The 288,358-nt window shown below is 43.0% G+C and overlaps 4 protein-coding genes and 1 pseudogene across 4 annotated transcripts; 1 reads left to right on the top strand and 4 right to left on the bottom strand.

Annotated features, from left to right (window-relative positions):
* Positions 1–30,759: 30,759 nt before the first annotated feature.
* LOC140349115 (lactose-binding lectin l-2-like) lies at positions 30,760–31,311 on the bottom strand. Its single transcript, XM_072435340.1, has one exon. It carries the CDS (start codon positions 31,307–31,309, stop codon positions 30,812–30,814), a length of 498 nt encoding a protein of 165 aa, XP_072291441.1. The 5' UTR covers positions 31,310–31,311; the 3' UTR covers positions 30,760–30,811.
* A 7,378-nt stretch (positions 31,312–38,689) lies between these two features.
* Positions 38,690–39,242, bottom strand: LOC140348952 (lactose-binding lectin l-2-like). The gene has a single exon (XM_072435126.1). It carries the CDS (start codon positions 39,237–39,239, stop codon positions 38,742–38,744), a length of 498 nt encoding a protein of 165 aa, XP_072291227.1. The 5' UTR covers positions 39,240–39,242; the 3' UTR covers positions 38,690–38,741.
* A 1,500-nt stretch (positions 39,243–40,742) lies between these two features.
* On the bottom strand, positions 40,743–50,673 carry LOC140349317 (uncharacterized; annotated as a pseudogene).
* A 71,655-nt stretch (positions 50,674–122,328) lies between these two features.
* On the top strand, positions 122,329–275,436 carry cspg4 (chondroitin sulfate proteoglycan 4). The gene is made up of 11 exons (XM_072434796.1): positions 122,329–122,461; positions 232,188–232,351; positions 234,294–237,851; positions 240,925–241,113; positions 242,188–242,463; positions 254,433–254,609; positions 263,191–263,389; positions 264,542–264,673; positions 266,267–266,427; positions 272,173–272,356; positions 273,499–275,436. Exons 1-11 carry the CDS (start codon positions 122,389–122,391, stop codon positions 275,301–275,303), a joined length of 6,918 nt encoding a protein of 2,305 aa, XP_072290897.1. The 5' UTR covers positions 122,329–122,388; the 3' UTR covers positions 275,304–275,436.
* Positions 275,437–279,858: 4,422 nt separating this feature from the next.
* On the bottom strand, positions 279,859–280,832 carry LOC140349219 (low choriolytic enzyme-like). Its single transcript, XM_072435489.1, has one exon. The coding sequence runs from the start codon at positions 280,803–280,805 to the stop codon at positions 279,933–279,935; it is 873 nt and encodes a 290-aa protein (XP_072291590.1). The 5' UTR covers positions 280,806–280,832; the 3' UTR covers positions 279,859–279,932.
* Positions 280,833–288,358: the final 7,526 nt, after the last annotated feature.

Here is a 288,358-nt window from a genome sequence, read left to right as displayed (position 1 = left end):
AGAGACAATGGACATTTCGGAACCTTTCAGGAGTTTTTTTCATCGAACCCTAAAAAATTCCAACAATTTGGGAGATTCTGTTTATTTTCCCCCAAATACTATCAAATGTATTAACTTTTTTGGGGGAGAATTCCGAGAAAGTCCGAATGTAATTTTTCTAAAATTTGTGAATGTCAATTGGTCCGGTCTTTGATTGTCGGTTCAGTTTGTGTCATCTGCGGCCTGGAGTATGTTTCAGAAGTATCCATTTGTTGTGTCCATGGCAGGGGTTTTGGGGCCCTAAATACACACTTCTCAAATTGAGGGGGATGTCAAAAAGTGACTGCAGTGCTTTGTTGAATTCAGTCCAATATTTCTGAGCCACAGGACAGTCCCAGAACACTTGATAATTGTGTTCTGGGACTCGACCACTGTGTCTCTAACAGTTGGCATGTGCTGAGAATACTTTGACATGGTGTTATGAAAAAAACATTTTTCCAACAGAATCTTCCCCAGAATGTGATTTTCTGGTCCTCCATAGCGATGTACTGCACATTTTTACATTTTTCGTCTGTCAAAACAAAATTACCCTCTCAATCTCATTTATTTTCAATGCATCTTTATAATGTAGATATTATTTTTATGCCTTAGTAAAAAAAAAATATAATGGTGATTGCTTTGTTTAATTATGATATTAAAGCTTTTTCTTTTCTTTTAGATACTTTATTCCTTTTGTCATCCAGACCTTCAATCTCAGGTCGGTGTTGCTTGACCTTTGACCTTTGACCTTGATCAAAAGACAACCAGTTTAAGCTTTTAACATCTTTGTGCTTTGATTAGCTTTGTCCTCGTCGTAACCCCAGATTTTATCCAAAGATTTTCAATTTCCTTCTTTTCAATCGTTTCAAGAACCTCCAGCGCCACATTTGTCCATCAAGCTTCATGTCGAGGTCACACCAGCACAGCAACGCTCTGATTTGAGCTGAAAGGTGGAAGTTTTTCAGACGAGGTAAACCCAAACCACCAGTATTAACATTATAAACTTGAAAAGGGGACATAGAGCGGCGCTTAGAAGATAAATTAGCTCAAAACCTCATTGAAAACCCTCTTGTGGCTCCATCACGAGAGCAGAAAACCAGATTTGTTACATTCAAAACTCCTTGAGACACCCTTCGGAAAGTTTTGCGCGGCGTGGCAGCGGCGGGCGCATTAGAGAGGCGGTGGCCGCGCCCGCTGGCAGACGGTCTCCCCGAGGTGCTGCTCCGGACAGGCGGGTCACGGCTCCGAGCGGGCCGCGATCATTATTATACAACCTGCACACACCTGGAAATGTACGGCAGTTATGGTCCTTGACTTGGGACTCGGCGCCGTTGAAATGGGAAGGTTAAAGGCGCGACACCTGATTTGAACTGTTTTGAAACGTGACAAACAGGAACTGGTTCGTTTTAAACTCTTCGCAGCTCCGTATCGTCCACTTACCTAATGGCTTCCCAAATATTCATGCTTTATTTAGATATTCATATTCGAATCATGTACCGTCCCGGGTAAAGCTAACAAACATTAGCATGCTAACGCCGCACTTCCTGCTTCTCGAAGAATACAACGCTTTATATTATAGATGTATGTATATTTAGATGCAGAGAAAGCGCTGTGGTCTCATTTTCACCTGAATAATAGATGCTTTAACAATATATCTGTGCTATATTACTATATTTAACATACTTGGAGACACTCTACAAACTTGAATATAAAGCATCTCCTTGTGGCGCCAACTTACGCCAAGGAATTAATCCTAATCGACTTGAAATTAGGGAATAAAACACAACGCCCCGTACAGGTGAGTCACCATGGTAACAGTTATTTTAACTACTCAAAAAATTCCTTTTAATAATAATAATAATAATAATAACTTTTATTTATATAGCGCTTTTCAGTGACCCAAAGACGCTGAACATAATAAAAAAGGGGGGGTATTTACAGACAGGGGGGACAACACGTACAATACACATTAATATACAGATAAAATGAACAAGACAGAAGAAGTAGAGAGAAAAAGATGGGGATGTAACAGGGGGTAGAAGTGTAGGCAATGGGGTAGAGGAGGCTAGGGGTAGGGGAGGTCATAGGCTTGGGTGAAGAGGTATGTTTTTAGGCGGGATTTGAATGTTGTGAGTGAGGGAGAGTGGCGGACAGGTTGGGGGAAGGAGTTCCAGAGTCGGGGTGCTGTTCGGGAGAATGCTCTGTCGCCAAAAGTTTTGAGTCGGGATGTTGGTGCAGCCAGGGTGAGAGAGGAGGAGGATCGGAGAGCTCGGGTGGGGCGGTGGGGGATGAGGAGGTCAGACAGGTGGGGGGGGGCAAGGTGGTGAAGAGCTTTGAAGGTGAGGAGGAGTATTTTAAAGTTTAAGCGCTGCTTGATGGGGAGCCAGTTTTCTAAAACTACTTTTTAGAAAAATCATGCTTATGTAATCTTTAAGATGCTCATAATGCAGACACATCAGTCGACACTTTTCAGTAAAGGGAAAAAGGAAATATTATTATGTTATTGATTTATCAAACATTTTGCCCGTTTTTCTCCAATTTGGCCATTTTTGGTCATGTTTATAATGTCACTTCCTGGTTTGACATGTCCAGCAAATATGACATAGGCAGAGGTAATTGCACAACTGTTACTTAGCAACCAGATTGTAAACAAGGGCCAAAATCAATAGTTAGGATTTGACAAATAATTACACTTGACAACTTTTAACATTTGTTAAACGACCCATAAAAAGGTACAAATTGCAAATTGTCTCTGCATTTCTAACAGAGTGGCACTTTTTGATGACATCACAGAGGGACTGTGATCTAATTTTTAGTTGTCCAGTTTTCTTCACAAGCTGCTACTTGACCGATGTAAAACTATGATAACTATTTAACACAGGGACTAAACCACCAAACAACGCGGTAATTGGAAAAACACAAGAACCTGTCACGGGCGCTTTAAGTCGGGCGCTGATTTTGACTTATTTCAAATATTTATACCTGTTGTACATACAAATTATAGTTTTACACCAATTAAGCAGGTGTTTGTGGAGAAAACGTTTAAAAATCTGAGAAAAAGACAGGAAGTGACATCACACCAGGGACACTCATTCCAGTCACAGTTTATGCAAAATTACCACAAAATAAACCTCTTTTTTGACTCTCTAAACATTAATTCAACAAAATGAAAAAATACTTTAAAAAAATGTGATATTAGTTTTGGCCCAGTGTATGCTGGGTCATTTCCTAGTGTGATGTCATCAATTACAAACAGGAAGTGAAATTATCAACCTGAAAAATTTGCTATTCTGTTATAACATTTTTCATAATTTTCAGCAAAATTCTAAATATATTTATATCAACTGCATTTTAGTTCAACGAGTCGCCCGACCTGTAGGTGGCGCTCTAAGTCAAACGTTTCTCCTCTTCTCTCTGTTCTCTCCATCCGCCTTCAGCTCGTCTCTAATTCTTTCACCCTTTTCTCTCTGCACTAATCTCACGTTGCCGAGGTGCCAGGCAGTTGTGATGCGGAACAGGCATTTGTCAATCTGCAAAAAAAACAAAAAAGAAACTAAAAGAAACGCCAACGGGATTTAGCTGTTGAAACCTCTCCAGATCGTTTCAGCTGCTGGATTCACACTCTCTCTATACATCACGACATATAGCTGTAGATTTACTCAGCAGTTGGCAGCGCTGTTGTTTTGTGTGTGTGTGTGTGTGTGTGTGTGTGTGTGTGTGCGTGTTCTTTATGGGGACAAACGGGAGCGTGCATGGCAGCTCTTCGAGGCCCCCTGGTGAGAGGCGGAGGTACTGCGCGCATATATGTGTTGTTTTTCTTCCCTCCTCTTCTCTTTCTCCCGCCGGTGTTGTGCAATCACTCAGTTCACACGGTCTGGATGCGCGCTCTTGTCGAGTGTGCGATGGATTTCAGACCGCTCCGCCTCCGTTAGGGAAAGTCACTCGCGTCGGCGTGGTAATGAAGCTGCGCACTTGGGGGGGCTCAAACGGGGCTCGAACAGGACTCGAACGGGACCAAAACGGAACTGAAACGGGGCTGAAACGAGATTCAAATGCGACCCAAACGGGACTGAAACGAGGCACAAATGGGACCCAAACGGGGCTCAAACGGGACTGAAACGGGACTGAAACGGGGGACAAACAGGACTCAAACGGGACTCAAACGCGTCCAAAGCTAAACGGGATTGAAAACGTAAAAGGTGGAGAGCGCGAGAAAATGTAGGACGAGGACGTTTAAATTAATGTAGTTTTAATTACGTCTGTCGGACGAGACCCGCGTTTGTTTTGTGGGTGTTCTCGGGCCTGATATAAGAGGAGGTTGGAGGTGCCGATATACATAGTAATGTCAAATAAATAGGTTATAGGCGGCTGATTATACCAACATGTTTAAATTGGGTTCATTAAGGCGACATTGACGGTTATTCTGCCTCTTAACAGTGAATTACTGAAAGTTTGTTTGCACGACATTCTTTTCAACGCACTTAAACTATTGAAGCGAGACGTTGGGCGGGGTCAGGTCGATTCGAGTGACCAGAAGCCGTAATAACGCGCAGAGATCAAGCGTTAAAGATTGAGGTGTTTGTCAAGAAGCAGAGGTGTAGTTAGCAACGTGGATGTTGGGAGGGACTTCCTGGATGTTCCCGGTGTCTGTGCGGCTCGGAGGATGTCTCGAGAGTCTGTAGAAAGTGCCTCAGTGTTTTTAATCTTTGGCGGGGGAAGTTACCAGAGAAAATATTAGCGGATTATTGGGTATAGTGCATTATTGCCTGGAGTACGGTCACGTGGCTCGCAGCGTGCAAGCGATCGCGTCCATGTGGAAGGTGTGGAGGACAGTGCGAGGAGCGTGTGAATGACCTAAAGCACCGTCCAGAGGCGCGTCGTACTGGAGCGCGTGAATGCCCGAGGCGGAAAATGGAAAGTGAGGTAAACAGAGTCGGGCTAGCGAAGCGGATGTCATATTCTGAAGCCGTTAAAGCCGTTGAAGGACAGGGGCAAGTGGAACCAAAGCAACCAGGAGCTGAGAATGCAGAATCTGATCCGAGGTTCACTGGCAAAGGACCGCATCTCCAGCTACGACGCAAAGTGTTTATTGACATACGAGAAACACAAATGTACAGAAATGGATGCGGTTTTGGGGCTTGCGGCGATGAGGGCTGTAGGTTCCTTGGCCTCGATACCCCCATCTAGGACAAAAATTTGAATAAGAATTAGAGGAGGGTCGGACACGAAGTCACGAACGCCGATGTGTGTGACCTGGATGCCTAAATAGTGTAGCAGCAGGAAGGGGCGAGAAAGGGGTGTGGTCCTGCTCCCGAACTTAAGATGACAAACTTATCTTCACGTCATGTTGGTGGAGAAGAAACGTTTCCTTTGCGTTCATAGCTGTGGTGATGAAGTGTTCTGTTGAAATGCAAGACAAGGCCGAGCGTGTTCATTTGACACTGGACGCTGCAAGAACGTTTGTTACTCATATGGATGATATTACTGGGGAGGATTTAGAGTCTACTGTAGAGGAGGGATCGGCTCAGGGACGTGGGTGAAGGGGAACGAGGGAATGGGAGCACTTTTTCACTTTAGATATCACTATAAATGAAGCACAGATGGTGGCGGTAATGCACATTTTTATGTTTGCCACCTGCAAAAAAAAACACAAGAAGAAGAAGAAGGAGGAAGACGTCTTGAATGGCGCACACCTCGGTCCTGCAGTCGTGCACCAGGAGCTGACGGAGACACTAAATCTCTAATTGACACAAGTAATCAAGACTCTAAACTTCATCGACCGGGTACTCGCAGTGCAGGACGGGGTACTCTCTCTACGGGGCCAGGTACTCGCTGTACAGGACCGGGTACTCGCTGTACGGGACCGGGTACTCGCTGTATATGACCGGGTACTCGCTGTACATGACCGGGTACTCGCTGTACGGGGCTGGGTAATCGCTGTACGGGACCGGGTACTCGCAGTGCAGGACTGGGTACTCGATCTACGGGGCCAGATACTCGCTGTACATGACCGGGTACTCGCTGTACGGGGCCGGGTAATCGCTGTACGGGACCAGGTACTCGCAGTGAAGGACTGGGTACTCGCTCTACGGGGCCAGGTACTCGCTGTACGGGACCGGGTACTCGTTGTACGGGACCGGGTACTCGCTGTACATGACCGGGTACTCGCTCTACGGGGCCGGGTACTCACTGTACAGTACCGGGTACTCGCTGTACGGGACCAGGTACTCGCTGTACGGGACCGGGTACTTGCAGTGCAGGACCGGGTACTCGCTGTACAGGACCAGGTACTCGTTCTACGGGACCAGGTAATCGCTGTACAGGACTGGGTACTCGCTGTACGGGACCAGGTACTGGTTCTACGGGACCAGGTAATCGCTGTACAGGACCGGGTACTCGCTGTTCGGGACCGGGTACTCACTTGGGAAATGTACTTATAATACAGACTTTATCCAATGCTAAGCCGCCTGTGTCGAGCTTCCGTGTTGCGTCGATGTGGAGTTCAAAGTCTGTCGGTAACTGCGGCGCTGCCTTATTGATTATATCAAGTTTTCAATTTGCAAAAATGTGTATTACTGACCTTTTGTTCAGTTTAGTTTTTTTTAAGATGTTTGTATGATTTGCAAACAGTCTTTAATTGGGGAATTGTAATCAAAGTACATGAAGCACTTTAATTAAATGTGTTACTATAAATACATGAAGCTAATATCCAGTGGGTAAAATCCATTATAAATTTGGTTGTTGATTAATGCAGTAATAGTTTTGCACGGAAATTCATGGTTAATTATCAACAGGTAAAATTGTTTTTTGATGTATTTAATTATGGGAGTGTCGACAGAGCCGCGGCGCGCGACCAAAACTGCCATGTTATTTTGTGCCGTGGCTCCTGAAACTGCTGCGCTATTTGACCGCACCATTTTAGACCGCGCCGGGTTAAGGTCAGAGTTAGGGTTAAGGTTAGGGTTAAGGTTAGGGTCAGGGTCAGGGTTAGGGTTAGGGTTAGGGTTAAGGTTGGGGTCAGGGTTATTGTTAAGGTTAGGTTAGGTTACTAAGTGCCGCGGTTCCTGAAACTGCTGGGCCATATGACCGCGCCGCGGCTCTGCAGCCACGGCCCTTAATTATTCAACAATGAATTATGTAAAAATAATAACACAAAGTTTCAAAATAAAATCCCTATTTAGACCAATGCCTGTGAAATTAGTACATTTTCAGGTTGAGTCCAAACCCGATTTTTATTTTTTTCTATCACAAAATAAATAAATAGTACCAAAAAGAACTGACCCGAGATAAAAGGTATGAAAGGTTTTTCAAAAGAGAATCACATGAAAAGCTCTGATATGAAAGAATCCTTTGACTTGGAGAAACACGACTAAGTGAGTAAGGACTAATTATAACCAAGAAATGAAACACGCTAATGACCGTTGTAGACCTGAGATGTATGTCAAGGCTTATCACTTCCAAGGGGAATTATATCTAAATTATATCAACACATTTCTATTCATTTCTAATAAGCTACACATGTTTTGAGAGTTTTGTTGGAAGAATAATGTCACGTTTCTTCATAACACCACATCAAAGTGTCCTTTTCTCACAGGGAAATACAGACCGTTGGAGAGATTCTGGCACCAGGAGGCAAACCAAAACGTATCATGTATTCTGGGACTGTCCTGTGGTACAAAGGTTTTGGACTGAAATCAAGGATGCAGGGGTGCGCAGTGGCAAAGGCGGTTAGCGCTCTTGCCTCCCAAGAAGGAGATCATAGGTCCGATTCCCGGACTAGACCAACATCACATGATCTCTCTGGGTGGAGTCTGCATGTTCTCCCCGTGTTACCGTGGGTTCTCTCCGGGTTCTCCGGCTCCTCCCACCGTCCAAAGACATGCATGTGTTAGGCAAAATTGGCAACTCTAAAATTTGTGAGAGTGAATGGTTGTCTGTCATGTCTATGTCTCTGTGTTGGCCCTGCGACAAGTTGACCACTGTCCAGGGTGTGCCCCGCCTAAGGCCCAAAGTCACTGGGATAGGCTCCAGTCACCCGCGACCCAGAAAGGGAACAATCAGTAGAAAATCAATGACTGAATTAAGGATGCTCTGCAGACAGTTTTTGACATTGCGATTCCACTCGATTTTGGACCTATGTACTTGGGCCTGAGAACTCCTGCCATGGACACAATAAACCTCTGGAACGTACATAGAACATTTGGCAGCGGCGAAAAAAAGGCCATCAAAAAAATATGGATGGCACTGACAATAAAGGACTGGACAGACATTACTTTGGACAGTCAAACACTGGGGAAAACTCACATTGAACTGAAAATGGACAGATTTGAAGGACTGTGGACCAAGTGGGACGTTTGGGCGGGTCTTTTCTTTTCTCACCTGTTTGATGTCTGCTTATTCAGATGTTTGTCTTCTGCTTTCTCTCTCTCTCTCTCTCTGGTCCTGTTCTTATTCTTGTCTTTTTTATTTGTATTCATTTTCGTAATCTGTATTTTGCATTTTTAGTCTCATGTGAAGCGTGTGTAGATATATGTTCTCATTCTTTGTCCGTCAAAACAAAATTAACCACTTTCTCAGTTAATTTTAATACAGTTAAAGCATTGGCTGTAAAATATGGTACTAAGATAAGATAAGATAAGATAATCCTTTAATATCCACACAAGGGGAAATTTCATTGTTACAACGCAGTAGAACAGGAGGAAAGGACAGATTATAGAACTCTTATGAACAAAACAAAACTCTTATTAACAAAAACTCCTCTCCTATCTTAATAGGGAATGGAGGGGGGGAAATAAAATAAAATAGATAAATAAAAAAATAAAAGATAAAAATAAGATAATAATAATAAAATAATGATAATAGAATAAAATAAAGTAAAAATAGCTAACACAAGACTAAGTAATACTATTAGCAGGTAAGTAAACCGAATAAAAACAAAATAGAACACTCTTATTTACAGACTATATAAGTCTCATTGTCATTATTTTTGTTTTAAATTGAGGGTCAAAAACAAGTGAAAGCAAATATCACATTAATTTATTATATGTACATCATGCAAAAAGCTTTGGTACTCTATTTGCATTCAAGCAATAGTTAGATAGTACTTACCTGAGTATTTGGTGAAACACTTTCAGAAATGTGTATTCACTTGTGTGGTTTTATACCGTACACATCTGTAAATGTCGTATGTTTTACGGCATGTTTGTACTCTAAGGTCTTTTGCCTGTTCCGCCTGACACAAATACAACATAAAGGAACTTCAAACAGACACATCATTCTGAGAGAAGTCGTTAACTTTCAGACTTACCAGATAAACAGCTGACAGCGACAGTTTTCAAGACATTTCGATCACGTGTCAACTCCAGAAATGAGATAATAATCATTTTATTGCTGTGCATGAACATGACAAAGGTTTAGCCTCTGGATCTGGTTCAAAAACACCACACACGGTCGTACATTTGGGTGTCTCGGCCGCCATTTCAAAGTCCCGGTCTCACATTGGCATCTCGCAAATGTGCCCCACGTGCTCCTGTCATGCGCTACAGGGAAACGCACGCCGTAACAAGTTGATTTAAACTGAAATAAATAATTCAAGTCGATTACGGTGAAACCCTTGCCAAATGAAGCGGCTCCGTGGCATTTACGAGGTGGCTAACGGCACGCTGACATTTTCCGCTGCGACGCCATTATGGTTTTAAATAACATCTCCCGTGCTTGTTATTCTGCTCTTTCCCATTTGAATACGACGGGACCTTCTGAGCGCCGGGTAAATTGCCGATCGCGTTCCGAGGCCGCGCCGACACGATGAAAACAATAACTCTGGAGGTGCCGCTCGGCGTGTTGGCGACGTCTGCCGTTTCCGGGCGATGCAGGAGCGGGAGTGAGCCGTCTGTTGACATGAGGAGATGCAATCGTTCAGTGCAGAGACGAGACGTCGCCACAAACGTCATTTTAGCATCGTAATCATCCAGTTCTCACGCAGGGGGTGAGGGAAGGAGAGAGGGAGGGGATGAGAGAGGGAGGGAATGAGAGAGGGGGGAGGAAATGAGAGAGGGAGGGACTGAGAGAGGGAGGGAATGAGAGAGGGAGGGAATGAGAGAGGGGGGAGGAAATGAGAGAGGGAGGGACTGAGAGAGGGAGGGACTGAGAGAGGGAGGGAATGAGAGAGGGGGGAGGAAATGAGAGAGGGAGGGACTGAGAGAGGGAGGGACTGAGAGAGGGAGGGAATGAGAGAGGGGGGAGGAAATGAGAGAGGGAGGGACTGAGAGAGGGAGGGACTGAGAGAGGGAGGGAATGAGAGAGGGGGGAGGAAATGAGAGAGGGAGGGACTGAGAGAGGGAGGGAATGAGAGAGGGGGGAGGAAATGAGAGAGGGAGGGACTGAGAGAGGGAGGGACTGAGAGAGGGAGGGAATGAGAGAGGGAGGAGGAAATGAGAGAGGGAGGGAGGGAATGAGAGAGGGAGGGAATGAGAGAGGGGGGAGATAATGAGAGAGGGAGGGAGGGAATGAGAGAGGGAGGGAATGAGAGAGGGGGGAGATAATGAGAGAGGGAGGGAGGGAATGAGAGAGGGAATGAGAGAGGGAATGAGAGAGGGAGGGAATGAGAGAGGGGGGAGATAATGAGAGAAGGAGGGAATGAGAGAGGGGGGAGGAAATGAGAGAGGGAGGGAGGGAGGGAATGAGAGAGGGAGGGAGGGAATGAGAGAGGGAGGGAATGAGAGAGGGGGGAGGGAATGAGAGAGGGGGGAGGGAATGAGAGAGGGGGGAGGGAATGAGAGAGGGAGGGAATGAGAGCGGGGGGAGGGAATGAGAGAGGGGGAGGGAATGAGAGCGGGGGAGGGAATGAGAGAAGGAGGCAGGGAATGAGAGAGGGAGGGAATGAGAGAGGGGGGGAGGGAATGAGAGAGGGAGGGAATGAGGGAAGGAATGAGTGAGGGCCATGACGCATGGTAAATGTAGAGCTATGGTCCAGGTTTAATCCAGGTTTAATCCAGGTTTAATCCAGGTTTAATCCAGGTTTAATCCAGGTTTAATCCAGGTTTAATCCAGGTTTAATCCAGGTTTAATCCAGGTTTATGCTGTGTTACTGGGAGATCGGTTATTTCCCACTTTGACATGAGTTTCGATCTCAGAGCAGAAGCTGAATTATGTATGTGAACAATATGGCTAATGCATAAGATAAAGAAATGTAAACCTTAAATAAATGTCTAACATGTGAAATAACAGAAAATGATCACCGGATACATAAGGCTGAGCAGAGCGTGTGTCTAACATATGTAACTAAAAATAGGTTTTCATAACACTCATTCTGAGTAACTGTTCTGGTAGTTCCGCTTTCATTGGTGGTTTTGTAATTGAAGTACTTCATCTTTCTATTGAACACGGCTCTTATGAGAGTGTGATCTTTTTTTCTCAGTGATAATTGGATGAGTAACAAACGGAGCAGAAAACAAAGCTGTTTAATTCCATGTAGTGTCACACTATAAAACAATGCTACTCGATGTGAAAGTATATGAAAGTATTCAGAATACATTACCCTGGTTTGACCATGTATCAGAATAAGTATTTTGTCTTGTTTTATTTCTGGCTATACTTGTTGAAATTAGAATCTTGTTTTAGAATTGATAAATATTTGATATATTCAATCACTTGTCATTGCAGGATGTGGTTGTGAGTGTTTCTGTACCGTTGTTTCAGTACAAAAAAGAATAATAATGAGGTTAAGATCGTAGAGCAAGCAGATAGTATATTCAAAAATATATATTTTATCTAATGTATAATATCATTATTTTTGTACTAATAAAATGCTAACCACAAAATCAAACTAAATATATCAAAGAAAAGCAATGGTGACCTGTTTAATGGATAAATATCATGTCATTAGGTTGATGCAATGCAAAGTAAATGTGTTCCATAAGATTATTTTGACACGGTCAGTCGAGTAACCTTTGTTCTCATTCTGTGCATATGCGGCACCAGTTGTGTCTTTATAAGGTGGACTCGCCTTTGTTCGAGAGTCTGACCAGGGAGTGAGAGACGACTCTGTCAGGGAAAGCATTTTGACTGTGCACGGCTAAAATGAAGATTCACCTGTGAACAAGACAACTTGGTTCTATTCTGCCTTATTTATTATTATGAGAACAGTGGTTATCTTTTCACACAAAGCACAATTTGACGTACTATATTGCTTTCCAAGTACCACCAGATCTAAACACGTACGAGATCAGATATAAATGTGAGCAAACCCTGGTCTAAAATTAGATTAACCATATGATGAAGGAAGGCCAACCCCCAAAGGAGGAACTCAAACCCAAAGGAATAAACCCAAAGGAATAAACCCAAAGGAAGGCCAACCCAAAGGAGGAACTCAAACCCAAAGGAAAAAACCCAAAGGAGGACAGCCAACCCAAAAGAGGACGGCCAACCCAAAGGAATAAACCAAAAAGAAGGCTGAGAAACACTGGCTCAGAATATTCCATGTGATTAAACTTATTTTCTTATTGCTCAAATACCATCTTAGTTACCATTCTTACTGTTAGCAGGCTCGTCTCTCCACGGATGTGACCGGCTTGTTTCCATAGTGACAGATATTTTCAATGCCATATGGTGGACATTTTGCCTTATCTTATCTTAACATCTACACGGAGAAGTTGCATAATGAACCTTTTAATATCGACTTATTTCAACATGTCCTTGTTCATTAAATCATACAATCTAACGACTAAACATGTATGTAAAAGACGAGCTTAATATCAGATGCCCTACCTCACAACTCTACTGTATGTATTCATATTTGAAGCTGGCAGCAACAAAGACTCGTGCTTTTTTAACTTCTCAACTGGTGAATACTATTTATGTGCATGTGAGTCGTTTGTTTAGTCTCTTAAGACGGTTTTGGGTTGAAAACAAACCTTTCAGCCCTTGAACATAAAGAAGAAACGTGTTAAATACAATCCTCACACAGTTGGATAACATCTGGCACCGAGAGCGTCACGGATGTACAACAGTGAATCATCTCTGAGGGAGCGAGCAGCAGCAACAAAAAGAAAAATACAGACCGTCTGGAGGAGGAATCAGATCGAATGTAGCCATGAGCGTAAAAAGACTTGGCTACAGGGTCATAATTAACACAGAGCATTGTTATTCTACTGTGTAACTCTGCAAACCATCAAATATCCTGTGTTATTCTGGCAAAAACCTGCTAATACTGTGATTTTTAGAGCTCTTCAAACATATCCTGAAATGCATAGGTTTCTTCTATTAGTTTAGCGGTTTATGTTTCAGTGTATATACTCGTTTGAACAAGGATTAATACTGAAAAACGATTGCAAACGGGACCAAATTTGACCTTTCGTGAATAGTGTTCGAATAGTCTCGATCCATATCAGAACTTGTATCAGACGACGTTGTAAAGAAAGCATTATTTTTTGTTGAAATATAGTCTAAATATAGTGTTTTATTGTCATTGTAGTTCGAGTATACTTCAAAATCAAGTTTTAATTATTTTAAAGAGATTAGAGAGGAGAGAGGAGACTGCCCAACACGGTTTAACTGACAAGAAATTGTGATTGATTTTTGCAGAATAGGTTCATACGGTTTCTGCATAAAACTGTCAAAAAACACAGTATATTTTCTTTTTTATTTAATTTAAATTTAAATATTTTTATTTTTTAAATTAATCAATACATTTGATATATTTTTTTAATTAATTAATTAATTAATTAATACATTTTATTTGACTTTTAAAAAAAAAAAAAATTAAGCTTTCCTTTACATTACATTACAATATCGCCCAGAAAGTAAATGTGTTGTATGTGTTGTACACATCTGAACTTGGTAAAGAGCCACGTTGTCGTTGCAGGTTCAGCCAATTCCTGGACATTTACTGCATAAATATGAAATACGGTGCAAAGTGTCATTCATTACAAAGTGTGAAGTGTGGCAGATGGTTTCAGTGCTGGGCGTACACATAAATGAGCCTTTTGCACTTTCGTTTAAAAGGTTTCGGTCGCCTCTTGATGCGGCCGCTCTTCCATCTGTGTCAGTGTTTTTCCTTTTGATCATGTTAAATACACATTAACAAGCGCTAGCCTTATGTCACAGACTTTCACCGACTTACGCTGTCTTCTTCACAAAATCATGCTCCATAAGCGCGTGGTTAAAACATAATAAATACAAACTGTCATGGTGGTGAACAGATGGGTCTAAGAAACATGCAATGGTCGCCTTTGGCCCGCAGTGGTCACTCACACTGTTACTGATCACGATTTTGGAAAACGGCATATGGTCATTTAGCATTTCACTTAAGCCTTTTTACAAACTTTTATTTTACCGTGCAAAACATTAAGATACAATTGGCAAAGTTAGTCCGTTTTAATGACATTTTCCTATTGCACGCCGTTTGCTTCTGTCCGAGTGCGTCGCCGTTTGACGTTAGATTAACCTGTTGTGCTTTTAGTTCATTGTGGGTATTTTAATGTTGCGTCACATAGTTGTCTCCATGGAGATGTATACATTAAATGCTTTTTGGTGGCACGTTCCAGGCAAAGGAGTGTTCCAAACTGTAGATTCCATATTATCTAGGCTTTTTGTGAATACTGTGTGTATTTTAAAATCAAACTGTTATAATTACGCCCAAAAAACGGCAATTTGAGCACAGTTTGTACCTCAAGAACTGTATTTATTCCCACAATGTGTCCTTGTATAAAATGGCAACTTTTATGTGATTTTTTTTTTTTCCTGATGTTTTGATTGACGCGTCAAACCTGCATCAACCAAAACGCTTAACTTCACAACCGAAATGGGAAAGAAACAAATGAAAGAAATGTTGCCTTCAAATGAATGTAGCCGCTTATGTTGCCAAGATATTTTATGTCAATTGTGTCGTAACATTTAAATCAATTCACTTAAAATCTACCAAAATATCAGAATTCTAGTTGGGGCAGATGTTTTTGCGTAAAGTGCCTATGACTTTAAGCATCACGACCTGGAGCCTCCGGTTTATCACGCGGCGATGTAGCATGTCATTCGCGCACACGTTGGGACCTTCAGTTTTGCCAATCGCTAATCCGCCGTCGGTTATTTTACCGTGAAAAGAATTGCGGAGTGAACAGTTTCCTCGTCAGACTTCCAAATCACTCTGTGGCATTCAAAAAATATAACCCAATATATGAACTGGCACGTGTTCCTATCTCGCCTTGTGTTTGAGCATCTGTGTTTGGTGTGTGTGTGTGTGTGGCTGTGTGGCTGTGTGTGTGTGGCTGTGTGTGTGTGTGTCTGTGGGTGTGTCTTTGTGTATGTGAGGCTGTGTGTGTGGCTGTGAGTGTGTGTGTGTGTGTGTGTGTCTGTGTGTGTGTGTGTCTGTGGGTGTGTCTTTGTGTATGTGAGGCTGTGTGTGTGGCTGTGAGTGTGTGTGTGTGTGTGTGTCTGTGTGTGTGTGTGTCTGTGGGTGTGTCTTTGTGTATGTGAGGCTGTGTGTGTGTGTGTGTGTGTGTGTGTGTGTGAGTGTGTGTGGCTGTGTGTGTGTGTGTGAGTGTGTGTGTGTGGCTGTGTGTGTGGCTGTATGTGTGTGTGTGTGTGTGTGTGAGAGGGTGTGTGTGTGTCTGTATGTGTGTGTGTGTGTGTGTGTGTGTGTGTGGCTGTGTGTGTGTCTTTGTGTATGTGAGGCTGTGTGTGTGTGTGTGTGTGAGTCTGTGCGTGTGTGTGTGTATGTGTGTGTATGTGCGTGTGTGTGTGTGTGTGTGTGAGTCTGTGCGTGTGTGTGTGTGTGTGCGTGTATGTGCGTGTATGTGCGTGTATGTGTGTGTGTGTGTGTGTGAGTCTGTGCGCGTGTGTGTGTATGTGCGTGTATGTGTGTGTATGTGCGTGTGTGTGTGTGTGTGTGAGTCTGTGCGTGTGTGTGTGTGGCTGTGTGTGTGCGTGTGTGTGTGTGTGTGGCTGTGTGTGTGTGTGTGTGTGTGCGTGTGGGGCCCGTCTCTGCTTCGCCTCTGCTATCAGCTCTGCTCGGTGACACTGATGCCGCTGTAAAGAGAAGGGGAATTTCATTACACGCCTGTCATACCTGCTGCCTCCTCAGCCCCGTCACACTCGCCCCGGCTTTCGGCGCCCTGTGGGGACGCAGTGTAGACGTGCGTTCGTTTCCCGCGGCCTGACCCGGCCCGACCGCTAAAACGGCATCGTCTCGCTCGGAGTGGCCCCCCCGACGTGGCAAATGAGGTTCAAGGTTCATTTGTTAGTCTTAGCCAAAAAACATGACAGAGACAGAACTGTGTTTTTCAAGGCCCAGTGATAGTTATTTGTTAATTGTCGATTATTGCTGTAATATCGAATTTTATAAGCCGCAACAGCCCAAAAAAAAGCATAATAGAGAAGAAAAAAACATATATAAGTCGCACTGGAGTATAAGTTGCATTTTTGGGGGTAAATATATTTGATAAAAGACCAAGAACAGACATTTCATCTTGAAATGCAATTTAAAATAATAACAGATGAGAGAACGTGGTGAATAGGTGTACGTATGCTAACGCTAACACCTTCAGCTACATGACGTATGCTAACGCTAACACCTTCAGCTACATGACGTATGCTAACGCTAACACCTTCAGCTACATGACGTATGCTAACGCTAACACCTTCAGCTACATGACGTATGCTAACGCTAACACCTTCAGCTACATGAGGCACAGACAGAACTGTGGTAAGTGTCTGGTATGTTAACGTAACATATGAACAGTTATTCAGATAACTATAGCATAAAGAACATGCTAACAAGTTTAGCAAAGCATCAGTTTTACCCCAAATCACTAAATCCACTGAATTCTTCTTCCTCTGTGTCACTTCTAAACAACTCCACAAACTCCAGAGGAAGAGGAAGTGCAGATTCTTCTTCTGCGTCGCTTAGAGCCTAGAGCGCCCTCTTGTGGTTGTCAACAGGTGAGATGTGGTTGCCAGTGTGACAATAACGAATAATATCACATCCCGGCCAAAACCATGAAAAACGTGTAGTCCGGAAAATACCGTATATTCTTTTTATGTATAGGGTATAAAATGTATTACATTTTTTATATTCAAATACAATTCAACTCCAGCTTTCTTTTAAATTTTAAACAATTTCCCTAAGCGCTACAGATATGTTCATCATGAACTTAAATTCATTAGAAAGTGTTATACACTTTTTAACGTGCCGACCCACTGAGCTGAAAAGGTGAATTATTCATTTGTATTCTGATTGTGCGGTAGTTGTAAACATGAAATTACCATGCATTTTCTTTTTCTACATCATTAAAATATATTTTTAGTAAACTTTTTAAAATTAGTTTAAAGGAGTATCTATAAATCAGGACGCATTGCAACAAACTTTGAGTATTGAGATATGCATCATTCAAAAATACTCATAACATAAATAAATAACAATAAAACATAAATAAAATAAATACAATAAATAAAATGAAATTACAATGAACTTCAACATTTTAATATTAATTTTGCTGGTAGACTATTTCTTTGTTTTGCGACTGTAAAAAGGTGAACAACCACAGCTCTAGAAGACGCGGTTCATGACCTGGACCTGCCTAATGCAAACACTGGTTCCTATAGTTGAGTGTGATCAGTTTTGAGTCCCCACATGGCATGGTAAACACGCACACACACACATACAGGGACAGAGGGGTTCAGAGTTCTCACTGTCGCTCGTCGATATCGCACCACACTGCTGCTGTAACACTGACCTCATTAAGCTGTATTTTCCACACACAAACTCCTGAAACTCTAATGGGCTCGACACGCGGGGAAAAACACCAGCGAAACTCAGGGCACCAGGTTTAAATCCAACGCACGGTGAGTTTTACTTTGCTCCATGTCGATCCGTTCTGTCAGCTCAATTCTGAAACTCCTGCTCATTGGCTGTATAGTGTAGGTTACGGCAACAAAAGAGCTACATTTTTCAGCTTTGGCATGTACAAATCTTTCACTTAATTTAGTCCTACATGAAGGTTTTTTTTGTAAATGTGACAGTAGTTGCACCTGTTGTCCGGCAGGTGCAATTGTAAACCTGTTACTAATGTGGATTTTTGCCATTTTCACTGGGTCAAACATGTAGAGTTCAAAAACATCACGTTTTACAGACGTTTGAATGCAAACCTGCTGTTTGCTGAAATGAAATGCCACTAGGAATGTTCAGTTCTTCACTTTTACACCGGGTAAGTCGAGTGGGTAGGGCAGCAGCACATATGCAGCATCCACGTGCACCGACTTGCCGAGCTGTCCTGTCTAATAAAGCCAAATACCAAATATATAATAAAAAATGGAAGAGCAATTACCGTATTTTCCAGAAAATAAGTTGCACCAAAGTATAAGTCGCACCAGCCAAAAAATGCACAATAGAGAAGAAAATAAACATATATAAGTTGCACTGGAGTATACAATGCGGTTGCAAGTGTGAAAATAACAAATAATATCACTTTTAAGTCGCTCCGGAGTATAAGTATAAATATAAGTATAAGTCGCACCCCGGCCAAAACTATGAAAAAAGGTGCGACTTATGGTCCGGAAAATACAGTACGCTAAAAATATGTATTTACACAATCATGAATTATTATTATAATTTAACAAATAATTGCATATACTAGATAAATACACTGCTATTTTGTATGTATTTATTTTTTTCAAATTTTAGAAAGGTAACAACATTGCATGGGCCTCGCTTAGAATTTCTCAGTATTTGTTGGTTATGGGCCCAAGACAAATATTGGATATCGATAGTAACTGAGAGTGTGCTACATCGTGTACCTTTTAAGAAAAACACGAACACTTCCAAATCACCATGTTTTAGAGAGTCTAACAAGCACGAATGTTCTTGTAGATAAAACTGAATGTATCTTTAATCCAAAGGTTATTTTCTCCTCTAACACTTTCCTCTTTTATACTCGTGAGACCTTCACAATGAACGGGGAACGGCACGCAATTAGTGAACAAGGATACGCTTTACATTTTAATAGAGAACGCCACTTAGGATGAGGATGTGTCTGTTTAATGTACCTGCTAGAACAAGAATAAGACCGACTCTAATGAAGGATGACAACAGTGAGTATCTTTCACCACGCGCTCTCCAGTCGGCATGAACGACGACCACGAGGTCAGCCCGGTTTACTCACCGGGACGTAAGGGATTTTTCTTTCTTGCCGTTTTGGTAGAGCCGGTGAGCAGTGAGCGCTACGAAACAAAAAGTAATATAATAGGGAGTGTTTGCAGTGCCGCGGCGCGCGGCCGAAAAAGCCATGTTATTTTTGTGCCTGAAACTGCGCCGCTATTTGACCGCGGTTTAGCGCCGTTTTAGACCGCGCCGGGTTAAGGTTAGGGTTAGGGTTAGGGTTAGCCATGAGGCTATAACGGGCTATAAGGGAAATGCCGCGGTCCCTGAAACTGCGCGGCAATTTGACCGCGCCGCGGCTCTCCAGCCACGGCCAATATAATAAGAGGATTACCGTATTTTCCGGACTATAAGTCGCACCTTTTTTCTTAGTTTCGGCCGGGGTGCGACTTATACTTATATTTATACTTATATACTTATACTCCAGAGCGACTTATATGTGATATTATTTGTTATTTTCACACTTGCAACTGCATTTTATACTCCAGTGCGACTTATATATGTCTTTTTTCTTCTCTATTATGCATTTTTTGGCTGGTGCGACTTATAGTCCAAAAAATATGGTACTACTCGTATCGTTTAAGAGTGCGTTCACATTTGCACAAACGCCACATTCAAACTGAGACTACCGTATTTTCCGCTCTATAAGGCGCACTTAAACGCCTTTCATTTTCTCCAAAAATGACAGCGCGCCTTATAATCCAGTGCGCCTTGTATATGGATTCATTCTGGTTGTGATTACTGAACTCGAAGCAATTTTGCGTGGTACATGTTTTGTTTCACTTAATGCGCCTTATAATCCAGTGCGCCTTATGAAAATGTATCGGAAATAGACCATTCATCGACAGTGCGCCTTATTGTGTGGAAAATACGATAAACTAGGACTGAACCTGGAACTGGACATGAACAGGACTCAAAGCCGGACCAAACAAGTCCAAGAGTGAACGAAGAGTGACCGAAGGGTGGACAAAGAGTGACTGAAGAGTGGACGAAGAGTGACCAAAGAGAGACCGAAGAGTGACCAAAGAGTGGATGAAGAGTGACCGAAGAGTGACCGAAGAGTGACCAAAGAGTGGATGAAGAGTGACCGAAGAGTGACCGAAGAGTGGACGGAGAGTGGACGGAGAGTGGACGAAGAGTGGACGGAGAGTGGACGAGGAGTGACCGAAGAGTGACCAAAGAGTGGATGAAGAGTGACCGAAGAGTGACCGAAGAGTGGACGGAGAGTGGACGAAGAGTGGACGGAGAGTGGACGAGGAGTGACCGAGGAGTGAACAAAGCACAAACGAAGAGTGACCGAAGTAAAATTTGGCGTGAGACTTTATGATTTGCTCGTTGCTGTTTCTCTGTCATTCTGTGAACCTGAACCGAGCCCGGGCTGATACGAAACTGTCCGAGATGAGTTCATTAAGCCTTTCATCATGTTCAGATCAGATGTTCTCCGTATTCACTCGGTTACGGAGGCCAAATTTCCCAGAATTCAATACAAGTCATTTGCAGTACTTTGGTCCTTCTCTCGCCTTCTCTTTATTCAAACTTTGCTTCAGTCGTCGAAAAAGCTGCAGAAGAGATGGATGTTTATTCACTTTGGTCGCCGCGGTGCGAAATGGGCTTTTTTGACCATTGTTCCCTCGTCAAAAAACATATCTGGAGTTGTATTTAGCGTCGTTCGTGCTCGTTATTCCTTTTCATGAGGTTCTCTTCTCACACAAACGCAAATGTCCCAGAATTATGTCGTGCGCTTGTTTTACGCCCATTGTCAGTGGCGAGCTAGCTTTTGTTTGTTGGTAAAAAAAAAAATGTTAAAAGGGGAACGCACGACTGACTGAAAGTAATGTGTGGTTTCAGAAGGATTAAGTTCTGCCAAAGGTCCTCAAAAGCATGTTTAAAGGCCAATAACAACACAAATAACGCCATAATACCGTATTTTCCAGACTATAAGTCGCACCTTTTTTCATAGTTTTGGCCGGGGTGCGACTTATACTTATATTTATACTTATATACTTATACTCCGGAGCATATTATTTATTATTTTCACACTTGCAACTGCATTTCATACTCCAGTGCAACTTATATATGTTTTTTTCTTCTCTATTATGCATTTTTTGGCTGGTGCGACTTATACTCCAGAAAAAACGGTAACTGAAAACTATATTAATGATTATGAATACAATGGGAAGCAGTGGAATTTGTGGAAACCCAAGTTCAAAAGAAAAGAGTTGGGAATGTGTAAAAAACAATGGGACTTTTGCCCTGCATTTTTGTTTTCCAATACCACATGTCACTCATGGTGTGAATAAAACTCAATTAGGCACTGCGGGCGCCAGAATTCACTCAGAGATTGGCGCACAATGCCATTTCCCCGCTTAGCTCCGAGTGAACCGTCATATAGGTCGGATTATTGAAAACAGCTTTCCATTTAGCCATTTTCCCCCCTATCTGTCTTTTCTTTAGGCCAGGGATAATGGAAAAATGCTCATGAAAGAGAAGAAAATGTCTCGAATAGAAAAGAGAGAATTCAGGGCTGAACTCGCGCCACAATGGAGCCGGAGAACGGGGGAGAAATGGATTGTAACGATCGTCGGGCGAACAGCGAAAGGTCCATATGTTGAGGACAGAACGGGACAAACCCACGAATTAGCATCGCGAGCTAACGATGTATACGTCAAGCGTTTATGTCAGCTTCATCCCAGGAAAACAAAACACTGAATTACCTTCTTCCGTTCATTTTTTCAGTCACATTTTCTACCCGCTTTGCCCGTTCGGGGTCGCGGGTGACGGGAGCTCATCCCAGTGACTTTGGGACTTAGGCGGGGAACACCCTGGACTTCTTATTTGCATATAATTTTGACACTTTTTTAATTCATTTGGACACCGCTAAAGTCAGTTGTTAGTATTTTGAAAAATATTTACCGTTGCACAGTTTTGCAGATTGACTAAACAATTGAAAATTATATACAACACTCTAAAACTATAAAACTGATTTTGTTTTATTGTTTTTCTGGATTCAGGTCACAACATAATCGTAAGAATCAAAAAGATAATAATCATAACAATTTTAGAAGCAAAATTAAATTGTTTTAGTTCAATTCCTCGTCAAAAAATGGACTTAAATGTAAATCACCCTTTTCATCTGGCTGTTTTTGTCACATTTAACTTTATTTTGTCTTTCAGAGAGTAAAATGTTGTAAAGTCGGTCACAAACTTGAGGAACAATCACATGTCAGAGCTCGAGAATGAAAGAAAATTAAAGTGTTCACCGTTGTTTAGTTGTTTTTCGGTGACATTCTTCTCGCTTCTTCTTTTTAATGAGGTATAATGGTTGTGCTTCTAGTCTTATTCACAACAACAACCCTTGATGCCATGACTGACTTCAAACCAAAGGGGCGTTCCAGAGTTTTTTGTTCAAGTTACTATCCAAAGTCAAAATATTGCCAGTACTACAGTGTTGTTCCCCCTTAAGTTGTTCTGTTCTGCCCACACACTTGTCCGTAAACCTGCGCAGAGCCTCTGTAGTTATAAATGCAGTTATGCTAATGTTGCTAATGTTGCTAATGTTGCTAATGTCTACGTACACGGAGCTAACGCCAACTAAAGCAAACAGTCGCTCTCCAACCTTGCTTTGTAAACATTTAATGTAATAACAATGTCGCGGGTTAATACAGTTACTTCATTGGATCCAGTAGCATTGGTACAGAGCAGTGGGCGGAGATGGGGGGCGGGTGGAAACAGAACTTTTCTAAGCACTCGAGCCTCAACTACAGGATTATTTGCACGCGCATGACTCAAACAAAACGCAACGCTGAGTAAGACGACGACGAGGAAACACTGTTGTGGCGCCATTAAAAGCCATTAAGTTTGCTTAATGTCCCTCCTTTAAGAGAGAAATATAAAAACTTGAAGTGCCCCCTACAGGTCGGACGACTCATTGAACTGAAATGCCATTAAGATAAATCTATTTTGAATTTTGCTAAAAATGATCACAGAATAGCACATTTTTTAGGTTTATAATTCCACTTCCTGTTTGCAGTTGATGACATCACACTAGGAAATTACCCAGCAAAAACTAATGTCACTTTTTAATTTGACAAATAAAAATATACGAGAGCGACTTTATTTTGTTGAATTCATGTTTAGAGAGTAAAAAAAAAGCTGTTTATTTGTGTAAATTCTCCATAAACTTAGTCTGAAATGAGTGTCCCTGCTGTGATGTCACTTCCTGTCATTTTCTAGTTTTTTCAACGTTTTCTCCACAAATACCTGCTCAATCGCTGTAAAAACATTAATATATATGTACGACAGGTATAAACACACCAAATAAAGCCAAAATGAGAAAATCGTACAACCCGCCGTACGTCCCTTTTAGAGTACTTCCGAGTCTCTGAAACAAGCACATTTTCCCGCTGAACCTCTTCCTCTGCCATGTTCCCGTGGTCTATATTTAGCCGGTCACGCTCCGTAGGTGAATCTCTCAGCTTCCTGCCTCCCTCTTCCGCTTCTGTGGCTTTACATCTCTTCTCTACCTTCCGCCGGTCCAAAAAAAAAAACGTCGTTCTGGCGCCGACGCCGCCAGGACGGCCGCGGGCGCCGCCGGCTTCACGCCTGGCCGACCCGCTCCGGCGCCGCCATTTTGCAATCTGATAAATAACAATGTTTTTTTTGGGGGGATTTCTCCGAAGGTCCCCCGCCGCCGCCGCCACGCTCCATGTGCTGGCGGCCGCTGCAAAAAAATGCCAAAACAGACAAACAAAACGAGAGCGAGCTTCTCCGGACGCCCGCACGAGACGCGAGCGGGGGATTTTGGACTGAACAAGCGTGCTTCTTTTTTTTTGTCTGTCTCTTTTTTTTTCTTTCTTTCTTTCCCATGGGGCTTTGCACATATTGATGCCATGTTGAAAAATCCTTCGCAGCTTGTGTCGACTGGCAAACAAAAACCCAGCAGCACTTTTCACAAACACCAAAACAGTTGGATAAACATGAAGGTCAAAAGCACCAGCGTGTTTACACCTGGAGACTGGCTTTTGGGCAAGAAAGAAGGCCTCGAAATGGAATTATGTTTTCATTCAGAGTGAAAAAAATGAAAATAATAATTATAATTTATGAAAATAAAGTATATGTTAAAATCTAAGTGTATATTTTTCAAAGGGGCTTTTTTCCCCTTGTTTCAGATAAAAGTACTCTTGAAACTATTCAGGTTTGTATGTTTTTTTTATTCATACATTTCTATTCATTTTGATGAACTAAAGAATTCAATTTTCACTTGCAATGGAACTGGGCGACTGAGGGATTAGAACATCTTTTATTCATTTGTAAACTCATAAATTACATTATTATTGAATAGCTTTTCATTTGCAGAGTTAGTTTACACGATGCCAATTCTATTCACTTTTCATTTTCATCAGTGTTAAAGTAAATTCATTATTACAACCAACATAAAAGTACATCAGGCGCGTGTGTGCAATCCTAGAATGCAAAAATGTACTGGGTTAAAAAATATCCTAATTTCAGAAGATTTGACCTGTTAAAACGTATTTACTTTAACATTTCATTAGTTTCCAAATGTTTTTGACTTATTTAAGTATATCACTTTTTGTTACAACACTAATTATTGATGTTGTACCTCATCGTTGTTTTAATGTACACTAAATACATATATTTGAATCGTAATGAACTCAAATACAGAAAATTACAGGGTTAAAAATGCTGCATTCACATCATTTTAACAGGAGTTGGTAGAAACAAAGGTTTCTTCTTCCCACTCCTGTTTTTGTGCTGTTCAGAATGTGAATATGCAAATGAGGCTGTAACCTTTTCCTTGGCACAAACTAGAAATAAACAAATCAATCAGGAAATGTTAGGCAAAGCTAGGTATTCAATATTTTACAGCATAATATATTTGTACTAAAAGTGGACGTATTATGCATTATTATGGCTTTAATTGTCTTTTAAACACACATTTAGTCAATTCGTTATCAGTATTTCATGTTTTCTAACTTCTTGGTAAACTACACCATCGTTTCCAGTGAGGCTGTCGGCACCTTTTGCTCTCCACAGTTAAAAAAAACAAACATATTAAGCCCTTAGGCAACGTGACCGCAATGCTAATAGAGCCGTGTGTTCGTTGAGAAAACAATTTGACGGTAGAACGAGTGCGGTGACGGGCTGTGGACTTGTAAAACTGTGCAAGGGAAGTTTACCCGTCATGCAGCAGTTCAAACGGAGTGGTTTGTTACGCCGCAGAGAAGATGAGCTCGTAAACACGGATGAAACGAGCGCCAATGAAGCGAAATACAACTCTTTTCGCTGTAACACTTGAATCGATGAGTCCTGTTCGTCCAATGTAATCGCTACGTCCCTATGAAGTAAATAGATCGATGCTCAAAGGGTTTTAATAGGTTATGTTTGCGTAGTATTTGTCCTTTAAGTGACTTCTTTCGCTGCTAAAGTGGAAAACGCGGGACATTCTCTTCTACACTCGCCCTCTTACACACTATTCATCTCATCTCAACGGAAATCTTGACGTTTTTTTCTCCCCCTTAACCTTCTGTATCCACTTCTCCTTCAGTAACCATTTTCCCACAATGCATTGAGAGGTCTCGCGGGACCGGTTCTCCTGTAGGTTATACATGTACCTCAGATGGAGCGACGGTAACCGCGGCAGAAAGGCCCGAGTGCTTCCGCGTGACTGCGGCGCTCGCGTCCTCGACCGGTGAGTCTAACGTGTCTGGAGGCAGCAGTGCATTGTGGTCTACTGAGGACAGGCGCGGGGGGCAGTCTGGGGTCTCAGAAGTGCCCACCATGACATCGATGACAAGTCAGAGGTTGGATCTTAAGTGGTGGAGTGCGCGGAGTGGTTAGCGCCTCACGAGCCGCTGGCATGTTCTTTTAGTGTTGAGACGATGCCAACATTTTGAATCGGGGATACCACAATTATGATTTTTTCATTTATTTATTTTTTCTAATTTTTTACTAATTCTAACTTTATCTTTTTCTTTATAGTAATTCAGATGTTTTTTGTTTTTTTACTGATTCAGATTTTAAAAATATTTTTTACTAATTCAGAATTTTTGTTTTTATAATTTGGATTTTTTTTTTCTTTATAATTCAGATTTTTTTTTCTATATTTTTATCATTCTGATATATATATATATATATATATTTTTTTTAACTAATTCTGTTTTTTCTAACCCTAACCCTATATATATATATATATATATATATATATATATATATATATATATATATATATATATATATATTATTTTTTATTTTTATTTTTTTTTTTTTTTGTTGTACTAATTCAGATTTTCAAATCATTCAGATTTTTTGTTTTTGTTGTTACTAATTCTGATTGTATTTGATTTGTCTTTTTTTTCTTTGTTTTTATAAAAAAAAAAAAAATTTTCTTTATAATTCAGATTTTTTTTTCTATATTTTTATTATTCTGATATATATATATATATATATATATATATTTTTACTAATTCTGTTCAGTTTTAGAATGTTTTTTTTTTTTTCTTAATCTTAATGGTTTATCAGTCGCAGCTCGTCTTTCATCACAGACGGACGAAATCGCATTGTGGACACCAGCTTTACAGGTCAGATCTGTGGAGAGACAAGCCCCGTAACAATGCATGCCCTTCTAACCAATTAAATTTAAGATGGACGCGTTTAATATCATACTGTAGAACATGATAGACCCAGAAAAAAACAGGTCAATAACGAGACAAACCGTGCAGCGTCTCGTTAAAACCGTTGCTGACCACTTTGCTGACCGGGCTCCAGTTCCGCCTTTAATAACGTTCATCCATTTTTGGCTTCACGCTCGCAACGCTTTACCGCTTTATCGAATCAGCGCCTGTGATTCTCTGTGGAATCTATTTGCTCCCCGTTTAGGCCACATTACGCTCCCCGTGTGTCGAGCCGAGCGCCGCGGTAACACGTGACGGGGCGAATGGCTGCAGAACAGATACGCATGTTATTAGATTGGATTGACCTCCTTGTGTGGCGCTAACCCGGCCCAGTGCGCAAGAACGTCTGTATTTGTGAAGCCGACAAAGCCCAATGTCGTCCGAGGTAAATGGAGCCCCAGAGGCAGCACATATGTGGGCCGGACCAAACTAACGATACGCTTTTTTATGTGATGGAGAAACTGTAATTTGCTCATGAAACATCCAGGTTCTTTGTGCATTTCAAGGCCTAAAAGAAAAGAAAAGAAAGATTGTTGTAAATGTTTTTCGAGAGTATAAGTCAGCCATAAAATGTATAATAGAAAGAAAAAAACATATATAAGTCGCACTGGAGTATAAGTCGCGTATAAGTTTAGGGGAAATTTATTTGCTAAAATCCAAGACCAAGAACAGACATTTCATCTTGAAATGCAGTTTAAAATAATAACAGATGAGAGAACATGGTGAATAGGTGTAAATATGCTAACGCTAACACCTTCAGCTACATGACGTATGCTAACGCTAACACCTTCAGCTACATGACGTATGCTAACGCTAACACCTTCAGCTACATGACGTATGCTAACGCTAACACCTTCAGCTACATGAGGCACAGACAGAACTGTGGTAAGTGTCTTCAAATAGTAGTTTGTCCTGACAAATTGCAAGATTGTGCTGAACGCAGACCTGAGCAGGGAGAAAGAGAGAGAGCCTCGGTGACCCATGACTTGTCATTGATGTTCAGGGGTCAAAAATACCCGAGGTGTGGCAGAAAGAATAAAGTCTAAAGAATAAAGCCTAAATAATAAAGTCTAAAGAATAAAGCCTAAATAAAGCCTAAAGAATAAAGTCTAAAGAATAAAGCCTAAATAATAAAGTCTAAATAATAAAGCCTAAATAATAAAGTCTAAAGAATAAAGCCTAAATAATAAAGTCTAAAGAATAAAGCCTAAAGAATAAAGTTTAAAGAATAAAGCCTAAAGAATAATAATTCTTACGCTAATGCTAATGCTAAGACTGCGGCACGAGAGGAAATGTGCCATCAAAATAAAAGAGGAAGAGAAAGTGAAGGCATTCATTGCGCCTTTGCTGGCCAATTGTGAAAATACACAATACAGTTTCTGCGATGCACTTTTTTCATGGCGTCTCGAGGAGAAACCATGAGTTTCAAACAAATCAGACAATGTTGAGTTTTTCACACAATGTGTAGGGGGCTCTATAGAGTAAATTTGTTACATGGGTATTTATTTCCACTGAGACCATAAAAACGCACTAGTGAGTGAAATATGAGCTCCGCAGATCAATTCCAATAGGCGTGACTTGTCCTTGAAAAAACAGGAAATTAAGCCTTTTTTGAGGGCGTGTTACGCGGAGACCATAAAGAATATCAACATTCTTTTGAGTATTTATTAAATTTCAATGGCTTTAGATGCAAAAGGTGTTGTTTTGAGCTCGATCGGACAAAAAACCTAGAACAAGTACGATTTTGAAAAAAAGAAAAGTCAAGCGTGGCGGTGCCACTTTGATTTGACATGGCTGACTTCCTGTTTATCATAGAGCGATGCTGCCAGGTGCGTTTTACTCCTCAAAGGTCAGAGGTCAAAGGTAGCTCTATCACTGTCCCAAGTCTCTTGTGCCTAGGCCAAAGATTAAGCGTTTCATGTTTTTTCTTTTTTGAACTGGTCGGCGCTGTTGCTACGGGCATCTCGCAACCTCCATTTGATTGAAGGAAAGGTTTCGTAGGTCTTTCCTTCCTGCTGCTGTCAGACTTTATAACAAACACTGTTAGTCCTGAACACTCGCAATACTGACCTAACCTAATACTGATGTGCAATTCTGTCGTATGTGCAATTACTGTCGTGATTCATGTGCAATTACTGTGAAATTCATGTGCAATCTATGTGCCGTCGTGACACATATTCATGTGCAATTACTGTCGTGATCACATGCAATGGTATTTATGTATTTATTTATTTGTCTATGGGAGTTTTGTTTATAGGAGATCTTCTACTGAAAGTGTTTTTCAGACTTCCTATAAGTGATCTGTTCTTTTCTTCTGTATCTACGTCGTACTTTTACGAACTCCTCCCAGGGCGTTGGCTCTAAAAAGCTGAAATTTGGTGAAAATGGTGAAAATGAGGAGTGGGACATCAATTTTTTTTTCAAATTACATTGATACCTGTCACGGTCTCTGAGCGGCGAAGCCGCAAACTTTAGCTAGAATTTCAGAAATCTCCCAAATTTAACATTTCTGCCGTTTGCACAGATAAAGTCCGAATTGTGTCAAATTAGAATCAGTTGTTAAACTCTTTGCCCTAAACCTACTTGAAGTGAAATAAATTAATTTGGCGCCACAGCGCCCCCTACAGATTTTATATGGAGGTTAAATGTTTAGTTTTGCGAAATTATATGAAATTTGACACACAACTCAGTTTTGGCATCCCCATCAAAAAAGTCAATGAGACCCATGTCATAATTGTTATGGCTTTGCCGTAGCAATGACCAAAACCTCCCACGTTATTCCAATGGGGAAATCGCCAGAACATGTTTACACTTTATACTTTCACAAACTCCTCCCAGGGCGTTAGCCCTATTAACCTGAAATTTGGTGAGACTCATCTTCAGGGGTGGACCATCAAAAGGTATCCACATTATTCAAAGAGTCACGGTGTCTGTGCGGCAAAGCCGCACATTTTGCCAAGAATTCAAGATAAAATTGCTTTTTGAATGGTAAAACAAAGGGGAGAAGATGTGACAGTGTCACAGATTCAGCAGTAGGCGTAATAAAAGGACCATTGGGGCGCGTTGGCGCCCCCTCCTCTTGCGGCGTAGCGGCGTGGCGAGGGCCGATCATTGACGCTTGCGGCTTTAATTTTGTCTTATTTTTGGCTAATCTGTGGCGGTGAAGAATCTTTTTTTGTAGACAATAACGCAGCGTGCTTATGTTTTTCAGTCCATGTTCTTCTCACTAGTGCCTTCAAACTAGATTCATTCAAATTAATCTATTTATATCTAAAACATGTATCTATTCCATTACATTTTTCCAAGCTGGTACATTTTGTATCACATTGTATGTTTGTATTTTGTGTTACATCATTTCCTAGAGGTTGTAACCTGGTTGTAACACGGGGTTTGTTATTGTAACAGCTCCAATTCTGTCAATCAGGGACCAAATAGGACAATCATATTCATATATCAGTGTTTAACTTGATACTCCCTGGTCCCACATGAGGATTTTCAGGGCTGTAGAATTTTATTTTCAACACATTTTATGTTATGTGATGGATATGTTAGGCAAAATGTAATGCCTTTTCAGCTTTCTATCTGTCAAACGATTTATTTAAAACGCTGAGCTAAACATCATCTGACCTGCGGGGATGGTTGTCACGACCCCCACGTTGGAACAATAGGAAATGAAGTCTGGGATTGTTGTGTCTGATCAATGCCAAAATGAATGAACAAAATGTCAAATTATGATCTATTTAAATATTTTCAAGTACCTGATGAAAGCATCATGTGTCTCCTTAAGCGTCTGTCTGGGAGTATTTACACAGAAAAGTATCAGCAGGTAAGTTCACAACAGCTTTATTAAGTATTGTATGATAAGGATAGAATGTAAAAACATTCAAACAGAACAATATGGTTTTGTTAAGTACAATGTTTTGCCTTGGAACAGACTTGAATCGCAGAACTGATGTTAACACACAGTTTTACGAGTTGCACAGACAGAGGGATAAGTTGATGAACAAGGGTGGTCATTCCAATTGTTTTGTACACCGTGGTTGATTTCCACACAGTATTCATTTCCCCTGTCGTTGTTAGGCTCGCCTTCACTCCATATTTTTAAATCCACTGGACAACCATCAGACCACATCCAACCTCTTTCCTTGTGGATGTCACTGAGTCCAATCCAAGTTGGTCCCTGGCTGAAATCAAAATTGCGGATCAAAGTCTTCACAAAGTCGTTTTCTTCAGGGCTGTGGATGGACACCAGGTTGGCTCCCTCGGACACACAGTACAGCTCTGCATCAGCCCAGGTCAGATGAGTGGACACGTACTTGTAACAGTGACCATTGAAGCTGTACCAGAACATGGGGCAGCCTCCACGCTTAAGCTTCACTTCACTGAGCCCAGAAGGAGAGGCCAAAGCCAGGGACACACCCAGGAGCACCAGGGAGACACGGGACAACTGCATGACGACCATGTTGACTTCAAGAGCAGACTGATAATCTGTCAAACTGTGGGAGGTGTTTTATAGGCCATGTATGCAGTAGACTTTGACCTAATTTGTGCCAACACTAAATGTCGGAGATTAAAAAAAGTCTTCATCGGCCCATTTATGAGTGACTTTGTATTATTATTGTATATTATAGTGTATTATTATTCCAATGAAAGATAAAGGAACCAAAAATAATGCTCTTGTCTAGTTTCACATTCCTAAATGTATTATAGTGCTTATCGTAAGGCATGTTTTATGATGTTGATATGGTGTATCGATGTATAAATAGCAGATTACAGAGCAAAAGCCAAAGAAGTATATAAACATAGAGACCAAACTCCAAAAAAGCATTGGAGTTTGGCAGCAACGTATTCAAATGTTTGAAAGTGGTCAGAGCATTCAGTGGGACAGCAGGAAGACAAGATGAGGCCTATTTTAACTGCAATGTCTGAAGTAAATGCCAGTTTTTTGTCAAATTGTCCAGTTACAGTTTTGTTTAACTATGGGACTAGTTGTAAGATGTAAAAAAGTGGCATCATCTGTTTGTCGCCTTTGAGATGAATAAGATGAATGATGTATTTTTGAACGTGATTATGTATTTTGGCAATGTAATATCGCGATGGAGACAAACAGATGGCAGACGCTCCACCAGAAAAGTTAGTGCACGAGTTTGAAGAAGAAAAGATAACATTTTCTGTTGAAGTGATATTTTATCATGAGTTACTAGTTGTAATGCACAAATTGATGGAAATGAGAGTTTTTTCTTCAATATCGTTCCATTCACTGTCAGATCCTTCTCTGTTGTCGGGCTGTCCTATGCTCCAGGTTAAAAACTTTATCAGTCATTTATGATTTACTTGAATTACAATGACTGTAAGAAAATAAGATTATGTTGCGACACAGAAGGAAGTTCACAACAAGTTTATTAAAGCTGAAGGGGTTTATCAGAAGGTTTTACAATGCTGATATAGCTTAATGATTACAGCCGCAGAGTCAAACCGCCAAAGTGAAAATAGTAGAAAAAGCTTCAGTTGTAGTCATCTGGACTCAGTTTGAAAAAATAGACGTTTCGACTCTCATCCAAGAGTCATTGTCAATAACAGAATTTAGGTCGAGAACTCCGATATTAATACTGTTCTGTGGTAAGACCCGCCCATTGGGAGGAGCCTTCCTGAAGTAGAAAGAGTTGTTTGTTTCAACAGAAACTCCCCTTTGTATCTACCGAGCTAGCCTATTCAGAATCTTAATGGGCTATTAGAATCCTCTTTGTCTTTGTGAGACCCTGGCTCGACCACCCTGAGTACCTGATTAGCATCTGAATGTCCTTTACCTTTCCAGGGGTTCAGAATCCCATTATAAATAACAGGAAGATGAAACCTAAGCCCTCCATTTCTGTTTAAAGAAGGTCTTTCTTTTTTAACAAAAATAGCTTCCTTGACTCCTCTTTCAAACCATCTTTTCTCCCTGCTTAAAACCTTCACCTCACCGTCTTCAAACGAGTGATTAGAGGCTTCAAGATGGAGATGCACGGCACTCTGAGGTCCTGAACTTGTGTTTCTTCTGTGCTGATAAAGCCTCTTGTGTAGAAGCTGTTTAGTCTTACCTATGTAACGTTCTTTACAACTTTCTTCACTGCATTGGATCGAATAAACTACATTGCTCTGTTTTTGAGTCGGCAACTTGTCCTTTGGGTGAACCAGTTTTTGTCTTAAAGTGTTTCCTGGTTTAAAATAAACAGGGACTTCGTGTTGTCTAAAAATTCTCTGCAATTTTTCCGACAGGCCAGACACATAAGGGATAGAGACACCCTTCCTTCTCTGTTCAGTTTCCCTTTTGTCCTGCTTCTTGGTTCTCTTCACTCTGTTGAGAGCCCAAGCGGGGTAACCACAGGCTGAGAGGGCATTTCGGACATGTTTTTCCTCTTTCTTCTTGCCCTCTGAGCTGGTGGGCACACCTTGAGCTCTGTGTTGTAAGGTTCTGATCACACCCAGCTTGTGCTGTAGTGGGTGGTTGGAGCCAAAGAGCAGATACTGGTCCGTGTGTGTAGGTTTCCTATATACTTCTATTTGGAGTTTCCCGTCCTCTCCTCTGATCGTGGAACAATCAAGAAAGGCCAAGCGATTCTCCTTAGCGTCTTCTCTTGTAAACCTAATATGTGGGTCCACAGCATTGATGTGATCAGAGAAGGTTTCCAGCTCTTGTTTCTTGATTGTTACAAAAGTATCATCGACATAGCGGAGCCACAGTTTTGGGGCTATGCCTGAGAATGAGGACAGTGCCTTCTTCTCAAAGTGCTCCATGTACAGGTTGGCCACTATGGGAGAGACGGGCGAGCCCATGGCACAGCCATGAATCTGTCTGTAAAATTGTCCCCGGAATTGAAAGTAAGTGGTGTTCAGACAGATGTCCAACAGTTTACATATGTGTTCAGGTGTCAGTTTGGTCCTTTCCTGTAGGGTGGTGTCTTCCTGCAGTCTGATCCTCACTGCTGCTACTGCATCAGAGGTCGGGATGCAGGTGACCAGGGACACAACATCATATGAAACCATGAGGTCATCTGGGTCCAGTTGGAGATGTTTCACTTTATCCACAAAGTTGTGCGTGTTTTCCACATGATGTTCCGAATTCCCCACAAGCGGAGCCAATATAGTTGTTAAATGCTTGGCCACATTGTAGGTGATGGAATCTGTGCTGCACACTATGGGTCTGAGTGGAACCTCCTTTTTGTGTATTTTTGGAAGGCCATAAATGCAAGGCATGGCTTCACCAGGATACAGTCTGTAATACAGAGGCCGGTCTATCACTTCCTCTTTTTCCAGCCTTTGTAAACAGTCTATCACTTTCTTCTTGTAGCCACTGGTCGGATCTCTTTTCAAGCGCTCGTATGTGGTCGTGTCCTCGAGGAGGGTGTGGACTTTGGCTTCGTAATCAGCTGCGTTGAGAATCACAGTGCAACGTCCCTTGTCTGCTGGGAGGATGTTGATGCTATGATCTTTTTCCAGTGCTGAAAGTGCTTTCCTCTCTTCAGCTGTGATATTTGAAGGCGGTGGTTTGGCACTCTTCAGGGTCGCTGTGACACGTAACCTCAGGTCTGTAGCCTCCGATTCAGTCATTTTGTTGTTCCTAATTGCCGTTTCAGTGGCTGTGATGTAGTCCTCTGTAGGGATGTGTTTAGAGGTGACAGAAAAGTTGAGCCCTTTAGAGAGCACCTCCTTTTCTGCCTGTGTCAGAACACGATCTGAAGGGCTCAACTTTTCTGTCACCTCTAAACACATCCCTACAGAGGACTACATCACAGCCACTGAAACGGCAATTAGGAACAACAAAATGACTGAATCGGAGGCTACAGACCTGAGGTTACGGGTCACAGCGACCCTGAAGAGTGCCAAACCACCGCCTTCAAATATCACAGCTGAAGAGAGGAAAGCACTTTCAGCACTGGAAAAAGATCATAGCATCAACATCCTCCCAGCAGACAAGGGACGTTGCACTGTGATTCTCAACGCAGCTGATTACGAAGCCAAAGTCCACACCCTCCTCGAGGACACGACCACATACGAGCGCTTGAAAAGAGATCCGACCAGTGGCTACAAGAAGAAAGTGATAGACTGTTTACAAAGGCTGGAAAAAGAGGAAGTGATAGACCGGCCTCTGTATTACAGACTGTATCCTGGTGAAGCCATGCCTTGCATTTATGGCCTTCCAAAAATACACAAAAAGGAGGTTCCACTCAGACCCATAGTGTGCAGCACAGATTCCATCACCTACAATGTGGCCAAGCATTTAACAACTATATTGGCTCCGCTTGTGGGGAATTCGGAACATCATGTGGAAAACACGCACAACTTTGTGGATAAAGTGAAACATCTCCAACTGGACCCAGATGACCTCATGGTTTCATATGATGTTGTGTCCCTGTTCACCTGCATCCCGACCTCTGATGCAGTAGCAGCAGTGAGGATCAGACTGCAGGAAGACACCACCCTACAGGAAAGGACCAAACTGACACCTGAACACATATGTAAACTGTTGGACATCTGTCTGAACACCACTTACTTTCAATTCCGGGGACAATTTTACAGACAGATTCATGGCTGTGCCATGGGCTCGCCCGTCTCTCCCATAGTGGCCAACCTGTACATGGAGCACTTTGAGAAGAAGGCACTGTCCTCATTCTCAGGCATAGCCCCAAAACTGTGGCTCCGCTATGTCGATGATACTTTTGTAACAATCAAGAAACAAGAGCTGGAAACCTTCTCTGATCACATCAATGCTGTGGACCCACATATCAGGTTTACAAGAGAAGACGCTAAGGAGAATCGCTTGGCCTTTCTTGATTGTTCCACGATCAGAGGAGAAGACGGGAAACTCCAAATAGAAGTATATAGGAAACCTACACACACGGACCAGTATTTGCTCTTTGGTTCCAACCACCCACTACAGCACAAGCTGGGTGTGATCAGAACCTTACAACACAGAGCTCAAGGTGTGCCCACCAGCTCAGAGGGCAAGAAGAAAGAGGAAAAACATGTCCGAAATGCCCTCTCAGCCTGTGGTTACCCCGCTTGGGCTCTCAACAGAGTGAAGAGAACCAAGAAGCAGGACAAAAGGGAAACTGAACAGAGAAGGAAGGGTGTCTCTATCCCTTATGTGTCTGGCCTGTCGGAAAAATTGCAGAGAATTTTTAGACAACACGAAGTCCCTGTTTATTTTAAACCAGGAAACACTTTAAGACAAAAACTGGTTCACCCAAAGGACAAGTTGCCGACTCAAAAACAGAGCAATGTAGTTTATTCGATCCAATGCAGTGAAGAAAGTTGTAAAGAACATTACATAGGTGAGACGAAACAGCCTCTACACAAGAGGCTTTATCAGCACAGAAGAAATACAAGTTCAGGACCTCAGAGTGCCGTGCATCTCCATCTTGAAGCCTCTAATCACTCGTTTGAAGACGGTGAGGTGAAGGTTTTAAGCAGGGAGAAAAGATGGTTTGAAAGAGGAGTCAAGGAAGCTATTTTTGTTAAAAAAGAAAGACCTTCTTTAAACAGAAATGGAGGGCTTAGGTTTCATCTTCCTGTTATTTATAATGGGATTCTGAACCCCTGGAAAGGTAAAGGACATTCAGATGCTAATCAGGTACTCAGGGTGGTCGAGCCAGGGTCTCACAAAGACAAAGAGGATTCTAATAGCCCATTAAGATTCTGAATAGGCTAGCTCGGTAGATACAAAGGGGAGTTTCTGTTGAAACAAACAACTCTTTCTACTTCAGGAAGGCTCCTCCCAATGGGCGGGTCTTACCACAGAACAGTATTAATATCGGAGTTCTCGACCTAAATCCTGTTATTGACAATGACTCTTGGATGAGAGTCGAAACGTCTATTTTTTCAAACTGAGTCCAGATGACTACAACTGAAGCTTTTTCTACTATGGAACACGCCTGGACGAATGAGGGATTACACCGACATAACGCCAAAGTGAAAGCATACACCAGGCCCAGAGATAAAACTCAAAGCAAAGGTATTCAAAGGTTTCAAAGAATCCACAGTAGAATCTGGTGTACTTGCTTTAGGACAGAAGAAATTAATTACCCGGCCTGCAATTATTGACTGTATAAATATTAGTTTAAAATTACATTATACAGTTTTGTCCAACATTGGACCCAATAAGGGGCAACACACAGTTCCATAATACTGAGGTGGGAAGAGTAGTTTCAGGTCCTGCAACAAAAAATAAACAAATACATCAATAAAAAGTCAAGAAACATTGAGAAACGGATTAACTAGAATGCATGGAATTCTGAAAATGAAAATCCCCACATTTCACGCATCAATACATTAGTTATGGTAGTAGATACTTTTTATACTGGACACCGGTGATGGTAATGTGTGTCAAGTATTATACTAAAAGGGAAAAGACAAACAGCATGAAAACAGAAGGCATTTGCATAGTTTTGTATTACTCAGCTTGTTGTTTGTCTGGGAACAAACTTGATCCACAGTGCTGAGTATCATGCTAACACACAGGTTTGCGTGTTGCACAAACAGAAGGAGCTGTATCTAAGCAATAACGATCATTCCATCGTTCGTGTCCATCCCAGTTGATCTCCGCACAGTTCTCCTGTCCTTGATAATCGTCAGGCTGCACATGGTGCCACATGGTAAAGACCACTGGACAACCATCAGACCACATCCATGACCTTTCCTTGTAAATGTAATGCCTTTTCAGCTTTCTATCTGTCAAACGATTTATTTAATACGCTGAGCTAAACATCATCTGACCTGCGGGGATGGTTGTCACGACCCCCACGTTGGAGCAATTGGAAATGAAGTCTGGGATTGTTGTGTCTGATCAATGCCAAAATAGCCAAATATCATCAATGTTTGAGAAGACAAGACTGTATACAAATGCCATTAATATAAGTTACACTGTGAGCGCTCGAAGCATTACAACCATCCCCAGTCTCCTCTACATATATATATATATATATATATATGTATATATATATATATATATATACACACACATTACAGGCGACAGTTGCATAATCAGCTTTAAAGAGCTTATTTTAACTATCCCTGTAGTTAGTTGGGAATATTACAAAAATAAGACTTTAAAGGTGGTATGGACGATTTTTTTCAGCAAATTTTTTATCATATTCCCTCGTGGCGTGGATAAATCATTTGTCCTGCCACGTATCAATCATAAAACGCACCTATCGCTCACCTGCAGCCGCGTCAGACTCGTCCCCACGTTTCCGCGTGCCTAAGCGCATGGATCTATCATAATATAGTTCCCTCAGTGTACGGGGCAAAATGAAGACGGAGAAAGACAGTTCGAGCTGACGCAGAAGTGGACAGAAATCTACGGGAGACGAGCGATGCGATTAGCTCCGTTGCGCTAATAAACAAACGCACGTGTGTGTTGTATCGGTCCGCACGGGGGAGTGCGCATGCGCACTTCCGCCTGCGTTCTCAAATCGCCGAAAAATCGTCCATACCGCCTTTAAGTGGTACATGTAGGACTCTAAAATGTCACATAGTCACTTTTCAAAAATAAAACATGGAAATGGCAATTGCTGCTTGTTACAGCGAAATTAACTATGAAGAGGCTCATCCGTTCTGCAGTTTTGAACATGAAGCCAATGGGCCTGTTTCTATTACTGTGAATGAACAAAATGTCAAATTATGATCTATTTAAATATTTTCAAGTACCTGATGAAAGCATCATGTGTCTCCTTAAGCGTCTGTCTGGGAGTGTTTACACAGAAAAGTATCAGCAGGTAAGTTCACAACAGCTTTATTAAGTATTGTATGATAAGGATAGAATGTAAAAACATTCAAACAGAACAATATGGTTTTGTTAAGTACAATGTTTTGCCTTGGAACAGACTTGAATCGCAGAACTGATGTTAACACACAGTTTTACGAGTTGCACAGACAGAGGGATAAGTTGATGAACAAGGGCGGTCATTCCAATTGTTTTGTACACCGTGGTTGATTTCCACACAGTCTTCATGTCCACTGTAGTTGTTAGGCTCGCCTTCACTCCATATTTGAAAATCCACTGGACAACCATCAGACCACATCCAACCTCTTTCCTTGTGCATGTCACTGAGTCCAATCCAAGTTGGTCCCTGGCTGAAATCAAAATTGCGGATCAAAGTCTTCACAAAGTCGTTTTCTTCAGGGCTGTGGATGGACACCAGGTTGGCTCCCTCGGACACACAGTACAGCTCTGCATCAGCCCAGGTCAGATGAGTGGACACGTACTTGTAACAGTGACCATTGAAGCTGTACCAGAACATGGGGCAGCCTCCACGCTTAAGCTTCACTTCACTGAGCCCAGAAGGAGAGGCCAAAGCCAGGGACACACCCAGGAGCACCAGGGAGACACGGGACAACTGCATGACGACCATGTTGACCTCAAGAGCAGACTGATAATCTGTCAAACTGTGGGAGGTGTTTTATAGGCCATGTATGCAGTAGACTTTGACCTAATTTGTGCCAACACTAAATGTCGGAGATTAAAAAAAGTCTTCATCGGACCATTTATGAGTGACTTTGTATTATTATTGTATATTATAGTGTATTATTATTCCAATGAAAGATAAAGGAACCAAAAATAATGCTCTTGTCTAGTTTCACATTCCTAAATGTATTATAGTGCTTATCGTAAGGCATGTTTTATGATGTTGATATGGTGTATCGATGTATAAATAGCAGATTACAGAGCAAAAGCCAAAGAAGTATATAAACATAGAGACCAAACTCCAAAAAAGCATTGGAGTTTGGCAGCAACGTATTCAAATGTTTGAAAGTGGTCAGAGCATTCAGTGGGACAGCAGGAAGACAAGATGAGGCCTATTTTAACTGCAATGTCTGAAGTAAATGCCAGTTTTTTGTCAAATTGTCCAGTTACAGTTTTGTTCAACTATGGGACTAGTTGTAAGATGTAAAAAAGTGGAATCATCTGTTTGTCGCCTTTGAGATGAATAAGATGAATGATGTATTTTTGAACGTGATTATGTATTTTGGCAATGTAATATCGCGATGGAGACAAACAGATGGCAGACGCTCCACCAGAAAAGTTAGTGCACGAGTTTGAAGAAGAAAAGATAACATTTTCTGTTGAAGTGATATTTTATCATGAGTTACTAGTTGTAATGCACAAATTGATGGAAATGAGAGTTTTTTCTTCAATATCGTTCCATTCACTGTCAGATCCTTCTCTGTTGTCGGGCTGTCCTATGCTCCAGGTTAAAAACTTTATCAGTCATTTATGATTTACTTGAATTACAATGACTGTAAGAAAATAAGATTATGTTGCGACACAGAAGGAAGTTCACAACAAGTTTATTAAAGCTGAAGGGGTTTATCAGAAGGTTTTACAATGCTGATATAGCTTAATGATTACAGCCGCAGAGTCAAACCGCCAAAGTGAAAGCATACACCAGGCCCAGAGATAAAACTCAAAGCAAAGGTATTCAAAGGTTTCAAAGAATCCACAGTAGAATCTGGTGTACTTGCTTTAGGACAGAAGAAATTAATTACCCGGCCTGCAATTATTGACTGTATAAATATTAGTTTAAAATTACATTATACAGTTTTGTCCAACATTGGACCCAATAAGGGGCAACACACAGTTCCATAATACTGAGGTGGGAAGAGTAGTTTCAGTTCCTGCAACAAAAAATAAACAAATACATCAATAAAAAGTCAAGAAACATTGAGAAACGGATTAACTAGAATGCATGAAATTCTGAAAATGAAAATCCCCACATTTCACGCATCAATACATTAGTTATGGTAGTAGATACTTTTTATACTGGACACCGGTGATGGTAATGTGTGTCAAGTATTATACTAAAAGGGAAAAGACAAACAGCATGAAAACAGAAGGCATTTGCATAGTTTTGTATTGCTCAGCTTGTTGTTTGTCTGGGAACAAACTTGATCCACAGTGCTGAGTATCATGCTAACACACAGGTTTGCGTGTTGCACAAACAGAAGGAGCTGTATCTAAGCAATAACGATCATTCCATCGTTCGTGTCCATCCCAGTTGATCTCCGCACAGTTCTCCTGTCCTTGATAATCGTCAGGCTGCACATGGTGCCACATGGTAAAGACCACTGGACAACCATCAGACCACATCCAACCTCTTTCCTTGTGGATGTCACGGAGTCCAATCCAAGTTGGTCCCTGGCTGATATCAAAATTGCTGATTCAAGTCTTCACAAAGTTGTTTTCTTCAGGGCTGTGGATGGACACCAGGTTGGCTCCCTGGGACACACAGTGCAGCTCTGCATCAGCCCAGGTCATATCAGTGGACACGTACTTGTAACAGCGATTATTGAAGCTGTACCAGAACATGGAGCAGGCTCCACGCTCAAGCTGCACTTCACTGAGCCCAGAAGGAGAGGCCACCCAGGAGCACCAGGGACACACCCAGGAGCACCAGGGACACACCCAGGAGCAGACACGGGACAACTGCATGATGAGCAGAAAACACAAGAGCTCAGTGAATGGCAGTTATCGTATGTTTTCTTTTATAGGGCAAAAAAAGGGCTGTGGAGATATTGTGCCTAAACAAATGCACTGCTGTGAGGATAGCACAACTGTTTGAACTCAGAACTTTCCCTGCAGGGATTTATTATGTTGAGATCTCAGAAATATCTTTCTTAAATGTCCGATTCATTGTAGTGTAATGTTCTCACTGTTGAGTTATAAAGAATAGTGAGGTATCATGGCAATTTATGACTCTAAGAAGTATATACAAGAATATATATATATATATATATATATATATATATATATATATATATATGTGTGTGTGTGTGTATATATATGTGACTGACCGTGGATAAACCAGTTACATGTCTACCCGGAGACATTTTGAGTTATTCACAGATTCTGAAAGTGTGAATTCAAAGCTTTCCAATGATGTCTCACTCATGTAGATCTGATAATATTTGAGTAAGTTGTGGTCATTTGAATGTAAACAACTCTCAAAACCTTTCACTGAGAAAACGGCCTCTAAAGATTCTCACCTGAGTGAGGCCAGAGTCACAGGGGGGCGGAGCTCATTTGCATCTCATTGAGATAAGCCCTCCCCCCTGTCACACTGACACCACCTCCCCCTACAGCTGTCACTCAAGACTCAAGAGGAGTGTTGTTGTTGTTGATTTGAACTGGACTTGAATCAGAATTAGAAGTTACTATATTGAAATGGAAATACTTTGATGCTATTCAGGGCCTTTTATAATCCAAGAATCAGAATCGGAATAGGGTTTATTGCCATTTGTCAATAAACAGAATTCACAGGTGATTCAGTGCAACACAAACAGCAAAACATTGAACACTGAGCACTAAACGGCATGATATGTACATAATGAAATATAAAGGTATAAAGTTATGTAGTGCAATAGGAAGTGGTGATATGTACATCATAAAAATGTATTAATTAATGAGATAATAGATATGATATGTACAATTACATCAGAGATCACAGCCACATCCTCTTCTGTGCTGTGACTCTCGGCGCTGGGCATGTGATGTCTTTTGCCTCGTCAGCACAGAAAGGTCTGATTTTTTCATGCAGGTAGGTCTGCCTGTCAATGTTCAGTCCAGGTGGGACCAGGACATGGAGATTGTCAACCGGAGGCAGAACAGCTGTAGTGCGTAGTAGCTGAAATTCCACAGGTTCTGACTTTTTGCAAGCTGGTCTCTTGGCATCAAAGCTGTAAACAAATAACAGGACATTTAAGAAATGGCAAACTATTTAACATAAAACACTCGTACATTTTTCTTTTTTTTAACACAATGTGAGAGTTACAATATAAATACCTGAAGTGCTGATAACTCTTGATCTTCGGAAGCTGCGCGCGCGCTGCTCTGTGCTGACCCCGTGCGCAAAGGCACGCTGACCCGGCGCGCGTCGCTCTGTGCTGACCCGGCGCGCGTCGCTCTGTGCTGACCCGGCGCGCGTCGCTCTGTGCTGAGCGCGCCTGGAGTCAGCGCGCCTCTGCGCGCGGAGTCAGCGCGCCTCTCCGTGCTGACCGGCTGCAGAGGGTTTGAGGGAAAGTATCTGTAGAAGACAGAGGGAGAGAGCGAAGGAATTAGACATGTGACATTTGATAAGATAAGATATTCCTTTATTGTCCACACATGGAGAAATTTCATTGTTGCAACGCAGGTTGATACAGAGGAAAAGGACAGATAACGTATAGGAAGTTTAAAAAAATACTCTTAATAGAGGAACTCTTATAAACAAAATCACCTATAGACAGAACCTCTCATTTCTCAATAAGGAATGGAGGGGGAAAATAAAGATAAAATGAAAACAGCTAGCGTAAGACAAAATAATACTAATATCTATAGCGATCTATAATTGCAATTCTGCATTTGTACTTTATTGTACATTTAATAAAGTGAAGTTAAGTAAATGATGTGTAATAAATAGTACCTGCTGTGCAAAGTCGAAGCTGTAATGCATTGGACTTCTGCATAGTTTTTGATCAAATCCAGCTGTGAGCGCCAATTCTGAAAAGGGAAACAAAACAGTAAAAAACACGAAGATACAGACATTATACCATCCCAAAACAGCTAGTTTCAAGAAACTACGTGATGTTAATTATTATTGTTAAAAAAACATTACATAAATACCTTTCGTTAAGATAAATAACCGGTTGGTATGGGTAATGAATATATATATAACTATATCAACAATCAATTTAGGTTTGGGCACTTTTCCTCCCTATTGGTGATAAAAATATTCTGTCTGTTCATTTTTTGTCTAATCTGTTTAGTTTTTTTTAGATTGGCTCCCGGTCGCGGGTGCGCGCCCGGCAGCCTTTAAATTGGAGACCGGATGGGCTCATCGCTCTCTCTCAGCTCGGCTCCGCCCATCCCGCTACGGTCCTGCTTCGCTGACACACTCGGCTCGCCTGCTCCCAGCTGGCTCTCACTAGCAGTAGCACTAGCCTGTTTTGTTTGGGGCTAGATAGGGGGTTTTGTGTGTCTTATTTTTGTGCTTTAGTTTGAGGTGTCGGCACCGGCTTCGACGGCCCTATACGGGGCTGGCCCGGTGTCGCTCCTATTTTATTTCTGTTTGGCTGGCCCACCAGGTCCACCTTTCTTTTTATAACTTTGGGGTGATTTTTAGGGCATGGGGGTTCGAAATTTGGCATTTAATTTGGTAAACCTAATAAACTTGTTTAAAATTGTCTTCGTCTCCGTGTCCGTTTTAAATATGTTTAAACCTCTCTTCGGGGTCATAACAATCAAATCAATATGTAGCACAACAACAAGAAACCACAGACAGACTTTCCTGCGCTCTAAAAATCCAGCATCGGCTGATAAGGCGTCTATGAACATACACTCGAGTTTAAAACCGGTGCACAATAAAGTGATTAAAAGCGTGTGTTTTACTCACAAAGCTTACCTGGTTCAGCCGTCCTGTTGTCTCTCCCAACACCGTGCACGGAGAAACACAGGAAGCTGATATCGGCCAGGCAAGCGCATGATTGGTTCGAGTGACGCAGTGCGTGCGTGACGTGCAACGTACGTAAGCCACGTGACCAGAAGTGGTATCGGGAGTTGTCGTTTTTTTTCTTTTCGGAGCTAACAGACAGTTTAGCCACGAAAACTAACGCAAAGCACCATAAAACACACATAAAGCACAACCCACACAACCTACGGGTCAAGAAATACTACATAAGTATATAATTTGTACAGACAAAATGCCAAAAAATAACCCGATAACAGGTTGATAGCAAAGTTTAGCTTCTGACCCAAGATGAGTGGACACGTACTTGTAACAGTGATTATTGAAGCTGTACCAGAACATGGGGCAGGCTCCACGCTCAAGCTGCACTTCACTGAGCCCAGAAGGAGAGGCCAAAGCCAGGGACACACAAACTCCAAAGAAGCATTGGAGTTTGGCAGCAACGTATTCAAATGTTTGAAAGTGGTCAGAGTATTCAGTGGGACAGCAGGAAGACAAGATGAGGCCTAAAATTTTTAACTGCAATGACTGAAGTAAATGCCAGTTTTTTGTCAAATTGTCCAGTTACAGTTTTGTTTAACTATGGGACTAGTTGTAAGATGTAAAAAAGTGGAATCATCTGTTTGTCGCCTTTGAGATGAATAAGATGAATGATGTATTTTTGAACGTGATTATGTATTTTGGCAATGTAATATCGCGATGGAGACAAACAGATGGCAGACGCTCCACCAGAAAAGTTAGTGCACGAGTTTGAAGAAGAAAAGATAACATTTTCTGTTGAAGTGATATTTTATCATGAGTTACTAGTTGTAATGCACAAATTGATGGAAATGAGAGTTTTTTCTTCAATATCGTTCCATTCACTGTCAGATCCTTCTCTGTTGTCGGGCTGTCCTATGCTCCAGGTTAAAAACTTTATCAGTCATTTATGATTTACTTGAATTACAATGACTGTAAGAAAATAAGATTATGTTGCGACACAGAAGGAAGTTCACAACAAGTTTATTAAAGCTGAAGGGGTTTATCAGAAGGTTTTACAATGCTGATATAGCTTAATGATTACAGCCGCAGAGTCAAACCGCCAAAGTGAAAGCATACACCAGGCCCAGAGATAAAACTCAAAGCAAAGGTATTCAAAGGTTTAAAAGTAGTGGAATAATCCACAGTAGAATCTGGTGTACTTGCTTTAGGACAGAAGAAATTAATTACTCGGCCTGCAATTATTACAAGAGAGCGATGAACAAGGGCGGTCAAGTTGACTTCCACACAGTCTTCATTTCCACAACATTTTCTGCACAAACACCAGCCTCTGCGTCGACATCAGCGCTTTGAGACCGACTCCACCTCGATTTCACACGGTAAACAAACCCTGCTGGCACAGAAAGCAATGACGATAATAACAATTCTACCCCAGAACATCCAAATAACTCACCAAAACCAGTCTGCGTACAACTACCGGCCCCTGCACCGGTTGTTCAGAACCCCTGGCCCGAGGCGTTCCCACACTCACCGCTCTTTTCTCTCGCGTTCAGGACCAGCCTTCTTACCCAGGTTTAAGTAGAATTTACATTTGATTGATCCGAACTCGCAGAAATGTCGGCATCCGCCCACTGAACCGCAGAGGGTTTGACTGGATCCACTGGTGTCAAAATGGCTGAAGGCAAAAGCGAAGCTGTGGGGCTCATTACAGACCCTCCAGGCCAGAGCGGGATGCAATATTATTTATAGGGCGGTGTGTGGACTTAAGTTCACTTCAATGGCTCTTGTCAATCTGAATGATACGCTGCCGTGCCAAAGCGCCTTTATTGGAAGGACTGTTGGGGAGTATAAATGCACAATTTAACCACGGGAAGTAGGCGCGATGAGCTGGAACTCAGATTCAAGGAAACTCAGCGCCAGGAATTGATATCGATGGACAAAGCACAGGCAGTTAGGATCCAATTATTGTGGTTTAAAACAAAAGACGGAACAAAAGTTTATAATGAAAGTGAAAAGAAATAAAGACTGGCCATTTCTTTAACATACAAAAAGTGTGGATGTGCGGAAATACTGACATATTCTCATCCTGATGCTGTGGTTTACCTGTGACTGTGCGACTTTTTTGATGAATGGGTGTATAATTAGGTTGCGGTGTAATACTGTTAAAATGAATGTGGTTCTTTAAAGATCGTGATATATTGCTGAATATATTGATTTTAGCCTGTGTAGCAAACTGGTGACATTTTTGTATGTTGAGCCGTGCGTCCTTGTATCACATCGTTAGGAACCATGTGAGTCCCAGCTCTTCAAAAACGTACAGCTGTAGTTTGTGCACATATTCAGAATGATCATTCTTGTAATTGTATTTTGGTTCCTCTTCCATTTGGCGTTATTCAGAATACAGTTACTTTAAGACGGTGTAATCCCTCAATCGTCCAGGAGTTTTCCATTGTAGAAAAAAGTTTCAGTTGTATTTTCGACATTTCGACTCTCATCCAAGAGTCGTTCTCAAGCTACAGATTTGGTCTCTGAACTCAAGTATTACTGAGTAAGCCCTGCCCATCGGGTGGAGCCTCATGCTAATAGCCTGTTCGGTTTACAGTTTCACTTGAAACTAATCCTCTTTGTTTACCCTAACAGTCCTGTAATGGCCATAGAAATCCTATTGTTAGCTGACTGTATTTCCCTCATCACTTAGCACCAGATTAGCGTCTGACTGGCCAAAGCTGATCCCGCCCCAAGGATTCAAAATACTGTTGTATATTACGGCTAAATTGAACCTTAAACCTGCATTTCTGTTTAAAGAGGGATTATTTTTTAACTCCATCTCTTGCCTGAATATGTTTCTACAGTGACTGCACTAAAATAAAAGGTTTGCATTGAGGTGTTTGGTCAGGCAGAATAGGATGTGATATATCAAAGTGAAAGTATTCAGAATGCAGTACTCTGATTGGACCATGTACCATTCAGACTCTGGAGCACTCGTAACAATCCACCCCCGACTGTCAACAATATAAAACAGTTCCATGTCCATGAACCGTGCAGATCTTTACAGTGGCACGGCCGTGAAAAGCCACTTTCCTTCTGCTTCCCTTTCCCCGCAGCGCCGTTCACCTTGGTCATTAGTCTGAGGTTACGGCTGCACTAAAACACAGTCGGCTGCACCGCGCTGACCCTGTCCGGCTCCATAGATCCACATTAGCCACTCCAGCTCCTGTGTCGGCCCGAGCGCCTCCCTCCGCCTGCCCCGCCCGCTCGTCACAAGGGCGGCGCTCCACTGTAAGGCTCTTAACTGCAGTCAAAGTCACATCTTTCAATTTGTTTGTCTTAAACTCATCAATTACCCGGGCGCGTTCTGAAGATGACATCTCCAACGGCTTTAATGAATCGCTTTGATACACGAGGCCACGAGACGGGGTTTTCATGTTGTCAAGATGTTGAATAGATAAAGTCATGCCCTTCAGAGTTTCCAAATATCGCTGGGCCAGAGATGCTGATTATCAGGCTATCATTTCGATCAAAGAGAGTCGTATTTTAAGCTCAAAAGCATTAGCGGTCTTTGATAAAACGGAAGAAAGAGTCGAGATTTGAGAGCGAAGTGAAGTGACCACTGAAAAACGCGATCGAAACTTTATAGATGGGAAGATTATTTGGGAGAGGAAATGAGAGCGAAGGATATCAGCGATTCATCTTGAAAGCGAGACACATAGCGAGAGGATAGTTGGACGGAGAAACAACTGCCAGAAAGTTGTTTGTTTGTCATGGTTCCGAGGTTTTCGGAAGTTTCTAAATAAATCAAAAATACATATTCAAAATGTTACAGTTGTGTGTTGGGATTCCAGTTACTCAAACACCAAACTTGATGTAATATAGGGCAAAAACTGCATGGCATTATTGTAGAATTAACCAACAAACAGTGGTAAAATACAGTACGTTGTGGTTTTTTCGCTATATTATAACGCAACTCGACGAGACAGTATTCCAAATATTCAGAATACAGTAGCGCTCCGATTGAACTGTGTCAAACTGAATACGTTATCAAATGTATTTTAGTGCTGATGCTTCTTCACAAACGATGAAACAACGATGGTCTTTTATACTTTCATGTCCCTGTAACAGACGTTGGAGCTCCACTTATCTTCCTCCTCATTGGCCCCACCTCCCGGGACGGCGTCTTCGTGAACGCGTCTCTAACGTCTCATTTTGGAACTGATTTAATAGCGTCGGGGGCGATATTGATGTGTTCGTTTCAGTCATGGGTCTTTGGATGTCTTCCGGTCTGGACTTATTACCCTTTCCTCCTCTTTCCGTCTCTTCGTACTTATCGCTCGTGTGTTTGCCGTCGGTCCGGTTCAGGGACGCGGAAATGTCTCAATACAAAGTGGTCCGACCCCCCCCGAAAGCGGTGAGCGGCGCGGCGTGTGGGCGAGGCTCGCCGTATCGGAGGTGTCGGCTGAGAGCTTGACACGAGCCGCTGCGTTTGTGGTGGTCAATTTTCCCCGGCGCCGACTCTGCTGCGCCTGCTTCGGGCTGTTGTAACTGGCCGTGCGGTGGAGGCGGATTTAACGGCACATTGTGGGAAAGCAAGATGGTCCCAGGTTCGACTCCGGGCCAGCTCGTCACCGCGCTCTTTATGATTTTGCTGCATCGATGGCGGTTTATAGAGAATGACGTTGGCGCATTTTCATTTACAAAGCAATTGTGAGGAAACTTGCCGATCTCCTGAAAGTCAGTTCAGTTACAAACTTTATTCCTCCTCCTAATTCCTTTTCGATGTGCCGGGTGCATACTTATATTCCCCGGTACCTCCTCAAATGATAGAATATGCTACTGGTTCAGATTCCACATCCCCAATAGTTGTGCATAAATGTGTGGTTTTACTGAATAATATATAGCAGCATATAACCCAACCAGGGTCTAGAGGAACATAGGGCGGACCATCTCTGGGCCTCACTGAGCTGTCAGCGCCTGCAATGATTTACAAAAGATATATTCAATTGGAATCTGTAGTGTCCAATGATAGGTTCAAGAACATTGTAAAACGTGTGGTTTATTTTTCCTGTGATATTTTGTGACTTTCTGTGCCGTGGCGATCATGTTTGATGCTGGGGTCAGACCTATGTTCCCTGGTACCTACTGTATGTTCCCCTAGATCTGGGTTAGGCGTATATGCTGCTATACATTATGCTGTAAAACCATACATTTATGCACAACTATGGGGATGTGGAACCAGAGGAGGTTCCTATGTTCCCCCGTTTATAGAAAAGGGGGAACAGGGAACGTAGGTACGAGGGAACATAGGTATGAGGGAACATAGGTAACGGGGAACATAGGTACGAGGGAACATAGGTAACGGGGAACATAGGTACAAGGGAACATAGGGACCAGGGAACATAGGGACCAGGGAACATATGTACGAGGGAACATAGGTAACGGGTAACATAGGTACGAGGGAACATAGGTACGAGGGAACATAGGTAACGGGGAACATAGGTACAAGGGAACATAGGTATGAGGGAACATAGGGACCAGGGAACATAGCTACGAGGGAACATAGGTAACGGGGAACATAGGTACAAGGGAACATAGGTAACGGGGAACATAGGTACATGGGAACATAGGTACGAGGGAACATAGGTACGAGGGAACATAGGGACCAGGGAACATATGTACGAGGGAACATAGGTAACGGGAAACATAGGTAACGGGGAACATAGGTACGAGGGAACATAGGTAACGGGGAACATAGGTACATGGGAACATAGGTACGAGGGAACATAGGTACGAGGGAACATAGGGACCAGGGAACATATGTACGAGGGAACATAGGTAACGGGAAACATAGGTAACGGGGAACATAGGTACGAGGGAACATAGGTAACGGGGAACATAGGTACAAGGGAACATAGGTAACGGGGAACATAGGTACATGGGAACATAGGTACATGGGAACATAGGGACCAGGGAACATATGTACGAGGGAACATAGGTAACGGGAAACATAGGTAACGGGGAACATAGGTACAAGGGAACATAGGTAACGGGGAACATAGGTAACGGGGAACATAGGTACGAGGGAACATAGGTAACGGGGAACATAGGTAATGGGGAACATAGGTACGCACCGATGCTACTCCTTGACTGTATTTCTTTTGTAAAATAGAGTCTGAATCGATGAGACTTTCTGGTCGAATAGAGATACAACTAAAATGAGACTTTCTCTAGTTTTCCACTAAAAATAGGACCCGTCGTGCAGCTCGATGGGTGAGTGGAAAGCACATGTGAGAAACCCGCCGCGTCGCTTTGAATCCAGCTTTCGACAGTTGGCCGCAATGTCCTTCCCCAGTCTCATTCCCATTTCACACCGTACTGCCAAACGGGCCAAAAAAAATCCTTTAAAAAAAGAAAGAAATAGAAGCAGTCAGGAGTGAAAATGAGAGTAATAAGGTGAATAACCACAGGTAAAGTTTAGTTGGTCAGTTTCATGTTCAGAGTCGCTGGGCAAAATGGAGTAAGGAGTTCAAAGTAGAGTCGAGAGGAGGTTGCTTGGGCGTCTGTAGGCGTGTTCCACCGGGACGAGACCCCAGAGACATTCAAGCTGACACTACCGCGCCAATAAGCTCTATCTGCTGCAGTTCTAACATTTTGCGGGAAACGAAAAAAAGAAAACAGTTGTCTAAAGCGTTTGAAACTCCAAAGTACATTTAGTGCTTCACAGTCTTCAATACGCCCGTACCAAAAGACACTAACAAGAAGTCTTTGTCTTTGGAAATAAAAACTCTGCGCAAAGTTACCTCCGTAAACTTTTTAAAATGCTCCCGTTTAGAATAATAGATGAGAGCGTATCCCCGCGTCGTCGAGTGCAAAAAAGTAAACGGGGGGAGATTGTCTTGAGTTTGTCACAACTGCTGCATTGTAAAGTCGTCAAGGAAAAAAGCTTGGACCGGAACAAAGGCTTTGTGCTCGATCGAAACAATTACAAGGGGATTCGGAGCTTCATTTGAGAACACATAAACAACAGCTGCAATTGGTATTTCCCAAAAAATAATACGAGTGAAAATTAACTTTCTTAAAATGTTCTTAAAAGTTTGTGCGATCACGCCTCAGCCATGAAGTCACACTGACAAAATGACACAAAGAGAGTGAGTGAGTTGTACAACGCAGCAGGGATCGCACTCAGTTTATAGTGTCTATAGTGTACGGAGCAAAATGGACATACCGTATTTTCTGGACTATAAGTCGCACTGAAGTATAAGTCGCACCAGCCACAAAATGCATAATAGAGAAGAAAAAAACATATATAAGTCGCACTGGAGTATGAAATGCAGTAATTTATGTTAGAGGTAGGATTGTTAAATTTTTCAAACTTTAAAACTGGGACGCACCTGAGTTTGAATCGGGGGTAATAATACAATTGTAAACGGTGTGTGTAATTTTTGTACATTTTTAGGCTCTCAGTTCATCCATGGCTCACTTGTGGGTCAGTATATAATCCAGGCATGTCCAAACTACGGCCCCGGGGCCAAATGCGGCCCTCAGACCAATTTTTGTTGGCCCTCCGGCTTCCTGCCAAGTCCAAACAAAAAGTAGTACTATTTACTGTAAAATTGGGGAAATTCAGGCGTTAAACAAGCCTGGTATTAATCTTCCAAGTCTTATTAAAGATGTGGAGGCATCAAAACTATGTCAATTGCAAAATTTTGAATGATTCACTTCAAAATGCGGCCCTTGGTGAACAAGGTTTGGACTCCCCTGATATAATCTGAGAGATTTTTATCAGAGGAAATTAGTGCATTTTGTGTGTTCTGGTTATTCCAAAGTCATATTTCGCTATTTTGGCTCAAGAAACGTTAATATAAACCCCTCTTTACTGTTGGCGTGTCTCAAAGTGGGCAAAAACCGGGACAACTGGGACATGTCCTGTGTTAAACTGGGACAAATCAATGGTTTTGGATTCATCTGCTGGGACATGGGACACATGGCTCAAAACTGGGACTGTCCCGGGTAAATGGGGACGCCTGGTCACCCTTGTTAAAGGTGCACTGCGGAATCTTTCAGGTGGAGGGTACGCTACCTGCTCTTCTCCATGGAGATGCTATTGCCTTGCCAAGAACGTTAATGACTTTTTGAGATTGAACCATGTTATAACTTTGTTCCCGCATCAAAAACGCTTTTATTTGTTCCTGTTTACGAGGTTGTCTTCTCTGCTCCTTCTCCGAGCCTCACAAAAACACTCGCATTCAAATTTCCCAGAGTTGCGCATTCAAAGCTAGAAATACGGAAGTTTCCTGCTGTTTTTAAATACAAACGTATGCTTATGATTTTAGGGGCAAGCTATATTTTATTATTTTTCCTACAGTGAAACACAACATCAATAAAACGCCTGCGGTTTTTATAAGACGCTGTAAAACTGTATCCATGTGATTGTTCCTTCTGTTTACTCGTGAACATATCTGCAAACGCCGGCGGCCCAGTTGCTCCTCCAGCGGGCCGCGGCGAGATCCAATAGTGATGACGGAGCATATAAAAGATAACACTTTCATTAAGCTTAAATAAATCAATTTAGTCAGGCGGAATGAAAATTACCCAGCTATGAACAATTTGAAGCCGCGCGCCGCGTATTAGCGATCCGTAATTAAACTGAAATGTAAAATCGGTTAGTCGCGCCTCATTAATAGCGCAAGAAACTTCAATTAGGGTTCGCGAGTTCACCGCAGCGGGAATCGTCTCGCTGCTAAATATAGGACTATAGCACAAGTGCGACGTGGCGGGGTTTTAAGAGCACTTTTTGGTTGTAAAGCGAGTCCGGACGTGCCGCCATCTCGCTCAAACTTTCACGTGTTATTCCAGAGGACACACTGGATGACTTTTGCACGGTTTGGTAATGAAATTGAAGCCGACGCAACCCATTTTTGACCAATATTCATGAAAAACCGAACTTAACTTCAGTTCACAATGTCGAGCTCGTTCTGCGACGTCTGGACTGTATTTATTTGTAATTATCGATTTCTCTTCAGTTGGTCAAAGGTGCTGTATCTGACTTTTACTGACTTAAAAATGTGAAATAATTAATGGTTTGAAACAGTTCCTAACCTTTTAAACCAAGCAAATCCCAAAGTTATCAAGTCATCCAAGCAGCCAAATTATTCACCATTTTCCACAGTTTTTGCACAACCTTTTAGCGACACACCGGCCTTACTTCCTTTTTCAAGCTGGAAAAAGCGCTTCACAATTAGCTTCAGGCCGCACACAACATTCGGGGTGTTATTTTTGATCACTGCTTTTATCGAGGAGGAAAACAATTACCTTTATCACATGGAACAACTCTGATGCAGTTCTTTTAATCCTTCAGCTCCAGCCGAGATCCTGGCTCGAGATTTGGTGATGGGTCGTCTCTGCACACGGATGGATCAAGTGCAATACAATAATCCAACCCCTGAAGAAACTGTATTTTTTTAAACAGGATTCTTGTTTGGAATAAGAGAGAACTATTAGTTAAAAGACGCAAATCACACCAAATGTTGTGTCGTCTTTAATCACGTTATATATCGCTGTGTCCTTATCGAAAACGTATCGTCTTGTGCTTCGTTCACGCTTGTCTCATCGGTCCTGACGTCTTCTCTTGGCGCTCACAAATTGCTCCGATTGAATTTTCCCTGGATCGTTGCGCCGTAGGTGAAGTACAGATTTCAATCCGTAAACAATGACCATATAAATCCCGTGGTCAAATTGTATCCACAACAAATGCGCGGCGTTAGTATCGTATCGGTCACGTTGCCTAATGTGTCTCCAAAGCCTTAGTACCCCCACTGGAATCCGAGGTGCAGTTTGTAAAATGTGTTTTAAAATGACAAACTGTGAAATGCTGAGGTGACCAAAAGCAATTTTAAACGCTAATTAAAGCAATATGCCCACTTTAAATCCACATTATTGTCCACCCACAGTAAGAATGCACATATTTCAATGTTTTTTTTTGTGTGTGCAGTAAAACACCAGATAGTAAAGTTTAATGTGAGGGAACAGTCCAGGCAGAGCTATAATATTTCCTCGGAGTAGGTGGATGCCCAGAAAAGTTAAACAGTGACCCTTTTTAACTAATGTACTATTCAATTTTTTTATTTTTTTTTTATGCCAGGCCGCTCATACTTCTTGATGAAATATTGAAAAAGCGGTTAACGAGCCGCAGCCCTCGCAACCTCATGGGGCGTGTAAAGATGATCGATCCGTCGCCGGTCGCAGTGAAAATAGGGGACGTCTGGTTATTTGGGCGCCGCGCCGCTCCGGTCAGCCATGCCGGAAGGACGACAGACTAGCAAACGCAATAAAAGCCCAAGGACATCGCCCACCCGCACCGCCCCGCCCGCCTCGCCAACAATGAAGAAGTAAATGATGCGTTAAACATGGTGGAGCCACTCAATCTGTGAAACAGCAGTGTGAAGGAGAGGAGATATGAAACAGCAAACCGAGGCTGGAGTGACAAGTCGTTACTCACAGCTCTCTCCGTACGCGGCGCTTTTACGACCGACTCCGGAGCTCTTGATATCTGTCGTTAGACCATTTCGGAGACGGGCCGACCGACGGTAATGTTTCAATTACCGGCGCGGGCGCCCCGTCGCGTCACGTGGCGCTGATGATGCGACGTTTATGGCGCGATCGTACGGTTTGGCCGCGAAGCAGTTTGCGTTGGTGCGTCATGATTCCATCGCCTGACATTTAAAACATGCGCTTGCCTTTTAGACGCGTTTTAGACAAAAGGTCGGGGATGGAAGCTGGAAAGCGAAACTATAGCACCAGTAGACGACACATGGACGGCAAAGAAAAAAATCCAGTTATGGTGATGGTTGCACGTTCCATTTGAATTACGGTATTTTTCGTCGCACCGGTCAAAAAATGCATAATAGAGAAGAAAAAACATATGTAGGGTCTCAAACTACATGTATTCAGTTTGTGATTAAGGGAGATTTCTTAGCAGAAACGAGACAAGACGGGGCACCAGGGTTAAACCCAAAGAGCTAAGATACGGTCCTTAATCGCGCTCGTTAAAAAGGTCTGAAGGGTGTTTCACGATTCAGGGACTTGTACATAGTCTATTCAAACAAACAATAGTCAATAACTCTTTCGTGTAGTTTATTTATCAAAAGGGTAATCAAAACACCGGAGCAGAAATGTGCACAGGTAAATCACAGGTGACGTTATATCAGATTTAACAGCAGATTTCATGCGGATAATGTTAAACCAGGGTTTTGCCTTTGATAACCAAACGTGTCTATGCTGATCTATATCAAAAAGAGGGAAAGTGAGAAGCTAAAGGGAGGAGGAACAGCTGAGCTCTACCCAAATCACGCCACAAAAGAACCGAACTCTGAACTCGGCTTACGGTTCTGTAGAGACTTGGTCCGACTGGTCCTTGTCCGCGGACGAGGTCCGTAGCGAGGCGTCGCGTGGAGCGGTGTGACGGCGAAGGTTCGTGAAGCGGGCGGCGGCCGTGGAGCTGTGTGCTGGCCTTGGAGCGGTGTGCTGCGCCGGGGAGCGGTGTGCTGCGCCGGGGAGCGGTGTGCTGCGCCGGGGAGCGAGGGGTCGCGTGGAGCGGTGTGCTGCGACCTCCTTGAAGCGGCGGCAGGAACTCCGGGAGTTCCTTGGCGGTAGAAAGCTTTAGCGGCGTGTTAGCTCCTCACGCGGCCTTTACTCAGATGAGGACGTAGCGCTGATCCACGTAAACGGCGTAGATTACTTCAAAAAGAAAAGAAACGAAGTAGCAAAGAAAGTCTCTGTCCGCTTTAGCGCTTAAACTTAGTTCCAGGTAGTTCCAGGTGGTTTCAGGTGGTTTCAGAGTCCAGGGCTGGCATGGCCTTGTCGACCACGTGACGGACGGATTTTGTTGAGACAAAGGAAAAGTGAAAGGCCCGTCCGTGGAGACGGCTTCCAAGAGAAAAAAGCAAGAAGAGAACAAGAGAACAAAAAAGCGTTTCTAGCTTGGAGCGTCCTTTTGATACCTGGCCCGCAGGGCATGCTGGGAGCGAAAGGAGCGGGCGCTACTGCGAAAACTTCCTGTTTAACATTTTCCTGACCGAGAAAATAAAACTGGAGTAACGTAAATAATAATGGCAAAAAACATTGAACCCTGTTTTAACATTTACACGTTAAACACTTTTGGCAGTTTGTGCACATTATTTCTTGAGGTAGACACATTTTACATCTTCTTTCACCTGTGATGGGCACTCGAGTTAAAGCATTGGGAATATAAAACCTTAAACAGTGGAAAAATACGTAACACAAGGTGAAACATGCGGTGTAGGGAGTTGATTCGGACAAACATTCATGGCATAATCACATAAAACAGTTTTCATCGGGGCGTCCTCCTGTAAGACTGTCCTCCTGTAAGACACACAAGTCACAGCGGCTCCCCTGCGGTGAGGGACAGAGGGAGATCGAAAAACCCCCAATGTTCAAAGAGAGATTTTCTGTTATCTGGCCGTGGAATGTCCATCTCCATTCCCCTACACATATATAAGTCGCACTGGAGTATAAGTCGCATTATTGGGGATCAACAGACATTTGATGTTGAAATACAGTTTAAAATAATGACAGATTAGAGAACATGGTGAATAGGTGTACGTATGCTAACGCTAACACCTTCAGCTACATGACGTATGCTAACGCTAACACCTTCAGCTACATGACGTATGCTAACGCTAACACCTTCAGCTACATGAGGCACAGACAGAACTGTGGTAAGTGTCTGGTATGTTAACGTAACATATGAACAGTTATTCAGATAACTATAGCATAAAGAACATGCTAACAAGTTTAGCAAAGCATCAGTTTTACCCCAAATCACTAAATCCACTGAATTCTTCTTCCTCTGTGTCACTTCTAAACAACTCCACAAACTCCAGAGGAAGAGGAAGTGCAGATTCTTCTTCTGCATCGCTTAGAGCCGAGAGCGCCCTCTTGTGGTTGTCAGTGTAAAAATAACAAATAATATCACATATAAGTCGCTCCGGAGTATAAGTCGCACCTCGGCTAAAACTATGAAAAAAGGTGTGACTTATAGTCCGGAAAATACGGTATCTCTGCTGTTGTTTTGGAAAGTTACATTGGAATAAAATGTAACTGGTACTAACAACAATTATGAAACATGTTTTTAGCTACATTCACACTTCTTTTTAATCCTGTTGTCTTCTCTGCTCCTTCTCTGATCCTCACAAAAACACTCACATTCAAATTTACCAGATGTGCGAATTCAAAAGGTAGAGATCCGAAAGTTTCCTGCTGTTTTTAAGTACAAATGCATTGTTTATTATTCATTTTCCGACGGTTACTCCCGCTGCTGCCAGTAGATGGAGTGCCAATACCATATCCTGATGAAGAAACGCTTGACTGACAGAAAGTATTAAAGTTCTAAAACATATGACACCTAAATAAATGTACTCAAGGGCATGTTTTCAGGCAAATAACAATAATTGCATATTCCTTTAAATGGATGTATGCGACAGAAATGGACTGAAAGACAACATCAATAAAACGCCTGTAGTTTTTATAAGACGCTGTAAAACTGTATCCATCTTATTGTTCACTCATGAAAACGGCTGAATATCGGTAAACGCCCCCGGCCCAGTCGCTCCTCCAGTGGGCCGTTCAAAGATCCCATAGTGATGATGGAGCATATAAAAGATAACGCTTTTCATTAACACACATCTCACAGTCACATAGACGGCAAAGAAACATAACAGTTCTGTGATGGCTGCGCGTCCTGTTTGAGTTATCTCTGCTGTTGTTTTGGAAAGTCACATTGGAATAAAATGTAACAGGTTCAGACACCAATTATGAACTCAAGACAAAGGATAAGGATGATGAACATGGCTTGGAATTTGGATAATTGGGACGGGTCGTGTTTGCGCGAGTGTTGCGGCGTCACCGGTTAGCCAGGAAGCTAACTATGCGCAACGGAAAAATGCCTCCAAAGGATTTGAAGATGACTCAATCAAAGGCTCATGCCAAGATTCTCTTTCTGGATTTCACATCAGCTTTTAATACCGTTCGGCCTGACAATTTGACAAACATTTTATTTGTCAAATTGTCAGATTTTGTAGTTTTTCCTGGCCGAGAAGGACATGGGACCCTTGGACATTGTTTAATTCGTTTTTCACTGTCGCCCGAGACAGACAACATGATGATTGTTAGTGTGAGAAACATTTTATTTTTATATTTTGTTTGTCCCTTTTACCCCAGAACTGAGGGTGAGGACGAATGTTGAGGTCAAAAGTGAAACTAAACGCCGTCAACGTACACTTTGACTGAATCTATACACACAATTTACAGGACCCTTAGCGAATGACTTGCGCCCGGTCTCACTCCCACAATGCCGAGCTGCTGTCGATCCACGCTTTAAAGAAACGGTCAAAGCTGTGTTCATGGAGCACTTAAACCCCCGACACACATGTTCAGCGACGTCTCAAAAAACACAATTATTTCTCCAGACACCGGGCAGTATTTTTCTTCTACAGTTTAAGCGTTTGCTCGTGCAGTTCATCTTGTTGCACTCTCGACTCTGTGACTATCTCAAAGAACAGTCTGAAAAGCACACATTTATATATATACACACACACCCTGCGCCCACAATATAGACAAGGCATAGTGGAAAGGGGCGAGATTGAAGTGAAAATTGAATTGCTAAAGCTCATTTGTCAGCACCGCTCCACAGAGAGGAGTCGACACTGCTAGAGATGCTCAAATTTCTCTTCCCCTTGTCTTGTTTTAATTGCTTTCTGCTCCCCTTTTATACCGGCGCCGGTAGATAACGCCGCCGCTACAATTCAGCGCTCCACCAATCTGTATCTGAGGTGAACGTTTGTGGCACCGCAGAACCAGCCCTGCGGAGATACGGCACGGCTGGTTTATTGTCGCACTTCGGGATTCATTTTAACGAAACGCCGACAGTATCGAGGGAGCCCGCGCCGCGTTTTTATTTGGGGAACGAAGGCGCGCGTTAAGTTGTCAGTGACGGATTATTTGAAACACTTCCAACACAAGAGTTCTCTGATGTTTGCGTTATAGTTTTTGGCTGTGATTTGAATTGTTAGCCTGGGCAAATAACAAAGAAAACGCAGAGAAAACTCAACATTAGTCTTGATTTCTTCCGTTTTGTCAACTTTCAAGCTCTCGGACTTGAAAGATAATTAGTCTAATCAACTTTCTCAGCACATAAATAAAATAGAAGACACCATTTGATCAGATTTGACGTGTGACAGGTTTTATGATGTTCTAATTTGGACTTTATTTGGTGTATTTATGCCTATTGTACATATAAATTATAGTTTTACACCAATCGAGCAGGAATTTGTGGAAGAATTTGTAGAAAAAGACAGGAAGTCAAAGTTTATGCAGAATTTACACAAAGAAAACAACTTTTTTGACTCTCTTGAGTCAATTGAACAGCTCTTGTGCAGTTTTAGTCAAATTACATACATATGCTAGTGTGATGTCATCAAACAGGAAGTGAGATTATAAACCTAAAAAATGTGCTATTCTGTCATTACAGTTTTATAATTTTTTTGCAAAATTGACTGAAATAGACAACAGTGCAACTGGACAATACTCATGTGTGTAACAACCTGTAATTACATGTAACCGGAATCCCTAAATCCATTCCTAATATAAATTTGTTCTGTCATGTCTTTGTGATTTTAATACATTTTTGCCTTGTGTTCTGTGAACTGTGCTCTACAAATAAACTTGCCTTAATTCATACAATTTTATATTCTGCTTTTCAAATTCAGCATAAAATAGAGTTGACCAATATCCTCAGTCTATATTCTGACAGATAGTGGTTCATGAAAAGAGATAAACGGCTGCCCGTCCTAGCGGCGAGGTGGTCCGGCCGTTCTTCGTGGTCCACAATCACGTCCATGAAGATTGTGGCTCTTCTAACGATCTCATCAGGCTCGATTGATTCAGCAGCAGCATGTGTCATAATCAGAGCTGTCCCAAAAGCTCCGCCCCCCTCTCCAGCTTCGATTCACATCCCAAAGAGCCTGTCACCTCAGCATTTTGTCACACTTACGCCTAATATACTGTACACCCGCCGCCGTCCTGTCGTCTGGGAGTTGACCTTTGTCTCCTCCTTCGGTAAACGCCAGGCTTCGGTGCGCTTTAAATGAGACGTTCCCCTCGCCGGCCTCGCACAGCACTTGTTATGTCAGCTGTCATGCTCTTAGACGGCTGACAGGTCCGCGGAAAAGACTTTTAGACAGAGACCGTCTTCCCGTATTTTGGACGGGGTATTTTAAAATGTGGACGGGCGTTTTCGAGTGCAGGGACGGGGTCATTTTATTAATACATCTTAGAAAAAAAGGGAATATTATCATTAAATCTGGCCGGGAAGCGTTTGACAATAGTCCACCATTACAATTGACTGTTTACACGTGAAAATGTGCATGCTGCGCGCTGATTGGTCGACGAAATTTGTGTGCTTGGCTCTGATTGGCTGCCAAAGCTACTAGTTTGATTTGGACGGGGTGTTTTTAAATCCTATCTAAACGCTTAAACGTATACGGCGACTCGTAGTAGAGGCGAAGACGCGGAAGATCAAGATTTCGAAACGCTTTGAATCACAAAATATTCCAAATCTGTGTGAAGTCAATTTTTCCCGACAAATTGAAACTATTCCCGCTGTAGGAATTAATACGAATTTAATATTGTAATGCAGTAATATACCTTTCATTGCTGGACACACACACACACACACACACACACACACACACACACTGCACATTCTTGCTCTGTCTGCTTGTGTCTGTTTCTCCCCCAACTTCTCTGTCTGGGTCAAGGGTCACATCTCACGACCATATTAGGATGTCCTGGAAGGTAGAGCCTAGTACCAAGAGGTGCCAGAAAAGATCTACCTTCTTATGAATATTCATATTCTTTGTCCTGTGTGTGAGAGGCCCCCAGATGAGGAGCACAGATGTCTGATGGGAACTTGAGGGACAGGACATGCATTTTTAATCTGTTAGTTTTGTAATCGTAGGGAATAAATACTTTTATTTTAATGACCAGAATCTTGTCTTGTTATTCTCAGTAATTAGAACCAACACTGCAAAATATATCAAATCAAATCATCATCAAATCAATTTATTTTTGTAAGGCCCAAAATCACAACAACAGTTGCCTCTGAGGGCCACAGGGAGAAATGAATCAACAATGTCTGTGGTGGCGATGGAGTCAGACAATGTCTGTGGTGGCGAGGGACGATGTCCCAGGGTCCTCTGTCCTTAGACTCTCCTTCTCGGCCAGGAAAAACTACAAAAAAAACCTCTTTGGGAAAAAAGCGTAGAAACCTGGAGGAGTTCCAGTGAAGGAGAGATCCGACTCTCACAGACGGACAGACGGACACGAGGAGACTGGAGCTGGACCCACTCTTCAGGCAGATGAGGGACCGACTGAGGCGAACTGGACCCACTCTTCAGGCAGAAGAGGGACCGTCGGAGTCGAGCTGGGCCCACTCTTCAAGCAGATGAGGGACCGTCGGAGTCGAGCTGGGCCCACTCTTCAGGCAGAAGAGGGACCGTCGGAGTCGAGCTGGACCCACTCTTCAAGCAGATGAGGGACCGTCTGAGTCGAGCTGGGCCCACTCTTCAGGCAGAAGAGGGACCGTCGGAGTCGAGCTGGACCCACTCTTCAAGCAGATGAGGGACCGTCTGAGTCGAGCTGGACCCACTCTTCAGGCAGAAGAGGGACCGTCGGAGTCGAGCTGGATCCACTCTTCAGTCAGATGAGGGACCGTCGGGGGCCTAGAAGGATGGAGAGTGAAATGTGTGCCCCTTAAACAACCGCCACCAATGCCCAGTACAGACGATAAGTATTTCGTTACTGCGATTGGTTTAAGTCACGTTTGGAGTTTTTTTTCTAGCTATCTTCATCACTTCTTCAAAGATTTGGGAGGTGAGGAGTGAGTGAACCCGATGCCTCCGAGTTACTCCCTGCACGGAGAGGCTTGAGCTGCAGAACTATGTGTGTGGGAGAAATATGGCACAGAGCATAAACATAAAATCATGCAAATGCCTCGTATTTTCCTCCGCGGAGTTCGTCTTGTGCGCCTTCACGACCTCCGTAAACATGTTGTCGGTCGTGTGGGTGAAAAACACAAACAGCCAATGAGGGTCTTTGATGTGCTATGCAGATCGCGCGCCTCTAAGTAGGTCTAAACTATAGGCTTCGTTACTAATGCATGGATATTCTATGGGATACTGCCACGATCAATTATGGATGTTAACGCAGCGCATGCAGGCAGCGGGGGGCCGCGCCTCTTCGGCCGCGATTAAGTGGGTGCTTTTGCTCAAGTCTGAACTAACCCTAAGCTAAAGGAGACATATAATTTTAAGTTGACTTTAGTTTAGTCTTTATTTGGAGGGATAAAGTACAGAGATATTGAGCTTGTAAAAAGCAAAGATGTTCTGCATAAGAAGCTCATTTCTTTCTGCAGTCCCTGATTTACAAGAGGAAATAATGCAAAACACATTAAACAATAAGAAAGTAAACTCCAGAATACACACAGCCACACTCACTCACACACACAGCCACACACTCACAGCCACACACACGCACACACACTCACACACTCACACACACAACCACACACACTCACACACACAGCCACACACACTCACACACACACAGCCACACACACGCACACACACACACAGCCACACACACTCACACACACAGCCACACACACTCACACACACAGCCACACACACACACACACTCACACACTCACTCACACACTCACTCACTCACACGCACAGTCACACACACTCACACACACAGCCACACACACACACACACACACACAGCCACACACAGCCACACACACTCACACACACAGCCACACACACTCACACACACAGCCACACACACACACACACAGCCACACACACTCACACGCACAGTCACACACACTCACACACACAGCCACACACTCACACACACAGCCACACACACTCACACACACACACACACACACACACAGCCAGACACACTCACACACACAGCCACACACACACACAGCCACACACACACAGCCACACACACACACACACACACAGCCAGACACACTCACACACACAGCCACACACACAGCCACACACACACACAGCCACACACACACAGCCACACACACACACACACACACAGCCACACACACTCACACACACAGCCAGACACACTCACACACACACACACACAGCCACACACACTCACACACACAGCCAGACACACTCACACAATCACACACACAGCCACACACACACACAGCCACACAAACACACACACACACACAGCCACACACACTTACACACACAGCCACACACACTCACACACACAGCCAGACACACTCACACATACAGCCACACACACACACAGCCACACACAATCACACATACAGCCACACACACACACAGCCACACACAATCACACATACACACAATCACACATCTCATTCCACAAGTATTTACATGAACATAAGGAGTATACATGACCTACAAGTTTAACTATTAAAAAAACAAATAAATATCACAATAATAACTCGGCTAGGTCAGACTTGGAGAGACTTATCCATGTGTTTGTCTCCAGTAGATTAGACGAGAAATAAACTTGCCTTGACTACTTCATGTAATGTTCAGCAATATCATTTCACAATCACATCTTAAACCTAAAAAATGTGCTATTCTAGGATCAAATGTTTATAATGTTTAGCAAAATTGAAAATATCTTTATTTTAACTGCATTGTAGTTCAATGAGTCGTCCGACCTGTAGGGGGCACTATATAGGGGGCACTATAAGGGGCACTTTAAGGCGGAAATGGCTGTTGAACTCCGTCGCCGTCGTTGTACTACAGGTGTTATCTGGGCACGTTGCGCTCGGTAAACCGTTGCCGCCGCTTTGACTTTCTCCGGCTCGCTTCCTGTCACACCTGCCGCCGCTCTCCAAACGGTGAAATGGAGCGTGCCGGGCCTGACCCTCCAAACGGCGGTGATTGATGGCCGATCGGACGGACGAACGACGGCGGCTGGCCCGGGGACGGCGCCGCTGAAGTGCGTGCGCGCCGCCCGCCCGCCTGCCTGCCCGCCATCTTGGATCGCCTTCTCCGTGTCAAGGCGGCATCTGGCTGCGGGCGCCGGTGATGGATGGCGCGTGTCACTCGGAGCCGCCGCGCCTCGTCACCTCCGCCGATGTGCCACTTCCAGGTTCTGACACGGGGGGAGATATTCTGGGAGAAAGAAGGCCTGATCTGACGCGCATCTGTAACTTACCAAGGTGCAGTTGAAGGTAGATGATTATATATATATTCTTTTGACAAGCACCGCATCCTAAATATCTCTAAATATTGTATTCGGTATTTTCTGGACTATAAGTCGCACCATCCAAAAAAGGAATAATGGAGAAGAAAAAAAACATAAATAAGTCGCACTGGAGTATGAAATGCGGTTGCAAGTGTGAAAATAACAAATAATATCACTTTTAAGTCGCTCCGGAGTATAAGTATATAAGTATAAATATAAGTATAAGTCGCACCCTGGCCAAAACTAAGAAAATAGATGCGTCTTATAGTCCGGAAAATACGGTAATTGTAATATAAACTTGCTTTTGGTCAGCTTGGGATAAGTATGTCACCTTTTCTTCTTAAAAACACAGCTCTGTTTCCAACATTTTCCAGTATTTGTTGGAGTGCCCTTTTCTGTCAGCAGGTGGAGCAATGAAAATATTAATTGCGTTATTAGGCGGTGTGGATGCTACGCTAATGGAGCGGCGTGTTTGCTGTGAACATGTTTGGACTGCACAATGAGTCTGCTGATGGTTTATGGGCATGAAAAGTGTGCAGGAGAAGTTGTTTTTTTTCCCCTGTGATGAAAGAATTCAGGGGAAATTAAAACCCAGAGCCGGATGACCTTGAAACACACGCGAATTGAGAAAGATACAACTCCAGGTATGTTTTGATGAGGTTAAATGTAAAGTACTTTTTGCATAATTTGCCCTGAAAAGCTTGAGATTCTGATTTTCCATTCGTAAAAAAGCTTAACCCAGGGGTGCGTACCTATGTTCCCCAGTAAATATGTTCCCCTGGTACCCATGTTCCCCAGGTACCTATGTTCCCCAGTAAATATGTTCCCCCAGTACCTATGTTCCCCAAGTACCTATGTTCTCTGGTATCTATGTTCCCCCTTTTCTATGAACGGGGGAACATAGGTACCTTCTCATATGATAGAATAGGCATAAATGTATGGTTTTACAGCATAAAATATAGCAGCATATAACCCTAACCCAGAACTAGGGGAACATAGGTACCGGGGAACATGGGTACCGGGGAACATAGGTACCCGGGAACATAGGTACCGGGGAACATAGGTACCGGGGAACATAGGTACCGGGGAACATAGGTACCGGGGAACATAGGTACCGGGGAACATAGGTACCGGGGAACATAGGTACCGGGGAACATGGGTACCGGGGAACATAGGTACCGGGGAACATAGGTACCGGGGAACATAGGTACCGGGGAACATAGGTACCGGGGAACATAGGTACCGGGGAACATAGGTACCGGGGAACATAGGTGCCGCGGGAACATAGGTACGAGGAAACATAGGGCTGACCCCGTTCCAAGCTCTGACAAACCCTTTTGCAGATTGCTTTAGAACATCTTCGGACGCGTGGCACAGCAAACCGCAGCAGCCCAGCCATATCGTCCCAATACACGCCGAAAAACTGAGCTTTTGGCATCTGTTTCCAGCGAAGCCTTCGGGCGCCTGTTGGTTTCCTGAACACAGGAGCAGCGTTTGCGTTGCCATAGAGCCCACTGTCTCTTTCCTTTCGCTGTCGGGCTGGCTGCATGCATTACCGCCGCGTCCAAACTATAGTAGGTTGTTTACGATGTGTTTAATCGTCAAGCAAAAGTTCTACACAAACGCTGAAGTCCTGCCGCCGGGAAAGCATGAACTTTTCTCCGCTAATTAAACACAACCTACACAGCAGATGTCTGGACGAGTTATTCCACAGGTTTTGTTTTTAGCCTGAACTTCGAGCAGTGCAACAATGTTCCTTTCCAGATCCGCGCCTGGGGATTTTTGGCCAAGGAAACCAGCACGAGGGGATTATACCGGCTTTGCCCACCACTGGTGTCCACTCAGGTTATATGTGGGTTTTAATATTCGCTTCATGAATTTCAAAAGAAGCTCTCGGCTGTTATGCACTTGAATAATAATAGTAATACCGTTTTGGAGTGCGCTAACTTCAGTGACCAATTAGCATAATCCTGTCATACTCCAGCAGAAATCGTCAAGTCAAATTCCTACAGGTCGGACGACTCAATGAACTAAAATACAGTTAAGATTAATATATTTTGAATTTAAAAACGTTATCACAGAATAGCAAATTTTTAAGGTTTATAATTCAACTTCCTGTTTGAAATTGATGACATCACACTCGGAAATTACCCAGCAAGCACGGGGCCAAAACTCATCTAATGTTACAATGTTTTTATTTGACGAATACAAATATGTAAGAGCGACTTTGTTTTGATGAATTAATGTTTAGAGCGTCAAAAAGTAGTTTGTTTGTGTAAATTCTGCATAAACTTTGACTGGAATGAGCGTCCCTGGTGTGATGTCACTTCCTGTCATTTTCTACAGAACAGTTTTCTCCACAAATACCTGCTTGTTCGGTGTAAAACTATCATTTCTATGTACAACAGGTATAAATAAAGGTATAAAAATAAAGTCAAAATTGTAAAAACCTGTCATAGGCACTTTAAATAAGTTTTTCGTAGAGATAGAGAACTGTTCTGGTTCTGAAGGTAGAAGAGAAACTATTTTAGTGCAGACTTAGATGTACTAATAGTGATAACAACAGTTCTAACTTGCTTTTCCATTAAAATGCAGTCATCTTTATGGATTAGGTCCACCACGACGGTCCAGGCTGGAGAGATGTTCTTTCGGTCGCTGGTTTTAGGGAGAACTTAACTGTAACTGACGATTCTCAGACACAACATTACACGACTTCTATACACCCAATCAACCTTCACTTTAAGGCCAAATCTATTTAAAAACGACGCACAGCTCCACTTGAAAAACCGCCGGAGAAACCCCTGAAAGCGATGTTGACAGGTAACGTCTAGACTGATCATTAAAGTTGTTTAGTTGCGAGCAAACCTGCCAAAAAAACGACAGCAAATCTCTGCTATTAATGAATTCATGCTAGCGCGATCGCAGCGTGGCGGATCGACATCAAAGGCTTTACTTTTATTCGGCGGATGAAGCTGAAGTTACAGGGCCCCGCTTTACTGCCGGGTGAACGGAGACGCTTCACCCGGGTCCACGGCAGACCGCCGCCGTACACGCACTTTGTAGGTCGGAGTTGATGGCGGCGTGTTCGCTGGAGCGAGCGCGCGGTAAGTGGTGTGGAGTCACTGTCGCACACGCTCAAACTGTGCACACAACACTGTTCGGAATCTGATGTGGTGGTTTGAATAATGGAGCGTTGGAGATCCCCGCAGACCTCGCCGGGACGGACGGGGTTTAGACAAGGCCGTCGTTCATCGTAACTGTTGGTTTCGTGGAGGCTGCGCGGACGAACGGTGCAGTTAGTGTGTTCAGGACATTTGCAGAGTAATAAGAGTCACAGTTTAACTTCCAGCTACAATGTTGTTTGTTTGTTTGTTTGTTTGTTTAGACTTTGATGGGCCGGTCACCGTAACGTGACATGAGAATGAACGAGGGAATGACCTTCGGCAAATTGTTGAAGCTAGAATCAAACTGCCCGACCATCCCTGGCGCTCCCCTGTCCCTCCCTGATGTCCCATATCCCTCCCCAACGTCCCCTGTCCCTACTGACGCTCCCTGTCCATCTCCACTGCTCCTTGTCCCTCACTGATGCTCCATGTCCTTCCCCGACACTCGTTGATGCTCCATGTCCCTCACTGACACTCCCCTGATGCTCCATGTCCCTCACTGACACTCCCCTGACGCTCCATGTCACTCCCCGATGCTCCCTTTCCCTCCAAGTCCCTCCCTGACGCTCCCCAACGCTCCTTGTTCTTCCTCGGTGCTCCCTGTCCCTCCTTTCCCCTCTCCGATACTCCCTGTCCCTCCCTGACACTCCTTGTCCCTCCCTGTTCCTCCCTGATGCTCCCTGTTCCTCCCTGATGCTTCCTGATGCTCCCTGTTCCTCCCTGATGCTCCCAGTCCCTCCCTGATGCTTCCGGATGCTCTATGTCCCTCCCTGATGCTCCCAGTCCCTCCCTGATGCTTCCTGATGCTCCATGTCCCTCCCTGATGCTCCCTGTCCCTCACTGATGCTTCCTGATGCTCCATGTCCCTCCCTGATGCTTCCTGATGCTCCATGTCCCTCCCTGTTGCTTCCTGATGATCCATGTCCCTCCCTGATGCTCCCTGTCCCTCACTGATGCTCCCTGCCCCTCCCTGTCCCTCCCTGTCCCCTGTGCAGAATGAACTCGCACTCATTGGTCGTCGCTCAGCTTTTGTTGCCGTGGTGAACCTCATCATTCATAAAAGTGGTGATTGATGCCGCTCTATAAATTGACTGCGCTCCGTCTGAACAGACTGTACAGGGTCAAACTGCATTAGGATGAATCCAGCGCCGTGTCAGATAACTCACTTCCATCTCACTCTCAAGCTCTTTATACAAGTCCAAGTGGCACAAAGCGCTTCACGATGAGTTTGGCCTGATAAGATAAGATAAGATAAGATAAGATATTCCTTTATTGTCCCACATGGGGAAATTTCATTGGTGCAACACAGGTAGATACAGAGGTAGATACAGAAGAACAGATCACTTATAGGAAGTCTGAAAAACACTTTCAGTAGAAGATCTCCTATAAATAAATAAAAACTCCCATAGACAAATAAATAAATAAATAAATACCATTGCATGTGATCCCGACAGTAATTGCACATGAATATGTGTCACGACAGCACATAGATTGCACATGAATTTCACAGTAATTGCACATGAATATGTGTCACGACAGCACATAGATTGCACATGAATTTCACAGTAATTGCACATATGACAGAATTGCACATCAGTATTAGGTTAGGTCAGTATTGCGCCGGGATAACGTGACGATCTCCGGGTAAGACGACTGTTCTCCGCAGTTGCATGAGTTCCTCCTTTGTGTAAACACGGTACGGCGCCGGCCGGGGGGCGGGGCCGGAGCCGGGGGGCGGGGCCGGAGCCGGGGGGCGGGGCCGGAGCCGGGGGACTCAGAGCCAAGACACATCGCAACGACACGACGAAAACACTCAATCCAGCCGAACAAAGTCAAAACAAGTTAATTTAAAGCGATTCCAGTGCGTGTCCCGATCGTTCGTGAAGTTCCTCTTTCATATAAACGTGTATATAAACGTGTATATAAACGTGTACCGACGACACGCCGTACTTTAGCGCGGCCGGAGGGCGCGGGGGGGGGGGGCTGGTGGGCTCGCTCGGAGCTAGCTCACGTCACAACAACACAACGAACGCAACGAAAAACGCTCAAATCCAGCCGAAAAAAGTCAAAAACAGTTGAATTAAAAAACTATTCCAGCGCGTGTCCCTATCGTACAGTAAAATAGAAAAAATATACTAACTATATTTACAAAATATAGGAGATAAAGCACAATAAGTGTGAGAAAGAAGAGAGAGCGTTTACACCGGGCTGCCAGCTGTACCAGCGCCTTATGACGATCCAGAACAAGAGCAGTTTCTTCTAGTGTTTCATTAGTCAAACGTGCTGTAAATAGGACGCGGTTGAGTCAAGTTTGTAAAATGTGTATTTGTTTGACTTAATCACATTTAAACTAGATCCCTAAATGTCCACAACATCCAAAAATAAATGTAAACTTGATCGTCCTTGAAGAGGGAAACCTGAGGAGCCAGAGCTGTCAAACTATTATAAATGAAACTAGTATTTATGGCTTTCAGCTTCTCGTAATATGCAACATTTTGAGCACTTTTTTCCATTCAAAACTTGTGTTGATTTGTCAGTTGCTCGCATCGGTGCTGGAATTGCATCACTCTGCAGCTCATGGGTGTGATAGGAACACGACTGACACTCGTTTGAGCAGGAATCTACTCAAAAAGTATTAATATGACAGAATTGAATCTTTGTTGAATAGTTTTAGAACAGTCTTATGAGTACGAGACCATTATTTAAGCCTTAAACATTTGTGGAGCCGTCGCGGAGTCGACCGGGTGTCCACGTCGTTACGGATCACGCGTGAATATCAGGCTCTAGGCTCCGAGTGGTAAAGTCACTTCAGTTTTACCTGTTAGCCGAGGCTAGCGCGACATGCTAGCGGTGTTTTTGCGTTGGTAAAGTTAGTAAATGAAAGAAATGATGTGACCGGGTCCCGCTCGTGGCTCTATCGCTGTTTGTTTATGTTTTTGACAAAGATTGATCGTGGACGCGGCGACAGGAAGTCTCACTCTGCCATCAAGAGTCCAAGATATCGCTCGTCTTTGGTCGTACGGCGGTTCTAAGTTTAGCTTTTGGCCCGGTCTCACTCTGAGACTTACAAAAATCCTACAGCTATAGTTATTTCTGTAATTTACATGAAACTAGTCCCTTCACTTCACATTTGTTTACCCGTTGCTATGTTGATTCAGTGGAGTCATATTTAACGTGATTTCACCGTCACTGGAACAACCTGTGCGTTAAACAAAATGAACTCACAGCAGTTGGCGTTGGAATAGGCTGCGTTCACGTTTTTTGACCATTTCTTAATCTCAAATGGAGGAAATGGGATCGACGTAACTGTTTTTGAAAGAAATATCCCAAATACTGGTTTCACAAAGCACGGCCTGAAGTCCTTTCAACTGACATCTACCAAGAGTATTGGCACCATGTTCTGAGGCTATTGTGAAAACGCCAGACAGTCGTTCACCTTTGTGCCAGCTTTTCTTTCACGTGGAAAGGCCCAGCATTTAGAGATACAAACCATAAACCGGGTCAACACATCTGCATCTGTCAGACAGTTCGAAAGCAGATTCCACCGATTCTCACCTGAACAACCGGAGCGATCGTGGAACATCGCGAGGTCAACTCCGCCATTCTCACTCTCCGCGGTATAAGACAATGCGGTTGACGAGGGAACAATGTTACGAAGCTAAAAAAAAAAGTCTATTTAGCGTAACACGTGTCATTCAAAGTGCTTTTCCTGCCACAGAAATGGTTTTCGACTCGATTAAACGGCTCCAAGTCGATCGCTGACAATTTGAAACTATCAGATCACGACGAGACGGTTTCATTCTATCATTTATTTAAAACGTCCCCTTCCCCCTCGTCGCTGTGGCTGGCAGACCTCCGCAGACATACCGCCGAAGCCTTCTCCTCCGGTGGCTGCGTTTCGCCGGGGATTAAAAACATAAATATGACAGCGGAATCCAATATCGCTGTGCAGTGGAGAGCGAACGTGCAGTGTAGAGCGAACGTGCATCACCTGCGCGAAACGTCGTCAAGCCGCCGCTGCAACCTTGACAATGACAATAATGCCCATCAACATGGAAATAAAGACGCTTTTTGCCCATAACGGGATTAGCGAGTGTGAGCTGTGCTGGAGCGCGATGGAGTTAACGTCATGACGACCGTAAAGCTCATCATGCGACATGTGCGAGGTGTCATGTGTCCTCAGACGAATTAGGCCCCGTGCGTGAGTTCAACCAGGCAACTGGGATGTTTATGGGTTTCAGGATTCTTTCCTGATTTGATTTGGCGCATTGGTTTTAATAACGTCTAGAGAGAGATGGCGAGTTCTGTTGCCGTGGCGGTTGTGACGGCCATTTTGTGGAGAAAGGGCAAAATTCGAATAACAAAATAATGCAAAAACAATGTGTTACGTTAAAGTGACGTGTGATTTTCAAATGTTGACTTTATTTGGTGTGTTTATACCTGTGTACGTATAAATGATAGTTTTACACCGATCGAGCAGGTGGAGAAAATGTTGAAAAATATCTGGAAAATGACAGGAAGTGATATCATTCCAGTCAAAGTTTAGGCCGAATTTACACAAAGAAACAACTTTTTTGTAAATAAAGTCGCTCTCATATATTTCAATTCGTCAAATTTGTTAAAATGTGAGTATTTGCCCAGTGTGGGTATTAGACAAGGCAAACCGTTTCACTGGGTCAAGCACGCCGGTGAATCTGTGATCCTGACTGCTCAGCACCGTTAAGAGCATCGATACTGCTGGAGCTGATCTAGTGGAGCGTCATGATACCGTCTGATCAGTTTACATCCTTCTCTCCAAAACTCAGTATTTGAGCCTTTACTCCAGTCATGTTTTCTTTTGAGCTGCTGCGAGGGCGTGTCAGACGTGTACTGAACCTGGATGAACGACCATGAGAATGACCGCTAAAACAACACAATAACTAGACCTTATCGGGTTAAATAGTCAATTGAGTTGAGGAGAACACGGGACTGTCAGAGGTAAAAAATTAAATAAATCCGGTTTATGAAGTGGTGGAAATGGGTTGTGGCCAAAGAAAAAAAAAACTTGTAAAAAGCTCTTGTAATACAACTGCGATGAGCGGTTGTGGTGCAACAATAAAACCCAAAACTGCATCATCTATTATGTCAAAACCACGGTCGAGATGATAAAATGCTAAAATCCTTCACCTGACTCCACCTGCTGGCGGTTGATCGCGGAGAATCTTTTGCGTGGCGCCGGGGTCTCGTGACTAGCACAAGCCGACCACAGACGCTAAAACGTGCACTAAACACAATCGTTTCAAAAATGCAACGCAAAACACAAATAAATCAGCTAAAACCAGCCCCAGTTGAAGCAGTAATAAATCACAAAAAGGATGAAACGCTGTACAGTCCGTTCGCCGCTGCGGTTTTATCCTTGGACAAGTTTGTTTGAGAAGTTATTTACCGGCCAAGGATGTATTACTGAACATGACGGCGAATTAGCAGGCTGGAGAGGCGAGCGGTTCCCTCCTCACCAATAATGCACGTTCTACCAATAACGCGGGCCCTTTACATTAACTAAAAGAGACAAGCAATTACGACGTCCTCCGTAAAAACTGATTCCTCGATATGACAACTCCCTTCAGCGTCCGCGAAAAGGCCGGGGCGGACGAACGAGTGGGGAGCGCGTTGGGGAGACGTGCTGACCGCTCCTCGCCCGCGGGCCCCGCTCGCCGCCCAATGATAATCTGCAGGTGTAATGAATTATACACGGCGGCCGGATGAATTAGTCATGCGCTCGGACTGAAAAAGCAGGCGGATGCGCGCGTGTGTTTGTGGAGCATCGGATCCGCGCCGAGATCCTGATGCCGAGCGCAACAGCGGACGCGCGATGAAGCGTTGTGGCGTCTGTCATAATAATAGCGATGGATGGGCATTATGACAAGGAAAATGGAATGAAATTGTGATTTGACTCAAGTAAATAAAGTAAATTTAGCCATAGCATGTTTATTGACTCATTTAACCCTGTGTAAACTGGACAGACACAATAATCGTGATCATTTTGTAAAAAACAAAGCCATTTCTAGTCAATCTATTCAAAAAAATCATAATACATTTATTTTTATCATTCAGAAAGTTTTATTTCATGAAGCTGCTACAAAGAAAAGGAATGGTGATCTATTTCTGTTAATTGCTGTTGTTTGGTTGCTGGTGTTGATCATTCAGAATTACTTATTATTTATTCATTGTTTTTTTATAGAGGGAAAACCCAAGTCTTTTTTTGTGAGCGCCCTCGTTAAAAACTAAATATGGATTAAACATACACAGGATATACAAGTAAAATGTCAATAAAACAAGCAGTACAATTAACAAATACATAAAAACACACTTGCGCGTACACTATGAGATCAAATCATGTCGAGCACGAACCCCGGCTCTGTGGGTCGTCCTTCAAATCATTAAAAGGCATGGAATCATTTAATTTAATTAGTCCTGACGTAGTATAAACTCTGCGTGACTGTAAAATAAAAATGTCCTGAGCTCTGGAGCGGTGAGTGGTTCATCTGAAGTTCAGCAAACGTGTTTGATGATCAGACAAAATGCCAACAAGAGCATTTTATTGTTAATAAATGAGAAAATAGTAAGTAAATATAGAACAAAAAACATAGCAGAACACAGTACGACATCAAACAAACTAACAAATCACTGCATTTTCAAAGTAAAATAAAAGTCAAATGAGTCCAGAGTCGGTCACATTTCTCTTCTTCCAAATTAAGTTTAAATCTTATCTTTTCCATTTGTCTAATTCCTGTCGTCATGTCAGTCCAGTGCTTGGTCGTCGGGGTTTTTTGCGTCATCCATTTCTTTATTATGGATTTTTTTCTCTGCCAAAAGCACGTTCCAAAGGTCTCACTGTGTCCACGGCAGGAGATCTTATGCCCAAGTACATATAGTTCCAAAATGTAATGGAAATTGTGAAAATGGAGAAAACAATGTAGACTGATGCACTCTTATGTTGGACGTTTTATAGTTTAGTCTTTAAGTTTTTGTTATTTAAGATGCTGGATATGTGGAAAGCATAAAAAACAGACTACATTTACCTCTTAATATATATTTTGAGACAGTGTTTAATGTGGAGATTGTAAAAGTAGTATTTTTTCTGTTATTAAAGCATCAAGACATTTTATTTTGTAATAACAACTTGACTGCTGGTTTGCGCTGTCCGTGGTGCTGAAACAGGACACTTTTTTTTCTCATCTTAAAGTAAGTAAGTAAAGAGTGTGGAAAATAAGCAGTGGGTCAGAGCGTCTTCAAAACCATCTGCAGAGCGTCCTTAACTTTCAGCCCAGAACTTCTGAACAACAGGACGTTCCCAGAAGACGTGATAGTCTTCTTGCTGCCACAGTTTCTCCAACAGTCTATATTTCCCTGTGAATAATGGACACTTTTACAATAAGAGCATTTCAAACAGACAAAAGCATCCAATGACTGCCGTCCTAATCCATCCACGAATACCGTATTTTCCGGACTATAAGTCGCACCTGACTATAAGTATAAGAAAAGTCGCACTGGAGTATGAAATGCGGTTGCAAGTGTGAAAATAACAAATAATATCACATATAAGTCGCTCCGGAGTATAAGTATATAAGTATAAATATGAATGTAAGTTGCACCTCGGCCAAAACTATGAAAAAAGGTGCGACTTATAGTCCGGAAAATACAGTAATCTCTTAGTTTCCCTTATCGTCGCCGATCTGAACTCCAAAGGAAACACGCATCAACCGCTCAAAACTCTCTACTTGTTCAGAACTGAAGAATCGACTTGAGACGCGTCCACTCTTAGTCCAGTCGACAACTGTCCCAATCCGTACTGTCGCCACGGTGATTTCTACAACGTATACACCGGAATCAATTAAAAGTGTCGCCATTTACTTGTTTTTTCGATGTTGTTTCGCCTCAAGTGTTTCGAGCTGATCCGTCTCTATTAAGAACCAATGTTGTTCCGATTGGCACGTACAAATGTAAGATAGACGAGCTTAAAGCGCCCCCTACAGGTCGGACGACTCATTGAACTAAAACGCAGTTCAGGTAAATATATTTAGAATTTTTGCGAAAAATGATAAAAACGTTATCACAGAATAGCAAATTTTTTTAGGTTTATAATTTCACTTCCTGTTTGTAATTGATGACATCACACAAGGAAATTACTGGGCCAAAACTCTGAAAACACTTTTAATTTGACAAATAAAAATATACAATAGCGACTTTATTTTGTAAACGTTAAATATTTAGAGAGTAAAAATTGTGTTTCTTTATGTAAATTATGCATAAACTTTCCCTAGTGATGTCACTTCCTGTCACTTTCTGCAGATTTTTTAACGTTTTCTCCACAAATACCTGGTCGATTGGTGTAAAACTATAATTTATGAGTACAACAGGTACAAATGCACCAAATAAAGTCAAAGTTTGAAAATCGTAAAAACCTGTCATATGTCACTTTTACACAGCCATGTTCACCAATAAACACCCACATGAATTATGGAATATGTGACTTAGGCTTGAGGAATTGTTAAAATTGTGCTTGAACCTCAAATGACTGTCGATCGCCCGCCTCGTGTCCCTGTCTTAACACCCTCCGCCCATCGGAACGTTACACTGGGCTTGTTTATCTCGGGCCCCGTGCTACAAACTGCTGATTAGTAAGAAACACACACTGGCCCCGCGATAAAGCTCCCGCGCAGGCTATATTTGGACGCCTCCGCCGCTGATGAGAATGCATGAGAGAGAAGGAACTGTCCGCGCTCCGATCGATACGAATAAAGATGTCTTTTTGAAATAGGGCATCGGGCTCGGCTCCTGCAGGAGGCACCGAAACGGATCAATGTGCAGAGGTCAGGAGCCAGGCAAGAAGATGCACACACGCAACACACAACACGCACACACACACAGCTTATGGACGTTACACACCGCAGCACTGGAGTCTACTGGAAGCATTTCATGTGATTTAATGAGTTCTCTAACTTGAAAAGAGTGCGCATGGATTGTAATGGTAAGAACAGACGTAAAGGAATCGCGTAATTAGGCGTTTTATGACTAATCGATGTGGTGTTGTGATAATCTACGAAGTTGGGATTAAAAGTGCACGATGTAACTTTCTTCCGGTGGGGTGTCGGCCGCTCGGAGACGTGATAGCCTGAAATGTTCCACAGCAGAGCATTAAATGTGTCTGTCGCGCGCTTATTCGATGACAGGTGTATTTATTAAGATGCAAAAATAAAATTTTACTGTGCTGTACTGTGTGGGATCGCCTCTCCGCAGATCTCACCTGTAAATTCGCCGGACTGATGGCGTCACCTCTGCGTGTTTCCGGGGAGGTGGAGTTTAATGCCGTAGTGTGGAATATTCCAATGCTATGTCAGCGGAGACGAGCGGAAACTGGATCCTCCGCGTGAAAAGTTATCAGGGTGATTTCAATGTGCATCCGGAAAACATTCACTTTTTCACATTTTGTTATGTTACAGCCTTATTCTAAAATGTATGAAATTCATTATTCATCTAAAAATTCTACAAAAAATACCTCATAATGACGATGTAAAAGAAGGGTTTTTTTTAGACTTCTTTGCAAATGTATTAAATATTTTCCGGATGCACCGTATGGTTGGATCACCACTAAAATGTATTTAACATGATTATAATATACACAGATTTTTTTTAATCAGTTTTTTTCCCATTTTGACAATTTAGTTGAAGTTTATCATGTTACTTCCTGCTTGGACCTGAGCAGCAGATGTGAGGCAGGTAAATCCACAACAGTTACCTAGCAACCATATTGTACAAGGGCAAAATCCACATACATTTTGAAATAGTTATGCCTTGACAATTAATAATACCTGATGACACCTCCTTTTCTATTTTGTTAAAGGGTTGTTTAAATTGTCAGAAAAATCATTCCAGTCAAAGTTTATGCATCATTTACAAAAATATATATATTGTTTTGACTCTCTAAACATTAAATAAAGTCACTCTCATATATTTTTTGATGAGACTTTTCCCAGTTCCCCCCCCCATTTTAGTTCATCGAGTCGTCCGACCTGTAGGGGGCACTTTACACAAGTCCTTTACAAATAACATTAACGTCACATTAGCATTAGCTTGGCATTGCACAAACACATAAATCCATTCCATTTTGCGTTGTCGAGTTTTCAGACCATCTAGTGCTGGTCCCTGACGTCTCTCCTCCGCCTTTCCCTTTTGTCCTCGCTGGTTTTATTCTACCGCTCATCAAACGTCGCTCCGAAACGTAACCTCGATCACTTCCTCTCCGCGGCGACGCGCCCAAACACCGCTGATTTACGGGCCGCGTTGACTTTTCGGAACAGTAAAAGGACCCGGCGAATCAGCCAACTTTTCAAATGAGGTTTCGCTGTCATCTTTTTAAACGACCGGGCGAGAAATATGACGTCTCTTTAAAGTAAGGAGTGCGATGTTCGGAGACGCAGCGGTACAAAAGAACCCGTTCAATTTGGGCCAAATGAGTAAGAAGTGAGTGGGCCGCTGTGCTCTGGGCCACGTTAAAAAATAACTGCTCTTGTACTTTTTTGGGGGTTTTAAAGTCGTCGTTGCAAACCTTCCGCACAAACTTTGAAACGTTTAACCCGAGGGAAGGATTTACAGAGCAAGAAAGACGTATTCAGTCCCACAAATAAAATCATAGATCATTGTGTTTTTAGGGATGTCACGATTTGTAATTTTAGTGTAAAGATTATTGTGAAAATTAACGTTGCGATTGTTCGTGATTATTGACGTCACCAAAACAACAATACAATCCTAACTTTCCTTCTCGTTTTCTTAACTTCCCGCGCCCCAATGCGTGACCTGCTTTATGAAATCAAACTTTCTGAATGAATAATTTTTCACAAACGGCAAGTTAAAAAAGCACTTTACATTTACTTTTTTGAGGAAAATCTGAGCAGAATGGACTTCATTTTGATTCTAAGTTTCTTTTAATCAAATCAAAAAAGGCTTAATTTAGTTCAAAATTGCTCACTTTTCTAGATTTTTTTTTCTTTTTTAACAGACTTTTTCTTCTAAAATTGTTCCGATTATAATTTTTTTGAATGTTTACAATTATATTGTGACTAAAATAATCCCTATTATTGATTAAACTTATAATGACATCCCTTATTATAATAGAGTTGTACATTTACCGTATTTTCCGGGATATAAGTCGCTCCAGCCAAAAAATGCTAAATAAAGAAGAAAATAACATATATAAGTCGCACTGGAGTATGAAATGCGGTTGCGTGTGAAATAACAAATAATATCACATATAAGTCACTCCGGAGTATAAGTATGAAGTATATAAGTATAAATATAAGTATAAGTTGCACCCCGGGCAAAACTATGAAAAAAGGTGCAACTTATATTTCGGAAAATACGGTAGGCACCCCAAAATGAACTTTTGCTGTGTCTTTTTCAGCATAACATAAAATCGATACGGGCTAGAGATCTGAAATATTAATATTAGCAGGGATAAGCCTTTATCCAGTGATCATATATTAGGTTTTCGGGTGAAATGGTGTTAAAAGAGAAGTCAGAAGTCAAAACAACATCATCCCAAATGGACATTCGACATTTCTTTTCCTCATAATTCACAGCTACTGTATTTTCTGGAGTATAAGTCACACCAGCTAAAAAATGCTAAATAGAGAAGAAAAAAACATATATAAGTTGCACTGGAGTGTGAAATGTAGTTGCAAGTGTGAAAATAACAAATAATATCACATAAGTCACTCCGGAGTAAAAGTATATAAGTATAAATATAAGTATAAGTCACACCCCGGCCAAAACTTTAAAAAAACGTAAATATTTAACTTATTATTATATTGCGACTTATAGTCCAGATACGGCAAATGCCTGAGATTTTAGTCGTGAAATCCGATAATATAATAGATCCATGGTGAAATCCCTCATTCGTCTGAGAGTGCTCCTTTATCCGACTGGCTAGCTTTAAAACTTGACTCCAGAGTGTTTTAAAGTACCACCAGGGGGCAGCGGTCCCTCTGACGGTGCTGCTTTATGGTTCACCGTCAGTCACTCTAGCGTGCCTATTCCTAACCTCCCCGTTACGACCCGGAGAAGACAAACTCCACTGCTGCTGTGGCGATGGAGTGGATTTGACTGGAAGATCAACTCCCCGGTTGGAGCGGTCCTCATTACTCTCCCGCTTAAGTGTTGTCGAGCCGGGACCGCCGCTCTCCATCAGGAGCCGTGCTCCTCCCACACGCAGCGGGCGGCGGCCTGATTTAAGTGCCCATCACTGTCCTAATTGGTTTCCTCTGGCTCGGCTTTCCTCCCTGAACCTCAGGCCATCTCCATCCCTCCCTCACTCCATCCCCCCATCTCTCCAGCCCTCCCTCCCTCACTCCATCCCCCCATCTCCCCCTTCTCCCCCTCCATCACTCCATCCCCCCATCTCCCCCATCTCCCCCTCCATCCCTCCCTCACTCCATCCCCCATCTCTCCATCCCTCCCTCACTCCATCCCCCCATCTCCCCCATCTCCCCCTCCATCCCTCCCTCACTCCATCCCCCATCTCTCCATCCCTCCCTCGCTCCATCCCCCCATCTCTCCATCCCTCCCTCACTCCATCCCCCATCTCTCCATCCCTCCCTCGCTCCATCCCCCCATCTCTCCATCCCTCCCTCACTCCATCCCCCATCTTTCCCTCCATCCCTCCCTTGCTCCATCCCCCATCTCTCCATCCTTCCCTCACTCCATCCCCCATCTCTCCATCCCTCCCTCACTCCATCCCCCATCTTTCCCTCCATCCCTCCCTCGCTCCATCCCCCATCTCTCCATCCCTCCCTCGCTCCATCCCCCCATCTCTCCATCCCCCATCTCTCCATCCCTCCCTCGCTCCATCCCCCCATCTCTCCATCCCCCATCTCTCCATCCCTCCCTCGCTCCATCCCCATCTCTCCATCCCTCCCTCGCTCCATCCCCCATCTCTCCATCCCTCTCTCCCCCCATCTCTCCCTCCATCCCTCCCTCACTTTATCCCCCATCTCTCCATCCCTCCATCCCCCCTCGTGTCACGTGTTGATCGAGCTGTTTAAAGGCGTGACGTGTTGATCGAGCTGTTTTAAGGCGTGTCACGTGTTGATCGAGCTGTTTTAAGGCGTGTCACGTGTTGATCGAGCTGTTTAAGGCGTGTCACGTGTCAATTGAGCTGTTTTAAGGCGTGTCACGTGTCAATTGATCTGTTTTAAGGTGTGTCACGGGTCGATTGAGCTGTTTTATGGCTTGTCACGTATGGATCGAGCTATTTTAAGGCGTGTCACGTGTTGATCGAGCTGTTTAAAGGCGTGTCACGTGTTGATCGAGCTGTTTTAAGGCGTGTCACGTGTTGATCGAGCTGTTTAAAGGCGTGTCACGTGTCGATCGAGCTGTTTTAAGGCGTGTCACGTGTTGATCGAGCTGTTTTAAGGCGTGTCACGTGTTGATCGAGCTGTTTTAAGGCGTGTCACGTGTTGATCGAGCTGTTTTAAGGCGTGTCACGTGTCGATCGAGCTGTTTTAAGGCGTGTCACTTGTTGATCGAGCTGTTTTAAGGCGTGTCACGTGTCGATCGAGCTGTTTTAAGGCGTGTCACGTGTTGATCGAGCTGTTTTAAGGCGTGTCACGTGTCGATCGAGCTGTTTTAAGGCGTGTCACGTGTCGATCGAGCTGTTTTAAGGCGTGTCACGTGTTGATCGAGCTGTTTTAAGGCGTGTCACGTGTCGATCGAGCTGTTTAAAGGCGTGTCACGTGTCGATCGAGCTGTTTTAAGGCGTGTCACGTGTCGATCGAGCTGTTTTAAGGCGTGTCACGTGTTGATCGAGCTGTTCTAAGGCGTGTCACGTGTTGATCGAGCTGTTTTAAGGTGTGTCACGTGTTGATCGAGCTGTTTAAGGCCTGTCACGTATCGATCGAGCTGTTTAAGGCGTGTCACTTGTTGATCGAGCTGATTAAGGTGTGTCACGTGTCGATCGAGCTGTTTTAAGGCGTGTCACGTGTCGATCGAGCTGTTTTAAGGCATGTCACTTGTTGATCGAGCTGATTAAGGTGTGTCACGTGTCGATCGAGCTATTTCAGGCGTGTCACGTGTTTGGGAGGATGCCTGTAGCAAGCGGCACCACGTCTGCCAAAGGAATAAACTAAATGTTCAAAAACAAAAAACAGGCAAAGCCAAAATTAGGAACAGCGCCACTCAAATTCACACAAATGATGTTGTTGTTATTTTCTACCTGAATAATATTAAATGGGTCAGCGCTGTTTTTCAAATCCTGGCATGTTTTTTTTGTTCGGAGCGTTCTGTTGGAAATATAGTTTTTTAATTTAAAAAAGGTTCACTGTAAAACTTTTCTATGTCTGTTTAATACTGTATGTTATTGCGTTGCCCGGAATGTTCCACTGTACAGCATTAAACTCATCAGACATCCATTCATTTCAAGGGCTTTATTTTTTTTTAAATGTTTTACTGCTAAACAAATGCCTCGGGGAAAAAAAAGTGCACTCTTACTGTGAGCGCCTTTTCATAGAGCTGACCTTCCACAGGTGGCGTCTCCGTGGCGATAGATGCGCGTATTGCAGACAATGAATCGACTAATTGTGGCTGGTTGACTTTAAAAAATAGTGATTTTAATCCCGAAAATTTCAGAGGGAGTTTAAAAAATAAATCAAAAATAAACGCAGAATAGCGATTAGTTGTGATCATTGTCTGATATTGCGGCGCTAAGAGCATTTTTTATTTGTACTTATTATTTTTATATATTTATTATTCCAAATATTGAAAATGCTAAATAGTCAGTTAGTTTTGTGAACAATATATTTCCTGAGTACTGTAAAAAATAGAGATACAACATATTCTCACGACAACAGAAGTTTCAGTTACTTTTGCACGACTGAAACCGCCAAATAATGTGCTAATTCACTCTCTCCTCGGCCTCGTTAATGCATTACTTTGTACGCGTTTTAACCGTGTAATAATTGACTATAGTTGCGTCGCTCGACTTGCATGGCGCCGTTTATCTCCCGGATTATCCCTCTCTCGTTGTTCGGGATAATTAGGTTATAAACAACGCGCTGGCTAATCCACGGACAGATCGCAGACTAATCTTTATCTCCGAGCTTTAACTTCAGAACACAGACTTATTAGGCCACGTTTGCGAAGAGTTGGCTAATGTTTACTTTGTTGATTAAGCGCCATTTTTAGTTTATTTTTCATTTAAGACCAATGGGAGATTTGAACGTTCACGTCAAATAAAGGCGTTCAAGATTTCGGTCGCAATATAATAAAACGAAAAAACTAAAAGAAATTATACCCAGACATTTTTTTAGAAGAACATTTCTGTTTTTTTTTAATTCAATTTATAGAAAAGTGATTTTTTTTACTTCTTTGTCTTTTTTTTTGTTCAATTAGAAGAATTATGACAATTTTTGAAGCAAAATCAAGTATTTTCTGGACATTTTTGTCAAATTCTGCCGTTTTTGTCAAATGAATCATTCATAAAGTTACATTTCAAAAAGCAGGTCACGTATTGAGCAGAGTAAATGTTTGAAGAAAACGAGGAAATAAAGAAAATGTTGGATTTTAACATCGTTTTGGTCGCGATGTCGATAACCGCGAACGATTCGACTTTTAAATCCCAACGTTTATTCTCGCACCAATCGTTAAAGCTAACATTTGACGTCGGCGTGACAACCCTAGACGGCAAAGATCCTCACAGAAAGAACCTGGAGATAATTTCCACAACTTACAATTTCCCGACTCGGAACAAAACGTGAAAATGCGCCTCGAGCCTTTTCCATTTTTCGTCCAAACTCTGCCATGAAACCCAACGTTGTTATTGTGCTCGGTTTTGTATTTTGACTCCATCGTGTTTTTAACTCTTTTGTCTGGTTTTCCCTTTCAGACATTGAACGAAAATATGATTTGTTTCCACTGACAATCTCTGACAAAGACCAAGACTTGAGCCAAACTCGGCAAAAAAAGCACTTTAAAAACACATTTAAAGGGGCACTACGTAACATTTCTGGTGAAGAGTATTTTAATTGTATTTGTATTGTATGTTGTATTTTTTGGGGTTATATATTGTTTGAAGTATTAGTGTATTTTCTTCAGTACTTCCTTTGAGCGATTTCACCGTCTTTACGTGGGAAGTTCTTCACCAAGAACATGTCCAGACCACTGTTTTTAAACCTTTTTTTTTTACTTGCATTACCATATCAGAATTATTATTATTATAGATTAGAGCGTAGGTTGTGATGGTTTTGTTTCTTTTTTTTGGTGTAGAAATATTTTCAGAACACTCCAACATCGTAAATTATTCAATTCACTCAAATTGTTTATCACATTTGAGTTTATTTGAATCTTGCCGTGTGAACACTAAGAACAGAAATGTCGTGCTGCAACTGTATTTGACTAATTTTACTGAAATAAATCATAAATACAGCATTAGCTTTTGATAGAACGTCAGCCTGAACCATTTCGGTCGAGCTTCTGGAGGCGTGGCTGTGAGGTAGAGGTCATTCCACAGCTGTTACCTAGCAACCAGACAGTAAACAAGAACCAAAATCCACATAAACGACATAATTGACACACAATAATACCATATAACACCTTTATTTTGACGTGTGATTGGTTAAATTGTCAGAAAAGGGTGTCAGCTGACTGTAAACTGTCTCTGTCTCGCACACTGATGACATCACAGAGGGATTCAGCTCTTCTTCCTGTCTTCCTGTCATTTTAAACTCTTATTTTTCAAAATGTCTTCACAAATCGCAACTTAACGGAAGTAACACTACGATAATAAATATTGACCGCGGGTTTTACGCCGCCAAAACTGAGTCATGAATAGGAAAACGGGAGAAACTTGATATGGAACTTTAAGGCGTCCAAAAGGTTTTTAAATGGACGGTTACAGTAGTTCAACGGTCGTAAAGGTTCTGTCGGGTTGAAAACGAACACATCCTCCTTGTACTTTTATTTCACTTACAGACTATCACCCGTAAGTGAATTAAAAGTTAAATTAAAGCATAGAAGATTTCCACAGCCTCGAGGTCCAGACTTCTGCGGCGCCGTCATTGACCTTTCAGAAAAATCCTTCACATTAACAGATTTATTGTCCCACTGTTTCCAGATGCATCTTTTTTTTTTTTTTTTCGGACAGTTTGAGAAATGTCATTGTCCGGAAACAACTGTGTCCAAAATTCTAAATGTCACTCGAGTCTTATTTTTGTATTTGCACCGATGATTAGAACTGACATACGGCAAAGGGAAAAAATGACACACAAACTCAACCTGGAAATTAACATGAAAATTGGACACTTATTTTGCCTTAAACTTTTCTTTTCTTTTTTTCTCTGAAATGTTATTTTTAAATTGACCTTGAAATGTGGCTTCTGCAGTTGGAACATTTGCACAGTGATTCATAAATATTGTTTTTAGTTGTTGGCCTTAATACTGGAATTGCTTTTGTAAAATAGACTCTTATTTTCTAACTAAAGAGAAAAGTTCCTCATTGTTATCGCATCTTTACAGTGTTTTAAAAAGTCAAACAGACATGAAAAGAACACTTTTTTTTACTATTTTATTTTTTATCAGAACATAAAACATACACAAACTCATCAACAATTATTACATCAGAAGAGGGGGTAAAGTAAGAACAAAAGCAAAACAAATGAAAAGGGAAAGAAAAAAAAAAAAATTAAAAAAATTAATAATAAAAAACTCAAGAGCGTGCTAGACTTGGTGAGGCTTATGTTTTAGGAGCAAAACAGTTGAGAATAAGGGAGTGGCATCAGAAAAAAGGGGGGAAAGAATAAATTAAAAAAAAAGACATTTCATTGGTATACGTATCCATACATAAACGCCCACATACATATACATTTACACATATGTGCACATAGTCGGCCATATATTCATATATATTCACACATACGTACCTCTCACCTACATATACATACACAAAGAGGAATTACTCAAGATAATTCAAGATAATTGTCCCATTTTGACCATTGTCTTTAAAATGTATCTATTTTTAACTTGAGTCCTGAGGTTATTTGTTCCATTTTGCGTATGTCTGTTCTGATATTTATCCAGTCCTGTGGCGCTGGAGCGGTTTTAGTCATCCATTTTTGTGTAAGCGAAACATTTCTAACATTCAAAGTATTTCCAATGCATAAAACCAAAAGTCACTTACAATTTCCCACAGGAATTTTAGAATCACAATCTACTGTAATTTCACACTAAAATCTTCTCACCTAAAGCGTGTTTTCTACGACGTCAAACCGCGCGAAGAGTCGACCATCGGCTCCTGAGCGGTATTGATGTGGCGAGGATGAAGTTCACAGCTTTAAGCGGCGGCGCCCCCTGTAGGTCACGCCCGTTCTTCAAAAGCGTTTGTAATAAAGCCGTGAACGAACGAGCTGCTCCGGTGCCACAGGGTTTTGAGACGGCGCGGTGTGAGAAAGAGGCGCTTTTCTGTGAGGTTTCCTGACACTTACTCCAGTGATATTCAGTTTAAAGTTAGGGTAATTCTAATTTAAGTGACTTGGCTCCTCTTCTCTCAAACGCTTCATGGTGACAACGTTAAATGACTGTGTTTGAACATTTGCTCCTCTCACACGTTTCCTTCAGACATTCTTATGTCTTGTTTCGTCTTATTGATTTAAAATTCCAGAATCTGTGCGTCATTTTATGTTTTGTCTGTCACAATAACTAATCTGACACTAAACAGCTTTACTTATTTACTAAACAGCTAGCTTTGATGTTCTTAAAGCTAGAGTAGAAGGTGTTGAGTTGCTCAGGCAGTTTCCGGTCATCTGCTGCATGGGGGGCTCTGGGCTTGTAGTTGGTGAGAAGCCGGAGCCCACTTTACTTAAACTGCTTTACTTAATTACTAAACAGCCTTACTTACTTACTAAACATCTTTACTTACTTACTAAGCAGCATTACTTACTTACTAAACAGCATTACTTACTTACTAAACATCTTTACTTACTTACTAAGCAGCATTACTTACTTACTAAACATCTTTACTTACTTACTAAGCAGCATTACTTACTTACTAAACAGCATTACTTACTTACTAAACATCTTTACTTACTTACTAAGCAGCATTACTTACTTACTAAACAGCATTACTTACTTACTAAACATCTTTACTTACTTACTAAGCAGCATTACTTACTTACTAAACAGCATTACTTACTTACTAAACATCTTTACTTACTTACTAAGCAGCATTACTTACTTACTAAACAGCATTACTTACTTACTAAACATCTTTACTTACTTACTAAGCAGCATTACTTACTTACTAAACATCTTTACTTACTTACTAAGCAGCATTACTTACTTACTAAACAGCATTACTTACTTACTAAACATCTTTACTTACTTACTAAACAGCCTTACTTACTTACTAAACTGCTTTACTTATTTACTAAACTGCTTTACTTACTTACTAAGCAGCCTTACTTACTAAACTGCTTTACTTATTTAATAAACTGCTTTACTTACTTACTAAATAGCTTTACTTACTTACTAAATAGCTTTACTTACTTACTAAACTGCTTTACTTACTTACTAAACTGCTTTACTTATTTACAAAACAGCTTTATTTACTTACTAAGCAGCCTTACTTACTTACTAAGCAGCCTTACTTACTTACTAAGCAGCCTTACTTACTTACTAAACAGCTTTACTTACTTACTAAACAGCTTTACTTACTTACTAAACAGCTTTTACTTACTTATTTAGCAGCTTTACTTACTCACTAAACAGCATTAACTATTTACTAAGCAGCTTTACTTACTTACGAAGCAGCCTTACTTACTAAACAGTTTTAGTTACTTGCTAAACAGCTTAGCTCACTTACTAAATTAACTCGTTACGTCATAAGGCGCTGGTACAGCTGGCAGCCCGGTGTAAACGCTCTCTCTTCTTTCTCACACTTATTGTGCTTTATCTCCTATATTTTGTAAATATAGTTAGTATATTTTTTCTATTTTACTGTACGATAGGGACACGCGCTGGAATAGTTTTTTAATTCAACTGTTTTTGACTTTTTTCGGCTGGATTTGAGCGTTTTTCGTTGCGTTCGTCGTGTTGTTGTGACGTGAGCTAGCTCCGAGCGAGCCCACCAGCCCCCCCCGCGCCCTCCGGCCGCGCTAAAGTACGGCGTGTCGTCGGTACACGTTTATATACACGTTTATATGAAAGAGGAACTTCACGAACGATCGGGACACGCACTGGAATCGCTTTAAATTAACTTGTTTTGACTTTATTCGGCTGGATTGAGTGTTTTCGTCGTGTCGTTGCGATGTGTCTTGGCTCTGGGTCCCCCGGCCCCGCCCCCCGGCTCCGGCCCCGCCCCCGGCTCCGGCCCCGCCCCCCGGCCGGCGCCGTACCGCGTTTCCACAAAGGAGGAACTCATGAAACTGCGGAGAACAGTCGTCTTACCCGGAGATCGTCACGTTATCCCGTCGCAATACTGACCTAACCTAATACTGATGTGCAATTCTGTCGTATGTGCAATTACTGTGAAATTCATGTGCAATCTATGTGCTGTCGTGACACATTCATGTGCAATTACTGTTGTGATCACATACAATGGTATTTATTTATTTATTTGTCTATGGGAGTTTTTATTTATTTATAGGAGATCTTCTACTGAAAGTGTTTTTCAGACTTCCTATAAGTGATCTGTTCTTCTGTATCTACCTGCGTTGCACCAATGAAATTTCCCCATGTGGGACAATAAAGGAATATCTTATCTTATCTTATCTTATCTTATCTTAAACAGCTTTACTTAGACAGGCAAGGCAAGTTAATTTGTTGAGCACAATTCGGCCACAAGGCAATTCAAAGTGCTTCACTCAACAGGGGGGAAAAAGCATTAAAATCGCAAATCACAGAACAGTTTAAGACACAAAAGAGATTATCTGCGTCCAACTTTCTTTGTAGATTCATGGGACGGACAAAGCGAGAGGGCGAGCGCTTCTGAGCGAATATGTCAAGGTCACTGGAGTCAGAAAGTGTTGGAGATTATCACATCCAAATCTTGAGGTTCTGAGATAAAAGCGCACAAACTCGTCTTCTCCTCCGTGGACCCCACAAGCACACGGGGACAACGTGAACGTAGCACCATCACCATGGAGACGAGCGGGCCAGAAGAGGGATCGGTCAGTAGTAGCTCGTACACGCACTCTCGGTCAGCCCGGAGTCGTCTTGTCCGTTCAAACTGTTCACTCTTCAAAACCAATTACAGTCGCCACGGCAACAACAAGATATGGAGTTCACTTACTTCCACCGATGTTCAGTCTGCATTTGCACTGAGAGAAGGACCACAAGGCAAAGAGATAATCACCGAAAACACCTGAACGACTTTAGAAATGCCGAGGACTTCACTATGTGTTTGTGTCACAGAGCTAATGCTAATAACAATCAATAACAAAATAAAATGTAAAGTAAACGATCCAATGTTATACACGACACGTGGCTCACAATACGACAACGTCACGATTTTGTGATACACGCTATAATCGATATATGATATGACATTTTGACATTTTTCTTTGTTAAACCACGACAAGCTCCAAAGGAAACGCGCCCGTTTTAATAATCAAAACGGTCAAAATGTGACACATTTCTGATGAAATGGTAGCGCGAGCACAAAATAGTTCGGGAAATTATACCAAAAATGGCGATATCGATACCTATGATGTGTGCCCACGATGCCTATGCTGTATTACCAAATTTAGTATCAAAGAGAACGAGCAGCGAGAGTTAAAAAGGTCCAAGGAACCACAAAGAGGAACCAGGAACTACTGTCACTTTTCTGTTGGAGGATCTGCCACACGTTTGTCTCTACGGAGAGCTCTGGATTTACCTGAAATGTTCCGCAGTATGGCATTTTGCTACAGTGCAGTTTTATTTTTCTTACTTTTTTTTTTTTTTTAAACAAATTTTACCCCATTTTTGAATTGGTTGAAGTTTAATAATTTGACTTCCTGATTATGACATCACACTATGAAATCCCACAGTTCCATAAGTAAACAAATTGTCTGGCTTTTAAAATGTATATTTTCTTTTCTTAAATATCTTTTTTTAAGTGTGCATTGTTTTAAAATGTGTGTTATTATGTCTTTCCTCTGCCCAAGGTCACCCTCGATCTCAATGGGTTATTACCTGATTAAATAAAGATGAATTAACAAAATATCCCACCAAATACAGTCTAAACTAGAAAATCCAAATTAATACATAAATAAAACAACTGCCACACACACACTTTAAACCTGCCTTGCATTTATTTAATTACTGCTGTTCTTAAAAAAAAATAATTAAAACTAAATGTCCTTTTTAAGATGTGAAGGTTCCAAACAAAGAGAGAACACGGCCACAGCTTTTAATCCCAAAGAAAGTCTGAAGCGACGTTCAAATCTTCTGAAAGATAAACGTTTCCTCAGCGAACCGGACGCATCAAAGGCAAGTCTGTTTCTTCTTCTTCTTCTTCTGCACCACATGTTTACTTGTGTTTGTTTACTTGTGAGTGTTTACTTGTGTTTGTTTACTTGTGTTTGTTTACTTGTGAGTGTTTACTTGTGTGTGTTTACTTGTGTGTGTTTACTTGTGAGTGTTTACTTGTGTGTGTTTACTCGTGTGTGTGTGTTTACTTGTGTGTGTTTACTTGTGAGTGTTTACTTGTGTTTGTTTACTTGTGTTTGTTTACTTGTGTTTGTTTACTTGTGTGTGTTTACTTGTGTGTGTTTACTTGTGTGTGTTTACTTGTGTGTGTTTACTTGTGAGTGTTTACTTGTGAGTGTTTACTTGTGTGTGTTTACTCGTGTGTGTGTGTGTGTGTGTTTACTTGTGTGTGTTTACTTGTGAGTGTTTACTTGTGTTTGTTTACTTGTGAGTGTTTACTTGTGAGTGTTTACTTGTGTGTGTTTACTCGTGTGTGTGTGTGTGTGTGTGTGTGTTTACTTGTGTGTGTTTACTTGTGAGTGTTTACTTGTGTTTGTTTACTTGTGAGTGTTTACTTGTGTGTGTTTACTTGTGAGTGTTTACTTGTGTGTGTTTACTTGTGTGTGTGTGTGTGTGTGTGTGTTTACTTGTGTGTGTGTGTTTACTTGTGTGTGTTAACTTGTGTTTGCGTTTACTTGTGTGTGTGTGTTTACTTGTGTGTGTTTACTTGTGTTTGTTTACGTGTGTGTGTTTACTTGTGTTTGTTTACTTGTGTGTGTTTACTTGTGTTTGTTTACTTGTGTGTGTTTACTTGTGTTTGTCTATTTGTGTTTGTTTACTTGTGTTTGTTTACTTGTGTGTGTTTACTTGTGTTTGTTTACTTGTGTGTGTTTACTTGTGTTTGTTTTCTTGTCTGTGTTTACTTGTGTGTGTTTACTTGTGTGTGTGTTTACTTGTGTGTGTTTACTTGTGTGTGTTTACTTGTGTGTGTTTACTTGTGTGTGTTTACTTGTGTGTGTGTGTGTGTGTGTGTGTTTACTTGTGTGTGTTTACTTGTGTGTGTGTTTACTTGTGTGTGTGTTTACTTGTGTGTGTGTGTGTGTTTACTTGTGTGTGTGTGTGTGTTTACTTGTGTGTGTTTACTTGTGTGTGTGTTTACTTGTGTGTGTGTTTACTTGTGTGTGTTTACTTGTGTGTGTTTACTTGTGTGTGTGTGTTTACTTGTGTGTGTGTGTGTGTGTTTACTTGTGTGTGTTTACTTGTGTGTGTTTACTTGTGTGTGTGTGTTTACTTGTGTGTGTTTACTTGTGTGTGTTTACTTGTGTTTGTTTACTTGTGTGTGTTTACTTGTTTGTTTACTTGTGTGTGTTTACTTGTGTGTGTTTACTTGTGTGTGTTTACTTGTGTTTGTTTACTTGTGTGTGTTTACTTGTTTGTTTACTTGTGTGTGTTTACTTGTGTTTGTTTACTTGTGTGTGTTTACTTGTTTGTTTACTTGTGTGTGTTTACTTGTGTGTGTTTACTTGTGTTTGTTTACTTGTTTGTTTACTTGTGTGTGTTTACTTGTGTTTGTTTACTTGTGTGTGTTTACTTGTTTGTTTACTTGTGTGTGTTTACTTGTGTTTGTTTACTTGTGTGTGTTTACTTGTTTGTTTACTTGTGTTTGTTTACTTGTGTGTGTTTACTTGTTTGTTTACTTGTTTGTTTACTTGTGTTTGTTTACTTGTGTGTGTTTACTTGTTTGTTTACTTGTGTGTGTTTACTTGTGTTTGTTTACTTGTGTGTGTTTACTTGTTTGTTTACTTGTGTGTGTTTACGTGTGTGATTCGTTGATGGGCTTCAGGACACATTCAAACGAACACTTATTAGCCATGTTCTTCTAGACTCCGGACACGATGACCTCCAGAAAACCTTCGTGCGCGGCTTTTACCTTGTCGAGTGAGCTCAGTGCGTAACCACGGTGACCACCGCAGTATCGCATTAACCCTATCCAGCCTTTATTTCAATGGGAGTGTGCGTTTTGATCGTTTAGAATTGCCTAAAAACATGAATTCTTTCTCATTGAGTGGCACTTTTGTCCGTTTACCTTCAAATATCACTGTTCTGTCTCATTTAGTGAATACATGTTGGTCATTTGCAGCAGAGGCGGTGTATATATTCAAAGTATTTAGTATACGTTTATTTTTTATCTTATTTAGTTTTAAAAAACAAGCCTTATTATCATTATTATTATATATTTTGCTATTATATTTGTTGTTTCACCTTATCACCGAAGGAAGTTCCTAGTTTGTGAATCTTGTTTTTATTCACTGACAATGGCAAAAACAACAAACATAATAAATAACACAAAAGCAATGTCCTTACTTAGGCCTAAAAATATTATTCAGACAACTGGATGTTTACTGTTTCTTATTTTCCAAATGAATCAATGCGATTTCACAAAAGAGGAAAAATAAATCAGTAAAAACAAGTTACAATTCTCTCTATTTTATGAGCTATTTATTTGATTGCCACATTCCTCACATGTATAAAATACTAAGGATTAGAGAAGCGTCCCGAGTGCTGCAGGGACAGGTCGCCCCAGGGACAGGTCGCCCCAGGGACAGGTCGCACCAGGGACAGGTCGCCCCAGGGACAGGTCGCACCAGGGACAGGTCGCCCCAGGGACAGGTCGCACCAGGGACAGGTCGCACCAGGGACAGGTCGCCCCAGGGACAGGTCGCCCCAGGGACAGGTCGCACCAGGGACAGGGCGCACCAGGGACAGGTCGCCCCAGGGACAGGTCGCCCCAGGGACAGGTCGCACCAGGGACAGGGCGCACCAGGGACAGGTCGCACCAGGGACAGGTCGCCCCAGGGACAGGTCGCCCCAGGGACAGGTAGCACCAGGGACAGGTCGCACCAGGGACAGGTCGCACCAGGGACAGGGCGCACCAGGGACAGGTAGCACCAGGGACAGGGCGCACCAGGGACAGGTAGCACCAGGGACAGGTCGCACCAGGGACAGGGCGCACCAGGGACAGGTAGCACCAGGAACAGGTCGCACCAGGGACAGGTCGCACCAGGGACAGGGCGCACCAGGGACAGGTCGCACCAGGGACAGGGCGCACCAGGGACAGGTCGCACCAGGGACAGGGCGCCCCAGGGACACGGGGTGAAGAATGAGTCAAATACATCCAGTAATCAAGTATCCCACAGCATCAAATCTAAGCATTGAACTGTATATTTGAACACGAGATAACATTTCAAACGTGCTCTCCGTGGTCCTGATTCAGCAGGACACACTCACTTTTACATTTACACTCCTGCATTAATAAATGACTGCAGGTCGACTCGGAGCTGTCAAAGTTTTCGAGCTGAACCAACACAGAAAAGGCCCGAGGCGCCAGAGCCGGGAGGTTTAAGGTGTATTTACATTATGTATTTATGGATGTCAGAAAATATGCCATGGCTCCAGACACGAGCACTGACACAAAAGGAAAAAGTACTGCGTTTTAAAAATATCCTGTAACTTAACATTCCTAGTGCAAACTCCAAAAAGCTAAAGTACTCCCCAATGTTTTCTTCTTTTGCATGTTTAGTGTCCCAAACGTCACTTTTGGACGGAAAAATGTAAGAAATGAGGCTCACTAGAATCATGCTAATGCTAGAATGCTAATGCGTTTTCCACAACCGCTCGACACCAAAACGTGCTTGTTGTTTAATGATGTGATACTTTTTACAAAACTATTATTAATAATTAGACATACTTAGTTTACTCTTCTGAAGAAACTAGGAAAGTCAATGTATCCGTTTTGAAGACGATCCGCAGCTCCTCATTTATCTACGTCAGTATTTTCCGGAGTATAAGTCACACCACCCAAAATATGCATAACAGAGAAAAAAAAAAACATAAATAAGTCACACTGGAGAATAAGTCGCATTTTTTATGGAAATTTTCGTAATAAAATCCAAGACCACGAACAGACATTTCATCTTGAAATGCAAATTAAAATAATAACAGATGAGAGAACATGGTGAATAGTGTGGATATTAATCAAATTGTTGTCATGCATTTATATTTACTATATATATACTTTCTGTGTACTTTCTGATTATCTGAGGACTGGGATAAACCATCTTAAAGCTGACGTCAAGCCATTTTATCAGACCCAAGCAACAGCGATATAAAACACAGTTAAATCTTGTGGAAAGTCGAATCTCAGCTGCAAGACGAACAACACGCTACTGTTTTTCCCTGTTTTCATCAAATAAAGACCTTGAGAACGATCCTCGCCTCTCGCAGTCTGTTATAGACTAAACTTCGACAATAGATGTACGTATGCTAACGCTAACACCTTCAGCTACATGACGTATGCTAACGCTAACACCTTCAGCTACATGACGTATGCTAACGCTAACACCTTCAGCTACATGAGGCACAGACAGAACTGTGGTAAGTGTCTGGTATGTTAACGTAACATATGAACAGTTATTCAGATAACTATAGCATAAAGAACATGCTAACAAGTTTACCAAAGCATCAGTTTTACCCCAAATCACTAAATCCATTGAATTCTTCTTCCTCTGTGTCACTTCTAAACAACTCCACAAACTCCAGAGGTAGTGGAAGTGCAGATTCTTCTTTTGCGTCGCTTAGAGCCTAGAGCGCCATCTTGTGGTGGTCAGTGCGAAAATAACAAATAATATCACATATAAGTCGCTCTGGAGTATAAGTCGCACCCCGGCCAAAACTATGAAAAAAGGTACGACTTATAGACCGGAAAATACGGTATTTATGAACAAAAGGACAGTCCCAAAACACGTGACAGTCATCGTTTCTCCAACAACTAGTGTTTCCCTGTGAACAATGACAGCTTTAGATTTCGAAAACCGTTTAGTTCAACACTTTGGAGCGGGTTAGAATCGCTAAAACGCCGTAGAACAGACTTCAATGACAAGTACGAGGAGCCAACATGGACTTAAGACAGACGTGAAAAATGTCAATGTAACATGACATCGAAATCAATACCACTTACAGCTATCGCAGAGAAACGCGCCGACTCGCCGATCGCTGGAGGTGAAGTATCGACACGGGGCGAACAACAGCGACCGAAGAACCAGCGCAAACGTAGAACCCGGGGCGTTTTCAGAGCCACGTCTCAACAGGAACATGACGAACCGCCTACTGCATTCCCGGCCTCGTCTTTAACCGCCTTTCGCGCCGGCCCCCGGAGCCACAACGCCCGGGATTAACCGAGGAGTTATCGACGTAGATTTGCTCCTCTGAGAATGTCCATCGGTTTTTAACAAGTGCAAAGGTCCGACAATTACCTCAAGCCCGGGCTTTATTGCGGGAGATGGAAACGGAGGCTTTTTGTAATTCTGGCTATTGTTTGCTGGCGGAGGTTGTCTCATTATATCCGAGCGGCTTACGTTTGAATTCCGAGAGGATCAATGCGCGGCGGCGGAGGACGTCGGATCGGTCGCTCGGTCACGCGGGCTCGGCGAGTGAAAAGTTTAATTAACTGGGAGCGGGGTTGATTTAAGAGAAGAAAAGATTACGCGTCCGGTTCTCGGGTGTTATTGAAAAGGGCGGCGACGGCGAGCGGGGGCTTTTAATGAAATAAACGGTGTCCAACCTTTTCTGTTCATTTAGCGCGTTTGAAGTTGGATTATGTCTCGGATGGAACGATCTCAGGAGCTAGGTTTCTACTGGTGAGAACGCCGCCGTCGATCGGTGTTGGGCTGAGGGGCGGTCGGCACTCGCTGTACGTGGGTCTGCCCCGGGACAACTGTGGCTGCGATGGGAGCTCGCCACCGTGAACAAAAATGGTAAAGCAACTTCGAAAAAACGAGACGCATCACGGAGCGACGTCGGTGGTTTCTCTTCAATCGTCGCCTCACGGACCAAATGTGCCTCGTTTGAAGTCTTCCAACTTTTGACTTGAAATTACTGTTCAGTCTCTTTTGCGTTTGGACTAATTATGGAATTAATTACAATACGTTTAACCACTGACTTCAATGCAAACGGCAGGACACGTTAATCTACAGTATATACACAGCCATAGACTATATATACTTTACCCCCACAATTTTTACTATTTACTCTTACTCTTTGCTACTTCCTCTTTACTTTATTTACCCCTTTTTGGGCAAATGCTGACAGTAAAAATGCACATAAATGGAGTGTTTTTTCGGCCTGTAGGGGGCCCACGTGCAGGATCTCGGTGTCTAAATGAAGACTTTGTGCTTCTGTCGTATGTTAAATAATGCCAATACATACCATTAAAAATAAGTGGCTGAAAACGATATCAGAGCATCTCAAAATGTTGTAATTCTTATTTATATTACCGGGTTAGTCAAAACATGTGGAAGGAATGGAAAAACAGCAATGTGTATTTTTTTGTATACATCATTATTTTTCTGCACCTTTTGAATTCTAAATAGGTGATTTTCTGCTTTCCACTGATATACAGCGTCGGTAACTACAGATGTAATAATGTTTGATTTTTTACATACTTTGATAGAAAAGTGAGAATTTGACAGTGCGGATTAATTTTGACATCCGGGCACATATTTGTTATTTGATTGAGCTGTGTTTATTTACTCTGAAAATGGATTCACTGGCTGTTTTGACGAGTTCAGTCCGATTCCAGAGATATGTGGCATGTTGGGGTTGATATTATTCCATCTTTTAGGGGCGTGGCAGTAGGCGGAGCTGCAGGGCTTACGGCTTTTAACGTTTAACTGCTATTAAAACTTTGTAAACCCTTTTGAGCTGAGTTCTTTACAGCTTTCACAATTTAAACTGTTTGTCTGAGGTTCCATGACGACGTTCACTGCAACCATTTTCAAAACCATCAAACTTAAAAACCCAGAAACGTAAAAACCATTTCCACCGACCGACTCGCGCCTCTTCAGTCCGTTCATCCCACGCTCCGAGACTCCAGAGATCTTCATCTTCAACGTCACGAAAATGTATCTACATTTTGGATTTGTTTTATTCCCCCGCACTGAATGAAACTCAATCAGGCAAAACTTCGCAAACTTAAATCCTTCAGTGTCAGAGCCAGATTTTGCCACTCTCAAACCCGTGTCATCTGCCCAAACCCGCGGAACGCCAACTGCAACGTCGCCCCCCTGTGGCCGACACTTTGTTTCACCGTCGAACACAAGGACCTCCTCCACTCAATTTTCGCTAATCACCGTCCCAAAACAATCAGGGCGAGCGGAAGCATCTGGCCGGGGCCGTAGCCAATCTTTGCTCCGCTCGCGTCCGTCGCTGTTCGCCGGAGAGACACATGGATTATAGCGGGAATGATTGGAACGAAATTGGGTTTTGGAGTCGCATGCCCAGACTGTGTGTCGAGCGATCCGCAAAAAACAGGAAAGTAATCAAATCGAACTGTTTGCGATGACGGACGAAACTTCCAGCGACTTTGAATGAGTGCAATTACGGGGGATAATGTTGCCATCAATTTGGATTTACGATGTTTGTTCGCTCGTGTCGTTAATCCCGTTTACGAGCTCGTCTTCTCCGCTCCTCCTTTGAGCCTCGCGAGAACACTCAACATGTCCCAGATTTGTTACATCAAAGGTAGAAATACAGAAGTTTCCTGTGGTGTTGTTTTTAAATGCATTAAACATCACCAGACTCGTGTCAAGCATTTCTGTTAGCGTGTCCGGGCAAGCTTGCTTTTTCCCCCATGGTAATTCCCTCTGGTACCAGTTGATGGAGCGCTAACACTAAATCCTGACTGACAGAATGTATTTGCAATGTTAAAGGCGTTCAAACGTGCTCTTGAATACCTTTACTTACGCATGTTTTCTAGCGTTAATCAGAATGTGGTGTTAGCGTGCCCTCTACAGGCAGCAGAGGGAATTACCGTGGGGAAAACGCACTTTGACAGCAGAAATACGTGTTTGGCGATGATTCGTGGACTTAAAAACGGCACCGGCGACCTCCAGATCAATACCTATGTCGTAAACAAATGTAAGAAACTTTGAACTGAGTGTTTTGTGAGGCGACCTACAAAACACGAATCGTCACGCGTGAACCAAGCAAAGTAAAATGTGTAAAATGCGCTTTTGACGAGGGAACAACGTCATGACACGGTTCAAATAAAAAATAAAAAAGCCAAAATGTGCGTAATATGTGATAGAATTTGGTGTGTGGGGTGAAAAGAGCCTCTCGACACCAAAGATGTGTCTCGACGCTGCGATCTGTAAACTTGGCTACACTTTGGACGAGCAGTTTCAAACTTTACAGTGCATTTCCTTAACTTGCAGACTCCAATGACACTTAACCCAAAAAACGGCCCCCGGAACTGGCTCTCGCTCGATATTCAAGAGCTTTTAAAACCACCACAAACGGGGGATATTCTTCCGACGGCGGACTATTACGAGACGAGGGTTATTTTTCCAATTATTTCAGGAACTTGGCAATAAAACCGCAATGGGACACGCGGGACACGTGGAGCGTTTGTGACCAAATTCTTAATGAGTAATAAACGCTGGCGTAACATAAGCATCTTTTTCGAGAACTGCTGATAACGCGTCTTTTCCTTTATTTTTTTCTATAATTTTTGTCTTCCGTCGGCGAAATTGATATCCATTTCACGTGACGAGCCGCGTAAATTATTCAGAGGCAAAACCGAGCGCGAGAGGGACCAGAAATGCCATGTGACACACTCCCACTGGCCAGATGATCAATCCTTCCCTTCTGGACCTGTAGTTGAGGGACCGTAGAGTGTCTGATTTTATATATACATCATAACTATACATCTATATCTAAAGTCACGTTGGTGTTTGACCTGAACTGCTTCAGGGACGCTGCGCGTTTTTTACAGAGAATTTCAGAATTGGTAAGAAATGTGTTTGTTTCTTGGTGGTTTAGTTCCATGTTTATCGTATTTTCCGGAGTATAAGTTGCACCAGCCAAAAAATGCATAATAGAGAAGAAAAAAACATATATAAGTCGCACTGGAGTATAAGTCGCATTTTTGGGGGAAATGTATTTGATAAAAGACCAAGAACAGACATTTCCTCTTGAAATGCAGTTTAAAATAATAACAGATGAGAGAACATGGTGAATAGGTGTATGTATGCTAACGCTAACACCTTCAGCTACATGACGTAGGCTAACGCTAACACCTTCAGCTACATGACGTATGCTAACGCTAACACCTTCAGCTACATGACGTAGGCTAACGCTAACACCTTCAGCTACATGAGGCACAGACAGAACTGTGGTAAGTGTCTGGTATGTTAACGTAACATATGAACAGTTATTCAGATAACTATAGCATAAAGAACATGCTAACAAGTTTACCAAAGCATCAGTTTTACCCCAAATCACTAAATCCATTGAATTCTTCTTCCTCTGTGTCACTTCTAAACAACTCCACAAACTCCAGAGGAAGAGGAAGTGCAGATTCTTCTTCTGCGTCGCTTAGAGCCTAGAGCGCCCTCTTGTGGTTGTCAGTGTGAAAATAACAGATAATATCACATATAAGTCGCACCTCGGGCAAAACTATGAAAACGGTGCGCGTTTTTTAAAGAATGTGCGTATTTTTTCAGAGAATGTCAGAATTGGTAAGAAATGTGTTTGTTTCTTGGGGGTTTAGTTCCATGTTCTATCACTTTAAATCCATTTTGATTGGACTTCCTAATAGTTCATTCCTGTTTTTCGACCGTGACCTTGACCCCCAACCTTTTTAAATCTCTCCGTACTCCCACTCATCCACACAGAGATTACGATTCTACGACCGAACCGTGAAGCGCCATTGACTCCGGTCGGCGGGCTCCTTTCGTTTGCCGCCGAGGCCCGTGAGCCGCCGTGTTGTGCTCGGTGTGAGGTCTTATTACGGCGGCAGAAGGCGGGACGCCCTAATCCGCCGCCTCTCGCCGGGGACGACGAGATGCCGGAACAATCCCCCGTGTTAGACCCCCGAGGCCAGGTCCTGAGCCGGCCCTGAGCCCTCGGCCTGGCGGGGCCCGCACACTGCCTTACACGGGCTTTACGGGCAGATGAAGTCGTGGGGGAAAAGGGTCACGCACTTAACTTTTGCCTTTTCGCTTCGGGGGAGGTGCGAGTCGTCCACTGTACTATGTCGGATGCCCTTCCATTCAAGCCTGGAAGTGAGGCCGTAGCAAAGCGAGTGTATTTGTGTAGCACAGTGTACACAAAGTAAGTTAAACAGGAAAATATACAGTAAAATCACAATACAAACAGATAAAAACATAAACAAACCTGTGTAAAATGTACTTTAAAAGAGAAGATTGCTGATAAAATGTGTGTTTTTTTATATTTGTATAAAAATTATCATTCGTGGACACATTGCTGCATTACTTTTACTAATTAAACTACATAAGATACGATACTTTTCTTATCTTACTTATGTACAACAAATACCTATATCAATTATCTTGCTAAAAATATTAATAGTTAAGCTGAAAATTCAAGAAAAAATTGCTGTCATTTTTAAAATACATTGTTTATATTTTCTATCCTGGTTAAATAAAGGTCGAATAAAAAATAAGTTTATTTAAAAAAGTAGTCTACATAGTTTATCTGCACATATATTTAATTATTGGAGCTGAAACGGAGCAAAAATAATGACGGCCGCTGGTGAAATCTTTTATAGAAGTTTCAGCATTTTAACTGGAGCATTGGTATTGGATGGTGCAATCGTTGCCATGGTATTTCTGGGTGAAACAGAAATCCCTGGCATCTCCAATCACTCACCAGCAGTTAGTGATTGGAGATGCCAGGGATTTCTTTTGTTTTTCAAAATCTACAGGGTAATTATACAAATCTGAGCATAATTTATGTAAACACAAGCCTCAGTCGCAGGACAAAACCTGTATACTCCCTTTGGCACCAGCCAAAAAATGAATAATAGAGAAGAAAAAACATATATAAGTTGCACTGGAGTATGAAAGGTGGTTGCGAGTGTGAAAACAACAAATAATATCACTTATAAGTCGCTCCGGATATAAGTAAGTATATAAGTATAAATATAAGTATAAGTCGCACCCCGGCCAAAACAATGGAAAAAGGTGCGACTTATAGTCCAGAAAATACGGTACTCAAAACGTGCACGAATCAATCCAAACACAACTCTGAGTGAAAGAAGGTCATTCTGGTTTGGTTTTACTTTCACTCACACAATGTTCAGGCTGGTTCTCGCCGCTGGTTAGTGTCCACCAGAGGGCAGTGTGAGCGCTCTAACCGCTGAGGGGGCAGCGTGAGCTCCAGGTTTGAACCCAGAGCTCCAGACTGACCTGTCCAGCAGCGTGAGTCCTCCTCGTGTTTGTCCAGACTGACCTGTCCAGCAGCGTGAGTCCTCCTCGTGTTTGTCCAGACTGACCTGTCCAGCAGCGTGAGTCCTCTTCGTGTTTGTCCAGACTGACCTGTCCAGCAGCGTGAGTCCTCCTCGTGTTTGTCCAGACTGACCTGTCCAGCAGCGTGACTCCTCTTCGTGTTTGTCCAGACTGACCTGTCCAGCAGCGTGAGTCCTCCTCGTGTTTGTCCAGACTGACCTTTCCAGCAGCGTGAGTCCTCCTCGTGTTTGTCCAGACTGACCTGTCCAGCAGCGTGAGTCCTCCTCGTGTTTGTCCAGACTGACCTTTCCAGCAGCGTGAGTCCTCCTCGTGTTTGTCCAGACTGACCTGTCCAGCAGCGTGACTCCTCTTCGTGTTTGTCCAGACTGACCTGTCCAGCAGCGTGACTCCTCTTCGTGTTTGTCCAGACTGACCTGTCCAGCAGCGTGAGACCTCCTCGTGTTTGTCCAGACTGACCTGTCCAGCAGTGTGAGTCCTCCTCGTGTTTGTCCAGACTGACCTGTCCAGCAGCGTGAGTCCTCCTCGTGTTTGTCCAGACTGACCTGTCCAGCAGCGTGAGTCCTCCTCGTGTTTGTCCAGACTGACCTGTCCAGCAGCGTGAGTCCTCCTCGTGTTTGTCCAGACTGACCTGTCCAGCAGCGTGAGTCCTCTTCGTGTTTGTCCAGACTGACCTGTCCAGCAGCGTGAGTCCTCCTCGTGTTTGTCCAGACTGACCTGTCCAGCAGCGTGACTCCTCTTCGTGTTTGTCCAGACTGACCTGTCCAGCAGCGTGAGTCCTCCTCGTGTTTGTCCAGACTGACCTTTCCAGCAGCGTGAGTCCTCCTCGTGTTTGTCCAGACTGACCTGTCCAGCAGCGTGAGTCCTCCTCGTGTTTGTCCAGACTGACCTGTCCAGCAGCGTGAGTCCTCCTCATTTTCGTCCAGACTGACCTGTCCAGCAGCGTGAGTCCTCTTCGTGTTTGTCCAGACTGACCTGTCCAGCAGCGTGAGTCCTCCTCGTGTTTGTCCAGACTGACCTTTCCAGCAGCGTGAGTCCTCCTCGTGTTTGTCCAGACTGACCTGTCCAGCAGCGTGACTCCTCTTCGTGTTTGTCCAGACTGACCTGTCCAGCAGCGTGACTCCTCTTCGTGTTTGTCCAGACTGACCTGTCCAGCAGCGTGAGACCTCCTCGTGTTTGTCCAGACTGACCTGTCCAGCAGTGTGAGTCCTCCTCGTGTTTGTCCAGACTGACCTGTCCAGCAGCGTGAGTCCTCCTCGTGTTTGTCCAGACTGACCTGTCCAGCAGCGTGAGTCCTCTTCGTGTTTGTCCAGACTGACCTGTCCAGCAGTGTGAGTCCTCCTCGTGTTTGTCCAGACTGACCTGTCCAGCAGCGTGAGTCCTCTTCGTGTTTGTCCAGACTGACCTGTCCAGCAGCGTGAGTCCTCCTCGTGTTTGTCCAGACTGACCTGTCCAGCAGTGTGAGTCCTCCTCGTGTTTGTCCAGACTGACCTGTCCAGCAGCGTGAGTCCTCTTCGTGTTTGTCCAGACTGACCTGTCCAGCAGCGTGAGTCCTCCTCGTGTTTGTCCAGACTGACCTGTCCAGCAGCGTGACTCCTCTTCGTGTTTGTCCAGACTGACCTGTCCAGCAGCGTGAGTCCTCCTCGTGTTTGTCCAGACTGACCTGTCCAGCAGTGTGAGTCCTCTTCGTGTTTGTCCAGACTGACCTGTCCAGCAGCGTGAGTCCTCCTCATTTTCGTCCAGACTGACCTGTCCAGCAGCGTGAGTCCTCTTCGTGTTTGTCCAGACTGACCTGTCCAGCAGCGTGAGTCCTCCTCGTGTTTGTCCAGACTGACCTGTCCAGCAGCGTGACTCCTCTTCGTGTTTGTCCAGACTGACCTGTCCAGCAGCGTGACTCCTCTTCGTGTTTGTCCAGACTGACCTGTCCAGCAGCGTGAGTCCTCCTCGTGTTTGTCCAGACTGACCTGTCCAGCAGTGTGAGTCCTCCTCGTGTTTGTCCAGACTGACCTGTCCAGCAGCGTGAGTCCTCCTCGTGTTTGTCCAGACTGACCTGTCCAGCATTGTGAGTCCTCCTCGTGTTTGTCCAGACTGACCTGTCCAGCAGCGTGAGTCCTCCTCGTGTTTGTCCAGACTGACCTGTCCAGCAGCGTGAGTCCTCCTCATTTTCGTCCAGACTGACCTGTCCAGCAGCGTGAGTCACATACTCTTAACTCCATCTTGTCCTGTTGTGTTGGATTGTGATTGGCTCTGAAGTGCTGCAGGACTGGACCAATCACAGAGCAGAATTAAGTCAAAGATTAAATAAACAAACCAAACTAAACATGATGACCTGGACTTTGGTCTATTTTAGTATTTTATTTTTCTAAAACGGCACAAACAGGTTGAATGTCACATATTGATTTTTCTGCATCTTCTGCTGTTGCAACACTTCAACCAATCAGAGTGAAGCATATTTCAGAACGTCCCGGTCACATTCAGATCCAGCATTTCCAGATTGATTATTGTGTATCAATAATCTGTGGAGTCAGTTCATCTGCCGCCTGTAGAGGGCGTGGCTCAGCTCAGCGTTCACTCATCTTTCATATTCTTCAACATAAATCCATAAACACAAACAACAACAACAACAACAACAACAACAACAACACTTAAAAACTATTTCACACGACACTTTTCCACTTTGTATCTGTAAAACAGAACTTTAACCACAGTCTTTTCATAATCTCTCATCTCTAGTCTCTACTTTATACACTTTGTGTACTTTATATACTTTGTGTACTTTATATACTTTATTTACTTTCTGTACTTTATATACTTTATGTATTTTATTTACTTTATGTACTTTATATACTTTATATACTTGATGTACTTTATATACTTTGTGTACTTTATATACTTTATGTACTTTATTTACTTTCTGTACTTTATATACTTTATGTACTTTATATACTTTCTGTACTTTATATACTTTCTGTACGTATTACTTTCTGTACTTTGTGTACTTTCTGCACCAATCTCCTGACAGTTATTCTTGTTTGCTCTTCTAGTTTAATGTGTTCAAACGAATATTTAAAAATCACGTGTTTAGTAAATATTATATACATTGATCCCTGGAGTCGACATGAATGGATTTTATGCCATTGATAAAAAAATGTACTTAAATAAACTGCACTAAAGTCTTGTTTCATGTCCTTTGAGTAAACAAAACGCTCCAACTCAGAGAAACTGTCAAATATTTGAAGGAACCAGATTTTGTTCATGAAAAGTACTGTAAAAACATGATCGTTCACACACAACATACCGTTCTAAACTAAACTTAATCATTCATAATTTAATCTTTCAGTGACATTGATTACGGAGAATCAACTTCACCACAATCTACAACTGTTTACTTTACTTTATTTTCTTCTTTTAAACGTCCGGCACAGACTGAATATTGAGCAGACTTTTATATTTCAAATGCTACGCTATGCTAGGCCACGGTAGCTTTTTTAGGTTCAGTTATTAGAAAGAGAAACGTTTCTTATTGGTGTTTTGAGCGCTCGTGCCAATGACTTCCTGCTGTTTCCTTGAATAAACTAAACTCCAGCGTAAACAGCAGGAATAAACACTGGAGAACGGAGCTGTCAAAACAGAGAAAACACAGGAGTCGCGGGTCACGTTCTGTCAAGTCTGCGGATGATCAAATATCTGCAGTTTAATCCTGTTTAAAGATATGCAAAGTGTGAACAGTCAGTTTATTTAGTTTATAATAAAAATGCCGGGTTTTCTGTGTGAACTGGCACAATGCCATTTTGTGTCGTTTAGTAAAAGGATGTGTGCATGCGAGATAATCAGAAATATACTGTATAATTATTATTGTTCAGTGGTCTTGTAGTATATATTATATTATATTATATTATATTATATTATATTATAGTAAAGCTCTGGGACAGTGTAAATACAGCTTGTAAACGTCATATTCATTGAGAAACAACAGTATTTTCAGGTGCGAGATGTAACTTTTCTGGGGCTATTGTTTTATATTTGGACGATGGGTCGTGGGCCGGATTAAATCCCTTGGAGGGCTTGATTTGGCCCCTGGGCCTTATGTTGAAAAGCCCTAAATTACAAACATACTGTAAATACATCATTTTACATTTTGTACATTGTAAACAGCAATATTGAGCCAAAAGGTCCATTGACTGCAGAAGTGATAAGCTCCGCCTCTTCACACTGATAACTCACGCCTCTTCAGTTATAAGCTCCGCCTCTTCACACTGATAACCGTCTTTTCTTCTTTTTTCTTTCAAATAATCGCAACTAGCTACAGGGATTTGGGCGGAGATAGGGGGTAGGTGAAAACGGCGCTTTTCATCCAGGAATCGATCAAAACACAACTTTGAGTAAAAACAATGAGGAGGAAACGCCGTTGTGAGGAGGTTAAAAGCTCAGGACAGTGGATGTAGCCTCATACGTCCCCTTTAATACCGCCGCGGGTCGAGTTGAAACCCCTTATACAAACGTAGACAAATCTAACAGACTTTCCAATGGAAGAAAATAACTCCAGCGTCTTCTGAGACTGCACCAGAAAATAGAATGGGAGTCCGAAAATTGAATTAAGTTTTTTGGTGCTGGTTCTTTTACAATACCAGACAATGGTGCGAAGACAATTTGGGCCCCGTATTTCTTGGCGATGTCGGCGTCTTTCTTTGTAACACGGCAGACGGACGACGTGGGTGCCGTCTCGTCCGAACGGAGGTCAATCAACACCTCCGTGACGCGGCGGCGTGTTGTAATCACGCGGTAACACTCCTGAAAATCCGGGGTTCGGGAGGCTTTATGTGGAGTCATTATTTGGAAATGATCAGCCGCCGCCGCCGAGTCACAGCTGATGTATTTACCTCACGCTGTTAAACATCTGCCGCCGACACACACCGGGACACGCACACCGACCAATAACACCAGGAATAATGAGATTCTGTCCAATTTTTCAAGATTTATTTTCAGAATAAAGCGGCGCGCACGTTTAACTCTAACTATAACTCGAGCGGCTCCCGCGAGAAGCAGCGATCGGGCTCTTGGGTCTTTTTTTGAGTCGATCGTTTCAACGAGACTGGCTCTTTTTACGTTTATTTTAATGACGGAAGCCAACGTGACGTCTCGTTTCATCCAGGAATTAATCACGGAGACAAATGACCGAGGCCAAGATTGTATTAAAATTGTTTAAAAAAAACTGAGAGCGGGAATGTGTTCGTCCTCAGAAATGCTAAGTAAATAGAAAGACGTTGCGATCATAGTGCTTCTCGTGTTGCTTCTTCTGAGCCATTTCTTGAGTTGTATTACCGTAAATCAAATCATAAAACTGCACGAGAGAAAACTAAAAACCTTCTATCATGAAATGATGGTGCATTCCAGGCGTCCAACTCATAATACTTGTGTTATTTTTACCTTTATTTGCTCTCTCTTTATTCTCTTTACTTCTGCACGTTCAAACGCACGGTCGTTGCTAATGTTGCTAACGCTTACACAGAGCTAACGTAAACCAAAGTTATGTTTGTCCGGGTCAATAAATGAACTGAAATGGGCCTGAATGTTGGCTGTTTTGAGCACTTTGCTAGTTTTTATTACTTGATTGAGCCGTTACTGTGATAAACGTTCAAACTGTTCAAATTCCGACTCGTCCCTTCAGACTTAACGTTCACTTCATAGACAAAACACAAATGGCTTTCAAACGAACCCTTGAAGTGTCTTTCCACTGACGCAGAGCAGGTTAATCACCTTTTCATGCGGTTTTGTCAGCGTCTTTTTGTCCTGTTTCTCGTCTCGGCTTCAAAGTTTGACCCGGGCCCAGGTTTTTAACGTTTGCCGCTTTGAACTCTTTCCACTCACAAAAGGTGAAGGAGTCGCACTGTGGACGGGTGACGCCATCCAGGTGCTTTACAGTCCAGACAAACGTGTGGCGGCGCGAGCTAATGGCAACGAGAGCTAATGGCAACGCGAGCAAATGGCGGCGCAAGCTAATGGTGGAGCAAGCTAATGGCGGCCGCAAGCTAATGGCAAATGGCGGCACAAGCGAAAGGGTATGCAAGCTATTGGCAACGCAAGCTAATGGCAACGCAAGCTAATGGCAACGCAAGCTAAACGCAAGCAAGTGGCAGCACAAGCTAATGGCGATGCAAGCTAGTGGCGGCGCAAGCTAGTGGCTGCGCAAGCTAATGGCGATGCAAGCTAGTGGCGGCGCAAGCTAACGGGGCACAAGCGAAGGGCGGCGCAAGCTAGTGGCGGCATTTTCATAGAGCGCGAAGGGCCGACAATGTCAACAACACACGCAAAAGTAGTGATAATGGATCATATCTGAGTGTCTAAAAGTCTTTACTCAAGAACTCTAGTCTGTAATTATTATAATCTGTGATGTGCTTCTCAACACAAGTAAGTTATTTTTATTTTTTATTTTAACTAAAACAAATGGACCTATGCAATATATATGTATATATATATATATATATATATATATATATATATATATATATATATATATATATATATGTATATTTTAAAAAACAGCAGTTTAAATTCAATAAAGTTCCAATACGACGATTCTTTTCGGCGCAGGTAGAAGTGTGCATGCCACTCCCCCGTGCACATGCCACTCCCCCGTGCACATGCCACTCCCTCGTGCACATGCCACTCCCCCGTGCACATGCCACTCCCCCGTGCACATGCCACTCCCCCGTGCACATGCCACTCCCCCGTGCACATGCCACTCCCTCGTGCACATGCCACTCCCCCGTGCACATGCCACTCCCCCGTGCACATGCCACTCCCCCGTGCACATGCCACTCCCCCGTGCACATGCCACTCCCCCGTGCGGACTGATACAACACACACTTGCGTTTGTTTATTAGCGCAACGGATCGCATCGCATCTTCATTTTGCCCGGTACACTGAGGGAACTATATTATGATAGATCAATGCGCTTATACACGCGGAAACGTGGGGACGAACCGCACGCGGCTGCAGGTGAGCGATAGGTGCGTTTTATGATTGACACGTGGCAGGACTAATTGGCCGTCCACGCCACGAGGAAATAAGACTCAGATTTGGGCCAAAAAAATCGTCCATTCAACCTTTAAGTAAGTTCAAATCCTGACAATTTACTGCATGTCCTCCCTTCTCTCTCACCCCACATTTCACTCTGTACTTTCCTGTCTGATAAAGCCTATGGGCCAAAGATCTAAAACAACAACAACAACATCATCTTATAATGTTTAGTCTATTGAAATGTATTTTATGACATTTACATTCACATATCATATCAGGGAGCTGGGTCAGGAAGAGCATCCGGGTTAAATGCAGTCAATCAACTAACGTACACACAAAGCCAAACATTTTCCTGAAGCAAGCGCTGACAAAATAGTTTTTTTTTATTTCTATTTAAATCATGCTGCGTTCACAAACCCAGAACGTGAGGTCACTGCCAATTCAGGGACGAGAGGAGAAAAGGCAAAGGCTCAAGAAAGAAATACTCAAGGTCCTTTTGACGCAAACGTTTCAATGAGTTTGTTCTTAAAGTGGCTGTAGCAGATCTGTGTCCATGTCGTCCAGCACAGATTTATCAAAATGAGACCACTGTGTGCTGCCTGCAACCAATCATAAAGATGTGTTGTCGTCCGAGAACCAGGAAACGTGCTGTTAGCGTTCCTAAACTTGTTAGCGTTCTGGTATGTGGTTTCTTGCGGTGGTCAACTGGTCAACGGTTCCTTTGTCCCGTGAGCCTTTAGCCGTGCCAGTCAGTAGCGGCCAGTAGCGGTCAGTAGCGGTCAGTAGCGGCCAGTAGCGGTCAGTAGCAGTCAGTACTGGTCAGTAGCAGTCAGTAGTGGTCAGTAGCAGTCAGTAGCAGTCAGTAGTGGTCAGTAGCAGTCAGTAGTGGTCAGTAGTGGTCAGTAGCAGTCAGTAGTGGTCAGTAGCAGTCAGTAGCAGTCAGTAGTGGTCAGTAGCGTTCAGTAGCGGTCAGTAGCGGCCAGTAGCGGTCAGTAGCAGTCAGTAGTGGTCAGTAGCAGTCAGTAGTGGTCAGTAGCAGTCAGTAGTGGTCAGTAGCAGTCAGTGGCGGTCAGTAGCGGTCAGTAGCGGTCAGTAGCAGTCAGTAGTGGTCAGTAGCAGTCAGTAGCAGTCAGTAGTGGTCAGTAGCAGTCAGTAGCGGTCAGTAGCGGCCAGTAGCAGTCAGTAGCAGTCAGTAGCGGTCAGTAGCGGTCAGTAGCAGTCAGTAGCAGTCAGTAGCAGTCAGTAGTGGTCAGTAGCAGTCAGTAGCGGTCAGTAGCGGCCAGTAGCGGTCAGTAGCAGTCAGTAGTGGTCAGTAGCAGTCAGTAGTGGTCAGTAGCAGTCAGTAGCAGTCAGTAGTGGTCAGTAGCAGTCAGTAGCGGTCAGTAGCGGCCAGTAGCAGTCAGTAGTGGTCAGTAGCGGTCAGTAGCGGTCAGTAGCGGCCAGTAGCGGTCAGTAGCAGTCAGTAGTGGTCAGTAGCAGTCAGTAGTGGTCAGTAGCAGTCAGTAGCAGTCAGTAGTGGTCAGTAGCAGTCAGTAGCAGTCAGTAGTGGTCAGTAGCGGTCAGTAGCGGTCAGTAGCGGCCAGTAGCGGTCAGTAGCAGTCAGTAGTGGTCAGTAGCAGTCAGTAGTGGTCAGTAGCAGTCAGTAGCAGTCAGTAGTGGTCAGTAGCAGTCAGTAGTGGTCAGTAGCAGTCAGTAGCGGTCAGTAGCGGCCAGTAGCGGTCAGTAGCAGTCAGTAGTGGTCAGTAGCAGTCAGTAGTGGTCAGTAGCAGTCAGTAGTGGTCAGTAGCAGTCAGTAGCGGTCAGTAGCGGTCAGTAGCAGTCAGTAGTGGTCAGTAGCAGTCAGTAGCGGTCAGTAGCGGCCAGTAGCGGTCAGTAGCAGTCAGTAGTGGTCAGTAGCAGTCAGTAGTGGTCAGTAGCAGTCAGTAGCGGTCAGTAGCGGCCAGTAGCAGTCAGTAGTGGTCAGTAGCAGTCAGTAGTGGTCAGTAGCAGTCAGTAGCAGTCAGTAGTGGTCAGTAGCAGTCAGTAGCGGTCAGTAGCGGCAAGTAGCGGTCAGTAGCAGTCAGTAGTGGTCAGTAGCGGTCAGTAGCGGCCAGTAGCGGTCAGTAGCAGTCAGTAGTGGTCAGTAGCGGTCAGTAGCGGCCAGTAGCGGTCAGTAGCAGTCAGTAGTGGTCAGTAGCGGTCAGTAGCAGTCAGTAGTGGTCAGTAGCGGTCAGTAGCGGCCAGTAGCGGTCAGTAGCAGTCAGTAGTGGTCAGTAGCGGTCAGTAGCGGCCAGTAGCGGTCAGTAGCAGTCAGTAGCAGTCAGTAGTGGTCAGTAGCGGTCAGTAGCAGTCAGTAGCGGTCAGTAGCGGCCAGTAGCGGTCAGTAGCAGTCAGTAGCGGTCAGTAGCAGTCAGTAGCGGCCAGTAGCGGTCAGTAGCGGCCAGTAGCGGTCAGTAGCAGTCAGTAGCGGTCAGTAGCGGTCAGTAGCAGTCAGTAGTGGTCAGTAGCGGCCAGTAGCGGTCAGTAGCAGTCAGTAGCGGTCAGTAGCGGTCAGTAGCAGTCAGTAGTGGTCAGTAGCGGTCAGTAGCGGCCAGTAGCGGTCAGTAGCGGTCAGTAGCGGCCAGTAGCGGTCAGTAGCGGTCACTTCTGTTGGTTGCACTCCAGACGGTTCATTATCGTAATTGTTCTGCAACATTTTTCTGAAGCACTTGGGACGGACCTGTGATTCCTGCCATGATCCAGCTCTGGGGGAATCACATACTAACTTTACATGAATGAAATACTATATTATAGAACAATAAATGAATTAATGTAGTAAAAAGGTGCAGTGACAACATGATAATAATAATTCTAGTTCATATTGAGATGGGAAAAAGATCAAGAACAACTAGAGATAATCGTATTTTAATAATTATTATACATGATTTGTTTGGACAGACAACGAGACATGAAGAAGGGCACAGAAGAGAGAAAATGGGAGGAGAGAAGATGATGATGATGATGATGATGATGATGATGGGAAAAGAAGAGGGAGAGAAGAGAGAGGACAAGGCATGAGAGGAGGGGGGGAGAGAGGAGTGTGAAGAGGGGAATGTAAGAGGAAGAGAGAGAAAGGTGAGGAAAACTAGAGGAGGAAAAGAGACAGAGAGAGAGAGAGAGGGGATAAAGAAGAGGCAGCGAAGAAGAGAGGTGTGGAGGGTGGAAAGAGAGGAACGGGAAAAAGAAAGACGAGAGGGAGAGAGAGGGGGAGATTAAAGAATGGAAATTGGAAGGAGGAAGGAGACGAGGGATGAGAGCGAGAGCAAAGAAAAGAAGGAAGATCGAGAAGAGTTGAGATGAGAGAGAGAGAAGAGGAAGAGGATTAGCGGAAGAACGAGGATGGGAGAGAGAGAGTAGAAGAGAGTGAGTGAGAGAGAGAGTGGAAAGAAGAAGAGAACGAGGGGAAAGGTGGACCTATTGAACTCTATGAGAGATTTGCTGTTTTTAAAAGAAATGTTCAAAATAGAAATCCACAAATGTTTCTCCTCGTCTTCAGATCGTGTCACATTCATCTTGTGTCTTAACTTTAGCCCTTTAACTGAAAACATTTAACATTTAAACAATGACACCACTTCCTGATGCTGTTGTGAAACGTGGACTGTCCCAGTAATGACAGAAACATGAGCCATAAACCAGGTAAACAATCTGAGAATTCTAGAGAGTCCTGACCTCTTCTAAACTGTGGCCTGGGGGCCAAATGTGGGCCTCAGACCAGTTTTTGTTGGCGCTCAGGCCTCCTGCTGAGGTGTCTGTCGGCTCCCAAACAATAATAAAGTAGTGATTTTTACTGTAAAATTGGAGGGGAAATTTAAACATGTTTGTGTTAAACCAACATAATATTAATGTCCCAAGTCTTATTAAAGGTGGAGGCGTCAAAACTATGTCAAATGCAACATTTCGTATGCTTCACTTCATGCTCCGTTTGAGTTTCTAAATGCGGCCCTCAGAGAAAAGAGTTTGGACGCCCCTGGATTAAGCTATAGCAGCTCTGGAAAGTTGTGATGTCACATGAACACAGCCTGTTTTTAATGTATAGACTTTATTTTAAAGGTCAGGTTTGTCATGTCTTTGTGGTTTTCTGTTGTGGGAAGCACTTTGGATTGCCTTGTGCTCTACAAAGAACCTACAGGGGCCTGGGCTCCTGGGCTCCTGGGCTCCTGGGCTCCTGGGCTCCTGGGCTCCTGGGCTCCTGGGCTCCTGGGCTCCTGGGCTCCTGGGCTCCTGGGCTCCTGGGCTCCTGGGCTCCTGGGCTCCTGGGCTCCTGGGCTCCCACCCCCTGGACGAGCCGAGTTGCTAAGCGATCAATGGCATTAGCACTGAACGCTGCGAGTGCTAATCACCGTCTACTACGTCCAACCAGGAAGTTATCAACACTTATCACAACAGTTATCAACTAGGGAAAACTGAGATTTATTTTGACTTTTTTCACAATTTAGTTAAAGTTGTTGGACTTCTCATTTCCATAAAACATTACGACTCGTGCCAAAAGTGCAGAGAAGTGATTAGAATACAGTGCAGACTCACACATTTGTCTCATTTATTTAACCGTCCTCCTCTTGGCAAACATCGACACCGTGTTCCTCTCCAGCAACGAAATGTGTTTGTTCATTTATGGAGCAACTTCCATTTCACACCAAATGCTGTTTTGGCAAAAAAAAAATCCTTCAATCTTTTCAACTCTATCATTTCTAAGTTATTCTTTCAGTATTTGTTGTGAAATGGAAGTACTTTCCTTTGAAAAAGTGGGACCAGTGGACTTACAGAGGTCACTCCAGACTGAGCTGTTTGTTTCAGGCCGTTAGCTGCTAATGCTAATGCTAGTTTACGTATTATTGCGCGGCTATGCTAATAAACGTTAGCCTACTTTCAGACAGTTTTAATGAGCCTTGTGTCCAACTCTTCGGGACCCTCTTGAAGTAGTAGTAGTAGTTTATTGTAGTTGTTGAAGTAGTAGTAGTAGTTTTTTGTCGTTGTTGAAGTAGTAGCAGTAGTTTATTGTAGTTGTTGAAGTAGTAGCAGTAGTTTATTGTAGTTGTTGAAGTAGTAGTAGTAGTGTATTGTACTTTCAACTCTATAATTTAAGTTATTCTTTCAGTATTTGTTGTGAAATGGAAGTACTTTCCTTTGAAAATGAGGTCATTGTTCTGTTACCATTAGCTAAGTGGTTAGCATGTTTCTCTTCTGCCACGCCCCCAAAGGTCCCGTGTGTCCAGAAGTGTGTGTCTGTGGTCAGGAGGGACAGTGGAAACGTCAGACAGTTTTAATGAGCTTTCTGAGCTTTCTTTCTTTTACTTTCTGTGCTATTATAAATACATGTGTGTGTGTGTGTGCGTGCGTGCGTGTGTGTGTGCGTGCGTGTGTGTGTGTGTGTGCGTGTGTGTGCGTGCGTGTGTGTGTGCGCGTGCGGTAACCACTCAAACTGTGGCACTCATACCACAGTTTGAGAAACACTGAGCATGAAAACATGAGCATATTGTTTGAGTTTATATTTGAACTTAAATCACTGTTTCAAAAGTGTATTAAATATATTGTAAAATATCCCGATAATATTGATTTTGCAGTGCATCGCTATCATTTCCTCCAACGTTCAGCCCTAATTATAAGGGAAATGGCTCTGTTTGTTGTAAATAAATGAGTGTATTTATGTTGAATCACAGATACATTCTGTGTTCAAATACCGAGAGCTAAAGAAGCCCACAAAGACCTCATGTTCTTGAAGTACATACAGTCTATGCTAAAGGCAGCATTAGCATTACATAAAGCTGCCCACACTGAGCCGGGCCCACTCACTGGTGTGGGTGTCTTACCACCAGGGGGCCCCGCTGAGCTCGGGGTGTGAGAGGGCGGCTGTGCAGCTCCTGTCACGCTCAAACGTTACAAACGCTGCTCAGTGTGGCACAAGGGGCTGCTCAGTGGCACAAGGGGCTGCTCAGTGTGGCACAAGGGGCTGCTCAGTGTGGCACAAGGGGGTGCTCAGTGTGGCACAAGAGGCTGCTCAGTGTGGCACAAGAGGCTGCTCAGTGTGGCACAAGGGGCTGCTCAGTGTGGCACAAGAGGCTGCTCAGTGTGGCACAAGAGGCTGCTCAGTGTGGCACAAGGGGCTGCTCAGTGTGGCACAAGAGGCTGCTCAGTGTGGCACAAGGGGCTGCTCAGTGTGGCACAAGAGGCTGCTCAGTGTGGCACAAGGGGCTGCTCAGTGTGGCACAAGAGGCTGCTCAGTGTGGCACAAGAGGCTGCTCAGTGTGGCACAAGGGGCTGCTCAGTGTGGCACAAGAGGCTGCTCAGTGTGGCACAAGGGGCTGCTCAGTGTGGCACAAGAGTTTGCTCAGTGTGGCACAAGAGGCTGCTCAGTGTGGCACAAGGGGCTGCTCAGTGTGGCACAAGGGGCTGCTCAGTGGCACAAGGGTCTGCTCAGTGTGGCACAAGAGGCTGCTCAGTGTGGCACAAGAGGCTGCTCAGTGTGGCACAAGGGGCTGCTCAGTGGCACAAGGGTCTGCTCAGTGTGGCACAAGGGGCTGCTCAGTGGCACAAGGGTCTGCTCAGTGTGGCACAAGAGGCTGCTCAGTGTGGCACAAGGGGCTGCTCAGTGGCACAAGGGTCTGCTCAGTGTGGCACAAGAGGCTGCTCAGTGTGGCACAAGGGGCTGCTCAGTGGCACAAGGGGCTGCTCAGTGTGGCACAAGGTTGTCTGCAGTCAACATACACCACATGTTCATTTACCTCACATCACAGCCACTCCATACCTGACCTGTGAGGGGCGCTGTTGTTGCTGCCAGAGGAGTCTGCTCTATACTGCCCCCGGCTGCAGTTACTGTCATGTTTTGTCCATCCGTTATTCAGATGTAAAAATCTTATTTACATAAAACGTGACTTTCATCGAGTCTTTTTCGACAGGTTTGAAGCGTCCTGAAAACACGTCTCTGGAGTCTTTAAGGGGATTAGCTTTGCTTCAGTGCACTGGGCCTTAAAAGACACAATTCAATGGTTTATTTGTGTAAAAGTGCTCCATGTGCAGTAGAAAGTGAGTGTAGGAGTGTAAATAGTCTATTTGATCTTTGTCTTTTTGTCTATCCTGGATTACTACTTCAAAGGGTGAAACACAACAAGCTGAATCTTGGCTAAACTTGCATATTTCCCATCAAAAATGAAAAAGATACAATACAAATGTGATATAATTGTATGTAAAAGTGAAATAAGTATTCACAAACGTTAAACATGCATTTCCCTCTGATCATTGTGACACATACAGTGGCTGTTCAGACCAGAGAAGAGCAGATGCCACAATCACTTCTCCTTTAACCACACATTCGAACATTTCCCTCTGTTTTGTGAGTTGATGGTTCAACCTCTGACGTTGTTTTAAAACTGAAGCTTAATGACGTGTGAACGATCCCTGCATCCAAACACCGGCTCTCGAGGCCGTTGCGGGTGACGTCCTTCGCGTTGTTTGTTGTTCAGATCCAGTTGCGTGTCAGAGGACGACATCTGGAGCTTTTCAGGACTTTACCCTCAAGACACAATAATATTAATAATATATTGGAAAAGATGGTCCGGCCCTCTGGCTTCCTCTGACCCCGATGCTCTGAATCATTTTCTCTCCACGCATCGAACTTCATGTCCTACATTCATAAGTTGGACTTCCTCTGGGCTTGTGATGGAACAATATTTGTTCTAGAGAATTGTATTTATCAGCGCCTCAATGACACTTTACAACAGATTAAAAGACACACATTCATATCACCTTCTCTTTAGTCCCTTTGCTTTGACATTTAATGTTTTAGAACTTAAAAATAATAATATATGTACAGAAAACACACGTGATGCTGGTGTTAGCGCGCCATCTACTGGCCGCAGAGGGAATTACTATTGAAAAGACACAAAAAGAGCCAGGATTAGCAACCTTTTCCGACATGCTAGCACAAGCGCGTAGTTGTAATTAATGCGATTTGACGACAGAAATGCTCAGAACGAGTCTGTCGATGGTTTATTGACTTAAAAACAGCACAAGAGACCTCTGGATTTCTACTTTTGGCAACACAAATCTGGGAAATTTGAAACCAAGTGTTTTTGTGAGGCTCTGACGGTCACAGCCTCATAAACAAAATCAATTAGAAAATAAAAAATAAAGTGTGAATGAACCTAAATACAACCCCAGGTATGTTTATGATGAGGGAGCAATGTTATAACGCGGCAAAAAGGGTCGAAAAGTAAGATTTGCCTCACATTTGTCCATAAAAACACATTCAAATTGGAATCAGAGCGGGAGAAAACACATTTAACTCCGCTCTGATTCTATATATTAAAACAACTTTGATTCTCCCTCTGATTAACACCTTCCAGACCTAACATCCTCATCACTCGTCCAGACCCCCCACAGAGGAGAGTTTTCATAGGATGTGTTCACACTCGTACATCACACGACACCTCTAAAGTGGGAATAAACTGGGTACAAACCAAGAATAGACCGGGACTAAACGAAGGCTGCATCACGAATAAACTGGGCTCGAACCAGGACCATCAGGATCAACGTGTTTTCCTCTCATCTAGATCGTGTTAATTATGGATTTATAATAGTTAGTCATTCAATCAGACGGCTTTTTCCATTTCTATCCATTCTTTTTACCTGAGAGAAACTCGACGGTGTCCCGCGACCTGAAGGAATCCAAACCTGAGCAGAAACGTCGCCAAAGCTCTAATTGTTTTGCCGTTTCGACGTCGATAAGAACGGGTAATAATTTGCCGAGCGACTGCGTACGAGACGGATGAAACTGAACATTAAGGCTTTTGAGAGAGCTCTAAATATAATCTGGGCATCCGAGCAGCAAATACTAATCCTCTTGAAGTGTGTCAGTCTGTTCGTTAGGAGCAAAAGAGGCGAACGTCAAGTCGCTCGACGCCATTAAGACTTCTTCAGAGTGGAACTTTTGCGATTGTCGCCTTCGGGAGCGGGGAAAAGGCCGCGCATCCACGACCACAACAGTTAAATAATACAAAATATATATAGGCAAGGTAAGGCAAGTTTATTTGTAGAGCACATTTCATACACAAGGCAATTCAAAGTGCTTCACACAGCAGGAAAAATGCATTAAATGACAGAAATATAATAAAATTAACTAAATAAAATAAAAAACACCTAGCCAAATCCAAATTTATCGGACCACATTGGCAGGCATTCCAGACACTTTTTCCCATATTTATTTGACATTACAGCATGACAGGTGTCTCCGGGATAGACACTTTTAGATTGATTTGTTCCCATATGTGCGCGCTTTCTGCTTTCTTGCACTGTACGTCTGTTAGATCAGCTCTGTTTGCTTTGATCGTGTCTGTTGTACTTTAATCCCAGTACCGTTTGCAACTAAATCCACGTTGCTCTGTCAATGCTAAGCTTGTGTTTTCGTAATAATGGTTGAAAATCTTGCCCATGGTAGTAGTTGGCGTCCGACTGATTGTGGTGATCTTTATGCAGCTAACGAGATCAAACCGGTTGTACTCATTTAGGTTAATATGTGGCGCAGAGGTGGACTTTTTAAAGGCAGACTATCAGGTCTTTGAGAGACAGAATTCTTACTGATTGACAGGTGTTAAAATACTTATTTGCAGCTATAACATACAAATAAATTATTCAAAAATCATACAATGTAGTTTGCGGATTATTTTTTTTTTAAATGTCTCTCTCTCACAGTAGAAACGCACCGACAATGAAAATCTCATTTGACATTTTCATTCAAATTTGGGATTTTGCTTAGAATTCACGATGACCACACCCAAAAGCTTCAAATTGATAATACTTCATTGCTCATGGGTTTTGGGTCTTGTGGCCAAATCTGAAGTGTTTTCGATGAAATCTATAGTAGAAAACGCTTCAGTTGTAGTCATCTGGACTCAGTTTGAAAAAATAGACGTTTCGACTCTCATCCAAGTCATTGTCAATAAAAGAATTTAGATCGAGAACTCCGATATTAATACTGTTCTGTGGTAAGAACCTAGCCTATTCAGAATCTTAATGGTCTATTAGAATCCTCTTTGTCTTTGTGAGACCCTGGCTCAACCACCCTGAGTACCTGATTAGCATCTAAATGTCCTGGTCCTGGTCCTCTACCTTTCCAGGGGTTCAGTATTCCATTATAGATACCAGGAAGATTGAATCTTAGCCCTCCATTTCTGTTTAAAGAAGGTCTTTCTTTTTTAACAAAAATAGCTTCCTTGACTCCTCTTTCAAACCATCTTTTCTCCTGCTTAAAACCTTCAACTCTTTCTACTTCAGGAAGGCTCCTCCCAATGGGCGGGTCTTACCACAGAACAGCATTAATATCGGAGTTCTCGATCTAAATTCTTTTATTTACAATGACTCTTGGATGAGAGTCGAAACGTCTATTTTTTCAAACTGAGTCCAGATGACTACAACTGAAGCTTTTTCTATTATGGAACACGCCTGGACGAATGAGGGATTACATCGACATACTTCGATGAAAACTGTTGGAGAAAATGCCAAAAGTACACTTTAGTCAGCGCCATGTTTGATCCAATATGGCCGACTTCCTGTTTGACTTAGGGCGGGGTCATAATGTTTTTTACATGTCCTCACATGAACTATTTTTTGTAGTGAGCGTCATATTTTTACTGCGACTTTTTTTAGCGTCGTGCTCTCATTGGCCCCATCTTAATACATTTTTGAGGTGGGGTTACTGAGCCGTCTTTCAATATTTTTTCACGAAACCTTCACTCAGAATTAGAACTCACATAATTCTAATTTTCGATACCACTCACGAGCATATCCATCCTTGTTTACTACTCGATTTCTGCGTTTTTCCAGCCCCCGGATACAATTTTAATAAGTCCGTCGCGCCGTCCTTCGGCTCGGGCCTGATAATAATACAACAACCATAAAAAACAGAATCACTCAGAACATTGATAGTTGAAAATGTTCTACTCAATTACACTTTGTTGTTCATGCCACCGAGTATAACCACTTTTTCTGTCTTTCTCCAATGAATCCAGACAGATAAAAAGGCCACTCTCTTGCATCTCATTTTAATTAGGTCCAAGTGCAGATCGGTTGAATAAAAAAAACACCAAATGAGACAGCGATCAAGGGGAAGGCTGCGAGATAAAGTCACCTTGAAGCACGGCCAGCACCATTTGTCGTTAATTAAAAGTAAAAGGGGGTTTATTCTTGCGCGAGGCGACGGCAGATCCACTCGAAAGGCCATTCGCGTCACTGAAAGAGACAAAAGACGAGCGCCCGTCTTCTGAGTCGACCCGGCAGCAAAATACACTTTTAAAAGGGCAAATGTGCAAATGGGAAAGCCTTTTGTACAAGGCACTTTGTATTAAGAGACACATAATATTCAATTATCACCTGTTGTTTACTGGAGCGGCTCATTTTCTACTGTTCATTTAAAGATACAGCTCCAGACAATGAAAGTGCCGCGTCGGATGAATTCATAGTATAATTATTATAATTATGTAACGGTTCTGTCAATATTTAATTCAATAATACTTCATTCAGGTGTGGCTGGGCTGAAATAAATATCGTTTATGTTTTTCGTTGTATTACAGCGTTTCCTTGGGTTGAATGGATGTTTTGTTGTATTTTGGTATATTTTGGTTGTATTTTGGTATATTTTGGTTGTATTTTGGTATCCCGGGTTCTGGGACTGTCCTGTTGCACATAAATATTGGCTGTAAATGAATAATGCACTGCAGACACCATCCAACTCAATGTCAGAGCTTTGTATTTGGGCCTCAAAAACTCCATGGACAGTATAAATATATGGATATCTCTGGAACATACTTCTGGAAAAATGGAACCAGGAAATGGACTAAATGTGACTCTTATTTAGAATCTTATGCATCTCGATCTCTCTTTCCTTTCTTGTTTTTTATTTCTAAATTTACCAAATGTGTTTTTCTCTGGCCCCGCAGCTGTTTCTGTTTGTTTGTTTTGTCTTTACATTTAAATGGATGGATGATACATTAATCCAGTATCTGTCGGGCATTTTTTTAATTGAAAGGTGTTTTTATTTATCATTGCTCGAATACCTTAAAATGTGTATCATAAATCTTGACCTGTAACTTTATTATAATTTTCATGATTTTTTTTCAAAATTAATTAAATTTAAAATGTACCGGTACATTTAATTTTTCAACTATTAAAAATGCCCGATAGATACACTAATGTATTATTAATGTATCTTTAATGTATGGATGTAATCTGCTGTTGCCTTAATTATGTGTGTACAAGTTTGTAATGGGGGGAAATGCATATAGAGATTTTTTGGATATTTACATATTTATATTCCTTGTAATCGAATCAAAAGCGAGTTTGTGAAGCACAATTTTTGGGGTAATTGTACTTTTTTTGATTGTATTTTCAAATGTACTTGTAATTGAGTCAAAATCTCGCCACGTTATTGTCATTATCAGTTGCATTTCTAATCACTTTGTGTCGAGCAAGTCCCACCTCTGTCTCCGCCCCTTTCTTCATCACACATCACAGCGCTGCATCGCCTGCTCTGATTGGCCACAGCTCAAAGAACATTGCCATTCAAAACAACTTAATTCAGCTTCAAACTGTTTTAATTAATCAAGTTCTGTAAAAAGTTTGATCTAAAATGAAGCAATGGAGTAGATTATTAGTCATGTAGCTGTACTTTTACTATAGCATTAACTACAACATAAATCAGTTAAAGCGCCCCCTACAGGGCGGACGACTCATTGAACTAAAATGCAGTCAAGTTTTATTTATTTCAAATTTTGATTAAAAAAAATATTAAAATGTTGTCCCAGAATAGCTCATTTTTCAGGTTTATAATTTCACTTCCTGTTTGTAATTGATGACATCACACGAGGAAATTACCCAGCAAACACTGGGCCAAAACACATGTAATGTCACTTTTTTAATTTATTTAACCAATTAAAATATATAAGAGCAACTTTATTTTGTTTAATTAATGTTTAGAGAGTCAAAAAAGTAGTTTATTTTGTGTAAATTCTGCATAAATTTTGACTGGAATGAGTGTCCCTGGTGTGATGTCACTTCCTGTCATTTTCTTCAGATTTTTCAACATTTTTCTCCACAAATACCTGCTCGATTGCTGTAAAACTATATTTTTTATGCACAACAGGTACAGATACACCAAATAAAGTCAAAACCGTAAGAAAACTGTCATAGGCCCTTTAAATACAGGGAAGTCCACACGTTGAGCGACACAAATATAACCAATGACAGTAATTAAGTTGCTGCTTAAGTCGAACGTTCACCGTTGTATACTATGTGTGGACACAAAGCCCACATTATCTCGCCGTATCTTATCCCGTGGACATTTCCAACAAACTCCATTGTAATTATCCAGTTTGTGGCTGGACAGACGCACACAATGGAGGTATTTTCCTTTTCTTTCCCGTTCCTGTGCGCGACACAGAGCAGACGCTGTGGATGTTTTACTTTAACGTCCAGCTCCAGCGCCGGAGCGAAGACAGGCATGACATTTTCTGCTTCCCCCCCGAGACGTCTGGCCCACGTGAAGAGCGGCGAGAGGAGAAGGCAGCTTTATGGAGGAGGGAGCGCCTCTCTCCCGTGGCCCCTCCCCGACCCTGCCCCCGCCCCCCTCCGCAAAAGTATCCCGCTGAAGGTTCCCAAAACTGGAAAGTCATTCAGTCTTCTGTGAATGGGGAGTCTTTAACGCAGGAGAGTGGAGAGGACTTAAGAACTTTTAGCGTGAGAAAGATGAGAGCCTTGTCTTTGGTGGCGGCCGGCGCTTTGCTGACTTTGCTGTTCTTCTCCAGTCCTGGCCATGGAGGTAAGTCACATCGCACGCTCTGCTGGGGAATATTTCACTTCCATTGAATCAAATACATGGCCACATTTTGGTGAACAGTCTCGCAAACTTTATATCTTCCCCCAAACTTTGTGCAAACTTTCCTCGAGCAGCTACTGTATGTGCAACTTTTTTTCAGAGCGTATTTCTTTGTCACATTTCGGTTGAACAATGTTGCTTCCATCTCTCTTGCTTTTCCAAAACTTTGTGCAAACGTTTCAAAGAGCCGTATGGTACTTTTTTTTTCCAAAACTCATTTCTAGTTTATATATTCATGCTTTGCTGAGGAATATGTTTGAATTCCGCTTAATTGTCAATCAAATCCTCGGTTACATTTTGATGTCATTTATCTTGCCCAATCTTTCCCAAAACTTTGTGCAAACTTTTCTTTGAACAGTTAAAATTCCAGTTTACCCAGCTCTACATTCTTCATACATTTCCCCTTTTATCGCTTATATTCATTGGCATGATTGAAACCCGAAACACCACGGAAACCATGTGCCAAAGGCGTTTGACCCTGATCCAAGGACTGCTAGCCTAAGCCAGCACATCTGCCCGTCTCCCATCCATCACTGAGGCTTTCTCTGTGTGAATATGTGAGTGGATTTACCTTGAGAATCTCAGCATTGATAGCTTCCAACAGGAGGCAGTCAAGTGTCGGGGAGGTGCTGGGTCCCTCTGCCGGTGGCGATGAATGGGCCTTTTAGAGAAGGCGAGCGCACAGTGAAGGGCAGGGCTGGGCCACATGAAAGCGCCGGGCGAAAGGCAAAGGCCGTGTGTGTGTGTGTGCGAGGAGGAGGCGGCGGCGTGTGCGAGGGGAGGGGTCAGTGCTGCTGGATGCTGTTAGGGGGGGGGGGGGGGGGGACTGTACAATGGAGCCTCAGTGCAGGGGATTCTCAAAGTTTTCACACTTTAGAAAATATTTGGGTTAACAACAAGTAACATTTCAACTTGAGCTTGAACTGATCCCGAAGCAGCTCTGAGCCTGGAAGGTTTAGAATTAAAAGTTAAAAGTAGACTTAGGTTTTAAAACAGGATAGAACCAGTGTCTGTCACAAGATGAACTAACAAAACAGTAAGGTTGAGGTTAAGAGGCACTTTAAAAATCTTTCCTCCGCATTTGACACATCCTTCAATGCCGCCCGCACCAACGCAGCTACCGGCACCCGCCTCCACCAACGCAGCTACCGGGCACCCGCCTCCACCAACGCAGCTACCGGGCACCCGCCTCCAGATCTTGAGCGTGGCTTGTCCAGGGCCGGAGCTGGAGGATATTGGCTGTTGTGCGTGTTTTGGGTCGACACAGGAAGAAACAGTAAACCTACAAATCAACCAGGGCAAAACTTGGCATTTACTATGAACACACTATTTTAAATTGAATCAATAAGCATGTGTAAGACAGTGCTACAGTGGGACAGAACCTGGGTGGCATAGTGGCTCAGTCTCTGGCACCTTCTTGCTTGGGTTCGATTCCCAGGCCACCTGAGCCTTTCTGTGCGGAATGTAAATGTTTCCTAGGGCGCTTTGGTTTCCACCACCAACCCAACAGAATCATAATAGGTAAAATCATCCAACTAAAGTCATTACCAATCCTATCTCAAGATGGGGATGGGCCCTTTACTGTGCTGCTCGCTGTCTGAAGCGGCACTGAAGGATGGCTCCAATGTAGTGGAATTTTTAAAAGTAAACTTTACTGTTACCCATTAGACAAGGCCACTTCATTGGTGGATCCCATTCATTATCCACAATATTCTTTACTTTGACAAAGTAAGTAGATAAGTGCGCACTGATTTTTGTGAACATTACTTGCTCAATTTGATTCTCAAAGATCAGAACAGTTGCAAATGACTAGCTGCACCCGCCTGACTCCTCCCACAGTTTAGTAACCTCTCTCATTCTGATATGTGGCAGCGGTTTACATGTTGCCCGGGCAGTCCAGTGTTTTGGGTGCAGAGAATCAGGAATGAGAAGGAAACTGTGTCTTCTGAACAGCGTAACAAACTCACTGTAAATCCTGCATATGGCGTTGCTGGCAGGATTTCCGCGCCTCGACTTGCGGCAGCTGTTGAGCCCATTGTCTTTCCGCGGCAGTCAAATCTTCAAAACTCTCGCTGCAAAATCCACTCCAATTAACTCGGGGCAAACCACGACGTGAGTGGCTTGTTGGCAGAAAGCGCCGTTCTTGATCTAAACGAGGGGAGCGCAGCTTTGTCTCGCGCATGGCACACAATCAAAAGTCGCCAGAGGAGTTGATGCAGTGCCGGGCTGTAATCTGTGCTACACCAACTAGAAAGGAGACATCTGCCCTCCCGCCTGCCGCTCTGCAGATAAACGGCAAATGAATAGGACCGCGCACGCCACCTCCACTGATGAATCAACTGTTTATCCGGCGGAGAGTGTGGCGGTAGGTTGAGCTTTAACGACGTGCCCGGGAACAACCTCCGTGCCAAACTTACATATGTACATTTAGTCCGCAAGTGCCATATGGAGCAGGGACCCAATTTACGATGAAAGCTAGAGTGAGTAGACAGGATTTGGGTGCACTTAAGTTGATTCAGTGTTTGTGCATTTTCGGAGGCATCTGGTCTGGGCCATATTTGTCATTCAAGGTGTAACTTTTCTTGCACTGGCTTGACTTTGCTGAGCTTTTTTTTTGTGTGCTTTGGATTGTTCCGCAGTATGGCGTTAAACTTATCTATGTTGTATTTATTCAGTTGCAGGTGTGTTTGTTGCTATAAAATATCTTGAAAAAAACATGCCTGGTGCTGTCATCTGCTTGTCTCCATGGAGATAAATAAGTTTAATGGAAAATTGTGGAATCTTCCAGGCACCCTTCATCAGATAACCTACATTGTGCCTTTTTAATTAAAATAACAACATTTTCTAGCATAGTTGAGCATGCTTAGGTGGCTTGGTGCTGTCGCTTAATGATTAAAATAAACTTTAAAGAATTATGTCATCTTTTGAGAAGTTTTCTTTGTGTATTTTGATACCAACTTCACATTCTGGCATGTAGTGAACATAAGCTTGTCTCTAAATTCTTACATTTGTAGATTCAAGCCCTAATCTTACTGATAACTGCAGTGGTGTTGAAATGCCTCCCATGTGAATTCAGGCAGAAAAGGCATGAGATATTTTGACCATTTTAGCTGAGAAACTATGACGTGGGCAGCTGTATAATGAACATTTATAACTTTGGTTCTAGCATGCTGTATGACTGAGAAATAGTGTGTAAATTTGTACTGATTTAAATGTGGTTTCAGCCTTGAAAAATCTGTCAAATGAAACAAACCCAACTCAAATTCAAAAATATAAACAGTCTGCATACTCACTATTGACTGTAGAGTTCATAAATCCAATCAACCTTCGACATTCGAAACGCCAACGTTACTGATGCAGATGAATAAAGTCACAATATGCAGTGAACCCTTATAAATAATGCATTGGAGCTACATGTGAATCTGTGAATGTATTAAAAATAGCCCTACTGTTGCGCGCAGAGTGCACTTACTCATCAATTAAGTTCGGGGCATTGCTTCCATCCACATGACGTATATAATAAGGACATTTCTATGGAGGGGACAGTGTCGCCTTGTCTAATTATCAGAACTGGCGGCCTGTGTGTGTGAACAGCTCTCACCCACTGACCCTTGAGAACAAAATGCTAATGCTGACCAGATGTACGTCGTCGCTGATTCAATTTGAGTTTGTCCGCCACAAGCTGCTGGCCCAATGTGCCACCCGCTGCAGCGAAGATATCACAGCGGCGAAAACAAACCCCTATGAGAACCAGATGTCCACGAAATGATGAAGTTACGTTACCTGCATAACTCAGTGGAAAAGTGTCAAACAGATACCGGGGGTGTTGTAGACAGTGACCAAGAAAAAGGCAGACGGATGAGGTGGACGTGGCAGTGCTGAAGATCTTAAAAGGCCCATGATTTATTGACTTTTGAGCTTTTAACCGTGTTACATTGTCGTATCATCATCAAAAACATACCTTTGTGTTGCGCTCTTCGTGAAAGTTCTCTGTTCACTGCTGTGTAATCCAAGCCTGTGAGCCAGACTCGTTCTCTCTCTGATTTGCTGATCTGTCCACCAATCGAGCCCATCTGGACCCAGAGCACTCAAGACTACATACTTGTGTAAAATGGACGAAAAGTCTTAAGTCTTGGCTGGTCAGATTACAATAAGCCATGAAGCACCTTTCTGTTTTCATAGTACGTGTCTTCATTTAACTATTTCTGATCATGTCACTTTTAAATGGTCAAAATGCAGTCTGTGCACTCCCAGATGCTTCTGCTCAATGGCATAAACGTTTTACCATTTACAGTGGAAATACAAACGAACACTAACATCTAATATGATATTCATTTTTGTGTCTCTGTTGATATGTATATAAGTTCAGCGTTTGTGAAAACGCAGCATTTAGTTGCTAATAAACATGGGAAAACAGATCAGTTTAAGCGTTATATTTAATGTGTTTGGCGCGTCTTGTGTCTCGTAACTTTCTTTGCTGATTATTTTTAAATGAATCGAACAGGCATGATTTTTAAGCATTTCTGTTGGGTAAAATAATAAAAAATATAGCCAAAACAGACTAGCAAAATGTACATTGAGACAAATGTGCTAAATATCTAAATGTGTTATTCATTTTATAACAATTGCATGTAATTCATAGTCTATCTTAGAAAAAAAATCCAACTTCTTGTTCAATTCAGTTTATAAAGCTCCAAATACAGCCTGTGATGTTCTCTGTGGCAAAGGAAGGGAAAGCGAGTGTGTAGAAGTGTGTAGACCACCTCTGCCCCTACTTTATTAGCTCTTAACAAGGATCTAAGAACACTTCATGCTGAACTGAAGATAAAGTGAGTCCAGACAAATGGAGATGTCCAATAGCAAGAGGACTAGACCGGAGAACTATCGAGAGGACACTTAAGGAAGTAGAGAGGACGAGGCAGAGCATGCAGCAAAGCAGACGATTCTGAAATGCATTGCGTTCCATCCCTTAGAAAACCACTAAGCGTTCCCATGGCCGCAGTATTCGCCCGCCCACGTTGAATGCAAAGGAAGTCGCTCGCTCTATCGGTCACTTAATCATTTCGGCATTTCCTAAGAACGCGATCTATCTGAGGTTAAAAAAGCAGGAAAACAGACAGCGAGTCGATACGTTAAGCCTCAAAATCTTACTTTTGGGGGATGTCCTTGTAAAACCGACACCCGGCCTTATCGTCTGTAAACTTTACGAGTGAAGACGAAAAACACCGGCGACTTCAGAGCCTCTGCAACGGCGGCTGACGTGTCGTTTGTGGAAGTCGTATTTCTGAACGTTAAAAGCGGACATGACGAGCAGAGTTTTCGTTTGGAGTCCGCGCGACGGGCAAATTGCAGATCTCGTCCACGTCGGCGACAAAGACGAGACGAGTTCCTGTTTTTCGCTCTTCGGAAACACGCAGTGCGCTTCCTGATGCTAGTACGACGTCCAGGAAATACTGAGTTGCTTTCTAGTACCTTTATTTTAATGTGTATTTTGAATTTTTGAATTAGAACGAGCAAATGATAAGTTGTCTTAAAAGATGTATTGTCCCGTTCTTCTTGTTCTTTGACGAAGAAACGATCATTTCAATACTCGATTAGTCACGATTATTCCAATTAGCCCTAGAGGGAAAACTGTCATCGGAATAGAAGCTCAAATAAGTTGATTAGACATGACATTTCTCTTTTTGAAAATATGAACTTCTTCTTAATTCGTAAAATATGGAATATGGAAGACATTTTGGATTGTTTCAGCGTCGTCAAACGAGCTTGTGTGAAGTTTTTCTTGGTGATAGAGAGATGTTTTGAACGTCTTCAAATGTCAATTGAAAACGTCACGCCGGGAACCACAAGCCTGTCACACTTGGGCTGCGGGTGACCCATCAGTCGCTCCAATTAGCACTTTACTTGGAACCGAAGAAAAACTATTTACGAAATCTTGTTTTCATCAAATCTAGATGGTCATGTTTGCAGATAGACGGGCAAAGTGATGACAATTAAAAGTGAATGGAATTGGCAGAACTAAGAAGAATTTGTGCTTGTGTGTTTTTAAAATGCTTAATCAGTAAATTGTATTATCTCTATTAAATTGTTTCGTTTTTACCAGTAGTATAAGTTAATTATTATCAGTTCATCATTAGTTCATTAGTTCATTGTTGAATCATCTTGGATTCAAGGCTTGAGTGCTCAGAAAAGTCCTGTTTTCACCTACCCCCTATCCCCGCCCACATCTCAGTACCTACTTGTGATAATTTGAAAAATGTAGGGTTAGAAAAACGTAATGTTTTTTTTTCAACAATAAGAACACGTAAATTCCATGTCAGAAAATAAAGTCTGTGCAGATATATTATAAAAGCAGTTCTTAGGGTCTGTGCTACTGCCTGTGTTCTTATTGTCCGCAAACCAGGAAGTAACACGCTAGCACTTTTAGCATGCTAGTCGTTGTTAGCGGTACCATGACGGCAAAACCGAAAGACGTGAAACATGCTTTTAAGAATGTGTTGGGAACGTGAGGAACAATTGTGCCCGGTTTAAAATGAACTATAACTGTGCGCAAGATGGTAAAAATAAGCTACAGTGCATTTAACAAACCGATTTGCATCCAAAGACAGACAATAAATCTAGATTTTCTTGTGTTTTCGTGAAGAGTCCGTACGCTCGGCCTGTTGGCAGCGTGAACACTCTACAAAGATTAATAACCTCAACATTTGCATTGAGGCTTTGATTGCATTAGCGGCTGTTCCCGTCTCCCGCACACAAACAAACGCATCCTCTCTGACCCTCTTTTCACCCGGTAGTTTAAACAGAGAAAGCATCGTGCGGACGGAATAAAGATGTGGCGTTTGGAGCCGGTTTGGGAGATGCACGGAAGGAACGCAAGTGTGAAATCCCTCCTCAGAGAAAGAGACATGGCAGTCACTTATGAGCTCGATATTAAGGCGTGATTATGGCGCAAACAAAAAACAGGACTAGACTAAACCTGTGGGACAAAACCAGGTCTAAGTGTTCAGTAGACCTTTAAAGACCTTTAAGCTATAGCACTTAAACTTGCGAGGTCAGGTTGGACGTCGCAGTCGAAGCACTGAGACATCGTCGAAGAGCGGTGGATCTATTTCTACATTAGTGTAATCCCTAAGTTGTCCAGGCGGGGTCATCCGGACAAAGTTCTTTTCAATTGAGTGCCGTCGAAAACTTTTCTTCAAGCTGAACTGGTCTGAGAAGCTAGAGATTAGAACTGCAGTTTTAGACGAAAAGGCCTCCCTTAGGGCCTTTATTGACCAATGATTGCATCACTTTGTGTCGGTTGAATCTATAACTTCGTGAAGCGACTGCGAGGCGACAGCTTCCGTGATTTTGCTCCAGCTTCTCAGATCAGAAAATGACTTCCGTGCGGCAGTCGAAAGGTCTCAATTTCCAAACAACCTTCCAGGCGTCAACCGTTGAACAATTTTGACCGTTACGACTTACATTCACCTAACAATCACATAAACAAGCCTCCAAACTGAATATGTCACGGCGCTAGCTACGAACCGTGCGTATGTTAGAGCCCTAAGGTGCAGTAGACGGCGAGGAAACGTCATAAAACATTTGCGAGTCAAAGAATAAAACCGGCCTCAGACGTTTGCGGCGTCCACGTTAGCTTTAGCCACCCGACTGTCGATAATGTGTCCGAATAAACTCACAGACAACAGTGTTTAAACTTGAGCTGGAGACCTTTATGAGTCTCTCTGATGGAATTTGCTGTTAAATTGCCTGTGGATTCGTTTTTTCTCTCGGTTTACGCTTCGTATCTCCGTAATTATCGGGCCTATCCACATGAAGCAAAGTCTTCTCCGTCAGAATAAATTAACAGAAATTGGTGCCATTATTGAGCCGCAAAGCTTTTAACCACGAAATAACACTATTCCTTCAGCAAAAACAAACCTGGAGTTGTTATAGCTTCATCCCTTCAATCCCGTTTATGAGATCATCTTCTCTGAGCCTCACAACAACAAAAACACAGAAGCAGAGATCCAGAGCCGTGCTGTTTTTTAATTTCATGAATCATCTCCAGGCTCGTTCTGATCCTTTCTGCATCAAATCGTCACAACTGGGCGCTTACATTGTCGGGGGGGAAGCTTGCTTTTGTTTATTCTCCCCTTTGTAACGCCTTCCGCTGCCCATAGATGGCGTCTTAACACAAACTCCCGATCAGCGAACGCCGTGTGTGCTTTTCAATACGAACTTTAAGCTCTAAAATATGAACATTTCAAAGTAAAAGGGTGCATGTATTAACCATACAAATGCATAATATGTGTCCGTTAAGCCGTAAGAATAATATGACCAGTGACCATGAGCACACTACGAACAAATGATGATAAGAACCAACATTTGTTGATCGTTTGATTGTATATTTCTTTAAAAATATTAAAAATAAGCAGCATAATTTGATTGTAGAATATGAATCGAATCTTGATGTGTGTTTTACCAACTGTTTGAAATGACAAATAAATTGAACTGAACTTATAACTTTATCTACTGTATTTTCTGGACTATAAGTTGCACTTTTTTTCATAGTTTTGGCCGGGGTGCGACTTATACTCCAGAGCGACTTATATGTGATATTATTTATTATTTTCACACTGACAACCACAAGAGGGCGCTCTAGGCTCTAAGCGACGCAGAAAAAGAATCTGCACTTCCTCTACCTCTGGAGTTTGTAGAGTTGTTTAGAAGTGACACAGAGGAAGAAGAATTCAATGGATTTAGTGATTTGGGGTAAAAGTGATGCTTTGGTAAACTTGTTAGCATGTTCTTTATGCTATAGTTATCTGAATAACTGTTCATGTGTTACGTTAACATACCAGACACTTACCACAGTTCTGTCTGTGCCTCATGTAGCTGAAGGTGTTAGCGTTAGCATACGTACACCTATTCACCATGTTCTCTCATCTGTTATTATTTTAAACTGCATTTCACGATGAAATGTCTGTTCTTGGTCTTGGATTTTATCAAATGCATTTCCCCAAAAAAGTGCGACTTATACTCCAGTCCGACTTATAGTCCAGAAAATATAGTTTGACATTACCATAAAGTCTCAAAAATCCAATTACCGGCCTGTTCCTCAAACATTAGCGCTCGACGTGGATCCTGGGCTCATCTCCCATCACAGCGGGGAGACCATCAATATTGATAATGTCTGTGATGTGATCGTGTGTGTGTCCGGTGTGTGTGTGTACGGTGTGTGTGTCCGGTGTGTGCCTGGTGTGTGTGTCCGGTGTGTGTGTCCGGTGTGTGTGCCCGGTGTGTGTCCGGTGTGTGTGTCCGGTGTGTGTGCCCGGTGTGTGCCCGGTGTGTGTGTCCGGTGTGTGCCCGGTGTGTGCCCGGTGTGTGTGTCCGGTGTGTGCCCGGTGTGTGCCCGGTGTGTGTGCGTACGGGGAGAAATTGGTACGAGTTCCACATCTGAATGAGACTCCAGTTCCTTGACCGAGCAGCAGATTTCTCACCATCGATTCTAACTCTGACATGAACATAATTTGCTGTTTTGAGTTGAAAATATTGCGTGTGGGTGATTGTGTCCTAATGAAAGTGCTCGAGATGTTGTTAATCATAATTTTTGACATTTTTCTTTTGGTGAAACGTGTTAATTCTTAAAAGTGTTTCCAGTTTTTCCACAATTCCATTTTCTTTTACATTTGAAGCATGTGTTTTTCATTTATTTTTATATTTCAATGCATTTATCGCGCTGAAAAATGAAGAAAAACTCCATCTTTTACTGCGAGTGGGCTGCATTTCCACAGACCTGACTCGTACTTCCTCCTTCTGATCGTTTCCGTACATTTTTTTTCTTCCATTTTTAGCTATAATCCAACTACACGGAGAATGTCCAGAAATATGGTTTGCATGAAATCAAAAGCTGCACTACGTAAATTTTTAGACTCACAGCAGGACATTGAACTGAACACAAGGCCAAGTTACCGGTCAGATCTGTGGAGAATCGCCCCTGCTCACACTAAGAATGCACTTTGAAGCAGAAAAAACACCTTTAATTTGATAAACACACTATTGTTTAATGCTATACTAAGGAACATTCTGAGCAATTACATCGTCGTCGAGACAAGCAGGTGGCACCATTTTAAAATGACATACCGTATTTTCTGGAATATAAGTCGCACTGGAGTATAAGTCGCACCAACCAAAGAAAAAAACATATAAGTCGCACTGGAGTATGAAATGCAGTTGCAAGTGTGAAAATAACAAATAATATCACATATAAGTTGCTCCGGAGTATAAGTATATAAGTATAAATATAAGTATAAGTCGCACCCCGTCCAAAACTATGAAAAAGGGTGCGACTTATAGTCCGGAAAATACGGTATTTCTTTTTCGTCATCACCAAACGATCGGCCGACCCTCGTCAGAAACGCACCGCAGGAATAATGGTCAAAAATGGCAAATCATCTCCAATTTGTTATGTAAACGAGCGCGTCATAAAACGAGCCGTGTGGAATACTAATGCGAGCGCGCCGACGCCGTAAACTATGCAGATACCACGCTCCGAGCGGCGACTCATCCACTTCAAACGGGCGCTCTTCGGCTCCGCTTTGTTGTTATTGTGCGCCGGGGAAACGCTCGGAATCCACCGCGTCGCTCGCCTTCGAGACGGGGGATGATCTTTGAGGTGACGGGATTATACTCCGCCCGTGATCTGCTTAAACAGGCCCCCCACGCTCACAGACCTGGCTCGGCCCCCGGGTGTGCGCAGCCAGGGTTCATGTGATGTCACGGCGGCGCCAAGAGAAAGGCCATGAGAGGATCGGAGGTTTATTCTTGTTTTCTAAAGTTAAATACATGTATTTTACGGCCTCTTGATGAAATAAAAATATACACAATTTTCATCATTAGTATTAGTAATAAGCCAGAATTTGCAGGTCAAAAAGACTTTAAAGTGCCCCCTACAGGTCGGACAACTCATTGAACTAAATTGCAGTTAAGATAAGTCTATTTTGAATTTTGCTAAATAAAATATATAAACACATTATCCCAGAATAGCACATTTTTTAGGTTTATAATTTCACTTCCTGTTTGTATTTGACATCACAGTTTGAAATTACCAAACAAACACTGGGCCAAAACTCATCTAATGTCACAATTATTTAATTTGACAAATAAAAATATATAAGAGTGACTTTATTTTGTTGAATTAATGTTTAGAGAGTCAAAAAAGTTGTTTCTTTTGTGTAATTTACGCATAAACTTTGTTGGCTTTCCTGGTGTGATGTCACTTCCAGTCATTTTCTACATATTTTTCAAAATTTTCTCCACAAATACCTGCTCGATTGGTGTTAATCCATAATATATATGTACAATATATGTACAACAGGTACAAATACACCAAATAAAGTCAAAATTAGAAAGTCGTAAAATCCTGTCATACGTCACTTTAAAGGTGAGAGACTTTATGTTTCACAGTATCAAACTTAAATATCATGTGTTTATTCAATTACAAGTTCAGCGATACATATTAAAGAGCCTGTGTGTATTAAGAGTAATAATCAGAAATACTTAACTCCTGGTCTTCACGGAACTCAGGTCACGCTGTGGAACATTTCAGGCGCAACAAGTCATCGGAATAAACGTTTATAACTTTATTCATGATCATAATCATGAACTGGACTCTAAAACACAAGCTAAAAGACGTTTGATCACAAAGATACTGACGTTATTTATTTCTTTTTTAAACATATTCTCCATTTAGAAGCTTTCACTCTGCATATTTCAACCTCAAATTGGTTTAAAAATCTCAATGCACAATAAATATAGTTGCCTTAATCATCGACTACTAAAACAATGGTCCGTTGCATCTCCATGGAGACGAGCGTGCGTTCAAAACCGCCGCTGGGAAGGACTTTTATAATGAAACTGGCTCGAGGCGCGGCAGAAATAATTGCTGAATTTGTCGGAATTTGAACTTGTTTTGTGCGACAATTGAAAAATCTGATGAATAATATGTCGACGTGTTGATTTTCAATGATTATGACTCTCAAAATGTGACTGTGATTAATATTTAACGTTGACAAGTCACGATTCGTCGATAAATTGCTGTTAACTCGAACTCCTAAATTAAGAATGAGCTCGTAGACACATTTTACGTCCAAAACATTCCCCAAGAAGAATTTTGCGCGACTACTTTTTACTTCTTCTTGAGTTAATAACATGTTAAAGTAACGTTACCCTCTCCTGTACTTCTACTTCTACAACTACAAACAAGCACAAGTAAAACCACCATTACTTTCCTGTCTCTGTCCTTCTAAACTCGCATAAACGCGGCGTAAATGGCATGTTTGTAGTAAAAGTATCTCGAGTAAAGACAGGATTGAATTGAAATTGAAAAATCCAAACAGTGGATTAACGCAATTTATAGATTCCTCTGCACCCAAATCTTTGCCCCTTCCCCTTTCTCCCACCAATCCCCAAAAGTCAAAGTTGGGGGGTTACTGCGTGGCGCGCCGTGGCTCTAACCCGGCTCGTGTCAATCGGTCACGCCGGCGGTGGCGCGTAATGACACGCGGAGCCACAGCCAGATTGCTAAAGTGGCTATTTGACACGGTAAATTGCGGCTAAACTGTGATTACCTTGTCAGGGACTGCAGGCGGTACTTAGAGCGCCCCGGATCTTTACCTACATCAGCGACAGGCGGGGGAGGAGAGCTACTCAACGTGGGGAAGAGAAACTCCAGACGGCCACGCGCTCGAGAGGAAGTCGAGCGCGCGGTCGAGCGATAAGCGTGCGAGGAGAACAATGAAACGCATACGTAATACACAGTACGGACGGAGAGACGAGTATATCTGCAGAACTGTGGACAAATACATGTTATACTTCAGAGTAGTGGAGGCTGGAGGCAAAAGCCAAGTGGAATACCGTATTTTCCGGACTATAAGTCTATAAGTTTTTTCATAGTTTTGGCCAGGGTGCGACTTATACTTATATTTATACTTATGTACTTATACTCCAGAGCGACTTATATGTGATATTATTTGTTATTTTCACACTTGCAACTGCATTTCATACTCCAGTGCAAAAAATTATCAATCAGTGACTCAGATACGTGTTAGTGATGTCAGAGTTTGGTTTAAGCACATTTACAATCGTACTTTACACGATTTAAGAGATTATGGCGGACAATGTTGACGCCGCAATACTTTTTTCACCTTTTCTACGGATATGTTACACATTTTACCGTGAAAAAAGTACTTTAATGTGAGGCTCAAATACAGTTTTGTGGCTAGAAAATGGTAGTTCTTCCATGTTTTTCCAGTTTTTTTTCGACAGTGGTGCCAAATTCAACCCTTAAAAAGAGACTGAGACCAGAGAAACCGATTTGTCGGGCCAATTTGGATTATTTCCCCCAAATTCTGTCATTTTGATTTACTACAAACTCAGCCGTGGCCCTGTTTTACCTCATATCCACAAAGTTTTGCCCCGTCTTCTGCAGTTCCTGCTTTGCACTTGTTGGCATTACAAATAAAGCTTTACACAACAATCATTCAACAGCAGGTCATCCAAAACTAAACGTTCTCTTCTGCCGCTAGCTTATACGCTAAAAAGTACAAAAATCTGCCCGATTTATATGTCTATCTCTAACCGCACGATTAAAATAGCAAGTTTGTGTAGCCAAAATCTTAAGGATTAAGTTGAACATTTGTGGAAAACAAGTTTCTTTCGTAACACCAAGAAGTGCGCTGTTAGCATGCTAGTTGTTTTTAGCGTTAGCGTGACAGCTGTGGCCTCTGAAAATGATAAAAAAGCACTTGTAAACTCATCGCGGTGAATGATTTGGACGCTCGTAAACTGTTTGACATGAACTACTTCCGCTTTTCTGGTTGTGTACGTCAGTAAAAATCAGGTGCAGCGCCTTTATTCTCGAGCGCTCTGGATGCTAACTCTCTGGATGCTAACTCTCTGGATGCTAACGCTCTGGATGCTAACGCTCTGGATGCTAACTCTGAACCAGGACTAAAGCTGATGGACGCAGACCGGGAAAAACCCCACGCGCTCCATAGTTAAACCACTAAAACCTTTTCCTACGTGAAAATGATTACGACGGAGGATAAAAATTGGCATTCGACGCCAAATAAACCCACTTAATGAAGAGATAATCCGTGTACGTGGCCTGTATATAAAGTTATACAGAAAAGTCACGTTTTTCCACTTGGAGAAAGCACAAGTTCAACATCAGGAAACAGCGTTATAGATTTATGATGTCGGCTTAAGATACATTCACTTCGACGAGTGCGGAAACTTGTCGTAATATGATTTAGCTCAGAGTTTTATGATGTTTTATGTTGAAAGACTTACAAGCGAGTACAATCCAGTCTTACAATACTTCAATAACAGCGAAACGTTTTACTCTCACATCTAAAAGTATATTTCTTTACAAAGATGATCAAAAACTGGTGCTGAATTGGAGAATTTGTGTATTTTTTTTGTTTTTTTTGAAGAGAAACAGCTCTGGTAAAAATGAGAAACTAAATATATGTTAAATATTCCCAAAGACGGCACTTTTCAGAGTCGTTTTCCGACATTATACCTTTACTTTTACTTGAATAATACTTGAAATACTTTGAAGTAACGGTACTCTGACTTGGTTCCTCTTCCCACAAGTGACAAGCGCTTTTGTCTTCAGATATTATTTGTAATATTTTTTGTCAATTCATCAAAAATTCCAGAGTCTGCGCGTAGTGTTTTGTCTTTCCCATGACGAGAGCCGCAACTAACACTTATGTTTGCAGTTCTTTTGCACGTAAAGACTTTGTTCCACACATTATCAACCAAAAAAAAGCTGAAATACGACGACTGAAGAGTTCGAGATCGAGAACGTTGACAGATAAAGTGTATTATTGATTAAAAATGTGTCGACGTGTTGATTTCAATGATTATGACTCTCAAAATATGATTCGTTTTTAATGTTGACAAGTCACGATCCGTCAATTAATTGCTGATAACTTTAACTCCTAAATCAAGAATGAGATCGTAGACACATTTTACGTCCAAATATGACTACCGTATTTTCTGGAGTATAAGTCGCACCAGCCCAAAAATGCATAATAGAGAAGAAAAAACATATATAAGTCGCACTGGAGAATGAAATGCGGTTGCAAGTGTGAAAATAACAAATAATATCACATATAAGTCTCTCCAGAGTATAAGTATATAAGTATAAATATAAATATAAGTATAATATATAGGTATAAATATAACAAAACCATGAAAAAAGGTACAACTTATAGTCTGGAAAATACGGTACTTTTGACTTCTACTTGAGTTAATAACATGTTAAAGTAACGTTACCCACTCCTCTACTACTACTTCTATTTCTACTACTTCTACTACAAACAAGCGCGAGTAACACCACCATTACTTTCCCGTCTCTGTCCTCCGTCTAAACTCACATAAACGCGGCGTAAACGGCGTGTTTGTAGTAGAAGTACCTCGAGTAAAGACAGGACTGGTGGATTGCGGCGCTCGTGACAGCTGGACAATGCTAACGTTTAATTTAGCGCGACGCGGGGCTATATTTTTACGTTTATTGGGGGTTTGTCGACACAGACGGGACACCCACCACGACGAGGCGATGTTCACTCCGGGCTGAGCATTTCCGGCGGCGGAGCTAAATATTTACGGCGGCGTGTGTATATTTAGGAATTTGAAATATGGTTCACAGTTTGGTTCAAGTGTCAGGTGACGGTCTGAGCTGTTTTCAATGACTCACTTTATGATTGTCATGAGGGCTCGTCGCGGGTTTCGGAGCGATGCGGGCTGTAGAAATGTACAAAATGAATTATTATACGTTTGTGAGCGAGTAAAACGTTCTCAGTATTGCGCTTAAACACAGGAAACTGAGATCGCTTGTTTTGGGTAAGTCGCTGTTTAGATATCTGGAGGTGGAAGTCTGATCTGTGTTTGTGTCTTTGAGCGAGGGAGGAGAGAGAGGGAGAGAGAAGAGAGGGGGGGAAGAGAGGGGGGAAGAGAGGGAGAGAGAAGAGAGGGGGGGAAGAGAGGGGGGAAGAGAGGGAGAGAGAAGAGAGGGGGGAAGAGAGGGAGAGAGAAGAGAGAGAGAGAGAATAGAGAGGGGGGGAAGAGAGGGGGGAAGAGAGGGAGAGAGAAGAGAGGGGGGGAAGAGAGGGGGGAAGAGAGGGAGAGAGAATAGAGAGGGGAGAGAGAAGAGAGGGGGGGAGGAGAGAGAGCGAGAGAGAGAGAAGAGAGGGGGGGAGGAGAGAGAGAGAAGAGAGGGGGGAGGAGAGAGAGAGAGAGAAGAGAGGGGGGAAGAGAGGGGGGGAGGAGAGAGAGAGGGAGAGAGAAGAGAGGGGGGAAGAGAGGGGGGGAGGAGAGAGAGAGAGAGAAGAGAGGGGGGAGGAGAGAGAGCGAGAGAGAGAAGAGAGGGGGGAAGAGAGGGGGGGAGGAGAGAGAGAGGGAGAGAGAAGAGAGGGGGGAAGAGAGGGGGGGAGGAGAGAGAGAGAGAGAAGAGAGGGGGGGAGGAGAGAGAGAGAGAAGAGAGGGGGGGAGAGAAGATAGAAGAGAGAGGGAGAGAGAAGAGAGGGGGGAGGAGAGAGAGAGAGAAGAGAGGGGGGAAGAGAGGGGGGGAGAGGAGAGAGGGAGAGAGAATAGAGGGGGAGGGAGAGATAGAGAGAAGAGAAGGGGGAGAGAGAGAGACAGGAGGAGAGAGATAGAAAGGGGGGAGAGAAAAGAGAGTGGGAAAGAGACATGGGAGGAGGGACTGAAGAGAGAGAAAGAGAGGAAAGAAGAGAAGAATAGAGAGACAGAGGGCGGGAAGAAGAGACTCCTCTCTTCTTCCCGCCCTCTGTCTCTCTATTAAGTGGGGAGAGAGGAAGGAAAGAAGAGAGAGCAGAGAAAAGAGGGGGGAGAGAAAGAGAGGGGGAGAGAGAGACGAGAGGAGAGAAAGAAGAGGGGAAGTGAGAGAGAAAGAGAGAGGAAATTAGAGAAGAATAGAGAGTCAGAGGGTGGGCAGAAGAGAGGAGAGGTGAAAATGAAGTGGGGAGAGGGGAAGGAAAGAAGAGAGAGAAGAAGAAGAGAAAAGGAGACGGAGAGAAAGGTATGAGGTGAGAAAGATCTTGTGTATGTTGTAACGGTGAAAGAGCTAGGGTGACCAGACGCCCCCTTTTACCAACACGTGTCCAAAACCATTGATTTGTCCCAGTTTTATACGAGACATGTCCCAGTCGTCTCTGTTTTTGAGACAGATATAGTGTTGTTTCTTCAGCCAAAGAAAGAAACGATAGAAGTCTCGCCATCGAGCCGCGAAAGAGGTGCAAATGAGCCATGAATAGACCGAGCGCCTAAACATTTATATAATTACTCGCACTTTTAACAGTTTTATTATCAACCCTCATCCCAAGAACTACAAGAACAGCAGTCTGGTCCAGTCTGGTCCAGTCTGGTCCAGTCTGGTCCAGTGTCTGGTCCAGTGTCTGGTCCAGTCTGGTCCAGTCTGGTCCAGTCTGGTCCAGTCTGGTCCAGTGTCTGGTCCAGTGTCTGGTCCAGTCTGGTCCAGTCTGGTCCAGTGTCTGGTCCAGTGTCTGGTCCAGTCTGGTCCAGTCTGGTCCAGTCTGGTCCAGTGTCTGGTCCAGTGTCTGGTCCAGTCTGGTCCAGTCTGGTCCAGTGTCTGGTCCAGTGTCTGGTCCAGTCTGATCCAGTCTGGTCCAGTCTGGTCCATGGTCCAGTGTCTGGTCCAGTCTGGTCCAGTGTCTGGTCCAGTCTTGTCCAGTCTGGTCCAGTGTCTGGTCCAGTGTCTGGTCCAGTCTGATCCAGTCTGGTCCAGTCTGGTCCAGTGTCTGGTCCAGTGTCTGGTCCAGTCTGATCCAGTCTGGTCCAGTCTGGTCCATGGTCCAGTGTCTGGTCCAGTCTGGTCCAGTGTCTGGTCCAGTGTCTGGTCCAGTCTGATCCAGTCTGGTCCAGTCTGGTCCATGGTCCAGTGTCTGGTCCAGTGTCTGGTCCAGTGTCTGGTCAATATGTGTTAATAAACTTTTAAACTTACTGTATAAAATGTAAAGACCATTTCCAAATGAAGTCACATTAATGTCATTTTTCCCCCTCGTTTGTCCCATAATCGAACCATCCTCCATGACCTTGGTAAATGAGGCGTTTGACCTTGTGAACACGAGCCCCGATAGCGCCCCCTGCACTCTGCCGCTCTGTTTACGTGCGATAAGAGAGCGTTTAAAGCCCAAAATGAAACGTTCCCATCGTGGTGGAGCCGCTGCTTCTCAATCAGCAGAATTATGCATGAGCAGATGTCTCGATAAAAGAGCGCTCCACGGGCTTTTTCGCTCTTCGCTCGCCGCTCGCTCCACTTGTGTCGCTCTTTTCCCATGAATGAAGCTTGAACTGGTGTGTTTTCGTTCACAGACACACGAAAAAGCAAGAAAACAAACACAACAGACTTAATAATGTGACTGAGGATTATGTTTTTATTTCTTATTTGCTTTGGCAACAGTTTTTGTGAGAAGATTTATTTCAGTTTGTATGGGAATATATATATAAGAATAAGATGAAGTTTACCCCAAAGTTTCTGCTGGTTACGTTGAATTTTAGACCTTCTTCATCTACATCTTGTTGGGTCTGGATTTACCGTATTTTCCGGACTATAAGCACCAGCCAAAAAATGCATAATAGAGAAGAAAAAAACGTATATAAGTCGCACTGGAGTATGAAATGTGGTTGCAAGTGTGAAAATAACAAATCATATCACATATAAGTCGCTCTGGAGTATAATATAAATATAAATATAAGTATAAGTCGCACCCCGGCCAAAACTGTGAAAAAAGGTGCAACGTATAGTACGGAAAATACGGTAGTCTTGGTTTAGTCCTGACTTGTGCCCATTTGGGACATTTTCTTCATTGAAACGTTAGTAATTTTTCCTCATTTGAAACCCATGCATGGATTTCACAGTAATGAGTCTTTAGGCCTGGTTTTGGTCCCGGTTTGGGATTGCGCACTGACGTTTATGAGGAAATTATAGGCTTTTTAGTGCGCCTTATAGTGCGTAAAATACGGTAGTCCTGGTTTAGTTCGGATTTGCTGTTAAGAATGTCAGAAATTACTCCAAAAAACAAACCCCTGTTTTTTAACTCTAGCTGTTTCTTGTTGCTTTTAAGACCGACTTGTATCTTATCGTTTCATATATGTTTTAATATTTGCTTTGTGATCTATTCTATGTTTCGTGTAGTGCACTTTGATCAGCTGTAAAGTCGGTATTGCCCAGTTACAGATCAAAGACATTATCCACGATCTAAATATCAATTCGAGTGTTCTTTTAAAAACAATCTGGATATGCATTTTATTCCACTCGCACGAGACAAATAAATCCTCCAATTAAACCCCCTAACAATGTACTCATTGTGTTGCGCCCGGCATCGCGTGTAAATCATATGTTAAGAGCCCGCGCGGAGCTGCCCTGATGTGGGAAACTCTTAACTCGCTACTGGAAAAATCAGAGTGAATCATGGGAGACGGTTCCAAGCATCTGGAGCCGGCAGCGTGACCGGCGGCCGTGCGCGAGTCAGATCTAGTCCTAATATAGAGCGAGCGGCTGCAGCCAGAGGACGGTGTAATTAGCTGAGTAACGAAGAACGTCGGCCGAGATCTAAACAACCGACAGGAAGTAGCGTCGAGGTTTGGTTCATGTGGCCGTGTTCGTCCCGCACTTTCACTCGCACACGCGCGTCTCGGTTTAACAAGGAAAAAAGGTTTAACTCTGCAAGGAAATGTAGGATTTACTTGAGTCACTTTTATTTGAAGTAAAAGTGTTCCTCTTTTCACTGAGTACATTCTGTGTTCACGTTTAAAAATAGTAGAAGCTTTTGGTCAGTATAGTTACTCTTACTTGAGGAATTTCTTGGACTAATTTGTACTTCTACTTGATGAATATAACATTTTGTGACACCCAAAATCAACAGCAGAAGCTTCCAAGTGCGACAGTGAAAAACAGATTACCGTATTTTCCGGTATTTTTTTTTTTCATAGTTTTGGCCGGGGTGCGACTTATACTTATATCTATACTTATATACTTATACTCCGGAGTGACTTAAATGTGATATTATTTGTTATTTTCATTTCATACTCCAGTGAAACCTATCCATGTTTTTTTCCTCTCTATCATGCCTTTTTTGGCTGGTGCGACTTACACTGTAGTTCATATTTCTGTTCTTAACTGGCCTGACCATGAGCTGTTTCAAAGAGGAACGTTTTAAGCCTGGACTTAAATGAAGAGACTGTGTCGGCCTCTTTAACATGGACAGGAGCTGATTCCATAACACAGGAGCTTGGTAGTTAAACGCTCCACCTCCTACTGTGCTTTTAGAGACCCCTGGGACCACCAGAGTCCAGCAAAAACAGTGTGTGGCTTGATACGGCGCTGAACCATTTAAAAACCAAGCTTATTTAGACCTATCCCATTACACAGCACTCATTATTCCCACATTGTCTGAATGTCTGCAGTGTGCATTATGTGGAGATAATGGCTCTCGTTTATAATAATCTAAAGTGCTGGGCGTGTCTAATCGTGTGCACTGTAAAACACAGTCTGTAAAACACAAGTACAGTCCAGTGTTTGGACTCGCTCTAAACAGAGAAGTATCATGTGTTTGTAGAAGCTCCGGCGGGACGCTCCCGACACATGGACATGAGTCACTTTCCCAAAATATACACTGGTCCTGTGAGAAGGAGAGAAGAAGAGAGAACAAGAGAGAGGAGAGAGGGGGCAGAGAGAGGGGGAAGAGAGGGAGGGAGGGCAAATATACTCTGGTCCTGTGAGAGGGAGAGAAGAAGAGAGAGAAGAGAGAGGAGAGAGGGGGCAGAGAGAGGGGGAAGAGAGGGAGGGGAGAGGGAGACAGAGAGATGAGAGAGTAAACGTGGGGAGAGGGAAGAGAGAGGGAGCAGAGCAGGAGAGAGGGAGAGACGGGAGGAGAGAGAGAAGATAGAGGGGAGAGAGAAGAGAGAGGAAGAGAGGGCAGAGAGGGAGAGACGGGAGGAGAGAGACGAGAGAGAAAGAGAGGGGGAGAGAGAGGGGGCAGATAGATGAGAGAGAAGAGAGAGGGAGCAGAGCAGGAGAGAGGGAGAGACGGGAGGAGAGACGGAAGAGAGAGAAAGAGATAGACGGCAGGAGAGAAAGAAGAGAGGGAGAGAGATGGGTGGAAAGAAAGGGAGGGGAGAGAGAGACGAGAGAGAGAAAGAGAGGGGGGCGAAGGGTAGACGGAAGGAGAAAAAGAGGAGAGAGGAAGAAAGAGAGGGGGAGAGAGGAGAGAAAGAGACAGGAGAGAGGTGAGAAAGAAGAGGGGGAGCGAGAGAGGAAAGAAGAATAGAGACAGGGTGGGAAGAGGAGAGGAGAGGTGAGAAGGGAATGGTGAGAGGGGAAGGAAAGAAGAGAGCAGAGAAAAGAGACGAGATAGGGAGGAGGAAAGAAAACGGGTAGAGAGAAGAGAAAGAGTAGAAGAGGAGACAGCGAGAGAGGAATAGAGAGAAAGAGAGATGAGGTGATGAGAGAAGAAGAGAGCTGGGAGAGAGAGGAGGACAGAGAAGACAGAGGAGGGGGTGAGAAGAGAGATGGAGAGAAAAGAAGGTAAAGAGAGAGAGAGAAGACAAATAGAAAATAAAGAGAAGAGAGAGAAGGAGGAAAGAGATGATAGAGGAGCAGAAGAGGGTAAAGAGAAAGAGGAGAGAGTGACGCAGAGGGGAGGTGCGGGGTTGTCCCTGCGTCCCGGGGCGGGTGAGTCAGAATCACCAGGTCACAGCTGCTCAATCATGAGACCAACGTTTGATTGGAGCTGCCGCCGTGAGCCGTTTGTTCCACGCCGTGACATCGAGGAGGGAAACCGCCGCTCGCCCGCTGCTCCCGACAGTTTCACAACGAGCTCGTCACATTCTCTTTACGGGGACGTCCGGAGAAGCCCCCTGACCGCACGCTATTTCTGGGGGGAATCCGGAGTTCAGAAGAGGCACCGCGATACGTACGCTTCGATGTGCGATGCAGCGCCGAGGACCCCACGTCAGCAAGAATGGACGTCCAACAAACGATCCCAACAAACGATCCCAACAAACGATCCCAACAAACGATCCCAACAAACGATCCAAACAAACGATCCAAACACATAATGCTCAATGATTGTCAACAGGTCAAAACATATTAAACAAATGTTAAAGACAAACCAGGTTGATCCTCCTACCAACCATTTTTTTACTATTACTATTTATTTATTATTTTATTTTTATTTTATTTTTTAAAATGATCATTTATTTTATTTATTTTATTTATTTTATTTATTTTATTTATTTTATTTATTTTATTTATTTTATTTATTTTATTTCACATTTCACTATTATCACGTTTTTTATTATTACTATTTATTTATTTGTATTTTAGTTATTCATTTATTTATGTATTTATTTTTAATTATTATTGTTTTTTTTATTCATTTTCACATTTCATGTTGTTTTATTATTCCTGTAATAAACACATGTTGAACGCTACTGTCGAATGACAAGAACATCTTTAATCTTAAACCGCCATTTTATTAAAACAACCTCTTCATATGGTTCAAAAGGGCGATCGTCATAGGGTCGACGCCTCAAATGTAAAGATCAAAGACCCTTAAACACGCTCAAAAGCTCTTGAAAGTCGATAATGCGTCGCCTTTCATCGATCACACACACAAATCCCCCTCGTCCCACTTCAGACTCGTCTCGCTTCAGACTCGTCCCGCTTCAGACTCGTCCCGCTTCAGACTCCGACACCAGACGGACTCATTACAGACTCGCCCCAGACGGAATCGGGGGAACACTTTGTTGCGAGGGGGATAAATATAGATCCCACCGACTGAGGAGCGCGTTGACAGGATGACGGGGCCCGGGCGTGGCAGCATAAAGCCGGGCAGTGTCGCAGCGTTCACACAGACCCCACAGTGTCGCGCGGGCCCCGGAGCTCGTTGTCGTCACCGCCGGTCGCTGAAAAGACCCTCAAATAGCCACAGGAAACGATGTGTTGCAGAGAGAGTTGGCGGGCGGGACCACCACTCCGGGGCGGTGGGGAACAGCTGAAGGGGGACACAAACGCTCATTGTGCGATGGCGGGATTTCACACGGTTCTGAGAGGACGAGCGGCGCTGAGGTTGCGTGAGGTCGCGGCGGGGGCCCCGTGGGTCGGAGGAATAGTCGAGTTCATGTCAATATTTGGATATTACGTCGCGGTCGAAGCTGTGACAGAAGGACCCCAAAATGGACCCCCTTTTCCTCGTTATGACGTTGTTTATTCTGGTGTTCATCATGCGAGAGAGATAGCGACATTAGTCCGTGCAAGTATTATAAGTCTCTCCAAATGTCCTACGCAGCGTCGTACCGCTCACAACGCACTTATCTTACCTTTGTTAAATACCAGATTAACTTCCAGAGCTAACTCACTAGCTTTTATCCGAGCACGAACTTTAAAAAAAAGCACACGAGACTTTCTATCCATTGGGCGTTCCCTCGTCAGGATTTGGTGTTAGCGCGCAGAAGGCATTATCGTAAGGGGATAAGGACACAAGCTAGCTTGCCCACTGACATGTCAAAGTCAGCGACGTTATTCTCGTTTCTTTTCGTTTATCGTTTTATTATTATTGAGTGATTGATTGATTGATTGGTTGGTTGGTTGGTTGATTGATTGGTTGATTGGTTAGTTGGTTGGTTGATTGGTTAGTTGGTTGGTTGGTTGGTTAGTTGGTTGGTTGATTGGTTAGTTGGTTGGTTGGTTGGTTGGTTGATTGGTTAGTTGGTTGGTTGGTTGGTGGTGGTTATTCAGCCCCAGGGCAGCTGCGTCACTACCGACCATCATAAGTCAAATTAAAAACATAAAGCCCATTTGATAACTGTATTGCACTAAGATAATCATCCAATTCTGCCCATCTAAAAATAATCACACATTTTGTCCCGTTTACTCGCTGCACTTCCATTTTCATTTGCAGTTATTAATCGGACGGCGTGGACTTAACGGAAAGCTGATGATCTGCTCAGTTAAAAGAATGGACGGAGTGAACATAATACAGATAGAAATAATCTAGACAATAACTAAATCAAATCAACATTCATTTCATCATCAACTCAAAATAAAAAGTCCACTTGGTCCAAACTTGGTCCAATCATATCGCCAAAAGCACAGTTCTTTATGGAGGACCAAGTCTAAATATTTGAGGGATTCCGTTTGCAATTTAAATGGTTAAATCTTTCACATTGAGTAAGGACATTTCTGGTTTGGTCAAATATAGTAAGACATTATCTGCATTTTTCTGCTCCGTCCCATCGACTCCGACATCATAGACTGTTTTTGATTGTCTAATATATTGGGCCGATGGTTCCAAATACAAAGCGAACAAAAGGAGGGACCAAGCACAACCCTGCCGTACCCCTCTCTCCAAAGTCAGGGCGTCTGTCAAGTGACCGTTCATTTTAATTCTTGATTTTGGGCCATTATAAACAGCCTCAATAAGTTTTTTAAATGTGGTTAGCACTTTGATTTTTTTTTTTTTTTTAATTATCATCATTAAAGATCAGGCAAAATCCTGATCTTTAAGTTTTACTGGACAAATTCTTACAGATTTCTTGTTTTAATGTTACTCTCACTATATTATTAAATTTGACGATAAATTATACTTATCGTCAAAAATAAATGTAAAATTGAGGTTTGAAAATATTTATATTCATATTTTGTTATAATTTATTTACCTTCCTTTGAAATAGAAAAGCCTAAAACCATTTGCATTTAGAGCTGACGTCAGGTAAAGATTGAAAACACTGTACCGTATTTTCCGGACTATAAGTCGCACCAGCCAAAAAATGCATAATAGAGAAGAAAAAAGCATATATAAGTTGCACTGGAGTATAAGTATATAAGTATAACTATAAGTATAAGTAGCACCCCGGCCAAAACTCTGAAAAAAGGTGCGCTTATAGTCCAGAAAATACGGTATATTTAGTCTATAGTCTATATAGTCTACTTCATTTTACTTCTTTTCAAGAACAAATGTGGAGGGAAAGAAACGACGTGGGCGCAGAAGTCAAACGAAAGGCTAAACGCGGACAGCGCCGGAGATCAAGATGACAACCCGTACTTTCGTGGCCCATAATGCAATCTGATGCGCCGCGCCGTGTCAGATGGGGTCATGGGAACGCGACGGGCCGAGGGGCGGGAGAGATACGAGCTCGCCGGACGACCGCTCGTGACCCGGAGCATCCTGCCGCGGCGCTGCCAAGAGCGCGCTCCCAAACGTCCAATCGCGTCGCGTCTTTATTGTTCTGCGGCGGCGGCGGAGTCGGGCAGCGCCGCGCTTTGTTTTGTTGTGCCTTATTCGGTCGGAAAGCTTACGCCGAGAAAATGTTTATGTGCTAAACAGAAGCAGATGCGCTCCGGGCCTCTTATGACTGCGGATTTGAATTGGATAAATTGGATAAATAAGCGACAAAGTTGCTGAGGCATCGGAGTTCAAAAGTGTGTTCAGATGAAAGCGGGACATTATGGAGGGCTAGATATTCTTTAAACGCAGATTAAAGCACCTGAATACACAGCACGTCCACTTTAAACTGGGTTAAATTAGTATTTCACATTTTTTAACTTCCAATGAGGCATTTAAGTATCGTGCGCTCTCTGCATGAACATGTAATGAGATTAAGCCCTTAGGCAACGTGACTGCTCTGCAAATAGTAGATAATAGTAGTTGCAGTAGTAGTAGTAGTAGTAGTAGTAGTAGTAGTAGTAGTAGTAGTAGATAGTAGGTTCTCTGGCTTTGAGCCCCATAAAAAGTCAGTTTCAAAATTTCCCAGATTTGTGACGTGAAAGGCAGAGATTCGGATGTTTAAGTCCATTTAAGTCATCACCAGACTCGTTCTGTTGTGTTTCTGCTGCATGCTTACATTAAATTTGTTTTATTTCCACACGGTAGTTCTCTCCACTGCCAGTAGATGGAGGGCCAACGCCAAATCACCACCTGACCGATGCTGCAGAACATGTTTAGGCCAAAAACAATAGAACAAATGCGTAATATGTGGCTTTCCCTTTTCCTTTGTCTTCTGCTCATTCGTTCCATTTTAGATTCACTAATTCGCTCATAAGCTCCGACAAACAAACGCTTGCTGTTCTGCCAAACCGCTCGCTCACCATTCATTCCGTTCATTTGCTTTTTGTGTTGTTCGTCCGGGAACCAATTACACGACGTAAAAATGGCAATTTGTACCATTTATTCGAACCCGACGCCAATTATAACATGTGTCACGGTGCATTTTACGTGTTGCCATTGAGTTTGTTGCGGATTCAGCTTGAGTTCAGCTCGAGTTCAGCTCGAGTTCAGCTTTAGTTCAATCCCGTTGGGGAAAAACATCTCAATCTGATCTCCTCTGTCAATCATCCTGCTGGCGTTGGGTAGATTTTCCCCTACAAAGCTCCGAAGACGTTTCACAGCTTCAGTAAATAGTATTTGTAGGCAAAATACAGGCTTTTAACCAACCTGTCTACGGGGAATCGACGGGCTTGCTCTGGAAAAACCCGAGCTCGCGGAGGAGGGGCTCTGCGTTCAGGAGGCCGGACACAAACAGGCTCTGATAGAATCGATAAAGTGAGTGAAAATCAACATAAAAGCTGGTTCTCTTTCGCTTTCGGAGGTAAAAGATTCAAACTCTGTGCCAGTTCGTGCGGTATGTGACGCCTCGACCCCGGCACGGTCGCTGTTTGCAGGTTAAAAGGGCAACTTCTCCGGTAAAAGAACAGAGTATGGCATTAACGGACAAACATCGTCGACATCGTCAGCTTTGAACTATGTCATTAGTTTCCTCATTTAAAAAAATTCAAACACACCCGGAGTTGTATCTTTCCTTCAGTCACGTTTCTTGCATTAACCCTGTTTACGAGGTCCTCTCACTCACAAAAACACTCGGTTTCAAGTTTCCCAGATTTGTGACGTCCGTAATAACGTTTTATCTCCATAAATTGTCACCAGATTCGTTCTGAGCATTTCTGCCGTCAAACAACGTTCCTTACAACTGCAAATAGCTCACATTAGCACGCCGGGCAAGCTAGCTTTTGTTCATTTTCCCATGGTTATTCCTTCTGCTGCAAGTTCGGATACGGATGCTAGAAAGTCATGTGTGGTTTTGACCGTAGTCATTAGTTTATACGTTCTAAAACACGAAATGCTAAAGTAAAGGTACAAGAGTATGTTTAATGGTCAATAGCTAAACAAATAAAGTACAATGTGTCTTTTAAGGTAATAGCGTACTTAAAAAAAATAATTGTAGCAGTACAGTTTACATGTAGTTGATATTGTTGTTATTGTAATTATTCTACTAACTACTTATCCTTTTATAGTTATTTTTAAGCCTAAAGTTTAGATTTTGTGACCGTTTCTCCATGCGCTTGATTGGGAAAAAGAGCTGTTACATCTCAGCTGAGCTTTCCAGGTTGAATAAATAAATAAATAGATAAATAAAATGATTTAACAGTTATCAGCCGAGGCAACACAAGTGTTTTTTTTAATCACTTACCGTGTTTTTACAGAAGCCTTTAAAACCTCGAACATAAACAAAATTGATTGTAATCGACGTGAGCAGCTCTTCTTGCCGCGGAAATGAATCTTTCGATAACAATGGCTATGTCGGTACAATCAAGCGGGGCCTGAAGAATGGAGCTGTGATTGGCGCTAATCAAGCGAGCGTCGTTAGTGTCTCTGCAGACGAAAGAGAGACTCTCCAGGCCACGGCGCTGAACCATTAGTGCGCTCGACGTCTCTGCAAACTGCGATCGTAGACTGACGTCATAATGAGCAGGGTCCGGTAGCTAACGCACGCTAACGCACACAGTTGTCATGTTTAGCCATAATCGTTCCAGATGTTCACGTTTAGAGCTTGACTCGGAAAAGCCAGATATTATCTTTGGTTCTTGGCGTGAAAAGCTTGAGAAACCAGATCTAATGCAGTGGTTCTTGAATAATGGCACACGTACTGATGGCATTTTATTAGTTAGTGCTTATTTATTTTAGATTTTTTAATTTCTTAGTTTAGGAAAACGCCTTTGCTCCAAACAGTAGCCAATGCTGTGTTGTTATTTGTGGGAAACCAAAAAATACTATTGAAATCACAGTTTGAATTGAGTCTGTAAATCAATTAAAAAACATTTCAAAAGAGACCGAAATGTCTAGTGTCATCTCCAAAACCATAATATATATGATATAAAGGGATAATTCTGCACTTCTGTGAATAAAGGACAAATATTATGCATTCTTTGTATTGTTATTGGCCTTTAAATGTGCTCGAGTACCTTTAGTTACATGTTTAACAAAAAAACAAAACGCAATATACATTTGTCACAGCCTTTGGAGATGTCAGAGGGAGTTACACAAGTTAAAAATAAACACGCTTGCTAATGTAGCCGTCTTCCGCCTCGCTGATGCAGTCACGCAGTTGTAATGATCTTAATGTGACGGGCGAAATGCTCAGAACGAGTAAGCGGTGTTTGATGGACTTAAAAACAGAGCAAGCGATTCACAGAGCCACGCCACACATCGAGAAAACGGCACGAAACGAGAAAACGCCGCACATCAAGAACACGCTGCACATCCAGAAAACGCTGCACATCCAGAAAACGCTGCACATCCAGAAAACGCTGCACATCGAGAAAACGCCGCACATCGAGAAAACGTCACACGAGAAAACGCCACGAATCGAGAAAACGTCACAAATCGAGAAAACGCCACAGATCGAGAAAACGCCGCACATCCAGAAAACGCCACGAATGGAGAAAACGTCACAGATCCAGAAAACGCCACACATAAAGAAAACGCCACACATTGACAAAACGCCACACATTGAGAAAACGCCACACATAAAGAAAACGCCGCAAATCCAGAAAACACTGCACATCGAGAAAACGCCACACATCAGAGGAATTCAGAATGGAGTGTTCTTGATGCTCGGAGGGGAGAGGATTTTCAAACGAGCGTGAATGCAGATTCGCATGATACATGTATGAGTCCTCACATTTATGTACACTTTTTAATGTATTTACCGTATGAACGAGCTACATGGACACCTGGATTTCCCATTAATAAAGTGTTTATTATCTACTGTATCTATATTTTGCGATTCGCTTGTTTCTCTGTCACGGTTCAACATCGGAGTGAGAGAAGTGTGCAGTTCGTTCTAACCCTTCGGAATCGGGGACAGATCGCTCGCCGGTGGGTCTCACATTGTAAACTCGAGCTAGAACTTCTTTCGACGTCCATTTCCTAAACAACACTCATCTCGTCAACCCGCGAGGAAGAGATCGGTCGTAAAAAAAAAACCTCCGGGAAAATGTGAATACAGCCATCTCGTGTCGTCTGTCGTTATGCGCGTTAACGCTTTGGGGCTCGAGAGCGAACCCCGTGGAGGAGCTGGATGTTACCTCGCGGGGAAATAAAATGCAAAACAGCTGCGCAGCGGTGACAGAGAGCGGGGGATCCTGTCCTGACTGCAGTACAAGTACAAGCTTTTTGGCTGCAAACTTTTACTTCTCCTCCAAAGAAACCTCTGAATATTTATGAATCCCACTTCTGCGCACACATAACTAGCGTAGCGGGATAAAATATAACCTAATGGGGACTTTAGCCAGTCAAGTGGAGCCAGGAGGAATCAAACTGAGAAGAGACAGGCCTGGGATCTGATTTAGGACGACCTGGATGTAACATGTGGGACTTTCTGAATCCTGACGCTGTTTATTTTTGGAATTCTTCAATTCTTCTTTATAATTCGTTTGCTTAAAGGTGCACAATGTAACTGTTCTGGTTGTTCATGGAAATGTTATTGTTGTAACCACATCTATCCATCTATACATCCATCTATGCATTTTTCATCTATCCATCCTTATATCCATCCATCAATCTATCCACCTATCTATCGTCCATCCACCTATACAGCCATCTATATATTTGTCATCTACCCATCCATCCATCCATCCATCCATCTTCCCATCTATCCATCCATCTATCCATCCATCCATCCATCTATCTATCTATCCATCCACCTATCTGTCCATCCATCCACCCATCCATCTATCCATCATCCATCTACCCATCCACCTATATGTCCATCCATCCACCCATCTATCTATCCATCCACCTATCTGTCCATCCATCCATCTATCCATCCATCTATCCATCCATCCACCTATCTATCCATCCATCCATCCATCTTCCCATCCATCCATCTATCTGTCCATCCATCCATCCATCCACCTATCCATCCATCCATCTATCCATCTATCCATCCACCTATCTATCCATCCATCCATCCACCTATCTATCCATCCATCCATCCATCTTCCCATCCATCCATCCACCTATCCATCCATCCATCCATCCATCCATCTATCCATCTATCCATCCATCTATCTGTCCATCCATCCATCCATCCACCTATCCATCCATCCATCTACCCATCTATCTATCCATCCATCTATCTGTCCATCCAACATCCACCCATCTATCCATCTATCTTTTATTCAATTACAGATGGTTTGATTGCCAAAAATTACCCTGAGAAACGTGCATTCTTAGAGCAGGCTCACCTTTCCAGGGATCTGACCTGTAACTCACCTTAACCCACCATTCCTGAACATTAAAATATTCTGTAACATAGTGATGTAGTACATATTTGACACTCTCATACACTTAATGTGACGAGTGTTGTCAAAGTACAGCATACAGTTTTACCCGTGTTAGTTAGAAGTAGGCAATTTTTTCAAATATTTTTTCATACATAATTTCTTTTTTTTTTATTATTATTATTATTCTCTTTTTTTCAACATTGCAAAACACATCACACACAAAAATAACAAAAAACAACAAGAGCACATGACACAAAACAGTACCAGAGAACAAATCAAGAAAAAGAAAACAAGAAAAACATAACATAATTGAATACTTGTTTTGTATTTAATCCACAAGCTATGAAGCACAAACACAAATATTTACAACACTGAAATAAGCAACACAAACTTAAACTTTCGCTTTGCATGATTAATATGAACTTGTTTCCCTCCATTAAACAACTTCACAAACACAGTTACAAGTATGAAAGCTACAAACACGTACATGTCTGTCTGCCTTTGTAACCACTCACTATAGTCCGTTTTTTACAGCTCTTAAATCACGGATTGATTGTCTAAACGTTTGGTTTTGTGCCACGACGATTCAAAAACGGTTTTCCTCTTTGTGCCAGTCTCGAGCGTTTTCAAAGTCAATTTTGCTTCGTTTGGAACACGTTTATAATGACTATATGTGTAGAAAGTACATTTCTTCCGCATGGTAAGTTTCATGAGACTGTAGCGTGTGGGAGGGCATCTGGAGTACAACAAAGCAGTATAAAACATTAGACAAACCTGGAAGATCACAGCTGAAAGAACATTTTACATCTTACAACAATTTGTAAGATAATAGCTGCCAAAAGATGTCCATTTAGAGCAGATTCTGTAAATATTTGGACATTTGTATAAAGTATGCAACCTCAACATAGCAATTTAATCCGACACGAAAATGTTCGGTCCGACGTTCACCCCGATCCTCTTTAACCTTGACCGCACCGAGAACAGTTTGTCCCCAACCGCGTTATCATTATCCCTCCATAAACACCGTCAATGACTGTTTATACCGATCGTCCGAACGCTCGCCATCCGGACGCTCGCCATCCGGACGCTCGCCATCCGAACGCTCGCCATCCCGCCATCCAAACGCTCGCATCCCGCCATCCAAACGCTCACCATCCGCCATCCAAACGCTCGCCATCCCGCCATCCAAACGCTCGCATCCCACCATTCAAACGCTCGCATTCCGCCATCCAAACGCTTGCGATCCCGCCATTCAAACGCTCGCGATCCCGCCATCCAAACGCTCGCATCCCACCATTCAAACGCTCGCATTCCGCCATCCAAACGCTCGCGATCCCGCCATTCAAACGCTCGCATTCCGCCATCCAAATGCTCGCGATCCCGCCATTCAAACGCTCGCATTCCGCCATCCAAACGCGTCCGCCATCCAAACGCTCGCATTCCGCCATCCAAACGCGTCCGCCATCCAAACGCTCGCATCCCGCCATCCAAACGCTCACCATCCGCCATCCAAACACTCGCCATCCCGCCATCCAAACGCTCGCATCCCGCCATCCAAACGCTCACCATCTGCCATCCAAACGCTCGCCATCCCGCCATCCAAACGCTCGCATCCCACCATTCAAACGCTCGCATTCCGCCATCCAAACGCTCACCATCTGCCATCCAAACGCTCGCCATCCCGCCATCCAAACGCTCGCATCCCACCATTCAAACGCTCGCATTCCGCCATCCAAACGCTCGCGATCCCGCCATTCAAACGCTCGCATTCCGCCATCCAAACGCTCGCGATCCCACCATTCAAACGCTCGCATTCCGCCATCCAAACGCTCACGATCCCGCCATTCAAACGCTCGCATTCCGCCATCCAAATGCTCGCGATCCCGCCATTCAAACGCTCGCATCCCGCCATCCAAACGCGTCCGCCATCCAAACGCTCGCATCCCGCCATCCAAACGCTCACCATCCGCCATCCAAACGCTCGCCATCCCGCCATCCCGCTCGCCATCCCGCCATCCAAACGCTCGCATCCCACCATCCAAACGCTCGCATCCCGCCATCCAAACGCTCACCATCCGCCATCCAAACTTTCGCCATCCCGCCATACAAACGCTCGCCATCCCGCCATCCAAACGCTTGCATCCCACCATCCAAACGCTCGCATTCCGCCATCCAAACGCTCGCCATCCCGCCATACAAACGCTCGCCATCCCGCCATCCAAACGCTTGCATCCCACCATTCAAACGCTCGCATTCCGCCATCCAAACGCTCGCGATCCCGCCATACAAACGCTCGCATCCCGCCATCCAAACGCTCGCATCCCGCCATCCAAACGCTCACCATCCGCCATCCAAACGCTCACCATCCGCCATCCAAACGCTCGCATCCCGCCATCCAAACGCTTGCATCCCACCATCCAAACGCTCGCATCCCGCCATCCAAACGCTCGCATCCCGCCATTCAAACACTCGCATCCCGCCATCCAAATGCTCGCCACCCGAACGCTCGCCGTCCCGCCACCCGAACGCTTGCCATTCGAACGCTCGTCATCCGAACGCTCGCCATCCGAATGCTCGCCGTCCGAACGCTCGTCATCCGAACGCTCGCCGTCCGAACGCTCTCCGTCCGAACGCTTGCCACCTGAAATCTCGCTGTCCCGCCACCCGAACGCTTGCCATTCGAACGCTTGCCATCCGAAAGCTTGCCATCCCAACGCTCGCCGTCCGAACGCTTGCCGTCCCCCCGTCTGGTTTCAGAGTTCAGTGGTCGCCGCGGCAGACCTGTGATTCGCACCGAGTATCGCAGCAGACACCCTTTTTTTTTTTTTAAACGCTCCCGCATGCAGTAAGGACGCGGGGACTCCGGGTGAACTTTGCCGAGTCGCATCGCTAAAGGGTGAAGTCATTTGGAAAGTTTGTGTTCGCGTCTGTGTCCCGGAGCGAGGTAGTAACTGCAGTAGTATGTAGTACAAGTGGGATCTATCAATGGGCCGCTTAACTGTGAGCAGCTGCCCTCCGTTGTATGAGCAATAAATTTTGATCCTTTCATGACTAAAATATTGTGTTTGTGAAGAAAGCGGCACGCGGCTTTGAACATGACGGGGGAAGGTTTATGTTGGCGCGCGTGCTTTCTCTAAACTTTGTATGAAATTGATGTGAAGTTGGCTTTTGGTCAAGTTCAGATTAGTATTTCACATTTCCCAACTTAAAATATTGTCTAACACACAACTTTACAAACTACACTTGAGTATTTAAGAGTTGGCGATGAAGAAATACATAAACGAAGCCCTTAGGCAACGTGACTGCTATGCTAACAGAGCGATGCGTTTGTTGTGAACACATTTTGACCACAGAAAGAGTCAAAAACGGCACAGGAGATGCTCGGATTTTTACCTGTTTACGCAATAATCTGGGGGAAATTAAAACGGAGTGATTTGTGAGGCTCAGAGTAAACAAAATACAACTGTGTTTTTGATAAGGGGACAACAATATAACACGTTTAAAGTATCAATAAATTCATATTTACGTGTTTCCTGGTGTTTGTTTCATCACTATTGTTTCTATTGCTCAAAAATATCTTCAGAAATGTTCGGGCTGTGAGTGGGGTCGCCTCTCCACGGATAAGAAGTCTCATTTATAAAGCATGCGAACGTACAAAAATTAAGTTTCCACATTAAGCTTGTGATCTATAAAATGAAAACTTGGCATGGAAATGAGCCAGAAATTGTCCAAAAACTCTGATTTGTGCTAAAACGAGGCAGAAGGAAGTTTGTGTCTCATCTATTCGTACATTTTTAGAATCCCACGTAATGTTTTATAAATGCGACCCCTGACCTGTAGCTTGACCTGATTGTGTCAGCGGCTTACTGTTTCTACTGCGGAACATTCTAGGCCCAAGTTAGAAGGGCACCATTTAGTAATCCTGGGAATGATATTGTGTAAATTGAAATGACACAGGATGACTGGTGAATATAGTCAAACCAAATAAACAATGTAGGAATATAAAAAGTAGCCTATATTACCGTATTTTCCGTACATATGTTACCGTATTTTCCAGACTTTTTTCATAGATTTGCCGGGGTGCGACTTATACTCCGGAGCGACTTATATGTGATATATGAGTTTGTGGAGTTGTTTAGAAGTGACACAGAGGAAGAGAATTCAATGGATTTAGTGATTTGGGGTAAAACTGATGCTTTGGTAAACTTGTTAGCATGTTCTTTATGCTATAGTTATCTGAATAACTGTTCATATGTTACGTTAACATACCAGACACTTACCACAGTTCTGTCTGTGCCTCATGTAGCTGAAGGTGTTAGCGTTAGCATACGTCATGTACCTGAAGGTGTTAGCGTTAGCATACGTCATGTAGCTGAAGGTGTTAGCGTTAGCATACGTCATGTAGCTGAAGGTGTTAACGTTAGCATACGTCATGTAGCTGAAGGTGTTAGCGTTAGCATACGTCATGTAGCTGAAGGTGTTAGCGTTAGCATACGTCATGTAGCTGAAGGTGTTAGCGTTAGCATACGTCATGTAGCTGAAGGTGTTAGCGTTAGCATACGTACACCTATTCACCATGTTCTCTCATCTGTTATTATTTTAAACTGCATTTTAAGATGAAATGTCTTGGGTTGTATCAATTAAATTTCCCCAAAACTTATACTCCAGTGCGACTTATATATGTATTTCTCTTCTCTATTATGCATTTTTTGGCTGATGTATCTTATACTAAGAAGCTTTAACCTCGTTCTCTCAAGTTTTCTCACTGAGCAAAGTGAAGCTAATTAACAAGGCAAAAGGCAAACACAAAATGTTTACCTCACATGACATCATTTGTACTGTTTTAAGAGTAGGATTATGTACACAATTAGGTGCTTAACTGTCGCTTAAGCTTCACAAATAATAAAGCGGTTAGCATTTAGCCCACCTACTTTATGTGGAGTAAGCCCCTATTATTCTTTGTCTGATGAGAGTCGACTTCTCTGTGTAAAGGAAACGGGAACAAACATTGCACAAGTATCACAAGTTAAAATGACTGTAAACCAACATATCAGCCTGGATTATAGTTGTTTTTCATTCTAATTTCTTGGTCTAAAGTGTAGCAAGGGACTCGACAAATTAATTATCTCACAATTGTTCTGTAAAACTATGAAAAATGGCCTCAAAATGAAACAAAAGCGTCTAGTGTTATCTACTAAACAAGGGTATGAAGTGATATTTCTGGCCTTTTTGTGGTCAATTTTATGCTTGAACCTTAAACGTTTACAGGCAAATCTTCGCACATTCCTGATGCTTTGTCGAATCTGAATATCGTTATCAAGATAGAGATAGTTCAGACTGGAACAAGAAAACAAATCCGACATCGTTGTAAGCGCCATTTTCTCCGTAAACAACCGTAAGAACCGCGTGAAATATCTTAAGTTCAGTGAGTCCCGGACAGTCAGTAGGAATGAGATTGTGATTTCCAGTAAAACGTAGACGTTGAGTTTACAGCGTCAGGCGAGATCCAAAGTCTCCCTCCTCCGAAAAACACGTGTGCCGAGAACAAGAAGCAGCTTTTGGCCTGAAACGAGGCCAAGGATCCGCCAGACGGTAACATACGCACCGGGAAGAGTTCAAGCCGGCGCTGTCTGTACAGATTAAAGCTGGACGCGGACAAGACGGACTGATAAAGTTGGACGCGGACGAGACGGACCGAACGATCAGAGGAAGAAGCATCCGCGGCACGTAAAGAATTCGTGTTTGGTTTGATTGGGAACAGATTGGCTAGTTTTATATAAAGGTGAATTACCATGAGTATTCAGTGACTAACCCTTTTGGAGAGGCTTTCCGACGCCGTACTTTACTTCTGCGTGAGTAATACTTCATTCCATTTAGTCGGAGGAATGTGTCTGGGGTGAGGGAAGTCTGGGAGTCCCTGCTTAGACTGCTGGACCCGGCCCTGGACAAGCAAAAGAAGAAGATGGATGGATGGATGGAATAATACTTCATGTTGGCAATCTTAAATGATTCGAGCACTTACACTTCATACACCTTCAGATATGTTTTAGTTTTGTCTTGTTTTATATGATTTAGATGTTTAAATACGTTTTACATCCAACCTGCTTTCTTCAAATACTTTAACTTTTGCTAGAGAGATCATTTGGGTCACTCGTTTTTGAGCGATAAAGGACCTTCGTGGACCTCAGCGACATGGTTGTCTTTGTCGATACCCTTGGGTAAATTCGGTTTGCCGTGGTTACGAGGCGTCAAACACACACCAGAACGCGCACACGACAAATAAAAACGAGATATCGGGTCAATTGCGCCAAGGGACCATATTAAAACGGTTTATGGCTGCTGGGACGAGCCTGTTCACGGGGTGGCGCCGGTGCTGCGTATGACTGGAGGTCATCTCTGCGGCTTCTGGTGAACGTACCGTAGACTCTGCGCTTCGTGGTGGCCGTCCGATACGCTCGCCGGCCCATTTGACAATCTGTAAAAGCGCTTTTCTGTTCTTCGAAGCGAGACGACACATAGAAGGCAAAGACGGACTCAGTAAAAGCAGAATGAAACATAGACGTGAGAGTCTTCGTCCGTTCTCGCGCAGTTGGCATCACAGTTGGCGTCGCGGTTAAGACCAGGGTCAACGATCGTGGCCCAGGTTCTTGAACTAGGTCACCTGCTGCACAGTCTGACCGTGGACTGTGACCGCACCACCACCAAAAAGCAATCGCCACTTTCAACGATGGAAAATAGTGAAAAATCGTTGGTTCTCTTTGGCGACGGGACCAATCGCTCTCCTACGATTGCCAAATGCCTTTATTTGTTGTTCTTTTGTTTGTCTATAGTAAAAGCAGCTCTGTGATTGATTGAACTGAACTTATGTGAATATTAATGATGTTCTGACAGGTTTGTGAGAGAAAGGAACAAATTAGACGGATTTAGATATTTAGAAAACTCAGGTACTTGAAGATCTCGAACCAGAAGTCAGTTCTTTTGACGAAACCCTTCACTTTTTACCATCAAATCTTAACCATTCAGAGGCAATTGTTAGACATTTTAAGGTGTAACTATTTCTAAAGCTCAACAAAATGTACATAGCTAGTCATATCTCTGTGTCGGCTCCTTTCCACGATATCGCACATGTTTCCAAAACTCGAAATAGCAGCACTTGACCTGACTTTGCAGTTTTCCTTCACATGGGATCGGAATCTGGCTTTTGTAACTCTTTCCTATCCCACAAACTTTACACGTTTTACACGCCTGAACTTTGTCTAACTCGTCACACACAGTGAAACCTGGCATTTTACGACCACATTGTCCTTACTACACGAGCCCTGGCCTCGGAGTCGGGCCCATATGCTTTCGCTTATCGCTGCTAATACGACTCTCGTGTTGGAACGCCGTATTCCAGCTACAAACGGCCAATTGTTTCCTGACCCCGGTCCAAACAGTTGCCGTGAAAGCCTCAACGTCAAGTGTGTTTATGAAAATGGCATTCTCCGCCGTACGACGTTAACCGATACAGTTATTCCTAAAGGCTTCGTCTTACATCTGCGCAGCATCTGAGCGCCGGACGGACGGCGAAAACTGCGGGGCGGAAAGACATCTACAGTGAGGAGTAAAAAGGCCGCCGCCGCCGCGCTCCACTTTTCATTCAAATTCTGATAAACAGTGTAAATATTATTCATAGCCAAAGAACGTGGAGTTTCCCGCGGTGTGAAGTCGGAAGCGGTGCTGCGTCGCGGTGCAGTTCGTGCTCACGCGCATTATACGCCATGATATCTGGGATGGTGTAATAATAGACTATGTAGGTCGACGTGATGCTGTTCTCTGTCAACAAGTCTGAATCCAGTGTTTTTAAAGCAAGAAAAGAAAAGTTCGTTATTTTTACCCTTTATGGCTGTGGAGTAATGTAAGAAGTAAGAAGAAGGTTAAAAAAGAAGAGGAAAGTGTGTTTTCTCCCAGCAAACAGACTTAACTGGGACTAAACTCTGGACTAAACCCTGGACTAAACCCTGGACTAAACCCTGATCCAAACCCTGGACTAAACCCTGGACTAAACCCTGGACTAAACCCTGGACTAAACCCTGATCCAAACCCTGGACTAAACCCTGGACTAAACCCTGGACTAAACCCTGGACTAAACCCTGATCCAAACCCTGGACTAAACCCTGGACTAAACCCTGGACTAAACCCTGAACTAAACCCTGATCTAAAACCTGGACTAAACCCTGAACTAAACCCTGATCTAAAACCTGGACTAAACCCTGAACTAAACCCTGATCTAAACCCTGGACTAAACCCTGAACTAAACCCTTATCCAAACCCTGATCTAAACCCTGGACTAAACCCTGATCTAAACCCTGAACTAAACCCTGATCCAAACCCTGGACTAAACCCTGATCTAAACCCTGGACTAAACCCTGGCCTAAACCAGGACTAAACCCTGATCTAAACCCTGATCTAAACCCTGGACTAAACCCTGATCTAAACCCTGGAGTAAACCCTGGACTAAACCCTGAACTAAACCCTGATCTAAACCCTGGAGTAAACCCTGGACTAAACCATGGACTAAACCCTGAACTAATCCCCTGGACTAAACCCTGGACTAAACCCTGGACTAAACCCTGAACTAAACCCTGGACTAAACCCTGATCTAAACCCTGGACTAAACCCTGGACTAAACCCTGATCTAAACCCTGGACTAAACCCTGAACTAAACCCTGGACTAAACCCTGATCTAAACCCTGGACTAAACCCTGAACTAAACCCTGGACTAAACCCTGATCTAAACCCTGGACTAAACCCTGGACTAAACCCTGATCTAAACCCAGGACTAAACTCTGGACTAAACCCTGAACTAAACCCTGGACTAAACCCTGATCTAAACCCTGGACTAAACCCTGGACTAAACCCTGAACTAAACCCTGGACTAAACCCTGGACTAAACCCTGAACTAAACCCTGGACTAAACCCTGGACTAAACCCTGATCTAAACCCAGGACTAAACCCTGAACTAAACCCTGAACTAAACCTTAACCAGGACTGGACCAGGACTAGACCAGGACTAAACCAGGACTAAACCAGGACTAGACCAGGACTAAACCAGGACTAGACCAGGACTAAACCAGGACTAGACCAGGACTAAACCAGGACTAGACCAGGACTAAACCAGGACTAAACCCTGGACTAAACCCTGGACTAAACCCTGATCCAAACCCTGGACTAAACCCTGGACTAAACCCTGGACTAAACCCTGATCCAAACCCTGGACTAAACCCTGGACTAAACCCTGGACTAAACCCTGGACTAAACCCTGGACTAAACCCTGATCCAAACCCTGGACTAAACCCTGGACTAAACCCTGGACTAAACCCTGAACTAAACCCTGATCTAAAACCTGGACTAAATCCTGGACTAAACCCTGAACTAAACCCTGATATAAAACCTGGACTAAACCCTGAACTAAACCCTGATCTAAACCCTGGACTAAACCCTGAATTAAACCCTGATCCAAACCCTGATCTAAACCCTGGACTAAACCCTGGACTAAACCCTGAACTAAACCCTGGACTAAACCATGGACTAAACCCTGAACTAAACCCTGGACTAAACCCTGGACTAAACCCTGAACTAAACCCTGGACTAAACCCTGATCTAAACCCTGGACTAAACCCTGGACTAAACCCTGATCTAAACCCTGGACTAAACCCTGAACTAAACCCTGGACTAAACCCTGATCTAAACCCTGGACTAAACCCTGAACTAAACCCTGGACTAAACCCTGATCTAAACCCTGGACTAAACCCTGGACTAAACCCTGATCTAAACCCAGGACTAAACCCTGGACTAAACCCTGAACTAAACCCTGGACTAAACCCTGATCTAAACCCTGGACTAAACCCTGGACTAAACCCTGAACTAAACCCTGGACTAAACCCTGATCTAAACCCTGGACTAAACCCTGGACTAAACCCTGATCTAAACCCAGGACTAAACCCTGGACTAAACCCTGGACTAAACCCAGGACTAAACCCTGAACTAAACCCTGAACTAAACCTTAACCAGGACTGGACCAGGACTAGACCAGGACTAAACCAGGACTAAACCAGGACTAGACCAGGACTAAACCAGGACTAGATCAGGACTAAACCAGGACTAGACCAGGACTAAACCAGGACTAAACCCTGGACTAAACCCTGGACTAAACCCTGATCCAAACCCTGGACTAAACCCTGGACTAAACCCTGATCCAAACCCTGGACTAAACCCTGGACTAAACCCTGGACTAAACCCTGGACTAAACCCTGATCCAAACCCTGGACTAAACCCTGGACTAAACCCTGGACTAAACCCTGAACTAAACCCTGATCTAAAACCTGGACTAAATCCTGGACTAAACCCTGAACTAAACCCTGATCTAAAACCTGGACTAAACCCTGGACTAAACCCTGAACTAAACCCTGATCCAAACCCTGATCTAAACCCTGGACAAAACCCTGATCTAAACCCTGAACTAAACCCTGATCCAAACCCTGGACTAAACCCTGATCTAAACCCTGGACTAAACCCTGGACTAAACCCTGGACTAAACCCTGATCTAAACCCTGATCTAAACCCTGGAGTAAACCCTGGACTAAACCATGGACTAAACCCTGAACTAAACCCTGGACTAAACCCTGAACTAAACCCTGGACTAAACCCTGATCTAAACCCTGGACTAAACCCTGGACTAAACCCTGAACTAAACCCTGGACTAAACCCTGATCTAAACCCTGAACTAAACCCTGATCCAAACCCTGGACTAAACCCTGAACTAAACCCTGGACTAAACCCTGATCTAAACCCTGGACTAAACCCTGGACTAAACCCTGATCTAAACCCAGGACTAAACCCTGGACTAAACCCTGAACTAAACCCTGGACTAAACCCTGATCTAAACCCTGGACTAAACCCTGGACTAAACCCTGAACTAAACCCTGGACTAAACCCTGATCTAAACCCTGGACTAAACCCTGATCTAAACCCAGGACTAAACCCTGGACTAAACCCTGGACTAAACCCAGGACTAAACCCTGAACTAAACCCTGAACTAAACATTAACCAGGACTGGACCAGGACTAGACCAGAACTAAACCAGGACTAAACCAGGACTAAACCAGGACTAGACCAGGACTAAACCAGGACTAGACCAGGACTAAACCAGGACTAGACAAGGACTAAACCAGGACTAAACCAGGACTAAACCAGGACAAAACCAGGACTAGACCAGGACTAAACCAGGACTAGACCAGGACTAAACCAGGACTAGACAAGGACTAAACCAGGACTAGACCAGGACTAAACCAGGACTAGACAAGGACTAAACCAGGACTAGACAAGGATTAAACCAGGACTAAACCAGGACTAAACCAGGACAAAACCAGGACTAGACCAGGACTAAACCAGGACTAGACCAGGACTAAACCAGGACAAAACCATCTGTGAGTGGGCTCGCCTCTCCACAGATGTGACCTGGACGGTAGAACATCAGTATCGAGTTTTTCAGACGACCAACAGTGAAACTTTCTTTGCACATTAAAGGAAAATCGTCCGGGTAACGCGTTTGTAAAGGTGTTGTCTGTTTGGAGACTTTGGCGGGACGAGTTCGTATCCGTGGAAACACTTCTCTTGCGGTGGCGGTGGTTGGTCGGTACCTGCGCTAGAATGTGGCTTCTCATTGGACGAGGCGGCCACATCACTTCAGTCCAAAATAAAACACATTATTAAGAGAAAGTGACGCTGCTGGAAAGTGGAGCGACGCCCTCACACCAAACCGAGCGGCGTTCTGGACAGGCACGGAAAAAGAGCCTCAGAGAAGAATAACACCATTCAAACAGAGTTAAAATTAAACTAAAGGACAGGAAGGGCCAAAGTATAAGTGTGTTTTAACACTGGTCCTAAGTTTTACCTTTATTTAAAAAAAAACATAAAATAATAAACAAAATAATAATAATGAGAAGAATTATAAATATATTGTGCCAAAAAAAAGATAATAATAATAATAAATATGTTGAACCACTTAAAGAAAAAAAAATATATAAATAAATATATTGTACCACTTAAAAAAGGAAATATATATATATATATAATACCACTTAAGAAAAAAAAAATAACACATTAAAATACAGTGCAAAATTAACAAAGTGTAAAATAATAATCTATACATGTTTATTACTGAGTATCAGAGAAGTATCACACTGTCTTCTATGAGGTATAATTGACTTATAAAGTATTTTTTATACTGCAGAGTTATTGTCATTCTTTTATATTCCACAAAGACATCTGAAGTGCTTCTTAGAATCAAACTTGCAATACAGCTCGACAACTGGTACTTTTACTGCAAGATTCCACACAGTATCTGCAATATTCCACACAGTATCTGCAGTATTCCACACAGTATCTGCAATGTTCCACACAATATCTGCAATATTCCACACAGTATCTGCAATATTCCACACAGTATCTGCAGTATTCCACACAGTATCTGCAATATTCCACACAGTATCTGCAGTATTCCACACAGTATCTGCAATATTCCACACAGTATCTGCAATATTCCACACAGTATCTGCAGTATTCCACACAGTATCTGCAATATTCCACACAGTATCTGCAATATTCCACACAGTATCTGCAGTATTCCACACAGTATCTGCAATATTCCACACAGTATCTGCAATATTCCACACAGTATCTGCAATATTCCATACAGTATCTGCAATATTCCACACAGTAACTGCAGTATTCCACACAGTATCTGCAATATTCCACACAGTATCTGCAGTATTCCACACAGTATCTGCAATATTCCACACAGTATCTGCAATATTCCACACAGTATCTGCAATATTCCACACAGTATCTGCAGTATTCCACACAGTATCTGCAGTATTCCACACAGTATCTGCAATATTCCACACAGTATCTGCAGTATTCCACACAGTATCTGCAGTATTCCACACAGTATCTGCAATATTCCACACAGTATCTGCAATATTCCACACAGTATCTGCAGTATTCCACACAGTATCTGCAGTATTCCACACAGTATCTGCAATATTCCACACAGTATCTGCAATATTCCACACAGTATCTGCAGTATTCCACACAGTATCTGCAATATTCCACACAGTATCTGCAATATTCCACACAGTATCTGCAGTATTCCACACAGTATCTGCAGTATTCCACACAGTATCTGCAGTATTCCACACAGTATCTGCAGTATTCCACACAGTATCTGCAATATTCCACACAGTATCTGCAATATTCCACACAGTATCTGCAGTATTCCACACAGTATCTGCAATATTCCACACAGTATCTGCAGTATTCCACACAGTATCTGCAATATTCCACACAGTATCTGCAGTATTCCACACAGTATCTGCAATATTCCACACAGTATCTGCAGTATTCCACACAGTATCTGCAATATTCCACACAGTATCTGCATGTGTCAGATTAAACTGAACTCTTACATCGTGTCCAAGAAAAACCCAATCGCACACGTGGAAGTCAAACACTGAGCCAATGCTGAAAGTACTTCAAGCCAATGCTGAAAGTACTTCAAGCCTAATGCTGAAAGTACTTCAAGCCTAATGCTGAAAGTACTTCAAGCCTAATGCTGAAAGTACTTCAAGCCTAATGCTGAAAGTACTTCAAGCCTAATGCTGAAAGTACTTCAAGCCAATGCTGAAAGTACTTCAAGCCAATGCTGAAAGTACTTCAAGCCTAATGCTGAAAGTACTTCAAGCCTAATGCTGAAAGTACTTCAAGCCTAATGCTGAAAGTACTTCAAGCCTAATGCTGAAAGTACTTCAAGCCTAATGCTGAAAGTACTTCAAGTCTAATGCTGAAAGTACTTCAAGCCTAATGCTGAAAGTACTTCAAGCCTACTAATGCTGAAAGTACTTCAAGCCTAATGCTGAAAGTACTTCAAGCCTAATGCCGAAAGTACTTCAAGCCTAATGCTGAAAGTACTTCAAGCCTAATGCCGAAAGTACTTCAAGCCTAATGCCGAAAGTACTTCAAGCCTAATGCTGAAAGTACTTTAAGCCTAATGCTGAAAGTACTTTAAGCCTAATGCTGAAAGTACTTTAAGCCTAATGCTGAAAGTACTTTAAGACAATGCTGAAAGTACTTTAAGCCTAATGCTGAAAGTACTTTAAGCCTAATGCTGAAAGTACTTTAAGCCTAATGCTGAAAGTACTTTAAGACAATGCTGAAAGTACTTTAAGCCTAATGCTGAAAGTACTTCAAGCCTAATGCTGAAAGTACTTTAAGCCTAATGCTGAAAGTACTTTAAGCCTAATGCTGAAAGTACTTTAAGACAATGCTGAAAGTACTTTAAGCCTAATGCTGAAAGTACTTTAAGCCTAATGCTGAAAGTACTTTAAGACAATGCTGAAAGTACTTTAAGCCTAATGCTGAAAGTACTTCAAGCCTAATGCTGAAAGTACTTCAAGCCTAATGCTGAAAGTACTTCAAGCCTAATGCTGAAAGTACTTCAAGCCTAATGCTGAAAGTACTTCAAGCCTAATGCTGAAAGTACTTCAAGCCAATGCTGAAAGTACTTCAAGCCAATGCTGAAAGTACTTCAAGCCTAATGCTGAAAGTACTTCAAGCCTAATGCTGAAAGTACTTCAAGCCTAATGCTGAAAGTACTTCAAGCCTAATGCTGAAAGTACTTCAAGCCTAATGCTGAAAGTACTTCAAGTCTAATGCTGAAAGTACTTCAAGCCTAATGCTGAAAGTACTTCAAGCCTACTAATGCTGAAAGTACTTCAAGCCTAATGCTGAAAGTACTTCAAGCCTAATGCCGAAAGTACTTCAAGCCTAATGCTGAAAGTACTTCAAGCCTAATGCCGAAAGTACTTCAAGCCTAATGCCGAAAGTACTTCAAGCCTAATGCTGAAAGTACTTTAAGCCTAATGCTGAAAGTACTTTAAGCCTAATGCTGAAAGTACTTTAAGCCTAATGCTGAAAGTACTTTAAGACAATGCTGAAAGTACTTTAAGCCTAATGCTGAAAGTACTTTAAGCCTAATGCTGAAAGTACTTTAAGCCTAATGCTGAAAGTACTTTAAGACAATGCTGAAAGTACTTTAAGCCTAATGCTGAAAGTACTTCAAGCCTAATGCTGAAAGTACTTTAAGCCTAATGCTGAAAGTACTTTAAGCCTAATGCTGAAAGTACTTTAAGCCTAATGCTGAAAGTACTTTAAGACAATGCTGAAAGTACTTTAAGCCTAATGCTGAAAGTACTTTAAGCCTAATGCTGAAAGTACTTTAAGACAATGCTGAAAGTACTTTAAGCCTAATGCTGAAAGTACTTTAAGCCTAATGCTGAAAGTACTTTAAGACAATGCTGAAAGTACTTTAAGCCTAATGATGAAAGTACTTTAAGCCTAATGCTGAAAGTACTCAACTCCACTATCCACACACAGTTCTGTAATCAGGGTTCTGCTTCTGTGCAGCAGTAAACTCCTCCTCCTCCTGCTCCTCCTCCTGCTCCTCCTGCTCCTTTTCCTCCTCCTGCTCCTCCTCCTGCTCCTCCTCCTCCTTCTCCTCCTGCTCCTCCTCCTGCTCCTCCTCCTCCTTCTCCTCCTGCTCCTCCTCCTCCTTCTCCTCCTGCTCCTCCTCCTCCTTCTCCTCCTCCTCCTCGCTGCAGTAAACTCGGGGACATGGTGTGCTGTTTGACTGGATCTTTCCGTTGGTGGTTTTTCCTCTTCTTGTGCTGGAGAGTGTGGGTCTGAGCAGAGTTCTGAGGACACAAAGAGCCTTTTACATGTGAACAGAAGCATTGAGCAGAAAGTACTTACTGCCACTGCCACACCCAGAACTACACCACTGTTAGCGCCAACACCGATATAATGGAAGTACTGCTCTGTGACTCAAATGAAACATGACTCAGAGCTTTGTTTGGACACAATCGAACCAGAAAAACTGACATAATAACTTAAAAAAGGATGCGTGTGTGACCTTAAACACCATTATTGATTGACCAAATAAACTTTACACCCATAGTTTACAGAAGTTTACATTCTGAACACAGCTACAGCTTTAGGCGTCTAATAATTCCAATAATTGAACCACGTTTTAACCATTTGTTGTTTTACGAGCTCGTCTTCTTTGAGTTCTCACAAATCGCTCTTTTTGAATTTCCCTGCATTTTTTGTGTCACATGTTAAAACATCTGGACTTCTTCTGCACAGTTTTTACGTCCATAAAATAAACCATCATGTGACGCGTTCTGTCGTCAAATTGCGTTCACGGCAAACACACGGCTCTATTAGCGTAGCATCACGTTGCCTAAGAGCTTCATTTATAATAGTTTTTTCCGGGTGCTCCAAAGCCCAAAAACCTCAAAGGAAACAGAGAGAGTCATTTGTAAAGTGTGTTTTCCAAATGAAGGTTATTCCACATGTTATAAAGTGAAAGACTGACCAAAAGCGTGTTTAAAAGCCAATTAAAGCCACAAAAATGCACAACACGTCCCTTTTAAGACAGTGCTATCATCGCCCTTGAACGCAGCTCCGCATGTCCCGAGTCTGCGGACGATCTCTGAGTCCGATCCAAGTTCCCGTCAGCTCAGTGCCACCGTCGCACTCCGTCACACGCCCGCCGCGCTCCGATGAAGCCGCGGCGGTCGACACGGCGACAGTTTAAGAGCCTCGTTCAACCGCCGCCGTGATTTAGGCCTTTAACGTTGATTTACGAGCGCCGAGGTCTGTTTGTCCCACACGCGGCGGGTTTTGTGCGTCGACATGGCAACATGGTCGATAAACAATCACTTGACAGAAGATGGTAGAATAGTTTAGAGGGATAATCATTTTAGCGTCAGGGCGGCTGAAATCACTCTGTTTTCCAGCTCATTAATAGCTTTTTTGTGATTTTACTAGTTGATGCACTCACTTAACTCGTACGCAAGTAAACTGGATATCTTTGTGTTAAAATTGTACTTTACAGAGTAGTTTTCCGACACCCGCTCCAGTCATTTATTTCAAAGAAGCGTTTTTGAAACTGGATCTGTTTCTTCACGAGTAGCGCTTCTCGTCAGTGGGATTGTGTTTCCGTTATTTGTCGCAGCAGGTCCAAAACCTCAAATCTTAAAGACACCGACGATTGTGGCTTTTCGATCGACTGAACCTCAGCCGATCAGAGCAGCCAAACAGCGCCAGGCACTTAAAAATGCAGAAATAGCACACAGGACACACAGAACGCGCCGCTACATTGAGCGTATCGGACTTCTTTACCTCCACGTCGCCCGGCGCGGGTTTCGTCTCTTGGTTTCATTCGTAAATAAGAGGAAAAGCAGCTAACGCCGCCTTGTACCCCTCGGGCCTTTGTTTTCATCCTGGCACCGCGTTCAGACACTTTCATAGTCTTCAAAATGCCAAATGTGTGACGTCAATGTCCTTCGTGTGAGTGTGTGACTATCCACGGTTGCAATGTCCGTGGAAGGTCTTAAAATGGCGGACGTGAACTGGTGTTGGAGGCTGGAGTGCCCATCTGACCTTTAAGTCCTTTGGTCCTTCTTTGCCACGTCCAAGTTCAGTTTGGATGAATCGTTTTGGACGTGTCCTGAAAGGATAGTGTGTGCAGTTTGCAGATAGCGTGCTGATATGGGAAAGAATCAATCTAAAGGTAAATAAATATGGGAAAGAGTGTCTGGAATGCTATGTATGTCTGTTATTTCTTTGTGATTTTAAAGCATTTTTTCCTGTTGTGTGAAGCACTTTGAATTGCCTTGTGTATGAAACGTGCTCTACAAATAAACTTGCCTTGCCATAGTTTGTCTGAATACAAGCTCGCAGACGTCTAAGTGGTCGTGATCGTGTTAAAGTGGACGCAGAGGAGTCGCTGTGGTTTCAAACTCAAACGGTAGACCAGAGTTTGGAATGACGTGCACTGCCTCGACTGTACAAACTCTGCTAAACATATCGATAAGATGGCAAAATTAGCCAAGTATTTACGAAGATGAAGTGTCTGGGGAGAGAAAGGTCTTTTGTTATTTACGCGATCATCGTATCTGTTTTGTGTCAAGTCGACAGAGTGGCTGCGTTATGCAAGCTAATGGCTAACGCTAAGTAATAGCTTAAGTGGAGGGACGTTTCCTTTTTTCGAACCGATTTCTGTCTTAGTCTTTAGTCTTGTTGCTATGGACGATGATTGATATTTGCCGATATTAACCGTTTAAAATCCATCGCAAGGACCACAAATGTAGGCTCAGCTAAAGTTCACACATAGACTTTGATAATAACAATAACAACATTGGTTTATCTTCTATTTCCACTTCTACATGTTCAATATTTTACACCGATGCCAGTGTTGGAACCGATCAATCGCCCAACGTTGGCCCTCAAAAATCAAGCGTACGAAAGGTTTTGCCACGTTCATTCTCCTTTATCTTCACAGTTTCACTCAGTCATTTATGCAACTTAATTTACGTTCTTCCAACCGTTCTGCACACTTTTCAGCATCAAACCCTTCATTTTACGCACGTCAATCGGAAACCCAGAGGTCACACGCTGAGGTCACCAATCATAATTTCATACTTAGACTAAACTTTCTGCAGTTGTCATGGTAAAAAAGCGAACTGCGCAGGAAACGACAAGTCAGACGAGCCGTGTTAGCCGTGGTATTAGCTGCGGTATTCTTACTTCACGACTTAATAGATTGTGTAACAATCACTTGCACCGCGGCCGTATCGCAATTATCCGGAGCAATAACTAATTAGCATTATTACGCTTCCTTCACTGAGCTCTTATTCCGCATTATTCTCTTAGTTTAAATGGGAAAACAGCAGGTGGGCACCAATTGCACGCGCTTTATTTTTATTTTTTTACAGGAAAGCGCTGTAATAATGAACGGGCGGTAATGACTCGTCTGGAGATAAAACTTATTGGAATTCAACCGTTAAGTCCTTTTCAGACGCTTTGAGACTGAAAAAACGTTTTAATTTTCAATGGCACAAACTAAGAAGTATTAATTCCAAGTAACATTTTCCATAAAGAGATATTAGAGATATATATATATATATATATATTTAAAAAAACACTTCTGCTGATGTAAGTTTTCCATAGACCTCTTAATGGCCTGAACTGCATTAAACCCATGCTACATCTCGGCTGGTTGATGGTTAAAGCAGTACATTAGGAGGAAATGGTGGTTTACGGGCAGACTTTATTGGGTGTGAGGCTTTGTTTAGCGCTTTACAGAGTCGCCTTCCAAATATGGGCAGAGAGCGCGAGACATCTTTGTGTTTGGCTAAATTAAACGCGCATTCTTCAAGTCAAATAATTCACACAGAATATACATTTGTTTTTCTACAATGTGTGTTGTACAGGCTTAAAAGACAGCGAAAGACACCAAAAAGCAGGTTGAAAGGAAGTTTATTGGTGAGAAAGTGCTTTACAGAACAGGAAAATGTGCATTAAAATCACGATACAAACAAATAAAACATGTATAATCAACAAAACTCTCAAAAAAAAGCTTATCATTGACTCACCATTTGAGGATTGGATCTTGGTGTCAATTCAAATTGGATTAATTGCGCAGTCCTAACCCTAAAATACAATTGTCATGTTTTATTTTGAAAACACAGAGGATGTGTAGCATAAAATCATCACTTTGTGCCGACCAGAACGAAGGCCGTGGGTTTGATTTGACACTTAATTTGGTTCAAATAAATCGACGTGTAAAGAAAACGTATCACTCTAAACCAGTCCGTTTCAACTTAAGGCCTGCGGGCCAAACTCGGCCCACCGAATTATCTGCTCCGGTCCAAATATTTTAAAATATATTCTCATGTTTACAGGTTTGTTCCTTGTTTGGACTTGGTTTAGTTCTTGATCAGTACTAGTTAATTTCTAGTCCTGATTCAGTAATGGTTTTGGTTTCATCCTTGTTTAATTCCGCGTTAGTCTTGTTTTAGTCCTGTTTTAGTCCTGGTTTAGTCCTGTTTCAGTCCTGGTTTAGTCCTGGTTTAGTCCTGTTTTAGTCCTATTTTAGTCCTGGTTTAGTCCTGTTTCAGTCCTGTTTCAGTCCTGGTTTAGTCCTGTTTCAGTCCTGTTTTTGTCCTGTTTTAATACAAAAGTATCCACCTAGTTTAGGCTGCACTCACTTTCACATCAAGCACATCAAAATTGGGACTAAACCCTAAACAAAACCTGGATTAAAACAGGACTAATCAAGGAATCACACCATCACTTTTGGCTTTAGTCCTGGTGGTTGAACCCTACTTTAGTCCTGATTTGGACCTCCTGGTTTAACCCTTGTTTAATTCTGCTTCAGACCTGGTTTGGTCCTGGTTTAGCTCTGGGCTAGTCCTGGTTCAGACCTGGTTGGTACTAGTCTAGTCTTAGTTTTATTCCGTTCGGTACTGGATCGGTAATTTGGCAGTACAATGTCGATAAAGCCTTTTGTATTTAACTTTTCACAAACAGTTACTTCAGCCGTTATATCATATGTCATATTATCATGAAACAGATGTAGCGTTGGGTATCTTTCGTACAACCCCAAATTGTGTTAAAAGTAGTGAATTAATTTAACACGTTTTGCCATTTTGCGCACGGCTAGTAAGACTACCGTTGAGCCATCAAAAAACCCTGCGCAGGATTCAAAGAACGAGCTGAATAAATCAACCCGCTTGTTATTCAACGTGGGTTAAGTTTGACTGCTAGCATGTGCGTAGCGTACAAATCGCTCCAGAAAGGTTCGGCCGTCACCTTCAAAGCGAGCGAGACGAGAACGATCCGCCCGACACGTGATCGCGAAGCGGCTAATGAGCCTTTATGAATGCCTGACCCTAATAACGGTATCATCGCGTTGGGAACGATGAGTCTCTGTGATTACTCGCGAGACGCTCCCGAAGGAACCCGCTAACGTCCCGGCTCTGAAGCAGTTTAAATCTAAAGGAATTTTAATTACTCGCAGATAGCAGTGAAGCTTTCGCTCGCGTTTGAGGTTTGAATCTGTTTCTGTTCGGAGACGCAAGAGAAAACATATGCCACGGATTGTTGACACGTCGTTATTGGCAGGTTGCGGTTATTTATTTGTTTGTTTGTTTGGTCGGTCGATCCACGTTTCTGTCTCTTTAAGATGCTTTTGTAATAAAACATCACGTCCCAATTGTTAAAGGAGCTTGTACCTGACTTTCATGTCTAACTTTAAGGAAAATGTCTTGGAATCTTTATCGTTTATTGTAAAAATTGCTATTTGTGGGGGAGAAAAAGACTAAATTAGATTGATTTACATTTTTAAAAGGGATTTTGTTGAATGAGAACCATAAGAAGGTCACTTTTTATTGTTTTTCTGACACGGTTCAACTTCAGTATGAATGGGCGTGGCTCAAATGTAACGAAATGCTACACAAATATGTCCAAACTAGAAAATAAAATATGTTTTGCAGCAAAAATATCACGGGATTTTTCAAATATTGCTACAGAAAGACATTTAGACTATTACAGTTTTATGAAGGATTATTCCATTTTTTTGTGTGTCTTTTTGACAATCACGAAACAAAATCGTGAATATACCAATAGTAAGCACAGTTTTCACTCACATTTAGGTTGTTTCATATGCCATTTTATCAGTAAACATAGAAATCAATCAATCAATGACACCATCAGGTCACATTTTGTCCAGAAAAAATGTACAATTACTTTCTTGTGACGTTTTTACAATGATTAATACAGTGAAATACACCGTTTGCTGAAACAAGCATATTTAATAACATTTTACGGTCATTATTGATTTAACTACGCTTCTAAATTGACCAAATCCTCCTCATGTGATCCTCTCGTTCAAACTAATTAGTCTTGATGATCCCGTCTTCTCCCGTAGACTTTATAGGCGTTGTAACATGTGCCTGCAGTGCGTTTTCCCCGCTCGTCTCACATTCGTCCTGCAGGTTTTGCTTACTCCAAAGGAAAGGCGCCAGTAAACACATCTGCTGGCAGTTTAGGTCGGGTTTGTGGTGTGGGAGGCGCCCTGTCCCGCCCGAACCAGGTGAAAGTAGCGTTTGGAGCTGCAGTCGGCCAAACGGAATGGAAATAGTCCCGAAACAGTGAATCATCTTGATGTATTTTCTTCTTTCATGGCCCGGGTTGCATGGCGGTGTTGCAGAAAAGTGGAACTTGCGTGTTCTCCTCGTGCTTGGACACAAAACACCAGATCAGGATGTTCTTCAGCTACTTCTAACCAAACAAACCTAGTTCAAGATCTGGTTTGTGGCTACAGGACACAGCAAAGTCTTAAAGTAAATTATACGGCTCCTTTTTTATCCTCTTTTACCATAACGTCATCATATTTCCATATATTTAAGACATTTCTCTTCAAAGTCCCTCGTGTCAAAGGTGCTTTACCGTGTTTTTACAGTTATGAAACATTAAAAATACAGAACTAGCTCATGTTAAACTCTTCACAGCTCCACACGTGTCGCTCACTTACATCATACATTCTGAACATCCTAAATATTCACCACAACGAGTTTATGAGCTCTTTTCACGAGTCTTTGAGTGAGTTTTGTCGTCCCGGGTAAAGCTAACCAACATTAGCATGCTGACGGCGCACTTCCTGCTTCCCGGTGATTAAAACGCTTTATATTGAGACGCAGAGAAAGTGTCTGTGGTTTCATTTTCAGACGAACAGATGCTTTTACATTATGTCTGTGCTGGGACAGGACAGATTTGACTTTATTACATGCAAAAATCAGGTACTGCGCCTTTAACAGAGCTCGGGATTGTGTCGTCAAGATGATTTCATTAGCGAGAGCGCAGACTCACATCAAAAAGCAGATCTAAACGTAACAAAAAGTCATTTGTTGCCAAACCTTGACTTGATCTTGTGATAAACCAACGTATTTCCACTGACGGTCACTTATACGTTGAGTCGATGAGCGGACAACCAGCGATCGATGTCAACGTCAAAGCTAGTCAGCGCTAATCGAGCTAGTCGAAGCTAGTGCACGTTAGCGACAACCGTTTATCGACGCACGGCACTCGCGTCAAAGCTGAAGAGATCGGCCACTTGATTGTATTTATCAAGAAAACCTTTGTTGTATTTGGGTGACATCAGTTGTCGCAGATCTTTGCAATGGTCCTGTAAAATAGACAGTTTGCTGCATGTCATTCCCCAGTCTCATCCCCATTTCACGTTGCTCTGTCCAGTCGAATGAAGCCTAAATGAACCCAACCGAGCCGGAGAGATCCAAGACAATCCAATTTAGTAGACCAGAACCAGCAATCATGAAAAGACCGGACCTTCAAGTGACTAAATGAAAGAGAGATGAGACTAATGCCATAAGGTGGAACATTCCAGTCCAAATGCCAACTCTCTGGACACGAGAAGGTGGCAGACTCTCCACCAGAAAAGGAAAAAAGCGCTCTTTCTCCCTCGGCGTTTTTAATAAAGCCGCCGTATAAGGATTACAGATTTTCCTCAAGTTTTCCTTTGCCGAGATGAGGCCTGACCTGTGATTGGAAAATCTATTTAAGAGTTCTCCAGTTATTTTCAGCAATCATCTCCTCCGTTGTGCTGCTTAATACGGCCATTGTGGAGTGCGAACGAGGCGAGGGAGGAAAGGAGGGCTGGAACGACTCCATTAAAGCCGTTCACTGTGAAGTCTTTGTGTTGTTCGACTCGGAGAATGACACTATTAAAATACTCTCTGCTTTTAGGGGCCGTACGCATGTCAAATTAGCCTGGGATTTGCAAAATACAGTTACTGCAATACAACTTAGCACGAGCAAGTTATGATTTTTGTTCTCATTGTATGTAATATTTAGGAATAATACTTCTACTTGAATGGCTGAATGGGAGCGTCAGATCATGTACACTGCCTTGTTGGACAGGACTCATAATGTGGCCCTGTAACTGCAGTATTCATGAGTGTACTTTCTAATGTTTGTAGTGAGTTTAGTCAGGCTACTGGGAAAGTTATTATTTACTTAACTGAGGACTTAAAGGACACTTAAAGGACACAAATACGACTGATTTGAGCTTTTGACCATGTTATAACAAACTCTTGACACATCCATGCTTGTGTCATTGATCCAATTTACAAGGTTGTCATCTCTGAGCCTAATTAACTCCCTCAGTTTCAAATTTCCCCTTTCTGTGACGTCAAAAAGTCGAGATCCAGAGACGTGTGCTGGATTTAAGTCGCAAATCGTCGTCTGACTGGTTCTGAGCTTTTCTCAAATCCTCAAATCACATCCATTAGCTTAAGTTAGCATGTCGGGGAAATCTAGCTAGCAAATCATGACGAGCAAACGCCTTATCGATGTAAAGTATTGTACGCTCTCAGAAGAAACATTATTTCAAGTTCTAAAAACAAAGGTACAAGAGCACGCTTAAAGGACAATAACAAATTATGCATAACATGTGTCCTTTAAGTTGTGTTTTTATTGCTGAGGAACAACTTTCATACTATCTAATCAACTGATGACTTGTAGCTCTAATTATAAGGTACATATGCATCATTAGTATGTTCACAAAGACTATGCTACGATTTGAAGCTTGACCTGAAGATAAGGTAAAAGACTGGCACAATTTAATGTCAAAATACTACAGAAGATGGCATTCTTCCTCCAAAGTCTAGACCTTTCCCGAATCTCACTGGCACGTGCTATGTTCCCGCCCGTAGCGTGGCAGGTACATGAAGCGAGCGGCGCTATGTGGCAGCTCAATGACAAAGTTCCAACTGTTTACACGCGGGAGCACTTTTCCCCAGTGAACGTTGACCCAATTTTCCTCAATAACGCGTCTGACCTGTAAAAGTGCTGAGGCGGGCGGGCGGGGGGGCGTTTGCTGAGGCGGGTGCGGAGGCGGGCGGTGAGGCGGGCGGGAAGGCGGGTGCTGAGGCGGGCGGTGAGGCAGGTGCTGAGGTGGGACACATTACAGTATGTCAAGCTCATGTTCACGATGCGTTCAGGAGCAGATGGAAGAGAGGAAGAAGTGGGTGAAGGACGGAGAGTTCTCGGTAATGGCGGGCCGGCGCTTGCGAGGCGGGCGGGACAGGAGGCGGGCGGGGCAATACATACAGGAGACGAACTTGGTAGGACGTACAGTATTACGGCACTGTGCGGCCGGAGGTGGGTGTTGTATCGAAAAATAATATAATACATAAGTAATGTATTGACGTTTTGGAGATTAGGAAGAAAACTGATTACCGTATTTTCCGGATTATAACTTGCACCTTTTTTCATAGTGTTGGCCGGGGTGCGACTTATACTTATATTTATACTTATATACTTATACTCCGGAGCGACTTATGTGATATTATTTGTTATTTTCACACTTTTTTCACACCGCATTTCATACTCCAGTGCGACTTATATATGTTTTTTTTCTTCTCTATTTAGCATTTTTTTGGCATGTGCGACTTATAGTCCGGAAAATACGGTAAATTAAATAAAAAATGATTAAAGCTCACATAACAGGTTCTCTTAATTTTCTAATTATGACGCTGTTTGGTGGGAAAGTCCATGTGGTAAATAATTATCATAGTTTTTCTTCAGTCAAGTTGCATTTTGTGTAGAAAATGTGAGTTTAAAATGACAGGAACAACAGAATCCCTCTGTGATGTCATCAAAAAGCGCCATTTCATTCAAAATTGCGGATGTAATTTGCACGCAATTCAATCATTTAACAAAATAAACATGTTGTGTAGGTGTAATTATTTGTCAAATCATAACTATTGAATGATTTAAATGGTTTTCGGCCCTTGTTTACGATACGGTTGCTAGGTAACAGTTGCCTGGCCATGTCAAACCAGAAAGTCACTTCATAAGCATCACCAAAATGGTCCAATCGGAGTAAAACAGGCAAAATGTTTGGTAAAATCTTAAATGTAATCATATTCCCTTTGTTTTACTGAAAAGTGTCATCTAAGAATTACCTCAAAAAGAGACGTCAAGTGCAAAAGGGATATCGCCGCGGTACTTTTGTGGTATATATTTTGGGTTCTGTCACGTTTTAGATGCACCACATAAAACAATAAAGTAACATTTAAACTAATGTAAAAATCAATAAAAAAGACAGACACAAAAAAAGACACACAACTCTCGCGGTGTTAAAAGACAGAGAATAAAAGTAGGTCTTAGGACAAGATTTAAAACACTAATAACTGATGTGTTAGAAGTGTTAAAGTCACACTATGTAACCTTTCTAGTGCGATGCATGCCACCCGCTTCACTCTATGGTTATCGCTTTGAATAAAAGTATTTTCTCAGCAATAAAAACAGTTTAAATTACGTTATAAGCTGAATGTCGTGCTGTGGATCATTCCAGGCAAAGCAGTATCATCTCCATGGAGACAACCGGGTGCAGCCTCTACCTTTAAAAGTCACATAATTCCCCTTTAAGTCCCCAAAGAGCTCTGAGTTCCCCGCTCGTCTCACATCGCCAACACCGAGTCCTCTCCTTTGTCACACGTTGCACTTTCAGATGGAATTTATTTTTTGTAACTTTACGGCATCTGCCCACTTCCTGTTTATTTCCCTTTCAGCCGCGTCCCTTTTTTGAAGACAGATATCGATTTCGGCGGTGGGCTCTGTTCCTACGTCTCAATGGGCGCCCCTCGCCTCCAGCGGTGAATAAAAACAGCAGAGACTTTCCCTCAGTAAATCATTGTCGGTAATCTTTCTCCGACGCCGCTCCTCGTCGGGGCCCCTAGCTCGCTCCCGACGCCGGATCCATCACGCTTCGCCGGCCTTGTCAATACCTGCCTCCCCAAGTGGGCGCCGGGACATCCAGAGCCGCGATATAATGAACAAACGTGCTCGTAAATCTAAGGGAAGAGCCGCGGTTGTCACTGTCGTATGTAGAAGCGCCGTGTTAGTGTAGCGCCCTGGGTATTGGCGCGCCGGATTTGTGATGGGCCATCTGTGCGGGGGGGCGTGTCATTGGCCCGCACGTGGCACCTACATGAGTGAAACCTAATTGTGCACAGATTGAGGTGCGTGTGATGGATGTGAGGGTCCCAGGGGCGGGATTGGAGGTGGGTTTTGTCGGGGAGGGGGAGGGAAATGGCTGCGTATCAAAAGGTTTTACTCGATATTACGCATCAGATCTTTGTTCAGACTGAAGTTGCACTTAGTCCCTGGTCTTTGAGACTTGCAGCTTGACTCGGACTCATGCCCTTAAGACTCCAGACTCGACTTGAACAGTGGAAGAATCTACACTTCCTCTTTTGTTGTTTAGAAGTGACACAGAGGAAGAAGAATTCAGTGGATTTAGTGATTTGGGGTCAAACTGATGCTTTGGTAAACTTGTTAGCATGTTCTTAATGCTATAGTTATCTGAATAACTGTTCATATGTTACATTAACATACCAGACACTTACCACAGTTCTGTCTGTGCCTCATGTAGCTGAAGGTGTTAGCGTTAGCATACGTCATGTAGCTGAAGGTGTTAGCGTTAGCATACGTACACCTATTCACCATGTTCTCTCATCTGTTATTATTTTAAACTGCATTTCAAGATGAAATGTCTGTTCTTGGTCTTGGATTGTATCAAATAAATTGCACTTATGCTCCAGTGCGACTTATATGTTTTTTTCTTCTCTATTATATATTTTTGGCTGATGCGACTTATACTCCGTTGTAACTTATAGTCTGGAAAATATGGTAACTTTGACGATAGAGCTCCCTCTGAAGTTTCGTTCTTTATCAACAGCATTAACATTGCCAAATATAAAAAAAAGAGTGAGGGTTTCTCAGGAGAGTTGTCTTCTGGTCGATGTCGGCAGATGTCACAAGGCTGGTTTTCCGCCCGGAGACAGCAGAGGGCGACAACGGGCCCTTCAAATGTCCCGAAAATACATAATTAACCATCACAGGGACTTATAAAGACGTTTAATAAGATGAAAACACATAGTTATCCTTCAAGTCATTTTAACTTCTGTAAAGATCCCTCTGTTTGGATCTTATGCATATGACTGTGTGTGAGATTGATTCATTCCTAATGATCAAGGAGCAATTCTCTGTCAGTAAAAGCGTGTGTTTTGGAGAATAGCTCAGACTTTGGAGGGAGAAATTAGACTATTTTTGCGTCTACATTTTTCTGCTTCTAATTAGACAAAATCAAATCAAAGGGAAGCTGCGATCAATCAGTACGAGGGGAGGGAAAAACATGACTCATCCTTGGATCATAAGGCCCACTCCTATGTCAGATGATGTTACCGTGTTCTTGTCATGTCAAAAAAGTAGCTTTTTAATTTTCTTACATTTGTCATCAATTATTGGGACTTGAATTTTCATCTTTCACATACATTTCTATTCATTTGTGTGAGATGTTGGAACATTTCAATTTCATTTCCCGTAGCACTTGAGGATCCTCTACTCGACATGTTTAGCTTTAGTTTGTTCTGTAAATCGTTTCATTTTTCCTGCCATTGGCTCTTTTTGGCCGACAGCAATAACCCTGCCCCTCAAAACTGCCTTAGCTGCATCCCAGTGAACGGGTGGAACATTTCCTTGATCAAACGTCTCCGATGCCTTTAATCGGACCGTAACTTGCTGATAGCTTTTCTAATTATAATACTTTGCCAGTTTTTGATTACGTTCTAGACTGTTTATTCTTCATCATGCTTTATCCGGGGCCGGGTCGCGGGGGCAGCAGTCTGAGCAGGGACTCCCAGACTTCCTTCTCCCCAGACACTTCCTCTAACTCCTCCGGGGGGATCCCGAGGCGTTCCCAGGCCAGCCGAGAGACATAGTCTCTCCAGCGAGTCCTGGGTCTTCCCCGGGGCTTCTTCCCGGTGGGACATGCCTGAAACACCTCCCGAGGGAGGCGCCCAGGAGGCATCCGGAGCAGATGCCCGAGCCACCTCAGCTGGCTCCTCTCGACGTGGAGGAGCAGCGGCTCTACTCCGAGCTCCCCCGTGTAGCCGAGCTCCTCACCTTATCTCTAAGGGAGCGCCCAGCCACACGGCGGAGGAAACTCATTTCGACCGCTTGTATCCGCGATCTTGTCCTTTCGGTCACTACCCAAAGCTCATGACCATAGGTGAGGGTAGGAACGTAGACCGACCGGTAAATAGAGAGCTTTGCCTTTCGGCTCAGCTCCCTCTTCACCACAACAGTCCGATGCAGCGACTGCATCACTGCAGCCGCTGCACCGATCCGCCTGTCGATCTCACGCTCCATCCTTCCCTCACTCGTGAACAAGACCCCGAGATACTTGAACTCCTCCACTTGGGGCAAGGACACCCCACCCACCTGGAGAGGGCAAGCCACCTTTTTCCGGTCGAGAACCATGGCCTCGGATTTGGAGGTGCTGATTCTCATCCCAGCCGCTTCACACTCACCTGCAAACCGTCCCAGTGCATGTTGCAGGTCCGGGTTTGATGGAGCCATCAGGACAACATCGTCTGCAAACAGCAGAGATGAGATCCTGTGGTCCCCAAACCGGACACCCTCCGACCCCTGACTGCGCCTAGAAATTCTGTCCATAAAAATTATGAACAGAACCGGTGACAAAGGGCAGCCCTGGCGGAGCCCAACATGCACTGGGAACAGGTCTGACTTACTGCCGGCAATGAACACAGCCCCTGCTCCGGTCATACAGGGACCGGACAGCCCTGAGCAAAGGGCCCCGGACCCCGTACTCCCGGAGCACCCCCCAAAGGACACCCCGAGGGACACGGTCGAAAGCCTTCTCCAGATCCTCAAAGCACATGTGGACTGGTTGGGCAAACTCCCATGAACCCTCGAGCACCCGATGGAGAGTATAGAGCTGGTCCAGTGTTCCACAACCGGGACAAAAACCAGGAGGAGCAGAGTGGTTTTCGTCCCGGCATTAACGTTGACACATAAAAACTTTCAGGCGCGAGGACCACGTTAACAATTTCCACATTTTACATTTTGTTACATTTTTCCATGTTTCTAAGGGACTCTACCGTCTGTTATGTTGACTTTCTGAAGTCTACAGACCGTGTAAAATCTCCATTGGCGTCGCGATATATCGAGGAGGAATACTTTAAGTTCCTCAGAAAAACATGTGGTTTGGACGCGAGTCGTTCACTGTCATTTCAAAATAAAAGTCAATATTGTGTCCGGAGCCGGTCACGGTTATTCTTCTTCCACCACAATGTTTTCTCAAGCTATAAAAGTTATTTCGACCTAACAATATGTACAAGTGACAGGCATGTCTGTTTGGTTGTCGTATTATGATTCATATTTTAGTTTTTCTTGCGTGTTTTGGTCAAATAGACAATGTTTATCCTTTTTGTACGACTGGTTTTAGTTGCAGAAAATGGCAATCCAAATGTGAGACTCGTTCTTTTTTCTGATTGGATAATTATCTTGAGAACCTAAACAACAAATGACAACATGCACAACTTGACTATCATATATATATTCTGTATTTAAGAAGTTTATACCTTTGAGTGAAAACGTTTTGAGGGGAAATGTGTGCTTAAAATTGTGCCAAAATTGTCTAAATCAAAAATAAAAGTATTGTTTTTGTACTTGTGTTTATAAAAATGGTCATTGAGTGCATAAAATTTGAATGAATGAAAGCAAAAACAACAAAAAATTAAAGCCGCAAGCGGCATCCAACGGCCCTCGCGGGCCGCCGGCCTTCCGACTCTGCGCTTTCGACTTGATAAAGATGGCGCCCTTATTGTGTTGAATTAAAAAAGAACTTGACAGACGGCGACACAATTGACATGGCCAATCCAGTGCAAATGAACACAAATGTCGGTCAAATGTGCGGGTCCGCCACACAGAGACCGTGACACTTGGAATAAAAATATGGATAACTTTTGATGCCGCGCTTGTGTAGATAATTTTCCCCAAATATGAGCTTGATCGGGCTATTGCCCTTAGAGGAGTTTGTTAAAGTGTGAAGCGTAAATGTGAACATTTCAGAGATTTCGCTGTTTTCCCATTTCTGACATATATTTGCGGGTCCGCCACACAGAGACCGTAGCACCTAGAATCAAAATATGGATAAGTTTTGATGCCCCGCTTGTGTAGATGATATTCCCCAAATATGAACTTGATCGGACAATCGCCCTAGGAGGAGTTTGTTAAAGTGTGAAGCGTAAAAATGTGGTGATTTGAGCGATTTTGCGATTTTCCCATAAGGATAACATGGGATGTTTCTGTCATCGCTACGGTTACGCCGTACAAAATATGACTTTGGCTCTCATACTTGTATGATCAGGATGGCAAATTAGAATTTAGTGCAAAATGTCATGTCATTTGGAAAAACTCTATTGTTTATAGGCCACTCTGAAGGCCAAATAGTCAGAATTCTGGGAAACGTTTGCGGCTCCGTCGCACAGAGACCGTAAAAGTTATCCTTAAAATTTGGATAACTTTAGATGCACCACTTGTCTAGAGGACGTACACCGATTTTGAGGTTGGTGGGCAAAACGCACTAGGAGGACTTCGTTAAAGTGTAAAACTTAAAAATGTGGTAATTTGAGAGATTTTGTGGTTTTCCCATAGGGATAACATGGGAGGTTTCTGTCATCGCTACGACTACGCCGTAAAAATTTAGGCATTTTTGTGATTGGCTTTTGTGATCGGGATGGCAAAATAGAATTTTGGGTAAAGTTTAGAACATTTTGGTAAAACTAATTTTTGACCTTCAATGTTAATTTAAAGGTCACTCTGTAGGGGGCGCTATAGCGCCCATTTCAATTTTGTCATCATAAACTGGTCCAAACTAGAAAGTTGAACAACTGATTCAAATTTGGTCCTAATCGGACTCGTTTTGATCAAATGGGAGAAATTTTTAGATCTGCAATATTCCAAAATAAGTTGTCCAACTTTGCGGCTGCGCCGCACACAGACCGTAAAAGGTATCTCAAAAAATTGGATAACTTTAGATGCCCCACTTGTCCAGAGGACGTCCGCCGATTTTGAAGTCGGTGGGCAAAACGCCCTAGGAGGAGTTCGTCAAAGTTTGACGTGAACAAAATGGCTAACACAGCGTGTTTTCATTTTCAAAGGAAGATGGCGGCCATAGGGTAAGTCTGGGGGCGTGGCCACAATGATTTTTTTTTTTGTCCTCACGAGAGGAATGCGTGTCCCGAATTTCGTAGCTTTACGACAAAGTTGACCTCGGGGCGTCTTCCATAGGCGCAATGTATTTTGACTTTTGTCGGTGGCGCTGTCGCGCCATTTTTTACCGAAAAAAAAAATGGCCCAGAAAAAACAAAATTTTTCGCCGATTCTGAATTTTGGGCAAAGTTTGGTGAGTTTTTGAGCATGTTCAGGGGGTCAAATTAGAGTTCAAAGCGCTGAAGAAGAACAATAAAAAAAAATATAGCCGCAAGCGGCAATGATCGGCCCTCGCCACGCCGCCGCCACACCGCCGCCACGCCGCAAGAGGAGGGGGCGCTAACGCGCCCCAATTGTCCTTTTATTACGCCTACTGCTGAATCTGTGACGCTGTCACATCTTCTCCCCTTTGTTTTACCATCAAAAAGCTATTTTATTTTGAATTCTTGGCAAAATGTGCGGCTTTGCCGCACAGACACCGTGACTCTTTGAATGAAAATGTGGATAACTTTTGATGGTCCACCCCTGAAGATGAGTCCCACCAAATTTCAGGTTAATAGGGCTGACGCCCTGGGAGGAGTTTGTGAAAGTCTAAAGTGTAAACATGTTCTGGCGATTTCCCCATTGGAATAACATGAAAGGTTTCGGTCATCGTTGGGCAACGCCATAACAATTATGACATGGGTCTCATTGACTTTTTTGATGGGGATGCTAAAATTGAGTTGTGTGTCAAATTTCATATAATTTCGCAAAACTAAACATTTAACCTCCATATAAAATCTGTAGGGGGCGCTGTGGCGCCAAATGAATTTATTTCACTTCAAGTAGGTTTAGGGCAAAGAGTTTAACAACTGATTCTAATTTGATGCAATTCGGACTTTATCTGCGCAAACGGCAGAAATTTTAAATATGGGAGATTTCTGAAATTTTAGTTACAGTTTGCGGCTTCGCCGCACAGAGACCGTGAGAGGTATCAATGTAATTTGGATAACTTTTGATGTCCCACTCCTCAGTAGCATTTTCACCAAATTTCAGCTTTTTAGGGCCAACGCCCTGGGAGGAGTTCGTAAAAGTACGACGTTTGGAAAAACTCCGAAGTCATGTTTAGCCATTTTTGAAGCAATATGGCCGACATTTGGTTCGGGGGACGGCGTTGCCGTAATAATATTTTTTACTTCTCTTGTCACCATCTACCTCTGCGCCAAATTTCATGATTCTACGATCAGATTTTTTTTGGGTCATTTCCCATCTCTCAATGCATTTTTGGTACATTTGGTGGCGCTGACGCGCCAATTTTTTTTATTTTAGAAAAGGGAAATAGCCAGAATGTAGAGAGGCACGATTTTTAGAGGTGTGCAAATTTTTGTGACTTTTCGTCAATGTTCACTGGGTGAAAAATAGGGGGGTTGGTCCCGAGAAGAAGAAGAAGAAGAAAGAAAGAAAGAAAGAATAATATTCCGATGCGAAAACAATGTTTCCCATTTTTCAAATATCATAAACTATACATTTTCGGAAAGCGCTCGCGCTTTCCTACCTCATGGTGTGGGTCCCTGGTCACTGACGGGTACTTTCGATAATTTTGAGTAGGCTCCGCCCACTTTGTGTTTTTGGCCCTCTATACAGTAATAATGTTCAATTTTTGCATTACATGCTTATATGCACGGAACATGCAAGAGATGGGGAACGTATTCGTGAGCTACTTAGCGCAAATGAGTGCTTTATATGGGGATGACGACCGCTTCGCGGTCGTCATCCCAATGTAAAGTGCTCGTTTAGTGCGAACTTTTGCACGGGCTTCGCCCGTTTACAACGGTAATGTTCCATTTTCCTACAACTAATTAGTATGCACGGGGCGTGCATGAGTGGAGGAGTGCGTTAGTGAGTGTTTGGAAGTGGGCGAGCGCTTCGCGCTCGATTTCGTGCGCACTACGTGCGCACTTTCGCAGCCGTGCTTCGCACAGCCTTACGAGATTAATAGGCCTCTCGCCAGCTTGTGGCGCTCGGGCCTAATAATAATATTTTTAGCAAAAACAATATAGCCGTTTCCACTATAACAACAAATGATACATCGTTTGAAAGCTCTAAGCCTTCCCGATGCCGTCATGGGGTGGAATCATCATTACGAGCGCTTACGCGCTCGTCACTCCCTATTCCGTCGGGATGCCCCGCCCACTCCCCATAGACTTCCATTGATTTGAGCAGATACAAGCATGACCCATGCCTGCGGCATGGATTTTCGCGTACGGGACGATGCCAGGAGGGTTTTTGGAGGAATGCAGCGCTTCGCGCTGCTGTTGTCAACAATGAGTGAATGGGCTACGCCCATTCACTCATTGTTGACTATTTCTGTCATAGCAGGAGTAAGTATGCATGATCCATGCCTTCGGCATGGGCTAGTTCACTGTACTTGCCAGGGGCGACGGGGTACCAAACATGCGGGCTGCGCCCACATGTTTGGTCAGACAGTTGCAACGCTGTGGGAGCAATAGGCCCTCCGCCCTGCTGGGGCTCGGGCCTAATAACTCAAACTGCTGTTGCTATGGTGTTGCTATGGAGATTATCAACACAGCACAGTGGTAACAGTTTTGTTAACTGTTATACATAATAAAAATGGCTAAACAGTTGTTGTTTTTTCTTAACTTCACAAAAAATAAATATATTTACAATCAGCCACACCCACTTTGAAAATCCAACCAATCACAGTGCGACGTTCCGCTCAGCTAAGAATAACAAGGTGCAAGAACAGCAGAACAGTAAGAACAAACTGACCGCTCTAGTGTGGACTGGCCTTCAGCCGGCAGATGCGCTCTAGACTATTTTTCACAATTTATATAAAGGTCACCAACATAAAACCACTTACGTTATTGTTAGTTAAGGTTCTGTACTCGTCCCGATAATCCGTCACAGGCTTTGATCCGTGAATAACCTCTACACTGGACACACATGAGTTCATTTGGAGCGGTCAGTGTCACACAATGGCCCCGGTGACGGTTCTTCAGCCTCGACAGTGAGCGTTTCGATGTCTTCGGAAAAGACTTTGGCATTCTGAGCGCTGTTCGAGCATTTTTACACGTTGCACTTTGGCTCTTTGCTCGTTTGTTCGGAGCCTATTTGTGTTGGAGCCTCGTGCATGACCTTCTGGCTGTGTTCTTGGGTTCGTAAAAGTTACTAGATGAAAGAGAAATGGAGATTTTTGTACACAGTAGTTTTGGAGCTTTATATCTTTGCCCTGCCTGCATTAAAAAACGATGAGGGTACTAATAAAATTGTAATAAGCGCAGGTGATTATGTAAATCTTTATGCCCTGGGTCCATTCGTGGCTCATTCACACATGCATTTTGTGTGTTCTAATTATTCCAAAGCCAGATTTTTTCTATTTTTGCTAAAGAAACAACAGATACACTTTCCCTCAAACCCTCTGCAGCCGGGGCCAATGTATTTCCTGACTCCACGAAAATGTGGCCTTTTTGGTGTCTCCTGTGAAGGGATGCAGAAGCAGGTCAATTTCCTGATTGACAAAGGCATGTCGTCAAGTAAGGGAAGCAATGAAGTCATAAGCTACATGCATCATTTCTTCAACAACTTCGGGGTTGGAGAAAAATACGTGGATCTTCATTGTGACAACTGCAGTGGCCAAAACAAAAACAATTTCATGTTGTGGTATGCTGCCTGGCGTGTTGGACACAAGCTTCACCACACAATGGACATCCACTTCCTCATTGCTGGCCACACGAAATTCTCCCCTGATTGTGGCTTTGGACTTATCAAGCAAGCATACATGAAGACCAGGGTTGACACTTTGGAAGACATCGCTGAGGTTAGTTTATATTATTTGACTACTGTAATGTGTAAACATTAGCCTGGCAAAACTTCAGTGCAGATATTTTTCATCTGTTCTAATTTTTTTTTACATTGTCGCCCTTGTCATCAGGTAGTGGAAAACAGCTCTCCTGAGAGTCACCTCAATATCCCACAGCTTGTTGGAACGGCGGATGGCAAAGTGTTCGTCAAGAACTTCGACTGGCAGAAGCATCTGAGTCCCTTCTTCAGACGGCTTCCAAAGATCAAGAGCTATCAGCACTTCAGGTATTTATATTCAAACAAAAACAATTAGTTAATGAGTGTTTCATGTGAAATAGTTAGCCATTTCTTAAATGTCCTGTTATTTGCTTACAGCTTTGATGCCAAGAGACCAGGTGTGGTGCTTGCGAAAAGTCACTGTGCAGCAGAACCAGTGGAATTTCAGCTACTACGCACTACAGCTGTTCTGCCTCCGGTTGACAATCTCCATGTCCTGGTCCCACCTGGACTGAACATTGACAGGCAGACCTACCTGCATGAAAAAATCAGGCCTTTCTGTGCTGACGAGGCAAAAGACATCACATGCCCAGCGCCGAGAGTCACAGCACAGAAGACGAATGTGCAAAAGAGGCTGCGGACGTAATTGGACTCTGATGGTGTACCTATGATGTCTATTATCTCATATGTTGCAGTTCGTATACCTGGCCCTGGCATCTGTTTATAAGAGTTCTTCTATTGAGGGTGTTTTTTAAACTTCCTATAAATTATCTGTCCTTTCCCCCTGTATCTACTGCGTTGTAACATTAAAGGCTATCTTATCTTATCTTTTGTTGTTTGTGTTGAATCATTCAGTGCACCATTGTTGGTGAATCACCTGTGAATTATGTTTACAGACAAATGCAATGAACCCTATTCTCATTCTGATTCTTTGATTCTATTCAGGGCCTTTTGTAATCCAAGTATTTCCATTTGAATATAGTAACTTCTAATTGTGATTCAAGTCCAGTTACCATCAATAACACTCCTCTTGAGTCTTCAGTGACAGCTGTAGGGGGAGGTGGTGTCAGTGTGACAGGGGGGAGGGCTTATCTCAATGAGATGCAAATGAGCCCCCCTGTGACTCTGGGCTCACTCCGGTGAGAAACTTTGGAAGCCGTTTTCTCAGTGAATGGTTTTGAGAGTTGTTTACATTCAAATTACCACAACTTACTCAAATATTATCAGATCTACATGAGTGAGACATCATTGGAAAGCTTTGAATTCACACTTTCAGAATCTGTGAATAACTCAAAATGTCTCCGGGTAGACATGTAACTGGATTGGCCACGTTCAGTCACATATATCCCCCTCTTTACTGTTGGCTGGTCTAAAAGTCGTCAAAAAACGTGAAAACTGGGACAAATCAACGGTTTTGGACACATCTGCCTGGACATGAGACACAGGGCCCAAAACTGAGACCGTCCTGGATAAAAGAGGACGTCTGGTCACCCTAGATTTTTGACTATTTTTATTTATCTCACCCTTTCTTTAATTTCTTTTCACCTGCTGTTCTTGAACATTTTCGCGTTGAAACACCCACATTTAAAGACAAAGACTGATTGGACAGGCAGCGAGAGGGAGGGCTCAACTCTACGGCCAAGACTCTAAAATATCAGTCACTATTTGATGCGTTTCTAAGTTTAACCTCCATCTCTAAGTCACTGTGAGACCTCCGACCCACGTTTTTGACTCCACAGAAATCCATCTTCCGTTTTTAGCCCACTGAGAAGCGGAGACGCTGTTATTTTAGCCCCGCAGTGGTCAAGGACAATTACGTGAAGTCGCCGAAGAGGACGTTGACAAAGTGCTTCCAGGTGAGGCGCCGCAGACTCATAATGGCGGCTCTTTGCCGCGGGGGCACAACGACTCCTGTTTTTTTGTGCGTGCGAGTGGAACAAACGCCGGATTATATTGGAAACACCTGGAAAACGTGACAGAGCGGTGCAGGAGGTGAGCGCGCTTTTCCACCGAAGCTCGAGTTTGGGGCTCGTACGTCACGCGCTGTCATTGATGCTACAAAGGCAGAAGGTTTCAGTCAATGCACTAAATATTCACTAAACCCAGTGATTTAAAATTTATCAAGGATTAGAATTTTTTTTTTTCAGCATAAACTCGCATTACAAGTAAAAATAGGGTTAAACGTTACTTTTAGCTGTGAGAAAATTGCACTTTGTTTACAACAAGAACAGACAGAACTGCTTTTAAATATATTTTTCTGAGATAGAAAACATGTGCTGAACCTTACAATAAAACAACGTCAAAAGCATTTTTATACATTAACACAAACGCACAATATCATAGAAGCAATTTAGTTTGTTTAGCTAAGGAAAGATTAAAGAGAAACGTAATCAAAAAGAAGCAAAGAATCTGACTGTTGAACCAAAAACCAGGATTTTTTACGTACTTCAGGATGTACGATAAGCCTAGCCGTGTATCTGAAGTAGATTTATTGTAAAACAGCTCTTAAGATCAAAATGAGATTGCTGTGTGCTGTCTGCGTGACATTGCAAAGCATTTTTATCGACTGCAACCGCGGACATAGCACCGGTGAACTGTTGGCGCGCTGATTTGTTCGATCTCGACTCTGACCAACTGAAGCGACGCAGAAGAAGAATCTGCACTTTCTCTGGAGTTTGTGGAGTTGTTTAGAAGTGACACAGAGGAAGAAGAATTCAGTGGATTTAGTGATTTGGGGTAAAACTGATGCTTTGGTAAACTTGTTAGCATGTTCTTTATGCTATAGTTATCTGAATAACTGTTCATATGTTACGTTAACATACCAGACACTTACCACAGTTCTGTCTGTGCCTCATGTAGCTGAAGGTGTTAGCGTTAGCATATGTACACCTATTCACCATGTTCTCTCATCTGTTATTATTTTAAATTGCTGTCTGGTCTTGGATTTTATCAAATACGTTTCCCCCAAAAATGCGACTTATACTCCAGTGCGACTTATATATGTTTTTATCTTCTCTATTCTGCATTTTTTTGGCTGGTGCGACTTATACTCCGGAGCGACCTATAGTCCGGAAGACACGGGTAGTTCTGCTTTTCACATTTTCAAGACGGTAGAAATCGGGCACGGCCTGTTTTTTTAAGTAAATTGGCACGTTCCTCCGCACATGTGTTGCCGTGACGTCGCCGAGGCCGGTCGCGGCGGTTTCTCGTCTTGGCAAGAGTTTCCCCTCGCCACATGTTTAGAGCGTTACTACAGATGTGGACACAACAAAACCAGTGTTCGGCCTAAATGTATGTTCACTTTGGACCGTGACGGCAGCTCGGGACAGATGTGTTTACGGGGAGCGCAGGGGTTTGGACCACTTTACAAAGCCGGCAATCGTGGATATTTAGGTTCAAACGTAAAGGAGACAAGTTCAGTTTGTTGGAGAGTTGCCACGATACAAACATTTCGATTAGATGTTGGTAATGAGTAAAATGCTTGATACACAATACTGATTTCGATACCACAATGACACAAAACACCATATTTAGACAATAAAGTCACATGTTTCAGCTTCCCGTTTGTATTTTGAGGACTTTTCCCATCCAAAAGGGATAATATTACGTTCATTTGCAAAAATGGATGAGCACCATTTAATACCCACATCTAGGAGATAAATCAGAATAAATAGAACAATTAAAAGAGGGTGGGAGGGGCACGAAGTCACGAATGCTTACGTGTGTGACCTGGATGCTTACATGGTGTAGCCGCTGGAAGGGACGTGAAAGGGGTGTGGTCCTGCTCCCGAACTTAAGATAACAAACTTATCTTCATTAAGAATAAGTGCTATATGTTTCTGTATTAAACCAAACTAGACAAATGGATAAAAAATGTAACAAAGTGCACCTTCACGTAAAACTATCTTGCATCTTCCCAACACTTTCTTCCTCCCGTAGCTCGATAGCGTTTTACTTCTGCGAAAACGATCTCTGTTTCTAATGGAAAACCATGTATTTGAAAGGAATGTCCGTTGGCGTCTGAAACCTAATCTGACATGTTTCCATACGTCGGTTTCGCACACAGCTGCTCCGTACGGTTCTGTTTCGAGTAATAATCCGTTCACGAGTGTGTCATTTGAGTGTCCACAGGTGTCCAAGCAACGAGATTTCCCACAACGTTCCCATAATCCTGGATCCTTTCTGTTTTTATCCTTTCGCTTTCTGTCGAGTCATTCTTTTTTTTTTTGCCTATTTTTATTTTATTGTGTATTTGTTTATTGATTCAAGCATTTATTCTATTGAAAATGTTACTCTAATCCGAGAATAATAGGTCAATTTTTTAATGATCACAACAAAAAACGAAAAAAGATCAATCCTACACATTAAAGGTGCACAACATGTGATTTTTCTGGCGGATTTGTTACTGCTTAGCCTGGTACAGCATTACACTTATCTCCATGAAATTACAGGTCAAATCACAGTAAGAATGCGTCATTTCTATGTATTTTTTTGCAATGAAAACACCTGTCATCAAATAATTGCAATATAAATGAGTAAAATTGTCACACTGCGGAATATTCCAGGCAGAGCAGTAACATATTCACCATTAAAGTAACTCACGCGCCATTAGAAAGTCAGAAACTTTCTTTGTTTATTTAACTGAGCGAAAGAGGAACGTGTGAAATGAGCCAAAGCGTCTCACGAAGCGTCCCAAAGAACACGGGAATCTGTTTGAGAATCTCTGCGTTAATTGTGGGGGAATATTGGAGCGGCAACATAAGGACTTCTGTTTCAGGGTTTTCCCTCCTTAGATTCTGCTTCTTTTGGTTCCCGGGCTTTTTGGAGATGTTTGTTTTGGGCGATGGAGAGAGAGAGAAAGAGAGAGAAAGAGAGAGGGAGAAAGAGAGAGAGAGAAAGAAAGAGAAAGTGAGAGGGAGAAAGAGAGAGAGAGAAAGAAAGAGAAAGTGAGAGGGAGAAAGAGAGAGAGAAAGAAAGAGAAAGTGAGAGGGAGAAAGAGAGAGAAAGAGAGAGAAGGAGAGAGAGAGAAAGAAAGAGAAAGTGAGAGGGAGAAAGAGAGAGAAAGAGAAGGAGAGGGAGAAAGAGAGAGAAAGAGAAGGAGAGGGAGAAAGAGAGAGAAAGAGGAGAGGGAGAAAGAGGGAGAAAGAGAGAGAAGGAGAGAGAGAGAGAAAGAAAGAGAAAGTGAGAGGGAGAAAGAGAGAGAAAGAGAAGGAGAGGGAGAAAGAGAGAGAAAGAGAAGGAGAGGGAGAAAGAGAGAGAAAGAGAGAGAAAGAGAAGGAGAAAGAGAAGGAGAGGGAGAAAGAGAGAGAAAGAGAGAGAAGGAGAGAGAGAGAAAGAAAGAGAAAGTGAGAGGGAGAAAGAGAGAGAAAGAGAGAGAAGGAGAGAGAGAAAGAAAGAGAAAGTGAGAGGGAGAAAGAGAGAGAAAGAGAAGGAGAGGGAGAAAGAGAGAGAAAGTGAGAGGGAGAAAGAGAGAGAAAGAGAGAGAAAGAGAAGGAGAGGGAGAAAGAGGGAGAAAGAGAGAGAAAGAGAGAGGGAGAAAGAGAGAGAAAGAAAGAGAGAGGGAGAAAGAGAGAGAAAGAGAGAGAAGGAGAGAGAGAGAGAGAAAGAAAGAGAAAGTGAGAGGGAGAAAGAGAGAGAAAGAGAAGGAGAGGGAGAAAGAGAGAGAAAGAGAAGGAGAGGGAGAAAGAGAGAGAAAGAGGAGAGGGAGAAAGAGAGAGAAAGAGAAGGAGAGGGAGAAAGAGAGAGAGAGAAAGAAAGAGAAAGTGAGAGGGAGAAAGAGAGAGAAAGAGAAGGAGAGGGAGAAAGAGGGAGAAAGAGAAGGAGAGGGAGAAAGAGAGAGAAAGAGAGGGAGAGGGAGAAAGAGAGAAAGAGAAAGAAAGAGAAAGTGAGAGGGAGAAAGAGAGAGAAAGAGAAGGAGAGGGAGAAAGAGGGAGAAAGAGAAGGAGAGGGAGAAAGAGAGAGAAAGAGAAGGAGAAAGAGGGAGAAAGTGAGAGGGAGAAAGAGAGAGAAAGAGAAGGAGAGGGAGAAAGAGAGAGAAAGAGAAGGAGAAAGAGGGAGAAAGTGAGAGGGAGAAAGAGAGAGAAAGAGAGAGAAAGAGAAGGAGAGGGAGAAAGAGAGAGAAAGAGAGAGGGAGAAAGAGAGAGAAAGAAAGAGAGAGGGAGAGAGAGGGAGAAAGAGAGAGAAAGAGAGAGAGAGAGAAAGAAAGTGAGAGGGAGAAAGAGAGAGAAAGAGAAGGAGAGGGAGAAAGAGGGAGAAAGAGAAGGAGAGGGAGAAAGAGAGAGAAAGAGAGAGAAAGAAAGTGAGAGGGAGAAAGAGAGAGGGAGAGAGAGGGAGAAAGAGAGAGAAAGAGAGAGAGAGAAAGAAAGAGAAAGTGAGAGGGAGAAAGAGAGAAAGAGAAGGAGAGGGAGAAAGAGAAGGAGAAAGAGAGAGAAAGAGAAGGAGAGGGAGAAAGAGAGAGAAAGAGAGAGAAGGAGAGAGAGAGAGAAAGAGAAAGTGAGAGGGAGAAAGAGAGAGAAAGAGAAGGAGAGGGAGAAAGAGAGAGAAAGTGAGAGGGAGAAAGAGAGAGAAAGAGGAGAGGGAGAAAGAGGGAGAAAGAGAGAGAAAGAGAAGGAGAGGGAGAAAGAGGGAGAAAGAGAGAGAGAGAGAAAGAAAGAGAAAGTGAGAGGGAGAAAGAGAGAGAAAGAGAAGGAGAGGGAGAAAGAGGGAGAAAGAGAAGGATAGGGAGAAAGAGAGAGAAAGAGAAGGAGAGGGGGAAAGAGGGAGAAAGAGAGAGAAAGAAAGTGAGAGGGAGAAAGAGAGAGGGAGAGAGAGGGAGAAAGAGAGAGAAAGAGAGAGAGAGAAAGAAAGAGAAAGTGAGAAGGAGAAAGAGAAAGAGAAGGAGAGAGAGAAAGAGGGAGAGAGAAAGAGAAGGAGAGAGAGAAAGAGGGAGAAAGAGAGAGAAAGAGAAGGAGAGAGAGAAAGAGAGAGAAAGCGAGAGAAAGAGGAGGTGCAATTGAGAGAAACAGTTCTTCAAAGTTAGACACGATTAGAAGTTTAAAAAGTAACTCAAATAATGACACAAGGAAAGGTCAAAACAATGCTCAAAAAGCATGGACTCAATGACATATTTAGAGAGTCAAATGTAACAAAGAACATGTTAATCAATACAAAGACACTAATCAATAACTGGTTTAGGAACGACATACGTGAATAAAATCTAAGACTAATGAGATCACTAAAGATGCAGCGTGTAACTTTATTCATTCTATAAACTTTCCTTTTCTTTCTTCAAATATTTCAGGATTTAATGGCTTAAAAATGCCTGGAAATGTGCTGCAGGAGCAGGAGGGTGGAGGAGGGTGGAGGAGCAGGAGGGAGCAGGAGGGTGGAGGAGCAGGAGGGAGCAGGAGGGTGCAGGAGCAGGAGGGAGCAGGAGGGTGGAGGAGCAGGAGGGAGCAGGAGGGAGCAGGAGGGTGCAGGAGGGTGGAGGAGCAGGAGGGAGCAGGAGGAGCAGGAGGGAGCAGGAGGGTGCAGGAGCAGGAGGGAGCAGGAGGGTGGAGGAGCAGGAGGGAGCAGGAGGAGCAGGAGGGAGCAGGAGGGTGGAGGAGCAGGAGGGAGCAGGAGGGTGCAGGAGCAGGAGGGAGCAGGAGGGTGGAGGAGCAGGAGGGAGCAGGAGGGTGCAGGAGGGTGGAGGAGCAGGAGGGAGCAGGAGGGAGCAGGAGGGTGCAGGAGGGTGCAGGAGCAGGAGGGAGCAGGAGGGTGGAGGAGCAGGAGGGAGCAGGAGGGTGCAGGAGGGTGGAGGAGCAGGAGGGAGCAGGAGGAGCAGGAGGGAGCAGGAGGGTGGAGGAGCAGGAGGGTGCAGGAGGGTGGAGGAGCAGGAGGGAGCAGGAGGGTGCAGGAGGGAGCAGGAGGGTGGAGGAGCAGGAGGGAGCAGGAGGGAGCAGGAGGGTGCAGGAGGGAGCAGGAGGGTGGAGGAGCAGGAGGGAGCAGGAGGGTGCAGGAGGGAGCAGGAGGGAGCAGGAGGGTGCAGGAGGGAGCAGGAGGGTGCAGGAGCAGGAGGGAGCAGGAGGAGCAGGAGGGAGCAGGAGGGTGGAGGAGCAGGAGGGTGCAGGAGCAGGAGGGTGGAGGAGCAGGAGGGAGCAGGAGGGAGCAGGAGGGTGCAGGAGGGTGGAGGAGCAGGAGGGAGCAGGAGGAGCAGGAGGGAGCAGGAGGGTGCAGGAGCAGGAGGGAGCAGGAGGGTGGAGGAGCAGGAGGGAGCAGGAGGAGCAGGAGGGTGCAGGAGGGTGGAGGAGCAGGAGGGAGCAGGAGGAGCAGGAGGGAGCAGGAGGGTGGAGGAGCAGGAGGGAGCAGGAGGGAGCAGGAGGGAGCAGGAGGGTGGAGGAGCAGGAGGGAGCAGGAGGGAGCAGGAGGGTGCAGGAGGGAGCAGGAGGGTGGAGGAGCAGGAGGGAGCAGGAGGGTGCAGGAGGGAGCAGGAGGGAGCAGGAGGGTGGAGGAGCAGGAGGGAGCAGGAGGGTGGAGGAGCAGGAGGGAGCAGGAGGAGCAGGAGGGAGCAGGAGGGTGGAGGAGCAGGAGGGAGCAGGAGGGTGCAGGAGCAGGAGGGAGCAGGAGGGTGGAGGAGCAGGAGGGAGCAGGAGGGTGCAGGAGGGTGGAGGAGCAGGAGGGAGCAGGAGGAGCAGGAGGGAGCAGGAGGGTGCAGGAGCAGGAGGGAGCAGGAGGGTGGAGGAGCAGGAGGGAGCAGGAGGAGCAGGAGGGTGCAGGAGGGTGGAGGAGCAGGAGGGAGCAGGAGGAGCAGGAGGGAGCAGGAGGGTGGAGGAGCAGGAGGGAGCAGGAGGGAGCAGGAGGGTGCAGGAGGGAGCAGGAGGGTGGAGGAGCAGGAGGGAGCAGGAGGGTGCAGGAGGGAGCAGGAGCAGGAGGGAGCAGGAGGGTGCAGGAGGGAGCAGGAGGGAGCAGGAGGGTGCAGGAGGGAGCAGGAGGGTGCAGGAGCAGGAGGGAGCAGGAGGAGCAGGAGGGAGCAGGAGGGTGGAGGAGCAGGAGGGAGCAGGAGGGTGCAGGAGCAGGAGGGAGCAGGAGGGTGGAGGAGCAGGAGGGAGCAGGAGGGAGCAGGAGGGTGCAGGAGGGTGGAGGAGCAGGAGGGAGCAGGAGGAGCAGGAGGGTGCAGGAGCAGGAGGGAGCAGGAGGGTGGAGGAGCAGGAGGAGCAGGAGGGTGCAGGAGGGTGGAGGAGCAGGAGGGAGCAGGGGGAGCAGGAGGGTGGAGGAGCAGGAGGGAGCAGGAGGGAGCAGGAGGGTGCAGGAGGGAGCAGGAGGGTGGAGGAGCAGGAGGGAGCAGGAGGGTGCAGGAGGGAGCAGGAGGGTGGAGGAGCAGGAGGGAGCAGGAGGGAGCAGGAGGGTGCAGGAGGGAGCAGGAGGGTGGAGGAGCAGGAGGGAGCAGGAGGGTGCAGGAGGGAGCAGGAGGGAGCAGGAGGGTGCAGGAGGGAGCAGGAGGGTGCAGGAGCAGGAGGGAGCAGGAGGAGCAGGAGGGAGCAGGAGGGTGGAGGAGCAGGAGGGAGCAGGAGGGTGCAGGAGCAGGAGGGAGCAGGAGGGTGGAGGAGCAGGAGGGAGCAGGAGGGAGCAGGAGGGTGCAGGAGGGTGGAGGAGCAGGAGGGAGCAGGAGGAGCAGGAGGGAGCAGGAGGGTGCAGGAGCAGGAGGGAGCAGGAGGGTGGAGGAGCAGGAGGGAGCAGGAGGAGCAGGAGGGTGCAGGAGGGTGGAGGAGCAGGAGGGAGCAGGAGGAGCAGGAGGGAGCAGGAGGGTGGAGGAGCAGGAGGGAGCAGGAGGGTGGAGGAGCAGGAGGGAGCAGGAGGAGCAGGAGGGTGCAGGAGGGTGGAGGAGCAGGAGGGAGCAGGAGGAGCAGGAGGGAGCAGGAGGGTGCAGGAGCAGGAGGGAGCAGGAGGGTGGAGGAGCAGGAGGGAGCAGGAGGAGCAGGAGGGTGCAGGAGGGTGGAGGAGCAGGAGGGAGCAGGAGGAGCAGGAGGGAGCAGGAGGGTGGAGGAGCAGGAGGGAGCAGGAGGGAGCAGGAGGGTGCAGGAGGGAGCAGGAGGGAGCAGGAGGGTGGAGGAGCAGGAGGGAGCAGGAGGGAGCAGGAGGGTGCAGGAGGGAGCAGGAGGGTGGAGGAGCAGGAGGGAGCAGGAGGGAGCAGGAGGGTGCAGGAGGGAGCAGGAGGGTGGAGGAGCAGGAGGGAGCAGGAGGGTGCAGGAGGGAGCAGGAGGGAGCAGGAGGGTGCAGGAGGGAGCAGGAGGGTGCAGGAGCAGGAGGGAGCAGGGTGGGACTCCTCCACAGTAGCTGAAAAAACAGTTTAGAGCGGCGGCTCACAGAGGGCTGACTCAGCAGACCACAGAGAACATGACACGGAGAGGCTGGAGCTGCATCGTTACCACGGCAACACCACACACTAAAGGCCTTTAAATGAATCATTACGGAACATTATCCATGCACCGTACTGACTTTAGTCACATTTAAACAACATTATCTCTCAGGACATTAGCTTTCAGGACATTGTACGGATTGGACTTTTAGATCACAGCCAATAAAATTAACCAATAAATGACATTAGATGAGTTTGGCCCAGTGCTTGCTGGGTAATTTCCAAGTGTGATGTCATCAATTACAAACAGGAAGTGAAATTATAAACCTAAAAACATGTGCTATTCTGTGATGCAAAATTCAAACTACATTGATCTTAACTGCACTTTAGTTTGATGAGTCGTCCGACCTGCAGGGGGCGCTTATCAGGACACGCCCCGTGTCGTGAGGTACCAGGCAACACCCCGCCCTATTGAGTTGGCCTTAAAATACCCATAATCAACCAGGAAAAGTCTGAAAAGAGAGAAAAAGTTGCATTTCCCATTCAAGTGTTTCCCCCACGACAGGCCACGCCCCCTTCTATGACATATCTGTATCTACATCCTCCACCACGACAGGCCACGCCCCCTCCTATGACATATCTGTATCTACATCCTCCACCACGACAGGCCACGCCCCCTCCTATGACATATCTGTATCTACATCCTCCACCACGACAGGCCACGCCCCCTACTATGACATATCTGTATCTACATCCTCCACCACGACAGGCCACGCCCCCTCCTATGACATATCTGTATCTACATCCTCCACCACGACAGGCCACGCCCCCTTCTATGACATATCTGTATCTACATCCTCCACCACGACAGGCCACGCCCCCTCCTATGACATATCTGTATCTACATCCTCCACCACGACAGGCCACGCCCCCTCCTATGACATATCTGTATCTACATCCTCCACCACGACAGGCCACGCCCCCTCCTATGACATATCTGTATCTACATCCTCCACCACGACAGGCCACGCCCCCTCCTATGACATATCTGTATCTACATCCTCCACCACGTCAGGCCACGCCCCCTTCTATGACATATCTGTATCTACATCCTCCACCACGACAGGCCACGCCCCCTCCTATGACATATCTGTATCTACATCCTCCACCACGACAGGCCACGCCCCCTCCTATGACATATCTGTATCTACATCCTCCACCACGACAGGCCACGCCCCCTCCTATGACATATCTGTATCTACATCCTCCACCACGTCAGGCCACGCCCCCTTCTATGACATATCTGTATCTACATCCTCCACCACGACAGGCCACGCCCCCTCCTATGACATATCTGTATCTACATCCTCCACCACGACAGGCCACGCCCCCTACTATGACATATCTGTATCTACATCCTCCACCACGACAGGCCACGCCCCCTACTATGACATCTGTATCTACATCCTCCACCACGACAGGCCACGCCCCCTACTATGACATATCTGTATCTACATCCTCCACCACGACAGGCCACGCCCCCTCCTATGACATATCTGTATCTACATTCACCACGACAGGCCACGCCCCCTCCTATGACATATCTGTATCTACATCCTCCACCACGACAGGCCACGCCCCCTACTATGACATATCTGTATCTACATCCTCCACCACGACAGGCCACGCCCCCTCCTATGACATATCTGTATCTACATTCACCACGACAGGCCACGCCCCCTCCTATGACATATCTGTATCTACATCCTCCACCACGACAGGCCACGCCCCCTCCTATGACGTATCTGTATCTACATCCTCCACCACGTCAGGCCACGCCCCCTACTATGACGTATCTGTATCTACATCCTCCACCACGTCAGGCCACGCCCCTGCTATGACGTATCTGTATCTACATCCTCCACCACGACAGGCCACGCCCCTGCTATGACGTATCTGTATCTACATCCTCCACCACGTCAGGCCACGCCCCTGCTATGACGTATCTGTATCTACATCCTCCACCACGACAGGCCACGCCCCTGCTATGACGTATCTGTATCTACATCCTCCACCACGACAGGCCACGCCCCCTACTATGACATATCTGTATCTACATCCTCCACCACGACAGGCCACGCCCCCTCCTATGACATATCTGTATCTACATCCTCCACCACGACAGGCCACGCCCCCTCCTATGACATATCTGTATCTACATTCACCACGACAGGCCACGCCCCCTCCTATGACATATCTGTACCTACATCCTCCACCACGACAGGCCACGCCCCCTCCTATGACATATCTGTATCTACATTCACCACGACAGGCCACGCCCCCTCCTATGACATATCTGTATCTACATCCTCCACCACGACAGGCCACGCCCCCTCCTATGACGTATCTGTATCTACATCCTCCACCACGTCAGGCCACGCCCCCTACTATGACGTATCTGTATCTACATCCTCCACCACGTCAGGCCACGCCCCCTACTATGACGTATCTGTATCTACATCCTCCACCACGTCAGGCCACGCCCCCTACTATGACGTATCTGTATCTACATCCTCCACCACGACAGGCCACGCCCCTGCTATGACGTATCTGTATCTACATCCTCCACCACGTCAGGCCACGCCCCTGCTATGACGTATCTGTATCTACATCCTCCACCACGACAGGCCACGCCCCTGCTATGACGTATCTGTATCTACATCCTCCACCACGACAGACCACGCCCCCTCGTATGACATATCTGTATCTACATCCTCCACCACAACAGGCCACGCCCCCTACTATGACGTATCTGTATCTACATCCTCCACCACGACAGGCCACACCCCCTTCTATAAGATAAGATAAGATAAGATAAGATATTCCTTTATTGTCCCACATGGGGAAATTTCATTGGTGCAACGCAGGTAGATACAGAAGAACAGATCACTTATAGGAAGTCTGAAAAACACTTTCAGTAGAAGATCTCCTATAAATAAATAAAAACTCCCATAGACAAATAAATAAATAAATAAATACATAAATACCATTGCATGTGATCACGACAGTAATTGCACATGAATATGTGTCACGACAGCACATAGATTGCACATGAATTTCATAGTAATTGCACATGAATTGCACATGAATTCCAACAGCAATTGCACATACGACAGAATTGCACATCAGTATTAGGTTAGGTCAGTATTGCGAGTGTTCAGTACTAACAGTTTTTGTTATAAAGTCTGACAGCAGCAGGAAGGAAAGACCTACGGAACCTTTCCTTCACACAGCGAGGGTGGATCAGTCTCTCACTGAAGCTGCTCTCCAGAGCGGAGAGAGTATCCTGCAGGGGGCGACACTCATGACGTGCTATGACGTATCTGTATCTACATCCTCCACCACGACAGGCCACGCCCCCTACTATGACATATCTGTATCTACATCCTCCACCACGACAGGCCACGCCCCCTACTATGACATATCTGTATCTACATCCTCCACCACGACAGGCCACGCCCCCTCCTATGACATATCTGTATCTACATTCACCACGACAGGCCACGCCCCCTTCTATGACATATCTGTATCTACATCCTCCACCACGACAGGCCACGCCCCTGCTATGAAATATCTGTATCTACATCCTCCACCATGACAGGCCACGCCCCCTACTATGACATATCTGTATCTACATCCTCCACCACGACAGGCCACGCCCCCTACTATGACATATCTGTATCTACATCCTCCACCACGACAGTCACAGTGCATTTTTAACAACGCAGACGGAGTAAAACCACCAGCCGTACGCGCAGAACGCATTAGCGACAGTCGATAGCAGTTAACGTTGTAAAATACACGAGATCCGCCCTCCCTACAGTGCGGACCGCTTTAGATACACTCCATAAATCGACCCAAATAAGTAATTTAATCTGCGTCGACTGAGCAGCACAGTCGCAAACAACATTTCCAGCAGCAGAAAGTCTGTGTTTACTTGACCTAAATGTCTCCGCCTTCGGTTTGAAATAACACACACGTATAGCGGTCGAGCATCTGGATATAGCGTTTAGCTTAAACCCGGCCTGCGCGGGACGGGGCCAGGAGTCAGGATCCAGAGGGGGGAGCGGGGGTTTGGGTGAGGGGAAGGGGGGCGGGGTCAGACTGGCTGCTTTGTGCCTTCAGCTGCTTCTCATTAAGGCTCTAATGTGACGCTGTGATCTCGAACACTGCAGAGACTTTTTGCAGGAGCAGGACACCGCCGGATATGGGCCCCCCTCACTGCAGCTTCTGTGTCACGGTTTTACGCTCAGGACCTGCTCAGACTCAAGACGGGACGCTTGCACAAGCGGGTGGTTGGTGTGTGAAGCTGCACATGCAATTCTGACTAAAAGGCTTCGTAACGTGTTCACATATATGATATATAGTTGCTGCTTTTTCCCATCTTTAATATTTTTCTAATGTTTAGGAAATTATTATTTATTATTATTTATTATTATTTATTATTATTTATTATTATTTATTATTATTTATTATTATGTATTATTATTTATTATTATTTATCATTATTTATTATTATTTATTATTATTTATTATTTATATTATTTATATTATTTATATTATTTATATTATTTATATTATTTATATTATTTTTATTATTTATTCTATTTATTTATTTTAGTCTTTTTTCACTTTTTAAAAAATAAACAAATAAACACAGAACACAAGACAAAATGAGCAGAGAGTGTAAATAATAAGACAAATAGATCTCTCTCTTTAATTCAGCACAGATTATCTTTGGTCTTGACAGTAAAAAGGTTCAGAGTTTGCACACAATTCCACGCTGGAATTTGCAAAAATATCCTGAATTTTGTTTTTTTGGTATTATTTTAAGACAGTTTTACATTTTGTTTAGCGAACAGACACTTATTTACGTGGTACAATCGACATATTCACTGTTTTGATGAATAAAATGTGTGTATTTCATATTAAGTTTGTGCAGGTCACGGTTTAACAAAGAAATACTGTTGTTGAATCGTATTTGGTTCTTGAAAAATTGTGATTAATCGCTGAGTATTATGTGCATGTATCGCAAACATGTGGTTTTAGTGTATTGTGTATCATGTATCATGTATCGTGTATCGTGTAGAATCGGGAGAGACCCTGTGGTTCCCCGCCATGTTCCCACATGGAGCTGTTCTTTTAAGATGACATAAACATGCATCAACTGGTGGGTTTAAGGTCCTTAAAAGGTTCTTTGGCACAGATTAGCCTTGTTTGTGTCAGTCCGTCCCGGGGCAGCTGCAGTAGTTCAACACCGACGCTAAAGAATGATAAATACATTTGTTACACTACAAAGTCAGAATACTTTTGAATGTAAATGCTATGTTTAGTATTTAGCATCTTAAAGGACACGTATGGTACTTTTTTGTGCTCTTAATTAAGTTAAAACATTGTTCTCTTGGAGTTCTCAGTAGCTTCATTCATGTTTGTTTGATGAGTCCACTTTCCTCTGAGGCTCAGAAAACACTCCGTTCCAAATTTCCCAGATTTGTGACGTCGCAGCTAAAGCTCAAAGTTCCTCTGCTCCGTTTTTAACTCCATTAATCAGTAACACTTTAGCACGAGGCGTAGATGCAAAATGATCATTAACTGATTATGAACAAAACATAACTGGTCATTAGCTGTAATATCTACAAAGCATTTATACATTTTTAGTCATAATTGACTACAATAATTCAATCATTTAACAGAATTAAAATAAGCATTAAATCGCCTTAGCCCTGACCTTAACCCTAATAAATGAGTATTAAATGATTTGTTTATTTGTCAATTATGAATCAATATTTCTAAATGTGTTGTATCTATGCCTCATTGTAAAGTGACTCACGAATCATCGCAGACTCATTCAGACTCGTTCAGACTCTCTCAGACTTGGTTCAGACTTGTTCAGACTCGTTCAGACTCTCTCAGACTTGTTCAGACTCATTCAGACTCGTTCAGACTCTCTCAGACTTGTTCAGACTCATTCAGACTCGTTCAGACTCTCCCAGACTTGTTCAGACTCATTCAGACTCGTTCAGACTCTCTCAGACTTGTTCAGACTCATTCAGACTCGTTCAGACTCTCTCAGACTTGTTCAGACTCATTCAGACTCGTTCAGACTCTCTCAGACTTGTTCAGACTCATTCAGACTCGTTCAGACTCTCTCAGACTTGTTCAGACTCATTCAGACTCGTTCAGACTCTCTCAGACTTGGTTCAGACTTGTTCAGACTCGTTCAGACTCTCTCAGACTTGTTCAGACTCATTCAGACTCGTTCAGACTCTCTCAGACTTGGTTCAAACTTGTTCAGACTCGTTCAGACTCTCTCAGACTTGTTCAGACTCATTCAGACTCGTTCAGACTCTCTCAGACTTGGTTCAGACTTGTTCAGACTCGTTCAGACTCTCTCAGACTTGTTCAGACTCATTCAGACTCGTTCAGACTGTCTCAGACTTGTTCAGACTCATTCAGACTCGTTCAGACTGTCTCAGACTTGTTCAGACTCATTCAGACTCGTTCATACTCTCTCAGACTTGTTCAGACTCGTTCAGACTCTCTCAGACTCGTTCAGACTCTCTCAGACTCGTTCAGACTCGTTCTGAGCCTTTCTGCCGTCAAATCACGTTCATCACACGTAAGTTCCCGCTTCTGCCACCAGATGGCGCGCTAACACAAATCCTGACGACTGAACAACGACTGACCCGTAATAAAGTTCACTACATATTTTAAACTGTCGAGCGCATGTCTAAGGCCAATAAAAGAGCTACAACAAGCTCAATATGTGTGAAAAGATCTTAATACATACCGTATTTTCCAGACTATAAGTCGCACCTTTTTTCATAGTTTTGGCCGGGGTGCGACTTATACTTACATTTATACTTATATACTTATACTCCGGAGCGACTTATATGTCATATTATTTGTTATTTTCACACATTTCATACTCCAGTGCAACCTATATATGTTTTTCTCATCTCTATTATGCATTTTTTGGCTGGTGTGACTTATACTCCGGTGCCACTTATAGTCCGGAATATACGGTAAATACAAATACAACACTCTGGAAGCTCACCTCAGGACCACCCGCACACCCACGCCAAAAATGGCCACCGGTTCTTACGCGAGCCCAAGTGTAAGACCGAAGGAGAACAAGAAAAACAATGCTCAGAATTGATGGCGTGTGTCTGGGAAACATTTGCATCCCCTAAATGCTTTCTGGCCTCGCTAAAACCCCGTCTCCACCGAGCGCTCGCCTTCAAACCCGAGCCGAGTGCACTCTCTCATGGTCCGGCCCTAAATCTCCCCCTCCGCTCCGTTGACGTCTAAGTGGGTTGATTCATCGCGGCGGCAAACTGCTACTCGGCGACGCGTTTTTCCCACTGAAAAGCCGAGTGTCGCGGCGATAATTGGCGGCTGACCGACCGATGCCGCCGACCGACCGACTCTCTCCGAGCCGACGTGAATGAGGTTTGACTGTTGCGTTCGGCTCTTGTGGAGTTTGAAACGGAGACAGGACAAACGAGAACGAGGCGGACGCGTGCGGAAAAGGAAGCGCGATAAAACGATACACACAACGCCTCGGCTTAAGTGACACACGCTGTACGACCCTGACACTTCCGCGGAGCTTTTAAATCATGTTTTTATGGCGGTTCCTACGTGAAAAACGCACCTGAAGTTGTATTTAGTTTCATTGGATCCGGTTTACGAGGTCTTCTACTTCTGAGCGCTCGAAACACACACCGATTGAGTTGTTGGGTCAGTTCATAAACCGTCACCGGACTCATTCTGAAGTCAACAACAACCATATTATTTATATGTTATCGTGACAGACGCGTCGCCCATTGTGGCAGCAGAGGGCGCTCTAATGCCCAAAACCTTATTGGAAACGGACCTGTAGTTAGTTAAGTGTGTTTTCATAATTTAGACATTATTATAAGATGGAAAATGTGAAAAAACAAATCCCAAATTGTCCAAAAGAATGTTTAAAAGCAACGTAATGTCACAAGAGTGTATAATAAGTTTTGCATCCAATATTTATTATCTGGATTTCATTAGATTTGACTAAATTAGATCACATTTCTGACTTCTGACTGCAAGAACATGAATTTAATATAAGCAACAGGTATTTTTTTCAACTGCTTTGGCAAATAATTCGGCTTGAAATTAAAAGTAATGTATAATTTGAACAAATCTTCAACATTTTGAAACAAGTGAAATACATCATAACCAGCCAAAACTGAGATAATTATCAATATGTTTGGCAATGCAGGACAAATGAAAAACTAAAATATGCCTTTAGCAGAATTGTGGAAAGCAACCAAAATAATATAGTAGTTTATCAAATATTTACAGCTTATGTTGAAATTGGATAGAGATAACGGACCTTGTCACATTTGTGGATTGATATTTTTTGGGTTGTTTTCATGCAAATATCGCCACTGTCTAATAAAGTAATACTGATCATTTTTAGAATCTGAAAATGAGTTTAAAAAAATGAAAATTCAACGGCCAAAAAGGTTTATAAATTCACAGTGTTTGTTGGTGCTTTTCTGGGTCAAAACAAGAACACTGTCCATCAAAATTGTCCTTTTTATGCTCGATAATGACTTTAATTATCATTTTTTAAGCCGGGGTGTGTGTCAAAGCCAAATACGGAAGACCTTTTGTGCCCTTTTAAGTAAAAAAAAGCACAACATCTTGGATGCAACTTGTGCTAAATACATTTGCGCACATGTTTCAAATGCACTTTCAGGCAATTATATCCAGTTTTAAAAGTCTTCCAGTGCTTCAAATCCAAATACAGTCCACTCAACAGTCTGTGGTCCAGCGCTCTTTCTTCTTCTTGAGCTGTCTCCGTCTGCAGTGACCTCTTCAGCTCCGTTCTCAGCTACAAAAGGCAAATTGGCTCATCTCCCAGCGTCTGACACATTATTCCTGTAGCGGTGTCTGGCGGTCTGTGTCTGAACAAAGTCACGGCAACAATTGTCAAAACATTTCCCCAGAACGGGCTTCTGCGACGTCGCCTCGTGTTAAATGGAACGGAGCATTAGCCGCGTTCAGCTGCAGTCGTAAATGTCACTTTGGGCTTCGTGCGGTGACAGACAAATCAACGCGGAGGATGTTATTATCATCGTTATCGCTGCTTCTTGAATGTTAGTGTCGTACGAACAAGGCAAAATTGAAATTAGCACGACGCACACGTTCCAGAATTGATGCTTTTACACTGTGTCGGCGCTAGAGAAGAACACATTTTCCTTTATAACCGTATTTTCTGGACTACAAGTCGCACCAGCCAAAAAAATGCATAATAGAGAAGAAAAAAACACATATAAGTCACACTGGACTATATATTTTTGGGGGAATGTATTTGATAAAATCCAAGACCAAGAACAGACATTTAAACTTGAAATGCAGTTTAAAATAATAACAGATGAGAGAACATGGTGAATCGGTGTACGTATGCTAACGCTAACACCTTCAGCTACATGACGTATGCTAACGCTAACACCTTCAGCTACATGACGTATGCTAACGCTAACACCTTCAGCTACATGACGTATGCTAACGCTAACACCTTCAGCTACATGAGGCACAGACAGAACTGTGGTAAGTGTCTGGTATGTTAACGTAACATATGAACAGTTATTCAGATAACTATAGCATAAAGAACATGCTAACAAGTTTAGCAAAGCATCAGTTTTACCCCAAATCACTAAATCCATTGAATTCTTCTTCCTCTGTGTCACTTCTAAACAACTCCACAAACTCCAGAGGAAGAGGAAGTGCAGATTCTTCTTCTGTGTCGCTTAGAGCCTAGAGCGCCCTCTTGTGGTTGTCAGTGTGAAAATAACAAATAATATCACATATAAGTCGCTCTGGAGTATAAGTCGCACCCCGGCCAAAACTATGAAAAATACTGTACGTGCAAAAATGTCAGGTACAGGCTCTTTAATTAAAAAAAAAAAGACATGTTACAGTTTTTTTGCCTAATACAGAGCCATAGTCGATCATTATTTCACATTTTGTCCATTGATCTTAAACGTTTCACAGATCGGAGCAATACGGCGTCTTTAAAGCAGAAGAGTAAAGATAGCTCAAATATACATGACTCACTTGAGAGGTAAAGGAAAAGCTGAAAACAATTATAAAACGGCGAAAAGCTCTTGGAAGTCTATTTTACATCATTTTTCCCCTTACATGAAAAACAGTATTGAAGGAAATGGTTCGTTTCACTAACAAGAACCATGTAGACGGCTAGAACTACTAAAAATTCCATCTCGTCTGCAGATCATATTTTCACATCCTATGATCGGGACTCGTTGCAGCAGAACTGATTCGTGTTAATTAAGAGCACGGATTAAACTGCGCGGCTGCTCGCTGGGCTAAAATAACGCACGTGCGGTTTAATTGCCCGCGCTAATCTGCAGCCGCGGCAACGGGACGCCGAACCTCTCCGCTCTGCCGCGTCGCCGGTGTTGACACTGCGCGAGAGACGTAAGTGGCTAAGCTAAGCGCACCGCGTGATTTAACCCCGCCATTACCAGCGAGCGAGTCCATCAGTCGCTCTCACGTAACGCGCTCTCACTTCACCTTTGCGTGTCTTTAAATGTCGCTATTGACTTTGAATTACATTTATGCGCCTGTGTGAAGAAGAACAAGCAGGAGATACTGTGCAAGAAATGTATAACTGAAAAAAGATCTAAATTAATAGTTTGGTGTTAATTTGATTTGTTCAGTGCCTTTCGCGGCGTCGTTCTTCACAGTGCAAGTGACTGAATCGACAAAATATTGGACGTAACCGGTGATTTTTACCAAGACTAAGACGATTAGACCTGTAAAATCTCTTTCAATTAAAGAAAAATGCACCTTCTTCAGCAACATTTTTAGAGAGGACCCTCAGACCCCCCTTTCAGTGCACATTTGCACACTGAACTGTCCCGCTTGCTAAAAAATAACAAATTGCTCAGTGTTTACGCCCACTCACGCTGATGCATTGACTCAAGATGTTTGATATGTTTGAAGCAAATGCAAAAGACGATTGAATTCCGTCGACTAGACAAAAGTTTTAAGAAAGAGTGAAGACGTTTCGCCGCTCGTGCGAGTAACGTCTTCAGTTCCTTTGTCATATGCGTTTAAAATTAAGAGAGTAATCTGACAAAATATGTACAAATACACAGGTTCTGGTATATCCAAAGAACAGACACAAAAATAATACTGAAATAAATAATACATCCAAATATTTTACTTTAAAACAAAATATTGCTCCACTTAACGTAATGGAACAAGAAAACTACTCTGAAAAGCCAAATAGTAACTCTAAAATGGCCATAAACTTAAGACTAAAAAGTTAACTTTAATTTCACTTAAATTTGACTTCTTCGTTTTTGATATTTGTGGGAAAAAAAACTCTTTAAATTTTATTTTTGTTTGTATTTTACTTTATAGATCTCTTTCACAGTTGTCGCTTCCTTCCTGTCTTCTCCCATGACACGGTTTCCTTCTTCCTGCTGCTAAACCCGCTGGAATTCATTACGTTGGTGCTAAAATGTCCTTCAGCTCAGCCTCCTATAAACAGCATAACTCCAGTCGAGGCTAAACAGTCTCTGCTTCACCCATAAACATCCCACTGTTAGTTTAGCTGCTACTACTATCCAAAGTAACAAAGTACTAAAGCTAAAGTACTGTCCTTCTTTGGCGTCTGTACTTTACTTAAGTCGTTTTTACAGTGGATACAACTTTACTTTACTTTACATTACATTTTAGAGCAGGCGTCTGTACGTTCTACTCCACTACATTTAAAAAAAACAAAATTCACAAATATTTTTCAAGTACTTTTCAAATGGTTTTAGAGAGTAGTTTTTGTATTTTCAAGGCAACATTATGCCCTTAAAATGTTTAATTCAAGCCTCATCTTTGATCAAGCAAAAATATATCAATTAAATTCACTTGAAAAATGTAAAAAACATATTTGAATTTCTGAGCGTCGACCAAAATGACAAAATTTAACACTTTAAACGGTAAGAGCCAAAATCAGCGCGCTTGATTGGCCGCGCTTTGGTGGTCCGCCCCAGTTTCACTTCGCCGCCCGAAAAAAGTTGTTCTGAAATGACATGCACGTGAAATTAAATCTCCAAAAAATATTAATAACGTGCCAAAGAGTTTGCATTGATTACTGTAAATCACTAGTTTGTCTTTTTGCGGTTTGAAAATCACGTTTCGAGCGCTCGGACCCACCCACAGGGAGCTCTGGCGGGATTTCCGTGGTTTTGGCGTCGCTGACAGAGGCGCGCTTTGTGTCGGGCGGCCGTAAACTGCAGCAGGACACAGAGTATCCACAATGCACCTCTTCATGCGGCTGTTTGCCTTGGCGACGTCGTTAGGTAAGTGAGGTCATCAGCGCCGAGTCATTACGGAGACAAACTGTGACTCGAGGTGCGAGCCGAGTCCGTCCCGTTAAAATCAATGTTTAAGCACAAATTTAGCTTTATTTCTCAATTTTGTTTGTTTTACACATTGTCGGAGATAAATAATGACTTTTAAGAGTTTGTTATACATAGGCTTTTCACAATAATTGTTATATTGACTTATTATTCAATAAATAAAAGCTCGAACAATAGTTTATGGGACTCAATATTTAGATTTTCTTTGCATTTAGATATTTATCTATTAATTTTGTCGTGTGATAAGATTTGAGAACTTGACTTTTTTTATTGCAGATCAGGTGTAAACAAAATTATATCTTTATTATCAGTGGCAGAGTAGTTTCAATATTTATCGTGTTATTTTCTATAATCAAATCGTTTTAGAACAATTGTGTGGTTTTAAATTAAAGTGCCCGCTACAGGACGGACGACTCAAAACTACAACTAAAAAGCAGATAAAATACATATATTTAGAGTTTTGCTAATTATCACAGAATAGCTAATTTTTTTCGGTTTATAATTTCACTTCCTGGTTGTAATTGACCTGGTTGATGACGTCACACTAGGAAATTACCCAGCAAACACTGGGACAAAACTCCTCTAATGTCACAATTTTTTTATTTGACAAATAAAAATATATGAGAGTGACTTTATTTTGTTGAATAAATGTTTAGAGAGTCAAAAAAAGTAGTTTCTTTGTGTAAATTCTGCATAAACTTTGACTGGAACGACTTCCTGTCATTTTCCACAGATTTTTCAACGTTTTCTCCACAAATAACTGCTCGATTGGTGTAAAACTATAAATTATATGTACAAAACGTATAAATACACCGAATAAAGTAACAATTAGAACATCGTAAAAACCTGTCATAGGTACTTTAATGAAATGTAAGAATCATTTTCAGCTCAGGGTATAACTTAAATACCGGAAAAGCTTAAAATATCTTAGTTATTGTCACTTTTTGATTGTTTTTAGAGGTTGATAGTCACAAACCATCATTTAAACCAGGTTAATTCCGCTGAATGCTTTTGCTAAATAAACACACATCTTTAACATGGAACAAACCATCTGGTAAAACATGCACGGATCTAATATATCGTGTTTATCCGCAGCTGACCCTTGGTGCGTTCGTGTTTTACAGTACGTTTCTCGCCTCGTCTTTGTTGATCTCGTTATGCGTCATTTACGTGACAAAAGCGGCTTGCGGTGCATCAAAGCGTTATCTCAGAACACGTCTCTGAAGCGTGTGATGCGTCGTCGTGTTTTTCCCCCCGCTGAACGTGTTGCGTGTGGTCCAAGGCTCCATCCTCCCCATCCTCCCGCCGTGACCTTCGACCTGCCCGAGGAGCTCTCCTGATTTCCTCCAAGATCCAAATCGAATTACGGGGCCAGAAAATGAAAACAGATGCGCACACGTGTCACCTTTCGATGTCGTACGCGGCGGGGGAAACAAAGACGGCAGGAGAAAAACAACTTCAAAATCTATCTATTTTATAAGTGGCGACGAACGAAAACACTGGGAAAATGATCTATCTATCTATGAACAAGATAATGCGCTGATAAGTGTCCTGCCTCCTAGTGGTCAGAGAAGGCCAGTGATGTGTCGTGGCTCTTCAGTTATGAACCTCAGAGAAGCGTGAGAAACAGTGTCCACCATCTGAAGACAAAGATCACCATAATCTAATACAGATGCAGAAAAGTTGCAGTAACAATACACACTTTTACTCAAGAAAAACATGATTCATTATGGAGGACGTTTTTCTTTGTGTGTTTTAAAAGTGAGGGAGTCGTCAATCAAGACGCCGAGGTATTTGTATTCATGAACCACTTCTATGTTCAGGAGTGGACACTACTGGAACCGACTGAGGCCCCTCCTTAAAGTCTGAAACCGACATTAGCTTGGTTTTGTCAGAAGAAGAAGTGAATGCCGGACTTGCATAGCCCCGAACCTTCAAAAATAACACACAGTCACTGCTTTCCACGTCCTCGCCTTTTCACGACGGCCCATTTTCCTACTCCATTCACTAAAGGTCATAATTTCTCTTTTGGGCCGCCCCGTCTCTTACGCAACTCGCGGCGGTTCAGAAAAGGCTTCGTTTTAATTACAAGGCCTGGACCGGGCGACCCGCTGCGCGACTGTGCCGGCGCATTTGGTTCGCATTGTGCCGCTATTGAAGGCGCGCAGATGTACAACGGGAGGGTTTCGGGAGCGGGAGGGTTTCGGGAGCGGGAGGGTGAAGCGACGCTGTGTTGAGCGGGGGTGGGAAACGGCTCCGCGGAGGTTGTAAAAAAAAAAAGTGTGTCCCCGGCGACTCCTGAACAGCGAGCGGAGAGGTTGTCGCTCTGAACGCCGTGGTGGCCCGCACACCGAGGTAAACACGCCGCGGTGTCGATGGAAAACAAAGACTGTCGTATACTTTGGAAGGCCGACCGCGCAACTTTCGCCTGGTGGAGACGCTTGCTTGTCGGGAACTCATCCAGGAAAGCGACATTGTCTTTTATTTTGAAAGTCCCTCTATTCCCATGGACGTTTCCCTTCTGATACCCTACAAACCCGCTGGCCAAATTTTACGTTCACAAAACCAAAGGGGCGCAAAAAAACGCGAATGAACACGACATAAACCAATACTTTAACGCAATAAAAGACGAAGTAAATCCAAAATATACAGTTTGAACAAGAAATATCGTCAACCTGTAAACCTGGCACGACAACACAATTGAAAGTGCGATATATTGCTGCATAAATATCTCGATAAATGAAAATACTGAAACTACTTTATGGCATTATTGGAGGATACAGTAACTATACCCCCCCGCGGTTATATATATTTCTTTGGTTTTGTTATTTTTGTTTATTTCTTTCCCCAGTATGAACTTAAGGCAGGTGAAACGGCAAAAAAAAATCAATAAATCAAACTGTGAGAACAAACTTGTGAACTGAACTATAAATGATTACAAAATCTCATTGTGTCTTGTTCTTGTGGACGTGACATCTTCTCGTCTCAAAGATACGACGCATTGATCAGATGAAGGTTTGTGTATTTAGTCAGTTACAGAACACTGAATAATACTCAATTTAGATACACTTTGTAATGAATCTGGTCCATGCTCTAAACAGATACCTCTAGCCTGAGTACTTGCATTAAATTGTGAAGTAAAGAGCGCGTCAGAGGATTAAAAGCAGCTTTGGGGAAGAAAACTGGAACATTTCTGCACTGCAAGAGCGGTGTTTTGTTTTGTCATACTAACTCGAAGCCAAAATACCAGAATACAGTTCCTCAAAGTCCTGAATAATTACAGCAGTTTCAATATATGTATTCAATTACTTCCCATCACTGGACATAATGAACCTTTTAATAAAAAATCCAATGTATAGCACTTTGATTATCTTGAAAGGAACGATGTGTATCCAAAGAATTACCGTCATTCCCCTGCAAACTACACCTCAACTACGTAAATCAACTACGACATACTGTACTCTCCGGAGTATAAGTCGCAAAAAAGGCATAATAGAGAAGAAAAAAACATATATGTCTCAGTCGAGTATAAGTCGCATTTTGGCGGAAATGTATCTGATAAAATCCAAGACCAAGAACAAAAGATTTGCACATTTGTGTTTCTTGTATTGAATTCAGATTTAATTGAATGCTTTATCGCTCCACTTACATAAACTTCAAATTACAAATCAGATGTTACTCTTAAAATTACCGTATTTTCTGGAGTATAAGTCGCACCAGCTAAAGAAATTCATAAACAGATGAGAGAACATGGTGAATAGGTGTACGTATGCTAACGCTAACACCTTCAGCTACATGACGTATGCTAACGCTAACACCTTCAGCTACATGACGTATACTAACGCTAACACCTTCAGCTACATGACGTATGCTAACGCTAACACCTTCAGCTACATGACGTATGCTAACGCTACCACCTTCAGGTACATGACGTATGCTAACGCTAACACCTTCAGCTACATGAGGCACAGACAGAACTGTGGTAAGTGTCTGGTATGTTAACGTAACATATGAACAGTTATTCAGATAACTATAGCATAAAGAACATGCTAACAAGTTTACCAAAGTTTTATCAGTTTTACCCCAAATCACTAAATCCATTGAATTCTTCTTCCTCTGTGTCACTTCTAAACAACTCCACAAACTCCAGAGGAAGAGCAGATTCTTCTTCTGCGTCGCTTAGAGCCTAGAGCGCCCTCTTGTGGTTGCCAGTGTGAAAATAATGAATAATATCACATATAAGTTGCTCTGTAGTATAAGTCACACCCCGGCCAAAACTATGAAAAAAGGTGCATCTTATAATCCGGAAAAATATGTGATACTGCAGCTGATATAAGTTATTACATAGTGGAGTGGTTTGCAAAGTCATTTATTTCCTCACGATTTGCCTCACAAACATTCCCATGACCCCCGGAGTGTCGTCATTGCTCATCATGATAACAACCGCGTGCGTCGCCATATGCTAAACATATTTTAATCCTCACCCGTGTCTCCGTCGCCCGCTGCAGATTTTCCATATAATTATTCCCGGCAGTTGCAGTAATGGGCTGCTGGAGTAGGCAGTGCCCAGCGGAGGAGACAAATGACCGGCACGACCAGTATTTATAGAGAAGCCGACCACAGTAAGAACACACGGGAGCGCTTTTGCTTTTCAGAAACCGTCGCCAACGCAACTGAGGAGAAACACGGCCCTGGATGTAAACAAACATATCTGTACAAGTTTACGTTTGTGATTGTGTTTACCCTTATTCTAAGCAGCGGCGGAAAGTAACAGTACTTTTACTTCGGTGCAGTCTGAAAGGGTTTTGTACGACACAAAGTAGTTAAAAAAGTGTATTTGACTTGACAAATACTTGTAGTTACAGTTAGCATGGTAATAATAGTAGTAAAATCATATTACCGTATTTTCCGGAATATAAGTCGCACCGGAGTATAAGTCTCACCAGCCAAAAAATGCATAATAGCGAAGAAAAAACATATTTAAGTCGCACTGGAGTATGAAATGCGGTTGCAAGTGTGAAAATAACAAATAATATCACATATAAGTCGCTCCAGAGTATAAGTATATAAGAATAAATATAGGTATAAGTTGCACCCCGGCCAAAACTATGAAAAAAGGTGCGATTTATAGTCCAGAAAATACGGTATGTTTGGCAGCTTAAGCCATATGTTGAAAAACTGCTTTACGTTGTTGCGTGAATGCAGTTCTGTTGGTAAAACAATTGAATTAGGCCAATTGTATTCATAATACTGCATAACTACTACAACTACTACAGTATTAAGTATTAACAGCTGCTATTACTTTTTTTGCCCCAAGTCAGTTTTTTTGGTTGCAGTTTATATCATTTTTGTGAATGGTTCATCTTTAAAAAGTCCTGGACACCAATGGAGAATGTTCTGGATTGTTCCAATAACACCGACAGTGCATCTAACTACCGTATTTTCCGGACTATAAGTCACACTGGAATATAAGTCGCACCAGCCAAAAAAATACATATTAGAGAAGAAAAAATATATATATAAGTTGCACTGGCTTATGAAATGTGATTGCAAGTGTGGAAATAACAAATAATATCACATATAAGTTGCTCCGGAGTATAAGTATATAAGTATAAATATAAGTATAAGTCGCACCCCGGCCAAAACTATGAAAAAAGACGGAAAATACGGTATCAGTAGTCCATGTTTTCATTTTCTCAAGTCATTAAAATAGACGTAACGACACCTGCACTCCTGACTACATCTGAAACTAAAGAGCCATCACATAATGTCATGAAGCCCAGATGGATAACTCTTATTCAAGATGTTGAATGATGAACAATTGTGAGACCATTGTCCAATTTGAATGATACAGTGGGCCATTTTGTTGCTCACCGAAAATGTCCCAGGGAAAGTGACTTCCTTTTAAACGTTTCTTTAGGGAGTTTTTTCTGACTCATCTTCACAGACAAATCACAAGACTCTGGTCGACTCTGTGTCTCCAACCTCTTTGCGCTTGTGGTCAGATTGTGTCTCTTCCCATAACTCTGGGGACATCGTTAAATGAGCCCAAAAGAAAATGGCTAAAATGGGAACGAAAGAGACAAAGCCTTCATTCACTTTGGGATCGTCACATTTCTTCTCGTAAAGTCGTATCCGTCTGCATGGGCCCCGGACCAGGACTTGGTTGACATGACGGTGCTTGTGGACAATAGAGCGCAGTGTGTGACGGAAGAGGAAGGGGGCGCTGCAGACAGAAACAGGCTGGGCCTAAATCCACTCTTTGAGGCTGGATACGACACCATTAAACAACAAAAAACACAATTTAGTCAGGCATTTTTCATTAGTATTCTTGACCTGAGGGGACCCTTATCTATGGTGGCGAGTGTTTTCCACTTACGCTGGAAAACACTCTCTGGACCCACTAATTTCACACAAACATTCATTTTCAAACTGTACATAACATTGCTCTGACTGACAGTATAGCTAATATCAGCGGTACATTTACATGGCCAGAAAAAACAAGATAAATAGAATAATCAGATAACCCAATGATTAGATTCCGGTGTGTGTTTACATGCACAAAACACATCTGATAACACCTGGGACATTGTTGAATTAAAGAACAAATATTAAGCATTATTTGTGTTGTTAACAGCTCTTGAACAGTACCTTTAGTTTGGGATCTCATGCGTTAGAACTAAAAAAACGTAGTATCTGTATCTCTGCCGTCTCTCTCTGGCGCCATCTATCTGCTGCAGGAGTATTACACTGGTCAATAATAACTGGAAGGTTTTGACTTCCCAGCGCGAGTCTGACGATGATTTCTGGACTTAAAAACAGCAGAGAAGATTCTCAAAGCCACGTCACAGATTGAGAAAATGCAAACGTCATAGATTGAGAAAACACATCACAAATCGAGAAAACACGTCACAAATTGAGAAAACACGTCACATATCGAGAAAACACGTCACAGATCGAGAAAACACGTCACATTTGGAGAAAACACGTCACAAATCGAGAAAACACGTCACAAATCGAGAAAACACGTCACAAATTGAGAAAACACGTCACATATGTAGAAAACACGTCACAGATCGAGAAAACACGTCACATTTGGAGAAAACACGTCACAAATCGGGAAAACACGTCACAGATCGAGAAAACACGTCACAAATCGAGAAAACATGTCACATATGGAGAAAACACGTCACAAATCGAGAAAACACGTCACATATGGAGAAAACACGTCACAGATCGAGAAAACACGTCACAAATCGAGAAAACACGTCACAGATCGAGAAAACACGTCACATATGGAGAAAACACGTCACATATGGAGAAAACACGTCACATATGGAGAAAACACATCATATATGGAGAAAACACGTCACATATGGAGAAAACACGTCACAGATCGAGAAAACACGTCACATATGGAGAAAACACGTCACAGATCGAGAAAACACGTCACATATGGAGAAAACACATCATATATGGAGAAAACACGTCACATATGGAGAAAACACGTCACAGATCGAGAAAACACGTCACAGATCGAGAAAACACGTCACATATGGAGAAAACACGTCACATATGGAGAAAACACGTCACATATGGAGAAAACACGTCACATATGGCGAAAACACGTCACAGATCGAGAAAACACGTCACAGATCGAGAAAACACGTCACATATGGAGAAAACACGTCACAGATCGAGAAAACACGTCACATATGGAGAAAACACATCACATATGGAGAAAACACGTCACATATGGAGAAAACACGTCACAGATCGAGAAAACACGTCACATATGGAGAAAACACGTCACATATGGAGAAAACACATCACATATGGAGAAAACACGTCACATATGGAGAAAACACATCACATATGGAGAAAACACATCACATATGGAGAAAACACGTCACATTTGGAGAAAACACGTCACAAATCAAGAAAACACGTCACAGATCGAGAAAACACGTCACAAATCGAGAAAACACGTCACATATGGAGAAAACACGTCACAGATCGAGAAAACACGTCACATTTGGAGAAAACACGTCACAAATCGAGAAAACACGTCACAGATCGAGAAAACACGTCACAAATCAAGAAAACATGTCACATATGGAGAAAACACGTCACAAATCGAGAAAACACGTCACAGATCGAGAAAACACGTCACATATGGAGAAAACACGTCACATATGGAGAAAACACGTCACATATGGCGAAAACACGTCACAGATCGAGAAAACACGTCACATATGGAGAAAACACGTCACATATGGAGAAAACACGTCACATATGGAGAAAACACGTCACATATGGCGAAAACACGTCACAGATCGAGAAAACACGTCACATATGGAGAAAACACGTCACATATGGAGAAAACACGTCACATATGGAGAAAACACGTCACATATGGAGAAAACACATCACATATGGAGAAAACACGTCACAAATCGAGAAAACACGTCACAAATTGAGAAAACACGTCACATATGGAGAAAACACGTCACATATGGAGAAAACACATCACATATGGAGAAAACACGTCACATATGGAGAAAACACGTCACATATGGAGAAAACACGTCACAGATCGAGAAAACACGTCACATATGGAGAAAACACGTCACAGATCGAGAAAACACGTCACATATGGAGAAAACACGTCACAGATCGAGAAAACACGTCACATATGGAGAAAACACGTCACAGATCGAGAAAACACGTCACATATGGAGAAAACACGTCACATATGGAGAAAACACGTCACATATGGAGAAAACACGTCACAGATGGAGAAAACACGTCACATATGGAGAAAACACGTCACATATGGAGAAAACACATCACATATGGAGAAAACACGTCACAGATCGAGAAAACACGTCACATATGGAGAAAACACATCACATATGGAGAAAACACATCACATATGGAGAAAACACATCACATATGGAGAAAACACGTCACAGATCGAGAAAACACGTCACATATGGAGAAAACACGTCACAGATCGAGAAAACACGTCACATATGGAGAAAACACGTCACATATGGAGAAAACACGTCACAGATCGAGAAAACACGTCACATATGGAGAAAACACGTCACATATGGAGAAAACACATCACATATGGAGAAAACACGTCACAGATCGAGAAAACACGTCACATATGGAGAAAACACATCACATATGGAGAAAACACATCACATATGGAGAAAACACGTCACATATGGAGAAAACACGTCACATATGGAGAAAACACGTCACAGATCGAGAAAACACGTCACATATGGAGAAAACACATCACATATGGAGAAAACACATCACATATGGAGAAAACACATCACATATGGAGAAAACACGTCACAGATCGAGAAAACACGTCACATATGGAGAAAACACGTCACAGATCGAGAAAACACGTCACATATGGAGAAAACACGTCACATATGGAGAAAACACGTCACATATGGAGAAAACACTTCATAAATTGAGAAAACACGTCACAGATCGAAAAAACACGTCACAGATCGGGGAAATTCTAACAGTCAGGGAGGGGATTCATCAAACTAGCTCGGTATGTTTTCACGAGGCAACAATGCTAGAACAAGGCTAAACTTTTGCATAATGTGTGTCCTTTAAAGTAAAATGAATTCTAAAATAAAATGTTCTCTTGTAACGCGTCTTCACCACATTAGATTGCCTTTTGTTACACATCTCGTTCTTGTCAAAGCAGATTATTCATATTCAACTGTAACTGACATTTCAATATCTCCCGGAATCCAACTACAATACAATGTTTGGTTTGTATTTCAACATAGCCACTGGCCACTTTTCCCCCTGGATTTTGAAAGTAATTTGTAATACTTTTTCTCAACATCGCCTTCTTTTGCTTTGTGCCAGCGTTATATGTACAGCCTCCTACAAAATAAACACAGAAAATGCTCCCCGTTCGCTGCTAGCTGAAGTCACGAGTCTCAAAACCTTTTCTTCGTTGAGCTTTGCGGGGGCTTAGCTGGGAACTAATGAATTGGAGATCCAGGTCCGGGGCAGTGGTTTGTGCGCGTGTCATTAGAGGAGCTGCAGTCGCTGTAGGCGGAATCCAAACCGGGCGGAAAAAAGTCTCGGTCCTCTGAGGCTTTTGCACGAACTCGACGAACGATCCCACAAAAAAAAACCTGTTTAAGAGCCGCCGAGCTCGTTGGGCGCTTCGTCGTTAAAGCCGTCGCCTTCGGGGAAGATCGAGCCGCTTTTCAAACTGAGCGGCGGGATTCTGTTCAATTAGTTGTTTCGGGTTTAGAATAAATCTCGACGACGGGCGCGCGCTTTTGTCTCGTTTGATTCTCGGTCTCGTTTCGGGTTCTGGTGAATATGTATCTCTCCTCGATGTATTTTCTGCCACAAACAATAGGTTAAAGGACACGTATTATGCAAACTTTACTGACGTTAGAACATGCAGTAGCTGGAGTTGTTTTGAGCTTCAGTCACGGTTGTTTCTTTAATCCTGTTTACGAGGTTGTCTTCTCTGCCTCTTCTCCGAGCCTCAAAATAAATAGAGATCTGGAGGTCTTCTGTGCTGTTTTTTAGAAGTCCATAAACAATCACCGGATTTGTTCTGAGCATTTCTGCCTTTAAATCACCATCATGAGGACCGCGCGCTGACATTAGCATGACGGGACAAGCTTTTGTTTGTTTCCCCATTCCCTCTGCTGCCAGTCGATTCAGTTCTAACACCCTCAGGGGCCAGGACTCTACATCTCTCTGGGACTTTCCTGGTTAGATAAATGTAAATAAAGATAACGGATAAGGGAACATCTGACTGATAGAAAACCATGTATAGTTTTCAATACATGCATTATGTCTCAGGAGGCTTGAAACCTGCTCGGAGTTATTGTTTAGCCTGGAATATCCCATAGTATTGTATTCTATCAGTCTATCTAACACAGCACATTATTAATATCCATATGTGTACATTCTCTGGAGCATGTACGACTTTAGAACTTTTTAAAAATTCGACATGGAGAATTGAATCAGAGCGCTGCGTCAGTCGCAAAGTGCAGCGTTTAAAATGTGAAGAAAGAACCTGAGATAGCCCAGTGTTTGTTTATTCAATTGCAAGTGTTTTATTGTTCACAAAAGCATGATTCTTAGTCGTCATTTTCAACAGATCTGACTTGAAACGTTACTTGTTCTCCGTTGAGAGAGAGAAGTTTAACGCCCGACTGTAGAACTCTCCCAGTCTAGACTAAGCAATCAGTTATGTAATATCGTGAGTTAAAATGTCTCGCATCCGTCATTCACTAGTTACGCTGAAAGACACTGCCGTCCAATCACATGTTGTAGTCGAAAATGAATGAATTTGCACAGCTGCCCCGGGGCAATTAACAAAAGCATGGCTGCCCACCTCCGACTGAGACCTCACATTCACACTTAGAACGGTGGAGGAAGTGAAGTGCACGACGGTAAAAAGCGTATTATTCCCCAAACGTGACCGTTACAGGGTTCGAGGACTTCGTACGCGCAGTATCTTTGGATTTGCTTGCGTAACAATCGCGTCTCCTTGTGTTTTGTCCTCTGTCAGAGCTCGTACTCGTCACCGTGTCAGTTCTCTGGCTTCAGGAAACCAGACTGTGTGCTGAGTTCTCCAAAAATCGCTCTTTTGTTGACGACGCAGCGGTCTCGGCTCCGAAAGCCAAAAAATGCCTCTAAGTGAAGTCACAAAAGTCCTGGCACGACAACAAAAAGCTCTGCCTTCGTCTTCGCTGACATCTAAATTATTATCTGGGCTGTTTGAAGTGGGTGGAAACGCGGCGATATCAGGGACGGGGAAGAAACCGCACACGGTTTAAAGCCTTCGTTTGGAACATTGATGCGAAACAGATTCTCGCTCCGGCATCTCAGAAATGCTCTTCCTTTTATAGACACTGCTGCTTCCCAAGAGACTTTTTCCTTCTGATGTAAATCAACATCTTGATGGTTTACCCCGGATGCCCTGCCTGAATCAACTCTGTCGACTTAGAAAAGCTTAGGACTGAAACAAAGTAGTGTTTTCAAACTAAATCTTGATGCTCGATGATTTCTTTCTGCAACATCTCCATATCTATTAAAGAACATAAAGAGCTTTAATTCAGGTTAACGTCATTCCCTCATCAAAAACTTAATTTACACTGTCGTTAATCTGGTTTAGGAGATCATCTTCAGTTTCAAATGTGCGACTGGCAGAAAGTCCATGAATCATCACCAGACTCATTTTTGAAGCTGTGTGCTTACACGTCGGGACAAGCTAGCTTTAGTTTTTTCCCCCTTGGTAATTTCCTCTGCTGCCAGAAGATGGTGTGCTAATACCAATCCTTAAGTCCTGTTAAAGAGCATGTTTTGAAACTTCCTATTATCTGTCCTTTCCCTCTGTATCTACTGCGTTGTAACAACGAAATGTCCCCATGTGTGGACAATAAAGGATCTTATCTTATCTTAAAGGTCTATAACATTACATACTTACTTTGAGTAAATTAGGCAAGGCAAGGCAAGTTTATTTGTAGAGCACATTTCATACACAAGGCAATTCAAAGTGCTTCACAGCAGGAAAAATGCATTCAAATCACAAAGAAATTACAGAAACAGAAATACAATAAAATTAACTAAATTAAAAATTATCAATCCAACTGATTTTCTAAACTAATAAAATCACAAACAAAAGAGAAGAGTGCAAAGAAAAAATCCTTTCAGTCATATGCGCAGCTAAACAAAACTGTTTTTAGCTTAGATTTGAACATTGTCAGAGTTGAAGCCTGTCTCACATCTTCAGGAAGACTGTTCCAGATTTTAGCTGCATAAAACTGAAACGCAGATTCCCCATGTTTTGTCCTGACTCTGGGCACCAGCAGGAGGCCGGTCCCTGAGGTCCTCAGAGTCCGAGATGGGTCATATGGCACTAACATATCCAAGATGTACTTTGGTGCTAGGCCATGGAGAGACTTGTACACAAGCAGAGCTGCTTTAAAGTCTATTCTCTGAGCCACAGGGAGCCAGTGCAGAGACCTGAGAACAGGACTAATGTGATGGTACTTCCTGGTTCTAGTCAGGACCCGAGCAGCAGCGTTCTGGATGAACTGCAGCTGTTTTACAACTCGTTTGGAGAGGCCAGTGAGCAGGCCGTTACAGTCTAATCTACTGGAGACAAACGCATGGATAAGTCTCTCTAAATCTGGTTTTGACACTATATTTTTGATTTTGGCAATGTTTTTTAGATGGTAAAAAGCTGCTGATGTTATTGATTTGACGTGGCTATTAAAGTCTGAGTCCATTATTACCCCCAGATTTCTAATTTGGTTTGTAGGTTTCAGAGCGAGACTCTGGAGGTGACCGCTAACACTTTCTCTTTGTTTCTGTGGGCCAAAAACGATTATTTCAGTCTTGTCTGAGTTCAGCTGGAGAAAGTTGTTTTGCATCCACAAACTGATCTGTTGGATGCAGTGACAGAGTGAATCTACTGGTCCATAGTCACCTGCCGATAGTGAAACATAGATCTGAGTGTCGTCTGCATAATTGTGATAGGACACATTTTCACTGCGTATCAACTGACCTAACGGCAGCATGTAGAGGTTGAACAGAAGGGGACCCAGGACTGACCCTTGGGGCACTCCACAGGTCAGGGTCATGTGGTCTGAGACACAGCTACCAATTTCAACAAAGTACTTCCTGTCTTCCAGATAGGACCTTAACCAGTTTAGGGCAGTGCCAGTGATGCCCACCCAGTCCTCTAGTCTCTGTAAGAGGATCCCATGATCGACAGTGTCAAAAGCAGCACTCAGATCTAACAGAATTAAGACTGAGGCTTTGCCTGTGTCAGTGTTCAGGCGGATGTCATTTGTCACCTTGACAAGAGCAGTCTCAGTGCTGTGATGAGGTCTAAAACCTGACTGAAAAACATCAAATGAGTTGTTTATTAAGAGGAAATCTGTGAGCTGTTGGTAAACAACCTTTTCAAGGACTTTGCCCAAAAATGGCAGATTAGAGATGGGCCGGTAATGACTCAGTACTGCGGCATCAAGACTGCTCTTCTTTAGGAGAGGCTTTATGACCGCAGTTTTCAAAGACATTGGGAATGTTCCAGATTGAAGCGACATGTTAACTATGTGAGTGAATGGTGCTAACAAACTGTTCAGCACAGACTTTAGAAATCTGGTGGGTAACACATCAAGGCAGCATGTAGATGAACTCAGACTGGTGATGATCTCATGGACAGTTTTGTCAGTTACTGGTGCAAAGTGAGTTAGCTCTAAGTGTCTTGGTGGTTTTAGGGTAATTTTTTGCATTGTGGGATTTATAGCATTTTTAATGCCCTGAACTTTGTCATTAAAGAATAATGCAAACTCATTACACTTGGATGTGGAAATGAGTTCTAACGGCAGCTGAGCTGGAGGGTTTGTTAATCTGTTTACTGTGGCAAACAGGACACGCGAGTTGTTACTGCAGCTTCCAATTATTTCAGAAAAATATCTTTCCCTAGTTCTACATAAGATTAGGTTGTACATGTTCAGCTTTTCTTTGTAAATCTCTTTTTGAACCTGGAGCTTTGACTTGCGCCATTTCCGTTCGGCCCTGCGGCACTCCCTTTTCTGTGCCCTGACCGAATCATCATTTCTCCACGGCGCCTTCTGCTTATTTTTAACCATTTTAGCCTTTATAGGGGCGATGGTGTCCAGAACATTCAAAACACTAGATGTAACAGAGTTCAACAAATCATTTACATTAGAACATGAGACATTTTCAAAGTTTATCATTTCCATAAACAGTGCACCTGTGCCATCACTTATGTGTCTCCTCTGAACAACTGCAGGACCAACCGGAGGTTGGGGAGAAACAGACAGGTCAAAGAAGACACAGAAATGATCAGACAGAGCAACATCGATCACATTAACATTTGAAATATTTACCCCCTTTGTAATTATGAGATCTAGAGTGTGTCCTTTGCTGTGGGTGGGGCCTCTCACATGCTGAGTAAGACTGAAGGTTTCAAGGACAGCATCAAGCTCTTTAGCGTTTCTGTCACAAATATTATCAACATGCACGTTGAAATCACCTGTAATGACCAAACCATCAAAGTCTGTGCATATGACTGAAAGCATCTCAGTAAAATCATCAATAAAACTTTGGCAGTGCTGGGGAGGCTTGTATAAAACAATGAAGAGAATGGATGGAGACCGTTTTAGCTCCATTTTAAAGGATACATACTCAAATGATGAAAACACCCCAAAAGACAACCTGCGGGTAATTATTTCATCTCTAAAGACAGCACAGACTCCACCCCCTTTTTTGTTTTCTCGTGTTTCAGATTCAAACTTAAAGTTGGGTGGAGCAGATTCTATCAGAACTACATTTCCTGTGTTTTGTCAAGCCATGTTTCAGTTAAAAACATAAAATCAAGATTATAAGAAGAAATAAAATTATTAATTAAGAGAGATTTGTTACATAAGGATCTGACATTTAGCACAGCAAGTTTCAGACTAGTTTCAGTGGGACTGGGCTTTATCTTTTCACAGGGAATATGAATCACATTTCTCAGATTGGGCCTGACTCGCATTTTGTTTTTCCATCTGTGTGATGATGTGACTACAGAAATAGCACTAGGGGGGGCTCTTTTTACATAGGGCCCCGGGTTGGTTTGATTTTTAATGTGACAATAAGTCCCGGCAACGCTGAGACCCAGTGCATCCTAGCTATGGGAGATACCAGGTAAAAGGCGAGGTTGGATGGGTGGTGGGGCTTTTGTAGCCAAGGAGAGTTTGGGACCAGGTGAGAGGCGAGGGGGGATGGGTGGTGGGGCTTTTGTTGGTGTAGTCGGCATAGCCCTTGCTATATTGGGCGTGAGTGGAGCCATCTTAATGCCTGATTTGATCAGACTTTCAAAATGGCTGGGAAGGCCCATGGGTGAGAGTGGAGATGAGAAGGAGAATGATGAATCTTTAGTGGGAGTAGATGTTGCAGGGGGAACCCAGGGCTGGTGTGAAGGCAGGGGCGATGACAGGGATGTTGTTGGGCTTGTCACAGATGGGTCCAAGGCCTTTGAAGATTGTTCCTTTGCTGGAGGCGGTGGAGGTGAATGTGGAGCAGCTGGAGCTGAATCCTTTTCTGGTGGTGGTGGAGCAGCTGCTGATGAATCCTTTGGTGGAGGCTGAGGTTGTGGTGCTTTTGATGTTGAAACATTGGCTCGGTCTCTGGCTGAGGGAGCAGGAATTCTTCTCTCATTCCTCTCTTCTCTAACTATCTGCTCAGGACCCTGTCCAGGCCCAGTCCAATGCCTCAGAGCGTGGAGCAGGTTCTCTGTCAGCACCCTCACTCCACCTCTGCATAGGTGGGGGCCATTTCTCTTAAACAGGTCCTCTCGTTTCCAGAATAGATAGAAGTTCTCAATGTAGTGTAGTCCTCTCGGGGAGCACTCTTTGGACAGCCATGTGTTCAGCTGAAGAAGCCGGCTAAACTTGTTTATCCTCCTGTCGATGTTTGGAAGAGGTCCACTTATGAATGTTTTGATTTCCATTTTATCAAGCATGTCGAATAACTTCAAGAAGTCTTTTTTCAAAACTTCAGTCTGTTCCCGCCGCATGTCCACTGCACCCACGTGCACAATCAGCTGTTTAGCTCCTCCATGCTTAGCCATAATATTTGGAAGGAGTGACGTTATCTCAGAAACAGTGGCGCTTGGAAAAGAATGTGTGTTTATCTTTTCATGCGTCACGTGACTTATCGCGCCGTCCCCAACCAAAACAATCTGCGTGACCTTGGCTCCTGGCACAGATCCTCCTCGCTGTATTTTGGCCACGTCATCTTTCCTTTTTTCATTTAATTCCATCTCTGAAAGTGGTAAAAATCTGTTGGTGAGCTGTATTTTAGGTGACTTCACCTTATCTTTGTATCGTTTAGGCTTTGCTCCAAGTTTGTTCCAAGAAACAGCCTGGTCTTTCTGGTTTTTAGACAGTTTTGGAAACGACACAGAGTCACTGCGGTTTAGGTTGAAAGTAGCAGTTTTTCTTGTAAAAAGTGTGCTCTTCTTACCGTCGGTTGACACAGGAATGGTATCGTGAAGAACTTTTTCAGATTCCAAAACAAATATCCGTGTTTTTAGCTCATTAATTTCTTGTTGATATTTCCGACAGCGTTCACAGTCTTTCTCCCTTCTTCTCCCGGACATGTCGCTGGCGTCAGATATGTCGTTAAAACTGGAAAAATGTTCTTAAAATCTTTGGTTTACTTGAAAAAGTCTAAAGCAAAAATGTTTGGAAGACAAAAACTGATTAAAAAGCAAAATAAATAAGGAAAGCAGCGATAGCAAGCGGAGCGAGCAAAAAAGCGTGTGCACTCAAATTACAGACAAAACAAAGGCTGAATGTAATTTTTGTCAAACTCAAAAAGCAGTGATTTTTTAAAATTATTATTATTATTAGCATTATTATTAATATATTTATTTCAACATTTGTGTTTCTTTCATTGTTCAAAATAAATAAAAAAAAACACACACACAAATTGGGTCAAATTGAAAATAGATATTTGACAACATTAGTATCTGGATATCACAAACACAAAGATGCATGAGATAGTTTTTTTGCCTGGCACATTGTTTCCATTTAAAGTGAGGCATGTGAATGTTTGGCCCGTTGCTTTCTCATGTGAGACAGATTGTGGCTTTACGGATTCTAACATGAAGACCACCAGCTCCAGAGGCTTCTGTGCGTCTGCTTCTCTTTTGTGGTCATCCTTTGTTTGGACCGAATGGCGGGGACTATAATAAATGCAGAAGCAATTCCATCTGTAAACTTGATCCTATGAAGAATATCAAAAACAAATTGAACTTCATTGTTGGGTCTGATCATCAAGAGTGTTTAAACCAGATCAGATTTAGAGTATCTCTGTAGACCTGTCGTTGATATAGACGAGCGTTCATTCGTGTTTTAAGTTCGAGTCCCAATGTAGACTTGGTTTGGTACTGTTCTTGTTCTGGTTTAGTCCTGGTCTAGTCCAGTCTAGTGGAGTTATTTAGTCCCAGTTGTGATGTTTCCTTGTCCAAATGGACCTAAACTGTCAAGAGTCAACTAATAATTTCCTTTGAATTTGATTGATTAGACAACAGCAGAAAAAAGAAGATATAACGTGTAAGTTGGCTGGATAGCATTTTAGGAATACCGGTAAATCGAGTTGAATCTGCCTTTTTACACTGATGTGCAGTTTTCTGTGTGTGCAGCTTGTCCTGGACGAATGAGGGACTACACCGACATGTGCAGTTTGTGTCAGATCATGGGTTCTTAACAGTTTGAGAGCTTCTACCAGTGTGACTCCCCGTTTTAGTTGATAAAATTGATACAAACAAAGCATGTATTTTGTCGACTACAGCCCTTTGAGTTCGTGTTCACAAAAAGTATCCTGAAGTACATGCTAGAACTGTACAGGACACTTTCAGTCATTATCTTATGGGCAAATGTTGTTTCTGTTCATGTTATGTTAGTGTTAGATGTGATGGAAATAAACTGAACTGAACTTCAATGTGCCAGTTTGCAGAAGGAAATTAGGCAGTTTAATTTAAAGAAGAAAGTTTGTTTGATGGATTTTCATGGATGAAGCTATCTAAAGAGCATCCCCCCCCCGTATGTTCCCAATCTCACACTTAAACCATTATAATATCGCATGATGAGGCCTTTGTCCTTCTGCGTCTTCTCGAATGAGTCCCATGAAGATAAATAAATGAACAAAATGCCGACAGAAAAGGATCTGGGACCGGATCTCTGGGGAACGTAACTCGACACGGCGAAGTCTTTTCTGCGTCGAAATATCCGCGAGCGTCAGAATATCCTTGACTGTGATGAAGCGATGACTTGGCGTCTCTCAAAAGTCTCCCTCCGGGCTCAGCGGCTCACTACAGCCCTCATCCTCAGAGCTCTCCAAAACCCAAGGCTTCGGAAAAAAACGGCTGCGTCTTGGAAGTGATCCAGTCTAATTTAGGAGGATGTGCACAAGGAAATAATTGACTTCCTCGGTGTTTTACATTTCGCAGAGGGGCCTCGGAGAGCACGGACCGAAGGCAGGTGGCTGAATTTGCATATCACGGCAAATGAGGCGGCTCGAGCCTGGGAAATCCTTCGGCCCCGGTCTCTGCATGCCCGGAAAACCTCTGCGGGGGTAATGACTGATGTCTTAGAGAGTCCTTTGAGGCTCGCACAGAGTGTCTTTGGCCCCGAGCAGCTGAAGGATCCGGGTATTAGACAGTGCCCTGAGCCAGACTCTCCTCCTGAGAGCGGGAAAATGGCAGTGTAATTGGATTCATATTAAAATGTATACCTGGCACGCGGTGTTTTGGATCGATGTGTTTGCCTTCAGATAGACCGCTGTTTCTGTCTGTTTTGAACCGGACTTAGAGTGTCATGAAAAGTGTTATTCATAGTGAAGTTTGTGACTTTTGTGTACTGACTGTGCTGTTTTTTTCTGATTCAGGTTTATAGGCACCTTTTTGAGGCCTTTTGAAATTGATAAAGTTAAAATATTTTGGTTATTTAATACAGAAAATTCACTTTTTTTGAAAAAAAAATAAAATAAATAGTCAAACGTATGATCCACAAATATTGAATCTCATCATTATTTGTTATGCTCCACAACGTTGCCATAGTCATCTTGAATATAACTATAAAATACTATGAACTGACAATCTCGTCTTTGGGGTTGAATAATGGCACCACATTTTTAAAACTAGTGTGAAAAAATTGTGACAAAAAAGGGAGCACTCTACTCTTCCTCTGTATCATGCATTGCAACACTGAAATTTCCCCATGTGTGGACAAATAAAGGCTTATCTTAGCATTGTTTTGTTTATGTTGGCTTAGCAAAGTTGGTTGTTTGATTTCCACTTCACAGTTTTTAGCTTGTTTGAAAAAAAATGCATAATAAAAAAAAAGGTAATTAAAAAAAAAAGATAATAATCATCATTATCATGATGATAATAAACAATACTGTTACAAGAAAATACTAGAATCACTGCAAATTTCATGAATATAAGATTATAATAATAAGATATAATACAAGATTTATTCACTTAAATCTTATATATTTAAGAATTTTCTACTAAATAAATGCTAAACAAGTGGTTATTTATTAATATTAAGTTTATTTCAAGAATTCTTGATAAGTAATATTCACAAGGTGTCATTCTGCAGTAGACTTCACTTTATTTAACCCTGGGGGACATTTGTCTTTCAATTTGCCAGGTAACATTGAGGCCAACAACAGTGCATTCTGCTTCCTCGTCACTTAAAGTCCATAGTAACCGATTCGAGAATTCCTTCAACCGGACTAATAAATGCCTTTGTGTCTTTTCAGTGTCTTACTTCGGGGACAGTTACTGCGTCCTGAAGCCTTTCCAGGACATCTCCACCTTCGAGCTGTCGCTGCTGATGAAGACGAGCCGGAGGAGTGGCCTTCTGCTCCTCGCCGCCGGCACCGACGACTATCTGTTCCTCGAGCTGCAGAACGGGAAAGTGCAGGTGCGTCCACCCAAAGACGATTATCGATGTCATGTTTTCTGCTCGTACGGTGGCGGATAAAGGGGACGTTTGAGGTGAAGAGTCCGCCACCTGCTTGTCTTTGCATGGAAGATGTTATCGCTTTGCCTGGGATGTTCCACGGTGGATCATTAAACTTGTCTTATCGCCGTGGAGACAAGCGGGTGATCCCACTTTACAGGTCACAAGAATGCAAGTTTTTTAAGGCATTTCTTCGCGATAGAAACAGAAAGAGTTCAATTGGAAAAACTGATATTTCCGCTTTGAAAAATTGTCCAAATCTATTTTTATCTTCTCTTCAACAGATATTATTCATGGAAAACAATGTCTGTTCGATTTTTATTGTAGTAAAATACACATGACTTTTGAAAACACAATACAAAGAGTAAACCGCGAGCATAAGATAAGATGAGATGACTTTTTAAAATGACGCTGTTTTTGCAAATGAACGTCTTTATCCTGTAATTGAACTGAAGCCAGATTTAATTTAATGCTGCACTGCGGAACATTTCAGGCAAAGCAATCTAATCTCTCCATGGAGACAAGCAGGTGGTTACTTATTGTGTCATATCCATTGGCTTCTAAGTAAATGAACTTACCAAAAAAATTAAATGATGTTTACTAATTACTAAAATGAATATCCCTGTGAGATATAGAAGAATATCTGGGCAAAAGAAATGATCATTGATTCACTTCACTTCAAATAAAGAGGAAAATGTGCTATATTCATGAGATGTAGGAATACAGTGTATTAATATTGAGTTAAATTAGTAATCTACAAAATAAAAAAATATATATTAAATTTTGATACTATGTACATGATCATCTTTTTTAGTTTTCTCTTTCAACTAATAACAAAGCTGTACAATCTGTACCTAAAGATGTTTTATTATTTAATTTAATCCAGTGCATTCATGAATTTATATAGGACATTGTAATTTCAAAGGCCATTTTCTCCAAATCAATTTTTCTTCAAGCGTGACAAAGAGCAGTTGTGAAAGTAGCACCTACAAACTACTCTATTTAACAGTTCGTACAGAAAGATTTCTGATTCTAAACCGGATTTATTAAAGTTCTATCTCCAAAAATAAGGAAAAATTTGAATGTAAACTTGGTTCTATTCAAACTTTGATATTTATATGTCCAACATATGCACAATTCTGATGGATAAAATGCCTTATTTTGATATGAAACCATAACATGATGAAAAACATGTAACATATATAGCCTTAGATCCCTTCGATGTAAACTATAGGAAGTTTCAAATTGATATTTCTAAATCAAAGGTTTTTGTGTCTTGCCTTAAATAGTAGAAAAAGGTTCAGTTGTTTCATCTGTACTCAGTTTAGAAAGAACTAGACGTTTCGACTCTCATCCAAGAGTCATTGTCAATAAGCGAATTTAGGCCGGGAACTCAGATATTTATACTATTCTGTGGTAAGTCCGTTTTGGGTTGTTTGCCCATTGGGTTGTTTGTTTCAACAAACAAACTACGTTTCTGTTGAAACAAACAACTTTTTCAGGAAGGCCCGTCCAATGGGCTGGACTTACCACAGAATAGTATAAATATCAAAGAGTTCCCAGCCTAAATTTGCCTATTGACAATGACTCTTGGATAAGAGTCGAAACGTCTAGTTTTTTCTAAACTGAGTCCAGATCATTACAACTGAACCTTTTTCTACAATGGAACACTCCTGGACAAATGAGGGATTACACCGACATACTTGCCTTAAATATTAGAATTTTTACTTAAACGATTTGCATATTCTCTTTACTGCTCTTACTTTGTTACTGTGTTTTTTCTATCCTGAACTGTGAAGTGTATTTGAGTGTCATGAAAAGTGCTGCACAAGCGTTACGTATTAGACTTTGAGCACTTTCAGGCATTGACCACCACTGAATACATGTTTTTCTTTCCCATTAGGCCCGGATGAACTTGGGTGCTGGGGAGGTGATCCTGTCTTCGTCTTCTGAGGTTCAGCTCAATGACCTCTTGGACCACAAGATCTCCCTCACCTTGACCGAAGACACTCTCACCATGACCATCGACGACAGCTTCCCCACCTACGTCCCGGTATCTGCCGACGGAGAGGAGCTCAACATCGACGTCGGCGTTTGGCTCGGAGGAACCGGAAACCTCGACGCCTCCTACCTCAGCAACGCCATCCCGCCTTTCCGTGGCTGCGTGACCGACGTCAGATTCCAATCGCATCAGTTCGACATCCTCAGCAATGCGTTCAAAGAGTGCCACGACACGAAGGAGTCTTGCAGTAGTGAGTTCGAAGCGGCAGATGGAGAGACGACCAGTTTTAGCACGCCACAGTCATTCATATCGTTCCCAACTTGGAGCAAAGCAACCGGAGGAACAAGGACGCTGGAATTTCTGATGAAAACAACAATCGAAGATGCGTTACTAGCATTCCACACCGGTTTAGAGAATTACTTTATTGCCATTGGCGTCATGGGCGGCTTTCTAAAAGGCGTGATTGACGTCGGCAACGGCATGGAAGTCATTGAGAATACGCGCATCCAAGTGGATGACGACCAGTGGCACAGGGTTAAAGTTCAGATGGGAGAAAACTCATTTGAGGTTCACGTGGACAGCCAAATCGCGTCCCTTCCGCTCGATTCTTCGCAAAAACTGGATTTGGTCGGTAATCTTTATCTGGGAGGAATCCAAGAGAAAATGAAAGAAGTGTTTCGTGACAGCGGGTCCTTGAATCGAGCGGAGGAAGAGATGACTGCTGAATCATTCATAGGTTGCATGGGGGAAATTAAAGTCAACAATAAGGACAAGAGGCTGCAGGACGCGCTGGTGACCAAAGACATCCATGTGAAATGCGAAGGAGAAGACTACGATTACTCGAGCTATTACGATGCAGACACGACCACGACTGCCCCGCCCGTTTTTATTGGCTATGACGAGAGCGAATTATCCGAACAACATTGCTTCCCAAATGAAGACACTCCGGATGTTTTCAAAAATGTCACTAAACTTTTGCACGTGAACCAGCTTCTTGTGCCCGAGGGAGGCGAAGTTTTCATCGGTATAAAGAACTTACTTCCAACGTTTGACCTCAGGGCAGCCGGCCTTCAGAAATCTCAAATCACAGTCACGCTGAAAAGTGATCCCTTTTATGGCCTGGTTGATATCAATACCAGTAATAAACGCTTCCAAAAGTTCACCCTACAAGACTTGGTTGACAAGAAAATTAAATACTTGCACGATGGCAATGAACGGAACGTTGATCAAATCCAGATTGAAGTAGTAGCGCAAGGAATTGACAACTTGCCAGAGTGTCTGAAATCGCCTCAAAGTTACGTGCTACCTGTTGAAATGATCCCCGTCAACGATATTCCTCAACTTAGCGGAGGAGAAATTACCATCACAGAAAGAGGCAGAACACTGTTGAGCCCGAGCCTTATCAAGATCTTGGAGTCGGACACTCGTTGCAATGGGTTAATGGTAACGGTGACGTCGGAGCCTCCGTTAGAAGTGGGTTATCTCGAAAATGACAAACAGCCCGGCATCCCCATCACGGAATTCACTTGCAGAGACTTGAAGGACGGACATATCTACTTTGTGCACAAGGGAGGAGACGGCGCTTCTGAAATCACACTAGAGGTGTCGGATGGGCAGTCGGAAAGCCGCCCCACAACCTTTAACCTCGTCTCCATCAAGCCGCACGTGACGATCGTAACTAATACCGGGCTTTATTTGACACAAGGAAGCAACGCGTCGATAGGAATCCAAAACCTAGCTCTTCTGTCCAATCCTCGCAACGGAGATATTCTGTTTAACGTCACCCAGCCATTGCTTTATGGTCAACTGCATGTCATGACGGATTACGGCATGTACAAGCAAGTTTCAAGCTTCTATCAATCTGATCTTGAACAGGAGAGAGTCAAATACTTTAGCACGGATTCAACCGACCAGGAAGACATCATTGTGGAAAGGATACAATTCAATGCCCATTTGGGACAGTATACTCTTTGGAACAATACGTTTGTGGTGAACATCGTACCAGCCCAAGTTAAGGTGACCAATTTAGTGCCCCTTGACGTCCACGGAGGAGAGATGAAAATGATCCGGCAAGAGCAACTGCTCGCAGAGATCAAAGGAGAAGTCACAAATCCGGAAACGCTAAAATATGTTCTTGTGACGCCGCCAATGCTAGGTGTGCTGCAATTGTTGGATATGCAATTGGGAGAAGGAGATGTTTTCACTCAAAAGGACATTTTGGACAGTACGTTAAGCTACAAAGTGAGAGTGCAAAGAGCTGTGAACAATGTAGATTCATTCCAATTCAGAGTTGTAGCTCAAGATCAATACTCACCGTTGTATACGTATCCAATTAACATCATTGCAACAGCCGATGCACCAGTTTTGACGAACGAAATGTTGACCGTGCTTCAAGGTGGGGAGGAAACAATCAACAAGAATTATCTTTGGGTCCAGAAACCTGATATTGGAGATTTTGTATTCCAAATTACTGAAGGGCCAAAGCATGGTCGCATTATAAGAGACTCGCCTCCGGGAATGCCGAGATTTGATGGAGCGATTCGGATTTTCAGCAATGAAGATCTAGAGTTTGATAGGTTACTTTACACACACGACGGATCCAAGACGACAAGTGACGAGTTTCAATTCGCGGCGTTCGACCAAGAAGCGCAAGGCTCCTACGATCACGAAACGATCAGGGGCGTTTTCAAGATTACGATCCAGACCAAAAACGAGCACGCGCCCATGAGAGTCGTCGATAACGTTTTGAATGTTGCGCGGCATGGGCAGCGTCTCATAACAACCGATGTGATTCAATTCAGGGATGACGATTCTGGTTTCAACGACTCCCAAATTGTCTACGCCCGCGAAGGCATCCTATCCGGCAATATCGTCTCATCGATTAACCCGTCACAGCCGCTTTTCCGCTTCACGCAAGCAGATTTGCGGGACAAAAAGGTTTTATTCCTGCATCACGGAGCGGACCAAGAAAGGTTCTCCCTTCAAGTGTCCGATGGCGTCCACAAGACTACAGCTTTACTCCAGATCCAAGCGTCGGACCCTTACCTACGACTTGTCAACAACACAATGATCGTGATTGACCACGGAGCAACCAAAACACTTAACACTACATTACTGAGCGCGGAAACCAATTTAGACATCATAGACGATAGTGAAATTATGTTTAGGATCATTTCAGCGCCTGAAGATGGAAGGATAATTGTAAGTGGGATCGAGGCGTCGAAATTCACGCAGGAAGACTTGAAGAAAGGCGTCGTTTCGTACGAACATGATTACGAAAGTCTCAAGTCCAAAGATTCTTTCACCTTTGACGTCCAAGCGGGGGGGCGATCGGAACAGGGGACTTTCAAAATTAAAGTGTTCAAGCAAGGATACAGGTCCGAGCCACTGGTGACCAACAACAATGAGATTATTTCCTATGAGGGGGAACATACTGTCATCGACCAAGATCATCTCAAGGTAAGTTGTACACATTAAAGACTGAGTGAAATTTAATTGAAAAGTCCAAAGATGTGTTAGATTAATAGATGACTCTACTCTCTTAATATCTTGCGTTTTTATTAGGGGTGTAAATTTTTGTAATCCCTCATTCATATGGGGTCAGCCCTATGTTCCCTGGTACCTATGTTCCCCGAGACCTGGGTTAGGGTTATATGCTGCTATATTTTATGCTGGAAAACCATACATTTATGCACAACTATTGGGATGTGGAACCTGAACCAGTAGCCTATGCTAGTATTAGCATAGTTCCGCCGTTCTTAGAAAAGGGGGAACATAGGTACCGGGGAATATAGGTACTCACCCCATTCATATTCATCCCTCATTATGTTTAAATTATGTTTGCAGATATTTAGGTTAAAACTAGGATGAATGTACAGTACAGCCCTGAAAGTAATGCGTAACTATTCTATGCGTACACACACAAATATGTTGGTGCTAATGGAAAGATATCACTGATACAACAGATAAACATCTTACACATTATTTGAGTGTGATTTAAATTAGCTTGTCAATAATTCCAATGTATTATTGTACACAGACTAGATCCGTGACCTAGCTGACTTTGCAAAGTCAATGGTTATTAATGATAAACACATTATGTTTTTATTCACTGTGGTCGTAAGTATGCTAAGTATTCCTTTTCCAAACATGGTTGTCATTATTTAGAGTTATTGCCACGACTTTTAAGTGTACGTTTTCTTCATAAACAAATACTTTCCCATAACTCACTCCTGTATGTAAACCTATTGTAAAGCCTAGTCTAAAATGCACACAGCGCCACATGAAAGCAGAGCTAAATATGACTGCTCTGGTGCTGCTTTTAATCTGGTTTATGTTCTAAATTATAGTCCATTACGAGAGGAACAGAGCTGTAAGAATTTCCCTAAGGCTTCCAGTACCATCAAGACTCTGGCTGCGCATCACTGTAAAAGCAATTAATGCTGTTTAGATTGTGAACTCATTAATAACACGTGCATATGTGCTGCATATACTAGCTTTAAAAAAGTTTTTAAAGTGATGAGTAAAAAAGCCCTATATTTATCCCAATTTGAACACCATTAAAGTCCAGGTCTGTCATTAAACAAAGTTAAAGCAGATAGGGAAGTGTGTAAAAATTCATGGGTATTTGTGGTATTAAAAGGTATAAAGTATGCTTGTAATTTATTCAAACAACAGTTTTATAGCTGCTTTGACCATAAAAGATACACAGTCGTTCTACTAACTATTCTCATCAATGTTTTCTAATCCCGGATGTTTAGTGTTGATGTCAGTTTATGCAGACTTCAAACTACTGGGCCAGGAACAAAGAACAGTTTTGAAACGTGAAAGGCTGTGACATCTGCGTAAATCTTCATTCGGCCTTTGTCTTTGATTTTAACACGCCGTTATGTACAGTTTAACTGTTGTCTTTGGTTTTAATGCCCCGTTGTCTTTGGTTTTAATGCCCCGTTGTCTTTGGTTTTACCGCACAATTTTCTTTCATTTTAAAGCGCTGTTTTCTTTCATTTTAACATGGCGTTGTCTTCGGTTTTAACGCACTGTTGTATTTGATTTTAATGCGGCGTTGTCTTTGGTTTTAACTCGCAGTTATGTTCAGTTTTAACGCGCTGTTGCCTTCGGTTTTATTGTGCCGTTGTCTTTTGTTTAAACGCGCTGTTGTCTTCGGTTTTAACGCGCTGTTGCCTTCGGTTTTATTGTGCAGTTGTCTTTTGTTTAAACGCGCCGTTGTCTTTGGTTTTAACGCACTGTTGTCTTCGGTTTTAACGCGCTGTCGTCTTCGGTTTTAACGCGCCGTTGTTTTCAGTTTTATTGCGCCGTTGTCTTTTGTTTAAACGCGCCGTTGTCTTTGGTTTTAACGTGCCGTTGTCTTCGGTTTTAACGCGTTGTCGTCTTCTGTTTAAACGTGCCGTTGTCTTCTGTTTAAACGCGCCGTTGTCTTTGGTTTTAACGCGCCGTTGTCTTTGGTTTTAATGCGCCGTTGTCTTTGGTTTTAATGCGCCGTTGTCTTCAGTTTTAACGCGCTGTTGCCTTCGGTTTTATTGAGCAGTTGTCTTCTGTTTAAACGCGCCGTTGTCTTTGGTTTTAACGCACTGTTGTCTTTGGTTTTAACGTGCCGTTGTCTTTGGTTTTAATGCGCCGTTGTCTTCAGTTTTAACGCACCTTTGTCTTCTGTTTTAACGCGCCGTCATCTTCTGTTTAAACGCGCCGTTGTCTTTGGTTTTAACACACTGTTGTCTTTGGTTTTAACGTGCCGTTGTCTTTGGTTTTAACGTGCCGTTGTCTTTGGTTTTAACGTGCCGTTGTCTTTGGTTTTAACGTGCCGTTGTCTTTGGTTTTAATGCGCCGTTGTCTTCAGTTTTAACGCGCCTTTGTCTTCTGTTTTAACGCACCGTCGTCTTCGGTTTTAACACGCTGTTGCCTTCGGTTTTAATACGCCATTGTTTTCCGTTTTAACGCGCTGTTGTCTTCGGTTTTAACACGCCGTTGTCTTTGGTTTTGACGCACCGTTGTCTTTTGTTTAAACGCGCCGTTGTCTTTCGTTTTAACGCGCCGTTGTCTTTCGTTTTAACGTGCCGTTGTCTTTGGTTTTAACGCGCCGTTGTCTTTTGTTTAAACGCGCCGTTGTCTTTGGTTTTAACGCGCCGTTGTCTTTGGTTTTAACGCGCCGTTGTCTTCGGTTTTAACGCGACGTTGTCTTCGATTTTAACGCGCCGTTGTCTTCTGTTTTAACGCTTCGTTTTGTTCAGTTTTAATGTGTTGCCGTCTTCAGTTTTAACGCGCCGTTGTCTTCGATTTGAATTCGCCGTTGTCTTTGGTTTTAACACGCTTTTGTCTTTGCTTTTAAAGCGCCGTTGTCTTTGCTTTTAAGGCGCCGTTGTCTTTGGTTTTATTGCGCTGCTGTCTTCGGTTTTAACGCGCCGTTTTGTTCAGTTTTAACGCGCCGTTGTCTTCGGTTTCAGCGCACTGTTGTCTTCAGTTTTATCGTGCGGTTGTCTGCTGTTTAAACGCGCCGTTGTCTTTGCTTTTGGAGGTGGAGCAGGCCGACATCCTCCCCACAGAGATGGTGTTCACGGTGAAGGAACCTCCTCGTCTGGGACACGTGGTGAAGATGACCAACGATTCGGACGGAGCCGACTCTCCCGTGCTGGACTACATTCACTCCTTCACTCAGGACGACGTCGATCACGGACGAATACTCTACGTGTCGGCTTATATCCAGGTCTGAGCTCAGAATGCGTTTAGACTTTACTGTTATTTAAAAGTCACCAAAGCTCAAAGGAGACATTATACATACAGTTAAAGGTGACATTTTATGCATGATCGACTTTTAAGAGCTTCCCCTTCTCATTTACCCAAGAATGATTCATGAATGTTTAGTTATCTTTATTCATTTTCAATATTCAATTCAGTTTTCCCCTTCACTCCCACTGCTCTCTTATCGCCGCGGTTCTTCATTTGACAATTTTATTCATTTTTTTTCTTGAGCTGTGTGTGATTCACGCAGGGTTCAGCAGTGTTGCGAAGCCATTTTGGCACAAATGGGAAAAAAATATTTAACAAATAATCACATCTTGTCTCACATCTTCACAAAGACTGTTCCAGATTTTTACTGCATAAAACGGAAAGAAAAGTATAATAATGAGACAACAAAGAGAATAGCATTTTTAAATAGTGTTATCAAATGTTCTGCTAAATGAAAATACTGACTAGTTTATTTTTAGTAACATCCATCTGGTACATTTTTATGGTCCACTGGCTCTCTGCAGTTTTTACACGAAAGGGCTCATATTCTATCAATGTTTTTTAATGATATTCCCTCATTATTAGTTTATTTCATTCCATGTTTGAGTCATGTATTGTCCTGCCTTAGAGACTTACAGAAAATTCCTGTTTGCACCTTGCCCCTAGCCCCGCCCACAACTCTGTGCTTACATTATTCAAAAAATTCAGATTCAAAAATGTTATGAAACCATTTTTCTCAGTTCCTCCGCCGTTTTAACCAGTTTCTCTTAAGCCGATTTAGATGAATATTGCTATTTAAAGTAACTTAAATGGAAAAATAATGATCTGAGTATGTAATCTAGTACTAAATACCAGAACAAAAAGAATAATATGTCTTCTTAAAGTTTGAGTATCTTGAATCCATCCTTGCTTCAACTTCTCGACAGAACGAAATGGTAGTAAGAGACAACTTTTGAAACTTGCGATTCTATGAACCCCTCCTGGATGAATGAGGCGTTTTTTATTAACCGTCATAATATTCCACTTTGTTTCTCTGCGATTGATTGTGCAGGGAGAAGACCCCTTCACGGTGGACGTCAGTAACGGTTTCACGGCCGTAGAGGGTCTGCAGATCTTCGTGAATATCGTCCCCAGGCTGATCCCGGTCCACGCGCTCAACTTCACGGTGAAGGAGGGCCAGAGCCGGACCATCGACGCCAGTGTGGTCAACATCTCCCATCCTTTCTACGCGCTGGCCAGCCTGGAGTTCATGATCGAAGACCCTCCCCAGCACGGAGAGCTGCGATCCCAGCACGGAGATGAAGTCACGTACTTCTCATGGGACGAGGTGAGTTGCCAGGAACGATGAAGCTCGATACTAAAGCCCTGGAGAAACAACGCTGTCGCCCTGCGTTCTGTCTCGATGGAGCAGGAATACAAACAGGCCAGAGCGCGATCGAGAGAATAAGTTTCGCTCATCGTCGATCGGTAACGAGTGATGTTCACGTACCGACTCTGGAACAAGTGCAAGAGCAAACGCAGTCCTGATATTGTGCCAAATACATGACCAAAGACATGGAAGAGACTTGAATTAATGGATGTATCGATACTTAGGCCAAGTTTGAGTATCAATACTAGGGCTGGGAATCACAGGGTCCCTAACGATCCGATGCGATACGCAATACACGGCTCACGATACAATAATAATTACAATTTTTACAAGTTTCCTTTCTTTAGACAAGCAGCAAATGGTAGCGCTGTCACAAAATAATTTGGGAAATTATACCAAAAATGACTCGATATATCGATACAGCAGCCCATGATATCGATGATGTATTACCAAATTTAGTATCACGATATATCGATATTTTGGCTAATCAAAACTTAAGAAAACCAACTTAGTCTTATAACCAAAAAACAAGTCTAGTTTTGATACTAATTTTAGAATATTTTATGATTTATGATTCAGATATTGATTAGTAATGGCAGTATTAATCATTTTTATTCATTTGCAGTGCATTTTCTAGATCTTAAAAGTCCTTTACAAGCACTATTACTACTACTTTTGAGTCGATATAAAGCTGGTTCTTTTATTAAAAACATAGTGTTCTTTTTCATTTGCACCTATTTTTGTAATAGATAAACTGTAGTCAATAATGGACTCATTATCATTTCAAGTGTACATATACAGCTTATCTATTTTTTTTTCTACTTCTATCCTTTCCAGTGGCATCATTTGGATGTTAATATACAGTTTGATTGTCTAAGTATCCTTGCTCACTTTTGAAAGCGATGCCGTTTCCTGTCCAAGGCTTTAAACAAATGAGTCTTTACTAAGATCTGATAATAAAACTTAAAAGTATTTATTTCCCCAAGAGTTCCAATTGCTCCCATGTGTTTTTCCAAAGCCACTGCAACCAAAGCTTCCAATCTGAAGTCTAGTTCTTCCATGATTCTCAAAGTTTAACCCTTTTGGCGCAGAAAGAGTCACAAATCTCCAACGTGGAAACCTAATAATATGTTTTTCCAATGTTCTGAATAATAGTCGAAGTTCTTTTTCTTTTCCGTTGATTGTAAAGAAGACTCTACACGTGATTACGTTCTTGTGAAATTTAAGGAGAGGAAAGAAAAGGAATCATTTCATGGCATTTGCAAAAGGGAAACTAGTGGAAAAAGTCATAGAAAACAAGAAATAAAAAAGGGCCTCACATTAATTCAGTGCCCTAGATATGTGTAACTGCACATGTGTAACTGTGCACATGTGTAACTGCTCTGCACATATGTAACTGCACATGTGTAACTGTGCACATGTGTAACTGCGCACATGTGTAACTGTGCACATGTGTAACTGTGCACATGTGTAACTGCTCTGCACATATGTAACTGCACATGTGTAACTGCGCACATATGTAACTGCACATGTGTAACTGCGCACATGTGTAACTGCACATGTGTAACTGCGCACATGTGTAACTGCGCACATGTGTAACTGTGCACATGTGTAACTGCTCTGCACATATGTAACTGCACATGTGTAACTGCGCACATGTGTAACTGCGCACATGTGTAACTGCGCACATGTGTAACTGCGCACATGTGTAACTGTGCACATGTGTAACTGCTCTGCACATATGTAACTGCACATGTGTAACTGCGCACATGTGTAACTGCGCACATGTGTAACTGTGCACATGTGTAACTGTGCACATGTGTAACTGCTCTGCACATATGTAACTGCACATGTGTAACTGCGCACATATGTAACTGCACATGTGTAACTGCGCACATGTGTAACTGCACATGTGTAACTGCGCACATGTGTAACTGCGCACATGTGTAACTGTGCACATGTGTAACTGCTCTGCACATATGTAACTGCACATGTGTAACTGCGCACATGTGTAACTGCGCACATGTGTAACTGCGCACATGTGTAACTGCGCACATGTGTAACTGTGCACATGTGTAACTGCTCTGCACATATGTAACTGCACATGTGTAACTGCGCACATGTGTAACTGCGCACATGTGTAACTGTGCACATGTGTAACTGTGCACATGTGTAACTGCTCTGCACATATGTAACTGCACATGTGTAACTGCGCACATATGTAACTGCACATGTGTAACTGCGCACATGTGTAACTGCACATGTGTAACTGCGCACATGTGTAACTGCGCACATGTGTAACTGTGCACATGTGTAACTGCTCTGCACATATGTAACTGCACATGTGTAACTGCGCACATGTGTAACTGCACATGTGTAACTGCGCACATGTGTAACTGCGCACATGTGTAACTGTGCACATGTGTAACTGCTCTGCACATATGTAACTGCACATGTGTAACTGCGCACATGTGTAACTGCACATGTGTAACTGCGCACATGTGTAACTGCGCACATGTGTAACTGTGCACATGTGTAACTGCTCTGCACATATGTAACTGCACATGTGTAACTGCGCACATGTGTAACTGCACATGTGTAACTGCGCACATGTGTAACTGCGCACATGTGTAACTGTGCACATGTGTAACTGCTCTGCACATATGTAACTGCACATGTGTAACTGCGCACATGTGTAACTGCGCACATGTGTAACTGCGCACATGTGTAACTGCGCACATGTGTAACTGTGCACATGTGTAACTGCTCTGCACATATGTAACTGCACATGTGTAACTGCGCACATGTGTAACTGCGCACATGTGTAACTGTGCACATGTGTAACTGTGCACATGTGTAACTGCTCTGCACATATGTAACTGCACATGTGTAACTGCGCACATATGTAACTGCACATGTGTAACTGCGCACATGTGTAACTGCACATGTGTAACTGCGCACATGTGTAACTGCGCACATGTGTAACTGTGCACATGTGTAACTGCTCTGCACATATGTAACTGCACATGTGTAACTGCGCACATGTGTAACTGCACATGTGTAACTGCGCACATGTGTAACTGCGCACATGTGTAACTGCGCACATGTGTAACTGTGCACATGTGTAACTGCTCTGCACATATGTAACTGCACATGTGTAACTGCGCACATGTGTAACTGCGCACATATGTAACTGCACATGTGTAACTGCGCACATATGTAACTGCACATGTGTAACTGCGCACATGTGTAACTGCGCACATGTGTAACTGCGCACATGTGTAACTGCACATGTGTAACTGCGCACATGTGTAACTACTCACTTGTGTAATTACTCACTTGTGTAATTACTGGGCTAAACTCGCATACCTGTAAAAAGTGTTCTGTTACTTAAATACTGCCTGTATTTGTAACTGGCGTCTAATCATTATAAACGTGAACAGAGCCTGAGCTACAGACACAGTCAGACTCTCACACGGCCACAGACTGAGCTGCTGCAGGAGAAGAAGAACCAAGCTTCCCGCAGTACTGCTCAGCGGCCTGTAGAGGTCACTAAAAGACACCGTGACTTCAACCGAGCTTCAGCAGCAGAAGTGAGGGAGAAACAGGCTTGTTTGGATATATTTCGGTCCAATATAAATATAGTTCGGTAATGGGTATTTTAGATTTCATAGGTCAATCACTGCTTGCCTTGATTGCCCGGACCGCACGCCACCGATGACCGCTCACAATGTGCGCCCCTTGTTCACGTCCACCACAATTTCTGTTTAAAGTGAAAAGGTCAACGTCGAGGAGAGTTACTACGAGTTCGTGTGCGGTTATCTCCGTCCGTCGCCGTGCGGTGCAGAACGCCGCGGCTTTGGGAAAATATTAAAAATGCATGAAAACTCCAGCGTCGGAAAAACCTCATGCATTCTGAATATGGACCGAGTTCAGAGCCCGATAGTTGGACATATCTTACAGCAGAACATCGCGCCTCTCTGCCTTTGTGGGAAATTTGCCGTCGCCTTTACACCGCCTGCAGCCAAAATAAACCGGCCATATATGTATTTTTATAATAACTTGAACACACATAAACACTTCGCTGTATTGGCCTCGCAAAAGCAATAGCACCGAAGAGCCAATATCATGAGTAAGCAAACGACTACTTTTGATAACTTCTTTGGAAAGTTTTATATAGCGCTTTGCTTTTTACTTTTACTTCACACCACAGATAAAAGCAGGAGTCTGTTCTTTCTGCTCCACTGCATTTTTAAGATACTTTTTTAATTGTTTGAAGGGTTGTTTTCGGGGCGACATCCGGCCAAAGGGTTTTTAGTTCAAGTCCCAGCTTTGAACAAACAAAAATGTATACCAAAAAAAGTCACTAGAAAATGAACAAAATGTATTTGAATTGACCTTTGCTGACAAAAAAGCAGCAAAAATCATCATCCAAATGAGTAGTTCCCAAAATCCATGTGAAATACTCGTACTTTTTACTCTTTAAGTACATTTTTAAAAGGTTACTTCAATGCTTTTACTTAAGTAGATTTTTGTCTGTGCTACTTACACTTTTACTCAGGTATTTTTGCTCCCGTATCTGTACTTTTGACTTAAGTAACAAACTTCAGCGCTTCTTCCACAAGTGGTTATTTCCAGAATATGCGTTCCACATTGACGAACGCGCGTCTTTTCTTCATCTCTGCGCATTTTTCCGTTTCCGAATTAAAGACGTAAGCTAGCGGCGATGTGGGGACGAGGCTTAACCGGAGCTAAAACGTCCGAGGGAAAAGACCGATGTGTTCTACAACGGGAATATGCCACGATAAAGCTACCGAAATCGTAAATACGCGGCCCAACGTCGACGGCCCAACTGCAGTACAGGCGCGGTGAAGGAGGGAAGAAGAGGAGTGAATGAATCAAAGCAGAAGCGACGAGCAGTGTTTTAGAGCGAGTTTGTACTTTTCCATCGGCTCGCGTAATTACGGCGTTTGGTTGGGTTTGGCTGGCCTTGATTTAAAGACCTGAGTCAGCTGTTTCTACGCCGCGTTCATCTGCCTCTCACACATGCAGCTGACATTTTTCAAGTTAGAAAAATATGAATATGAGTGGTGTTATTGTTGGTTCGGTCTAAACTAAAGTCTTATGCAGATGTGGGTGCGGCATTGAGTAGTTTTCTGACGCCATACTTTTATTTGTAATGAGTAATAGTTTGTCTAAAGTAACAATATTTTTTCTTTCAGTTGCTGTTCCCTCTGTCTAAATGTACAGTGACAAAAAAGTGTGTGCGCTTCTTAAACTTTTAATCATATTAGTGTCTATCCTATGACAATTCTAGAATCTGTGCATTATTTCACGTTTTGTCTGTTGGATTCCACTTAACTATGAATTATAAATCAGATTTGAAATTCATTTTACTCAGAAACATATGTCAATAACAGTTTACAAATACTTTCTAGCACTTAATCGAGTAATTATTTGGGTCACTACTTCTACTTCAGTTATAATATTTTGATTTAAAGTAAGTTATTCTTACCTGAGCACACATTTAGTCTACTCTTCCCACCTCTGGTCTTTTGCACATAGTTTTTGACGTTAAAACTGCATAAATATTCTTTCTTGTTGCAGTAATCTCGTTTTTTCTACTGCCGCTTGAAAAACAGATTATTCATTTATTTAACACAGTATTCTCTATAACAAGGTGAAATGTCCAGCCTATAGGATGTGTTCTCGTTGAGTTTGATGATCTCAGATGTTGGGCTGGGGTCTACGTAACTCTATGGGAGATTTAAGTTTTTGAAAATATATCGTTTGGATTTGGCTCCACAAACTTCACGTCCTATGAATCTTTTCTCTTGAAGTTCTTTCAACTGACAACAATCTTTGAAGTTGAATAATGGCCCCACTTTCTGAGGTTGCTAGTTCACGTTTGTGTCTTCAGGACGACAAAGAAGACGTCATAAGTATATATTATATCATAGTTTATGTTATACTTCCTGGTTGGACATGGACAGCAAATATGACACAGGTAGAGGTCATTCCACAGCTGTTACCTAGCAACAAGAGCCAAAATCCATATAAATAACACAACAGTTATGATTTGACACACAATAACACCATATAACACCTTTATTTTGTCGAATTATGGTTTAAACTGTCAGAAAAAGTGTCAGTGTAAACTATCTCTGTGTCACACACTGATGACATCACAGAGGGATTCAGCTCTACTCATTGTATTTTTTATTTTTTCACATTTTCTTCACAAACTGCAACTTGACTGAGGTAAAACTATGATAAATATTGACCGCAGGTTCTACACCACCAAACAAAGTCAGAATTAGAGAAAACACGGAACGTCTTTAAGTTATTTTTTAAATGTTTCGGCTGCTAAATGTGAGCCACGGGGAAACTGCAGCTCCTCATTATTGTTTTAAAAAACAACGTTTGTGTAAGGATGCATTCTTTTTTTATTTCTTCACAATAAAAACACATTTCACTGAACAAAAGCTAAACAGATGTTTTATGTCTTACCATTACAGCAATAACACCAGAAAAAGGACATACAGTATTTTCTGGACTAAGTCGCACCGGAGTATAAATCACACCAGCCAAACAAAAACATATATAAGTCGCACTGGAGTATGAAAAGCAGTTGCAAGTGTGAAAATAACAAATAATATCACATACAAGTCGCTCTGGAGTATAAGTATATACGTATAAATATAAGTATAAGTCGCACCCCGTCCAAAACTATGAAAAACGGTGAGACTTATTGTCCGGAAAATACGGTAGTGTAATTTGAATTCAACAGTTAAACTTAAAACAGAAACTAAACCAGGACTATAAACAGTAGAGCCTGAATCATTCGTTATAAACTCTTGTTGATTAAGTCTTTATCGAGGCTACTTGGCTTTTTCTTCTGCTTCATTGCGATATGTTCAGTTTCTTGTGACGTGCATAAATCTTCTCAGCGATGTCTCGTCTTGTCCTCGTGTTATCTTTGGCTTCGATCTTCACTTCTGGCAGAGATTTACTGCTCTTTCCTTCCACGTTCTGCAGCAAGCGCTCACTTCAGCCCTTTGTTCGCTCGCACCTTTCTTCAATCAGCTCGTCCATCAGCGAGACGCACGGGGATCTGTGTTTTTACAGACCGCCAATTACCCCCAAATCAACGCCACACCAGTTTTTCCAACGCATCGGAAAGAGAAAAATCAGCGACGGGAACATTTTGTATCGACTAACGGGCGCTTACTATATCTGCCTTTGTAGTATCGAGTTACAGTTTCCCCCGACTAACTTGTAACAGAAGATTTCAACATAAATAGAAAGGATATGACAACAAATGAGTATTTTTAGTGTTAATATGTGATCATTTAGACGCTATATGATTTTAGCTAAATATTTTGATGATTTTTACGATATTTCTTTCATTTTTATTGTTATTTTTGTCTCGTATTCACTCATGTTTCCATAGGATTGTACTTTCATTCTGATGGTACTTTAAGCTAGCCTCGGATCCACACTGGTTCTTCCTTTCTTTTCTAAAGCAGAAGATCAGTGACCACGGCAAAACAGCGACGTTTGTTTCACCGATTGGTTAATCCACACGTCAATCAGCCAGCCACGCCCCTTTAAACCGGCGCCCACACGTCTTCGTTTAGTCCAGGAATCGCGTGTAGTTTTGGCGGGACAGGCAGACAATCTGTGGGTTTCAGAGCGATGAAAAGCTAGCACGGTTGCCGCAGCATTTTAACAATACAAAACCCAATATTATATCTTCAGAATGTGCAAAAACCATCAGAATATCATCCATAAACATGAAGCTGAAGCGCGTGAATATGCTACAAGACCATAACTCTTAAGAATTCAGTAAATATTTCAATGATCTAAAAGAGATTGTGAGATAAGGAGAGTTTATAGACTGAAGGAAAAATGCAAATGATAATCAGGGACTTTCTGGTCTCGTCTCGGGTCGAGTTCACTCTCGATCGGTCACGTGTACGTCGTTGGCGTAGACGTGAACGTGCTCATGGTCGAACCCGATTCGCACCAAACAAGAACACGTCTTGTCCGTTTGAAATCAGAGGTCTCGGTCCAGTCACCAAACCAAAGACTTATGTGAGAAATTGCTTAAACACGTTAATCTACGCATCTAACATGTGGATGGTGCGTGAAAATGCATTTGTGGCGCTAACAAATCGAACAAAGTGACCTGAAAGTTTGAATTGAATGCATTTCCAGTGTCAGTCTTCGTGTTTAGCCAAAGCTGCTGCTCTAAACTTCTGATTTCAATCGATATTTTAAAAAATCGGCCGCAATTTCTTCTAGTTTCAAATGTAAACTGGGTCTGATGACGTTGTGAGCTCTGGTGTGGTTTGTCTCCTGAAAGTCTGATGAGCCGGGCTTGCTCGTAGACCGACGGAAACATGGAAAATAATTCAAATAATTCAAATTCTGGTCTGGCGTGTTCTTATTGTCTCCTTGTCTGACGGCGCTTGTTTCGGGGACTTTCTCATCGGCGTTGACAAGGCGGACTAGTCCAGCAGGAGCCGCTCATCTGGGATCCATTTGGCACTTCCTGTTTCTCTCTCAGACTCTTGATCTCGTCATCATTTCCACCACTACTACTACTTCTACTACTGCTACTGCTGATGCTGCTGCTGAACTCCCCTCTTCTGTCTGAACAAAGCCCTCTGTGTGCGCGAGCAAACAAACCACGAATCAGGGAGAATTTGTCAGATTGTTGGAGCCAGGAGAAAAGGCAAGCTCAGCAGATCGTCGCATTCAGATTACAGTTTAGAGGACAAGTGCAGTTCATCACAAAGGTTGTAATGTAAATAATATACGAGGGTGCTTTAATCAGATGGGGGTTGATATAACTGCGGGAGATGTGCAGTTTCTCAGTAGAAATCTCCAAAAACATGCCATATTATTATTTTATGGCTTGACAAAAATCACGTCTTTGGGGTTGAGTTATGGCATCACTTTCTGAAGCTATTTGTTCTCCAGTTTCTCCTCCAGTTTGAAGGATTCCCCAACATGTGTCTCCACCAAACAGAGTCCAAATGATTCTGGTAAAGCGTCTTTATTGGCCCCTATAGCCTTAAATCCTCATAAATCTGTCACACGATTCCGCAGCCACATTAGGCCTAGTAAGAAACTGTATAGTTCTCCACCTAGAAGCATCTGTGCAGCCTTCCTGTCCTCTTTTATAGGGAAAGAGGCCCATAAGGTCCTTAAGGCCCACAGTGCTACATACAGTATGGCTCCTACACTATAGTATCATATGATGGACAGCAACCTAGAAATCTAAACATGTCCTAGACTCTTTCAGGATCGACATGTTTAGATTTGTTGCTCACATAACCTGCCATTGATACAAATGACCTATCACATACATGTTTACTGTTCTTTAGGCAATTATCTCATTCTCTCAAGATAATTATCTTATTCCCTCAAGACAATTATCTCATTCCCTCAAGATAAATCAACATTATCTCATTCCCTCAAGATAATTATCTCATTCCCTCAAGATAATTATCTTATTCCCTCAAGACAATTATCTCATTCCCTCAAGATAAATCAACATTATCTCATTCCCTCAAGATAATTATCTCATTCCCTCAAGATAATTATCTCATTCCCTCAAGATAATTATCTCATTCCCTCTAAATAAATCAACATTATCTCATTCTCTCAAGATAAATCAACATTATCTCATTCCCTCAAAATAAATCAACATTATCTCATTCCCTTAAGATAATTATCTCATTCCCTCAAGTTAATTATCTCATTCCCTCAAGATAAATCAACATGATCTCATTCCCACAAGATAAGTATCTCATTCCCTCAAGATAATTATCTCATTCCCTCAAGATAATTATCTCATTACCTCAAGATAATTATCTCATTCCCTCAAGATAAATCAACATTATCTCATTCCATTAAGATAATTATCTCATTCCCTCAAGTTAATTATCTCATTCCCTCAAGATAAATCAACATTATCTCATTCCCTCAAGTGGCCACGTGTTATTATATTTTTCCTTTGCGTCTTCTTCAGGGCTCTGTATATTTTAAAAGTGCAGCAGAATAAAAACATGAATTTTGTCGTTTCTAGACGGCGCAAACAAATGGTTGTTGTTCATATGTAGCTTACATTTACCAACGAGAAATAAAAGTCAATATCCAACTTCCAGCTCGATTGTCTAAAGTTGAGGACATAACACAAAAATGTTATTGTATATTTAGTGCGATTTTCCCACGTCCCATGTACACGTAAATCCCTCTTTGAAGTTCACAAATCTACAACGCGAACCACAAACGCGATGTGACCGGGATAGCAGTCAGCTCAGCAGATCACTGGAGCGGAGTTCAGGCCCGGAGGACAGGACGGTCCTCAGTATGCAGAGAGGGGCGGCGGCGTGCAGAGGGGCGGCGGCCTAGAGGGAGCGGGTGGCGAGCGGGAGCGCATGTGACGTGTCCCGGCCCCAGGTGCACGGGGGAGTGCGCATGCGCACTTCCGCCTGCGTTCTCAAATCGCCGAAAAATCGTCCATACCGCCTTTAACTCCATAGATTATACAATACATTTGGTACAACTTTATAATAACTACTCCTTAATTTGTCTTAACGAAGCATGAACAAAGACTGAATTCATAATGAGCATATAGTTCATAAGCATGATTCACTTCAGTAATTTATGTCCATTGATTTATAAAGGACATTTGATACCACTTTTTAATAACTGCACCTTAATGTGCATTAACAAAGCATAAACAATTACTTAATTCATCATGAGCATACAGTTTATTAAAGCATGATTGAATTTAGTAATTTAAAGGTCCTACATCGTGCAAAATCGACTTCAGAGCTTTTAACCTTCTTACAGTGCTATTGGTGCCTCAAATATGTGCCCAAAGTGTTTTTGATCGATTCCTGCAGTTTTTAGCGAGAGTACAGTCTATATCCTTCTCCTCGGATGTGCAGACGGACAGGGCCGACTCCCTGCAACGAGTCATAACCACAGCATGGACCCCCTTCCCCCCCTCCCCCTAAGCATGAGTCAGTTTAGTAATAGTTAGATAGTTACTAAGCCTGAGTCATTCGTCATTTGAACTATGCTAATGCTTTATTACAGCAAGAATAAGTGTAGTTATTGTACATTTTTGTTCCATTTATTTATGTGACTAAGACGTCTCAAATTAATATCTTTTTCCATTGACACATGCAGTGTTAAGCCTTAATGAAGTGTCAACAGCGTGCAGACGTGTACAGGTGAAATATAGTACATAAATGATAGCATATACACACAGATATACTTTAATGTTTCAGCAATACTAACACGATATACTGCTACGCTTACATATAAACTGTAAAGTCAGAAACCATCTGAAAATACCAAAATATTATAGTGTAGTGAGTTAAGTGTTTGGAAGAATACTTATATGAAAATGTATTTAGTTACAAAATACTGAATATACCTGCATTCAAATTGTGTAATATATTCTGAAAACCTTCTTACTTACATCACTGAAGTTTGCATTATAATATATAAGATAAACAGCAGCTTTATGTTTGCCATGCTTTTATTTATGACTAATCAGAGAAGGAAAAAACGCACATAAACGCAGTACAAGATGTGTTTTCTCTAAGTTTTCTTACAAATACTGCGTAGTTAGAAACGCAGTACAAGATGTGTTTTCTCTAAGTTTTCTTACAAATACTGCGTAGTTAGACGTTTAAATATCCTCAAATGCGGCAATGTAAAGGAAAGTAACTGTATCCTGAACACCACCAAACAAAATGGCCACTTTAACGGCATTTCCACTGTTCTGAATGTGCATTTCGTTGGTTTGTCCTCTGGTTTGACGACACGACGGCAGAGGCGCTACAGATACTTGAATACTTTCTTTGTTGCTGACGTGGCGTGTTCTCTGTCCCGTGCAGCTGAAAAAGGGGAACGTGTACTACATGCACGACAGCAGCGAGACGGTGGAGGACTCGTTCACGCTGCTGGCCTCGGCGTACGAGATCGAGAGGCGGAGCTTGCCCATCACCATCGCCGTCACCGTGCTGCCCGTGAACGACGAACCGCCGCGACTCGCCCGCAACACCGGACTGGAGGTAAACTCGGCCTTTTGCGTGTACGACATAGGCAAAGATATGCCTTTCAAAGCAGCGCCGGAGCTACAGACTCGTGTATTTGGGCTTGAATAGAACTACGGCAGAGCTAACCAAGAACTTATGCAAAAGAGGGGGAAAATGTGGATAAAATTGACTCTAAATGAAGCAAACCTAAAAGTACTGAAGAGCCTGAGTAGCACCAGAAGGAGCTTGCGTACAACAGTTTGAGAAACACTGGGCATATGCGTTTCAAAAATGCAAAAAAGCTCCATAATGTTGTTCGCGCTGTTGTGTTAAAAATGTGTTATGTGACCCACAGTTGGCAGGTCGCAGGTCGAGAATATTAAGTTAATTGATAATCGTGATTATTTATGTCACAGTATTATCTCATAGACTAAAAAAATAGAAATTTTTAGAAAAGTGAAATTTTTTCTACAAAATTGGGTCTTTTTAAAAAAATCAATTACCAGTAAACGAAATGTCACAATTTTAGCAACAAAATTAAATCTGTTCTGCTCAGTCTCTCAGAAAAATAAAGCTGATTGTAAAGTGCTTTTTCATCTTGCCGTTTATGTCAAATTAATCATTCAGAGAGTTTGATTTCATAAAGCAAGTCATGTATTGAGGAGCAGCGACGTGTTAAGAAAACAAGAAAGAACGAATATGTTAGATTTTATTGTCGCTTTGATTGTCGTGACGTCAACAATCGCGAACAATTGTTAAATCGTGACGTTCCTTTGCGCAATAATCGTGACATGATCCCATAAAAAGCTGTGCGATGTTCTGTAACTCGCAGGTCTATTTCCCCCAAAACGACACGTCAAACTGGTATTTTCTCTTGCACGTTCTTCACAAACCTGTTGCCTGGCGGTGGAATTGTATGAGTTGAAAAAGCAGCAGTAAAATCAGCTCAGAACTGGAATCCCACTGCGTCATTCAGCCCTCCCTGCACCGCATGCGCCGCGCGTCTCCCTGGCAACGCATATTTTTGGAAAAACCGACACGAGAGCGTGGCTTCTACACCGGCTTTGGGGAGTTGGAGGGCGAGCGGCGGCGGCGTCCGGGCCTTGGCCACAAACAGTAACGTGAGAATCTCAGGACAACCGTGAGGCGCAGTGTATCGTATTTTTCGGACTATATATATACTTATATTTAAACTTGTACTCCGGAGCGACTTATATGTGACATTATTTGTTATTTTCACAGTTATAACCTTATTTCATACTCCAGTGCGACTTATATATGTTTTTTTCTTCTCTATTATGCATTTTTTGCCTGGTGCGTCTTATACTCCAGTGCGACTTATAGTCTGGAAAATACAGTAATCACTTTAAACTATTCTTTTGTTTTCCATCTGTGAGAAACAAATGATTCATGAACCACTAGTGCTTACGGGAAAAACTCACGTCACGTTAGCTCATTATAAGCTCATTAGCTCATCAATGGATTTTAATAGATATTTTTAGACCAATCATACATTCCGATGACTTAAAGTGCCTGTGTAAGGTCGGACCACTCATTGAACTAAAATGTTGTTAAGATGAATATATTTCATTTAGCAAAATAATTATAAACATTTTATCAGAGAAGAGCACATTTTTTAGGTTTATAATTTAACTTCCATTTTAAAAAAATTGACCTATATAAATATATGAGAGCGACTTTATTCTGTTGAACTGATGTTTAAAATGTCCAAAAAGTCGTTTATTTTGAGTAAATTCTGCATAAACTTCTGTCTGGAACGAGTGTTCCTTGTGTGATGTCACTTCCTGTCACTTTTTTTTAACAGATTTTCCCACTTTTCTCCACAAAAACCTGCTCGATTGGTGTAAAACTATAATTTATATGTACAACAGGTATAACTACACCAAATAAAGTCAAAATTAGAAAATCGTAGAGACCTGTCATACGTCACTTTAATAGTTACCTGATAAAAGAATGAAAAAAAGAATAAAGAATAAACACTAAAACGCTGTTTTATCAGTAAAGCACTTAAAACTCTCCCTCTCGAAGCCTTTAGTTGGTGTGTTTTTCATCTCCGTCAGGTTAAAAATGTGTTAAAAAACCTCAGAAATATCCAAAATAATCCTTATTTACAGCTGTATTTCTGTTTATCACCTTAAAACCCTTGAAAGGCTTCATCTCTCCGTACACGAGTTCCTTTCCTCTTCGGTATCAGCTCCAGTTCGAGCGTTTCACCTCTAAATCCCGTCCCCGCCCCTCGACACTTGAGACGTTTAAAAGCTGTCATAGTCTAAACTAAAGTCATTTGCCCCTTCGTTACCGGCTCCAAATGAAATATCAGCCGCTGCGTCCGATCAAATTGAATCCGGCCCCGTCCTTTCAGCTGCTAAACGCGCTGATTGTTAAATAAACCTTCCATTTGCGAGGCCATATCTCAGTCTCACCTGCCCCACATCCGAGCTGCTGCGCGCGGATCGCCGAGGCCATCTGGTGGCGGCGGCGGGGAACGTCAGGGGGGGAGGCGCCGGTGACTCATGAGCTTTATCGGGTTTGACTGGGGAATAATGGCTTTTTGGTCAAATGAAAAGAACAGTAACTAAAGCCATTAACCAAATGACAGCTCGACTTTCGGCTCCGACCAAATGTCTTTAAATATTATGTGTGGTTATGTTTGTGAGAGTCACCAGATGAGCCAATGACAGGGCTGGTGTTTGTGTTTGTTTACAGCACAAGAGAAGGAATGTAGTAGCAGTAATAGTAGTAGTAATAGTGTTATTTGTTATTATTAGTAGTAGTAGTGTTATTTATTATTAGTAGTAGAAGTAGTGTTATTTATTATTATTAGTAGTAGTAGTAGTAGTAGTGTTATTTATTATTAGTAGTAGAAGTAGTGTTATTTATTATTATTATTATTAGTAGTAGTGTTATTTATTATTAGTAGTAGTAATAGTGTTATTTATTATTATTAGTAATAATAGTGTTATTTATTATTATTAGTAGTAGTATTAGTGTTATTTATTATTATTAGTAGTAGTACTAGTGTTATTTAGTAGTAGTAGTAGTAGTAGTGTTATTTATTATTATTAGTAGAAGTAGTGTTATTTATTATTAGTAGTAGTAATAGTGTTATTTATTATTATTATTAGTAGTAGTAGTAGTAGTAGTATAGTGTTATTTAGTAGTAGTAGCAGTAGTAGTAGCAGTAGTAGTAGTATAGCGTTATTTAGTAGTAGTAGTGGTAGTAGCAGTAGCAGTAGTAGTAGTAGTAGTAGTATAGTGTTATTTAGTAGTAGTAGCAGTAGTAGTAGTAGTAGTAGTAGTATAGTGTTATTTAGTAGTAGTAGTAGTAGAAGTAGCAGTAGTAGTAGTAGTATAGTGTTGTTTAGTAGCAGTAGCAGTAGTAGTAGTAGTAGTAGTAGTATAGTGTTATTTAGTAGTAGTAGTAGTAGAAGTAGCAGTAGTAGTAGTAGTATAGTGTTATTTAGTAGTAGTAGTAGAAGTAGCAGTAGTAGTAGTAGTATAGTGTTATGTAGTAGTAGTAGTAGTAGTAGCACGACATTTTAATGATCTGATTACTGATTAATCAGATAATGATCAGATTTTTGGAGCACATTGTGAACCATTGAACGATTGATTTAAACATATTTTTGTATGATTTTCAATTGAATAATCCAATTCACTCCAATCAATTAATCGTTCAGTTGTTTGAAAAGCGAAAAGTCCGAGAATAGGAGAGTTGTACCATTTACACTTAAGCGAGTGACGCCATCAAAAACCTTAATTTGACACATTTGCAGCTTCTTCCGAGTCATAAAGTCTCTTCTCTAAACCCGTGTCGGCTTTTAGCGTCTGCTTTCTGGCCAAGATAACGATTATTGTACCAGATGTGTTTAATTGGATGGACTGTTGTTCCAGCCCGAGCGTAAATGACAGCGTGTAGTGCCTTTCCAGATACTTAAATCGTTTGGCGTCGCATTATTAAGTCACTCCACGCTCGTTGATGGACGGAAACGAGGCTGCGAATTCACGCTCCAGTGTCTCGACCTTTCAACAATTCATCAACCAGAACCTGAACCAGAACCAGAACTAGAACTACTGATCTTTGAGTCACTGTAACCGAGATTTAATAATGTAGACCAGGGCTATTCAACGTCAGGCCCGCGGGCTAAATCAGGCCCGTCAAGTGATTCAATCCGGCCCCAAATCGTCTTATTAAAAAAAACGACAACAAAAAATCTTACTGGTTTCATTCTGGGTTAGCACTAGATTAGACCTGGTTTGGTCTTTGTTTAGTCCTGGGTCAGTCCTGTGGTGGTCTGAGGTCGTCTGTGGTGGTCTTAGTTGGCCTGTGGTGGTCTGTGGTGGTCTGAAATGGTCTGTGGTGGTCTTAGTTGGCCTGTGGTGGTCTGTGGTGGTCTGTGGTGGTCTTAGTTGGCCTGTGGTGGTCTTTTGTGGTCTGAGGTAGCCTGTGGTGGTCTGTTGTGGTCTAAGGTAGTCTGTGGTGGTCTTAGTTGGTCTGAGGTGGTCTGAGGTAGTCTGTGGTGCCCTGTGGTGGTCTTTGGTGCCCTGTGGTGGTCTGTGGTGGTCTGAGGTGGTCTGAGGTGGTCTAAGGTGGTCTGAGGTGGTCTGTGGTGATCTGAGGTGGTCTGTGGTAGTCTGAGGTAGTCTCCGGTGGTCTTAGTTGGTCTGAGGTGGTCTTTGGTGCCCTGTGGTGGTCTTTGGTGGTCTGTGGTGGTCTGAGGTGGTCTTTAGTGGCCTGAGGTGGTCTGAGGTGGTGTTATCAGATGAGGCATCACAGCACAGACTACATCTCGTGTCTCGCTCCGTCTCCGTCTCCAGTATAAGACGGAGGACAAGGAAACGAGCGGCTGCTTCTCTCCTCGTCGTGCAGAGGGAGAGTTTAGCCACAGGGCGCAGCACAGCCACCTCCCAAACCAACGTCCCACTTTGGCTCAAATTGTTTTTCCACCCTCCGTGCCCCCGGACACGACGCTCCGCAGACTCAGAATCAGGCCGCATTCGTGCAATTGAAAGGTTTAACGTGTAATTGGAAAGACTTTCAGGTCGTTCATTAGCTGACTGGCAGGTGAGATCCAAGCTAGTGTCCGACAGAAACAGAAAACAACACACACAGAATGATCACATAACACAACCATTAGATCTGATTTTGTTGCGTTTAAATCAGAAATCAGATTACCGTATTTTTTCCGGACTACAAATCGCACTTGAGTATAAGTCGCACTAGCCAAAAATGCATAATAAAGAAGATGAAAACATATATAAGTTGCACTGGAGTATAAGTCGCACTAGCCAAAAATGCATAATAGAGAAGAAAAAAAACATATTTAAGTCGCACTGGAGTATAAGTCGCACCAGCCAAAAAAATGCATATTGAGAAGAAAAAAACATAATAAGTCGCACTGGAGTATAAGTCGCACCAGCCAAAAAAATGCATATTGAGAAGAAAAAAACATATATAAGTCGCACTGGAGTATAAGTCGCACCAGCCAGAAAAATGCATAATAGAGAAGAAAAAAACATATATAAGTCGCACTGGAGTATGAAATGCGGTTGCAAGTGTGAAAATAACAAATAATATCACATATAAGTCGCTCCAAAGTATAAGTATATAAGTATAAATATAAGTATAAGTCGCACCCCAGGCAAAACTATGAAAAAAGGTGCAACGTATAGTTCGGAAAATACAGTACTCACATCAGATGGAACTGTCACTATAACTCCAGAAATCAGACAATGATGATGATGAAAATTGTAGCCAGTACTGCAAACAAATGTGCTTTGTTTCTTTGTTTCTTGGTCTGGTATTTACTCTTCTGATTCTTCTATTTATAAGTTCTCGTACAAGTATGAGTATATGTCGCACCAGCCAAAAAATGCACAATAGAGAAAAAATATATAAGTCTCACTGGAGTATAAGTCGCATTTTTGGGCAAATTTATTTTGATACAATTCAGGCCCAAGAAAAGAACAGACATTTCATCTTGAAATGCAGTTTAAAATAATAACAGATGAGAGAACATGGTGAATAGGTGTACGTATGCTAACGCTAGCACCTTCAGCTACATGACGTATGCTAACGCTAACACCTTCAGCTACATGAGGCACAGACAGAACTGTGGTAAGTGTCTGGTATGTTAACGTAACATATTAACAGTTATTCAGATAACTATAGCATAAAGAACATGCTAACAAGTTTACCAAAGCATCACTTTTACCCCAAATCACTAAATCCACTGAATTCTTCTTCCTCTGTGTCACTTCTAAACAACTCCACAAACTCCAGAGGAAGAGGAAGTGCAGATTCTTCTTCTGCGTCGCTCTTGTGGTTGCCAGTGTGACGAATAACGAATAATATCACATATAAGTCGTCCGGTCGCACGACGTCCAAAACTATGAAAAAACATGCGACTTATAGTCCGGAAAATACGCAAGTGATGTACAGATACCTCAAAATGTTACTTTTACTTGTGTACTCCGTTACTTTCTACCACTGCGAGGGTCAGAGACGTATCGCAGTCGTTTAATAACAGCGACGTGGGCCTCAAACTTCAAACTCTGGCCTCCGAAAGCTGCGAAACGAGCTCTTAAACTCTGAAAAATAAAGGAAAGAATGGTGAGGAAAAAGACAAAAGGCGAAGGGGGAACTACAGGAGCAGAGTATCGGGGTGTTTCGCAGATCGATCTCGCGGCGGGGCCTCTCTCTTTTCTCCGTTTCCCCGGCTCAATCCATCTTATTTTAAAAGTGCCTTTCTGGGGATCTGGCCCATTTCTTTCAATTAATGCTCCTTTCAGGCAGCCGACCATTGCAAGTCCATTAGGAGCTCGCGATAACGCCGGCGTCTAGACTCTTCCGCCCGACAATAATTAACCTTTTAAATTGGGACTGATTGCGGAGGGGGTTCGGTTATTTCTCAGTCTTTTCTTTCACCTCCGAAACTCTCCCGCGGTTTAGCTGCAATTTCTTTCCATCGCATTGATTTTATTGTACGGGCAAAACAATGTGCAGTGAATTCCAAACCGGAGCGTCAAGATTTGTCGCGGTCAAAAGCGGACGCAGTCGGCAAATCGCGACCAAAAATAATGTCATGTCCAGTCTTTTTCTGCATAAAACGGCTGACCTTTTCCTCAATTCAAACAGAATCCTATTATTAAAACATAAAAAACAAGTCCACACATGGTTTATAACTTGAAATGAATGTACTTTGAAGGGCAAAACCATAATAAATGCACAAAAGCTGGTATTTTCAAAGGACAGTCACAAGAGGAAATCAATAAAATACTCAAAGTACTAAGAAAACAGTTCCTTTAAGTCTGATTTAAATGAGTGTTAGGCTGTTTTAGGTCAGTATTTGCATTGGTTTAATCAGTATGGTAATGAGTCTGACATTGTGAAACTTCTGAAAATGTAACGTTTTAAATCTATAGAATTCACTTTGATAAGTATATGAAATGTAAACAGATTGTGCTGCAGGAAACAATTTACTGCATTTTAATGACATTTTAATAGTGATCCGCAATAAAGAATAAAAAGACTCAAAAGTGAGAGGAACTGAATCACATATGAAGAAGAAGTGCAAGAAACACTAATGTTCAAACCATTAAAACTGTCAACGTAAAGAAACCATCACTCAATTAAAAGTACTAAATTAAATTAAAGTTACTTCCAACTCTTTTTTCCTTCTTTTTCCTTCTTTTTTTCCTGTTTTTTTCTCCTTTTTTTCTTTTCCTCCACCTTTTTCCTCCTTTTTTCTTTTCTTCCCCTTTTTTTCTTTTTCTTCTTTTTTTCCTTTTCTTTTCTTTTTTTACTCTCTTTTTTCTTCTTTTTTCCCTTTTCTTTCTTTCTTTTTTCTTCTTTTTTCATTTTTTTTGTCTTTTGTTTAAAGATTGTGTTGCCCCGTAGGCTTTATTAGGTGGGATAGAACAGGGTGCATGAACAAAAAGAAATTACCTAGGAAATTGTAAGATCTATTGAATTAGCATTGGTCTTTTGCGTGCTAAATGCCGTAGGATTAGGGCCTGTATCAGATTGATGCAAAAAATGCTTGATAGAGAAGAAAACAACAGTCGCACTGGAGTATGAAATGCAGTTGCAAGTGTGAAAATAACAAATAATATCACATATAAGGCGCTCTGGAGTATAAGTATATAAGTATAAATATAAGTATAAGTCGCACCCCGGCCAAAACTGTGAAAAAGAGGTGCGACTTATAGTCCGGAAAATACAGTAAATACTAAAGTTACGAAAGCCAGCGCTCAATTAAAAGTACTGTTACTTTTTTTCCTCCTTTTTTGGACCTTTTTTCAAAAAAAATTCTCCTTCTTTTTTTCCATTTTTTTCCCTTTCGTTTCTTCTTCTTTTTTTCTCATTTTTTCTCCTCCTTTTTTCCTTATTTTTCCTTCTTTTTTTCACTTTTTTCATTTTTTCTTCTTTTTTTCTTTTTTCCCCTTTTTTCATTTTTTTCTTAAATAGGATTTTGCCGTCTCCTCTGCTCGGCGCTCGAGTATTTGTCTTTAATTCGACAGTATAATCTCGTTAACCTCGCGTTTTCGTCCGTACGTTGGCGTCGGGACTCATGACGGCATCTCTGGGTTGCAGGTTTTGGCCGGCGAGGAGGCGGACATCACGGCGAGCATGCTGCAGACGCGGGACGACGACACGGACGCGGCGCAGCTGGTCTACCACGTGGAGGCGCCCACGAGCGGCGTGGTGGCGCTGAAGGAGGCGCCGGACCGCGAGGTGCTGAACTTCACCCAGGCCCAGGTGGACAACGGCGAGGTCATCTTCATCCACGAGGGTCAGTGTCCAAACGCTTGAGACATAAGGATCGTGACCATTTTAGACGCAAAATTAAGTATTTTACTCTTTTTCTTTTCCTTTACGTTTATTACTTTCTCTTTTGTTTTTCTTCTGGTCACAAACTTGAGGAAAAATAACACTTCAGACGATGGGAATTAAAGAAATAAATGTTTAATTTGGTCGTATTCTTAGTCATCATGAATAATCCTTAAAGTGCGTACAACTCTTCTAGTTTTTACTTATTATTGTATTATTATTGTACTTATTATAATTTAAAGTTGAAGGACTCATTGAACTAAAACGCAGTCAAGATAAATATATTTAACATTTTGGTAAAAATTATTACAATTTTATACCAGAATAGAATTTTTTTTTAGGTTTTATAATTTTACTTCCTGGTTGTAATTGATGACATCACACTAGGAAATTACCCAGCAAACACTGGGCCAAAACTCATCTAATGTCACACCCTTTTTAATTTGACAAATAAATATACACAAGAGCGATTGTATTTTGTTGAATTAATGTTTAGAGAGTCAAAAAGGTTGTTTCTTTGTGTAAATTCTGCATAAACTTTGTCTGAAATGAGTGTCCCTGGTGTGATGTCACTTCCTGTCACTTTCTACAGATTTTTCAACGTTTTCTCCAGAAATACCTGCTCGATTAGTGTAAAACTATGATTTATACCGTATTGTCCGGAGTATAAGTTGCCAAAAAATGCATAATAGAGAACAAAAAAACCTATATAAGTTGCACTGGAGTATGAAATGCGGTTGCAAGAGTGAAAATAACAAATATGTATAAGTCACTCCGGAGTTTAAGTATATGAGTATAAATATAAGTATAAGTCGCACCCTGGCCAAAACTATGAAAAAAGGTGCGACTTATAGTCCAGAAAATACGGTAATGTCCAACAGGTACAAATACACTAAATAAAGTCAAAATTAAAAGATAATAAAAACCTGTCATACGTCACTTTAAAGAAATGTACAGGAAATATATACTGTAGCTTATTCAAATATACAACATATTTGATATATTATACGTTCAACAAATGTAGCTTTCCTGAAGTATTTGTTTCAGAAAATCCACGCATGTTGTTCCGTTATTTTGCCATTTCTCATAAATCCTTTTGCGATGTACTTTGCAGGCGAAGAGTCTGGAGGCTTCGGCTTCACGGTGACGGACGGAGAGCACACGTCTCCTCTGTACCAGTTTGTGGTCACCACCCGACCTCTCACTATCACCATGGTAACGCAGGAGGAGCTCACAGTGTTTCCCGGCAAGTACAATCTTCACGAGTCATTTATCTGCATCGGTTTTATTGCTAAACCGTAGTCAACACGAGACAACTTAAAGTCCACGTGACAAGTTCCCATGATTCTCTAATTATGACGTCGTTTGGTGGTTTTCTCCCTGTGGTAATTAATTATCATAGTTTTACATCGGTCAAGTTGTAGTTTGTGAATTAAATTTGGCAAATAAAAGTAGAAAATTACAGGAAATAGTGCTGAGTTCGCAATCCCTCTGTGATGTCATCAAAACGCGCCATTCCATTAAAAGATGCAGGTAAAATGTACACGCAACTTACATCTTTTTATAACAATCGTTTAATAAAATGAAGGTGTTTTATACTCGAAACATAACATAACTGATTTAAATGGACTTTGGCCCTTGTTTACAGTCTGGTTGCTAAGTAACAGTTGTGGAATTACCTCTGCCCATGTCATATTTGCTGGCCATGTCAAACCAGGAAGTGACATTATGAACGTAAACACCAAAATTGCCAAATTTGAGGAAAACAGGCAAAAGTTTGGTCAAATCTGAAATATAATCACTTTGTTTTAATGAAAAGTGTTGTTTAATGTGTCGTATGGACTTTAAGAGGAGTGAAATCAAAGTATTGACCCTTTAAAATACATCAGAATGTAACTACACAATCGATTAATGCCACCGGCGGCCATCTTGGTTCTGTTTGCTAATGTAAACAAATGTAATGTTAGCTAAACTTTAAAAAGTCTGCTCAAATGTTAGCACAGTCCAAACCTTTACTGTCGGCTGTGGTTCTGACATTTATACAACAGCAAATGACATCTTACAAAAGTATAATTGCATTTTTAAAACGCAAATGTGGCGTTGTGCTAATATGCTAATAAATGGTTAGCGCTGAAACATGGCCTCTAAGTGTCTGAACGTTCCCTGTGTGTGGTAAACGAGCCACGCTAAATATTAATTCAGTTTTTACGTGATTTAGAGCTTTTAGTGCTCACTTGGATGAAGGTCTTTGCCTGTTAAAAGTCTGTGTAAAGTCGTACAAAAAAGCAACGTACAAAAAGTAGTCACTTGTCGCTTCCTGTAGAAACAATATGCCTCTGACCTGTCGCAATTTAACACTATTTTTGAAACGTGACGTACATTTAGAACCTTTTTTTCAGGGATTAACGTAACTGACATCAACTGATATAAATGTTAATGATTGAAAATGCTAACGATGAAGGTTTTTTATGGTAGAAATGTCAGTCAATTCACCTCAAACTTGCATTTTAGCTTCACAAAAGTATCATTTGTACATCAAGGCTTTTTTGAATACATCTTTAACAGAATAAAGGGTGGAAAATGTAAACTGAAAGCTTCTAGATATAAAATCATTACAAATAAAGTGTATTAGTGATGAAACATAGACTATTGACACAGACACAAACACAGACTTATACTGTTTATACTTTTCTGACATTTTGATGTATTAATGCTACTGTCTTTGTAGCGTCTGTACAGTCAAGATAAAGATTTAACTTACACACAAACACAACTATGATTATTTTTTATTTTATTCTCACGTGACCGGAGAGCTGTTCCGTGTGTCGTTACTTCGCAGGAACACGACAGACCATCACCAGTGCCAACCTGGGGGCGACGACCAATGAGGACGGCAACGAGATCAGCTACTCCCTGATCCGCCCGCCACGCCTCGGGCGCCTCATCATCGCACGAGGGGAAAACCGCTACGACGAAATCACACGCTTCTCACAGACTCAGGTGAAATCACACGCTTCTCACAGACTCAGGTGAAATCACACTCTTCTCACAGACTCAGGTGAAATCACACGCTTCTCACAGACTCAGGTGAAATCACACGCTTCTCACAGACTCAGGTGAAATCACACTCTTCTCACAGACTCAGGTGAAATCACACGCTTCTCACAGACTCAGGTGAAATCACACTCTTCTCACAGACTCAGGTGAAATCACACTCTTCTCACAGACTCAGGTGAAATCACACGCTTCTCACAGACTCAGGTGAAATCACACTCTTCTCACAGACTCAGGTGAAATCACACTCTTCTCACAGACTCAGGTGAAATCACACGCTTCTCACAGACTCAGGTGAAATCACACTCTTCTCACAGACTCAGGTGAAATCACACTCTTCTCACAGACTCAGGTGAAATCACACTCTTCTCACAGACTCAGGTGAAATCACACGCTTCTCACAGACTCAGGTGAAATCACATTCTTCTCACAGACTCAGGTGAAATCACACGCTTCTCACAGACTCAGGTGAAATCACACTCTTCTCACAGACTCAGGTGAAATCACACGCTTCTCACAGACTCAGGTGAAATCACACGCTTCTCACAGACTCAGGTGAAATCACACTCTTCTCACAGACTCAGGTGAAATCACACGCTTCTCACAGACTCAGGTGAAATCACACTCTTCTCACAGACTCAGGTGAAATCACATTCTTCTCACAGACTCAGGTGAAATCACACGCTTCTCACAGACTCAGGTGAAATCACACGCTTCTCACAGACTCAGGTGAAATCACACGCTTCTCACAGACTCAGGTGAAATCACACTCTTCTCACAGACTCAGGTGAAATCACACGCTTCTCACAGACTCAGGTGAAATCACACTCTTCTCACAGACTCAGGTGAAATCACACGCTTCTCACAGACTCAGGTGAAATCACACGCTTCTCACAGACTCAGGTGAAATCACACGCTTCTCACAGACTCAGGTGAAATCACACTCTTCTCACAGACTCAGGTGAAATCACACGCTTCTCACAGACTCAGGTGAAATCACACGCTTCTCACAGACTCAGGTGAAATCACACTCTTCTCACAGACTCAGGTGAAATCACACGCTTCTCACAGACTCAGGTGAAATCACACGCTTCTCACAGACTCAGGTGAAATCACACGCTTCTCACAGACTCAGGTGAAATCACACTCTTCTCACAGACTCAGGTGAAATCACACTCTTCTCACAGACTCAGGTGAAATCACACTCTTCTCACAGACTCAGGTGAAATCACACGCTTCTCACAGACTCAGGTGAAATCACACTCTTCTCACAGACTCAGGTGAAATCACACGCTTCTCACAGACTCAGGTGAAATCACACGCTTCTCACAGACTCAGGTGAAATCACACGCTTCTCACAGACTCAGGTGAAATCACACTCTTCTCACAGACTCAGGTGAAATCACACGCTTCTCACAGACTCAGGTGAAATCACACGCTTCTCACAGACTCAGGTGAAATCACACGCTTCTCACAGACTCAGGTGAAATCACACGCTTCTCACAGACTCAGGTGAAATCACACTCTTCTCACAGACTCAGGTGAAATCACACTCTTCTCACAGACTCAGGTGAAATCACACGCTTCTCACAGACTCAGGTGAAATCACACGCTTCTCACAGACTCAGGTGAAATCACACTCTTCTCACAGACTCAGGTGAAATCACACGCTTCTCACAGACTCAGGTGAAATCACACTCTTCTCACAGACTCAGGTGAAATCACATTCTTCTCACAGACTCAGGTGAAATCACACGCTTCTCACAGACTCAGGTGAAATCACACGCTTCTCACAGACTCAGGTGAAATCACACGCTTCTCACAGACTCAGGTGAAATCACACTCTTCTCACAGACTCAGGTGAAATCACACGCTTCTCACAGACTCAGGTGAAATCACACTCTTCTCACAGACTCAGGTGAAATCACACGCTTCTCACAGACTCAGGTGAAATCACACGCTTCTCACAGACTCAGGTGAAATCACACGCTTCTCACAGACTCAGGTGAAATCACACTCTTCTCACAGACTCAGGTGAAATCACACGCTTCTCACAGACTCAGGTGAAATCACACGCTTCTCACAGACTCAGGTGAAATCACACTCTTCTCACAGACTCAGGTGAAATCACACGCTTCTCACAGACTCAGGTGAAATCACACGCTTCTCACAGACTCAGGTGAAATCACACGCTTCTCACAGACTCAGGTGAAATCACACTCTTCTCACAGACTCAGGTGAAATCACACTCTTCTCACAGACTCAGGTGAAATCACACTCTTCTCACAGACTCAGGTGAAATCACACGCTTCTCACAGACTCAGGTGAAATCACACTCTTCTCACAGACTCAGGTGAAATCACACGCTTCTCACAGACTCAGGTGAAATCACACGCTTCTCACAGACTCAGGTGAAATCACACGCTTCTCACAGACTCAGGTGAAATCACACTCTTCTCACAGACTCAGGTGAAATCACACGCTTCTCACAGACTCAGGTGAAATCACACGCTTCTCACAGACTCAGGTGAAATCACACGCTTCTCACAGACTCAGGTGAAATCACACGCTTCTCACAGACTCAGGTGAAATCACACTCTTCTCACAGACTCAGGTGAAATCACACTCTTCTCACAGACTCAGGTGAAATCACACGCTTCTCACAGACTCAGGTGAAATCACACGCTTCTCACAGACTCAGGTGAAATCACACGCTTCTCACAGACTCAGGTGAAATCACACGCTTCTCACAGACTCAGGTGAAATCACACGCTTCTCACAGACTCAGGTGAAATCACACGCTTCTCACAGACTCAGGTGAAATCACACTCTTCTCACAGACTCAGGTGAAATCACACGCTTCTCACAGACTCAGGTGAAATCACACGCTTCTCACAGACTCAGGTGAAATCACACGCTTCTCACAGACTCAGGTGAAATCACACGCTTCTCACAGACTCAGGTGAAATCACACTCTTCTCACATACTCAGGTGAAATCACACTCTTCTCACAGACTCAGGTGAAATCACACGCTTCTCACAGACTCAGGTGAAATCACACGCTTCTCACAGACTCAGGTGAAATCACACTCTTCTCACAGACTCAGGTGAAATCACACTCTTCTCACAGACTCAGGTGAAATCACACGCTTCTCACAGACTCAGGTGAAATCACACGCTTCTCACAGACTCAGGTGAAATCACACGCTTCTCACAGACTCAGGTGAAATCACACTCTTCTCACAGACTCAGGTGAAATCACACGCTTCTCACAGACTCAGGTGAAATCACACGCTTCTCACAGACTCAGGTGAAATCACACGCTTCTCACAGACTCAGGTGAAATCACACGCTTCTCACAGACTCAGGTGAAATCACACTCTTCTCACAGACTCAGGTGAAATCACACTCTTCTCACAGACTCAGGTGAAATCACACGCTTCTCACAGACTCAGGTGAAATCACACTCTTCTCACAGACTCAGGTGAAATCACACTCTTCTCACAGACTCAGGTGAAATCACACGCTTCTCACAGACTCAGGTGAAATCACACTCTTCTCACAGACTCAGGTGAAATCACACTCTTCTCACAGACTCAGGTGAAATCACACGCTTCTCACAGACTCAGGTGAAATCACACTCTTCTCACAGACTCAGGTGAAATCACACTCTTCTCACAGACTCAGGTGAAATCACACTCTTCTCACAGACTCAGGTGAAATCACACGCTTCAAATCACACTCTTCTCACAGACTCAGGTGAAATCACAGGCTTCTCACAGACTCGAGACTTTGAGAGTAGATTGTTGACTTTTAAGCCGTGTTTCTCTCCCACTGTTTGCATAAACCTTTTTAGCATCTGCTCCTTAGAATACCCACATCCCAGACCCATGAATGTGCCCAAATAATCATGAGGACTAATACTTTCTCAGGACAAGAGTCTGTGGATCATTTAGTCCTGGTTTAGTCCTGGTTTAGTCTTGGTTTAGTCCTGGTTTAGTCCTCTTTTAGTCCCGGTTTATTCCTGGTTTAGTCCTGCTTTAGTCCTGCTTTAGTCCTGCTTTAGTCCTGGATTAGTCCAGGTTTAGGCCTGGTTTAGTCCTGGTTTAGTCCAGGTTTAGTCCTGGTTTAGTCCTGGTTTAGCGCTGCTTCTATCCAGGTTTAGTCCTGGTTTAGTCCTGTATCTGTTTAAACTGGGCTTTTCTTGTTAACTTCTGGGTTCTTCTTATGGTTTTACCGTCAAACCACATGAAACTGCTACAAAACTTGGTCTAAACTTGGACTAGAGCAGGACTAAACCAAGACTAAAGCAGGACTATACCAGGACAAAACCAGGACTAAACCAGGACTAAAGCAGGACTAGAGCAGGACTAAACCAAGTCTACGCAAAAACTAACAAGGGCCAAACTAAGACAAGCCTTCCCACTTATTTTAGCTGCGATTTGTTTATTTTTATCTCACTTCTCTTTGGTTTGACACAGGATTAAACCTTTCATTTTTGGTTTGATTTATGTTCAAACTTGGCTTTAATACACTTATTGTAAGAGTGTATTCTGTTATAAAAGACCCTGATTTAATCCGTAATTTGCACTTTTATGATTTGCACTTTTTGACCCAGTTTGTTTGTTTTGCTGCCGTTTGTACATATTGTGTTTGCAGTTGCATTTCTGTTCGTTTGCGTTTGCTTAAAGGAACTTTACGGAGACTGGGGGCCAAAAGTCTGTTAGAATTGGGGCCGTATGAGCTCAGTGTTCAGAAATGATCCGTCACATTCCAGTCGTCTCTGAGCCAAACCAAACCACTGCTATGACCATCAGAGCGGACACTCACGCCAAGAGAAAAGTTAGAAAAGTCTTCACTTTGTCTGCTTTATAGAGCTGTTCAAAGATCGACACGCCGAAATTCATTTAAACTAATCTATACTAATGGAAAGCAGGGGCTAATTTGACTTTTGGAAGTATCAAAACTGGATTAACCGCAGTTTAGTCCCGCTTTAGCCTTGTTTAAATCCGTTTTACTATGTTTTACACGTCAGTTTTGGTTTTGGTTTGGTCATTCTTAATCAATAGTCAATTCAACCGTCGTCTGACATTTGAAAAATAAATGTGAAAAGATTTTTATGTCACATTTTTTTCCCCATTTAAAGAGTCAATCATTTTTCATTGTATACATTTTAACTTAAAATCCAAATTATGTATTATTTATTTACGGTCAAAATAAAAAAATCAGTAGAAAAACATACATTTATAATACATTTTTATTTATTTTATTTATTTTATTTATTTTATTTATTTTATTTATTTTATTTATTTTATTTATTTTATTTAATTTATTTTATTTATTTTATTTATTTTATTTATTTTATTTATTTTATTTATTTTATTTATTTTTTATTCATTTTTTATTTAATTATTTTATTTAATTATTATATTATTTTATTTTTACCTCTGTCTTTAAAAAAATATGTAGGCATATTTTATCCATTAACAGTAACATTTCAAACTCAAATATTTTCAGAGGGAGAACTTGGCACAAGAAGTTTGAAAAACACCGGCTTTATCACACGTTCTCTGGTTTGAGACTCACGAGATCAAATAAAATATACTGCCTCAGACTGTTTCTTTAGCTCTGATTTATGAGGCGAAAAGTGTTCGACTTTGACGCCTCCTTCCCCGTCTTTGTGTCCCACAGCTGGAGTCCGGAGCCGTGTTTTACGAGCACCAGCTGCCAGAGGAACCTTTTTGGGTCACGCGAGACTCCGTAGAACTGATCCTGTCCTCGCAGCCGGCCCCCGACGTCCGACACATCCTGCCCATCACCGTCTCGTACTACGCCGCCCACAGCAACGTCTCGACACAGCTGTGGAAGAACAAAGGTGAGGTCCAAGAGCTTCCGCAGATACGTAGAAGAAGACGACCTCAGCCACGTTTTTAAAGCCCACGTGTGAGATACCAGAGTCCGAATTTGTTGGCGTAACGTCGAGGAAGTACGGTACAAAGCATTGGGCGAAAGTTCCTCGAGATACAATCGTAACTGGGTCCGCAAGTCGAGAATGTCCCAGTTAGAGTCATCCAGCCACCGAAAGGGGTTTGTCCTCGCCGACGGCCCGTTTGCGGGTCAAACCGTCGACTCTTTCAGCCAACAGGAGCTCGACGATGGACGTGTCGCGATGGAGATCAAACCGACCCGTTCCAAGTCTAAATCGGGTGTAAATCAAGATGAAGCTAGGTATTTGCTCAAAGCTCATGGCGTCCCACCTGCAGAATGTGTCCTGTCTTTCCAAACCAGCCCTTACAATGGCTCAGGGGTGTATCCTGTCACTCTTTTGAGGGTCCCAGAAAGTTGCTCCGAGATACGATCGTAACTGGGTCCACAAGGCATGAATGTCCCTGAAAGACCGGTGTTAAAAGCAATGTCGTCTTATGAATACGGAAGTCCTCTTTTCAGCCCAGCAAATACCACGTTAATGCTGTAGTGAGCAGATTGTTCAGCGTATAACTTGGCAATTTATAATGATTTTATGTTGTTTAAAAGTATCGTGATACAGCCCAGACGTTTGTCACCGTCGACGCAATTTAGTAAAAAAGAAATTGATCAGTTCTGCTTTAAACCAATGATTTTACAGCACAGTTTTTTATTAGTATTTTTCAAGCTTTTGCTATAGATACTCAAAAAGGCAAAAAGAAAGACTTATATATCGTGCTTATGGTAGAGCTTTTTATCATATTGCAAAAACATTTATTTGGAATGTAGTAGAATGTAATGTGTTTTCTAAAATGCTCGAAACTCTTTTGTTTTAGTTGAACAGTTGAACACGCCCAGTAATGCTCGTGGGCGTGTTTTAAATGTGCCGTGTGAACTGAATCCTGTCTTGAAAACGCACTGTACATCACAAACCTAATCAAAACTACAATTTGAAAACTGCTGTAAAACTTGAATGTCGACTTTGGTTGATCAAGTTTTAAAACCCAAACCAAATTCTAAAATGTCTGTTTTCTCTGCTTTTATTCTCCTTAGGTTTGGATATCATTCAGGGTCAGCGAAAAGCCATTGACGGATCCATCCTTGACGCTTCGAACCTCCTGGCCAGCCTTCCCGAAACGAAACGCGGAGAGGCCGACGTGGTCTACGAAGTCAAGCGCTTCCCGTCCCACGGTCGCCTCACCCTCGGCGGACAAGACTTACCCCGGGAGTCGCCCTACTTCATGCAAGAAGACGTGGACAACGGCGCCGTGGAGTACCTTCACGACGACTCCGGCGCCGCTTCCGATAGCTTTGCGTTCAGCGCGAGACTAAGGACCCCGGGCCAAGGTACCGTTTCACCAGCCGAATCCGTTGTGTTGGAGGAAGTCTTCAACATACCGATCAGGCGACGGGGTTCTGACCCACCGGAATTGGTCACTTCGGACATGCTCCTCGAAGTCCTCCAAGACTCCATGACGATCTTGACCCAGAAACATCTCAACACTCAAGACGAAGACAGCCCGCCGGATGAGGTTCACTTCAAGGTGACCAGGCCGCCAGGAAACGGCATGCTTTTGGACTTGCTGAGAATGGACGTCGCATCGGATTTCACCCAAGACATGGTCAATCGCGGTCAAATCGGCTTCCAGAGCAACGGCAGTCTCCAAGAAGGCTTTTTTGAGTTTTATGTCACGGACGGCGAGCACCAAACCGAGTCGCACACCCTTCACATTGGCGTCCTCGCTCATACGTTGGTCCTCAGCAAAGCTCCCGAATTCAAAGTTAAACAAGGCGACGACGAGACACTGATAACTGAAGAGATGCTGAAAGCGTCTACTGGCGGACCGCTGAAAGAGGACGTCCTGTATAAGATCACGAGCGTCCCGAAATACGCGGCCGTCATGGTGGACCGCCAACCGACTTCTGCTTTCACCCAGGAGCAAATCCGCCAAGGTCGAGTGAGCGTCCGCTTCGTGAAGTCCACTTCCCCTCGAGACAGCGTCGCCTTCGTGGCTCGAAGCAGGGCAGCAAACGTCTCGTCTGTCCTCAACATCACCGTCCAGCCTCTCGCCAACATCGCCAAAAACCCCATGTTGCCCGAAGGCGCGAAGGTGCAAGTCGATCGCAAACTTTTGGACGCAACCCCGTTGGCGAACAAGACGAGAACCTCGCCAACGTTTACGGTCATCCAGCAACCGAAAGGGGCGCGGTTCGTCCTCGCCGATGGCCCGTTTGCAGGTCAAACCGTCGACTCTTTCAGCCAACAGGAGCTGGACGATGGACGCGTCGCGATGGAGATCAAACCGACCCGTCCCAAGTCAAAATCGGGTGTAAATCAAGACGAAGCTAGGTTTTTACTCAAAGCTCATGGCGTCCCACCTGCAGAATGTGTCCTGTCTTTCCAAACCAGTCCTTACAATGGCTCCGGGGTGTATCCTGTCACTCTTTTGAGGGTCCCGGTGGGTAACGACCTCCCCGTCGGCACCCAAGGGATCCCGCGCATGGGCAACGCACACTGGCCCACCACCGCTCCCACCGGCACGCACAGGAAACCGGTCGCATCCAGACGCAGCAACATCTGGTCCATTCTGATCCCGATTCTTGTCATTCTGCTGCTGCTGCTCCTGGCGGCCATCTTGGCTTACTACGTGATCCACAAGAACAAGACGGGCAAGCACAACGTCCAGTCGGCGACCTCCAAGCCCAAAAACGGAGAGGTGGCCGGCACGGAGACTTTCCGCAAGACCGACGCCGCCAATAACATCCCTATGGCGACGGTGGGGGGCAAAGACGCCGACCCGGAGTTGTTGCAGCACTGTCGAACGTCGAGCCCCGGCAAGAACCAATACTGGGTGTAGGACTTCGGCGAACTCAAGACAGACACTCGCCTCATCCAATTCAACTTTTCCTCTCGCCTCAGCAGTTTAGAGGTGCACGATGTACGAAAATTATCCTTCTCTGCGGGATATGTTTCGCAGTGTAGCATTAAAACGTGCGATTTAGTCGATTGCAAGTGTCATACCGCGACAAAACCTTGAAAAATATAACGTTTTACTGTAAACCGTCTCTTGCCTTTTCACACATTTTACCGGTAACGCTGCCCGGTGACATCGCAAAGATTTAATGCCGTACTGCGGACCGTTCCTGGCAAAACCGAAAACACGTCCACGGCGTGAGAGTTGCATGGTGCACCTTTAATCTATCGCTAATCTCCTTTTTTCTCAACAAAACTGTGGACTTCTCTCAGGCAACGAACACTGAAACTCTTTGGGCAACGGAAGAGACTATTTCCTATCGTAGGAGCTCTTGGCTATTTATTTTAGTTTTTGGTTTATCCTCTTTGCGACGGGCACGAAAGAAAGACATGAACATGCTTAGTGTTTGCAAACCAGTATTACCCAAGTGCCCCGGTTTTCCCCGTGCTAGAGTTACTCGTAAGGTTAGATCATTTAAACATTTTATAAGCGATTGTTGTTGTTGTTTTGTCTTGGTGTAAATGGGCGATGTGATGTGAAAATACGCTGTCTAGAGCGACGTGCTTTCTTTTGGTTTGGTTTGCCAGGGTTTTCCAGACTTTTTTGCCGTTTTGTTTTTGTCCGAGAAAAGATTAACGCAACCCCGGATCAGTCCCGACTCGGTTTTGGACAGAAAAACATTCACAAAAACGCTACAATACCCACACGTCATCAATACTCACTAGTGTCTGTACTCAACACTCGTCTAAAATGATTAGATTTCCTGTTTTTTTCTCATTGTCCACTTTTAGTTGCGTGTTTTTACCATCGATTTCAAACTTACAGTAGTTTATCTTGCTGGATAAGTCCCACGATGACACATCCTCTTCGGCGTGTCTTATTTTTAACATTGGACTCTTTCAAATGCTTTTTTGTACCGTATTTCCTGGAGTATAAGTCACACTAGCCAAAAAATGCATAATAGAGAAGAAAAAACATATATAAGTCGCACTGGAGTATAAGTCACATTTTTGGGGGAAAGAACAGACATTTCATCTTGAAATACAGTTTAAAATAATAACAGATGAGAGAACATGGTGAATAGGTGTACGTATGCTAACGCTAACACCTTCAGCTACATGACGTATGCTAACGCTAACACCTTCAGCTACATGAGGCACAGACAGAACTGTGGTAAGTGTCTGGTATGTGAACGTAACATATGAACAGTTATTCAGATAACTATAGCATAAAGAACATGCTAACAAGTTTACCAAAGCATCACTTTTACCCCAAATCACTAAATCCACTGAATTCTTCACCTCTGTGTCACTTCTAAACAACTCCACAAACTCCAGAGGTAGAGGAAGTGCAGATTCTTCTTCTGTGTCGCTTAGAGCCTAGAGCGCCCTCTTGTGGTTGTCAGTGTGAAAATAACGAATAATATCACATATATATCGAGTATAAGTCGCACCCCGGCCAAGCCTTATAGTCCGGAAAATACGGTACTTGCGTCTGGGCATCAACATTCAAGAGACCATCAGAATAAGCGTGGGTATGTGTAGAACTTTCTCAGATACGAGGTTAACAAGGTAAACCTGTTCAAATCAAACCTCGCTATTGCCGTCGACAACTGTAATCCGGGTGATTATTAGTTACGAAAGCATCCGACGTCACGATTAAGCCGTTCGATAATATATCTTATATATGATGTATAAGTCGCACCGGAGTATAAGTCGCACCAGCCAAAAAATGCATAATAGAGAAGAAAAAACATATATAAGTTGCACTGGACTATGAAATGCGGTTGCAAGTGTGAAAATAATAAATAATATCATATAAGTCGTTCCGGAGTATAAGTATACAAGTATAAATATAAGTATAAGTCGCACCCCGGCCAAAACTATGAAAATACGGTATAATTGTTCAATTTAGCCATGACTAAATCCATTGTCGTCACATTTTCTGCCTAATTCCCTCCAAAGCCTTGTAAATATCCATGAGAGCAGCGCTGACCACAGACACAGTTACAGTTACTGACCATTAGAGGACGCTATTGGCCAAAGTGTCAAAATCACATACGTTCAGGTCACAGCTAAACTTAAATGTACTTATGCTATAATTGTCTTATTTTATCTGCGTATTGTTGTTTTTTTACTGTCGGATTAAGGTGTTTTTTCTGTCGTTCAGTATTTTGAACGTGGATTTGTCTCATTTTTCTCCACGTTTGATAGATTTAATAACGATAACATTCATTAAACTGTTAAAATACTGGACTTTTCCTTTGAAACGAGTTCTCGATCTCAAGCAGCAGAAGCAAGTTGTACAGTTTTCTTTTTTCTTATTGTGTTGTCGAATACCGATGTCAGTATTATGTGTTTTCAGTGTTCATGTCCCGTTAAAACCAGGAAATCGCTTCTCGATATAAAAGGAGATGAAATCAATATAACTACTTTGTTCAGGTTCCCACGTCCACTTTTGCCCAGGTTTTACTGTAAATATGAGCTTAAACATCTCTTTTAGTGTCGTTTACGTCTAACTGTATCTGCATTACGTAACATTTTACTGCTGTCGGGCAAAAAGTGGCGCTTTACTTTGGCATTTGTTCTTCTGAGAGGTTATTTTCTCAGCGTTTGTGGTTTCCGTGGCGGTCGCGGTCGTCTTCCGTGTGTCACGTGACGTTTCCGTGTCCGAAGATTTACACAAGTTTTTAAACAGATTCGGCTTTTAAAAAAAACACCATGTGTACCGTATTTTCCGGACTATAAGTCGCACTGGAGTATAAGTCTCGCCAGCCAAAAAATGTATAATAGAGAAGAAAAAAACATATATAAGTCGCACTGGAGTATGAAATGCAGTTGCAAGTGTGAAAATAACAAATAATATCACATATAAGTCGCTCCGGAGTATAAGTATATAAGTATAAATATAGTATAAAATATAAGTATAAGTCGGACCCCGGGCAAAACTATGAAAAAAGGTGCGACTTATGGTCCGGAATACAAAAATGTTGATTTAACCAACGAAATAATGAAATAAATAAAGAAAATAAATGTTAAACCAAATTGAATAGAATAGAATAAAATTGAAACAAAAAAATGCTGTTTTGTGCTGTATTTATCTCAATGTAAAGAGCAAAACAACTCAGTTTTGAACATGTCTTAGAATTTTATTCTACGTACATTATAAATACAAAATACACAGTAGTTAAGGGGATTTGAAGAAGGGATGAGATCATATTTATACTGATCTAAAACAGATGAGAACTCTGCGAGACAAAGACTAAAGAGTGAGTCTTCAGAAAAATTAACTCTTTGATTCCACTTTATAACAACTCCGCCCTAATTAACCTTAATAAAGAACGAATAAAGACTTAATTCACAAACAAATAGTTTGAGTTAGGCTTTGTAACTACTTAATTAAGGAGGTGAAAGCCAGAATCAGTCTTAATAATGTATAAAATAAAGTCTTTGTTCATGCTTCATTAATAAATACTTATAATAATACTCTTCAAAATGTGTTATAAAGCGTTATCAAAGCCGTCTAAAAACACTGTGTATAATTTCCCCCCAAAAACGTTTCTGGTTTTCCAAATTAACAGCGTAGTCGCCATGGTTACGCGTGAAGCTTTCGTATCGCCCCGCCTTTACCGCGCTGTCAAGTAAAAGCACTGTATTTTAACCGCTAAAAAGACGAGTTTCCCAGTATTTGCACTGCGTCGGCTCCGTGTACAAGCGTCTGAGCGTCGCCGCGGTGACGTCAGTGCCTCGTGTCCGACCGTTTGTGCGGCGCGCGTCTTTTCGCTGAGTTCGTGCCGCTTTTTGTCGACAGTTTTTCTCCTCTTTCCGTCCTCGTGTCGCTTCTACGACTTCATTATTTATTTTTCAGTCGCTCGAGGAACATGAAACGAGCGCTTCTGTCAAACTTCAAGTGCCTGATGTAAAAACGTGAGTGACGTTGAGGCGGGATCTGAGCTGCAGCGCCTCGTTCTGCACTAAATAAAGTCATCCTGAGATCTGATTGGCTGGCTCTGTTCTTCTTATTATTATTTATGCTTTAGACGCTTCGACCGGCTGGAGACTGAATTTCCCTCAAGTAAAAATGTACTATTTGTTAATGCTAATAACGAATATTTTGTCATTTGTTGAGAATATTCACCTGTTCAACTGTGTATTTCAACTCCTCTAAAACTATTAAAACTGTTTGATTTTAACTTTGGTGATTTTAACTTTTTGTGAGCGTTGCATCACAAAAATATCGATTTAACCAACAGAATAATACACTTAAGATAAGATATTCCTTTATTGTCCACACATGGGGAAATTTCATTGTTGCAACGCAGGTAGATACAGAGGAAAAGCGATAAATCAAATCAATGTATTTTATTTTTTTATTCTTCATATTCATACTTTATTTTCATTTGTTTGATTCGGTTAAACAGAAAAAACATGCTGAGTAAAGTAAGATGTGATAGAAGCATATTTCACGAGGCGGACGACTCTTGCAGCTGGACGTGTCTCCTATTGTCTTCATCTAATGGAACATGTCTCTTCTCGAGAGCACGACGTCGCTCTCGACAGACGTGGAGGTGCAGTTGTAGAGGCGGTTGATCCGGAGCAGGTCCGTGGGGCTCATCTGAGTGGCCCTGCCGATGGGCACGTTGGAATTTGGGATGGGCACGATGGTCGGCTGGCGGTTCCTGGAGAAGGCGAAGCGTCCGTAGTGCATGACAGAGTTGTAGTCGTAGGGCGTGCCCAGGTTCCTGGTCTGGATCCGGTTGAAGTTGTGCTCCATCCCGCCGATCACGTTCTGCAGCAGGATGCGCACGTGCGTGTCCCGGTCGGAGCGTGTCTGCTCGTGGTTGAAGCCCAGGGCGTGGAGCAGCTCGTGCTGAATGGTGGACAGGAAGATGCACCCCTGTCGCGCCAGGGAGACCACCTGAGCCCCGCCGCGCCGGCCCACGAACGAGAAGCACCCGCCGCGGGACTGGATGTCCACAAAGTCCCTCTGCCTGTTCAGCGGGGTGAAGCGGACGCACGTGGACCGGGCGAAGGAGCCCAGGCCGTTGACGATGGCGGTCCGTTCCCGTTCGGAGTACTGGTTGGAGATGCGGTAGGGCACGTACACGTTGCCGTCGCTGGCTTTGGGCCAGAGGCAGCCTCGTGCGGTGCAGGGGTCGGCGTTCTGCAGCCCGGACGGTACCGCGATGTCTCCCTCCACCACCACCGGGTCGCCAAAGTCCTTCCCCAGATTCTTATTGGCCTTTTCTAGCAGAGTAGAGATGCTGAGGTCGTCGCCCTCCGTCGCGTCGCCCGAGGATTCTTCATCCTTGTCCGACGGGTTCCTGGCGATGGAGAGAGTGTGTGTGCAACAGACGAGCGAGCACAGGAGCACCGTCTGCAACATGATGAGTCTGGAGGACGCTCTGAAGGTCTGAAGAGGAACCAACACTTATACAAGAGCCACATGTCAGGCAACTGCCAAATATGGAGACATTTACCCACAATGCAAAGGGAAGTGGTCGTTATTGCCAATGTGTTTTGGGAAATAACGGTTTCAAAACCTGTTTGGAGAAATGCATCTCTGTTCAACGCTCTTTTGTTTCTGACAATATGAATATATATATATATATATATATATATATATATATATATATATATATATATATATATATATATATATATTAGCATATATATATATATATATATATATAATAGCATTAGCTCTAACCTTTAGCGCTCTTCGTTAGCTCTCTGCATTAGCTCTCTGCATTAAGATAAGATAAGATAAGATAATCCTTTATTGTCCCACATGGGGAAATTTCATTGGTGCAACGCAGGTAGATACAGAGGTAGATACAGAAGAACAGATCACTTATAGGAAGTCTGAAAAACACTTTCAGTAGAAGATCTCCTATAAATAAATAAAAACTTCCATAGACAAATAAATAAATAAATACCATTGCATGTGATCACGACAGTAATTGCACATGAATATGTGTCACGACAGCACATAGATTGCACATGAATTTCACAGTAATTGCACATGAATTCCAACAGCAATTGCACATACGACAGAATTGCACATCAGTATTAGGTTAGGTCAGTATTGCGAGTGTTCAGTACTAACAGTTTTTGTTATAAAGTCTGACAGCAGCAGGAAGGAAAGACCTACGGAACCTTTCCTTCACACATCGAGGGTGGATCAGTCTCTCACTGAAGCTGCTCTCCAGAGCGGAGAGAGTGTCCTGCAGGGGGCGACACTCATGGTCCAGCAAAGATGTGAATCCAGCCAGGACCCTCCTGTCCCCCACCTCCTGCACCGAGTCCAGAGCACAGCCCAGGACGGAGCTGGACTTCTTGATGACTCTGTCCAGTCTCTTCCTCTCCCTCTCTGTGATGCTGCTGCTCCAGCAGGCCACACCGTACAGGAGCTGATGCCACCACAGAGTCGTAGAAGGTCTTCAGGAGTGGCCCTGTCACTCCAAAAGAGCTCTCTCCTTAGCTCTCTGCATTTGCTCTCTGCTTTAGCTCTCCGCATTAGCTCTCTGCATTAGCTCGCTGCATTAGCTCAATCCTTTAGCTTTCTTCGTTAGCTCTCTGCTTTAGCTCTCTGCATTAGCTCTCTCCTATAACGCTCTGCATCAGCTCTCCGCTTTAACTCTCTGCATTAGCTCTTCGCTTTAGCTCTCCGCATTAGCTCTCCGCTTTAGCTCTCTGCATTAGCTCTCCGCTTTAGCTCTCCGCTTTAGCTCTCCACTTTAGCTCTCTGCATTAGCTCTCTGCATTAGCTCTCCGCTTTAGCTCTCCGCATTAGCTCTCTGCATTAGCTCTATCCATTAGCTCTCTTCGTTAGCTCTCTGCTTTAGCTCTCTCCTTTAGCGCTCTGCATTAGCTCTCTGCTATAGCTCTCTTCGTTAGCTCTCTGCTATAGCTTTCTGCATTAGCTCTCTGCTATAGCTCTCTGCTTTAGCTCTCTACATTAGCTCTCTGCATTAGCTCTCTGCATTAGCTCTGTGCATTAGCTCTCTACATTAGCTCCATGCATTAGCTCTCTCTGCATTAGCTCTCCGCATTAGCTCTCCGCATTAGCTCTGTGCATTAGCTCTGTGCATTAGCTCTCTGCATTAGCTCTCTGCATTAGCTCTCTACATTAGCTCTCTGCATAAGCTCTCTGCTTTAGCTCTCTGCATTAGCTCTCTGCTATAGCTCTCTTCGTTAGCTCTCTGCTATAGCTTTCTGCATTAGCTCTCTGCTATAGCTCTCTGCTTTAGCTCTCTGCTATAGCTCTGTGCATTAGCTCTCTGCTATAGCTCTCCGCTTTAGCTCTCTACATTAGCTCTCTACATTAGCTCTCTGCATTAGCTCTGTGCATTAGCTCTCTACATTAGCTCCATGCATTAGCTCTCTCTGCATTAGCTCTCCGCATTAGCTCTCCGCATTAGCTCTGTGCATTAGCTCTGTGCATTAGCTCTCTGCATTAGCTCTCTGCATTAGCTCTCTACATTAGCTCTCTGCATAAGCCCTCTGCTTTAGCTCTCTGCATTAGCTCTCTGCTATAGCTCTCTTCGTTAGCTCTCTGCTATAGCTTTCTGCATTAGCTCTCTGCTATAGCTCTCTGCTTTAGCTCTCTGCTATAGCTCTGTGCATTAGCTCTCTGCTTTAGCTCTCCGCATTAGTTCTCTGCATTAGCTCTCCGCATTAGCTCTCCGCTTTAGCTCTCTACATTAGCTCTCTGCATTAGCTCTCCACATTAGCTCTGTGCATTAGCTCTGTGCGTAAGCTCTCTGCATTAGCTCTCTGCTTTAGCTCTCTACATTAGCTCCGTGCATTAGCTCCCTGCATTAGCTCTCTACATTAGCTCTCCGTATTAGCTCTGAAGGTCTGAAGAGGAACCAAAGTCAAACACTTGAGCCATACACATACAAGAGCCACGTGTCCAGCAACAAATATGGAGACATTTACCCACAATGCAAAGGGAAGTGGTGGTTATTGCTACAAAGCCACTGTGTTTTGGGAAATAACAGTTTCAAACCTGTTTGTGAGAAATGCATCTCTGTTCAACGTTCTTTTGTTTCTGACAATATGAAATCTCACCAAACGTGTGGAAGATATGAACAGTTAGTTTAGAGACTTTCAGCTTCAGAGCAAATCATGAGTGAGTCCGTCCCCAAAGAACTGAGCATTAGCTCGCTGCATTAGCTCTCTGCTTTAGCTCTGTGCATTAGCTCTCTGCATTAGCTCTCCGCATTAGCTCTCTGCATTAGCTCGCTGCATTAGCTCTAACCTTTAGCGCTCTTCGTTAGCTCTCTGCTTTAGCTCTCTGCTATAGCTTTCTGCATTAGCTCTCTGCTATAGCTCTCTGCTTTAGTTTTCCGCATTAGCTCTCCGCTTTAGCTCTCCGCATTAGCTCTCTGCTTTAGCTCTCTGCATTAGCTCTCCGCTTTAGCTCTCCGCATTAGCTCTCTACATTAGCTCTCTGCATTAGCTCTCTGCATTAGCTCTGTGCATTAGCTCTCTGCATTTGCTCTCTGCATTAGCTCTCTGCATTAGCTCTCTGCATTAGCTCTCTACATTAGCTCCATGCATTAGCTCTCTGCATTAGCTCTGTGCATTAGCTCTCCGCATTAGCTCTGTGCATTAGCTCTCTGCATTAGCTCTCTGCATTAGCTCTCTGCATTAGCTCTTTGCATTAGCTCTGTGCATTAGCTCTCCGCATTAGCTCTGTGCATTAGCTCTCTGCATTAGCTCTCTGCATTAGCTCTGTGCATTAGCTCTCTGCATTTGCTCTCTGCATTAGCTCGCTGCATTAGCTCTCTTCGTTAGCTCTCTGCTTTAGCTCTCTACATTAGCTCTCTGCATTAGCCCTCCTGCATTAGCTCGCTGCATTAGCTCTGTGCATTAGAGTTGTCCTGCTTCCGAAGAGTGCACACGCTTTTTTGCTCGCTCCGCTTGCTATCGCTGCTTTCCTTATTTATTTTGCTTTTTAATCAGTTTTTGTCTTCCAAACATTTTTGCTTTAGACTTTTTCAAGTAAACCAAGGATCCGGCCGCGCTAAAGTACGGCGTGTCGTCGGTACACGTTTATATACACGTTTATATGAAAGAGGAACTTCACGAACGATCGGGACACGCACTGGAATCGCTTTAAATTAACTTGTTTTGACTTTATTCGGCTGGATTGAGTGTTTTCATCGTGTCGTTGCGATGTGTCTTGGCTCTGAGTCCCCCGGCTCCGGCCCCGCCCCCCGCCCGGCGCCGTACCGCGTTTACACAAAGGAGGAACTAATGAAACTGCGGAGAACAGTCGTCTTACCCGGAGATCGTCACGTTATCCCGGCGGACATCCTAAGGAAAGCGCAACGAGGCAGACGGGCTGGACGTAAACTCCGAGAGAAGAGAGGGACAAACAGGAAGTCGGTTCCCGCCGTAGTCATGGGTAACGTGAGGTCCCTTCAAAATAAAATGACGGAAATAGCGAGCCTCATGCGGTCCCAGAGGATGTATAGGGACAGCAGCGTCTTGATTTTCACAGAGACCTGGTTAACAGCAGAAATGCCAGACTCTATTGTAGGTTTGGACAATTTTCATCTGCTGCTGGCGGACAGAACGAGAGAATCCGGGAAGAAAAGAGGTGGAGGTCTGGCGGTGTATGTGAACACGAGCTGGTCCAAACCCGAACACTGCACAGTGAGGGAGCAGCTATGTAACAAGGATATTGAACTATTGGCTATTGGCATGAGGCCATATTATCTGCCCCGGGAGTTCTCACATGTGATTTTGATCGCAGTCTATGTGGCCCCGTCTGCCAATGCTGAAGATGCTTGTGAAGCACTGCTCTCCTGCACTTGTAGGCTGCAAACACAGCATCCACAGGCTCTCTTCCTCATCTCTGGTGACTTTAACCACGCTTCTCCCTCTTCTGTTCTACCAACATACACCCAGTATGTTACCTGCCCCACCAGAGAGAATAGAACATTGGACTTGTTTTTTGCCAACACCAAGGATGCTTATTCCTCTTCCCCCCTCCCTCCCCTGGGCAGCTCGGACCACAACTTTGTACATCTGAGGCCTGTGTACGAACCCATCGTGCGCAGGCAGCCTGTGGTGTCCCGTGAGGTGAGGATGTGGTCTGCTGAGAGCGAGGAGGCTCTGAGGGACTGCTTCAGCACCACTGTCTGGACTGAGCTTTATGACCCACATGGGGAGAACATCAAAACCATCACAGAGTGCATCACGGACTACATCAACTTCTGTTTTGAGAACATTGTTCCCTCCCGGACGGTGCGGTGTTTTCCAAACAACAAGCCATGGATTAACCGTGAACTGAAGGCTCTGCTGAAGGAGAAGAAGAAAGCCTTCAGGTCAGGGAACAAGGAGGAGCTGAGGACTGTGCAGAAGGAGCTGAGGAGGAAGATCAGGCAGGCTGAGGCCGGCTACAGGAGGAGGATGGAGGAGCAGCTGCTGCAAAAGAACATTCAGGGAGTGTGGAGGAGCCTGAAAACCATCTCAGGCTTCAAAATCCCCCCTGCCCAGACAGAGGGGGATCTACAGTGGGTGAATGATTTAAATGCTCACTTCTTGAGGTTTGATCGGTCACCCGCCCGTCCCCCTGCACAGCTGCATGCTCCCTCTTCCACAGCTGGACAATGCCCTGCATCTGTTCCGCTTCGCTTATCTGCCCCGGACCATCAGCTCCCCACTTCACCTGGACTCACCCATCCCCCCAGCACACGGTCCCCCTGCCAACCACTGACTGTCACAGCAGCACAGGTGAGGAGTGAGCTGAAGAGGATTAAAGTGAGGAAGGCAGCAGGACCTGATGGCATCAGCCCCAGGCTCCTTAAGTCCTGCACAGATGAACTGTGTGGAGTGATGGAGCATGTCTTCAACATGAAGCTGAGGGTGGTACCACAGGTCTGGAAGACCTCCTGTCTGGTACCTGTGCCTAAGACACCGCGCCCCAAAGACTTCAACAGCTTTAGGCCAGTGGCTCTCACTTCCCACCTGATGAAGACACTGGAGCGGCTAGTCCTGGACCACCTCCGCTCCACCGTGAGCTCAGCCATGGACCCGCTGCAGTTTGCATATCGGTCTGGCATCGGAGTGGAGGACGCCGTCATCTCCCTGCTGCACCGCTCTCTCTCTCACCTGGAAAAGCCTGGCAGCTCTGTGAGGATCCTGTTCTTTGATCTCTCCAGCGCCTTCAACACCATCAGCCGCTGCTCCTGAGGGACAAGCTGGAGACGGCTGGTGTGGAGTATGACCTGGCATAGTGGATCCTGGACTACCTCACGGACCGACCCCAGTTTGTGAGAGCCTGGAACTGTGTGTCTGACACTCGGACCTGCAGTGTGGGGGCGCCCCAGGGCACTGTCCTCGCGCCCTTTCTCTTCACCATTTACACTGCAGACTTCAGACATGACACGGACAGCTGTGTCCTGCAGAAGTTCTCTGACGACTCTGCCATCATCGGACTCATCACGGACGACGATGACGCGGAGTACAGAGGACTGGCGCAGGACTTTGTGGACTGGTGTCAGCGGAACCACCTCCTCATCAACGCGGGGAAGACCAAGGAGATGGTGGTGGATTTCCGCAGACGCCACCCCACTGCCCCCTCACCAGTGAACATCCAGGGACGGGACATTGAGAGAGTGGACTCATACAAGTACCTGGGTGTTCATCTGAACCACAAACTGGACTGGACTCATAACACAGACGCACTGTACAGGAAGAGCCAGAGTCGGCTCTACCTCCTGAGGAGACTCAGGTCTTTTGGAGTGACAGGGCCACTCCTGAAGACCTTCTACGACTCTGTGGTGGCATCAGCCCTCCTGTATAGTGTGGCCTGCTGGAGCAGCAGCATCACAGAGAGGGAGAGGAAGAGGCTGGACAGAGTCATCAAGAAGTCCAGCTCCGTCCTGGGCTGTGCTCTGGACTCGGTGCAGGAGGTGGGGGACAGGAGGGTCCTGGCTAGATTCACATCTATGCTGGACCATGAGTGTCACCCCCTGCAGGACACTCTCTCCGCTCTGGAGAGCAGCTTCAGTGAGAGACTGATCCACCCTCGATGTGTGAAGGAAAGGTTCCGTAGGTCTTTCCTTCCTGCTGCTGTCAGACTTTATAACAAAACTGTTAGTACTGAACACTCGCAATACTGACCTAATAGAAAAAGCTTCAGTTGTAGTCATCTGGACTCAGTTTGAAAAATAGACGTTTCGACTCTCATCCAAGAGTCATTGTCAATAAAAGAATTTAGATCGAGAACTCCGATATTAATACTGTTCTGTGGTAAGACCCACCCATTGGGAGGAGCCTTCCTGAAGTAGAAAGAGTTGTTTGTTTCAACAGAAACTCCCCCCTTGTATCCACCGAGCTAGACTATTCAGAATCTTAATGGGCTATTAGAATCCTCTTTGTCTTTGTGAGACCCTGGCTCAACCACCCTGAGTACCTGATTAGCATCTAAATGACCTTGTCCTGGTCCTCTACCTTTCCAGGGGTTCAGTATACCGTTATAGATACCAGGAAGATTAAACCTTAGCCCTCCATTTCTGTTTAAAGAGGTCTTTCTTTTTTAACAAAAATAGCTTCCTTGACTCCTCTTTCAAACCATCTTTTCTCCCTGCTTAAAACCTTCACCTCACCGTCTTCAAACGAGTGATTAGAGGCTTCAAGATGGAGATGCACGGCACTCTGAGGTCCTGAACTTGTATTTCTTCTGTGCTGATAAAGCCTCTTGTGTAGAGGCTGTTTTGTCTCACCTATGTACCGTTCTTTACAGCCTTCTTCACTGCATTGGATCGAATAAACTACATTGCTCTGTTTTTGAGTCGGCAACTTGTCCTTAGGGTGAACCAGTTTTTGTCTTAAAGTGTTTCCTGAAACAAACAACTCTTTCTACTTCAGGAAGGCTCCTCCCAATGGGTGGGTCTTACCACAGAACAGTATTAATAT

Source organism: Eucyclogobius newberryi, unplaced genomic scaffold (genome assembly GCF_026437365.1).
Source record: "Eucyclogobius newberryi isolate DKJ021-1_F unplaced genomic scaffold, fEucNew1.0.hap1 SCAF_7, whole genome shotgun sequence".
NCBI lineage: Eukaryota > Metazoa > Chordata > Actinopteri > Gobiiformes > Gobiidae > Eucyclogobius > Eucyclogobius newberryi.
Note: the sequence above shows the minus strand (reverse complement) of the source record. Positions and strands in the feature narration are given on the sequence as shown.

Bases quoted from the DNA above. Each gene is read 5' to 3' on its own strand.
- LOC140349115 (XM_072435340.1), bottom strand. From the start codon at position 31,309: ATGCAGTTGTCCCGTGTCTCCCTGGTGCTCCTGGGTGTGTCCCTGGCT.
- cspg4 (XM_072434796.1), top strand. From the start codon at position 122,389: ATGAGAGCCTTGTCTTTGGTGGCGGCCGGCGCTTTGCTGACTTTGCTG. The intron at 122,462-232,187 runs GTAAGTCACATC...GTGTCTTTTCAG, and splicing joins CTCCAGTCCTGGCCATGGAG to TGTCTTACTTCGGGGACAGT. The intron at 263,390-264,541 runs GTCAGTGTCCAA...TGTACTTTGCAG, and splicing joins GGTCATCTTCATCCACGAGG to GCGAAGAGTCTGGAGGCTTC.
- LOC140349219 (XM_072435489.1), bottom strand. From the start codon at position 280,805: ATGTTGCAGACGGTGCTCCTGTGCTCGCTCGTCTGTTGCACACACACT.
- LOC140348952 (XM_072435126.1), bottom strand. From the start codon at position 39,239: ATGCAGTTGTCCCGTGTCTCCCTGGTGCTCCTGGGTGTGTCCCTGGCT.